Genomic DNA, 272,958 nt, shown 5'->3' on the forward strand with positions numbered 1-272,958 from the left:
TTTTTAAAATAAATTTAGAGTACCCAATTCTTTTTTTCCCCAGTGAAGGGTCAATTTAGCATAACCAATGCACCTACCCTGCACATCTTTGGGTTGTATGGGTGCAACCCATGCAGACACGGGGAGAATGTGCAAATTCCACATGGACAGTGACCCAGGGCTGGGATGGAACCCGGGTCCTCGGCGCCGTGAGGCAGCAGTGCTAAAAATACATAAATTTATAATGTAATTTAGTTGCACTCTTTCTTGGAATATAAGGTTGGTTAAAGCATGACTTACCTTGCTGACAGAGTTGGGAATGGACATGGAGTCTGGAAATAAATTGCTAGAACTGGGAGAGAGAATAAATTGAGACCAAGGCTGGGATGGGGGGGAGGGTGTTACCTTGAAGTCAGAGTCAGGAGTGGAGCCACAGGTGGGGTTAGAGCTGTAGCTGTCTGATGAATGCTAGCTGTGAAAAAAATCATATTGAGACATCACGGGAAAGCCTTAGGTTAGCTGACTGCTTAGTATTGCTGCTTAGGGACTGAATCTAAACAACCGGGAAATTAGAAAACTTAAAATATATTAACCATTAATAACAAGTAACATGTGAGTAGCTAATGAGCCTTTCCCTGTATTTGTACATCTGGTTTATTACCACTCACAAGATATATTAAGTATCAGTACGTTTTATCAGTGTTAGTGATATTTATTAATGGTAGTAAGGTTTATTGGTATTAGTCAAGCTTTGTTAGTATTAGTAATATTTATTAGTAGTAACAAGGTTATTAATTAATAAATAGAGGAATGGCAGGGCAGCCCAAACCTCTAGATGCACATCATGTGCGATGTGGGAATTCCAGGATGCTTCCTGTGTCCCGGGTAAATATTTGTGCAGCAAGTGCCATCAGTTGCAGTAGCTCAAGGACTGGGTTTCAGAACCTGAGCAGCAGCTGGCATCACTGCGGTGAATCCATGAAGTTGAGATCTTCGTGGATAGCACGTTTATAGATGCGGTCATCCCACAACCTAAGAGTATGAAGGGAGAGAGGGTTCGGGTGACAGGCAGTCAAAAGGAAACCGGTAAGTAGTGCGGGAGTCCCCTGAGTGCATCCTTCTCTCAATTCTGAATACTGATGAGAGTGATGGTTTGTCTGGGAAGTGTAATGCAGTGCATTGCACCGCGGGTGGATCAACTATACAAAGGGATGAGAAGACTGAAAGAGCGATAGTAAGAGGAATTCAGTATTGCGGGGAACAGCGGATGTTTCTGTGGCTGCAGATGTGAACTATTAGCAAACACGATCTCAAAAGTAGTAATGTCCCTATTATACCCAGTACCATTAGAATAGGAAATAGTTTGTTAATAGATGGGATTAGACCGAGTGAGAAAGTAATGAAGTCTAAATGAGGGTTGCTGGTAAATATGATTTGTGAATTACAGACGCAGATTGGCACGTGGAAGTATGACATGGCAATAACAGAGGTCTGGCTCTAGGAATGGCAGGTCTGGGTGTTAAATAATCCAGGAAAAGGGTGTCCAGGAAAGGACGTGAAAGGGGAGGGGTGGCAGTATTGATTAAGTTGCAGCAGTGCAGCGCTGGAGAGAGAGGATGTCCCAAACGAGTCAAGGACATAATCTATTTGGTTAGAGCTAAGGATGAAAAATGGAGCAATTACATTGCTCGCTCTAGTCTAAAGGACACCAAATTGTGGGGACAATGTAGAGAAACAAATTTGCAGGGAAATGACAGAGAGGTGTAAGGATTATAGAGCAGTTATAACGGGCGACTTTAATTATCTGAATATAGATTGGCAGAGTAGTAGTGTAAAGGGTAGAGAAGAGCAAGAGTTCAGAGAGCATGTTCAGGAAAATTGTCAACAGCATTCTGTTTCTAGTCCAACTAGAAAGGCGGCACTGCTGGACCTAGAGGTGGATCAAGTGACAGTAGGGGAACATTTAGGGGACAGTGATCATTGTATCATAAGGTTTAAACTGGCTATGTAAAAGGATAGAGAGAAATCCAGAGTATGAACAACTAACTGGGGGAAAGCCTATTTCAATGGATTAAGAATAGATCTGGGTCGAATGAGGGCGGCACGGTAGCGCAGTGGTTAGCACTGTTGCTTCACAGCGCCAGGGACCCGGATTCAATTCCTGCTTGTGTCACTGTCTGTGCGGAGCCTGCACGTTCTCCCCGTGTCTGCATGGGTTTCCTCCCACTAGTCCCGAAAGACGAGCTTGTTAGGTTAATTGGATACTCTGAATTCTCCCTTTGTGTACCCAAACAGGCGCCGGAGTTTGGCGACGAGGGGATTTTCACAATAACCTCATTGCAGTGTTAATGTAAGCCTACTTGTGACAATAATAAAGATTATTATAAATTAGGGTCAAAGGTTGGCAGGAAAAATGCTACCTGAACAATGGGCTAACGTCAAAGAAGAGGGGCAAAGTCAAGGTATATTCACATGAAGGATGAAGGTAAGGAAAACAAATCCAGAGTTCTCTGGATGACAAAACGGACAGAGATTAAGATGAAGAAAGTGTTGTGTTGGGTGTTCTGATGTACAAACGATCCAACACGGCTGGAGATGGTGTAACTCAATTTTATTAACTACTCAACTGTAACAGCACACTGCTAACAGGGTACGTGCATTACCAGCTAATCTGTGGACCCTGTCCTATCACTATCTGGGTGAGGCACTCAGCACATGGTGAATGTCTGAGTGGCAGGCTCTGAGCTCCGCTGCTGCTGGAATGAGCGGGAACTGTAGTGTCCCCTGTTTTTATAGTGCGTGTGCTCTCACTGGTGATTGGCTGCGATGTTGTGTGTGTGTTGGTTGGTCCTACTGCATGTCCATCAGTGTGTGAGTGATTGCACCATGATATGCTGATCTAAATATCATGACATCCTCCCTTTTCGCAAAGAATATGTGCCTACATGATAATAAATAAAGAAGTGTAGTGAGTGCATCTAATCATGTGTGTGCAATATTTACAACAATATGTACATGTGGCTATACTATATACACAGGAAGGTGCCAGGTGCTGAAATTAACTATGTTACACCAAGAGCGAAACCAATGTTATTAACAAACAATAACAAAATCTTAAACAGTATGGCAAAAAGTCTGAAACAGTATGTCAGAACAAGTCAGTGAGTCCAATATGAAAAGGGTCATAAATTAAGTCTCAGGTGGGCAACGAATTCGGGTTGCCCATCAGGGTGGCACACCACTCGTCGTCTGGATCAATGCTGTGCACTGACAGCGGCTGGTGCTTTCGACTCGGGGACAGCTTGTTCTTGTTGATGACAGCAACGCGGAAGGGCTCCCTGTCCTCAGTGTCACTGGTCTGTGTGATGTCGGGATCGGACTCGGTGAACGTGGGTTGAATTGCCCGAACGTTTCTGCGAGGCTGGTTAAACGGGTACGAGTTGGCAGGCTGAGCTGCTCGACAGCAGGCAGCATAGTGGCCCAACCTGCCACAGCGTAGGCATTGTCGCGCTTTGGCAGGACATTGCCGCTTTAAATGGGCGGAGCCACAGTTGCCGCACGTCGTGATGTCAGTGCGGTCATTGCGCTACCGCGCATGCGCGGTGTGGTCTTGCGTAGTGCGTGCCTATGCATCGCGTTCCTCTGCATCAGCGTCCCCTCTTTTGGCGTGTACAAGCGCGGGAGACCTCGGAAAGCGCGCGAAATGGTCGGCCTCCTCCAGGCCGCGGCCCGGGAGGTACTCGATCGTGTGGACCCGCTCCGCCTCGTGGGGCCCGTGCCGCACCGTTTTGGTCGCCTGGATGTGTGAGTACTGGCTGCTGGCTGGTGGCGTTCTCATGCAGGACGCAGGTCTTGATGGCAGTCGCCAGGGTGAGTTTCTTGACCTGAAGGAGCTGCTGGCGCAGGGTGTCCAACATGACTCCAAAAACTATCTGGTCGCGTATCATGGAGTCAGAGGTGGTCCCATAGCCGCAGGACTGCGCGAGGATGCGGAGGTGTGTTAAATAAGACTGGAAAGGTTCGTCCTTACCCTGCAGGCGCTGCTGAAACAGGTACCTTTCAAAGCTTTTGGTTACTTCAACGCTGAAGTGTTCGTCGAACTTCAGGAGCACCATCTTGTATTTGGTTTTGCCCTCGCCGTCCGCAAATGTAAGGGAGTTAAAGATGTGGATGGCGTGTTGTCCTGCTGTGGAGAGAAGAAGGGCAATCTTCCTGGTGTCCGATGTATTCTCCCTGTCTCTGGTGGCCTCGAGGAAGAGCTGGAAGCGCTGCTTGCACAGTTTCCAGTTGACCCCGAGATTGCTAGCGATTCGGAGCGGCGGCGGCGGGTTGATGTTCTCCATGGTGCAGGACGGCGGATTACTGATACCTTGGAGGTAGGTCTCACAGGCGGTGGTTTGCGTCCACTTCTGGTATCATGTCGTGTTGGATGTTCTGATGTACAAACGATCCAACACGGCTGGAGATGGTGTAACTCAATTTTATTAACTACTTAACTGTAACAGCACACTGTTAACTTGGATACGTGCATTACCAGCTAATCTGTGGAACCTGTCCTATCACTATCTGGGTGAGGCACTCAGCACATGGTGAATGTCTGAGTGGCAGGCTCCGAGCTTGGTGCTCTGAGCTGGCTGCTGCTGGAATGAGCGGGAACTGTAGTGTCCCCTGTTTTTATAGTGCGTGTGCTCTCACTGGTGATTGGCTGCGATGTTGTGTGTGTGTTGGTTGGTCCTACTGCATGTCCATCAGTGTGTGCGTGATTGCACCATGATATGCTGATCTAAATATCATGACAGAAAGGAAAGTGGGCGTATGTCAAATATCAAGTGGATAATACAATAGAAAACAAAACTGAATACTGAAGATTCAGAGGGGGAGTGACAAATCACATTGGAGAAGCAATGAGAGACTATGAAAAGAGACTGCCAGCTAAAATAAAAGTGTACAGGCCAAATGTGTTGCATGCAAAGTCTTATATAGGCATAGAAATAGTAACATGAGGATAAATGGAGCAGTAGGGCTGGTTAGGGACCAAAAAATGGAGGCAAGCTGAGGTGTTAAATGAATACTTTGCATTTATCTTTATGCTAAACAATGGCAACTGAATTGCTACACAGTACACCGGCAACCTTCGGCCTTAACCTGGGAAAAAGCTCCCATATCCCAATTTGCTTTACTTTGTATCTTTCTATTTGCATTATTTAAGCATCTCGATATTTTTCTTTGTGTTATATTGAAATTAAATAATCTCACACTTTATATCCTGGCAAACATGTTGGTAAAATAAAAGCATTCAAAATGAACTTTTTGTTAGTAACCTCATTTATTTGACTTTAGCAGAGCGAGCCCACATTGAGATCGTGACTTTTCCATGCTGTGTTCCTTGATGAAGGTTCCAAAATTACAATTACATCACCGGGACACAATGACATTTTTACTGTCAAGAGGACACAATCTAATCAAACAAAAACATTATAGCCTCTCCAGTGGTTTGCACACTTGTTTGTTATACTGACCAAGGATTAATATGTGACCTATCAAAGATAGCAGTGATGATATTAAACTAAGGATACCATAAGCAAAATTACACTACAGCCTGCTGAATTAATTATTTAATCCATGCGCTTTCACCTTGGGTGAATCAAAACAATTGCGCCATTGTTAAATAATTATGCATGGTTCTTAATGATTTTCTGTGATTTTACAATACACCTGCTTTAACACTACCAAAAAATAACTGCTCACAGGATAACCTGATCATAGAACATACAGTGCAGAAGGAGGCCATTCGGCCCATCGAGTCTGCACCGACCCACTTGAGCCCTCATTTCCACCCTATCTCCGCAACCCAATAACCGCTCCTCACCTTTTTTGGCCACTTAGGGCAATTTATCATGGCAAATCCACCTAACCAGCACGTCTTTGGACGTCAATTGACAATGTACTATTCTGATTCACTTACAGAACTCGTTTAAACTTATAGCCACAGTTAATTAATAGATTGCTCCTTTTTGTAAACTTTCACAGGTAAATGTCTATGATTACAGACAATTTTGAATACGTGGACTTTTTAAATAAAATGGTATGTTGGACTGAAGCAATCTGAGATCCTGGTTGATGTGTCCATGCTGACATTTTACTTACAGACAGGTCAATTTCCTCATCCTTAGCCACATAATTGGTCTGTTGTTTACTCTGCTCTTATGTTTTTCTTCCCACTTAGTGGAATGCTTGTATCTCAGTAAAATATTCATTGTGGCAGGCGGGCTAATAACACTTAGTGTGTCTGAACTGTTTCAAGCTTCTTTAGCACAAAAGCGACTGGTACTAGTCTCATAATGATTCATTCCGCTACTGTAAGTCCTTTTTCCATATGAGGCCCTGCCAATTTGTATTCGTTGCATGAGGTGGCACTGGATGTTCAGTTTAAATACTGCTATAGCCCAAATTTTCTCACTCTACAAACTGATGGGATCCACTGCTAATTCACGGGTTCAGCATCCTGTAGTTTCTGACTCCTAAACTTTAACAATTTGTTTTCAAAAACAAAGAACAATGTCTCACTAAATTTCACACTGTATTGTTATAAATGCACAAAGCCCTAATAGACAAATACTCTTTTTACCCATCTTGTAAGATTAGACTCAGGTTGGCTATGCCTGGTGCACCCAGGTGCGTCTGGCATTGTTTGTTTCCAGGCAGACTTCCTTCCTCAACCACAAATATGGTTCCTCACATTACAGGGGGTGTTGGAGGGTGGGGGTGGGCTTTTCCCTCCTTCTTGGGCATCTCAGGGCCGCTATTACAGTACTCAGGCAAGAATTTTCCTCAGCCTCCGCCTGTCAGGGGACAGGATATTTCTGTCAGGTATGCCCTGTCATGCATTGCCCTAAAAGTGCGGACTCATCTTGGAAATCCATGGACTCTGCTAATAGCTACACAAACAACCAATTTAAGATAATCAACCGAGTTCATAATATTGCTCCGTAATGTTTACTAGAAGAAATATACATTCACATCCATGGGCCGTGTTCTCTGCAAACAAAGGGAATATATTCAAACCTTGAGCCTCTCTTCAATTAACTGGGAGAATGGGGAGCTGATAGTTGCTTTCTCCATGGCATCATTTCAGCCGATCAGAGTCAACTTGCCGAACAATGAGCACCCTTTTCTCCTGATGTTTTTTTAAAATTGGCATGTGAGTGTCACCGGCAAGAGCAGCATTTGTTGCGTGTCCGTGATTGCCTTTCAACTGAGTGGCTTGTTCAGCCATTTCAGGAGCAGTTAAGAGTCAACCACATTGCTGTGGGTCCGGGACCACATGTAGGTCAGACCGGGTAAGGAAGGCAGATTTCTTGCCCTAAAGGACATTAGTGAACCAGATGGAGGTTTCCAACAATCAGCAATAATGTCATGGTCGCCTGAGAGTAGATAATTGTGTTTAATTCCAGACTTGAATGTGTCCTCAAATTGTTGAGGTTGTTTGAAATTTGGCAATCCTGTCTTTGTCCTGATGGGTGCAAGGCCAGCAGATTCAGCAACATGTATCTCTTTCAAGAAAAATTCAAATATGGAAGATTGTATATGCCTCATTTTAAGGTATGTACATTTGAATGCAATACTTAAAAATAACTCATAATTTCTGCTCGACTACAAGTCGACCTAGTGTACATGGATGGGGTTCAGCACAATCTTTACTTTAACCTCTTCCTCCCATAAATTATAAGAAAAATGATCTTACTTTGCATTTGATGCTCCATCAAAAGCCAAGTTATATTTGTGTTCGGGTCAATAGTCAAGTTGGCTGTTCCCACACTGGAAGTGTCCATAAATATGTGTTCTGATAATGACAGCATTCTGGAGGAAGCTGTGCAGATTACTATGGACTGAGTATTATAGTTGTCATTGTTACTGAAGGTTGACTGAGGAGTGTTTACTTCCCTGCGATAGTTTGATGATTTTTTTTTTCTATGCTGTGCTGGCAGGTTAACGGTCAGATTTACCTCTGTTAAATATTTCTGAACCACTACAGATTAGGATCTTGGACAGTTGCATCACATGACCTTGGGGGATGCCATCCGTTGCCTCGTTAATAAATAATTTGTAATGTGGCGATGGCAGCCGAGTATACATATTACTTACAGCCTGCGTCTCTCCAACTCTGACTACAATATCTCAAGCACTTTATTTCCACCATGTTATTTTGACCATTTTGGCAATGATAAAGGGAAAATGTGCTGACTACTTTCAAGGAAAGGCAGTTGATTATTAAATTGGAAAAAGCGTGGGCTTTAGTTCAACATTAATAAGATTGCGCCCTCTGTAAAGAATGACAAAAGGTTCAATCTAGTATCTTTGGAAAAGCACAAAATGACAGCGTACACATGAGTCACAAATCCAGATAATCTTCATTCACCTTGTGCCATATGTTAACACATTCGCTGAAGTAATAGAAGACATGACTGGCTTAAGGTAACATTGGGCTGGATTTTCCCATACGTTTCGAGACCAGGATATCAGACCCCCCCCCCCCCCCCCCCCCCCCCCCCGGGTCCCCCCCAGGTCCCCCGAGCCTGTACTTGCCAGTAAGGGGCCTGGTTTAGCTCAGTTGGCTGGGCAGCTGGTTCATGATGCAGAGTGAGGCATCTTTTTGCACCTTGGAAACCTCAATTCCCGCACCGGCTGAGGTTATTCAGAAAGACCCCGCCTTCTCAACCTTGCCCCTCGCCTGAGGTGTGGTGACCCTCAGGTGTACTCACCACCAGTCAGCACGCCCCCCTCAAAGGGGAAAGCAGCCTCTGGTCATCTGGACTATGGCGGCTTTAATTGCCGGTAGCGGGTGTACCTCATGGAACAATGGATATGAATGGGAAAGGTGTATCAACCATTATAGCTTGTTCCCAATGGTAAAAACATCACATAGCATGGCCAGCAGTCATGCTGACTGAAATCAGGGGCATCATTCTCCGCCGGCGGGAGTCTCCGTTTTGCCGGCGCCCGGGGGTTTCCCGACGGCGTGGGGCTGCCCCACAATGGGAAACCCCATTGACCGGCCGGTGTTACGGAGACTCCCGCCGGCCGGTCGGGGCAGAAATGTGGCGGGGCGGGTAGGAGAATTTCGCCCCTGGTTCATACTGAGTTACCCAGAGCAACCAACATGGTATCCAAAGTTTCTAACTTTATCATTGCATTAGCTAATCTGACCTAGCTATCTTCTCAGGTTATCTGTTCCATTCACCTTCATCCCCTCTCAGAAGCTATGTATTATGTGCTGCAACAGCTTCAGATATTGCTCACACAGGCCTCTGGCTCTCCAGAACGTGGGGCGGGATTCTCCGACCCCACACAGGGTCGGAGAATTGCCAGGGGCTGGCGTGAATCCCGCCCCCGCCGAATTCTCTGAAGGGTGAAAAGTCAGCGGGGCGTCAATCGCGCTGCCCGCCTCGGAGAATGGCAGGGGCGAGCGGGAGACAATGGACTCTGGGGGCTGCCCATATTGTCCCAGCCGGATGGGCCGAAGTCCCGCCGACGAGACCGGTGGTCACGTCGGCGTAAATCAAAACACCTTTTTAACGGCATCAACCAGTGCTGATGGTTGACACCGTCCAGTGTGGAGGTAGGTCACGGCCTGGGGGTTGGCCGCAGGAGAGGTGATGGCGTGGCCGCAGTCTGTGTGTGTGGGGGAGAGGTGTGTGTGGGTGTGTGTGCAGTGGGGGGGGGGGCTTCGAGGGAGTGCCAGGTACGGGGGATGAGTGCCTGCGAGGGGGACGGGGGGATGAGTGCCGGGGACGGGGGGATGATGTGCCGGGTACGGGGGGGGGGGGGTGTGAGTGCCGGGGTACGGGGGGATGAGTGCCGGGGACAGGGGGATGAGTGCCGGGGAGAGGGGGGGGTGAGTGCCGGGTACGGGGGGGATGAGTGCCGGGTAGGGGGGGGTGAGTGCCGGGTACGGGGAGATGAGTGCTGGCGAGGGGGACGGGGGGATGAGTGCCAGGTAGGTGGGTGAGTGCCAGGGACGGGGGGGATGAGTGCCGGGTACGGGGGGATGAGTGCCGGGTACGGGGGGGGGGGGTGAGTGCCGTTGTACGGGGGTATGAGTGCCGGGGACAGGGGAATGAGTGCCGGGGTGGGGGGGGGTGAGTGCCGGGTACGGGGAGATGAGTGCCGGCGAGGGGGACAGGGGGGATGAGTGCCAGGTAGGTGGGTGAGTGCCGGGGACGGGGGGATGAGTGCCCGGTACGGGGGGATGAGTGTCGGGTACGGGGGGGAGGGGGGTGTGAGTGCCGGGTGCGGGGGGGGATGAGTGCCGGGGACAGGGGGATGAGTGCCGGGGGAGGGGGGGTGAGTGCCGGGTACGGGGGGATGAGTGCCGGGTACGGGGGGGTGAATGCCGGGGGACGGGGGGATGAGTGCCGGGTAGGGGGGGGGTGAGTGCCGGGTACGGGGAGATGAGTGCCGGCGAGGGGGACGGGGGGATGAGTGCCAGGTAGGTGGGTGAGTGCCGGGGACGGGGGGATGAGTTCCGGGTACGGGGGGATGGGTGCCGGGTACGGGGGGGGGGGGGGTGAGTGCCGTGTACGGGGGGATGAGTGCCGGGGACAGGGGGATGAGTGCCGGGGAGGGGGGGGTGAGTGCCGGGTACGGGGGGATGATTGCCAGGTACGGGGGGTGAGTGCCGGGGACGGGCGGGGATGAGTGCCGGGTACGGGTGGACCAGGGACGGGCGCCAGCAACTCCCCCTCCCTCGGGGTGCCCAATGGCCCCCAGGCCTCGACATGGGTCGGGGGTGCGCACGGACCGACCATCCGACGCCCCTCAGACACCTGGCACTGCCAGTCCTGGAGGCCCGTGCTGGTATCGACAAGGGTCTGCAGGTTTGCAGCCATGGAGCTCAGGGAGTTGGCCATCCCTGTCTGTGACTGTGCGACGCTGGCTAGCACATGGGCAATGGCGCCGATGCCCTCAGCGATGGCCTGCTGAGACTGGGCCATGGCCTGCAGGGATTGGGCCATTGCCTGCTGAGACAGGGCCAGGGCATTGAGTGCCTCTGCCATCTGCCGCTGGCACTGGCTCATGGCCTCCCTGTGAGAGGGCAGCCATGTCTTGGGCCACAGACGCCGCCTGCACGGAAAGCCCCAGGCCTCGCATACTGCTCCCCATGTCTGACATCGTCGCACCCATTGCCTCCACCGCGGATGCCACCCGTGCGGTGTCGGCCTGGGTGGCACGCATGACCGGCACCACTCCCAGCTCCTGGACGCGGGTGGACTCCTCCACCTGCGACTGCAGCCGCTGCAAGCCGGCCGTCACCCTCTTCGCTCGTCCCAAGTTTGGTGGTTGCATTGGGCTATGGGTGGCTGTGGTAACTCCAGGAACCCGGGATCCATCTGGGCGGCAGATGTTCGCTTGCGCCAGGATGCCCTCAAACCTTCCGGCCCCTCTGCTGCTCCTACCTCCACCTGCTGTACCGGGACGGCTGTGTTGTGCGCACCAGTGAGTGTATCAGATGCCTCATCAGCCAGTGGCCGACGAATGGCAGATGGAGTTTAATTTAGATAAATGTGAGGTGATGCATTTTGGCAGATCGAATCAGGCCAGGACCTACTCAGTTAATGGTATGGCGTTGGGGAGAGTTATAGAACAAAGAGATCTAGGAGTACAGGTTCATAGCTCCTTGAAGGTGGAGTCGCAGGTTGGACAGGGTGGTGAAGAAGGCATTCGGCATGCTTGGTTTCATTGGTCAGAACATTGAATATAGGAGTTGGGACGTCTTGTTGAAGTTGTACAAGACATTGGTACGGCCACACTTGGAATACTGTGTGCAGTCTGGTCACCCCTATTATAGAAAGGATATTATTAAACTAGAAAGAGTGCAGAAAAGATTTACTAGGATGTTGCCGGGACTTGATGGTTTGAGTTATAAGGAGAGGCTGGATAGACTGGGACCTTTTTCCTGGAGCGTAGGAGGCTTAGGGTGATCTTATAGAGGTCTATAAAATAATGAGGGGCATAGATAAGGTAGATAGTCAACATCTTTTCCCAAGGTAGGGGAGTCTAAAACTAGAGGGCATAGGTTTAAGGTGAGAGGGGAGAGATTCAGAAGGGCCCAGAGGGGCAATTTCTTCACTCAGAGGGTAGTGAGTGTCTGGAATGGGCTGCCAGAGGTAGTAGTAGAAGCGGGTACAATTGTGTCTTTCAAAAAGCATTTAGATGGTTACATGGGTAAGATGGGTATAGAGGGTTATGGGCCAAGTGCAGGCAACTGGGACTAGCTTAATGGTAAAAAACTGGGCGGCATGGACTGGTTGGGCCGAAGGGCCTGTTTCCATGCTGTAAACTTCTATGATTCTATGATTCTATGATCACTAAAGTGCCCAACCATGAGTGTCTGTGCGATGGTGGAGGGTGTTGGAGACAGCAGTGGCGTTGTGTGGTCCGCATCGTCCGACTCTGAGTCCATGGTACTTTGGGGGTGGCGGTGCGCCTCCACCATCCACTCTGTGTCACTGTCCTGTATTTTGGTTTCCTGGGTAGGGGCCTCCTGGGTAGGGATGTCCTGGGTAGGGGTCTCCTGGGTAAGGGGTATCCGTGGGTAGGGGTGTCCTGGGCAGGGGTGTCCTAGGTAGTGGTGTCGTGGTAGGGGTGATATAGGTAGGGGTGTCCTGGGTAGGGGTGTCCTGGGTAGTGGGGTCTAGGGTAGTGGTTTCGTAGCTCGGCTGCGACGGGGGCCTGTGGCTGCCCTGCTCGTCGCTGGGCGGCACATGCCTGCGTCGCCGCAACCGCACGAGACGGGGCGTCGTCTCCCTATTGCTCCAGGTCTCTCCGTCTCCCGTGGTCACCCTGGGGCATCCTGAAGGCATCGCGTGCCAGAGGGTCCGGGTTTCTCCATATCCCGTGTTCGCCCTGGGCATCCTGCGGGCGTCGCGAGCCAGAGGGTCAGGGTCTCTCCGTATCCTGTGGTCGCCCTGGGCATCCTGCGGGCGTCACGTGCCAGAGGGTCCAGTTCTGTCCATATCCCGTGGTCGCCCTGGGACATCCTGCGGCGGTCAGCATCTGCGGGGATGGATGCCTCGACGTTTGCTCCTGTGATACACAATGAAGCATGCATGGTTAGACACACAGGCGGTGATATGGGGGGAGGGGGGATATGGGGGAGGAGGATTATGGGGGAAGGGGGTTATGGGGAGGGGGGATATGGGGCATATGGGGAGGGGGGATATGGGGGAAGGGGGATATGGGGAAGGGGATCTGGGGGAATATGGGGAGCGGGATATGGGGAGGGGGGATATGGGGGAGGGGGGATATGTGGGAGGGGGGATATGGGGGAAGGGGATATGGGGGCGGGGATATGGGCGAGCGGGGATATGGGGAGGGGGATATGGGGATATGGGGAGGGGGATATGGGGGAAGGGGGATGTGGGGGATATGGGGATGGGGGGATATTGGGGAGGGGGTATGTGGGGGATATGGGGGAGGGGAGATATGGGGGATATGGGGAGGGGGTATATGGGGTATATGGGGGATGGGGATATCGGAGAGGGGGGATATGGGGGAGGGGGATATGGGGGATATGGGGAAGAGGGCATATGGGGACGGGCTGTCGGTGGCTCACTTGCTGGTGGGTCCCTGCATCGGCAACCTTTCGTCATGTACGTGAGTGGCCTCTCATTAGCTGGGCCCCCTCCAGTCCTCTCATGCTCCCTATTGTTGTGTGCGCGCTTCTCCTGTAGGGGGCAGGTGGGTGGCAGGGGTAAAGGGCAACAGTGTTAGACAGGTATATGAATGCACGCCATCGGTTGCGCGTATAGTGCAGAGGTTAGGGTTAGGGTTGGTTTCACCTGGGGGTGTGCCGCACATCGGGCAGGGAGCGGGGGGGGGGGGGGGACGACTCACCCTGGCTGCCCTGATGAGGACGTTCACCTTCTTGTGGATCTGGGTGCCTGTCCGTGGTGTCAGAGCTACAGCGCTGACGGCCTCTGCCACCTCCCTCCACAGAAGCCAGCTGAGGCGTGGGGCGACCCTGCGGCCGTGTCGGGGATACAGGGACTCCCTCTTCTCCTCCACTGCGTTCAGGAGCGCCTTGATGTCGCGGTCCTGGAACCTCGGGTCTGCGCGGCGGGCGGCCATCCTGTCGGGTCTTCCGGGGGTGGGGGGGGGCGCATCTTTTGAGCTGTCACACCATGCGGCGTCAATGACGCCGCAGGGCATCACCGCCCCACGTCGGGTGACGCAATCACGAACGGCGTCACGCTGCTGCTAGCCCATTCGGGGCCGGAGACTTTCCGTTGTTTGGGGGGGCCCGACGCCGGAGTGATCCGCGCCGTTTTTGGCGACGGGTCCCGGACATCACGCCAGTTTTCGGAGAATCCCGCCCCTGGTCTCTTGAGCACTGTGCAAGACCTTCCGCCTACCTCCAGGGTAGGCAGGTGGCCAGGTGCCACAGGAGACACTGCTTACCACACCATACTCCGGCAACACGGGGCTGAATCTTCGACCCAGCTCCCAAAGCATCGATGACGAGTCTTTCCATCTTCATGCCAGGACTCCTCGAGGATATGGGCGAGTTACCAGAAGCCATGCTCTTTATTGAACCTGGTGGTAATTAATCTTCTTATTGTCCACAGGTTAGCATTTCAGAACAAAGGACAATACTCGTGAATTCATTTAGATTCTACCAGATGCCCAGTGAATAAACAGAATATTTCATTTGTGCTTCAGCTTCAACTACTCTTTTATCTATTCCAAACTGTCAGTTTATACACCTTGGAAACTGGGAATTATGGGGTTCTCATGTTAGTGGATGGCTTTGTGTGTGGTATAAATAGATGCAAGGAATAGACCCCAGATACAATGTATCAGTGAATCTTTTTTGTGCACGGATCAAAAACACAGAATTAAGATATTGTGCAGTGAATGTCATCCTTGTCTATGTGAAATGATGGGACCCACGACAGCTTGTCACTTTGTTTATGATGGGTAGAAAGTGTTGAAATCTTTTGAAAAGGCCATGGGTGGGATAGGGAAGTACTTGTAAGCTTTTGACAACAATTTGACCCCCCGCCCCCCAACTACCCACGTCAGGCCATCTGTCCTTTGTTCTTAAAAGTTGCTATCTTGTGTTGCAGTTTCTGAAGCTCGAACACGTTCTCCCGGTCAGTTCAAAGGACTCCAAAACTGAACTCAGTTTCTCTCTCCACCGATGTGGGCAGACGTGCTGATCCCCCCCCCCCCCCCCCCCGCCCCTGTTCTAGTTTGGGGATTCCGGCATCCGCAATATTTTGCTTATTAAAATAATTTTCAGTTCTTTGCGGTTATTGCATCGATTTCGGAGCTAGCTCAATTGCTGAAAAGGAGAAACCTAAATTGCGGGGGGGGGGGGGGGGGGAGGGAGGGGGCGGAGTGGACGATACCTTCTGAGGCGAGGTGTCACAGACATCCTGCTGAGGAGAGGGGTTGGGGGGTGGAGGAGGCACTGCCTCACTTGCACCCAGCACTGACTTTCACAATCAGCCTTCACATTAACAAATGGGGGGGGGGGGGGCTCTTCCGAAACAGACTCGTTGGAAAGCCTGGAGTAACGTTGGCCTCCCTGGTCAATTTATGGCTGAAATGAAGAAATTAATTTCCTCTTAATTCTGCTCTTTTCAGGAACCAGGAGATGAACGTGTCCACACTACAACTGTCAAGAGTCATTTGTGCTCAAATGGGATACAGAATCCATTCGGCGTTGCAACAATCTCTTGGGCTATAAAATATGAAATCTAAAAGATTTTTTTGGGGGGGGGGGCTGAGAAGGTGAACAGTAAAGGGGCCTTTCTTTGTATTTTTTCTGTGCTCTGAGACTTCCCAGCTCAGTAATGTTGTGTCTGGGAGCAGTGTCACTTTAAGAAGCCTCTGCGGCTGAGCTGATAAGCGTGGGTCGTGTTGTGACAGACTCTCTCTCTCTCTCTCCTTCCCTCTCTCTGTATTTCCCTGGCAGGCAAAGCTCTGAGCGCCTGCCTGACTGAGCCAAACACCATGTGGAGTGCCAGAAGCAGATTTCTCATCGTCCTGCTCCTCTCGACCGCCTTCACAGTCGACCTGCTCTTCAACATCTTACCAAAGTTACACCAGCGCTCCATCCGAAGCCAATGCCCGTGCGAGGAGTCCCCCAATCGAAGCGCCGTCCCGCGGAGCTCCTCGGCGAACGGCAGCGGGGCTCCGGCGGAGAGCGGGCGCTGGTCCCTCGACCCAACTCTCTCCAAACTCCGCAAACTCTTCTCGCATCCTTTCTACCGAGGGCAGTCGCTGCCCCGGCGACCAGGGGACCAGCTTTTGGAAAAGGAGGACGCTGTGAAATATTGCCATTACAAAGCTAAGCGGGCGAATAAGTAAGTTGCCGAATAACTTTTTATAGAGGGGAGGGGTGGTGGTGGGGAGGGAGAGATTATTATTGCTATTAATTATGTGGAAGCGCCTGAGAAAATGTAGGTGGGTGAGGTGGGGATGGAGAGGAAATGGAAGTTGGTGTCAGCTCTTGCTGCATTTTAATCCAGGGACTGAGTGTTCATATGGAACATGGAAAGCTACACCGGTACTCTGCTAAACAGTCACTCATTCTGTCAGCCAGTCAATTGCCCAGTGCCCCTGGAATCTGATGTAGCTCAAATCATGGAACGAGCTGTACACTGGAGAGAAATAGATCCATTGTCGCAATCCCATCCCTGGAGATTGAGGTTGGTCTTTCCCTGGCATCCCACGCACAAATCATAGTGCTGTCGAGTCGGTGGGGATTTTTTGTTTTGTTGATTTCTGGATCTTGACCCCCCCCCCCCCCCCCCCCCCCCACAAGCTGTCAATACATTATCCCTTCTTAAAAACATCCCTGGCTGCAATGCTCACTGCTGGTGTTTGACACCTGGTCACTTTTGCAACTTGACCAGGCTGGGACATTGACTAAAAAATACAGCATTATGCTTGGGTTAGCTGAAGGATATCTGTAAACCTGCCCATTGCCAAGCGACAGGTCAGAGGGAAGCGTGCTGAGGGCAATGGGCAACCCGCTTCTTTGCATCCCAGTGGGTGGGGTTGGAATGGGTTCAAATCAAACCCTAAATCAACGCAGTGAGTGTTCATTGGGAAAATACCTGAGGAAATGCCATTTTAATAAAACATAATTTCCCCTCATATTTGACTGAACTGAAGAAAATATATAAAATTCCACAGATAATCCCGAAGCCTCTGGAGGCGGGAATGATTAATTCCATCTGGAAATCTCCCAAATATGATTGGTTTGGATAGGCTCTCAAATCCAGTCCTCCGTGCAGTCAATCCGAGTGCTTTTTGCACAATCTACTTTTAGCGCTTGCTGAACCAGTTTGAAGCACAGGTTAATTAAACAACCCAGTGGGAGGTGAGTGCTCCGCCAGTGTACTCCACCCCACGTCCACCACACTTCAGCGCCGACCACATTTTAAGGCGGTTTTGACGTGGGAACCACCTGCCAGGTCCTGTGCAGTGACTGCAGTGAGTCAGTCAACCCCATCCTCAGTAATGGGGCTGCATTTTCCCAATTCTGTCAACAAACACACGGTTGTGTCGGAGAATTCGGTGGGGATTAATTTTAACAGCCCCACACATCACTTTGCAGGCGCTGTGATTTCTTGGGAGCCTGTAACAGGGTGGAACAGATTAATTTTTTTCATATAAATTTAGAGTACCCAATTATTTTTTTCCAATTAAGTGGCAATTTAGTGTGGCCAATCCACCTACCCTGCACATCATTTTGGGTTGTTGGGGGGGGGGGAGGTGTGAAACCCACGCAAACATGGGGAGAATGTGCAAATTCCACACGGACAGTGACCCAGGGCCGGGATCGAACCCGGGTCCTCAGCGCCGTGAGGCAGCAGTGCAAACCACTGAGCCACCGTGCCGCCCAGGCGGACAGATTCATTTGCAAGCAACAGTTTCGTGCAGATGAGGTGGTGTGGAATTTCCTGGTGCGAATGCCTCCTTTGCATGGCGTGTTCACCCTGGCCATCAAGACTAGCCATGATCACCTCCTTTTCAACAAACACTTGTTTAAAAGGATAACTTGTCTGAATTCAGATTGTGACGTGCACAAGTCTCCAAGTGGTTACCGCATTCTGTGATCATCTGCGTTTAGTTAGGTGGATAGAATTTGTGCCCTGAACAATTATGGAGAGATTCACCGATGTCAATGCCCAGTGAGTTGGTTTTGGAGATTTACAAGCGCGGGTTGGAGTTCTGCATGTGTCCGGCCGCCACTTGTACCAAATAATAAAAATTGAAACACTTTTCTCCATTCTGTATTCTCCAAGACTCATGAGGCTGTTCATGAGTCACTCATAACTGGGGCACGCGGGTCAGCCTAAGTCCTGTAGATGATTAAAATATCGTATAACAGATAAACCTGTCTAAACAGATAGACAGCATTTTAAGACACCCCCGCCCCACAGCGTGTTCCAAAGTATTAGACACCACCTCAAAAGAACAAGCTATTCAGAAACTGTTGGCAGATGGGTAAATGTGACCATCAGTTCATATCACAAATATTTTTTTGGATAGAATCCCAAAAGTGCAGAAGGAGGCCATTCAGCCCATCGAGTCTGCACCAACCACAAAAGAGCACCCGCAGATAATGTTTACTTTTGAACACTTTGAACCTAGTGTTCAACATCTTTGAACACCAAGGGCCAGTTTAGCATGGCTAATCCACCTAACCTGCACATCTCTGGACTGTGGGAGGAAACCGGAGCAATGTAGGAAACCACGCAGTCAGGGAGAGAAAGGGCACACTCCACCCTGACATTCACCAAGGCTGGAATCGAACCCGGGTCCCTGGCGCTATGAGGCAGCGGTGCTAACCACTGACCATAATAAGTGAAATGAATGAATCTGGTTGTGTGGTTGAGTGCGAAATGTTAGTCGGGACAAAGGACAACACAGCACAGGAACAGGCTCTTTGTCCCTCCAAAACCAGAAGGATTCTTCATCCCGAGTAAATCCTGAAGATTATTTTATGTTCGCTTGAAGTAGTGAACAAACAGATGGGTCTCATCTTTTTTTTTTAGTAAACATTTTATTGAGGTATTTTTAGTTTTCCAACAACAACAAAATAAACAATGTACATGAATCTATAAACATAGTGCAAAAGCCGTCTCCCTCCCTTACAGGTCCCACCTTTATTAACCCCCTACTCTAAGCTAAACTAACCCCCTTCCCTTCTGCTGACGATTAATTTTCTGTAAAGAAGTCGACGAACGGTTGCCACCTCCGGGACCCCAAACATCTCACTTTTCCCCATATTTAGCTTATACCCCGAAAACCCGCCAAATTCCCCCAGAATCCTCATGATTCCTTCCATCCCCTCTAATGGGTCTGATACATACAGAAGCAGACCGTCTGCATAAAGTGAGACTCTGTGCCCCACACCCACCCGGACCAGCCCCTTCCAGCCCTTTGAACCTCTCAGAGCAATTGCCAGCGGCTCTATAGCTAGCGCGAACAGCAGTGGGGAGAGGGGGCATCCCTGTCTCGTCCCCCGGTGCAGTCTAAAGTAGTCCGATGTTGTCCTATTTATCCGTATGCTCGCCACAGGAGCCTGATACAGCAACCTGACCCAGTCGATAAAGCCCCGCCCAAATCCGAATGGTCCCAGTACCTCCCACAGATATTCCCATTTTACTCGATCAAAAGCCTTCTCTGCGTCCATTGCGACCACTACCTCCACCTCCCTACCTTCTGGGGGCATCATGATAACGTTTAATAGCCTTTTTTTATTGGCCACCAACTGCCTACCCTTAACAAACCCCGTCTGGTCCTCCCCAATAACGTCCGGAACACAATCCTCAATCTTGGAGGACAAAATTGTGGCCAGCAGTTTGGTGTCCACATTCAACAAGGATATTGGCCTGAAGGACCCACACAGCTCCAGGTTCTTGTCCCGCTTAAGCATCAGTGAAATCGTGGCCTGTGACATCGCCGGGGGCAGCACCCCTCTTTCCCTTGAACGTCCTCATCAACAACGGTCCCAATATCCCAGAGAACGTTTTAAGAACTCCATTGGGTACCCATCTGGCCCCAGGGCTTTACCCGACTGCATGGCCTTCAGACCCTCCACTATCTCTTCCAACCCTATCAGGGCCCCCATCCCTTCTACCAGCCCCCGTCCACCTTTGGGAAATTCAGCGCCCCGAAGAAGTGCCTTATCCCTTCCGGCCCCGTTGGGGGCTCCGACCCATACAGCCTACTGTAAAAATTCCTAAATGCCTTATTCACCCCTGCTGAATCTCAAACCAGGTTCCCATCTCCGTCATTTACTTTCCTTATCTCCCTGGCTGCCTCCCTCTTTCTAAGCTGCTGTGCAAGCATTCTGCTGGCCTTCTCTCCATGCCCATAGATCACCCCAATCGCCTTCCTCAGCTGCTCCACTGCCCTCCCTGTGGTTAACAAGCCGAACTCCGCCTGTAGCCTCCGCCATTCCCTTAAAAGCCCTGCCTCTGCGTCTCCGCATACTCCTATCGATCTGTAGTATCTCCTTTACCAGTCGGTCCGTCTCTGCCCTGTCTACCTTCTCCCTGTGGGCCCATATCGAGATCAGCTCCCCTCTAACCACCGCCTTCAGTGTTTCCCAGACCACTGCTGCTGAAATTTCCCCCGTGTAGTTGACCTGCAGGTAGTTCTGAATACATTTCCTCAGCCGCTCGCACACCCCTTCGTCAGCTAAAAGTCCCACATCTAACCTCCATTGCAGTCGCTGGTTACTGTCTTTACTAACCTGCAGGTCAACCTAGTGCGGAGCATGGTCTGAGATTGTGATCGCCGAGTACCCCGTGTCCACCACCTCCATCAGTAAAGCCTTGTCAGAATAAAGAAATCGATCCGGGAGTACACTTTATGTACGTGTGAGTAGAAGGAGAACTCCTTCACCCTCGGCTTTCCAAATCTCCATGGGTCCAACCCCCCCCCCCAATCAGCTCCATGAACCCTTTTAGTTCCTTTGCCATTGCTGGCACCCTGCCCGTTTTTGAGCTTGACCGGTCCAAGCCAGGGTCCATAACTGTGTCAAAGTCCCCTCCCATGACCAGCTTGTGCGAGTCCAGGTCCGGTATCTTCCCCAGCATTCTCTTTATGAACTCCACATCATCCCAATTTGGAGCATACACATTTACTAATACCACTTACACCCCCTCCAGTTTCCCACTGACCATAATGTACCGACCTCCTACAACCAAAACTAGTCTACCCGCCTCAAACACCACCCGCATATTGATCAGGATCGCAACCCCTCTAGTCTTTGAATCTAGTCCCGAGTGAAAGACCTGACTGACCCAGCCTTTCCTCAATCTAATCTGGTCAGCTACTCTAAGGTGCACCTCCTGCAACATTACTACGTCCGCCTTCAGTCCCCTCAGATGCACGAACACACTGGCCATCTTGATCGGCCCATTTAGCCCTCGAACATTCCACGTGATCAGCCTAGTTGGGGGGCTCATTTCCCCCCCCCCTTTGCCGATCAGCCATCCCCTTTTTTGGGCCCGCCTTCACCGGCCCGCCCCCAGACAGCCTCTGCCCCCAACCTCCTCTCTGTCCCTTAGTCCCTCCCTCTTCAGCAGAACATTTTTCTCCCCTCCCCCCCAGTACCAACACAATATAACTCAACCCCTTTAATAAACCTAACATATGCACCCCTCCGCTATGCTTCCGTGAGCTAGCCCGCCTAACCGTGGCGCCAAAAAGTTTCCCACCTATTGTTCCCTCCCCACCCTCCCCTCCGCTCCTACATACTTATTCCAATGACAAACAATCCCAACACAATTGCCCGATAGAAAAAACAGGGGGAAAAAAGCTAACAAAGATCAAGTAAGAGATCCAAAATCTAAACAAGCACACCTCCATCCCCCAACAGTGCAAATGTAAACCTTAACTCACTCAGCTCTGCAACTGGCCCCAAATCAGTACAGAACCATTACAGACCGCTTCCACAAAACGAAAAATTAGAAACTTTTTTTTAAAAAAACATGAACGTTGCAGCAAAGTTCAAAAGTTCTCAGTCCACCACCAGTCCTTTCCTTTTCGCGAAGTCCAGCCTCAGGCGTCTCGAAATAAAAGTGCTGTTCCTCGTACGTGAACCAGAGACGGGCCGGATACAACAGTCCGAACTTCACCTTTTTCTTAAAAAGGTTCGACCTGATCTGGTTAGAGCCCGCTCTTCTCCTGCCCATCTCCGCACTCAGGTCTTGGTTGATCTGCAGTATACTGTTGTCCCACTTACAGCTCCCTGTCTGCTTGGCCCACTGTAGAATGCGCTCCTTATCCGAGTACCTATAGAATCTCACCACCATTGCCCTCGGGGGGTCTCCCATTCGCGGTTTCCTCGCGAGTGCTCTGTGAGCACTGTCCGCCTCCAAGGGTCAGGAGAATTCCCCATCCCCAGCACCTTCTCGAACATGGCCGCTATGTATGCCCCAGCGTCCGCTCCTTCGGACCCCTCTGAGAGCCCAACGATTCTCAAGTTCTGCCTGCGGGACCTATTCTCTAAGTCCTCCACCTTCTCCAGGAGCTTTTTCTGCTGGTCTCTCAGCATCCCCACCTCCAACTCCACCGCAGTTTGATGTTCCTCCTGGTCAGCCAGTGCCTCCTCTACTTTTTGGATCACCCGATCTTGGGCGTCCAATCTAAGCTCTATCCGCTCAATTGACTCTTTTCTCGGGTCCAAGCAGTCCTGTTTCTGCTTAGCGAAGACTTCCTGAATAACCTGCATCAGCTGCTCCATTGACCGCTGGGTCGCCGAGCCAGAGGTCCGGTCCTCCGCCATGCTGTCTCCCCCTGCAGCTTCAGCCCAAACCTCTGTTTTCTGTTTCTGCCTTTACGAGCACTTCTTGTCCTCCTCTCCATGCACCGATGTGGGAATTCAGTACACAATTGCCTCTGTCATCAGTTTTACAATTCATGTCCGGTAGAAAATCGGGGGGAAAGATCCAAAAGTCCGACCCGAGCGGGAGCCACCAAATGTGCGACTTACGCCTCCATTGCCGCCACCGGAAGTCTCAGGTGGGCCTCATCTTAACCCACCTGAAGGACAGTCGCCCAGCCAATGCAGCAGGTTCTCTCAGTAGTGCCTTAAATTCTGAATTCAATTTTGACTGGAATGATTAACTCAGCCTACTTATTTCTCCCTGGAATTCTGAAAGGACATTCCCTTTTCCCAAGAAACAAATCATGTTTCTTGCATTTGGAAAGAGTGTGAATCACACTGTTACAATATTGTTTGGCAGATCTCCCGTCAATTGCTCATGGTGACTGGAAAATCTGTTGATTTTATCAATATGTGTATTAGCAACAGCGTGGAGTGGGGCAGTGTTACAGGAAGTGACTATGGTGCCGGAAGAGTGCAGGTTTTAAAAATATATTGTATATAGGTACTGCAGCGTGAGATTGGTAGCTCTCGTGAGATCAATAAGATTTTTGTTACCAATAAAACTTGGAAATGACTGGTAGTAGTCTGAACTGGTCTTGCTTACATTAAAATAGAACCCCAGTTCAGACCAGTACAGTCATTTCCAGAACATTTGGATTAAATGCAGTCGAAATACAGATCAAGCATAATCTAATTGAATTGCATACCAGGCTCAAGGGGCTGCCAGGTCTCCTCTTGTTCTTGTTCCTATATATAAACTACAATTTTAAGCAGGTAACCTCCAGGTTACTTTGAAAGCTTCTAATCGCATACTACAAGAATGTTTGGCAGGGGCAGCACGGCGGCGCAGTGGTTAGCACTGCTGCCCTACGGTGCCGAGGTCCCAGGTTCGATCCCGGCTCTGGGTCACTGTCCGTGTGGGGTTTGCACATTCTCCCCGTGTTTGCGTGGGTTTCGCCCCCACAACCCAAAGATATGCATGGTCGGTGGATTGGCCACGCTAAATTGCCCCTTAATTGGAAAAAATGAATTGGGTACTCTAAATTTATTTAAAAAAAAGAAGGTTTGGCAGATGTATCTGCCACACACTCACTGAGCACTGCACCCAACCTGTAGATTTCTAACAGTTTGGGAACATGTGGAGGAACGTTATCCTTTAAAAAAAATTAATTTAGAGTACCCAATTACTTTTTCCCAATTAAGGGACAATTTAGCGTAGCCAATCCACCTAGCCTGCACATCTCTGGGTTGTGGGGGTGAAACCCACGCAAACACGGGGAGAATGTGCAAACTCCACATGGACAGTGACCCAGAGCTGGGATCGAACCTGGGTTTTTGGCACTGTAGGCAGCAGTGCTAACCACTGCGCCACCGTGCTGCCCTGGAGGAACATTCTGCTTGCACATTACACAAATGCTCATCTTTAATATATAAAATGCTCAGAATTCCACAGAAGTATTCCAGGCAGTGGGAAATCAAAGTGGTGAGAGATCTGTGCATTGATGCATTTGAGGGGTCAGATTGGGAGCTGGGACTGTCACTTTGGAGCAATAGTAAAGTGGTAATTTGACGGCATCCTTGGCGAAAGAGACATAAGAGATGTGTGTTATATTAAAGGAGGTGGTGTAGCAAGTTGATCTGAGGATGCCGAGTATTACATTTTTTATACCCTGGCAATAGGGTGGAAAACAGCAGCACCTTTTGCATTTTTCTTATGGATTTCTACAGGAGGAAGCTCTTGAAATCTTCAAATCATTGAATAGTCTCTGACAATTAGCCACCTGTATATAAATAAATAGGGATAGATAAGAGAGTTTTATTTATGTACTGACTTTGGCACGAGCAGCATTGGGATCAAGAGAAATCTGGGGCTGAATTCTCCACTTTGCGAAGCTGGCAGCGAGAATGATGATCGGGCGAAGAATAGCGCACAATGGAAAATTCACGATTTGCACCCAGAGCTGTACCCGTCGCCAGGCTCTGGTCCCGCGCTGACTCTGTTATCAAAATTTGCGCTACATGCTGGCGGGCCCATGAAAGACCACCATTTGCATGGGTTTGAACATCTTTAGTGGGAATATCACCGCGTGCTCCACCCCTCTGCGATGCTCTGCCCCTCTGAGGCAGATGTCTCGTGGGTGCGAAATGGTGCAAGTATTTACAAGTGGGCCCTGGGGGCCATGGCTGTTGGGGGAGGGGGAGGCTAAAAAAAACTCTCACAGATTGTCGGGCTTGCGGGGGTGGGGGGGTGGGGGGAGGGGGGTGCTGCCTAGGCCGGGATCGGCAGCAGGGAATGGCTTGCTGCCAGGTCCGTGGACTCTGGGTGTCTCCCTCAGGATCGGGGTGGCCTGGCTCGGACCACCATTGCTGCAGTATGTGGATTTAAACGCACCCCTTTGGTGCTACTTACAGGCTCCTTCCTGGCTGCTCGCTGCTCACACAGCTGACTGCTCACTGTATCCTGTGAATGTTCAGAGAGCCTCTGCTGATGTGGGAGCCCACCCAGGCCACCCCTCTTGAAACCCTCAAACCCCAGCGGTATCAGCAAGGGGATGGATGTGGCCAAGCTCAATCAGTGGCCCACCAGGTGTTGGCACTCCTCAGAAGCGCTGCCTCACTGCAGAGGAAGCAGGGGATTAGCAGAGCTCACCCCAAACAAAGGGCACGTCCACCGTGTGGCCTTTGGAACCCTCCCTGGTTCTCTGCACCTCCCAGGGCTTCACCAGTGACCCCCCTCAGGATTACAAACTGTTTCCTACTGGTGCGACTGGCAACACTGACTGACTACCTCTGGCACCTCTTATTGGCCTTATCAGGAGGGCTGGCTTGAGTATCGAGCCTACCCTGGGGAAGAGGGTGTCCCTCCTCTCATTATTGGCAATGAGCAGTGGGTCGGCTTACAATTCCTGAAATCGGAGGGGGGTGGGGGGGCAAGTCTTCTCTGAGTCAGCACCATAGCTGAAATGAGTGTATGGTGAGTGGAGCGCTTAAAAACAGCTCCGGCTGTCAGCCTCTTTGGCGCCAATTCCGGGCCCCAGTGGTTACACTGCCCGCTGGGCAGTGAATTGCTTTCAGTTTGCGCCAGCAGAGTGCTGCCCCATTTGCAAGTCCTGATTCACGGATCAAACAGAAACGCGAATCGCATGCTATTCTATCCCAGTGGTAACACTTAGGGCTGGATTCACCTTTTGGGAGATTATCCCGACGGAGCTGAATTGAAACCAGTTTACGATCCCCCTTGGAGTGCAAACTGGTAAGTAATTCCGCGCTCCACGTCATGCAAATTTATGCATGGCATAGAATATGAGAGATTCCCAGGGAATCCCATTATTTGGTCCCCGTTTTGAGCGGGCAGCCTGATAGTGAGGTCCCGCGGCCAGCCACCCTGCCCCGTCCCGCACAAATCGGGCCCGAAGCACTACCCCGCACCGCACAGCTGCCCCCACACCTGGATTGCCTGGGTGCCCTCTGTGAGGGGTCCTCCTATTACAGAGGTCCCGAGGGACGCCCCCTATTACAGGGGTCCCTGGGCAGGGTTGGCTCTCGGGTGAGCTTGGACGGCCCACCTGCAAGGCCCTGGCGTGGTGGAACTCATCGTGGGCAAAGGGCCCCCTGGCCCACCGCGAGGTCTAACATACAAGGCTACACTGGTAAAGACCACGAGTGATCCGTGCCCAGGTGATTCCCGGCCGCAGGGCCCAGATAATCACGTGAGGCCAGTCCATAGGGTGCCAGGTCTGCTAATTAGATGCAAATAAGTCATTAAGATCCATTTGCATTTACTTTTATACTCCCGCTGGCATGCGGCGTGGACCTTGTTCGGAGCGCGCCGATCCTGATTTTCCGCCGACGCCCGATTCTCCGTCCCATCGAGGAACACATTCCAGGCCACCCGAAATGAAGAATCCCGCCTTTAGCCCCCAAACGGAGAATCCCGGCCCCCATATCTTCCCCAATCCAAGTTTTGTGTGTAATTGTTAAATCCTACGCAGGAAAAGCAACCGAGCTATAATCCTCCTCAATCCTCTAAGAAAAATCAATTTGTTCTCCATAAAAATCCCTAACCTGTGCAACAATTCATGTCGAATTACTCTTCCTATATGCTTGGCACAAAATGAAAGCTAATTTAGTCTTGCTTACCCTGATCATCTCAACACCCCCATTATCTTCTGTTCAAATTCTCCCATTAAACGCAGTGTTTATGACGACTAATGTGGCTGACAGCAGTAATATTGACTTGAGGTTTACTGAGGTCACCAAGTGAATGTTTTAAGCTGAGGGTATCACTGCATATATATTTTGTAACCAATTATAGTTGGAAACAAACTGCAGCCAAAACCTGTTTTATTATACCCTTGAACTGGTTTATTTTTAAAGCAGGAAACAGTTTTACCTTTTGTGCGCAAGCCTGTACTTTGTGATGGGAACCCTTGTTTCTGTCCCAGCATTTGGGTTAATCACAGGAAGCTGTTGGCCACTAATGTCTATCATCTGACTTGCTGCAGCTCTTTTTCCATATATAGTGGTTCTTTAGCCACTTGTATTTTAGTCTTTCAGACCAATGTCATAAGGTAACCATCATGTGGGCGGCACGGTAGCGCAGTGGTTAGCACTGTTGCTTCACAGCGCCAGGGTCCCAGGTTCAATTCCCGGCCTGGGTCACTGCCTGTGCGGAGTCTGCACGTTCTCCCTGTGTCTGCGTGAATTTCCTCCGGGTGCTCCGGTTTCCTCCCACAAGTCCCGAAAGACGTGCTTGTTAGGTGAATTGGACATTCTGAATCCTCCCTCTGTGTACCCGAACAGGCACCGGGGTGTGGCGTTGAGGGGCTTTTCACAGTAACTCCAGTAATACCAAGAGGTGATATCATAAATTGTCAAATTGGAGCTTAGCTTTGTTTATATTTAAAGACTTGCACTTATACAGTTCCTTTCACAATCTCAGGACATCCCAAAGTGTTGTACAATCAATGAAGTACTTTTGAACAGTGGTCACCGTTGTAATGTAGGGAAGATAGCAGCCAATGTCAGCACAACAGGGTTCCAGAGACATGAGTGAGATAAATAACCAAACATTTGGCTGGGTATAGACCAACAACTATAATTTTAGACCAAGGTGGTCAAACCAGGATATTACTTCAGGAGTGGCAGCGTTGTGGATGACATGGTAGCACAGTGGTTAGCACTGTTTCTTCACAACGGCATGGCCCCAGGTTTGATTCCCGGCTTGGGTCACTATCTGTGCGGATTTCTCCAAGCAAATTGTGTAGACTGAAACCATTGTATTTGATTCCTAATCCTACCTATCGACTCCATCCGTCTCCCTGCAATAGTCTGAGACTCAACCAAAACTGTTTGCAACCTTGATGTCATATTTGACCTTGAGATGACCACTTAGCCCATCATCACGAAGACCGCCTACTTTTTCCTCCACAACATCGGCCGACTTTGTCCTTGCCCAGGCAGCTGGAACCCTCATTCAGGCCTTCCTTACCTCAAGACGTTGCTATTCCAAAGCTTGGTCCTCCACATTATACCCTCAGTAAACTGGAGGCCATCCAAAACTCCACTGCCTTTGTCCTTACTTTCACCAAATCTTGTTCCCTTATCACCCTTATGCTCATTGGTCTGCCTTGGCTCTCATCCTTGTTTTTAAATCCCACCATGACCTCGCTCCTCCCTATCTCCATAATCGCCTGCAGGCCTGCAACCCTCCGAGATATCCACAGTCCTCTTATACTGCCTTCTTTGTGCTTTCCTAATTATAATTGCCCAACCATTGGTGATTGTCTAGACCACAAGCTCTGCATCTCCCTCCCTGCACCTCTACCTCATATTCTTCTTTTAATACACTCTTTGACCAAGCTTTTGGGAAGCTGACCTAATATCTCCTTATGTGTCTTGGTGCCACATTTTGTTCTGTAATGCTCCTGTGGGGCAGTTTGGGTTCTTTTGTTACCTGAAGGCACCATAGAAATACAAATTGTTGTCCCTTGCATAAACTTTCTCTGAATAATACAATGCCATGAAGAAAAAACAACACTCATAAATAATGTTTGTCTATTGTGAAGACCTGTTTTGATGCTTAATGGCTCAGCTTTTTAGTTTGAGATAGCTTGCATACACATTTCCAGAGATTTGCCAGATGAAAAATTCAAGCCATTATGTAAAGACCAGAGTCTCTAAGCTGTCACCTCATGATGTGCAAAGGGAGTCTGACGGAGCAGAAGTTGGCTTTCAATGCTAAATAAATGTCAGATGGATTGACAATTCATGCAACTAATTATAAACTGGCTGCCAGGGGTTTTACTACTTGTTTTTAACAGATTGACTTACCAAGAATTTTGTTTCAAGACAGGCAGACAGATGATCTCTGCATTTTGCTTTTATTGAGTAATCAGCCACAGACTTGTCTTTTCCTCTGTTAACTGGTTGAAACCTCAGAAAAATCTGCAATGTAACAATATAAAGAGAGGTAGAGGGAACCTCAAAATGACGAGGAAAATTGCCTGAATGTGCAGATTTTCGTTCATGATATGGGGGAGAAGCAATATAATGTTATGAATTGCATTCAGAATAGAATTGAATTGAAGCATAGGATTGGCGTGTTCATCTCGTCTTATTTATATTGCAGTAATAATAAAATAATAATATTGCTCCAATTCTACAGGGTTTTGGTATGACCATATTTGGGATACTGTGCAGTTTGTATCTCCGCATTGGAGAGCAGATATACTTGCATTGGAGGCAGTAGAGTGAAAGTTCACTAGATTGGCTGCTAGGATGAGGAGGTTGTTCTATGGTGAGAGGCTGAGTAAATGGGGCTTATCTCTGGAGTTCAGAAGAATAAGAGGCACTCTTATTGAAACCTAATGAATTCTAAAGGAGCTGATAGGGTAGATGCTGAGAAATAATTTCTGCTGATTTGGGAATCTAAAACACCAGGGGCACAATCTCAGGATAAGGGAGCCAGTTATTTAGAACTCTACTGAAGAGAAATTATTTCACTCAAAGCATCATGGGATTTGGAATTCTCTGCAGAAGAGGGTTGTGGCTCTATTTAAGGTTGGGATGGATAGATTTGTCGTCTCTCAGTGAATTAAGAGATATGGGGAGTGGGTAGGGGAATGGAGCTGAAGCCCAAGATTAGTCATGACTGTACTGAATGGTGTAGCAGGCTCGACAGGAGCTCGACAGGCCACACGGTCCATCCCTGCTCCTATTTCTTTTGCTCTTGTGTTTTTGTTTCGTGGCTCCTGATTTTTCACGAGGAGGCAGTAAGGTTGAGTCGGGCAACTTCCTGACTCGACAGTCTTTGAAAGATCCCTCCTTCCCACCATATTTCCATTCTAGGGAGGTAGGGGCAGGATGGAGTTGGGCCTCCTGAGGTGGCAATGGAGGCGAGTGGATTGTGAAGCCAGCTGGTTAGAACGCCTGCTTCCATTCACTGGGACATCTGCCCAGTTGCAATGTCACATCCCAAAACTCTTACCCATCATCTCCCGCACACCCACATCCTCATAGCCCCCTATGCTGTCCCGTACCAGCCTCCCCGAACAGGCGCCGGAATGTGGCGACTAGGGGCTTTTCACAGTAACTTCATTTGAAGCCTCCTTGTGACAATAAGCGATTTTCATTTCATTTTCAATGTGTCAACGTATCAGCAGATGTATGCTGTGATAATTACATTGTTAAGTCTTAATTGCCTTATTAAAGGCAGGTAATATTTATTGGCTCCAAAAGAGTACAAATGGACACAGCTTGAACAGTTACTGAGGGGATTTTATATGCCATTTGTAACTCTGCCGAGTTGGATGCATAATAAAGTTGCTGACGGTAAAAAAAAAAGTTGCTGTATTATTCCTTCACCAAATTCTAGCATTTAATATAAACACATGCTCACCTCATGCCTCCCAAGTATCGTCCATAGTCACTTACCCAGTCCACTATGGGCACATCTAACAATGTCTTTGAAATGGACATTAAAATAAACTTCTAATATTCTGATATCATCAAACACACCAGACTGAAACAATCTTCCTTCAACAAAAGCCATTCAATAATGGTCAATTTGCTATAAAAATAAATATCAATTTCACTATCACAAAGACAGCTAATCCTTTGACAACCTCTGACAATAGTCAATCAACATGTCCGTAAAGTCTCCTGCTGAGAAAAGTGGATCTTTAGATTTTGAAACACAGCCAAGCATTCATAATCATTTCAGTATCATAATAAACCATTCTAGTTCACAGACAATGAAGCTTATTAAATAACAGATAGGTAACATTTTCCCAAACTACAACAGATGGTCTGGTAATCAATACACACCAGCAGCAGGTGTCTGACTTTTTAAAATATCTGACAGCTGCCGAAGCTTTTTCTTTCACTTTTAAAGGATGCTGAGAATTTTAGTCACTTCCAATTATTATACTAGCGTTCCCAAGGCAATGTTTTCATCAGTTTTAAATGCACAAGAGCACTTTTTCCAATGGGAAAATTTAATGCATTTCAACACCTGCATAATTTTGTTGAGTGCAATAGTCATCTTATCATTGTCGGACAGAAATCTACAATCAATTACTGCACATAAACCTGTCTACCTCACAGGACAGTATATAACCATTGATACTGAAAGAACAGGGGCTGGATTCTCCAATGGGGCTATGTACCCACGCTAGCGTAAAGATGCTGGAGATTTACTCTGGAGATTCCTTAAAAATATTAGCAGCTATTCACCTACCTGCAGGGGGCTGGCAGGGCCCCGGAGCGCTTCTTGCAGCTTCAGCTGCGGAAACGGGCCCCCGCACTTCCGGTTACGAGTTTGCACATGCGCACGGTGGCGGCCTTAAGCGGCCGTGCCGAATGCGATGGTGGACTCAGCCGGCGGACCTGGATGAAGAAAGAAGGTCCCAACGATCGGCCCCACGACGCTACATATAACACGCCCGATCGCTGCCCCAGCTGGCCAAAAGGCCCCGGTCCATGATCCACCCACCCCCCACCAGGGCGGCCTTAGACTAGGTCCGCAGCCACCACCCGAGTTTCGCGACCGGCCAGGTGTGGGGCGAGATTCTCCGACCCCCCGCCGGGTCGGAGAATCGCCGGGGGCTGGTGTGAATCCCGCCCCCGCCGGTTGCCGAATTCTCCGGCACCGGATATTCGGCGGGGGCGGGAATCGCGCCGGTTGGCGCCCCCCCCCCCCCCCCCCCCCGGCGATTCTCCGGCCTGGATGGGTCGAAGTCCCGCTGCTAGAATGCCTGTCCCGCTGGCGTGGATTAAACCACCTCTCTTACCCGCGGGACATGGTGGCGCGGGCGGGTAAGAGAGGGTCCTGAGGGGGGCGCGGGGCGATCTGGCCCCGGGGGGTGCCCCCATGGTGGCCTGGCCCACGATCGGGGCCCACCGATCCACGGGCGGGCCTGTGCCGTGGGGGCACTCTTTTATTTCCGCCTTCGCTACGGTCTCCACCATGGTGGAGGCAGAAGAGACTCCCTCCACTGCGCATGTGCGGGGATGACGTGAGCGGCCGCTGACGCTCCCGCGCATGCGCCACCCAGCAATGTCATTTCCGCGCCAGCTGGGGGGGCACCAAAGGCCTTTCCCGCCAGCTTGCGGGGTGGAAATCAGTCCGGCGCGGGCCTAGCCCCTCGAGGTTAGGGCTCGGCCACTCAAGATGTGGAGGATTCCGCACCTTTGGGGCGGCGCGATGCCGGACTGATTCGCGCTGTTTTTGGCGCCGGTCGGCGGACATTGCGCCGATTACAGAGAATTTCGCCCCGGTTAGAACCACGCTCGGAGAATCGCGGGGAGCCCTCTGTCAATAGACTCTAGCCGCACTGCGTAATCCGTGCGCGAGTGATTCTCCGGGGAACAGAGAATCGCAGGAGCGGTGCTGGCCATGATTCCCGTGTGAACATCGATTCTCCGCCCCCGTGCCAAATGCGATTTCGGAGCGGGGTTGCGGAGAATCCCGCCCCAGATTTATTTTCATATACCAACATGTGCCAATGATGGAATTCCAGGAGTAGGTTTTGGTTGGTTACCCACTTGGAACTGGGGTTTCCCCTATTGTTCATGAGTCCTCTGAGAGACCATGAAACCATGTATACTTACTGAAGGGAACCATGTCCACAACAATTGTGGGGGAGGAGTCGGGGGAGTTGGGAGGGGGGGCGTGATGGTGGAGAATACAGGTTTAGCTTGTCCACCCCAGCAATGGAACCATCAAGGGTGGGAGTGTTGTAAGCGGATGGATGCACCCTTAGGCCGCACAAGTGAAATTAGAAGGCAAAGGGAATAGGGCAGGAAGTCCTGACTGGGAAAATCGTAGCTCAGAATTGTGTGCTTACAATCTACAGCTGTAGTGAAGCTGTTGTTGCAAGAGTCATTTGCTTTGTTATACTCAACCTATCAGGTGGGAAGACGTTGTACCTGTTGAGCTTGAGATCTTTACCTGCCACCAATTGGAGGAGGAACATGATTCAGGAGATACAATTGTGACAAGGCAAAGAAAACCAAGGGGAGAAAGGTTGGAAGGAAAAAATGTTGCAAACGCAGTAACCCACTGATGCTTGATCAACAACTGCAGAAGCGAGATTGGATGACAATTGAAGGCTTTATTGGACTAGATGTTTCCCCCAGCAGCGCAGGTACAGAATGCAGCTGCTGGGGAGACACAGGCTCTTATACTCCGCCTTACTGAGCGGAACCCACAGGCAGGCTTCACCAATGATATTGCTGTCTCAGGTACCTCCCACACCAATGGTCTTACAGCATCAACCTGGGTACCGTAATACCCCAAATACCGACTACCACACCCACCAATATCTCACTTTCTGCTATTCCTTCTCCTAAGATCTCTCTATTAAAACAATTTGCGCACGGTGGCACAGTGGTTAGCATTGCTGCCTCACGGCGCTGAGGTCGCAGGTTCGATCCCGGCTCTGGGTCACTGTCAATTTGGAGTTTGCACATCCTCCCCGTGCCTGCGTGTGTTTCGTCCCCACAACCCAAAATGATGTGCAGGGTAGGTGGATTGGCCGCGCTAAATTGCCCCTTAATTGGAAAAAATGAATTGGGTACTCTAAATTTATAAAGAAATGTTTTTTTTAATTAAAACAACTTGCAGCATTTTCAGCGTTACAATTTGTCCTGACACACTTCACAAGGGACTTATGCAACTAAATTTGACACCGAGCCACGTCTTTTAGTATAGGTGCCCAAACGCTTGGTCAAAGAGATACGTTTGTACGAGCATTTTAGTAGTAGTATATAAAGCCAAGCCAGAGAAAACCTAGCAAGGGAATTCCAGAGTATAGGGCTGAAACAATCGAAGACTAGACTACGGTGGAGCGATTTAAAATTGGAAATGCAAAGAAGTCAGACTCGGAAGGAGAGATCTTGGAGGGTTATTAGGCTGGGGAAGATTACAGAGATAAGGGTGGTGATATGCATCACTGTAAATACACAAGGGGTTAATATAAATACACTAAGACTAAGTAAACACTAGAGGGAGCACCAGAGACATCATGACATGCAGACAAACAGCTAATGAACACATAGAATAGGACATGACCAATGGGCAGTCAAGACACCCAGCAGTGACACTACCAGAAGGGCGCAGCCCATATAAAAGGACAGGGCACATATGCTCTTTCTCTTTCCACAGGTGACAATCAGAGAGAAGGACAGGGGCAGATCAGAAGCATCACACCCACCGCGTGGCTTAGAGCAGACTGGTTAGTTAGATTGAGTTACTATAGCAAGATTAGCAGGAGAGTCGAACTCAAGTTGGAGAATTGTTAACTGTTCAATAAATGTGTTAAACCTATCTCCAAGTCTGAACCTTCCTTTGTCAGAGCATACATCAAGGAAGCAGCTTATGCTATGTTAAGAAGCATAACACAACAATAGGGAGAGCCAAGTTCATGTTGGTATTAGTTATTCCATAAACTTCTGATTGATAGGTTCTATACTGTTTGAATAAGCTGGGCATTTTATGCACAATACAAACAGATAGATGTACTTTATTGAAATATGTCTGTTTTGCATACCAGTACCCCAGGTTAATTTTGGTAACTTTACCCTTGTGCTTATTGCTGATGTTTATCTATGGATCGACCACTGAGGTACATTGTTTTCAAATATATTTGTTGATTTGGTACCACTTATGTGGACAGGTTGTCATGGAATCTGGGCAGAATGTATTCCCGGAGATGAGTGAAAATTAGCTTCCTGCTGATGTCTAAAGCGGTCCTGATGAAATGGATTCACGTAAATTTACCACCGATTCACGAGTCGCAGTACAAAACTACTCGATTCAAAAAAATTGGTCATTCCAAGCAGAGAGATCATAATGGAGAAAAGTGGAACATTGAAAGAGAGCTGAGGCTCACGTTCCATGGGCTGTTACTCAGGCATAGCTTTTAGCCACAATTATGTTGGAGGAATGGAAAAGGAAGAAAATTATGAAAATTAATAATGGACAGCAGCATTTCGCTGTGACAATTGTGAATTCAATACAGCTGTCATATCCATGAATTCACAAGGAGCCCATGGGTAAACACTAGGCAGATTGCAGCATTTTCACACGTTTGATTTAATAATAATCTTTATTGTCACAAGTAGGCTTACATTAACACTGCAATGAAGTTACCATAAAAATACCCCAGTCGCCACATTCCGGCGCCTGTTTGGGTACACTGAGGGAGAATTCAGAATGTACAAATGACCTAACAAGGACATCTTTCGGGACTTGTGGGAGTAAACCCACGCAGACACGGGGAGAACATGCAGACTCCGCACAGAAAGTGACCCAAGCCGGGAATCGAACCTGGGGCCTGTGGTAAACCACTGTGTTCTGATATTAAATATTGTACGGTAGAACCTGCACTACAGGTTCACCTGGGCCCCTGCATGCTAGCTCCGCCCAGGAGGAGGGGTATAAATATGCGTGTCCTCCAGCTCGCAGCCATTTCGCCAGCTGCAGTGGGAGGCCACACATCTGATACTAATAAAGCCTCAGTTTGGATTCAACTTCGTCTCCAGTCAAATTGATCGTTCTCAATTTATTAGTATCAGATTCAGAAGATGGACCTCCATATTAAACCAGATCGCCTGCAGCTGGATCCACGCTCAAGCGACGCCAGAAAGGACTTCCAGCACTGGCTAGCTTGTTTTGAAGCGTATATCAACGCGGCGCCGACCCCTGTTCCAGAGGCTCAAAAGATCCAGATATTGTACTCCAGACTTAGCTCCAAAGTCTTCCCGCTGATCCAGGATGCGCCCAATTACGCTGATGCCATGACTTGACTCAAAGAAAATTATGAATAGAAGACGAACACGCTCTTCGCCAGACACAGGCACGCAACTCGTACTCAATTACCTGGTGAGTCAATCGTGGACTTCTGGAGGGCCCTGATCCCACTAGTTCGGGACTGTGAGTGCCAGGACTTTACAGCTAAGGAGCACTCAGATCTCCTTATGCAGGATGCTTTTGTGACTGGGATTGGGTCTGATATTATCAGGCAGCGGCTCCTAGAAGGGGCCACACGCGACCTCGCAGAGACTAAAATACTAGCGCTCTCCATGACGGTCGCCCTGCGCAATGTCTAGTCCTCCGCCCCCAACCGCATGGCCCACTCCTCCTACGCTTCATGGGTCCCACACACAGCCGTCCCAGCGGGGGCGCTACCCACCCAATACACATGCGCTACACGCCAGCCAGCGATTCCCGGGTGGCCCCGATGCTACTTTTGCGGCCAGCAAAAACACCCCTGCCAACGCTGCCCAGCCCGCGCTGCCCTTTGTAAGACCTGCGGGAAGAAGAGCCACTTCGCTGCGGTGTGCCAGGCCCGCTCAGCGGCCACGGTCGCCCCCACCCCCACCCGGTCACAGACAATGGGCGCCGCCATCCTCCTCTCCTCCGCAGCCCATGTGTGACCAATGGGCGCCACCATCTTCTCCTCCGTGCAACACGTGCAATTCATGGGTGCCGCCACCTTGCTCCACCCCCGCAACGTGCGTTCCATGGGCGCCGCCATTTTGTAAGCCGCAGGATCTCCGGGCGCCGCCATCTTGTCCACCCCGCAGCACATGGACACCAACGGCGTTCCAGGAGCTCAACTCAACGGCCGCCTCACTACCCGACGATCAACCACGGCTCGCCTCCATGGTAATCGACCAGTCTCGACCACATAACCTAACCAACGCATCCACCAGCATGAAAGTCAACGGCCATGTGACCTCCTGCCTACTGGACTCCGGGAGCACCGAGAGCTTTGTATACCCAAATGCAGTAAGGCGCTGCTCCCTTAAGGTACACCCTACCAATCAAAAAATCTCCCTGGCCTCCGGATCCCATCGCGTAGCGATCTGGGGGTACTGCACGCTCACAGTCCAAGGCGTAGAGTTCCATGCCTTTCGCCTCTACATCCTCCCTAACCTCTGCACTGCACTTATCCTCTGCCTGGACTTCCAGTGCAACCTCCAGAGCCTCACCCTTAAATTCGGCGGACCCTTACCACCCCTCACTGTGTACGACCTCACAACCCTAAAGGTCGATCCTCCTTCCCTCTTTGCCAATCTAACTCCAGATTGCAAACCCGTCGCCATCAGGAGCAGACGGTACAGCACCCAGGATAAGGCCTTCATCAGGTCCGAGGTCCAGCGGTTGCTTCAGGAAGGCATCATCGAGGCCGGCAATCTGGGGCCCGATCCCGACCGCATGCGCCCCCTCATGGAGCACCCCCTCCCCCACTGCTCCAAGGCCCTCAAACGTTGCCTGGGGTTCTTCTCATATTACGCGCAGTGGGTCCCAAACTATGCGGACAAGGCCCGCCCACTCATACAGTCCACTCACTTCCCCCTGACGGTCGAGGCCCAACAGGCCTTCGCCCGGATCAGAGCTGATATTGCCAAAGCTGGAATGCACGCCGTAGACGAAACACTTCCCTTCAAAGTAGAAAGCGACGCATCAGACGTCGCTCTTGCCGCCACCCTCAACCAGGCAGGCAGGCCCGTGGCATTCTTTTCCCGCACCCTCCATGCCTCTGAAATTCGGCACTCGTCCGTCGAAAAAGAGGCCCAGGGTATCGTTGAGGCTGTGCGACATTGGAGGCATTACCTGGCCGGCAGGAGATTTACCCTCCTCACGGACCAACGGTCAGTAGCCTTCATGTTCAACAACACACAGCGGGGCGAGATCAAAAATGATAAAATCTTGCGGTGGAGGATCGAGCTCTCCACCTACAATTACGAGATTAATTATCGCCCTGGCAAACTCAACGAGCCCCCAGACGCCCTATCCCGAGGTACATGTGCCAGCGCACAGGTAGACCGACTCCGGACCCTGCACGACAGCCTTTGTCACCCAGGGGTCACTCGGTTGTACCATTTCATTAAGGCACAAAATCTGCCCTATTCCTTCAAGGAAGTAAGGATAATCACCAGGGACTGCCAGGTCTGTGCAGAGTGCAAGCCGCACTTCTACCGGCCGGACCGCGTGCGCCCGGTGAAGGCCTCCCGCCCCTTTGAACGCCTCAGCGTGGATGTCAAAGGCTCCCTCCCCTCCTCCGATCAACACACATATTTCCTCAGTGTGATCGATGAATACTCCCGGTTTCCCTTCACCATCCCATGCCCCGACATGACGTCTGCCACCGTCATTAAAGCCCTTAATTCTATCTTCACTCTGTTCGGCTTCCCCGCCTACATCCACAGTGACAGGGGATCCTCATTCATGAGCGATGAGCTACGTCAGTTCCTGATCAGCAGGGGTATCGCCTCCAGCAGAACGAAGAGCTACAACCCCCGGAGAAACGGACAGGTAGAAAGGGAGAATGGGACGGTATGGAGGGCCGTCCAGCTGGCCCTGCGGTCCAGGAATCTCCCGGCCTCCCGCTGGCAAGAGGTCCTCCCTGGTGCACTACATTCCATTCGCTCATTACTCTGCACGGCTACTAACAGTACACCCCATGAACGTCTTTTTGCCTTCCCCAGGAAGTCCACATCCGGAGTATCGCTCCCAACTTGGCTTACAGCTCCGGGAACTGTGCTTCTCCGTAAACATGTGCGACTCCACAAGGCGGATCCGTTGGTGGAGAGGGTACACTTGCTCCACGCAAACCCCCAGTACACCTACGTGGCATTCCCCGACGGCCGCCAGGATACCGTCCCCCTCAGGGACCTGGCACCAGCAGGTTCCACCCCCACGGCGCACCCCGGCGCCACCCTCCCCTCCCCCGCCGCTCCCATCACCCCCCCTAGGACCGTCCGTCCTCCCCCTGCCCACGCCCGTCGACGAAGAGGATTTCGGCACGCTCCCGGAGTCAACTTCGACCACGACAGCGCCCACATCGCCGTCACCACTTCGCCGATCTCAAAGAACCATCAAGGCACCGGACCGGCTGAACCTCTGACCTGCCTGCCGGATGGCAAGAGACATTTTGTTTGCTGCTCTGTAAATATTAAAATTTCTAATTGTATATAGTTGTCCACCACCCCCGCCGGACTCAATTTTAACAGGGGGTGAATGTGGTAAACCACTGTGTTCTGATATTAGAGGCTGTACGGTAGAACCTGCACTACAGGTTCACCTGTGGCCCCTGCATGCTAGCTCCGCCCAGGAGGTGGGGTATAAATATGCGTGGCCTCCAGCTCGCAGCCATTTCGCCTGCTGCTGTGGGAGGCCACACATCTGATACTAATAAAGCCTCAGTTTGGATTCAATTTCGTCTCCAGTCAAATTGATCGTGCCTCAGGGCCCTGCCGCTGTGAAGAAACAGTGCTAACCACTATGCTACTGTGCCGCCCTGACCTGAGCCGGAAAGTTACAAAGGTCTCTTCCAGAGAGAAAAATAGAGGGGAAGCAAAAAGAGAAGGGGTCGGCCTAGGTACGACTGGATGGCAGACGTCACAGGATGGTTGCAGACACGCTACAGTGGATGTGTGAGGATGGCTCAAGGCAGGCGAGTGTGACATTCTGTGACAGCAGATCTCCTGGCACGAGTGGTTACAAGCAGCAGCAGGCTGCAGCGGCTAACAGGTTACTTAGTTAAAAAGAAAACCTGACTACCAGGAAAAGTGAGCCTTTAATATATCTGTCAGGATTCAACTTCTTTCTTCCACTGCTCCTTTTTAACAAAGAAAATTAACGTGAAATTCAGAAACAAAACCATTGCGAGGGTAATAACGTACTTACTGTTAACCTTGCCCCAATTTTTAGCTTCAGGATCTGCATGGGGACTGGAGTTTGTTCATTTGAATACGTGCTTATACCAAAACACTGGTGTTTGGCTCTCCCTGTGTGGGGTAGTGTCATTTCATAGCTACTGTTGATTAGCATTGGCAAGAATGCAAACCCCTCGACAATAGTGCTGGCTGCGGCTAATTTCTCAAGTATCGTTCAATCAGCTGCAGCAAGAACATGCATTGATTAAAGCATCAATTTAAAAAATGAGTACGGGTGGATTGCAACGATTCGAATGAAACAGATTTAAATATTCACTCTTTTTCAGGGCCCACCGTTTAGCATCAAAAACAGATCAGAAGCAAGGTCACTGGTTCTAATAGTCTGATTGATGCTTGCTCATACACATGTTGTGGATTTTGCATATACATGAATCTGCTATGAGTCATGAAACTATCAAGTTTCATTAGTTCTCGCTGTGAAGCAACACTTTTTGAATTTTAAGTGCTTTAATCAACAGGTTAATCTTACAGTGTGAGATAATATTTAATTTAAAAGCGCACAAGAATTATTCACAATTTCACGTCCCTTGCAATCCAGTTCTTTACAAGGAACAAACCAGCTTCTCCAAATATCAGTTATGGAAATGAGGACCCAAAGGAAATAATAGGATGTGATCGTACAATATGTTCCAAAACATTCCGGAAATTGAAAGCACCAAACATGAGGAAATGTGTGAAAGGAGTGGGGGGAGGGGAGGAGAGGGAGAGAGAGGGGGGAGGGAGAGAGAGAGGGGAGGAGAGGGGGAGGAGAGTGAGGGGAGGAGGAGAGAGAGAGAGAGGGGGAGATGAGAAAGGAAGAAGGGAGGAGAGAGAGGAGGAGGAGGGAGAGCGAGAGAGGAGGGTGAGAGAAGGAGGAGGGAGAGAGCGAGGGGGAGGGAAAGCGAGGGAGAGAGCGAGGGGGAGGAGGGAGAGAGTGAGATAGCGAGGGGGAGGAGGGAGAGAGCGAGGTGGAGCATCGCGAGAGCAAAGGGGAGGAGGGAGAGAGCGTGAAGGATGGGGAAAGCAAAGGGGAGGAGGGAGAGGAAGAGGAAGAGGGAGAGTGGAAGAAGAGGGAAAAAATTTTGGGAGGAGGGAGAAAGCAAGAGGTAGGTGGGAGCAAGAGAGAGGGGAGGAGAGAGAGAGGGCAGGAGGGAGAGAGCGAGCAGGGGAAAGTGAAGAGAGCAGGGGAGAGCGAGCAAGAGAGAGGGGAGGAGGGAACGGGTGAGGGGGAGGCGGGAGGGAGCGAGGGGAGGAGTGAGAGAGTGAGGGCAAGGGGGAGGGAGCGTGAGGGAAAGGGAGAGTGAGAACACGGAGGGAAAATGAGAGCAGGGAGGAAAGAGAGTGAGTGGAGAAGAGGTGGAGAGAGAGGGGATAGAGAGAGAAAGGGGAAGGAAAGAGAGGGAAGGAAAGAAAGAGAGCAAGGAAGAGAGAGACTGAAAGAAGAAAGATTTAGTGTAAAGAACACTGAGGACAATTTTGATGTTGCGCACTAATGTAACATCGTTGTTGTGCAAGAAGCAAAGATCAAGGAACCCGTGTTTGGTAAATTATGATGATTTGTGCGTTGTTAATATGCTAAACACAAGTTTCTCATTCTCGTTGGAATTATTGATGCTGCCTACCCGAGCTTCACAGAGCTCATTTGCAGAGGAACAAGAAGGTGTGATGGCTGGGAATTTCCAGCTTTTACAACACTGTTGCATTTGGGGAAGTTACACTCAAATAAAAAGGAACAACTGTTACCCTAGTCTTCTGATGCAGCTGCAAGGTAAGGTTTGAGAGCTTTGAAGAGTCCCCAACCTTTGCTCGATGTTCACTCCCTTCACAGAAACTTGAATTGCACTTTATTTGATGGCCATCTTGAAATGTCTGTAACGTCCTTTCAGATATTTTACAAATAAAGTATATTTTTGCAAAAAGAAAGGTTGCTGCCTTCACAGGGACTTTGTCAACCCTTTGGCCAGGAATTTGCTGCACCGTTTGATGCGGGCATAAATAGCAAAGGGGGTGCAAAATCTCACACGAGCTGAAAAATGTGATTCGCGCTGGCGAGATATCACAATGCGATTGCCCCTGCCAATGACGTAATTGGGGTTCCCACCATGCAATGACAGGAAGTCCGTTTAAATACAGTTTGATATCATTGTCCGACTTCCCCGCTCTATCGTCTCCCCATGTTTGGATTTCCTCCCCCACTGCCATAATATGATGTTGGCATGATTTACAATAATGTGGAGATGCCGGCGTTGGACTGGGGTGAGCACAGTACGAAGTCTTACAACACCAGGTTAAAGTCCAACAGGTTTATTTCGATGTCACTAGCTTTCGGAGCGCTGCTCCTTCCTCAGGTGAATGAAGAGGTCTGTTCCAGAAACACATATATAGACAAATTCAAAGATGCCAAACAATGCTAGGAATGCGAGCATTAGCAGGTAATTAAATCTTTACAGATCCAGAGATGGGGTAACCCCAGGTTAAAGAGGTGTGAATTGTCTCAAGCCAGGACAGTTGGTAGGATTTCGCAGGCCAGATGGTGGGGGATGAATGTAATGTGACATGAATCCCAGGTCCCGGTTGAGGCCGCACTCATGTGTGCGGAACTTGGCTATAAGTTTCTGCTCGGCGATTCTGCGTTGTCGCGGGTCCTGAAGGCCGCCTTGGAGAACGCTTACCCGGAGATCAGAGGCTGAATGCCCTTGACTGCTGAAGTGTTCCCCGACTGGAAGGGAACATTCCTGCTTGGTGATTGTTGCGCGATGTCCGTTCATTCGTTGTCGCAGCGTCTGCATGGTCTCGCCAATGTACCACGCTTCGGGACATCCTTTCCTGCAGCGTATGAGGTAGACAACGTTGGCCGAGTCGCACGAGTATGACTCGTATATACGTATATACTCGTATACACGAGTATACTCGTGCGACTCGGCCAACGTTGTCTACCTCATACGCTGCAGGAAAGGATGTCCCGAAGCGTGGTACATTGGCGAGACCATGCAGACGCTGCGACAACGAATGAACGGACATCGCGCAACAATCACCAAGCAGGAATGTTCCCTTCCAGTCGGGGAACACTTCAGCAGTCAAGGGCATTCAGCCTCTGATCTCCGGGTAAGCGTTCTCCAAGGCGGCCTTCAGGACCCGCGACAACGCAGAATCGCCGAGCAGAAACTTATAGCCAAGTTCCGCACACATGAGTGCGGCCTCAACCGGGACCTGGGATTCATGTCACATTACATTCATCCCCCACCATCTGGCCTGTGAAATCCTACCAACTGTCCTGGCTTGAGACAATTCACACCTCTTTAACCTGGGGTTACCCCATCTCTGGATCTGTAAAGATTTAATCACCTGCTAATGCTCGCATTCCTAGCATTGTTTGGCATCTTTGAATTTGTCGATATATGTGTTTCTGGAACAGACCTCTTCATTCACCTGAGGAAGGAGCAGCGTTCCGAAAGCTAGTGACATCGAAACAAACCTGTTGGACTTTAACCTGGTGTTGTAAGACTTCGTACTGATTTACAATAGGCACTGTTAGCTCTGCCTTTGTCACTGCCCCCTGGCACTGGGGGAGGGAGGGGGCAGTGTTCAGAGGCAGTGCCAGATGTCAGTGTCGAGGGCTTCCTTTGGGGAGTTCCATGATGGGGAGGATTTCCCGTGTCCAAGAGGGAGCTTTTTCCCTGTGTCCATGGGGAGGCAGTGGTGTTCCCTGTTTCCGTGGGGGTGGCCCCATTCTCTTGAAGGCCGAAGTTGCCGGCGGGGCGAGCTCAACCCACCCCGCCAGCATGACGGCACGTGACCAACCTCCAGCATTTTTATTTTCAAAGTGTTTAAAGATTTGGCGGGAAACGCATCTGCGCAGTTTCCAGGTTCCACACCATTTTTCCCTCCTGAGGCAACACTTTGAAACCCCCCCCCCCAGAAAATTCCACCCATTATTTTTCACAGCTTTGCTCAGTGAGATCCAAACTTTACTCCCAAAAGTGCTACAGTCTCATTACATCATTCCAAATATTTTTTGCCAGTCCACACATACTCAGAATCATTTTGGGCAAGCCTTATGGAAGAATAGAAGCATATGGAGGCGAGGAGAATAAGGCAGTGTGGCAGAAGACATTGGTAATGAATGACAGAGCTGCCTCACTGACATTCCTTTATTGTTTGCTGCCTGACACATGCAGGAGTCTACTGTTGCCTCCAGGGGGTGCATTGACCTTCCACTGCCCTTTGATGAAATGTTGTCCTCTCATTGGTGCCTTGAGGACAAAGCTGGCTTGCGACCGATCATGATTCCACTCACAAAAGACATTCTGTATGAGGATAGGAGATTCACCAAGTGGGTCCAATGAAAAAAGGGTTGTGGAAGAATTCCTGTAACTTCACCTTGCTGACCACACCTACTCTAATGACAACCTCAGTCTTTGGAAGACTGCATGGAAGTTGCCAAAAGCCAAAGCTGGCCACTCTGCTTTCATTGCACAATTAAGAGGTTCAGGCAGTCCTTGGCTTTACGAAGTTCGATTTATTGTTACAGATGCCTGTAACCAATCAGTTTCAATGTGGTGTGGAAAGATCGATTTGTTCCAGGAGTGATAATATAAGAAATTGGGCTTGGTTATTTTATAAACAAACTTTATTAAAACAAAACAAAAGAAAATAATATTCAAACCTTTACTTCAGTGTTAATACTAACAGATTACATGCAGTTTCTTAACCTGAACACATTAGTTCTCATTAGACAACACACCCAATAAACATACAGCTCTCATTCCACTTACATAGGCAGGCAAAAATGATACTTGTATTTATGAAACAATTCTCTACTATAAGTCAAATTCCTTTAGAACTCTTTTCTAAAGTCTGTAGCTGGAGCAGCTTCCTTCATGACCTCTCTGATTGACTTCCACAGCCTTCTGCTGCAAATTTCCTTCAAAAAACATTTCTTCCCCTCTCTCTGTCACCAAGCTCCACCCACCCTTTCAAACAAAGGTTCTCCCCTGAGGTGGCCAGACTTTAATCCCTTATCATTATCTTGGCTGATTGCCCACTCCGTTTTTCATAAAGAACAGAGCTATGCCATTCATATGCAACTAACCTTTCATTGATGGACAGATAGATCATCAAACTCAGTAATGGGTTGATGGCTGGTCAAACAAGGCTGTCCAGAATGACAATGGATCTTGAGTGGATTATCCTGGCTGAACTGGGACATCCTGTGTATTCCCACTGATGAGGTTAAGTCTAAATGGGACAAGGTAACTCAGGCTGTGGGCATATTCCTCTAACTCTTCTGCCAGCAGTCTTTGTAACCCCTAAATTGCCTGCTACATCTTGGACCCCATTACTGGACCCAAGTTTCTAATATCTCCCTATCATTACATTATAATGTTTAAAAATTGACAACCTGTTTCAAATTTGTGACATTGGTTTTGACATTATGACACCAAGTCAGCCCACCTTTTATAATTTTATACATTTGATATGTGTTGAAGTTGAGAAATTCCCAGAAAAACCTCTGCACCTTCACTCACCTGGCTGGAAGGTCGCGGTAGAGAATGGTTGCTGTGGCCTGCTGGCAGTGCGCAGCCTGGCCAACTCGAGTCCAAAAACTGGAAGAGTGTTTTGTCAAATGGGGCTGCAGTTTCTGGTAAAAATCCTGCCTTGCCTGGCCGGCTGCTCTCCCATCGAAGCATTTAGCTCGGCCGGATGTGGAGAATGGTCGCTGTTGTCCGCTGGCAGATATTTGAATGCCCCAAATGTCGAAAACCCCTGGAAAATTAGGGGCTTGATCAAATGGACTCATCACGTCCGACTTGGTGACGTAGATGTTTTGAAAAAAAATATTTTTATTCTCCTTTTTCACATTTTCTCCCAACTTTGCACCCAACAATAAACAATAATCAGTAACGCATGCAATGTCATTCCCCATATCAATAACAACGATCCCATCCTCCGACCAAACCCCCAAACATTAGCCCGCATGTTAACATAAACAAATGTCAAAAAGGAATCAGGTATCACCCATAGTCACCATTAACATATACAGTCCCCCTCCCCCAACTCTCCCAACTCCTCCCCAATGTTCGATGTAATCCAATTCTTAAAGTGCATAATGAATAACGCCCATGAATTGTAGAATACCTCCATCCTTCCCCTCAGTTCAAATTTGACCTTTTCAAGCGTCAGGAATTCCAGCAGGTCCCCCCGGCATGACAGGGAGCATGGTGGAGAGGTTGATCTCCATCCCAACAGGATCCGCCTTCGGGCGATCAACGAGGCGAAGGCCACAGCATCTGCTTCCGCACTCGTTTCCAATTTCTTCATGTCCGACACCCCGAATATGGCCTCCCGAGGGCACGGGTTCAGTTTCACGTGCATCACTTTAGAGATTACCCTAAAAACCTCCTTCCAGTAATCCTCCAGCTTTGGACAGGACCAAAACATTTGAACGTGGTTTGCGGGGCCCTCCCCGCAACGTTGACATGCATCTTCTACTCCCTCAAAGAGCCAGCTCAGCCTCGCCCTTGTGAGGTGTGCTCTATATACCACCTTCAGCTGTACCAGCCCCAACCTCGCGCACGAGGCGGTGGCGTTCACCCTCCAGAGCACCTGACACCAGAACCTCTGCTCCATACCCTCTCCCAACTCTTCATCCCACTTTGCCTTGATTGATTGATTTGATTTATTGTCACATGTACCGAAGTACAGTGAAAAGTATTTTTCTGCGGCCGAGGGAACGTAAACAGTACGTACATAGTGGACAAAAAGAATAATCAATAGAGAACATTGACAAATGGTACATTGACAAATGGTGATTGGTTACAGTGCGGAACAAGGGGCCAAACAAAGCAAATACATGAGCACGAGCAGCATCGGGCATCGTAAATAGTGTTCTTACAGGGAACAGATCAGCACGAGGGGAAGTCGTTGAGGAGTCTTGTAGCTGTGGGGAAGAAGCTGTTCCTATGTCTGGATGTGCGAGTCTTCAGACTTCTGTACCTTCTGCCTGATGGAAGGGTCTGGAAGAAGGCAATGCCTGGGTGGGAGGGGTCTCTGATATTGCTGTCTGTCTTCCTGAGGCAGCGGGAGGTGTATACAGAATCAATGTGGGGGTGGCAAGTTTGTGTGATACGTTGGGCTGAGTTCACCACACTCTGCAGTTTCTTGCGATCTTGGACCGAGCAGTTGCCAGGCCAGGCTGTGATGCAGCTGGATAGGATGCTCTCTGTACATCTGTAGAAGTTTGTGAGAGTTGATGCAGACATGCCAAATTTCATTAGCTTCCGCAGGAAGTAGAGACGTTGTTGGGCTTTCTTGACTGTTGCATCAACGTGAGTGGACCAGGACAGACTGTTGGTGATGGTGACCCCCAGCAACTTAAAGCTATCGCCCATCTCCACTTTGGAGCCATTGATGCAGATGGGAGTGTGTGTCGTGCTACGCTTCCTGAAGTCGATGATCAGTTCCTTGGTTTTTCCGACATTTAGAGAGAGGTTGTTTTCGGTGCACCACGCAACCAAGTGATTTATCTCCCTTCTGTAGTCTGATTCGTCGTTATTTGAGATACGGCCCACGACAGCCGTATCATCCGCAAACTTATAGATTGAGTTGGGGTTAAATCTTGCCACACAGGGAGTACAGGGAGTACAGTCGAGGACTGAGCACACATCCTTGCGGGGCCCCGGTGTTGAGGACTATTGTGGAGGAGGTGCTGTTGCCTATCCTGACAGATTGCGGTCTGTTGGTGAGGAAGTCAAGGATCCAGCTGCACAGGAAGGGGTCAAGTCCAAGATTGCAGAGTTTGGTTATTAGTCTTGTCGGGATAATGGTGTTGAAGGCGGAGCTGTAGTCGATGAACAGCAGTCTAACATGGGTGTCCTTGTTGTCGAGGTATTTGAGTGTTGATTGTAGAGCCAGGGAGATAGCATCTGCTGTGGACCGGTTGCGGTGATAGGCAAACTGCAGTGGATCGAGACCGTCTGGGAGACTGGCAGTGATCCGTCTCATATCTAGCCGCTCAAAGCATTTCATGACAACAGACATCAGGGCCACTGGTCGGTAGTCGTTGAGGCAGGCTACCTTGTTCTTCTTTGGTACAGATCTTCTTGAAGGAGGTGGGGACCTCAGAGCGGAGGAGTGACGTGTTGAAGATATCTGCGAATACACTCGCCAGCTGGTCTCTTTCAGGTGTGCCGTCTCCTCTTCCAATATAGCCCCGTGAACCGCTGACACTGCCCCCTTCTCCAGTCCCCCTGTCGTCAGCACTTCCTCCAGCAAAGTGACGTGGATGTTTAATCTTGTGACAGGCCTCTCGCGATATTTGTGACGCTCGGAATGTTAGATCTCGCGAGATGTCACGACCTGGATTTCGCCCTCGCTGGGCGAGATCCAGATTGACATCTTGAAGTGAGTCATTCGGCTCATTTATATGCGTCTGCGCCCGATTCTCCAGAGGCTCACCCGGGAACTAACGGCCTCAACTAGGAGACCTCACCATGGCACTGTTTAGCACTGGCCCACACAAACGAGGACCAGGCATAATGGCACTTTGGCAAGGCTCCCAGTTCATCGGAGGCCCCCGGGTGGTAGGCTCTGGGCAGGGTGATACCTGGTTCTTCCACTGGCACCCGGGCAACTTGGCATTGTTTAGCACAGGGCTAAAGAGCTGGATTTTAAAGCAGACCAAGGCAGGCCAGCATCACGGTTCAATTCCCGTATCAGCCTCCCCGAACAGGCGCCGGAATGTGGCAACTAGGGGCTTTTCACAGTAACTTAATTTGAAGCCTACTTGTGACAATAAGCGATTTTCATTTCTTTTTTTTCATTTTCATTTCCAACATGGCACCTTGGCACTGCCACCTGGACACTTGCAGTGCCAACATGGCACTGTAAGGGTGCCTGGGTGGCACTGCCAGGCTGGTAGGGACACTGTCAGGGTGACAGGCTGAGTGCTAAGGTGCCCGGGTGCCCGTGTCAGAGGTCGGGCCATGGGGTGCCCTGCCCTTAAGGTGACGGGGGGGGGGGGCTCGAGGTCACCCCAAGAGGTACGTTGGGGAAGTGTGGGGGTCCAGAGGCCGCAGTGGGGCGTCTGAGGGGGATCAAGAGATCGCAGCAGCATTTAAAAATAGTGCCCAGATCTCTTCCTGGAAATGAGGCAAGTGTGTTCCTCGCCGAGTCCTCATTGATAGCAGGGTCGTTATCGGCGCTGCAGGTACGTGACCAAAACGGCTCTTTTTGTTTTGCAAGTTAAATTGTGCCTGAGGTTGCAATTTTCTAGTAGAAATGCTGCCTTCACCCGGAGATGGAGCCAGACTCACATTTCTAACATTGTTCCTGTGGGGAAATCGGTTCTGACTTACAACACGGTTTCCAGGAACCAGTTGTGTCGTAAGTCTGAGGACTGCTTGCAGGCCAGAACTTGCGCCACTTCATGTACAGATTAATTTACTAGGAAACCTAAATACAACTCCCTCTGCTGGTGAATGGTTTAGTGTTGCAACACAGACAGTGAAGTAAAAATGGAAATAAAAAGATGACGTTTTGTCCATAGAAGAGAACATAGAAGAAGATTCGTCACCGCCAAATTGAAGGATGAACAGAATGTAATCAATGGGAATCAGGAAACATTGGAAGGGAAGTAAAGTCAGTTGGGCGGTCTATCCGAAAGTATCTCTCAAGGTTGTTCCTCCAGTGACTGGGCACGAGGATCTTGGGGTGATCCATTCCTGAGCTGCAGGCAACAGGGAAACTGGTGCCCGACGATTGTGGTCAACAGGTCGGCTATTGAATGAACTTGCTCCACTAAGTGCCTCCAATCTTGTACCGACATGCAAATTAATAATTGAATTGTTGCAACATCTACTGAGCTGTCCCGTGATCTGTACACATGCCATCTCTGGTATGTGTGGGTCAATTATTCAATCTTCTGGCAAACCAGCTGACGTTTGAGTTCCTTTCTAACAGCTCCATTTTCAGGTCTTTGCTTTGTGAAGATACCTTCACTTGGAGAAATCTACAGTACAATGCTCTGGGCTCAGCTGTGATCTGAAATCATTGGCGACATTTTGGCCACCTTGGGACCTGCCGCCAGCCAGCGTCCCATCGTCTATCCCACCTTTCCCAGATAAAAATAACAATACATTCTTCACCACATGGTTATTTGCTCCTTGGGATGCACATGATCATCAATACAATAGTAAAAGTGACAGAGGGTCTTTTCTGATCATGATCAGGCCTTTTGTGGGAGTTTACTGCATTCAGGTTGGCTGCCACATTTCCTAAATTACAACAGCAACTACTCTTCAAAAGTACTTCATTGGTTGACTGATATACTTCAATGCTCCATGTGACTGTGACTCTTTGTGACTATGAACGACACCATATAAAAGCAAATTTTATTTCTGCCAAATGCTACCTAAATTGACATTGCTATTAATTTCACAATAACTCATATATTGTGACATTACGCACATTGTGACATTGAAATAACTAAAGTAGGTATCTGCGGATTCTATTTCCTCTTCTCTCCGAACTGGGAAATGGATGGCTACCATTGCAGAGTGGTCATTTTAAGTACAGAATGTTCTTATAAGCCTTTCTCCGGAGGCACAGTGGTTAGCACTGCAGCCTCACGATGCCGAGGTCCCAGGTTCGATCCCGGCTCTGGGTCACTGTCTGTGTGGAGTTTGCACATTCTCCCTGTGTTTGCGAGGGTCTTGCCCCCACAACCTAAAGATGTGCAGGGTAGGTGGATTGGCCGCGCTAAATTGCCCCTTAATTGGAAAAAATGAATTGGGTACTCTAAATTTTTTTTTTAAAGCCTTTCTCCTCTGTAAATGTAATACCGGTGGCCTGTTGAGGATTCTGAGCATGTGCAGGTTTTGTTAGTCTGCAAGAGGAGACCTATTTTACTACTGCCCCTGTTTTCATAGTTATTACTTACACTACTGCTCTGCTGAGTTACTGTTAAACTTTGTTATTTATTTATATAAAGAAGTTCCTTCTTTTAAACAAAACATTGGACTACCTACTTTGTGGTCTCAAGTTACCACAGCTGCCCACGTATTTGGTGACGTTGGGCTATTGGTTTTTGGGAAAGAGGCAGAATATCACCTGTTGCCAGTTTAGGTTAGTCACCCTGAGTCGCTGCACATGGTCTTGACTGAAGTCCGCTGATAGCATGAAAATATAGGCAGCTTTGTTTAGAGACCATCATAATCTGGACACTGGGAGAGGCGTCCTGTTTTCCTTTAAAATAATGACACATCCTCCGAGTGGGAAAGCAGTGGGCGGGATTCTCCGATGGCGAGTCAGAGTGTTCGCACCGACGTGAACGCCGTCGCGTTTCACGATGGCGCGGACATGCCGCCGGCAGCATCGATTCAGGCCCCCGAAAAGGGGCCAGCAGCGGGGCCGCGAGAAACGCGGTGGGCATGGTTCCAGAGCGGTGCCGTCATTGCGTGACACCCGGATGACGCGGCGCAGTGTAATTTTATGTGTGCAATCCGCGCACAGGCCCCGACACAGAGAGATGGCTGCGCCCCGCCGTGTCGCTCCCAGGTGCCGGGACAATGACCTGGAGACACTGCTGGATGCAGTGGAGAGCGGAGGGCGATCCTGTGCCCAAGACGTGGCCCCCGGCACCCGGCCAGCACAGTCAGGCGCAGCTGGCGTGATGTGGGCATCGGGGGTAACGCTGTGGGGCACGCCCCACGCTCGGGAGAGCAGCGCCGCAAGAAGCTCCATAATGTCACGAGGGCAGCCAGGGTAAGTACCCCTAGAGTCCCCCCGGGCCACACCTCACCCTTCCTTCCCCCCCCCACCACGTACCATGCGCCCCCCCTGCCCACGCAGATGGGGGGGCAGCACGTTCCACCCGACCCACATGGGCACCACACCGCCCTTGCGAGCTGCCATGGCATGGTGCCCAGTGCCCCCCCCCGCACCCCCCCCCCCAGTCATAATGTTACCAACATCTGCACGTCTTGCTGCTGACCGCCTAACTCTGATGCCCCCCCCCGCCGCAGGATAAGACAGCCACATCCATCGTGCATGTGCAAGAACCGGAGGGGGATCACCTGTTCTGCCCCCCCTCACCGTCCATGAGCAGAGGGCTCTGGACCTCACTGGGGGAGCCGCCACCCGGGAGGTAGCGCCATGCCAGATCGGAGGCGCAGCACCAAGTGAGACTCCCCTGCCTGGCTACACTCCCTCAGCCCCTCCTCCCCTAACCCCCCTCACACTCCACCCCCTCTCACTGCCCCCTCCACCCCCTAACCCCCCCTCACACTCCACCCCTTCACACTGCCCCCTCCACCCCCTAACCCCCCCTCACACTCCACCCCTTCACACTGCCCCCTCCACCCCCTAACCCCCCCTCACACTCCACCCCCTCACACTGCACCCTCCACCCCCTAACCCCCCCCACACTTCACCCCCTCACACTGCCCCCTCCACTCCCTAACCCCCCCTCACACTCCACCCCCTCACACTGCCCCCTCCTCCCCCTAACCCCCCCCCTCACACTCCCTCAGCCCCTCCTCCCCTAACCCCCCCTCACACTCCACCCCCTCTCACTGCCCCCTCCACCCCCTAACCCCCCTCACACTCCACCCCTTCACACTGCCCCCTCCACCCCCTAACCCCCCCCTCACACTCCACCCCCTCACACTGCACCCTCCACCCCCTAACCCCCCCCACACTTCACCCCCTCACACTGCCCCCTCCACTCCCTAACCCCCCTCACACTCCACCCCCTCACACTGCCCCCTCCTCCCCCTAACCCCCCCTCACACTCCACCCCCTCACACTGTTCCCCTCCACCCCCTAACCCCCCCTCACACTCCACCCCCTCACACTGCCCCCTCCACCCTGTCACACCCGACTTGTGTCTAACGATGCAAGCTTTATTGTGTATTCCAGGGCCAGCCGATGATCGTCCCGGAATGTCTCAGACTAGCCACCGCCGTCCAGGTCCAAGCCCATCTGCCCACAGGGACGCACGCCAGGGACGGGAAGGAAGATGGACAGGAGGGCCCTCGTCCGAAGCCGGGGCACAGGAGATGGATGCAGAGAGGACTGACGCAAACGACACTGACGAACAGAGGACGGACAGTCAGGACAGTGACGGCCATGAAACGGACGAAGAGAGGACGGGGAGCCAGGACAGTGATGGACACAGGACGGGGACTCAGGACAGTGACGCACAGAGGACGGCCAAACAGATGTTGGACAGACCGGACACGGCCCCTCACATGGGCCGGAGACAACATCCATCGGTCTGAGGCTCGACCTAGGTGACCCCAGACCTGGGGTCTGATGAGGACCTGGACCTTGTGTCACTGCTGTCACCCACACCCTCCACCACCGCAGATACCCTCACCTCGGTTGGGCACATTAGTGATGAGGCTTCTGGGACACTGACTGGTGCGCACCACACAGCCGAACCGGTACAGCAGGTGGAGGTGGGAGCAGCCGAGGGGCTGGACAGTCGGAGGGCAGCCCAGGCCCAGCACCCAGCTGCCGCCCAGACGGTTCCCGGGTTCCTGGACTTAACAGACCCACCCACAGACCCAATGCGTTTGGAAACCCAGGGGGTGGACAACGGGATGACGGCCGCCTTCCAGCATCTGGAAACGCAGGTGGAGGAGTCCATCCGCTTCCAGGAGCAGTTAGTGGTGCCGGTCATGGCTGCCACCAAGGCCGACACCGCACGGGTGGTGTCCGCGGTGGAGGCAATGGGGGCAACGGTTTTGGCCATGGGTCAGGTTCTGCAAGGCGTGGGGCTTCATGTGCACGCGTCATCCGTGGCACAGGACAGGGCTGCCCACTCACAGGCAGCCATGTCCCAGAGTCAGCTGGACATTGCCGCCGCGCTCCGGGGTCTGGCCGAGTCTCAGCAGGCCATGGCCCAGTCTCAGCAGGCCATGGCCCAGTCTCAGCAGCCATGGCCCAGTCTCAGCAGGCCATGGCCCAGTCTCAGCAGGCCATAGCCCAGTCCCAGCAGGCCATGGCCCAGTCTCAGCAGGCCATAGCCCAGTCTCAGCAGGCCATGGCCCAGTCTCAGCAGCCATGGCCCAGTCTCAGCAGGCCATGGCCCAGTCTCAGCAGGCCATGGCCCAGTCTCAGCAGCCATGGCCCAGTCTCAGCAGGCCATGGCCCAGTCTCAGCAGGCCATGGCCCAGTCTCAGCAGGCCATGGCCCAGTCTCAGCAGCCATGGCCCAGTCTCAGCAGCCATGGCCCAGTCTCAGCAGCCATGGCCCAGTCTCAGCAGCCATGGCCCAGTCTCAGCAGCCATGGCCCAGTCCCAGCAGGCCATGGCCCAGTCTCAGCAGGCCATAGCCCAGTCTCAGCAGGCCATGGCCCAGTCTCAGCAGCCATGGCCCAGTCTCAGCAGCCATGGCCCAGTCTCAGCAGGCCATGGTCCAGTCTCAGCAGGCCATGGCCCAGTCTCAGCAGGCCATGGCCCAGTCTCAGCAGCCATGGCCCAGTCTCAGCAGGCCATGGTCCAGTCTCAGCAGCCATGGCCCAGTCCCAGCAGGCCATGGCCCAGTCTCAGCAGGCCATAGCCCAGTCTCAGCAGGCCATGGCCCAGTCTCAGCAGGCCATCGCTGAGAGCATCGGTGGCCTTGCACACGTGCTGGATGGCGTCGCACAAGCCCAGCGGGAGGTTGCACAGTCCCTGACAGGAATGGCGCACACCCTGAGCTCCATCGCTGCGAACGTTGAGACTCTGGTCGATGCCACAGTGGGCCTCCAGGACTGGCAGCGCCAGGCGTCGGTGGTGCCATGGCACTTGTCTCCGCTCGCACCACCACCCCATAGTGAGGCCCAGGGGCCACCGGGCCCCCCGAAGGAGGAGGAGGTTCTAGGGTCCATCCCGGTGACTCATGCAAGGGAGGTCCCGGAACACTCGGACTCCCCCCGTTCTATCCCTGGTGCATCTGGTGGGCAACAGGCAGAACAGGGTGGCACCACGCCATCCAGCACACCCGCCGAGCAGCCTGGCCCATGCAAGCCGGGGCGCCCCAGGAAACACGCGCTGATGGGGAGCCAAGTCGCAGGGGTAGGAGTCTCAGCAGTCCGCCTCCACTCCTGCTGTACCGTCTGGGAAACACCAAGGCATAGTGGTAGGGCCCGTAAGGCAAAGAGGTTCGACACGTAGTAAGTTGGCACGGGTGCAGGGCACAGCTTCGTTATAGGGGCAAGGACGCTTGTATGTGAATGTCACGATTAAAGTCACTCTTACACCAAACCTAGATGCCTCTGTGCTATGTCCGGTGCCTGAGGGGTTGTGAATGGGACCGAGTGGCGCTGGGGTCGAAGTTCGGTACAACGATGAGGCCGGGTGTGTATTCTCCCCCCAACCCCCGGTGTCCCCGGAACACACCGACGCCAGCTACCCCACATGGCCATGTGATGGAGTGTCCGTGACGCATACAGGGACCACCCAGGTGGAGGGTGTAGCTGTGGCCATGAGTCAGACATTGTCCTAACGACCTCAGAGCTCACAGCTCATCGCAGAGCGGGTTGTCATCATTCAACATGGCACTGATCACACCCGCTTACACAAGCAATTGTCAGGTGCCGCAGGTGTAAGTTGCTGTGAAAGTGGTGGTGTGGGAGCTAGGGTTGTCGGATGGTGCGGGAGGTGGGCGGTGCTGGGTGGTGTGTTTGGGCGGAACGGTGGTGCAAGTGCCTTGCTCAGCGATGCCCTCCCCCTAGTTGGTGAAACGTGCGGCGATCAACGCCGCGTGTGCTCGCTCACCAAGCCGGTGGCGTCGTGCAGCCTCCCGGCCATACCCAGCCCCCATGTCGTGCCTTGCCCCCCCCCCCCCCCCTCTCCATCCTCCTCCTCCTCATTTACAGATGCGTCGCCCTCATCGGGCTCCCCCTGTGCCTCCTCCTCCAGGACATCGCCCCTCTGCTGGGCTATGTTGTGCAGGACACAGCAGGACAACAACTATGCCGCCGACCCTCTCTGAATGGTACTGGAGGGCCCCTCCAGAGCGGTCCACGCACCTGAAGCGCATCTTCAAGAGGCCAAAGCACCTCTCGACAACACCCCTGGTTGCTGCATGGGCCTCATTGTAGCGGGTCTCCGCGTTGGTCTGTGGCCTCCGTATAGGCGTCATCAGCCACGACCGCAACGGGTAACCCCTGTCGCCCCAGCAACCAGCCCCTCAGCCGGGGGGGGGGGGGGGGGGGGGGGGGGGGGGCGCATGTCTGTCCATCGAATATGGCGGGGATGAAGGATTGAGCCAGTATAAAGGCATCATGCACACTGCTGGGGTACTGGGTGCACACGTGCATGATCCTCATGCGGTGGTCACAGACCACCTGAATGTTCATGGAGTAGGTCCCCCTTTCTGTTCATGGACACGTCCCTGTTCTCCGATGGTGGACGCATGGCGACGTGCACCCCATCAATTACCCCCTGGACCATTGGTATCCTGGCCAGGTGCGCCATGAGGTGGCATATATGTGCAACGGTCTCCCTACTCATCGGAGTCTCTTCCTGCATGCCCCTGTCCGGCAGGTCCTCAAAGGACATGCGGTGATGGTACACTCGAGATCTCATGGGACGCCATGGCACCACCACCTGCTCCTCGCCAACCCCCTGTGCCCCATCAAGATCAGTATCCTCGTCCTGTGCATCCCAATGATGTGGTGGTCATCGTCCCCTCCGCCTCCTCCTGCACCTGTCGGGCAGGCGGGCCTGCAGCCTGAGCGGGTAGCACGGGGCCCTCTGCAGCCAGTCCCTCCGCTGCAGCCGTCGCTGCCGCAGCTGCTCTGAGCCGTCTGCGTTGACACTGCCAAAGGGCCACCTGCAAAGCAGCAGCTCCCGCCACGGCGGCAAACATCGCTGGCTGGTGCCCAAGCATTACGATCTGCAGGAGGGGCGGGGAGGGGGAAACAATATGTTTAACAATGGCGGCATTGACACCTCGTCAGACAGGTGCCATGGGATACGTGTGCTCCGGTTGGCTGGTGTCGCTACAGACACACAGGGACCCTGACCCCTGCCCACAGTATCCGTCCACCGCCTAGTTTTGCCCGTGCCTCCTCATTGCGCCACCCTGGGCTGGCGATGCCCTCAAGGGGGCTGGCATGTGTGTCGCCTTGACCGTTCCCAGAGATGGTCTCCGTCAGCTGGTGTTGCGGCACCTGTGTGTGGGTGGGGGTGGGGGCTGGCGCACCCCAAGGTCAAGGCGTGTGGCTGCGCGGGATGGCGGCACCAGTGGCCTTTTGCCCAGGCGTTGCTTCGCCACCGTGGCAGGCCGGCTGGCATGTCGCTGACACGGAAACCCCCCCCCGGAACATGGAGGCCCCCTTCCACCGACCCCCCCCCCCGAACATGACTGACCCTCCCCCTCCTCCTCCCCCTCCTCCTCCTTCCCCCCTCCTCCCCTCCTCCTTCCCCCCTCCTCTCCCCCCTCCTCTCCACCTCCTCCTTCCTCCCTCCTCCTTCCTCCCCCTCCTCCTTCCCTCCTCCTTCCCCCCTCCACCTCCCCCCTCCTCCCCTCCTCCTCCCTCCCTCCTCCCCCCCCTCCCCCCCTCCTTCTCCGCCGGAACCTGTATAACAGTAATATTAATACCATACATATGAAATGTAATCATTTTACACAAAAATAGAACCTTTCAAGCACATTTGTTCAGCCCTGTCTTTTACTCAATTTTTACTCTTACTTTTATTAGCTCAATTTAGCATGTCAGTAATTTGGTATTACAGAACTTTTGAGTCTTGCTGACAAGCTGTTGAAGCTCTTCATCTTGCACTCATCAGGGCAATTTGGTTAGGCTCGCAGTGTGGCTGATTTACGTGTGCTAGAAGCTACATATTGCACACACAGGGTCCTTTTCTTTGCCGACAATAGGAGCCTGTACACACATTGCACCTTTTTCACCCAAACAAAAATGTAAGGGGCAGCCATTCCCTGGCTCATTCTTCAGCTCAATGCCTTGATCAATCAGAGTCAACCTGCTAGGTTTAAGTTTAAACAAAGCTTGGCAGTTGACTGTCAGTTGTTAGTTACTGGGGCATTCTCCATGGCAACGCTTCTACTAGTAAGAGTTTATCTGCCAACCAATCATCATACTCTTCCAATGCAGTATTTCTTGTTGAATTCTCCTGATGGCTGTCTGATGAGCTGCAACCAGCCAATCTCTTTACTCAATGATAAATGTAACTTCTACCTTTTTTTACTGTTATAATTCACTTTGCCTTTGTGACGTATATGTTTTGTAAAATATGTGGCTTTGAAATACTTTATTCACCTTATCTTCTGTCCATCCAAAGTTCTATTTGGTTGGTGGTCCAAAATGTGTTCCCAATCAACTTGTGACTATTTAAGAACTGTTTTCAGCCAAATGTGTGGCATAATCAGAAACATTGTCATGGGCATAACCAGGTTAATTATTGTGCTTTCGAGCAGCTAAACTATGATCTGGTATTTCCTGTTAATGGGATTATCATGTCCGCGCTGCCATTCGATCAGATTAGGCAAATTAAATTGAAACAGAATGAGTTCACCCAAATAGGAGAAAATAAGGATATAAATGAGTAAAATTATACCAAATGTAAATCAACTAGTGGTGTTTGTTTCTGAGCCTGGCTGTTTTCCAATACTGTTAATAAAAATCTACCAAGTTAAGAATAAATCTAAACTCATCAGAAAGACTTGCTTCAAGAAGACAAAATTTAAATGTTTAGTAAATGATCGAAAGATAGGACAATATATGTTTACTAATGCCTCAACTGACACTTAAAGATAACAGGTCATTATCACATCGCTTTTTGTGGGATTTCTACATATGCAAATTGACTGTCGCATTTCCTAAATTTCAACAGTGACTACACTTCAAAGGAGTTCCGTTGACTGAAATGCTATGGAATATCCTGAGATCATTAAATGTGCCATATAAATGCAAGCTATTTCTTTGTAATAATAGTTGTGTCATCAGGATTATGCTGTGTTGGCTGAAATCTTAAACCATATAGGCTGCCCAGAGAGCCTGAGTTCGGCAGGAGTTTTCTATGGTTCTATGGAATATCTGGCAACTAACAAATTAAACTATCACTGAGATTATTAAGGATACACTCCTTACAGCTTAGTATTGAACATGTGCTGCTCACTGTTAGATCTGTAAGGAGTTAAAACTTTTCCTTTCATATGTAATAATAAATCTGATGCTGAAAGAACATTTTTAGCTGTCTAAACGTGCATATTATATGATATAGAAATATTGTTCAAACATACTACGAAGTGTTTTGTTTGTGGTGTTGATAATGAATCGTATTAGAGCTTTTCATAAATTATGTTCATTTAAGGATGTGCAATCCTTGTTCTCACATGCATTTAAGTACTGTACTTAATTGACAGTAAGGCCATTGAGTTTGTCATAACTTGACAATAATGTTCATGTATGCATTTATTAGTAATTGGGACCTATACCTTGAAATTACACTTAGCATTGAGACAATTTTTTAAACAAAGCAGCAGTAAAATCAAAAGTGCACATTTGAAAATTGCTCTAGACATCCATCCATGGCTGTACAATGTGTGAGCTCTGTGCACTTAAAATGCCCAAACAGTTATGAATACTGTCTAAATCAGCATAACTGCGAACAATAGATTAACCGTGTTTTTGACTTCTGCATCAGAACTGACTTTTGTTCCTTGACTGTAATCTGGCTGTTAAATCTCTTGTGGTGGAAACAGCTCATTTTCCAATAATGTCATTGGGTGTACGCAGCACAATGCGAGCCATTCAGTGCTCATCTGGTAGTCAAACCGGTGAGACTATGAGCAAGAACAGGGCTGCGAAGGACGTCGAAAAGTATACTATCCATACCCGCTGCTATGCCACCCAGCAATTCCTTCATACTTGGGGGTTCGAAAGTCAGACCATTCATTTCTATGTCCATCTTTTCATCCCATTAATGCACAGATGGTCAGCGATCAGTCATGCTATCCTCGGACAGTTTCCTGTCCGGCAACTAGCTGAAGGAGAAAGCTGTGATGACCTCCAGAGCTCCGTTACAATCTTCAGCCTTATGCATGTCCTCGGCAATAGTTGTCTTTGGTGTGCATTAGTAATCTTGCACTCCTTGCTCCCATTGACAATAACGTGACTGTTTTCTGAGTGTCAGTGAGAGGCGGTTGGAATGAAATGCCAGGTATTACTGTGGCTGAGTCATGAGCCAGCCCTGTGCCTGATACAACTATGAAGGTGGCTAACTGATTCGTGCCATTTTCCGGCATATCGTTTATCATTTGCAGGGCTACAGGGGCTGGATAAGTTTAATGCCCAGATGCAGCAAACTTATTGGTGTCCAATGCATCTACTCCTGCTGATGGGCATTCTCCACTGATCCAGAAGCAGAGCTCTCAGCAGTTGGGGCACTGATCTCCTGAATAGCAACACATTGAAACCAGGCAGAGATTGTTGTCCATTCGGGTCGAAGCCCTTATAACCATAGGTCAAGCATCAATGGAAGGTACTTTTGTCTTGGCTTAGGTTCTCTGTCACTGGCAACTCCGTAGTGGAGATAGCACACACCAAATCAGCACACACCAAATCAGCACGCACCAATCAGCACGCACCAAATCAGCACGCACTAAATCAGCACGCACCAAATCAGCACGCACCAAATCAGCACGCACCAAATCGTGTGGACAACCGTTCTGCACAATTACACAGGTGCTGATAGTGAACGTCTCACACTTACACTCACATCCTACACACTGCTTGGTCTCTCCGCTCTTGCCAACAAACTATGGTGCCCAGAGATCAGCCTTTTTATAAGAATCGAAGGCTGTTGAGGTTGAAACTCCCGATATTCTGAATAAAGCCTTTTAGAGCACAGCTATACATTATCCGCTTCTCTCTCCACACTGACAACAGAGTCCCGCTGAAAAGCCCAATTCGGGAACATCTTGTACGTGCGCAGTAAGGCCAACGGCGACTGATCCTGCAAGCTGGGCCTAGTGGAAAGGCTGCAAGCTCTCATTTTGTGCATTCCAGAGCAACCATTTCACTACCAAGGGCCGGAAAATTAAATCTCATATTTTGTGCCATTTGATGATTTTGGCAGACAGAAAAATTATGTAAATGTTGATTCAGGATCTTCAGTGAGCTAAAAAAAAAGAAGAGATTATTCTTCTTGTTTTATCCTTAATTTAATTCAAGGATTTGTACACCTTGAAAAATGGATGACAATGTTCGCATAAATTTCTGTTAAGCTCTTGCTACAGGTAATTACGTAGCAACTGAACAGGCGCCGGAATGTGGCGACTTGGGGCTTTTCACAGTAACTTCATTGAAGCCTACTTGTGACAATAAGCGGTTATTATTATTATTACTATCATATCCAGTATTCCAAAGGTGCAAGAGGGTGATTTTGCTCCAGACCAGACCAGTATTAGTGAGTTTAACGAGTGGGCAGATTTGAAGGTATCATCACAGCACTGAGAGAAGTGAACAGTGGAAGACTGTGCAAGTCTCAGGAGCAAACACTGTTTGTGTTGTTGCCCCCGCACCTGTGGGAAATGTAGGCCAGTGGAATTTCTTAGTGCGATATTAAATATTTTATTTACTCTTCCTTCAAAAACCTCCTGTGAGGGCTTATATTTTGTTTTTCATTTTCCTGACTGATATTTAGTCAGAATTTCACCTTAAAGAAAACACCATTCTACCGCTATTAATACTTTTCAACTCGACTGTGACACTTTGGGATTGCTGGTCCTTTTAATTACATTTTGATCCCCTTAGTTTCCAGTTCACAATTCCTGATCTTGCACGCAATTTTGTTTACTTGGCCAAGTGAAAGCAGTGCTTCAAATAAGGAAAACAAAAAATAAATAAACAAAGCAAGTCCTTGCTTTTCATTTTAATGCAACTGTTAGACCCTTGTCCTAAGAGTTGTGTCACTGAGCGATTCACTAATTTTAACTTATTTTCTTTTTTGTGTTCCACACAAAGGAAAAGAGCACGGACGGGGGAGTTAACAGGTACACGCTACAGCTCCAAGGTTTACCTAGCTTCTAACTGGTTGAAGTTTCACTTGGCCATTGATCGCTATGCACTGTACCCTCGATCGGATCCTTTTCTCGATCGGCTGCTTGAAGATTTGGCTGTTCTTGACGTCAGTGAAGCGGGTAAGGAATTAAAGTTCTCTTACAGATAGACAAAGGCATCCCGGATAACAAATGTGTCGTATCGGTACAAACTCACGCGATGGCCTCCTGGGATTTGCGCCCCAGCGCGTTGGGTGCATGCTCAGGCTGGTCAGCCTTGCTGGCACACGCCATTTATGATCCACATGAGCCTCCTCTCACTCGACACTAGGCTCCTGAATTATACTGCCAGTGAGAAAATGAGGCTATAAGTTGGGAAAAGCAGGACAAATCTTTTCGTTGTTGCAGTTTTGACTTCATCTCATGAGAGGCTTTTGAAGGTCCCCCACCGCCCCGCCCCCTAATGGAATGACTGCTCTGACATTCCATCTGGTGCTCAGCGTGGGCAGCTCTTCTAGAGCACTGATTGGTGCAAAAGACGAAATCCCACAAGATAATGAAAGCTCGGGTCTGCTCAACCACCACCCTCTCGCAAGATGCTAACAGCCGAGAACTTCATGCTAGACAGTTCTAAAATAATATACAAAAGCAAATTACTGTGGATGCTGGAATCTGAAACCAAAGAGAAAATGCTAGAAAATCTCAACAGCTCTGGCAGCATCTGTAGGGAGAGAAAAGAGCTAATGTTTCGAGTCCAGATGATCCTTTGTCAAAGCTTTGTCTACCAGCACACCATTGTAGATTCGCTCCAATTTCTGCTGGTGTCTGAATGAGCTTTCTCCAGTATTTTCTCTTTGGTCCCCTTTGAGGGGGGCGAGCTGACTGGTGGTGATTTAACCTGAGGATCATCACACCTTCATGAATAAACTCAGCTGGTACAGTAATTGAACCCACGTTGTTGGTCTTGTTCTGCATCACAAACCAACTGCCCAGCCAACTGAGCTAAACTGACCCCTCATGTTATTATTGGACAGATGATGCCTGCTAATTCCATGATATTGTACAAAATCAAAGACCTCGGGCGTGATTCTCCGACCCCTCGCTGGCAGGGGCGGGAATTACGCCGCACCAGTCGGCGGGCCCCCGCCCCCCCAGCGATTCTCCGGCCCGCGATGGGCCAGAAGTCCCGCTGCTGTAATGCCGGTCCCGCCGACATGAATTAAACCACCTCCTGTACCGGCAGGACCAGGCGGCGCGAGTGAGCTCCGGGGTCCTGGGGGGGACGCGGGGCGATCTGACCCCGGGGGGTGCCCCCATGGTGGCCTGTCCCGCGATCAGGGCCCACCGATCCGCGGGCGGGCCTGTGCCGTGGGGGCACTCATTCCCCTCCGCGTCGGCCATCGCCTCCGCGATGGCTGACGCAGAGGTGACCACCCCCCTGCGCATGTGCGGGGGATGACGTCAGCAGCTGCGGGGGATGACGTCAGCATCCGCTGACGCTCCCGCGCATGCGTGGACTTCGGCCCCAGCTGGCATGGCACCAAAGGCCTTCCACGCCAGCCGGCGGGACGGCAACCACTCCGGCATGGGCCTATCCCCTAAAGGTGAGGGCTTGGCCCCTAAAGGGGTGGAGAAATCCGCACCTTTGGGGCGTCCCGACGCCGGAGTGGTTCGCGCCACTCCATCCCGCCGGGAACCCCCGTTCCGCCTGGTAGGAGAGAATCCCGGCCCTTGTATCTGTAGTTGCCCGTGTCTGTTATCCCTCCCTCTCTGAATATCGACTTCAAATTTGCTTGTTCTAAAATACATTCAATCCTGAACACCATTTCATAAATTATTCATTCACTTGGGTGTGTGCTTAAACAGCAAAGGGATTGGTCCAATTTCGACAGGTGCTTGTGACACACAGTTTTGAGTCACAGTGGACCGAAGGAAAGTGAGTTAGAAGGAATATCACACAGCTAGCTTATCACAAGGGTTTCTTGTAAAGTAGGTGAGAATTTTACAGTATGTAAGGTGTACAGTCCTAACTATTAGCTGGGAGCAGTAAAGATTAGTAATAACAAGGTTTTGTTGAAATAATTTCCTAATCTATAACAATTGATATTCCTTGCTTACACATTTAACAAATCACAATCCAGCGGATATTAAATCATGTTAAAAATAGCAATAAAATGGCTGAAAGCATTAAAGGCCTTTTTATTTGTGGACTAATCCCAGCTCATTCAGACACCAGCAGAATTTGGGGCTAATCTAGAATGGTGTGCTAGTAGTCTCAGAGAGACAGTGTACATGAATAGTGACTCCATGATTACCTATGTAACAGATATTTGGAATGCGCATACCACAGGTCAAAAGTAATTACTGCTTTTGGAGAGTACGAGAAATGATCAGTTGTTTGACACAAGCAGATCTAAAAGAAAGGTTTGAGCTGAGTTCAGCCACAACAATGAAATACACTACTAACAAACTGAAGGGAGGTCTTGTGGTGCAGTGGGTACCACCCCTACCGCTGGGCCAGACACTCTCAGTTCACAACCCACTTCAGCACTTGATTGCCACGAAAGGTGCATTCATAATGTGGCCAAACAGGCTGTTTACTAATCTTTAAATCCTTCCAGTATGCCTGATGCAGGCTTAAATGGGGTAGTTTCCTGGTCAGCAGTTTTGCAGAAGGCAGCAGTAAACGGCAGTACTTTGCCAAACAAAATCATAGACCCAGACACTGGCAGTCCATGGTCACCAATGCCCTCTTAAGGTATGGTACCTTTCGGAGATGTACGAGGCAAGTTTTTTACACATAGGGTAATGGGTGCCTGGAACTCGCTGCCGGAGGAGGTGGTGGAAGCAGGGACGATAGTGACATTTAAGGGGCATCTTGACAAATACATGAATAGGATGGAAATAGAGCGATACGGACCCAGGAAGTGTAGAAGATTTTAGTTTAGACGGGCAGCATGGTCGGCGCAGGCTTGGGGGGGCCGAAGGGCCTGTTCCTGTGCTGTACTTTTCTTTGTTCTTTGTTCTTTAGGGGGAGGAATTAACTAAAGACCACATCAATTCCAGTGTTTCTAATGTGTGCAGCTTGATATGAAAAGTCCTGAATAACTTTCAAAGTGTGTCGATATTTTTGCATTTGCACAGTGCCTTGTTTAATAGTTGATCAGTTCATTAATTATTTTAAGCACTGATTATTCAATTTTTTAACTGATTATTCCACAATCTATTTTTTAAAAATACATTTAGAGTACCCAGTTATTTTTTTCCAATGAAGGGGCAATTTAGCGTGGCCAACCTACCTAGCCTGCACATCTTTGGGTAGCCCCATGCAAATAGGGGGCGAATGTGCAAACTCCACACGGACAGTGACCCGGGATCGAACCCGGGTCCTCAGCCCCATGAGGCAGCAGTGTTAACCACCGTGCCTTCCTGTTTATTCTGCAAGCTATAAAAGCAGCAGATGAACTAAACAGATATTTTGTGTAAAGAGAAAGTGGGTTGCACAAATGTTTGAGCACACTGTTCTGTAACTTCAAGGATTGAACCAAAGGAGAATGGTGGATTGGATCTTTCCTCTCTCGGAGTTCTACACAAAATATGATGGAGTTAAAGGGTTAATGAATTATACCAGGTTATCAAAGGTCACTGCCAGTGACACAGAGCTCAATAGTCAGATGTGAGGATTGGTATGGCAGCTGTGCAAACCCCAATGTATTTTTCCTTTTCCAGCCTATCCATTTATTGTGAACAGAAGCTGCTTTCACTGAATATTTCAGCGAGCTGCCACAGATTAGATTTGTTTTATTTAAAAGTTTTGCTGCAGTTGAAAAATAAAACTTTAAAAAAAATTATTGAGTGCACTTTCATACATTCTTTGGTTGCCATTTTGAGGAAAAACATTTGAGAGCCAAAGATTATAGTTACACTCCTGGCTGGCAGCACTTAATCGAATTGCTGTTGGCGAGTCTCACCCGTGTTACAAAGAGAGAGTTCTGCACAAGCGGACTTACATGTGGGTTGCAGATAGAAGTTCCTGCTTACTTCAAACGTTTAAATAAGCTCTGCTTACATTTAGGAAGTGCCGGGGGCAGCACGGTGGCGCAGTGGTTAGCACTGCTGCCTCACAGCACCGAGGTCCCAGGTTCGATTCTGGGTCACTGTCCGTGTGGAGTTTGCACAGTCTCCCCGTGTTTGTGTGGGTTTTGCCCCCAAATCCCAAAAGATGTGCAGGCTAGGTGGATTGGCCATAATAAATTGCCCCTTAATTTGGGGGGGGGGGGGGGGGGGGGGGGGGGGAATGAATTGGTACGACAATTTTTTTTTAAAGTTTAGGAAGTGCCGAGGAGGTCTGATCATAGAACCCCTGCAGTGCAGAAGGAAGCCATTCGGCCCATCGAGTCTGCACTAACCCACTGAAAGAGGACAGGCTCGCTGCCCCGCCCTAACCCCGTAACCACACCTAAACTGCACATCCTTGGACACAAAGGGTCAATTTTAGCATAGCCAATCCACGTAACCTGTACATTTTTGGACTGTGGGAAGAAACCGGAGCACTGGTCAAACTGAGCACTTTTGTAACTTGGTTTTTGCACAGCGCTGGAGTTACACACTGTCTGATCGATGTCAGGTGGCCTCCTCAACGATTCTGACCTTTGCTATGCCAAGGAAACAGGTCCGAGTAGTAGTCTGATCACTTTTTTAAAAAGCTGAACTACCCAATTAATTTTTCTTTTCCAATTTAGGGCAATTTAGGTTGCCCCTCACCCCCTCTGGGGGACTCCCGGAATCTGGCACATCATAATTGAAGGTTCGTTTGTTTTTGTGCCTCCGTAGATAGTTCAGGCAATGTCCTATTGTGCCCTCCCCACCACTCTCCTTTCCCCTCTCTCCCCACCACACCCCCTTCCTTTCTCTTCTGTTGGTGTAGAGGCGAGGGTATCTGGTCTCTTCAGCGCAAAGTTTAGTGCTTGTACCATTTGTATTTTGTAGAAATGTGCTGTGAACTCTTTTAATAATCAGTGTATCCAGCACCCCCCCCCCAAACCTCCCCGTACATTCGTACTGAGGGGAGGGTACCCTCCAACACAAAATTAGTGTTTGTACCGTTTGGCCTTGTTTATATTTTTTTACTGTTTTAATAAAAAGATATGCCCAACCCACCTACCCTGCACATCTTTTGGGTTGTGGGGGTGAAACCCAAGCAAACACAGGGAGAATGTGCAAACTCCAAATCTGGGAAACAGATTTTGGAAAGGTGCAGAAGTCACAGGGTAGTAGTCATGGGTGGCTTTAACTTCCCAAATATTGAGTGGAAACTCTTTAGATCAAATAGTTTGGATGGGGTGGTGTTTGTGCAGTGTGTCCAGGAAGCTTTTCTAACACAGTATGTAGATTGTCCGACCAGAGGAGGGGCAATATTGGATTTAGTACTTGGTAATGAACCAGGGCAAGTGATAGATTTGTTAGTGGGGGAGCATTTTGGAGATAGTGACCACAATTCTGTGACTTTCACTTTAGTAATGGAGAGGGATAGGTACGTGCAACAGGACTAGGTTTACAATTGGGGGAAGGGTAAATACGATGTTGTCAGACAAGAATTGAAGTGCATAAGTTGGGAACATAGGCTGGCAGGGAAGGACACAAGTGAAATGTGGAACTTGTTCAAGGAACAGGTGCTACGTGACCTTGATATTTATGTCCCTGTCAGGCAGGGAAGAGATGGTCGAGTGAGGGAACCACGGTTGACAAGAGAGGTTGAATGTCTTGTTAAGAGGAAAAAGGTGACTTATGTAAGGCTGAGGAAACAAGGTTCAGACAGGGCATTGGAGGGATACAAGATAGCCAGGAGGGAACTGAAGAAAGGGATTAGGAGAGCTAAGAGAGGGCATGAACAATCTTTGGCGGGTAGGATCAAGGAAAACCCCAAGGCCTTTTACACATATGTGAGAAATATGAGAATGACTAGAGCGAGGGTAGGTTCAATCAAGGACAGTAGCGGGAGATTGTGTATTGAGTCTGAAGAGATAGGAGAGGTCTTGAATGAGTACTTTTCTTCTGTATTTACAAATGAGAGGGGCGATATTGTTGGAGAGGACAGTGTGAAACAGATTGGTAAGCTCGAGGAAATACTTGTTAGGAAGGAAGATGTGTTGGGCATTTTGAAAAACTTGAGGATAGACAAGAGCCCCGGGCCTGACGGGATATATCCAAGGATTCTATGGGAAGCAAGAGATGAAATTGCAGAGCCGTTGGCAATTATCTTTTCATCCTCACTGTCAACAGGGGTGGTACCAGGGGATTGGAGAGTGGCGAATGTCGTGCCCCTGTTCAAAAAAGGAACTAGGGATAACCCTGGGAATTACAGGCCAGTTAGTCTTACTTCGGTGGTAGGCAAAGTAATGGAAAGGGTACTGAAGGATAGGATTTCTGAGCATCTGGAAAGACACTGCTTGATTAGGGATAGTCAGCACGGATTTGTGAGGGGTAGGTCTTGCCTAACAAATCTTATTGAATTCTTTGAGGAGGTGACCAAGCATGTGGATGAAGGTAAAGCAGTGGATGTAGTGTACATGGATTTTAGTAAGGCATTTGATAAAGTTCCCCATGGTAGGCTTATGCAGAAAGTAAGGAGGCATGGGATAGTGGGAAATTTGGCCAGTTGGATAACAAACTGGCTAACCGATAGAAGTCAGAGAGTGGTGGTGGATGGCAAATATTCAACCTGGATCCCAGTTACCAGTGGCGTACCGCAGGGATCAGTTCTGGGTCCTCTGCTGTTTGTGATTTTCATTAATGACTTGGACGAGGGAGTTGAAGGGTGGGTCAGTAAATTTGCAGACGATACAAAGATTGGTGGAGTTGTGGATAGTAAGGAGGGCTGTTGTCGGCTGCAAAGAGACATTGATAGGATGCAGAGCTGGGCTGAGAAGTGGCAGATGGAGTTTAACCCTGAAAAGTATGAGGTTGTCCATTTTGGAAGGACAAATATGAATGCGGAATACAGGGTTAACGGTAGAGTTCTTGGCAATGTGGAGGAGCAGAGAGATCTTGGGGTCTATGTTCATACATCTTTGAAAGTTGCCACTCAAGTGGATAGAGCTGTGAAGAAGGCCTATGGTGTGCTCGCGTTCATTAACAGAGGGATTGAATTTAAGAGCCGTGAGGTGATGATGCAGCTGTACAAAACTTTGGTAAGGCCACATTTGGAGTACTGTGTACAGTTCTGGTCGCCTCATTTTAGGAAGGATGTGGAAGCTCTGGAAAAGGTGCAAAGAAGATTTACCAGGATGTTGCCTGGAATGGAGAGTAGGTCTTATGAGGAAAGGTTGAGGGTGCTAGGCCTTTTCTCATTAGAGCGGAAAACGATGAGGGGCAACTTGATAGAGGTTTATAAGATGATCAGGGGAATAGATAGAGTAGACAGTCAGAGACTTTTTCCCCGGGTGGAACACACCATTACAAGGGGACATAAATTTAAGGTGAAAGGTGGAAGATATAGGAGGGATATCAGAGGTAGGTTCTTTACCCAGAGAGTAGTGGGGGCATGGAATGCACTGCCTGTGGAAGTAGTTGAGTCGGAAACATTAGGGACCTTCAAGCAGCTATTGGATAGGTACATGGATGACGGTAAAATGATATAGTGTAGATTTATTTGTTCTTAAGGGCAGCACGGTAGCATTGTGGATAGCACAATTGCTTCACAGCTCCATGGTCCCAGGTTCGATTCTGGCTTGGGTCATTGTCTGTGCGGAGTCTGCACGTCCTCCCCGTGTCTGCGTGGGTTTCCTCCGGGTGCTCCGGTTTCCTCCCACAGTCCAAAGATGTGCGGGTTAGGTGAATTGGCCAATGATAAATTGCCCTTAATGTCCAAATTGCCCTTGGTGTTGGGTGGAGGTGTTGAGTTTGGGTAGGGTGCTCTTTCCAAGAGCCGGTGCAGACTCAAAGGGCCGAATGGCCTCCTTCTGCACTGTAAATTCAATGATAATCTATGATTAATCTAGGACAAAGGTTCGGCACAACATCGTGGGCCGAAGGGCCTGTTCTGTGCTGTATTTTCTATGTTCTATGTTCCACACGGACAGTGACCCACTGTCATTTTTATGATCATTCCAAAGTGTAAACTGCTTCATAGAGACCCAAAATGGAATTTTAACTGCTTCTTAGATTATTAATCTTACAATTATATTATAAATAAAATATTTTACCTGTTGCTGTATGTGGCAGATCCAGTGGAGGGGATGGTGGAGGTCATGCAGATCCGAAGGGAGTTTGGGGACTTCTCGGGCTATAAGCTCAATGTAGGGAAAAGTGAGCTCTTTGTGATGCATCCAGGGGACCAGGGAAGGGGGATAGACGACCTATCATTGAAGAAGGCGGAAAGGAACTTTCGGTACTTGGGGATCCAGGTGGCTGGGAACTGGGGGGCCCTGCACAAGCTCAATTTGACGCGGTTGGTGGAGCAGATGGAGGAGGATTTCAAAAGATGGGATGTGCTGCCACTCTCGCTAGCGGGCAGGGTACAGTCGGTTAAAATGATGGTCCTCCCGAGGTTTCTCTTTGTGTTCCAGTGCCTTCCCATTATGATTACCAAGGCCTTTTTTAAACGGGTAGGTAGGAGCATCATGGGTTTTGTGTGGGCAAATAAGACCCCGAGGGTAAAGAGGGTGTTTCTGGAGCGTAGCAGGGATAGGGGAGGGCTGGCGCTGCCGAATCTGTGCGGCTACTATTGGGCAGCCAACGTGGCGATGATCCGTAAGTGGGTAATAGAGGGAGAGGCGGTGGCGTGGAAGAGGTTGGAGATGGCGTCCTGCAGGGGCACGAGCCTGAGGGCGCTGGTGACGGCACCGCTGCCGCTCTCGCCGACAAGGTACACCACGGGTCCGGTGGTGGCGGCAACGTTGAAGTGGAGACGGCATAGGGCGAGATGGGAGCCTCGGTTTCATCCCCGATTCGGGAGAACCATCGGTTCGTCCCGGGAAGGATGGATGGGGGGTTTCGGAGCTGGCATCGGGCAGGGATCAGAAGAATGGGGAACCTGTTTATAGATGGGACGTTTGCGAGCCTAGAGGCGCTGGAGGAGAAGTTTGGGTTACCCCCGGGAAATGCGTACAGGTATATGCAAGTGAGGGCATTTGTGAGGCAGCAGGTGAGGGAATTCCCGTTGCTCCCGGCACAGAGGATTCAGGACAGGGTGATTTCAGGTGTCTGGGTCGGAGAAGGCAAGGTTTTGGCGATCTATCAAAAGATGAAAGAAGAGGAGGAGGTTTCGGTAGAGGAGTTAAAGGGCAAGTGGGAGGAGGAGCTTGGGGAGGAGATTGATGAGGGTCTGTGGGCTGATGCCCTGAGTAGGGTTAACTCCTCTTCCTCTTGCGCCAGGCTCAGCCTAATACAATTTAAGGTTACTCACAGAGCGCATATGACAGGGGCGAGGTTGAGTAGGTTCTTTGGGATGGAGGACAGGTGTGGGGGGTGCTCGGGAAGCCCGGCAAATCACGTCGACATGTTCTGGTCGTGCCCGGCACTGGATGGGTTCTGGAGGGGTTTCACGAGGACTATGTCCAAGGTGGTGAAAGTCCAGGTCAAGCCGATTTGGGGGTTGGCATTATTTGGGGTAACGGGCGAACCGGGAGTGCAAGAGGCAAATGAGGCCGGTATTCTGGCCTTTGCGTCCCTGGTAGCCCGGCGGACGATCTTGCTATTATGGAAAGACGCGAAGCCCCCCAGTGTGGAAGCCTGGATAAATGACATGACAGGGTTCATTAAGCTGGAGAGGATAAAGTTTGCCTTGAGAGGGTCTGTGCAGGGGTTCTTCAGGCGGTGGCAACCGTTCCTAGACTTTTTGGCGGAGCGCTAGGAGGAGGTCGCGCAGCAACCCAGGGGAGGGAGGGGGGGTCTCTTTCGGGGGGGTATTTGGGTGGGTGGGGGGGGGGTTCCCCAAGGGTACTTTTGAATGTCATATGGGGGGGTTAATATATGCGGGAGAAACCCAATGTATAAGTAGTTTATTAATTTTGTATGTGGTGTTTGTGGTCTTTCTTCTTTTTGTTATGGGGGGGGGGGTTTGTTAAAAAATGTTGTTGGAAAAATTTGAATAAACATATTTTTAAAAATAAAATAAAGAAATAAAATATTTTTTTAACATATTTTATAGATTACACGTACGACGAAAAGGCTTTGAATGGGAGATGCAATTGTAAAGAAGGTATGAGAGATATTTAACCTTCTCTTATCCTGAACAGTTTTTGTTAGACTCCCAGTAAACGATCTTGGTGCAGCCTCATGCACATGTTTGTGATCAAGATTAGCAGAAGGCCCAGAAGGATCAAAATTTTAATCTTGATCAATAAATGTATTCGGCACATTGACAAACAAAATGAAGCAAGCAGTTTCAAACCTGAAAACCAGGTGATGTTAACTTTGTTTTTAAGTGTTTGGATCATTTTGGCCATTCTAAGTTGTTCCTCTTTGTGCTGTGCCTGCACTATTTGAGCTGGCTTAGAGCAGGCATTGTATCTGCTCCTGCTGCAGGAGAAGGATGCATGAGTCAACAGAAATGAGAAAAAAAGCATCTCGGCATTTTTTTCCACTTACTTATGGTCGAAGCTCGCTGTCACTATTCGCACCTCAGCAATTTTTTCACACTCCCATTATGGCTCGGAGCAACGAAATCTGCTGACAACTTGTTCAACTGCTCCTTGGTATAAAAAGGGTATTTGGTTTAAACATTTAACCCTCCCATCCTTTTTTTAAAAAATAATTTTTATTAAAGGTTTTCATAAAATATCAATAACAAAATGAGAAAGAAAAAAGAACCCAACAGGGTTAAATACAAAACACAATCTAAAAAAGCAACCCCCCAAACCCCTCCCCCCCTGTACCTAAATAATAAATTAACATTAACACCCCGACTTAAGACAACAGGTGTATACACCCCCTCAGACCCTTCAAGTGTAAATAACATAAACAAAAATAAAGTAAACCGCCCCCCCCCCCCCACCCCCCAAGCTGCTGCTGCCATTGACCAATGTCTATCGTTCTGCCAGAAAGTCTAAGAACGGTTGCCACCGCCTAAAGAACCCTTGTAACGACCCTCTCAAGGCGAATTTCACCCTCTCCAATTTAATGAACCCTGCCATATCGCTGATCCAGGATTCCACGTTTGGGGGCCTCGTATCTTTCCACTGGAGGAAAATCCTTCGCCGGGCTACCAGGGACGCGAAGGCCAGAATTCCGGCCTCTTTCGCCTCCTGCACTCCCGGCTCCTCTGCCACCCCAAATATTGCAAGCCCCCAGCCCGGTTTGACCCTGGATCCTACCACCCTCGACACCGTCCTCGATACGCCCTTCCAAAATTTCTCCAGCGCTGGGAGAAATGTGACCCAGAACATATGGGTGTGATTTGCTGGGCTCCCTGAGCACCTAACACACCTGTCCTCACCCGCAAAGAACCTGTTCATCCTTGTCCCGGTCATGTGTGCCCTGTGCAGCACCTTAAACTGTATGAGGCTGAGCCTCGCGCATGAAGAGGAAGAGTTCACCCTCCCTAGGGCATCTGCCCACGCCCCCTCTTCGATCTCCTCTCCCAACTCCTCCTCCCACTTACCTTTCAACTCCACCACCGAGGCCTCCTCCTCCTCCTGCATCACCTGGTAAGTTTCCGAGATCTTCCCCACTCCCGCCACATACAGCAGCAGGTCGTCCGCATAAAGCGACACCCTATGCTCCTCCCCACCCCGCACCAACCCCCTCCAGTTCCTCGACTCTCTCTGTGCCATAGCCAGGGGTTCAATTGCCAGTGCGAAGAGCAGGGGGGACAGGGGACACCCCTGTCTCGTCCCTCGGTGCAACCGAAAGTACTCGGACCTCCTCCTATTTGTGGCCACACTCGCCATCGGGACCTCATACAACAGCTTAACCCACCTGACAAACCCCTCCCCAAACCCGAACCTCTTCAGCACCTCCCACAGGTACCCCCACTCGACCCTATCGAAGGCTTTCTCAGCGTCCATCGCCACCACTATCTCCGCCTCCCCCTCCCTCGCCAGCATCATGATAACGTTCAAAAGCCTCCGCACATTTAACCCTCCCATCCTTGTTCACTGCTGGCTCTGCTGATTGCATTCATGTCTCTTCAACTTTAGACCATCGTGTAAATCCAGATTAGTCTAAATGTGCACTACTTTCCGCATTGAGAGGGTCTGTGGGAGGGTTCGTCCGGAGATGGAAGCTTTTTAGTGATCTCTTCAAGGATAATTAAGACATCAGCAGTAGTGGCCGGGTCGCGGGGGGGGGGGGGGGGGGGGGGGGGGGTTATAGGGAGGTAAAAAGGGGGGAGGCAGGCTGGGTGGAGAGGAACGGCAGGGAGGATGGGGTGTTATTTATTGGCTATGTGATTTCCTGTATGCTCTCTCTTTCTTGGTTTTGGATTGTGTTTTATGTATATATTTATAAATGCTTAGATAAAAATATTTTAAAAATAAATCTGCACTACTTTCTACACGTGCACAAGCATGATTTATTTCCCTGGCAGCAGGACACAAACACTGAAGCTGATAAAGTGATGTTTGTATCTAAGGTAAGTAGAGAAGTGGACCTTGTTCCCAAAAGTGTGCATATCAGATGTTTAATTCAACATTATGCAGAAGGATAAAATTAGAACCCAATCTGCATGTGTGGACCCTGTGTATTAGCAAGAATTGGTACAAACTGTACAAAGCTTATTTCTTACATGGGAAATAGTGTGAAGACAAACTAAAAACTCATCCCACCAGACATGAAATTTAGGAATATTGTTGAAGCTATTTGTTAAAAGTGCTGTTTAGAAAATGTATCCGTTTCATAGGATTTTAGAATGATCACAGCGCAGGAAGCCATTTCGCCCATTGTGTCCGTGCTGGCTCTTTGCAACAGCAATTCACTCCCCTGCCTTTTCCCCCATAGCCCTTGGAGTAACAGGAAATATCTGAAACACTCTGCTGCCAATCCTCCTGGACTTCAACGTCAGAACGTCAAAGTAGCAGAGCTGCTGTGATGTATGCTAATTTGCACCAGAAAGCAACTCAGCTGCTAATTTAGTAGGGTTAATTTTATCTTATTACTTTGCACTTGCACCAGCACACAGCAAAATCAAGGCAGTGTGTTTAATAACTTTCCACAATGCGGAAGGTGATGGAGATCAACAAGGACCTGCGAGGCAAAATGGAAGACCTAGAAAACAGGTCCAGGCAACAGAATTTGAGGATTGTGGGGCTGCCTGAAGGAGTTGAAGGACCGAGGCCGACTGAGTATTTTGCCGCGATGTTGGCGAAACTATTGGGGGAGGGGGAGGATCCCTCCCGATATGAGCTGGATCGGGCACATCGGTCGTGGAGCCCTGTACCAAAGGTGAGTGAGCCGCCAAGAGTAGTGACTCTGTGCTTCCGTAGGTACAGTGTGTGGTAGTATGCATTAGGGGTCATGTGGGACTGTGAAGCCGTGATGTCATTGGCTGACAGATCCCGGGTCCTGGTTGGCTGTTGATCCCTAGCTCCGCCCTGAAGGCGGAGTATAAGAACCAGGAGTTCTCCCCCGCAGGCCAGTCTGTTGCTGAACTGCGGGGAACAAGTCACGCTTAATAAAGCCTCATCGACTTCATCTCTATTCGTCTCTCGTGAGTCTTTGTGCGCTACAATTTATTAAGCGTGCTTAAAGGACTATGGAGCTCAGGATCATCCCGGAATGCCTGAGGATCAGCCCCCACGCAGTGAACTCAGCAGCAGTTTTTAAACACTGGCAGACTTGTTTCGAAGCCTACCTCCGAACCGGCCAGGTCACAGAAGACCAGAAACTACAGGTCCTGCACTCGAGGGTAAGCCCGGAAATTTACCCTCTCATAGAAGACGCAGAGGATTTCCAGACGGCGCTCGCAGCACTAAAGAGCATCTATGTTCGCCCAGTGAACCAGATCTACGCACGCTACCAACTCGCAATGAGACGGCAAAGTCCCGGAGAATCGCTAGACGAATTCTACGTCGCGCTGCTAATTTTGGGACGGGCCTGCAGCTGCCCGCCGGTAAACGCGATTGAACACACGGACATGTTAATTCGCGATGCTTTTGTGGCAGGTATGAACTCTCCCCAAATCCGCCAAAGACTTTTAGAAAAAGAGTCGCTAGGACTCTCAGAGGCACGGGCCCTTGCAGCCTCCCTAGATGTGGCCGCGCGAAACGCCCGCGCATACGGCCCCGACCGCGCGGCAGCCCCTTGGGCTCCGTGGACCCCTGTCGCGACAAACCCACCCCCCCCACCCCACAGGCTTGCGCGGTTCAGGCGCCAAGTCGTCCCGGGGGGGCCCGCTGCTATTTCTGCGGCCAGGCGAAACACCCCCGGCAGCGCTGCCCGGCCCGCGCAGCGATTTGCAAGAGCTGCGGGAAAAAGGGCCATTTCGCGGCTGTGTGCCGGTCCCGGGAGGTCGCCGCTGTCCCCGGAGAAGAAGGAGTCCTGCGCGTTTCTAACGCTCCCCAACCCCCCCAGCGCCCCATGTACGACCCGCAGGCGCAGCCATTTTGGGTCCCGGCCACCGCTGTCCCCGGCGAACAAGGAGTCCTGCGCGTTTCAAACGCTCCCCAACCCCCCCAGCGCCCCATGTGCGACCCGCAGGCGCCGCCATTTTGGGTCCCGGCCACCACGAGGGGAGGAGGGGCGCCGCCATCTTGGGACCCCCCAGCCCTGTGCGACGCATGGGGGCGGCCATTTTGTCCACCCCCGCCGCCATCTTGTGACCCCCCCAGCCATGTGCGATGCATGGGGCGGCCATTTTGTTCACCCCCGCCGCCATCTTGGACAGCAACAATGGACCCCAGCATCGACGGCTCAACGGGGTTCGAGGAAGACGCTGAAGCACTACGACCACGTCTGGCCTCAATGACGCTGGACCAAGCACTGCCCCGGACGCTCCAGACGACGACAACAACGGTGCTGATCAACGGGCACGAGACACCATGCCTGGTCGACTCCGGGAGCACAGAAAGCTTCATCCACCCCGACACGGTAAGACGGTGTTTTTTGACCATCCGTCCCAGTGCGCAAAAGATTTCCCTAGCTGCAGGATCCCACTCCGTACAGATCAAAGGCTTCTGCATAGTGACCCTAACGGTGCAAGGGAGGGAGTTTAAAAACTACAGGCTCTACGTCCTTCCCCAACTCTGCGCGCCCACATTACTGGGATTAGACTTCCAGTGCAACCTGCAGAGCCTAACCTTCCAATTTGGCGGCCCAATACCCCCACTCACTATCTGCGGCCTCGCAACCCTCAAGGTTGAGCCCCCATCCTTGTTTGCAAACCTCACCCCGGATTGCAAACCCGTCGCCACTAGGAGCAGACGGTACAGCGCCCAGGACCGGACATTAATTCGGTCCGAAGTCCAGCGGCTACTGAAGGAAGGCATAATCCAGGCCAGCAATAGTCCCTGGAGAGCACAGGTGGTAGTAGTAAAGACAGGGGAGAAGCAAAGGATGGTCATAGACTATAGCCAGACCATCAACAGGTACACACAGCTAGATGCGTACCCTCTCCCCCGCATATCCGACATGGTCAATCGGATTGCCCAATATAAAGTCTTCTCCACCGTGGACCTCAAGTCCGCCTACCATCAGCTCCCCATCCGCCCAAGTGACCGCAAGTACACAGCCTTCGAGGCAGACGGGCGATTATACCACTTCCTAAGGGTCCCATTTGGTGTCACAAACGGGGTCTCGGTCTTCCAACGAGAGATGGACCGAATGGTTGATCAACACGGGTTGCAGGCCACGTTCCCGTATCTCGACAACGTAACCATCTGCGGCCACGATCAGCAGGACCACGACGCCAACCTCCAAAAATTCCTCCAGACCGCTAAAGCCTTGAACCTCACATACAACGAGGACAAGTGCGTTTTCAGCACAAACCGGCTAGCCATCTTGGGATATGTAGTGCGCAATGGGATAATAGGCCCCGACCCCGAACGTATGCGCCCCCTCATGGAATATCCCCTCCCTCACTGCTCAAAAGCCCTAAAACGCTGCCTGGGGTTCTTTTCATATTACGCCCAGTGGGTCCCCCAGTACACAGACAAGGCCCGCCCCCTAATACAGACCACGACCTTCCCTCTGTCGACAGAGGCTTGCCAGGCCTTCAGCCGCATCAAAGCGGATATCGCAAAGGCCACGATGCGCGCCATCGACGAGCCCCTCCCCTTCCAGGTCGAGAGCGACGCCTCCGACGTAGCTCTAGCGGCCACCTTTAACCAAGCGGGCAGACCCGTGGCCTTTTTCTCCCGAACCCTCCACGCCTCAGAAATCCGCCACTCCTCAGTGGAAAAGGAAGCCCAAGCCATAGTGGAAGCTGTGCGACATTGGAGGCATTACCTGGCCGGCAGGAGATTCACTCTCCTCACTGACCAACGGTCAGTAGCTTTCATGTTCGATAATGCACAGCGGGGCAAAATTAAAAATGACAAGATCTTAAGGTGGAGGATCGAGCTCTCCACCTTCAACTATGAGATCTTGTACCGTCCCGGAAAGCTGAACGAGCCGTCCGATGCCCTATCCCGTGGCACATGTGCCAACGCACAAATTAACCGTCTCCAAACCCTCCACGAGGACCTCTGCCACCTGGGGGTCACTCGGTTCTACCATTTTATAAAGTCCCGCAACCTCCCCTACTCCGTGGAGGAGGTCCGTACAGTCACCAGGAACTGCCACATCTGCGCAGAGTGCAAACCGCACTTTTTCAGGCCGGATAGAGCGCACCTGATCAAGGCTTCCCGTCCCTTTGAACGCCTCAGTCTGGATTTCAAAGGGCCCCTCCCCTCCACCGACCGCAACACATACTTCCTGAACGTGGTGGACGAGTACTCTCGTTTCCCTTTCGCCATCCCCTGCCCCGACATGACAGCGGCCACAGTTATTAAAGCCCTTAACACCATATTCACACTGTTCGGTTGCCCCGCATATATCCATAGCGACAGGGGGTCCTCCTTCATGAGTGACGAGCTGCGCCAGTTCCTGCTTAGCAAGGGTATATCCTCGAGCAGGACGACCAGCTACAACCCCCGGGGGAACGGGCAAGTAGAGAGGGAGAACGGCACGGTCTGGAAGACCGTCCTACTGGCCCTACGGTCCAGGGATCTCCCAGTTTCACGGTGGCAGGAGGTCCTCCCGGACGCTCTCCACTCCATCCGGTCGCTGTTGTGTACTACCACTAATCAAACGCCTCATGAGCGCCTCCTTGTCTTCCCCAGGAAGTCCTCCTCTGGAACGTCGCAGCCAACCTGGCTGGCGGCCCCAGGACCCATCTTGCTCCGGAAACATGTGCGGGCGCACAAGTCGGACCCGTTGGTCGAGAGGGTTCACCTCCTCCACGCGAACCCGCAGTACGCCTACGTGGCGTACCCCGACGGCCGACAGGACACGGTCTCCCTGCGAGACCTGGCGCCCGTCGGCAACACGCACCCCCCCCGACACCAATCACCCCCTCCCTGCCACCGGCGCACCCCGCGACCGCCCCCTTCCCGGGAGGATCGGTCCTCCTCCCATGTCCGACCAGGAGTGAAGCAGAAGCAGACACCGTAAAGCTCCCGGAGACGACAACACTGGAACAAGCACCACCACCACCGGGGCTGAGGCGATCGACAAGGACGACCAGACCGCCCGACCGACTCGTGGCATCGGTGTAACACTAGAATGTTGTGGACTTTCACGAGAATTTTTTTTCCTTTTTTTTTCCCTCTTACGAATACTGTAAATAGTTCAAAACAAAAAAAAAACCCTGTACATAGCCCAGTGTAGGGCACTGTGATGACATGCAAAAGTTTTTTTCCTCCCAGGACCAGCCTTGTAAACCCCTACCACCATGCGAAGCACCACCCTGCCGGGTTCATTTTTTACAAGGGGTGAATGTGGTAGTATGCATTAGGGGTCATGTGGGACTGTGAAGCCGTGATGTCATTGGCTGACAGATCCCGGGTCCTGGTTGGCCGTTGATCCCTAGCTCCGCCCTGAAGGCGGAGTATAAGAACCAGGAGTTCTCCCCCTCAGGCCAGTCTGTTGCTGAACTGCGGGGAACAAGTCACGCTTAATAAAGCCTCATCGACTTCATCTCTATTCGTCTCTCGTGAGTCTTTGTGCGCTACACAGTGTAAAGGAGAAGGTCCTGAGCTGGGCCAAGCAGAAGCGGGTGGTGCAGTGGGCTGGAGCTGGTATACGTGTATACCAGGACTTTACGGTGGAGCTGGTGAGGAGACGGGCTGCCTTCAACCGTGTGAAGAGGGTACCACGACTTTACAGTGGAGCTGGCAGGGAGGCGGGCTGCCTTCAACCGAGTGAAGAGGGCACTGTACGTTAGCAGGGTGCAGTGCGGCATTGCATATCCAGCGAAGCTGAGGGTGACCTACAAGTTCACGGACTTTTATTTTGGGACGGCAGAAGCAGCGGAGGAGTTTGTGAAGGCAGAACGACTGTGGCAGAATTGAGAAATGGTCATGTACCAACGTAGCCTCATGACTGTATTTTTTTTTCTTTTTTGTTTCACTGCGTCCTGGTGTATGGGCTATAGGAGCCAACGTTGTGTATATTTGGACAAGGGAAGAAGTGGGACTTTCAGTCGAAATGAGGGCTCTTTGGGGTGTAGGTGGATATGCGGGGTTTGTGTGCTAAAAGGGGACTTCTGGGTTTTTCCTGGGGTCGGACAAGGGGGAAAGGACCTGGGCGGGGGCCTCCACGCTGGCCAGTTTCAGCCGGCCAGTGAACGGGAGTGAGGTGGGAGGAGGGGCTGCGGCCATCGGAGCCTGGCAGAACAGGGTCCGAGTGGTCTAGCCGGGGTGGAAAGTTGGGTGGAAGGAACCGAGGTTGGGGGGAGGAGTTTTCCAAGAGGAAGTGGAGGGGGAGGAGTTGGGGAGAGGGGGTTTACAACTCTTGGGTGTCATTTACGGTACTATTTTGGAGGTTGGATGGCATTGAGTGTTGTCGTGGTGGTGGTGGTGGGGGGGGGGGGGGGCGGAGGGGGTGCGATGGGGGCGACGCTATCGGTTAATGGTGGCCATGGGCGATTCCGGGCTCCTTTTTCTTTCTCGCTTTTGTTTTTTTCCCCACCGTGGGAGGGTTTATTTTATTTGACGCATATATTGACAGTTGGGTGGGGTGATGGGAGGATGGGATCTTTGTTGATGTTAATGGTATTGACTTTGTATTTGTTACCGTTTGTTGCCTGTTGGTGGGGTGTAAATTTTGAAGGAAAATGTGAAAATGGAGAATAAAAACATTAAAAAAAAAAAATAATAACTTTCCACCATGTTCAATGTTGTAAAGAACTGATAATATGATCCAGGATATACGGACCAGAATTGCAGCTCAAGAAATGCTTCACACATCTGTTCCGAAGTGAACGTTCTTACCCCATTATGCAAGACTGGCTCATTATAACATTTAGATTTGGTTCCCAATATGCTACTGGCATCTCGGGCACAATGAAGCTAGGACTTTTACACCTGATAATATGGTGTATATCCCATGACTCCGAATCTGTACAATAATGGTGGGGTGTTAATGTTAGAACTGAACTCCGCATTTTGGTATTTTTGCTACCTTAATCTGGTACTGGTGTGCAGAAGGGACAATAGTTTTAGGGCCGTAACATAGGACATAGGAACATAGGAGCAAAGGAATTCGGAGCAGAAGTAAGCAATTCAGCCCTTCGAGCCTCTCTGCCATTCAATCAGATCATTGCTGATCTCTTCCTGGTCTCAAATCCACCTCCTCACCTGTTCCCCACATCCATTTAACCTGTTTTTAAAATCAGAAATATCCCTATCTCCTTCTTGAAACCATTTAATGACTCCGATTCCACCATACTATGGGGCAGCGAGTTCCACAAATTTGGCACCATCTGCGAGAAGTAGTTCTTCCTCATCTCAGTTCTAAATCTACCACCTCTGAACTTATATGACGTGTGTATAAGGTTCTATATTTGGTGAATAAGAAGCATGAGCTTATCCTGCATGGATATGGTACCTGACAATGAAAGGCCATGGCAGAAGTTACTACATCTATCTGTAAACTGGTTTGCATGGTGCAAGTGGTAGTTTTTGTTCATTCTGAAACGCACAAGCAAAACTACACTTAGTTTAATTGTTTGGAACTTTGTGCATCATTCTGCGGAAGGCAGCACTTTTCCATAAACCATGAGAATTACGGCTTATAACTACATGATGAGAGATATGGGCAGAAGATGTGAATTTCCCACTTAAAGCTATGAGTACGTGTTCAGTCTGCCCTCATTATAAAACCAAAGTGTTTTTCTGCTCTGAAGCCACTGCATGCTTTCAAGTATTTTACACTGTGTTTGTCTTGGATCGCGAGCAGTATCTGAGGGCGGAATTCAAATGAAGATAACATGTACTGTAAGGAATACAATTTTATCTGTTGTAACTTTCAATTTCCTTGTTTCTTTTCCCTCTCACTTTCTCTGCAAGTTGTGAAGCCAAGTGGAGTCCATCTGAAATTACTTCTAAAATTTCAGAACTTTGGAAAAGCCATGTTCAAGCCCATGAAGTAAGTTAATTCACAAGCACCCACGTTTAACCTCATTGCAACTTAAACACCCTGTAGCCCTTCCACATTGGAGTGAATCATCAGGTATTGTCACTGTTTAACACAGTTGCAAACATTCAAACGAGAAAGGACAAGAGAGTTCATGAGAGTATTGAGCCTCACCCATAATATCTACATGCTTAAACCAAACTCCAAAGATGCTGCTGAGAGGTGAGTGTTACATTCATACCTTGGGATGAATCATCCAACATTACATTCTTGGGATTTGTTTTATTGAAAATAATCAGATTTTTAAAAAAAATTCATCAATTCTGTCTCCTTCCCACAGTACTTCGAGGCAGGGTTTTCGACTGTGAATGAGACTGAACGTTCTGAGCATCCTCTGGTCCATCACTCATTTGGACACCATTCCATGTCTAAGTCTTCACATTACATACGAACAAGGAGCAGGAGGGGACTGAGGCCATTTAATAAAATCATTGCCGACCTGACAGTAACCTCGGCTGGGATTCTCCACTGCTATAATCTAATCTACTGGGACCTTACCTGAATCTAGGGAGATATGGAAAATTAAAATCAATGCATCAACTATCTCACTCGCCACTTCTTTTAAGATCCCAGGGTGAAGTCCATCTGGGACCTGAGCTCTTGTTAACCTGAAGTTCCAAACATTTACTCAGTACCACTTTCCTGGTGACTGTAATTTTCCTGAGTTCCTCCTTCCCTTCTATTTCCTGATGTATAGCAGCTTCTGGGATGTTACTTCAAAAAAAAAATCTTTGTTGTCACAATTAGGCTCACACTAATGCTGCAATGAAGTTACTGTGAAAATCCAAGACTCCGGCGCCTGTTCGGGTACACAGAGGGAGAATTCAGAATTTCCAATTCACCTAACAAGCACATCTTTCGGGACTTGTGCGAGGAAACGGGAGCACCGGGAGGAAATCCACGCAGACACGGGGAGAACGTGCAGACTTCGCACAGACAGTGACCCAAGTGGGAATCAAACCTGGGACACTGGTGCTGTGAGGCAACAGTGCTAACCACTATGCAACCACGTCGCCCACATCCTCTATGGTGAAAACTGATGCAAAATGTCTTTTCAATTCATCAGCCATTTTCTTGTTTTCCATTATCAATTCCCCAGGCACACTTTCCAAAGGACCAATGCTCACTTTGTCAACTTTTCTTTTTTAAATATTTAGAAAAACTCTTAATATCTGTTTTTATATTTCTGGCTAGCTTTGACTTGTACTCTAATTTTTCCCTCCTTATTAATCTTTTAGTCATCCTTTGCTGTTCCATATATTCTGTCCAATCTTCTAATCTGCCAACTGTCTTTGCACATTTATATGTTTTTTCTTTAAGTTTGATACCATCTTTAACCTTTCTAGTTGACCATGGACAGTGGGTCTGCCTCTTGAATTTCTTCTTACTCGTTGGAATGTATCTATTCACTCAGAGAGGGGTGAACCTGTGGAATTATTTACCACAGAAGGTTGAGGTGTTGAATACACTGGGAGGACTTATCTCATTTTGCTGTTTGTTACAAAACCATAACTACGGATAGAAAGAAAATGATTATACTTTTGCTACAAGTAGCAAATGAGGAGAATCCTTTACTCATTATTTCAAAGACATTTAAATGAATTAGATACTTTATTTTCAATCATATTGGAGACAGATTGATTCAGTTGAAAGTACACTCATATGTCACTAACCTGTCAACCCTTTAATGGTGATAGTGGTTTCTGCATTACAGTCTGAACTGAACAGTTTAAAAAAACTTACAAAGAGCCTGAAAACAAGGTCTAGGTCAATCAACTAATGGAAATGTAGCTCACTGATAGCAAGGGACTTTGTCTCTCTGTGCCAGAGATCAGAGGTAAAAGGGTATCTGAAGGGATGTGACTTGTGGCGTTGTCCTGCAGCTTTCCCTGTCAAGCTTCAGTTCTCAAATGAAGAAATCCATGATTCCACTTCATACCACATGTGGGGAGCAGCTGGCTTCACCCACAAATCTAGTTGAAGTAATCAGTAGTTAGATAAATGCCTTACTTCCCCTTTAATAGAAAACTGTCACTTATTCTACAAGAAGTGGTCGAATTTCCATGCCTGAGATCCTGGTGCAGCATTGACAGAAACCCCGGGGCCTGAATTTTCAGGACGGCGAGCACCGACATAGTGTAACCCACCCCCGCCAATTCTGACAGGCCCACAGCCATTGCGCGCTTAACTGAGCCTTGATTGGCATCAGGCAGGACTTCTGTCTGCCCTTGGAAGGAAATCCCGCCATGGGATGCTTTCAACAGGCACATCGCTGCAGTGGCCAGAACGGGTACTGCATTGCTCCACCTCAGCTATTGTCCCAGGACTGCACTTGAGGGAGGTCCCGGGGGCAGGAAGGTAGGGGGTGCCTGTGGAGGAGGGGAAGGGGAGGGGGTAGCGGTGGGTGGGGGGACGGGATCTTGACATCGGGGGGAGCTTCTGGGTCTCAGAGGGAAGAGCATCCCAGATCTGAAGGAGCCTTCAGGTCCAGGTACTGTCCTCCTCGCACAGACCCCTGCTCTCCCCACTTCCCACCCAAGATGGAGAATCATTGGTTTTTCAGTTTCCCAACCTCTGACCCGAACCTGCCAGCCTAAAAGTTTAAGCTGGGTGGGAAAAGGCCCTTAACTGACCACAAAGTGGCTGCTTAAGGGCCTTAAAAGGGGAAAGGATTGATCTCCCGATCAAGGCCCAGTCCGTCCTGAAATTGCACCTGGGTCAGGGTGGGCGGAATGTCAGAGGGAATTCCACCCATGCAACCTTATGCTCCCCCCCCCCACCCCAACCCCCACCCTGTCTCAGAACCTGCACGGGGAGAACATAAAATTCTGGCCCGAAGAAATGGCAAAAATAATTGCAAACGGCGTTTCTCAGGAATTCCTGCATAAGTTAAAGTGAACATCGTCAGAATTCCCTGTGGAAATTGTACATTTTTTACCAACCAGTGTTGCTTGATGCAATAAACCTTCAATCTTTCGTCCTGACTGTAATATGCTATCAGTCTGCCTCTGTGGCTGAGGCAGTCTTTGCAATCCTACAACCACTGCAAAGATTTTTTTCAAAAAGGAAGCCACAATTCTCGATATGATGCAAACGTTAGCAATCGCGTTGGAGTGAGTTGCAGGCACTGCAACACTGGCCCAGGGTTCAAAAGATGTTTCCAAACCACAAGGTAATTCATATCAATTGAACATCTCGAGTTGTTACAACACGCTCGAGCCCAACTGCTACTCCAGCTGAGGTTCTCAGTTACTGTCCTTCAGAACTCTGAGCATTGAAAACTTTAAAAGCTTTACTGCGGTTCGACCTTTGTTTTTCAACGCACTTTTGCGCCTGAGGCGAAAGGGTGTGGATTTGAATCCCACAACAAAGATTTGAGCATACAATTCTAAGCTAACAGTCCACTGCACTACTGAAAGAGTGTTGCACTGTTGGGGTTGCCATCTTTGGATGGGATGTGAAACTGAGGCCCCTCTCTAGTAGATGTGAAAGTTCCTACAAAACTATTCTGAAGAAGGTAACCATGATGTGGGGATGCCAGCGTTGGATTGTGGTGGGTACAGTAAGAAGTCTTACAACACCAGGTTAAAATCCAACAGGTTTGTTTGGAATCACTAGCTTTTGGAGCGCAGCTCACCTGATGAAGGTGCTACGCTCCGAAAGCTCCAAATAAACCAGTTGGACTTTAACCTGGTGTTGTAAGACTTCTTACTATTCTGAAGAAGTACAGGGGGTTTATCCCAGGTACATTGAACAATATTTATCCCTCAACAAACATCTATTTATCTGGCCACCATCACATTGATGTTTGCAAGGCCTTGCTGTCTGCAAATTGGCTCCTGCGTTTCCTACATCACAACATACGTTTCATAAAGGTACCCCACTGGCTGTGATGTTTATTGAGACATTCTCAGGTCACCAAGGTGCTATCGAAAAATGTTGTTATGGGATACCAGAGACTGATCCACTGGATAAATTCAATCAATCATAGAATTTACAGTGCAGAAGGAAGCCATTCGGCCCATCGAGTCTGCACTGGCCCTTGGAAAGTGCACCCTACTTAAGCCCATACCTACTCCCTAACCCAATAACCCCACCTAACCTTTTTGGACACTAAGGGCAATTTATCGTGGCCAATCCACCTAACCTGCACATCTTTGGACTGTGGGAGGAAGCCAGAGCACCCGGAGGAAACCCACGCAGGCACAGGGAGAACGTGCAGCCTCTGCACAGACAGTGACCCAAGCCGGAAATCGAACCTGGGGCCCTGGAGCTGTGAAGCAACTGTGCTACCGTGCTTGTCTATTTGACTTGGGTGCTGATCACAGTCCTTTTCGAATCATCATTTTCAGTTCAGTTTGGGATTTCATAACAGGCCAATCAAATAAGCAGCTTTTGTCTCACCTGATGGAGCAGTGGGATCACTTTCACAGACCAATCACAGGCAAAATTAAGACTGATCCATTTCAGACTTTGCAAAGACCATGGAGCCCAGCCTAGAGAAATGTACATTGTAACGGTACTTCTCCGCACAATGTAAATCCTGTCGACACCCCCCTCACCAGAAACCCCCCCCCCCACACACACAATCAGACATCCCCATTAGACACCCCCATATCAGAGATCCCACCCATATCAGAGACCCCACCCATATCAGAGATTCCCCATATCAAAGACCCCCCATGTCAGAGACCCCATATCAAAGTCTCCCCCCTCCTCATCAGACACCCCTGCCTGGAAGCCAAAGAGGTCTAGGCAGAGACTGTGAAAAATCATTGCTTTTTCACTCAGACAGAGGTGTAGAAAGCAGCAGCTGTTACTTCATAGAAAGCCAAAACCACACCACAAGGCTTTCGACCCCCTCAGACCCTTTGATTGCAAGGCATCTATTCACTTTAAAAGAAAAAAAGCTTTTAGTGGGCTGCAATTGACAGGCAAGGTGTCTGGATTGTTTATTTTCATTTTCCTTTGTGTGTGGCTGCATCTCAAGTACCCTGCTTTGAACCTAACCTCAATGTTTATAAACATTTAGGAGTTTAATGCTTTCAATCCCTCTTTTTCTCAGCAGAAAGTACTAAACTGTGTTTGATGCGGTCAGGAGCTGTCAATCATAGCTAGTTGTATTTTCTCTTTATGGAGTTGGGGGGTGGTGCTGTTATGGAAGTACATATCTCTACATTCAAAGTGCACTGGTTCCAGATAGAACATAGAACAATACAGCGCAGTACAGGCCCTTCGGCCCACGATGTTGCACCGAAACAAAAGCCAGCTAACCTACACTATGCCATTATCATCCATATGTTTATCCAATAAACTTTTAAATGCCCTCAATGTTGGCGAGTTCACTACTGTTGCAGGGAGGGCATTCCACGGCCTCACTACTCTTTGCGTAAAGAACCTACCTCTGACCTCTGTCCTATATCTATTACCCCTCAGTTTAAAGCTATGTCCCCTCGTGCCAGCCATTTCCATCCACGGGAGAAGGCTCTCACTGTCCACCCTATCCAACCCCCTGATCATTTTGTATGCCTCTATTAAGTCTCTTCTTAACCTTCTTCTCTCCAACGAAAACAACCTCAAGTCCATCAGCCTTTCCTCATAAGATTTTCCCTCCATACCAGGCAACATCCTGGTAAATCTCCTCTGCACCTGCTCCAAAGCCTCCACGTCCTTCCCATAATGCGGTGACCAGAACTGTACGCAATACTCCAAATGCGGCCGTACCAGAGTTCTGTACAGCTGCAACATGACCTCCTGACTCCGGAACTCAATCCCTCTACCAATAAAGGCCAACACTCCATAGGCCTTCTTCACAACCCTATCAACCTGGGTGGCAACTTTCAGGGATCTATGTACGTGGACACCTAGATCCCTCTGCTCATCCACACTTTCAAGAACTTTACCATTAGCCAAATATTCCGCATTCCTGTTATTCCTTCCAAAGTGAATCACCTCACACTTCTCTACATTAAACTCCATTTACCACCTCTCAGCCCAGCTCTGCAGCTTATCTATATCCCTCTGTAACCTGCTACATCCTTCCACACTATCGACAACACCACCGACTTTTGTATCGTCTGCAAATTTACTCACCCACCCTTCTGCGCCTTCCTCTAGGTCATTGATAAAAATGACAAACAGCAACGGCCCCAGAACAGATCCTTGTGGTACTCCACTTGTGACTGAACTCCATTCTGAACATTTCCCATCAACCACCACTCTCTGTCTTCTTTCAGCTAGCCAATTTCTGATCCACATCTCTAAATCACCCTCAATCCCCAGCCTCCGTATTTTCTGCAATAGCCTACCGTGGGGAACCTTATCAAACGCTTTGCTGAAATCCATATACACCACATCAACTGCTCTACCCTCGTCTACCTGTTCAGTCACCTTCTCAAAGAACTCGATAAGGTTTGTGAGGCATGACCTACCCTTCACAAAGCCATGCTGACTATCCCTGATCATATTATTCCTATCTAGATGATTATAAATCTTGTCTCTTATAATCCCCTCCAAGACTTTACCCACTACAGACGTGAGGCTCACCGGTCTATAGTTGCCGGGGTTGTCTCTGCTCCCCTTTTTGAACAAAGGGACCACATTTGCTATCCTCCAGTCCTCTGGCACTATTCCTGTAGCCAATGATGACATAAAAATCAAAGCCAAAGGTCCAGCAATCTCTTCCCTGGCCTCCCAGAGAATCCTAGGATAAATCCCATCAGGTCCCGGGGACTTATCTATTTTCAGCCTGTCCAGAATTGCCAACACCTCTTCCCTACGTACCTCAATGCCATCTAATCTATTAGCCTGGGGCTCAGCATTCTCCTCCACAACATTATCTTTTTCCTGAGTGAATACTGACGAAAAATATTCAGTTAGTATCTCGCCTATCTCTTCAGACTCCACACACAACTTCCCATCCCTGTCCTTGACTGGTCCTACTCTTTCCCTAGTCATTCGCTTATTCCTGACATACCTATAGAAAGCTTTTGGGTTTTCCTTGATCCTTCCTGCCAAATACTTCTCATGTCCCCTCCTTGCTCGTCTTAGCTCTCTCTTTAGATCCTTCCTCGCTACCTTGTAACTATCCATCGCCCCAACTGAAACTTCACACCTCATCTTCACATAGGCCTCCTTCTTCCTCTTAATAAGAGATTCCACTTCTTTGGTAAACCACGGTTCCCTCGCTCGGCGCCTTCCTCCCTGCCTGACCGGTACATACTTATCAAGAACACGCAGTAGCTGATCCTTGAACAAGCTCCACTTATCCAGTGTGCCCAACACTTGCAGCCTACTTCTCCACCTTATCCCCCCCCAAGTCACTTCTAATGGCATCATAATTGCCCTTCCCCCAGCTATAACTCTTGCCCTGCGGTGTATACTTATCCCTTTCCATCATTAACGTAAACGTCAATTACTATAATACCATGGCAGTTATTCTCAACATCCTGAGGTAGACATTTTCTGGCAGCTGGCTACACAGCAGCCTGCAGGAAGCGAGGGGTAACTGAAGAATTGTGCAGAACAAAGAAATGTACAGCACAGGAACAGGCCCTTCGGCCCTCCAAGCCCATGCCGACCATGCTGCCCAACTAAACTACAATCTTCTACACTTCCTGGGTCCATATCCCTCTATTCCCATCCTATTCATGTATTTGTCAAGATGCCCCTTCAATGTCACTATCGTCCCTGCTTCCACCACCTCCTCCGGTAGCGGGTTCCAGGCACCCACTACCCTCTGTGTAAAAAACTTGCCTCGTACATCTACTCTAAACCTTGCCCCTCTCACCTTAAACCTATGTCCCCTAGTAATTGACCCCTCTACCCTGGGGAAAAGCCTCTGACTATCCACTCTGTCTATGCCCCATATAATTTTGTAGACCTCTTATCAGGTCGCCCCTCAACCTCCGTCGTTCCAGTGAGAACAAACCGAGTTTAGTCAGCCGCTCCTCATAGCTAATGCCCTCCATACCAGGCAACATTCTGGTAAATCTCTTCTGCACCTCTCTAAAGCCTCCACATCCTTCTGGTAGTGTGGCGACCAGAATTGAACACTATACTCCAAGTGTGGCCTAACTAAGGTTCTATACAGCTGCAACATGACTTGCCAATTCTTATACTCAATGCCCCGGCCAATGAAGGCAAGCATGCCATATACCTTCTTGACTACCTTCTCCACCTGTGTTGCCTCTTTCAGTGACCTGTGGACCTGTACACCTAGATCTCTCTGATTGTCAATACTCCTGACGGTTCTATCATTCACTGTATATTCCCTACCTGCATTAGACCTTCCAAAATGCATCTCAGATTTGTCCGGATTAAACTCCATCTGCCATCTCTCCGCCCAAATCTCCAAACAATCTAAATCCTGCTGTATCCTCTGACAGTCCTTATCGGTATCCGCAATTCCACCAACCTTTGTGTCGTCTGCAAACTTACTAATCAGACCGGTTACATTTTCCTCCAAATCGTTTATATATACTACAAACAGCAAAGGTCCCAGCACTGATCACTGCGGAACACCACTGGTCACAGCCCTCCAATTAGAAAAGCATCCTTCCATTGCTACTCTCTGCCTTCTATGACCTAGCCAGTTCTGTATCCACCTTGCCAGCTCACCCCTGATCCCTTGTGACCTCACCTTTTGTACTAGTCTACCATGAGGGACCTTGTCAAAGGCCTTACTGAAGTCCATATAGACAACATCCAGTGCCCACTGCCCTACCTGCATCAATCATCTTAGTGACCTCCTCGAAAAACTCTATCAAGTTAGTGAGACACGACCTCTCCTTCACAAAACCACGCTGCCTCTCACTAATACGTCCATTTGCTTCCAAATGGGAGTAGATCCTGTCTCGAAGAATTCTCTCCAGTAATTTCCCTACCACTGAAGTAAGGCTCACCGGCCTGTAGTTCCCTGGATTATCCTTGCTACCCTTCTTAAACAAAGGAACAACATTGGCTATTCTCCAGTCCTCCGGGACATCACCTGAAGACAGTGAGGATCCAAAGATGTCTGTCAAGGTCTCAGCAATTTCCTCTCCAGCCTCCTTCAGTATTCTGGGGTAAATCCCATCAGGCCCTGGGGACTTATCTACCTTAATATTTTTTAAGATGCCCAACACCTCGTCTTTTTGGATCTCAATGTGACCCAGGCTATCTACACACCCTTCTCCAGACTCAACATCTACCAATTCCTTCTCTTTGGTGAATACTGATGCAAAGTATTCATTTAGTACCTCGCCCATTTCCTCTGGCTCCACACATAGATTCCCTTGCCTATCCTTCAGTGGGCCAACCCTTTCCCTGCCTACCCTCTTGCTTTTTATGTACGTGTAAAAAGCTTTGGGATTTTCCTTAACCCTATTTGCCAATGACTTTTTGTGACCCCTTCTAGCCCTCCTGACTCCTTGCTTAAGTTCCTTCCTACTTTCCTTATATTCCACACAGGCTTTGTCTGTTCCCAGCCTTTTCGCCCTGACAAATGCCTCCTTTTTCTTTTTGACGAGGCCTACAATATCTCTCGTTATCCAAGGTTCCCGAAAATTGCCGTATTCATCCTTCTTCCTCACAGGCACCCCTAAGAGGGGAATTCAAGAATATTTCAAGCGGACATTGTGCCTGTATGTATGCAACTGATTGGAGATGTCCCCCTTAATTTTTTTGTGTGATGAATGGGCCCACACTACACAAAATATGTTCCATTCACTTTTTCAGGCAAACACGAGAGGAGGAGACTCCAGAAGACGTTTTTTATTTTGTTGACAGTCAACGGCACAATGCGGAAATAGCTGCTTTTCACCTAGACAGGTATGGCCCTGATTTCACCTAGTGTAAAGAATCCAATGTCACTGGCTGAATATATAAAGAATCTTTGTCGGTAATGAGACAAAGTATGTGCTGGATTTCTATGATCCTACCAACTTCAGTAGAAATAGCTCCCTGAGACTGTTTATCCAACATAATAAGATTGTATGATAATCCACTTATTTGAGTATTCAACTTTAATTAATTGGCAGTCTTTGTAAATCCTCGAAAGTGTATGCTTTTGTCGTGAAGGCTTTTTGCAAAATAAAATGTACGTTCAAACAATGTGGGTGAGACTGGCAAGGCTACATTTATTGTCTATTCATTGTTGCTCTGATTTTCTGATTGAGAGACTCACTCAGCCACTTCAAAAGAGCATTTGAGAGTCAGCCTCATAGGGGTCCTGTGTAGGGCAGGCTAAATAGGCTTTTAGAACAAGACAATTGCATTCTTGGTCATTTTGATTTCTGGTGATGGTCCACAAGTGACCAGATTCATGGAAGGGCCAGACACACAATGTTTTTCGAGCTGTATGATCTTGGAGAGTAACATTTCTCTCCTAATTTTGTGGGAAAAGCCAGTGTGAATGCAAAACAGAATTTTCTGTTTTTTGCTCCTTCATTGGCAAGATTTAAGATGGGGGATGGTGCGGGGAGGGGTGGGTGGGGGTGGGTGGGTAGTGAAGACAGATAAATTTCAGTGGCAACATGCCTTCTGCCTACCTGTCCAGCTTTCCCTCATTTTACCAGCAATGGGGCAGGGGGGTGGATGTGGGGTAGTTTGCGTCTGGGTCAACTGAAGCCTTTAAGCAGCCTTTAATTAGCCACAAGGCCCACTTATGGGCCTCACCTCACCACTGCTGGGATTTAGCCAGTGATGGTGGGAGAGTCTCACTTCAAGTGCCCAGCCAAGCAGCTTTCCCTGAAAAGGCTGGTGACAGGGAAGGGGTGTTCCCTTCTTTATGTGTCCATTGGAGCTATCTGAGCCACCCCCAGGGTCCGTCCCTCAGCCTACCTACCCCAGCCTTCCAACTCCCCTCACCATGACCTAGCGCACTGCGAGCCCAGACTTACATCCAGCCCTGGTTACCAGGGCAGTTCAACCTCTCTATCTTGCTGCACTATCAGCAGTGGCCACCACTCCCGGAGGCGCTGCCAGTGCTAAAAAGCTGCAAGCCTCAGATTGGCCAGCAGCTCACTGCTGCTGGGATTTAGCCAGTGGTGGTGGGAGAGTCTCACTTCAAGTACCCAGCCCTCCTGTTTCTGAGGAGTGAAAGTCCCGCCTCACAGCTGCCCTTCCCCCCTCCCACCTCGACATTTTAGGTGTAGGGGTGGGGAACATGGCGGCATTATATCCAAACCCTGAAATTCAACCTATTGTGAGTATCACTTAAAAAAATCACAGCCTCATGATTATTGTGGATAAGGACAAATACCCAGGCATCGTTCCTTGCTAACTGAGGATACCGGTGAGAGGAAGCTATCTGAACACAAATTGATTTGTTAACACTTAATGCTTGAGTCAGAATGTGACTTAATTACATTTTGTAATTATATTCTGCCCCATAGAACTAAAAGAAAAAGCCATTCCCTGTGAGTTATCAGCCACGTAAATGCATATCTGACTGGGAGGACAGAATGATGGTGCCCCCACTTTCCCCCAACACCAGCATATCAAAGACGTCATTTCTTTTCCAGGCTGGAGTCCATTTCTCATTCGAACAAAAGGGAATTTCTAGATTTTTATTTTTGAAAATATTTTTATTGGTATTTCAAATAACAGTTACAGAGGAAACCAGAAAAGAGGAGAGAAAGAATTAAAAACTTTCAAAAACCAGGCTTTCACACAAAGTACCGTACAATGACGTAGGTTTGAACGGCCAGCCTTGGGCCCCTCCTTGTCATCGTGGCCGGGGCTCTAACGCTGGATACCATTTACACTTGTACAACAATGTTCGATTTTCAGAACATTCTGTCGGGTTACATTAGGGTCCCTGGCATTTAGCGGTAGGAGTCGTTTCTTGTTTCATCCTTCTGTATCCTGGTGCGTTTGGGGTCTCCCCCTTTGTTTGTCGGTAGCCTTCATTCCATTGGTGTGTGGGGGGGGGGGGTAGTCCCCCTCCCACCTTGATCCTTAGGCCTTCGAGAGGGTGTGGGTCTGCTTGTTACTCTTCCCCATATAGGGAAGTCCTGTGCTCCCACCAGTAGATGGCCTTCCTCCTCCTTTCTTCCCTATTTCTGTCTAGCTCTCCTCTCTCTGGGTGGCTATCCCTATCCCCTCTTTTCCAACCCCAGCTAGTCTGACTGGCTGCTGGTTGCAAGCAGGTCTGTGAATAAGTTTGTGAACTTGCTCCACATGGTGTGGAACCTCTGTTCAGACCCTCTTTTTAAAATTTTTCCCAGCCTCATGAATTTGGCTAGGTCTGCGAGCCATTCCAACGCCTGAGGCGGTGCTGCCAACTTCCACCCCAGAGGCCTCTGCCTGACGATCAGTGAGGCAAAAGGCTAGGGCCTCCGCCTCTTTTCCTGTCCTGAGCTCTGGGTGTTCTGATATCTTGAAGACCGCCACAGACAGGCAGGGCTCCATCTCTTTTCTTTTTATAAAATTGGAGTACCCAATTCATTTTTTCCAATTAAGGGGCAATTTAGCGAGGCCAATCCACCTACCCTGCACATCTTTGGATTGTGGGGGCAAACACGGGGAGAATGTGCAAACTCCACACGGACAGTGACCCAGAGCCGGGATCGAACCTGGGACCTCGGCGCCGTGAGGCAGCAGTGCTAACCACTGCGCACCGTGCTGCCCTTCAGGGCTCCATCTCGACCCCCACCGCCTTGGGGGAAACTCACTGAGAAGCTCCAACTCCCAAAATGGAACAAGCTCAGATATCTGCAGCTACGTAACTTTCCCCAGAAAGAGTTCCCCCAAAGACCCACGCACACAATCCTGGACAGGATGGTGGGGCTGGACTGGTTAGGGGACGACAAGTGCAGTGCTATATATAGGAGGCTCTTGGAAAAGGATTGGTCTCCATTGGATGAGGAATTAGGCACGGAGATAGGGGGAGGACTCTGGATCGAGGAACTGCACAGTCAACTCCATCGCCTCCTGCGCCGGGCTAATCCTGATGCAGCTCAAGGTGGTGCACAAAGCACACGTCACTAAGACACGCATGAGTGGGTTCCTCCCGAGGTGGAGGACAAGTGCGAAATGTGCTGGGGGTGGTCCGGCCAACCACACCCACATGTCCTGGTCGTGCCCAGACTCAGGGAATTCTGGGCGGCCTTCTTTGAGGAATTTCTAAATTTTAAAATATAAATCAACTTTCCAACTCGGTCAAGGGACATTGCGATAAATCCAGGCTGTTTCTCAGCACAAAGTGGAGGCTTTGTGTGAAAGTTTCTTTGTGAAGACTGTACTCCTTGCAATTCTTTATAAATATTGTTATTGTAAAGATTACAGATGGTTCGCATTCCACCAAACGTTTAAGCCAAAATACTATAATAAGGTCAACCACAAACCACTGAGAGCCAATATAATCACACACAACCTCTCTGGAGGGCAATACATCTATCTATGGAAACAATTGGGTGGGGAAGGGATTTTATTTATAATTCACTTTTCATTCCTAAACCTGAACTGTGGAAAAGGAAATGTTTCAAACGAATGAGTTCACTAAAACTCACCTTGTTCCACCGATCAAGTTACCACTTTACAGGAGCAACTCATTACCACCTGCTCTCTATCTCCTCGTTCCCCTCTCAGTGGGCAAGATGTTGTACTTCAGGCTGTGCTGTTGTCTGGTGGAATGTGTGTTTGGAGGAGGAAAGCCAACCTTTCATTTCCTTCCCTCAAGATAGGAAACCCACTGTAGCTGCTGCTCCATCCAGTGTAGCCACCTAAAATGGCTGATTCCTTATTAATTTGGCCAAAACCCGATTTAAAATGGCTAACCGAAAAGGCTGATGGGAAAAGCAGCCAACAGGACACAAACGGACAGCTGCAGACAGAATAGCGTATTCGGCTCTGGGGAAGTCAGCCCAGATCGATACTCAAGACTATTAGCAGCACATCAACCCAGACATCTGCAGTTTAATCGGCTATCCCGGGAACAATTGCAACATATTAGCAATTGAATGCCAGGCCAGACCTGTCGGCGCCTGCAGTGGTCGAAACAAAGGCAGGTGAACGACCACCCCCCCCCCCGATCGAGGAATCACCCCATTATTGGAGCATATCGAATCCAGTGATTGGGAACAAGTCCAATCACTTGGGACTCAGGGTCAAGGGCCGCCCCGAGAGGCGGGAAGCCCCTGGGCCCTATAAAGTGAGGGGCCACGTTCCGGTCTCTCTCTCTCTCCCTTCTTCACCTGCTCGCAGCCTTCACAAGGACCTTCAGCAAAGAACCGTAAGTTTGACTCCAGCGATCGCTACCCGATAAAGACTCCTAGCCATCGACCCGTATCAGCCTTTTGAATCCCGCGGGCCAGATCCGATTCGATAAGCCATTCGTTTCCCTGACCTGGTGGGCCCTTCCTAAAGTTAAGTATTGTCCAGTAGTGGTAGGTTTCGATATAGATAGGATTATTGTGTAAGCATTAATTGTTGTATATAATAAATGACCGTTGATTTCAATCTTACTAAGCGGTGTGCTGACTTATTAATCATAACTCGAGCTTGAACCACGCGGCGGTATCAGAAAGATACCTGGCGACTCGTGAGCAAAGGTGACATAATCAGAGGTAATAAAACTAAGGCTAAAAAGAGCAACATAATTGGCGACTCTGGTGGAACCCGACATAGAAATGGAAAACCACTCCGGGAGAACCCCAGAAATTTGAATAGAATCCAATCGGAAGCATAAACAAAAAAAAACACAAGTGTTCAAGCGGTTCTGGTTAATAATTCACAATTCGGAAGTGTGTGTATGCATGTGTAACTAACAGGGTTATAAGGTAAAACTGATAGATTTTTGTTGCGTCAAAACTGTCGGAAGTCGGTATTTTCGGAAATTAGCGCAAGCCGTACCCGCATCTACGACACCATCTTATCCCCCTGTTCCAAATTTGAACGTAGCGAGCAGATAAGAGAGATGGCAGCTCATGAACCCCGAAGAATTTGCGGTCGCACCGATCAGCAGCATTAAAGTGGGACAGTGTCCCATTTGGGAAGTGGAAATTCGCAAATTTCTGCAGGGCAAAGGATGGCCCGTGTGGAGCGGTCTCTGTAATAATGACGACTCAGGTCCTGGAAGTATAGGGCATACTTGGTGGGAGAACATGAGTGAAATCCATAAGAAAAGCTTAGCGAAAGCGCGCAAGCCGATGGCAATCGTGTCCTGCATGGCACAATTGCGAGGCACAGAGGAGGTCGTCAGGACGCTCCGAAAAGAAATAGAAGGCATACATCGTATGAGTAAAATCAATGTATGCGAGATGGAAAAAGAGAACCTGGAATTGAAAAGGCAGTTAGAAGCCAAGGACGAAGAGGTGGCTGACGCCAAACGGGGTCACCAGTCTTGTCTGGCGCATTTAAGCAGTTTTCAATCCCAGTATGAGAAGGCTTATCAGGACACGCAGCGTGCCGTCCTGGTTAAGAAAGAGACAGAGAAGCAGGTGGAGACGCTACAGAAGCAATGTAGTGATCTCAAGGCAGCCTTGAGAGCGCTCCACGCTGCAACCACGGAACAAAGGCAGAGTACCTTAGACCATGCGAAGTGCCGAAAGCAAATTGCAGACCTGCAAGCAATGCTTTCTGTCCAAAAGGGATTCCAAGACACCTTTGGGGAAAGTTTAGAACAGGAAGACAGCCCTGATTGGGAAGAACTGCAAGAGACAGCGCAGAGATATGTTCAGGGAACATGTGCACAGGGAAAGCCCCAAAGGAGGAGAGCATCCCCACCCCCCACACAGCAGGTAATACAGGCTCCCATGAACCCTGTAACAACCCACCGCACAGCCACAGCAGACGAGGCGGAAGTCTTATATTCCATCCCCCTCACAGTGACCCAATTACGGGACGCGTGTGCTAAAATCACACCGTTCCTCCGCACTTCAGACCCACACCATTTCTTTGCCACCGTCAAACACCAGGCGACCTTGCACGGCCTGGATGAGAAAGAGCAGGTAAAGCTCATGGTCCTCAGCTTAGACCCATCGGTCGCAGCAGCCCTTCCCGACCCACAGAATGTAGGAAGAGGCACCCTTGCAGAAATGCATACCGCGATCCTGGATGCGATCGGGTATAACCGGGGCGACCCCATAGACAGTCTAAATAAGTGCAGACAGAAAAGGTCTGAACACCCCACAGCGTTCGCAGGACGCTTGTGGATTCACTTTGAAGCCGTTTTCGGAAGCGTAGACCGTGCCCATTTGTCCGCAGACAATATGGCCAAATGGACCCGCACCCTTATCTCCCATACCACGGAAGCAGGACAGAATGCCTGTAGTAATTATGACGCCTCGGAGGAGGCTCATAATGAGAAGTGGGTGGTCAAAAGATTGTCCCGCGTTTGGGAACAAGCGGCTCACAGTAAACCCACAGCTAGAACCCCCGAGGAAAAACAAGCCGCCGCAGACGGGCAGGCAGTAAGAACCACTCTTCACAACCCCGCCTGGGTAAACGAGGGAAAGAGAAGCCCCCCAGCAAAACCGCAAGAATGCTACAATTGCGGACAGTTGGGACATTTTGCCAAAGAATGCAAGGCCCCTAAAAAACCACAAAAAGCCCAACAGACAGGCACTCTCAATAAGAAAAAGGCAGAGCCCATACATAGCGTTAGCGCCCAGTCCGATCAGACAGACTTGACCGGAACGGACTGACGGTGTACAGGATCCCCAGGCTGGGTATGCGATACCCTGTGGGATAGGTCAGGACGTCCCGTAGTCACAGCAAAGGTTAGGGGACAGCCGATCGAGCTTCTCTGGGACACAGGAGGGTCCCGCACAACCTTAAATTCCTCCACCCTCGGTAAGGACACGTGGCCCACCACAGCCACTATCACCCTCAGCGGCTTCACAGGCCACTCACAACAGGGACATATCACAACACCTGTACCCATCCAAATCGGAACCATTAATACAAGACACCCTGTAGTGTTAGTCGACCTGCCCCCAACAGCAGAGCACATTTTGGGGATCGACTTCATGAATTCTCACCACCTCTCTTTCGATCCAGTCAACCAGTGTGTCTGGAAGATGGCGAAATCCGCTAGAGCCCCCGCAACGCTCAATATAGGGGATTATATGATCAAAATTAGCGCAGTAGGCGAGTTTTGGTTCAACCCCACCAAACTCAGCACGGACCGACAGGTTAGGGCAGTCCTGCAAAAGAACAGGGCAGCATTCGCGACCCACAAACACGACTGTGGACGGATGACCGGTTCCGTACAAATAACAGGACCGGACCCTAGACCCCAAAAGCAGTACGGATTTCCCCTAGAAGCAGAGGGAGAAATCCTAAAGGTTATAGAAAGTTTATTAGAACAGGGCGTCCTAAGGTCGGTAGCCTCAACTAATAATGCCCCTATTTGGCCAGTAAAGAAGCCCGACGGATCATGGCGCTTGACCATAGATTATCGGGAACTCAATAAAGTCACCCCCGCAGCAGCCCCCACCGTTGCAACAAGTCCCGAGACCATGCCCGATATTTCACGGTTTTGGACGTCAGTAACGGGTTCTGGTCCATTCCATTGGCAAAGGCGTGCCAGTATAAATTTGCCTTCACTTTCAGAGCGCAGCTGTACACGTGGACATGCCTGCCACAAGGCTTCCACAACTCCCCCTCCATTTTCCACCGACAGCTGGTAAATGGACTAGCAAAATCTTCTCGCCCCGAATGTCTGGTACAGTATGTAGACGATCTACTACTGCAGACAGACACGAAGGAAGAGCACATTGAGCTTCTGTCCGAACTCCTGGAATTACTACATTCCATTGGCTGTAAAGTCAACCCCAAAAAGGCCCAGATATTGGAAGAGAAAGTGGTATATTTGGGTACTATTATCACACACGGCAAACGCGAGATCGAGCACAAAAGAATTGACTCAATCGCTAAATTGCCCCTTCCCCAGCACGTTTCAGCCCTCCGGTCATTTTTCGGACTGGTTGGCTACTGCCGAAACCACATTGACGGTTTCGCCAGCAAGGCAGCACCCCTCTCAGACCTCCTAAAGAAAGGAGCCCCCTGGGAATGGCTTCCACAGCATACGGATGCTGTGGAATCATTAAAACAGGCACTCATAGCCACCCCCGCACTACAAGTTCCAGACCCGCTTTCCCCTTACGCAATAGAGGTAGCGACCAGAGACCGCACCCTTTCAGCCGTGCTCCTGCAGGAACGGCACGACCAGTTAAGACCCGTGGCTTGTGCCTCCCGAATTTTAGATGCTGTGGAGCAGGGATTCTCAGCCTGTGAGAGGCACCTGCTCGCAGTTTTCTGGGCAGTTCAGTACTTCTCATACATTACCGGACTGAACCCCATCACCATTTTGACCGAGCACACCCCCACCCAACATTTACTAGACGGACGACTTAAAGACGGTACCGTCAGCCAAATCCGCGCTGCCAGGTGGGCCCTTCTCTTACAAGGACGGGACATCACAGTCAAACAAACCAAAACACACACATACTTAGCGGACAATCTACAGTACCCCGGAACCCCCCATGAGTGTGAATTCATCTCGCCCCACAATAATACAGGCCCCTTTATAGCTAAAACACCCCCCAGAAAATTAGCCACTCCATCTCAGAACCCCCCTCACCCGGACACGTGTGACCCCATTAGGATCTATGCGGATGGATCTTCCACAATCCTGGATGGGCAACGCATAACAGGTTGTGGGATTTATGTGGAGGATGCGCAGGGACGCGCCCTCGAGGAAATCGCATTAAAATTACCCGGACACTTAGACGCGCAGGCAGCAGAGCTTGCGGCCATCGCTTACATTGTAGAGCACCCAGATTCCTTCCCCAGCCCAGCAGACATATATTCAGACAGTCTATACGTGTGCAACAGCCTCACTGAATTTCTGCCCCTCTGGGAAACAAGAGGATTTGTTTCCGCAGATGGGAAATCCCTCCCTTCAACCCCACTACTCCGCCATATTTTGGAAAAAGCCAAGAACCGGACCTTTGGCATTATAAAAGTCCGCAGCCACCATCATTCCTCCCCCCCTGGAAATGTAAAAGCCGACGCACTGGCTAAGGCAGGATCCAGGCATGGGTATTTTTGGAAGCCCCCCGAGAGCGCCCCAGTGAGTGCGCCAGTGAGTGCAGTTCAGGTCGTGCAGACTAGGATCGAAGATCTAGTAGAGGCCCAGAAGCAGGATCGCGCTCTCACTGAAATCGTGAAAGGGACGTTTCCAGCCTCATACGAGAGGTACAGAAATACAATAACCACACATGACGGTGTGGTGCTAAAGGACACCCTTTATGTAGTTCCTGAGCAGGATAGGAACCAAATAATCTGTTCATTCCATGATGGCCATGGACACCAGGGAATCGAACCCACCGCAGCCCACCTCAAACAGCTTTGTTGGTGGCCTAATCTCAAAGAGGATGTATCCCATTACATTGGGAATTGCCTCATCTGCGCTCAGAACAACCCAGATAGATATGCCAAAAACGCACATCTCAGCCACACCCGACCCGTTAACGGCCCCTGGACTAACCTCCAGATCGATTTTATAGGTCCATTGCCCCCTTGAAGGAATGGCTATAAATATGTTCTGGTGGGCATAGACACTTTTACAAAGTGGGTGGAAGCATTTCCAGCCCGCACCAACACCGCGAAAACCACCGCCAAAATCCTAACCCACCACATCTTCACAAGATGGGGACTCCCCCGCAGTATTGAATCGGACCAAGGTTCTCACTTTACGGGACGGGTCATGCAGAACGTCCTCACGATATTTGGCATAACCCAAAAATTTCACATTGCGTACCACCCTCAATCGAGTGGTATAGTGGAGCGCATGAATCGGACCCTAAAAACCACCCTTAGAAAAATGGTCCAGCTGAACAACACCACTTGGGATTAGGTCCTCCCCTTTGCGCTGATGTTTTTGCGTAACACTGTTTCCACCTCCACAGGTTTCACCCCACACACCCTCATGACCGGACGCCCAATGAAAGGGACAGAGTACTTATTGGGTTTAGACCTGACCAGCCCTGAAGTTACGGCCCTCACCTATGAGAAAGCCTTTGAACAATTACTTGTAAATGTTAAAACGGCTCAGTTAGCAGCCACTGTTAAATTGGGCATTAAAAGAAAACAGAGCAAGGCCTGTTTTGATAAGGCAGTACATGCAACGGAGTATAATATAGGACAACAAGTGATGGTGGCTGTGTATAACCCCAGCACATTTCTGTCTCCGAAACACTCGGGTCCGTACTCCATTACGGATAAAGTAAGCCCATCGGTATACAAAATCAAATACCAAAATGGTAAGACTGCGTGGTTTCACATAAACCAGCTAAAGGCTTATGGAGCACAGTCAAACCACACCCACCACGTCATGCTTGACGCAGCAGACCAAACCCCGCCCACAGCCAACGTAACCACACCAACCCCCTCCACGTCCAGCCCAGACACGGACTCGCCCCCGACTCCACCCACAAACTTTACGCTCCGCCCCGGAACGCCCACAGACTGCAGCAGCAGAGACAGCGACTGTGACTGACGACAGCCACAGCACGCCTCCCTACTATCCTGGTCCCACACCCAGCGACTCCGACTTCGACTCCAGTGACCACTTCCTCATCACTTTCTTACACAAACCACACCACCGACCACCGAACCAGACGGACGACCCCGACTTTATCCCCACACAACTTGACGAACGCCATTGGCACCGCGACAACTCCTACAGACTCGTCCGCAACGACGAGAGCAACCCCAACTCATACCACGTAGCCCTTTCAACATTAATTCACTCCAGAATTTGGCACCCGGGAGAAGGGCACGACCCCGAGTCAGACCCCCAATCCGCCAACCCCTTTGCAAACCTGTTCGCAACAGAGAACTGAGGTGTCCACATGATGATTTAAAGGAGACACTTGGTGAAAGGTGTTGTCCTTCCTGATGGAACGTGGAGGATGTTTTACGTTGTTTGTATGTTTGTTTAAGTGTTGTTCGTCCGACAGGAGAATTTTTCACACAAGCCCGTTCTGCCGAAACCTCTGAGGACTTGCCTCAGAGACCCACCGCGGACAGACGCTTCTTCAGCGGTCCCAACTTGTCCACAGATACCACAATGGTACCAACTTGTCCACAGATTCGTGGTCAGCAGACCACACGCTCGTTCAGAGGAACTAGCTTTTCAGCTGGTACTGGTCCAAGTGCCAGACGCCCGTTCTGATTCGATGGTAGAAGCACAGCACTAGCTTTTCAGCTGGTACTGGTTCAAGGCCAGATGCCCGATCTGATTTGACGGGAGAATCACAGCAGCAACCCCACCATGATAACTACATTTTTGCCCGTTCTTGTCGGTTGCTCAGGCAGTGGAGAAACGGCGTGAGACCTGCCCTGCCTGGGGGCCCCCCCATTGGTCAAAACCGCTCGGGTAGGGGAGATACGGTATTGGTAGCCGTCCTACCCGGGGACTCCATCCAAATCTTACCCGTCGCGGCCCATACGCACCTCATTCGACCTTTTCCTTTCAAAAACAGTTTTATTTATTTAGGCAACCTTTGGGTTGCTGCCAAATGCTATTTACATCCGAGAACATTTGGATGATAAATCAGCACTGGTCCACCATTGGGAAGTGTGCCGTGTCCTAACATTTGTTTTGAAAAAAAAATGAGGGAGTCACATAGAGTGACCAATTATAAGGGAATAATTGGCCCCGAAGGACAGACACACTAACATACCAGGCAGCACAGTAGCATTGTGGATAGCACAATTGCTTCACAGCTCCAGGGTCTCAGGTTCGATTCCGGCTTGGGTCACTGTCTGTGCGGAGTCTGCACGTTCTCCCCGTGTCTGAGTGGGTTTTCTCCGGGTGCTCCGGTTTCCTCCCACAGTCCAAAGATGTGCAGGTTAGGTGGATTGGCCATGATAAATTGCCCTTAGTGTGCAAAATTAGGTGGGGTTGCTGGGTTATGGGGATAGGGTGGAGGTGTTGACCTTGGATCGGGTGCTCTTTCCAAGAGCCGGTGCAGACTTGATGTGCCGAATGGCCTCCTTCTGCACTGGAAATTCTATGAAATACCGGATATTATACCAAAGTAGTTACAGATACTATGCTTGTTTTACAGAACTCCAGAAGCTCCAGGACTGGAGAAAACAGAGAACACAAAGAAAGAAAAAGAAGGATGACAGCCATGAGGACTTCTTTCATCGTGATCAAGATTTTTATACTGGACATTTGGTTGCGCGGGAACGCGGACCCCATTACTCCAAACCCCCCTGCCGTTAATGTTTCACTGCCCCGCAGAACCGAGGGCCCAGTCACCAGCCACGCTGCATTATCCTGGTGTGCCAAGTTCATAACTTGGTACTCCCTGTCGTACGTTATTGAAGCACTATTAGCGTTGGCAATACTCTGCTGTGCAGTACAGACCATGTGCTTCCGCAAGTGGAAAAGGAGAGCGTACCGCGCTCGAACCCCGGTATATCGGATCCAATCCCCTATGTTCGGGTATGACCAGACCCCAGACCCCTGCAACCTATAATACAGAAATAAAGAGCAAGCACTTGCGTTTTCCTGTAAATAAAAGATGTACAAACTACCTATAACGAGGAAAAAAATGTATGATCCTGAGCTTGACTGCCAAGCCAGGAAAGAGTATATTGAATGTTATAATTGTTGTTGTATGTTTTAGAGAGATAGGATGATGCAATGCTTGATGAGTGTATTTAGGTAAAATTAGATGTTCCAAGTTTTTATTTTTTTAGATACATGCCCCTGCCTGACATAGCGCCCTCAAGAATTGTTTAGGTAAATTTTTGTGCATAGCTAGGGTCAGAGTAGTGACCCCCCCCCCCCCCCGGTCAGGGAACGGAAAGGACAAAATTAATGTGATCCTTCACGCTTCGCGTTAGGATCACAAGGAGGGTCTGTAGCCACCTAAAATGGCTGACTCCTTATTAATTTGGCCAAAACCCGATTTAAAATGGCTAACCGAAAAGGCTGATGGGAAAAGCAGCCAACAGGACACAAACGGACAGCTGCAGACAGAATAGCGTATTCGGCTCTGGGGAAGTCGGCCCAGATCGATACTCAAGACTATGAGCAGACATCAACCCAGACATCTGCAGTTTAATCGGCTATCCCCGGGAACAATTGCAATATATTAGCAATTGAATACCGGGCCAGACCTGTCGGTGCCTGCAGTGGTCGAAACAAAGGCAGGTGAACGACCACCCCCCGATCGAGGAATCGCCCCATTATTGGAGCATATTGAACCCAGTGATTGGGAACAAGTCCAATCACTTGGGACTCAGGGCGGGAAGGCGGGAAGCCCGTGGGCCCTATAAAGTGAGGGGCCAAGTTCAGATCTCTCTCTCTCTCCCTTCTTCACCTGCTCGCAGCCTTCACAAGAACCTTCAGCAAAGAACCGTAAGTTTGACTCCAGCAATCGCTACCCGATAAAGACTCCCAGCCATCGACCCGTATCAGCCTTTTGAATCCCACGGGCCAGATCCGATTGGATAAGCCATTCATTTCCCTGACCTGGTGGGCCCTTCCTAAAGTTAAGTATTGGTCAGTAGTGGTAGGTTTCGATATAGATAGTAGGATTATTGTGTAAGCATTAATTGTTGTATATAATAAATGACCGTTGATTTCAATCTTACTAAGCGATGTGCTGACTTATTAATCATAACTCGAGCTTGAACCACATGGCGGTATCAGAAAGATACCTGGCGACTCGTGAGCAAAGGTGACATAATCAGAGGTAATAAAACTAAGGCTAAAAAGAGCAACACCAGCAACCTTGCTGAGAACTTGGCCGACAAAGTCCCTCTCCCCGCAGGACCTGGGGTTGTATTTATCCCTGTGATGTGTGAGGTGGAACTGCGGTGGAAGGAAATGTGGTGCGGTGTAAAACAAGTGGCTGAGCTGCTGCTGCCTGCTGTTTGTCCATGCTGAAGTTACATTTTATCCATTGCAGAGTATCCGTAGCATCAAAATGCCTTCAAATGATCATTGATTTAACCCACAAATTCTCCCCAAGTATAGACTCTTTTAAGAAATGGTGCAGTGAAGGGGCAGGGGCTGCAGCATTTTTTTGAAGTTTGTTTAAGGCGATAATCTGGATAATAATGAGGAGAGAGAGATGGGTGGGGGGGGGGGGGGGGGTTTCCACAGTCAATCACTGCCATGAGAGGATTTAAAAGCTTCAGCGACATTATTGAAGATGACAGGACACACATGCAGTAAGGATAGTGGGCTAATTGTCTGGATGTATCTAGTGGTTTCTATCAAGAATCTGCGTTGGGACTACAATTGATCACCATATTGATTAATGACCAAAGGATAAGGTAGAAAGCCACATATCCAAGTTTCCCAATGACACAAAGGTTTAAAATAGAATTCCTACATTGCAGAAGATGGCCATTCAGCTCATCGAGTCTGTACCCACCCTCTGAAAGAGCACCCAACCTAGACCCATTCCCCGCCCTATCCCTGTAACCCCCCATAACTTGCACACTTTTGGACACTATGGGGCAATTTCTCATGGTCAATCCACCTAACCTGCACATCTTTGGACTGTGGGAGGAAACCGGAGCACCCGGAGGAAACCCACGTAGACATGGGGAGAAAGTGCCCACTCCACGCAGACTGGAGTCACCCAAGGCTGGAATTTAACCCGGGTCCCTGGCGCTGTGAGTTAACAGTGCTAACCACCGTGCCGGATAAATTTACAAAGAGGTCCTAATACATTAAGCAAATGAGTTTTAATGCCGACAAATGTGAGATCTCCACTTTGGATCTGAAAAAGATAGAACATATTTTCTAAATAATTATAAGCTATAAACTGTGGAGGCCTAAAGAGACTTGCGTGTCCAAGTACACAGATTATTAAAAGGCCATGTGTGGGTACAGAAAATGATCAAAAATACAAATGGAATACTGGCCTTTAATTCTAGAAGAGTAGAATACAAGAGGATAGTAGTGATGCTTCATCAATACAAAGCCCTGTTTAGACTGCACCTGAAGTACTTTGAATGTTTCCGGGCACCACACCTAAGGAAACCAGATGGTCACGTTTAAAGAAAAATCTGAACAGCCCATAATTAACTGATAGAATTATGTCACAAGATTTGATGTTTTTAAACAAAAAACAACTTCATTATGTATAAGAATTAAACAAAGCAAGTACTATTAACACTATCTGGGACTGGGTCACCTGTCGAGGAGTGAAGTTAGGAAACATGCACAGAGTAGTCAAAGCTTGGATCTCTCGGAAGCGAATTGATTTTTGTTCAGCCAAGGTATTAAGGGAAAAACGGTAAATGGAGTTAGGTTTCAAATCATCTCATTGAATGGGGGAACTGGCTGAAAGGACTAAATGGCCTCCTCGTGTTCCTGCATGTAAAGGAATTCAGTAAGATACAGTCAATGGTTCCTTGCAGTTTCTCATGAAAACAACACTGGCCCTATTCGGAAATCTTTTCAGACACCAGAATAAATACAAAAGTAACAGATGGTCGGGAATTCAAACCCCTGTCTCCAGCCACATGCACAAACACACACATTTATATCTGAAAATATATTTGTCACATATATTAGTCATTGTATGTTCTGATGGATTTATACCTTCCATTCAAGAATTCTTGATTTCCGACGTGTTCCACCGGTGGCCGGCAGAAAACTTAACCTAAGTAAAGAAATCCAAGACCTGACCAGAAATGAAGATTTGAAAGCCACTTTTTTCATCTCACCAGGTATGTGCCAACGTGTATGTGCTACCTGACTGCCTGAAAGCAACTGGGTTTTATTTCAACTAGTAGAAGTTTTGGCCACCTTACCTTTGATTGTAAGAGTCCAGTTTGAAACCAGGCCTATTGAATCAATGGAAACCTGGGGTTGAGCACAACCATTATTTAACATTGTAAATTCAATGAGTAACTCCTTTGGAAAATGAATAGGAAGGTTCAGTCAGAAATGTTCGGAACGGCAGGCATAGAAATATCCGTGCACCGACCTTGACTTAATGCAATGCAAGATATTCAGTCCTCTGTTCTGGAAATGTCCAAATTCAGTAACAATTTTTGCTGTGTAAAAACAGAAGCAAATTTCCATCTGGTTTCATCATGAAAAAATATCTGTGTTTGATTAATGTTAATTTGCTGTTCACATTTCATCTTCTTTCTGTTATGCTGAGGTATTCACGGCAAGAGGATTTTCACTTGACAAACCTCAACTCTTTAGGTAATCTAAGCTAGTGTCATTTTTGATCCCGGGCCCCATTCATTGATGGTTATAAGAACATACGGAATATAATTTGACCCATCAAACTGCTTCCTTCACAAGCCAGGTGTAATCTTTCCTGCCACTGAATCTCCTGAGGGAAACTTCACCATAAATACCAAGCACAGCTCTAAACTATCTATTCTCTGCTATTCGATGCTGGCCAATGGTAACGGAACGAACCTGCCATTGCTTATCTGGTGTCAGATTACTTTGCAAGTGTTGTATTCAGATCAAAACAAGAGGTCTTGTGAAAATACACCAGTGGAACCTTTTTGGGACATGCCACATGCGTGTCCATGGAAGTGAAGGAAGATTGAGAACCCACACAGAGGGAAGTTCTTTTCTCTTCCAGTGCCACAAGCTGAGCAGTTCTCTTAGTTTCTGTAGAGGTTGTTGAAGTAACAAAATGTCCACGCTCCCTCTTGTGTTGTGTGTGCTTTGTTGGTCTGCCAACCCTCCCAGATGGTTCTGAAACCGCTGGGAGTCAGAGATTAGGGCAGCACAGTGGCACAATTGCCTCACAGCAGCAGGGACCCGAGTTCAATTCCGGCCTTGGGTGACGCAGCTTGCTCGTTCTCCCCGTGACTGCGTGGGTTTCCTCCGGGTGCTCTGGTTTCCTCCCACAGTCCAGATATGTGCAGGCTGGGTGGATTGGCCATGCTAAATTGCCCTTTAGGTTCAAAGATGTGCAGGATAGGTGGGGTTACTAGGATAGGGCGGAGGAGTGGGTTTGGTTCGGATGCTCTCTCGGGGACGGGGCTGACGCAGACTCAATGGGTCGAATGGCCTCCTTCTTCACTGTCAGGATTCTATGAGTAATTCTCTGGATACTGTTGTCAGCAAGGCAGAAAGGTCATAGTATTAAAAAAAAAACTTACCCTCTGAGTTTCTTCAAACACTTTTGTTTATTAGTTACAAAAATATGAGAGATGGACAAAGAAAAGACTGTTTGACTCAGTGAGGCAATTGGAGGAAGGTCGCGTGATGAAGTCTCCGGGATGTCAGACCGGAGTTTGGTCCCTAATTTGGGAAATTTTAAATCTCTACATGGTCAGAACACAATGAAGGTTTGTTATGTCTCCATTCTTTTACAGAGAACAATGTATGTCTCTTTGCAAGATGCCTCTACTCATGTAAGACAGAGTATGCAGTCTGTGGGCGACCTCATCTGCTGGAAGGGTCAGTGTCTGCCTTTCTGCCTGACCTTTACATTGCACAGCGAGAACTCATCAAGAATCCATGGAGCAGGTCCTACACATTTGCTAATAAAGAAGAGTAAGTGTTGAGATTTATATCTGGGTGGGTCAAAAATTGTAAATGGCGAACATGTCCCCAACTCACCTCATGTGCCTGGTACTGTCTTTACAGCAGTGAAATTTGAGGCATTTGAAGGGGGAGAGCTTTGTTAACATATTCATGGTAAGCTCCCAAACTGCAATGAGAATCCAATTTAAATTGAACAGTTGTCCAGGACTCGATAAACACAGCAGTCAAAGAGAGCTAGAACTCCCAGAACCTTTTACAGAACTCCTCATGGGACAAAAGGAGCACGAGTGCTTTTTAAGCAAACCTTCAGCTGCTCCTCTCTCTCTCTCTCTTTCCCACCTGCTATGATCCTCACCCCCATCCCGCTCTCCCCCATTCAGCCTCAATCTTGGTTTCTCACCCTCCTGTGATGGACTCTTTGTTTCCCTCACTCCACCCTGATCTCTCCTCTCTCTCTCGTCTCCTCCCCTACCCACCACCACCATCCACTTCCTCTCTTTTCCCCCGATGAGATCTTTCATTCCCTTCCAAGATGGCCCAGCTTTTTCTCCATTTCCCCCAATCGCTTTTTCTCTCCGATTCTCATTAGTTGGGAACTGTCCCTGTACTGCTCCCGGTTTTCCCATTCGAAAGCAGGCTCAGGACGGATGACAACACAGTGGAAATATTGCTGGGCTAGTAATTCAGAGGCCTTGAATGATTACCAGCGACATGCATTCAAATCTCACCATGGCACCTGGGGGGGAATTAAATTCAATTCAGAACTCTGGAATTTAATGCTGGTCTCATTAATAATGATCAGGGTATTATCGGATTGTTGTAAATACTCTTCTGGTTCTCTAATATCCTTCAGGGAAGGAAACCTGCCATCCTTCCCTGTCTGACCGACACGTGGCTCCAACTCACAGAAATGGGATTGACTCTTAACTGCCAGTGTTAAAAATACAGGTCCCTTTAAGAGTAAGCCAGGACCAGCTTCACAGTGAATTGAGAGCAGGTAATTCTCATTGAAGTTTGTATTTAAGAGCCGGGTTTATGCCCAGTGGGGAAGGCAGGGAGAGGGACTAGAAGGAAAGAGTAGAAATTAGTGTTTGTGCTGAACTATGGTATCATAACAAAACTGTTGTGAATCATTGTTGTGCAGGGGAGATAGAACTGCCAGAAGTTTACAGAACTCCTGCCTACTGCTGCCTAATTGGGTAAAAGGTATTCACCCATTAACTGACCCCGGAGATGGTCTAGCAAACCATTCAGGTGGATCAAACTGCTCCAGAAAAGTGAAATTACCCACACCACTATGTTCCCGAGGACAATTAGGAATTAACAATAAATTCTGGTCTTAGAATTATAGAATTTACCGTGCAGAAGGAGGCCATTCAGCCCATCAACTCTGCACCGGCCCTTGGAAAGATCACCCTGCCTAAACCTACACCTCCACCCTATCCCCGTAACAGTAACCCCACCTAACATTTTTGGATACTTAGGGCAATTTAGCATGGCCAATCCACCTAACCTGCACATCTTTGGACTGTGGGAGGAAACCGGAGCACCCGGAGGAAACCCACGCAGGCAGGGGAAGAACGATGCCAGTGATGCTCACACCCTTTAGGAACAAATCAAAATTCACACTTTTGATTGGACAGGTGGAAAATAGAAGAAAAAACCCCCCCAAACACCTGGCATTAAGGTTGGTGAGATCTCCACACATCCTGCCTTGCTGGGATTTCCCTATATGATTGCGCTCCCCGGTACCCTTTCAATTAGAGTCACAGTTAGCTCCGACGGAAGTTCTGACGGAAGTATGTTGGTGTGACCAGGCACTGATAGCACACAGTCACGGTTTCCATGGGGAATTACCCAGTTTCAGCTATAGTTGAGAGGTGTTTAAGGTGGAGATAACTGACATCTCCTTTCAGGGATGAGAGGCCAGTTGCTGTGCAGATAAACCCTGAGCATTCTCACACAACCAGACACCTGGCTAGTCACACTGCAAGCACCTTGGCAGGACATTCTTGGTTGTAGTCTCTGTTTCGGCAAGGTACGCACCATGGGTGGGACCTGAAAGGAAGGAAAAACAACTAATAATGAGAGAAATAGAGAAGAGTGATGGTAACAACAGTCCTGGTCTGTCCGTTTAAATAATGCTTGATGAGGAAGGAGAAAGATTATATTAGCAATTAGAAAATTCAGGAACAACTCACTTGACCATCAGATTTCATGTCGTCAAAATGATAAATATTAGACAAAGTTGAACTGCCTTCAAGCAACATTTAGTTGGGTAAACAATGTTTAAAATAGTAGCAGATAAGTTGACGGTATGATATGCTCTTAATGTTATTATGATTGGCTTTCACCACATGTTTTCACAGGCTTTTCACAGTAACTTCATTTGAAGCCTACTTGTGACAATAAGCGATTTTCATTTCATTCATTCATTTCATTTCACACGTCTGATCACCGACTGTTTTGTCTTCCTGTAGGTGGGAAATCAACCCAAACTATTGTGAAAAGGTCAAACATACCCCTCCTTACAATAAAGGTAGCAGATTACTGAACGTTATCGATATGGCCATATTTGATTTTCTAACAGGTAAAGATTTATTTTCTCATTGAAACGTCCAAGCGTTTCAACAGCAATAGCATCCTTAACATAGTGTAACGTCCTGAAGTGTTTCATAGGAATATCAAACTAAGTTTGTCACCAAGCCACACAAGATAATGCTAAGGCAGGTGGCCAAAAACCACCTGCCCTAGAGGAAGGAGAGGTAAAAGAGGTAGAACGATTTCCGTTAATACAACAATATTTGACTCTAATTCCCTCTGGAGGATTGGCTAAGTTATCGTCAGTGCCTCAACTTGATAAAGCTGATGCTGAGGACTGTCAGTATGTAGATTTGTATGATAAAATATCACCACATCCACCCACACCAAAATCTGCTACTCCATCACACCTCTGAAATTACAGCAAAAACCCAAACTAGGAAGGTCCTTTGTGTGATCTCTATACTTGTGGTGAGGTAGGTCAGGCATTGATACAATTGACCACAGCACCCTTGGATTAACAATGTGAACATTGGCTTAAAGTCGAAAGTTTATGAGTATTTGATCACATTTGTTGGTTTATGCCCAGGGCAGCACGGTAGGACAGTGGTTAGCATTGTGGCTGCACAGCACCAGGATCCCAGGTTCGATTCCCAGCTTGGGTCACTGACTGTGCGGAGTCTGCACATTCTCCCCGTGTCTGCGTGGGTTTCCTCCGGGTGCTCCGGTTTCCTCCCACAGTCCAAAGACATGTAGGTTAGGTGGACTGGCAGTGCCACCTGGGCGCCACCCGGGCACAGCCAGGTTGGCAGTGCCAAGGTGTCACACTGGCATTTTGCCCACCCTAGGGATCGGGCTCAGGGGTGCCCTGCTGGTATGTGGTGTGGTGTGGTGAGGAGGGGGGAGCTCGACGACCCCCCAATAGGTGTGTTGCGGGGGGGGTCTGGGGGTTGTGTTGGGGGTTGGGAGATTGGGGTGCCCTTTAAAAGGGAACACCAATCTCTTCCTGCACCGAGGAGCTCTGCTCATCAGAGCTCCACAGTGCAGGATACGCAGCTAACTGCGGCCTCAGCCGGGGACATAAAAATGAGAATACCATTCGATAACCAGGACTAGAACGGACCTATTTTCTTTTAGTTAAATCGCGCCCTTAGTCAATGTTTTGGGCCTTGGGGAGTTTCTCCTTGGTCAAACCCACACTTAGAAATTGCGTAGAAAATGCGTCTGAACCCTCTGGTGAGGCCGGATCCTCAGAGATTGCGCCACCATCATGAAAGGGCGCTCCAATCTCTAAGTGAGCTTGAGGGTCCCCCACCCACGGGCAATGTCACCCCACACACATGTGCATTATGCCACACCCAACCCCCCCAAGTGAGGATAACCCACTTTAGGAGCGCTGAGGGCCCCCCTTTTCAGGCCTCCCCACAACCTCTTCGCTACCCCCCACCCCTTTCAGGACCCCCCACCCTTCACCTCCAAATCTTGATATCCACCCGTCAATCCCCCACCCATCATACCCCCTCATCTCCCCTTTCATGGGCATGGCTCCCCTCAGACACCAGCCCTTGTCAGTGCCACCCTGGCACCATGACACTCCCACCCCGAGTGCCCCTGCCAGCCCGGCAGTGCCGCCTGGACATCTTGGCAGTGACAGTTCCAAGTTGCCAGCCTGGCAGTGCCAAGGCATCCAGATGTCAAGGGAGAGCCAGGGTGCCACCGTGCCCTGTCTCTGACCACCCAGGGGTCTCCAATGACCTGGAAGACCCCCAGGTGCTGTTACGCCTGATCCACATTTGTGTTAAACAGCACCAGCATGACCTCCTGTTGGGGGGCCGGTTGGATCCCGGGAGGCCATTAGATAGGGTGTCCATCTCATTAATGATTGCCCTTAATTAGTGACAATTGGTGAGTTGCCACCTCCAGGCGGGATCCGGTACCCGCTGACGGGAGTAGGCCAGTTAGATCACAAACTGGTCGGCGCCCGGCGTGGATCCCAATTTTGGCCTCTCCCGTGATCTAACCGCCACACACGGATCTGCGCCGGGTGCAACACGGCCGTTAAACCGCGCCCAATGTCTCCTAGCATAGTGCATGACAGTATCAGAGAAAGGGTAAAGGAGAAACAGATCCTATCTCCATATAACAAATATTACATTTCAATAAAAACAAAAAAAATCATACGCAGCATAACAGGCAGGCATCACATTCTAATGCAACAAATAATGATTGCATCACGAGATTTCCAAAACCAATAGTTTACTCCAGCAGAGGGAGCACAGTGCGGGGACGTCTGTTGGATTGATACTTTATTTGACAAAACTGTATGTCTGTGGTACTCCGACTAATTAGACATTAACCCTGAATCGGAATCGGCATGAACAGACGGAGAATTTCGGCCAAGCTCTTGTTTAGTTTTTGCCAGGCAGAGAGAAAGGTATTTGAGTGCAATCAGAGGCAGCCTGCTGAGTGGCTCCAGCTCCCAGAGATTATATTTTACTGAAGGAGCCAATTCAGCAGCTCCCATAAGCCAAGATAAATGTCTCGAACCAAAATTAATTCTACGCCTTGAGGTTGCTCCTTCCCACTACTATCGTCTGTATAAACTGCATGCACAGCAACAGTAACAATTCGATACCTTTTCAAATTGGAAGTGACAAAAACACTTGAAGGAATTAATATAAATATTAAAATGTACAGAATCATGGAATGTTACTTCAATTTGTAATTATGCTAGATTAAAATAGAAAAGCATAAATTTATTTTTACACTGTGGTAGAAGGACTAGTTCCTTCAACGTTCAGAGGAATGACTCATTGATTTACTTACAATTTGAACACAGAAATAAATTTAATCAGGAAATGAAATGTTTTCTGCTATCGTATGCATTACCACATCCCATTCAAACCTGCCATTATCGCCCCTACTCCACTGCCCCATTCTTAGCCCTAACCTCTTGAACTCCCCTCTATAGATTATGTTTTGATGGTTGCTTCTCTTGTGTCAAGCGTTTTGAGACAGTGGCCTGAATGCTTGCGCAGTCGGAGAGCCTCTCTGTCTTACTGAACACGGCTCCTGAGGCCCCTTCCCCCAAAGACAGCCACCATCAGTTTGGGGGGGGGGGGGAGGAGAGAATGGGGTCGGTCGCACTTTGTACGTCTGTGATTCAAGGAAGCAGCTTTCACATTTTACATGCAACTGTCTTGAGGCTGATCTGATTTTGGCTTGTGGGATTTCCAAAACACGAGTTATGCACTACAGACCTGGTAGGAGAAAGTCTAAAGTTTGCGGAGTTATTTGGAGAGATGGAGTACCCTTTTCGATATGGCCCTGGGACACTATCAAAGAGAACTGTCAGGGCATTTAAATACTTCTAAAAGAAAATCTGCATTTTAAAAAAATGTGCTTGCTAGTTCATTCTATCTGTTGAAATGAGCCTGAGGGTTAGCATTGTAGGATTAGTGCTGCATGACTGGTTTCACAACCTATCGTTATATCAGTGGGTGCCTGTCAATTCACAGTTTGATTGACAGCTCCAAGTGCTTATAAAATCTTTGGAGTGGGACTATAAATATAGATGCTTGTTTTTTTTAAAAATATTTAACGGCACTTGGGAGTCACAGGCCAGGCCAGAGTTTAATGCCCATCCATACTTACCCTTGAGAAGGTGGTGGTATTGTTAAGAATGAACATAAGAACGAGGAGCAGGAGTAAGCCATCTGGCCCCTCGAGCCTGCTCCACCATTCAATGAGATCATGGCTGATCTTTTTTGGACTCAGCTCCACTTTCCGGTCCGAACACCATAACCCTTAATCCCTTTATTCTTCAAAAAACTATCTATCTTTATCTTAAAAACATTTAATGAAGGAGCCTCTACTGCTTCACTGGGCAGGGAATTCCATAGATTCACAACCCTTTGGGTGAAGAAGTTCCTCCTAAACTCAGTCTTAAATCTACTTCCCCTTATTTTGAGGCTATGCCCCCTAGTTCTGCTTTCACCCGCCAGTGGAAACAACCTGCCCGCATCTATCCTATCTATCCCTTTCATAATTTTATATGTTTCTATAAGATCCCCCCGCATCCTTCTAAATTCCAACGAGTACAGTCCCAGTCTACTCAACCTCTCCTCGTAATCCAACCCCTTCAGCTCTGGGATTAACCTAGTGAATCTCCTCTGGAGTAACAAGGGGCGTTATTAAGAATAAAGTATTTGAAGGACGTGAAATGTAATAATGCGGTGAGGTGGACCGTTCCGCCCAGCCCAACTCCAAGCATGGCAGCCTCTGCGCTGCCTCTGCACTGTTTCCAGGGCTGCCCAGTACAACTCCCCTTTCAACCAGCCAACACCACCACACCCCCCTCTCAATTCCTGAATTAAAATCGGATGTTCCAGGGCCCTTTTTCCCAGGCTGGGGGCTGGGTTTGTGGAGTTGGGAATTGTCCCAACTCTGTGCTCCTGACCCACGAGTGAAAATTCAGGCCATTTCCGTTTTAGTGACTGAAAGTGAGGTAAAGCTACTGAACGATTTAAAGATATTTTATGATACCAGTGGACAGACATCACAAGCAAACCTATAGGACACGTTCAATGATTAATATTTACAATTAATTACATTTTACTCAGATGATGGAATGCCAAACTCATTAAGGACTATAGTAGCTAACTTTACATGGCTACCAGTGAATTTCTCAATATGAAGCCAGCCCTGGTGAAAGTTTCTGCTGCTAATTCCAATGTTTCTAAATTTTTTTACAGGAAATATGGATCGACATCACTTTGAGGTTTTCACCAAGTTTGGAAAGGATGGTTATATCATTCACTTCGACAATGCCAGAGGGTAACAACTTTGTACAGTTTATACATGCAGTGTTATTAACATTATGAAAACAGAACCCAGAGGAACAAGTATTATAATTTTTTTAAAAACGGGTCCATTTTAAGAACTTGATTTCTTAGATGGCATAAACCCCTACAGAACAGGATGAGAGTGTGAGACTACAACAAGGCTCATTGTGTCACCTCATCGTGATTCATTCTTTTTAGCTGAATGGATGTTCCTGTTTGTCAGCAGCCCACACAACTGTTGCATGTAAGGTGCAACCCATCGAATGATTTGCATCTGTGAACTTAGTGAGCTTTCTGTAACTCACGGTCACACATCATGGGCGAGATTCTCCGACCCCCCGCCGGGTCGGAGAATCGGCGAGGGCTGGCGTGCATCCCGCCCCCGCCGGTTGCCGAATCCTCCGGCACCGGGTATTCGGCGGGGGCGGGAATCGCGCCGCGCCGGTTGGCGGGCTCCCCCCCGCGATTCTCCGGCTCGGATGGGCTGAAGTCCCGCCGCTAAAATGCCTGTCCCGCCGGCGTAGATGAAACCACCCACATTACCGGCGGGACAAGGTGGCGCAGGCGGGCTCCGGGGTCCGGGGGGGGGGCGCGGGGCGACCTGGCCCCGGGGGGTGCCCCCATGGTGGCCTGGCCCGCGATCGGGGCCCATCGATCCACGGGCGGGCCTGTGCCGCGGGGGCACTCTTTCCCTTCCGCCTTCGCCACGGTCTCCACCATGGCGGAGGCGGAAGAGACTCCCTCCACTGCGCATGTGCGGGAATGCCGTCAGCGGCCGCTAACGCTCCCGCGCATGCGCTGCCCGGAGATGTAATTTCCACGCCAGCTGGCGGGGCACCAAAGGCCTTTTCCGCCAGCTGGCGGGGCGGAAATTTGTCCGGCGCGGGCCTAGCCCGTTAAGGTTGGGGCTCGGCCCCCAAAGATGCGGAGCATTCCACACCTTTGGGGCGGCGCGATGCCCGACTGATTTGCGCCGTTTTGGGTGCCAGTCGGCGGACAGCGCGCCGATACCGGAGAATCTTTGCCCCATATCCTGACAATCCAGATCCAAAACCAAAACAAACAAGGACATGCTCAAGTGTGCGGTTTGAGTCAAAATCCAAGAACTCCCTCACTAACAGCACAGTGGGTTTACCCACACCAGGTTGGTTTCGGGGGTTCAAGAAGGCAGCTCACCACCACCTTCTCAGGGACAATTAGGCATGGGCATTGGGCAATAAATGCTGGCCCAGCCAGCAATGCCCACATCCCTTGAATGAATAATAAAGAAGAAGCCAAAAGAAAAATATTTGCGCTTGCTGGAAATCAAAAATAAAATCAGACAGGTCAGGCAGCATGTGTGCGGAGGGGCAACGTTTCAGGTTAATGTCCTTTCATAAGTTGGGAATATATCATGTTTGAAGCAAATGAAGAGGCTGCAAAAGAGGTTGTTGGGATGGGGGTGAAGCAGAGGCAAGAACAAAGAGGAAATCTATGATAGGGTGAGAGGTAGGAGAGGTTATACGGGCGACATGGTAGCACAGTGGATAGCACTGTTGCTTCACAGCACCAGGATCCCAGGTTCGATTCCCGGCTTGGGTCACTGTCTGTGTGGAGTCTGTACGTTCTCCCCATGTCTGCACGGGTTTCCTCCGGGGGCTCCGGTTTCCTCCCTCCACAAGTCCTTAAAGACGTGCTTGGAAGGTAATTTGGACATTCTGAGTTCTCCCTCTGTGTACCCGAACAGACGCTGGAGTGTGGCAACTAGGGGCTTTTCACAGTAACTTCATTGCAGTGTTAATGTAAGCCTACTTGTGACAATAAAGATTATTATTATTATTATTATTAAATGACCAAAGGATGATGGTAATGGAACAAGTCAAGAAATAAAAGATGTGTCCAGCGGAGCTGTTTTGTTTCTGCCAGAGTTACAACAGAAGACCAGAAGATTTCTTTTTAGAAATAATAATAATAATCTTTATTGTCACAAGTAGGCTCTTAATTGCTCTTAACACTGCAATGAAGTTAAGGTGAAAATCCCCTAGTCGCCACACTCTGGCGCCTGTTCGGGCACACAGAGGGAGAATTCAGAATGTCCAAATTACCTAACAGCACGTCTTTCGGGACTTGTGGGAGGAAACCGGAGCACCCGGAGGAAACCCACGCAGACACGGGGAGGACGTGCAGACTCCTCACAGACAGTGCCAGGGTCCCAGGTTTGATTCCCAAGCCGGGAATCGAACCTGGGACCCTGGCGCTGTGAAGCTATAGTGCTAACCACAATGCTACCGCGCTGCCCCCAATTCTCCCCCATTCTGCTTTACATTGGCAGTCACTATTTTCTATCTATTCCCATTCTGCCGAATCCTGCCCAAATATGAACTGTTTTTCATAATTGTTAGTTGCACATTTAAAGTTCTGTGGGATCTCCATCTCAATATTCGTGCATTTAAACCAAGAGGAGCCATGCTCTGATTTGTGTGTTATGGCAACCAACCACATTCTGTCTGCTCCTTGCATTCTTGGATTCAGATTCTAAAAGGAATGGTTTCAACTGTTTGATTTCTTACCGTATGCGGCGAAGATGGAAGAGAAGGAACATCTGATCCATCTGTGAACTGCAGATTAGCAATGGGAATTTTTAAAAGATGTATCAAGACCATCTAAGTGCTGAGCAAGCACAGAGCTGGGGCCCTGCCCATTGATAAAACAGCTCCTGGCTACACAGAAGGAAACATTTAAAAAATGTCATTGGCCTGTGCACAATCAAAGGCAGCTTCCTTGTGTTGACTCTTATTGTGGCAGCCAGGTCTTTTCCCCCAGTGGAAAATGGGTTTCCCCTGCAGATTTCTGACAGCTTACCTCAGGTGTCGGGGAGGACTGGAAACTGGCAGCCTTGGCACAGAGATGGTAACCACAGTCGTTTCGACATTGCACTTTGGATATAATGTTCTCAAAAACATTAAAGGGACATTGTGAGAATATAAAGACTATTGGAGAGCGAGATTGGCAATGAATGAGGAGAAATCCCACTCCAGTCTGAGCCGAACACCCCTGGGCAGTTTTTGGGATGATAAGTCTGCGGAATATTAGGCTGAAATGAAATCAGCAGTCCATCGTCACCATTTCCAAAAGGTTCGCATTAAATGAGTAGGCAGACAGTCTGGAATTGTAATAACTAGTCTATGCTAGTTTTGTAATATACCTAGACGTGACGTCTGTGGTGAGAATCCAGCTCAAATATTTCTTTAATAATCAGCGGAGACAAAAGGTATTTCAGACTCTTTGTGGAAAAACCTGCTACTTGGAGAAACAAAGCTGGCTGAGCTTTGCAAATTTCCGTCATCTTGAGGGAACTGGTTGTTAGTGGCTTATGGCTTATGTTACGACCTCAGAACAGCCAACGTAGCAATAGCAACACACAATTTTATTTTTTTTAAAGTAGACAACGGCAGAAGTTATTTCTGATCGCAGAATACGTTAAGGTCAGTTTTTCTGACCCTGTTCAAGACACAAGGTGATTGATTCAGCTTTGCTGATTGTTGTTCCGGAATAGATACCAGTTAAATCCCCAGTTGAAACATGGCATCATCCCAGCTTTCACTTTCCGTCATTGGTTTATCATACTTGTAGTTTCCTGGCTTTTCTCATATCAGCAGATAATTTGATACGTCACATTAAACCCAAACAAGAATCACATCAGTCATTTATATGAAAATTTATAGACTTATTTTTGAGAATTCTGCCCTGTTGCGAAAAGCCGGCACTGTTGTTGCGACTTTGCTATCACAAAGCTATTTTGTCATTATTTCTACAATGACACCTTGATATTTATATAGCATTTTAGTACAGTGGAGTGCACCATTTTGACCAAACTCCTGACCATTTGTCCCAATATCTTCTGATGTGTCAGTGTCTAATTTTGATTGATAAGGGTCTTGAAGAGGTATTGCAGGCTTGTCCAGCAGTCTAATACTGACATCAAACCAAACTTGATTGTATTTCAGTTTGTACTTCATCCTGATATACACATCTAAATGATGATGCTTTATGGCCAACTTTAACAAACTAGTTTTTAACCAATTTCTTTCTTTTTCTTAGGTTTGGGAAGCACTCACATGATGAACTCTCCATCCTTGCCCCTCTGACTCAATGCTGCAGGTAATCCCGCACTGTCAGGGTGGCATCACATAGATGAAGACAAATGGGTTCAAAATTGGTCTGTGCTGTGCCTGTGTCTCAGTCATGAGTACAAAACCATGCCAATTTAGCAGTGAGGCATCTGTGCCCAGCCTCTGCAGGCAATGGACCAGCTGCTAATCCTTTATTCCAAGTATGCTGACCAAGCACGAGGATTAATTTAATTTTAAAAAAAACTCTAGCAATAATTAAAATTTTAAGGAATGGAACGCCACACTTGTAAAATTCAAATTTGCAGTGCCAGAGAGGCTGATTAGCTGTAATTAAACTTATCACCCTGTTAAAAATTCCCTTACACTTGAAGGGACTAGCCCTAAGGTTCTCTGGCATGGTTAGTAGATAATGAGTGAGTGGGTACACCAACCCCATGGCCTCTATATGTGTTTCGAATGTCAGATCTCTCAGTGAGGCATCCATGTAGTGAAGTTTGTGGAGGAGCAGGGAAACCTGGACAGTAACTTCCAGATTTCTGCATTTAATGTTCCGGTACAGACACTGGATATTGCTGTCTGATTTGATCCTTAACAGTAAGTGCAGATACCCTCACTATTATTCTTATTGCAAGATCCAGTCCGATATGTTTCCTGCTGAATACCCTAATGGCTGTACTGTCTACTTTATAGAATAAAGAAGTCAACACTCCTACGTTTGGATATATTGTCACAGCCGGATTATCGATTGAGTGACATTATGCGGGAATCCCTGCTTCACGATGCTCTCAGTCCAGTTTTGACAGAGCCTCATTTGCTTGCATTGGATCGTCGGCTGCAGGCAATCCTGAAGGCAGTCCAGAAATGTTTGCAGCAACACAAAGATGCCGATGTAATTAAGGATGATGTGGGAGATGAGTTTGACTTCATAGATTTCAACAGCAGTGTGCTGGCTCGGTAACTGGTCTCTCGCTTCCTATCATAACCACAAGGAGGGAAAACGGAAATGACAGAAACTCCAATGAGAATAGAATTCTCCTCGCATTTTGAAAAAAAAAACAAGCCCTCTGTTGAACTGTTGGATAGTTTTTGTTTCTTGGGCCACCCTCAACTATTTCTGAAAATGCACTACAGCTGACTGATTCATAGTCATGTTTAAAACAGCACACTTTTACCCATCTCAGTAGCCTGGCTCCCCCAGTCGTTCAGAATATGAGAATGGGAGCTTTCGTGAAATTACTTGATTTTGCTGCTCAGTTTTGACAGGTTCATTTTGTGTCTGAGCCAATAGATGGAGCACTAGCTCATCGGTTGAATACTGTACTAGGAGGGCGAGGAAATCACCCTATTCATCTCATCCGGCCTATGAGAGCTTCTCCTGTTTCGGGGCGGGGCACTGGCACTTCAACAGTGAAGCCCATACCTGGATTTCAGTGCCTGCCTGGGGCAATATTCTACAGAGGGCTGTCACACTTCAATTACAAACATCTAAATGGGCAAGGTGGGTTCATGGCTCGAGTTCTGTTACTTGCTTTGCAGTAATGGAAATTTATCAGAATCTCAGTAGTCCTTAAACCGTAACGGGGTCAGCTTTAGCTGTTGGACAGTCGGCCAGCGTGGTGTGTGTGCCAGGTGCCAGAAATTCCTGGCAGGAGGCCCAATCCATTGTGACGGCAGGTCCTCAGTAACATGCTGCCAGTGAGCTACCTGCTCTATCCCAGAGGTCAGCACAACAGTAAGCACTATTGACCACCAGGTTAACAAATGAAGCATAAGGGCAGCGTATGGTGCACTGGTTAGCACTGGGACTACGGAGCTGAGGACCCGGGTTTGAATCCCGGCCCTGGGTCACTGTCCGTGTGGAGTTTGCACATTCTCCCCATGTTTGCGTGGGTTTCACCCCCACAACCCAAAGATGTGCAGGCTAGGTGGATTGGCCACGCTAAATTGCTCCTTAAATGGCAAAACAATAATTGGGTACTCTCAAAAACCTTTTCTTTAAAAAAAAATGAAGCGTACACTCCACCAAACAAACCCTCAAGATTGCACTGGGGCCTGATGTACATGATAGGACCCTAATTTGCATCAATGAATAATGTTCCCATGTTTGGGCCACCCTAGGAAGGTCCAAGTTGAAATGGCAGTAGATCAGGAAGGGCCAGTTAGTTGACCCTCTTCCATCTTAACACTGAAAGCGCCCCTTTGACATTAGGTGGAGGGAGTTAAACTCACCCCTGATGCATCCACGTCCGAACAGACAAGAGTGGGAGAACATAATGGTTGCTTTATAAATAAGAGTTTCAAAATCCAGTTTGCTTTCCAGAAATTTATGAATGCTCCATGCAGAATAAAAATGGCCTGACCCATCCATAACCAGCTGGTTGCCAACACAGTTTATTTATTTTTATCTATATACAAGTTTTTTGTCATGTCTCAGGCTGCCACTTCTTAGGCAGCAAACAAATGTCAAAAAGTAGTAAGGTCCACTTAACTAAGATTGACAACACAAATTTTCTGCCTGTAAATTCTCACCTTGCTGTATCATTTCTGAGGTTTCATTCAAATTATCGAACGATTCAAATTTTGTTTAGTGCATAAATTATTTCTGATTGTACAGAAGTAGACAATGGCCAGGAACTTCCCCCAGGAATCGGGAGGAAAACTCTCCGCTGGTTGGAATCATGCCTGGCACAAAGGAATATGGTTGTGGTTGTTGGAGGTCAGTCATCTCAGTTTTCGGACATCATTGCAGGAGTTCCTCAGGGTAGTCTCCTAGGTATAAGCTGCTTCATTAATGACCTCCGTTCCACCATAAGGTCAGACGTGGGGATGTTCGCTGATGACTACACAATGTTCAGCACCATTTGCGCCTCCTCAGCTACTGAAGCAGTCCATGTCCAAATACAGAAAGAACTGGACAAAATCCAGGCTTGGGCTGACAAGTGGCAAGCAACATTCATGCCACACAAGTGCCAGGCAATGACATCTGCAACAAGAGTGAATCTAACCATCATCCCTTGACATTCAATGGCATCACCATTGCTAAATCTCCTACTGTCAACATGCTTGGGGGGGGTGTTACAATTGACCTGAAACTGAACTGGACTGGCCATACAAATACTGTGACTAGAAGAGCAGGTAAGAGCCGAGGAATCCTGCAGCGAGTAACTCACCTCTTGACTCCCAAGCCTGTCCACTGTCTAGAAGGCACAATGGCACTGCCAAGCCAGCAGGAGCACTGCCTGGGTGCCAGTGCAAGAGTGCCCAGGTGCCAGGGAGGCACTGCCAAGGCTTAGGGGCGAGGGGGGCCGTGCCTGTGAAATGAGGATGGTGGGGTTGAAGGGTGGGAGAGTGCAGGGCAAGTAAGTACGGCCCTCTGGGATGTTGGGGGAGGGGGTGATGGGTGGCAGTCCTAGAATGGGGGGGGCCTGAAGAGGGGGGACCCCAGGGACCCCATAGCGGGGTGTCCTCATAGGGGATTGGGGTAGTGTCCATGTGTGTAGGGGGTAACACTGCCAATGGGTGGGGGGGACGCACAAGCTCACTTAGAGATCGGGGCACCCTTTCAAAATGGCGGCCCCATCTCTGAGTTCAGCTCCCCATTGCTAAATAAAATCCTAAGGCTGGGCTAAACCGGCCAGAAACTCCCCAGGCCCCAAAAAGTGACTAAGTGTCATTGAATAGTGGTGGGGAACTCGGCTAAACTCCCTGAAACTCCCGCCACAAATTAACTTGTAAGTTTGGGGGGAGATTCGCACCCTTCGTCTTAGTTGATTCATATTCAGGGTGGATTGAACTTGACCACCTGCCAAACATCATGAATAAATCAATAATCATCAAGCTTAAGAGACGCTTTGCCACACATGGCATCCCACAGAGACGCATTACAGACAACACTCGCCAATTTGTCTCTGCTGAATTTTGCAAGTTGCACGCACATGAGACTTGAGCATATCGTGAGCAGCTCCCCATATCCATGGTCAAAACGGTTTGGCAGAATGGGCGGTTCACTCAGTCAAGCACCGAGAAATGTGCACAGAATCGCACAGGCCAGTACTCTGCACTCCTCAACCTGCGAAATCTACCACGACAGGGCCTGCCCTCATCAACACAAAGATGTTTCTGCAGGCGCCCCAGGACCACAATTCCTACTGCCAAGGCTCTGCTGCAGCCTAAACGTGAAACCAACTTGAACAAGGCCCCCCTGCAATGCAGATTGAGAATCAAAATGCACTACGATATAGATGTCCATAAACCTGGCCCTCTAGCACCAGGTCAAACAGTCAGTAATCAGGCAGCATTTAACCATGACCAGTTGGTTGTGCTCCACTGTAATGCCTCACAACTGATCAGTTATGTGGTAGTTGTAGTGTTGGGTATTCTGATGTACAGATGAACCAACACGGTTGTATTTGGTACAACGCTGTTTTATTTCAACTTGTTATTTACAGTTCTGTCTTGATACTCTGCACGTGGTGACTCACTGTGTGTGATGTTAATCAGGTCCTGTCCTTGTCCTGGTCTCCAGATCTACTGGCCACCAGGTGTCGTGTTTCTTCTCTTATACTGGGCAAAATTCTCCCCCAACGGCGCGATGTCCGCCGACTGGCGCCAAAAACGGCGCCAATCAGACGGGCATCGCGCCGGCCCAAAGGTGCGGAATGCTCCGCAACTTTGGGGGCCGAGCCCCAACATTGAGGGGCTAGGCCGACGCCGGAGGGATTTCCGCCCCGCCAGCTGGCGGAAATGGCGTTTGGTGCCCCGCCAGCTGGCGCGGAAATGCGGCGCATGCGCGGGAGCGTCAGCGGCCGCTGACAGTTTCCCGGCGCATAAGCGGGAGCGTCAGCGGGCGCCGACAGTTTCCCGCGCATGCGCAGTGGGGAGAGTCACTTCCTCCTCCGCCATGGTGGAGGCCGTGGCGGAGGCGGAAGGGAAAGAGTGCCCCCACGGCACAGGCCCGCCCGCGGATCGGTGGGCCCCGATCGCGGGCCAGGCCACCGTGGGGGCACCCCCCGGGGTCAGATCGCCCCGCGCCCCCCCCCTGGAGCCCGCCCACGCCGCCTGGTCCCGCCGGTAAATATCAGGTTTAATTTACGCCGGCGGGACAGGCAATTTCTGGGCGGGACTTCGGCCCATCCGGGTCGGAGAATTGAGCGGGGGGTCCCGCCAACCGGCGCGGCCCGTTTCCCACCCCCGCCCAATCTCCGGTACCGGAGACTTCGGCGGGGGCGGGATTCACGGCGGCCAACGGCCATTCTCCGACCCGGCGGGGGGTCGGAGAATGACGCCCACTTTCTCTGTCCTTGTCTATGATTGGTTGTCGTGTTGTGTGTGCTGATTTGTCTGTTGGTGTGTCTACCATGATATGTGTGTTTGAATATCATGACAGTAGTGACATTTGGTGCCCACTATGTACGCCATCGCCGTTACCTTCTGCAAATAGCAGAACCAGCACCAGCAGATAACACGGCATTTCAGTCATCCGGCCTATGGCATGGACCCCTGCACCAGCGGACATGTAGAGTCCTACATGGGCCAACTTAGAGAATCCTGCACTTGTTAAACACACATATGAAACGTCCCATGTTGTTACCAGTGAGGACACTGGTCAGAGAAAGACAAGAACACCACCTATCTGTGTAATCACATGCTCTGGATGCCTGAACAGGTTGAACACAAGATTCCAGGGCTTTATTACCATTTAACCTTTTTAAATAAATTTCAAGTACCCAATTCTTTTTTTTTCCAATTAAGGGGTAATTTAGCATGGCTAACCCACCTACTCTGCATATCTTCGGGTTGTGGGGGTGAGACCCACGCAGACACAGGGATAATGTGCAAACTCCACACAGATAGTGACTCCTGGTCAGGATCGAACCCTGGTCCTCAGCGCCGTGAGGTAACTGTGCTAACCACTGCGCCACCGTGCCACCCAACATTTAGCCGTTAACTGAATTTTGAAGTCCAACTCTTTGTCCCAAGGAGGGATGGGTGGGTGTGGGGGAGAGAAGGTGACATGATGGCCTATGCACTAGCTATTACAGCCTAATCTGGGCATCAACATATATATGTAAATAGTTGTGCATTGGCAGTTTGATTAATTGCATGTCACATAATGGTCTGTACATAGTTTCCTATGGCAGCACTGTTACATCTAATGCCACTGGGTATACCAACTAAACTGAGGAAGATATAAACTGAGTGGTTACGTGATAACATGTGCAAAGATGTGCAGGTTAGGTGGATTGGCCATGCTAAATTGCCCTCAGTCTCCAAAAAGGTTAGGTGGAGTATCTGGATTAAGGGGATAGGGTGGAGGTGTGAGCTTAAGTTGGGTGCTCCTTTCAAGAGACCATGCAGACTCGATGGACTGAATGGCCTCCTTCTGCCCTGTAAATTGTATGATTCTATAACGACGCGGCTACATAAGCAGTCACGTGGTGGGAGCACGAGAGTCAGTTACCCCTGGGATCTTGGGCAGAGCATAAGAACTTTTTATAGCTGTGAGTTTAGAAACAAACTACCTTTGTTGAAAGTCCTTAATGTCAGTGATTTAAGGAGCCCACAAAATTATACAAGAACCAGTGATCAATTGGGTCGTTGCAGCTCTTTTGAAGGGCAACTCGATACGTTCTGCTCCTTGACTTTCCATGTGACCTTATTAAGCTCGTCACTATGCAGGGACCAGGAGGGAAAATCCTAATCAAATCCGAGGATGCTGTTAAGGGCCTATAAGACACATGTGAAAATATTAGAAGTGGTGAAAGAGTTAGGTTTTAAGGAGTGCTTTAAAGACAGAAAGAGGGACAGAGGGGTTTAGGGAGATTTCAGAACTTAAGGCCTGTCAGTTGAGGGCGCTGCCATAGTTATAATCGGGGAAGCTGACAGGGACAGAATTGGAGCAGCAGGGATAACCGAGATCTGTGGGGCTGGAGGAGATTAGGGGGGGGGAATTTGAAAACAAGGATGAGAATTTTTAAGTTGAGACATTGCTTAAGCACAGAGGTCATGGGTGAACGGGATTTTGTGAGAGTTGGAACGCAGGCAGCAGAGTCTTAGATAGAGGCTGGCTGGGAGCCTGTTGCTATCGTCAAATCTGGAGGTAACAAAGGCAGGGATGAGAGTTTAAGCAGCAGAGAGACTGAGACGGCGGAATCAGACAATATTACAGAACTGGAACTCGGCAGTCTTAGCAGTGCTGAGGACGTGTGATCAGAAGCCCATCTGGGGGTCAATTATCACATCAAGGTTTCGAACAGTCTGTTGCAGCCTCAGACAGTTCCCAGGGAACGGAATGGGATTGGAAGCTAAGGAAACGAGTTTGGAAAGGGGACCAAAGACAATGGCTTTGGCCTTCCTAATCTTAATTGGATAACATTTCTGCTCATCCAGTACTGGGTGCTGGACAAGCAGCCTGGCAATTTGGAGACATTGTTAAAACAGGCGATGGTGAAGGAAAGCTGGGTGTTGAAATGAAAATGAAAATCGCTTATTGTCACAAGTAGGCTTCAAATGAAGTTACTGTGAAAAGCCCCTAGTCGCCACATTCCGGCGCCTGTTTGGGGAGGCTGTTACGGGAATTGAACCGTGCTGCTGGCCTGCCTTGGTCTGCTTTCAAAGCCAGCGATTTAGCCCTGTGCTAAACAGCCCCTGATGTCAGCATACGTGTGCGCTGTGTTTTCAATGACACCAAGGGGCGAGCAGGTAGATGAGAAGTAGGAGGGGCCCAGGAAAGGTGGTTCGAGTATGCAGAGAGGTGACAGTGTGGGTGTAGGAAGAGAAGCCATTATGGATGATTCTCTGGCTGTGAAGAGATAGTAAAGAATGGAATGAGGTGAATGCAGTTTCTCTCGGCTGGAGGATCATGAAGAGGCGTCGGAGGAGGATGGTGTGGTCACCCACATCAGAGGCCCCAGGTAGACCAAGAACAACAGCGCAGAGAGTTTATTTTTGTCAGTCACATCTGATGCCTGTTCGGACTTTGATAGGAGCTGCTATGGTACTGTGGCCAGATTAGAGGGCTTCAAATGTAGGAGTTCCAGAAAAGGCAGACAGCGACGTGGGCGAAGACATTTGTCCTTGATTTGGGGGAGGAAAAGGATGGGGGCCACCTGAAAAGTGTCACTGAGAGAAGAGAAATCAGGTGATAATAAAAGGATTTACACACACACAAAACAAATGCACACAATCACTTCCCAACGGCAACTTCTGTTTCCCTGCACCTCACCTCACTGTTGGTCCTAAGGTGCTTGAGAAATAATAGATTTTACGACAAGAGTGGAAGCAATTTTCAACTGATTCTCAGAACTTTTCCTGGAGAAATAATAATTTCAAATCATCCTATCCTTCAGGATTTGACAAGTTGCCCCTGAGTTACTTGAATAATTCCGAGTTTTGAGTCACTGTGAGATGAAATACCTTTGGGATTTACCCGATTAGTTTGTCAGTGAACCTTGTGAAGTTCCTTTCATCGCTCACCTCCGGGCACTTATTTCAGAATAATGGAGCAAGACTGTGTTTAACACTTGGTTTGTCAAAATGAAGACCAGACTAAAAGTGCTTTTTTCTTTTGTTGGTTTTATTATTTTACTGTTACAAAGTGTAGTTATAAATCTTCGGTTTGTACCATAAGCCCCTTTCCAGCAAAAATGAAAGTTTAGAAATTAAACAAAATATGTCCTTGAGTCAGAGTTCCCAGATCGAGGATCGATCATCTTAATCCTGGGAACTGCTGCACGTGGCTTGTTGTGTACCATGGAGAAGTGTAATAAAGGTGAGGAAGCGCTTCTCAATTATTGCACATCGCAAGTGGATCGGGCAGAGTCCTCAGTGATGGAGAACCCACAACACAAAACACCCCTTATAGCCTCAGCTCCTGGTTGTCTTCCGTGGGCCATTTGAACTGTCCAGAGAGAGAGAGAGAGAAGACTGCCTCCTTGATGCATGCAATATGTTCATTTTTTTTTCCATTTCTGTCCTTTTGGTGTCGTATGCTGGCTGTGAGATTACACTTCAGTTGTCAGTTGATTGTCGATAATATTTTGGGGGAAATCTGGAAAAGAAACAATAGCGTGAGATATTTTATAACATAACTGAGTGCAAATCACTGATGGTTTGACTCTGTTTTTACTAGTTAGTCAGGGGACGGAGTGGTAGAATGGATTCCCAAAAGGAAAAAACATAGTTCAGACTAGTATTCTAATTTCCCTGTTTTACTGGGGGGGGTTTTCTGGGTTTGAATGATGGCCTTTCACTTCAGGAAAACATCCTCTAAGGTTGATAATGTCCAAGTTATTTTCTCCTTGTTGACCATGACAACCATATCTTAACCCAGTGTGTCCGTTCAGCCCCAAACAGTCCTGGTGCTCACATGTTTTAAGCACAAAACTTTGCTTGTCAGCATTCTCATTTCAAATGTCTATATAGATTTGGTCGGTGTGAGAGATGACACAACTCACACAGGTATAGCAGCTGCTCACAAGGCTTCTGACCGGAATCTTTCCTCTTCAATGATTCAAAAAATGTTTTGTATCAGGTAGCGACAGATGCTGTGGCAAAATTGAAAAAAGTGTTCCCTCAGCTCGATGAACACAGAAGTACACAGTGTAAATATTTTATTAGATCTTTGCCAGTGATACAAAACGTGGAATTGATTAGAAAGTAATGGAAAAAAACAAATATAGATATGTTCTATCTTAACAGGGTTTCAAAATAATGTTTTCCTGCACCTCAGCAATTCTTACTTATAACAAAAGTTCAAACAATGTAACTTGGAATAAAAGGCCTGCTTTCCCAATAAGGATCTGTTCCCAATTCACCTTGAGCAATGTTTCCAATGTGCTGCTATAGAGCAACTAACCTTGTGTGGAATGAGCTCTTTAAATGATCAAATACACGTCCTTGATAATATTCACAAAGCAGAAATGAAACTGATCATTTCTCATCCAGACCCTCAGTGCCTACAGTCTGAACTATAATCTCTGGCTGTCTGCTTCCTACTTTAAACTGTTGATCAATGGAGCGGACAGCCATTTTGGATAGGCTTCTTCCGCAGTCCTGATTGGAGAGTTGATTTCCAACACCCTCAAATCCTCAGTCAGGCTTCCAATTCCCCATTTGCACACACATGTCTGGCCTTCTTACATTCTTTAAAATTAGGTTTGAAATAAAGCTCAATCTAAATATTTAAGGAGTACAGATGCAAAGTATGCAAAGGGCATGTTGATCATGGGGTACAGTTTGAGTCACTGTTTCTACTGTTGCCAGTAGGCGGAATGCTGTTACCTTTCAAGATATGAGTGCTGAGATAGGCATTTGCTCAGATACCATGCATTCTTTTGACTTTAACCACATTAAACGTGGTTCTTCCTAATAATCTGGGATTATAAAACACATTAAACTCCCAAAGCACTTTCATAGACAACTAAGCTAATTTCATTATTAAGAATGGGTGACTTTTAAAAAAAATAAAGACTTCCATTTTCTATCTCGCCTTTCATGATCAAAGGAGCTCCCGAAATATTTCAGAGCCAATGAATATGTATTCATGTTTTTAATTTAATGCGGAACTCCCACAAGCAGCAACGTGACAATGACCAGTTTTAAGCTGTTTTCGTGATACCTGTATTTATTGGGTGATTAAAATATTGGCCAAGACATTGAGGATAACTTCTTCTTCAAAGTACTGCCATGTGGCAGGACATTGATTTAATGTCTCGGCCTATAGACAGCACCTCTGACAGTGCAGCACTCCCTCAACTTCAATGGGAGTGCCAGCTTTAAATTTTATCCTCAAGTCCTGGAATGGGCCTTGAAGGCTCATTCTTCTGATCCAGAGGTGAGATTACTATCACATGAGCCACAGCTAACACCAAAAAGATAACAAAATGAAGTACAAAATTACAAATGAACCTGGAAATAATTAGCACAATTCTCTCGAGGAATTTCGAAGTGTGGTCTGCGGCTGTAAATGAGGTGCCGTTCCCACTGTGTGGTTCGGCGCGATCCAGGTCACAATCCACCCACACTTCATAACTAATTTGGAGGTTGGGGTGAACTGCGCCAGGAATTAATTGTGCGGGACCTGAAAACTCTAGCAGGTCCTGCTCCAAATGGTGCCCTAATCTCAGACTAATGCTGCGGCCCCCAGCCCCGCCCCCCGCCCTGCCGACAAAGACCCCCCTCTCTACCACCAATTTCCGGCATTACCGCTCCTCAGTCGCCAGTAGCAGCATTTCCCCCCATGTGAGTGACACCTCGCTATGGGTTTTGTCAAATGCCCCCTCTTCAAGCTCTGCCAGTTCAGGCCCCATCGCCTTACGGCCTCGCCCCCCCCTATGAACCCCTACCCCATAAGGCCTCTCTCCCTTCAACCCTCCTTCAGGCCCTGCTCCATCAGTCCCTGTCCCCCCCCCCCCAGGTTCCTTCAAAATTCCCTTCAGGCCCTGCCCCTTGGCATTGCCAACCTGTCAGTCAACCTGCTATGGTGTGATGGGGGCGGGGGGGGGGGGGGAGGATGGTGAATGGGTGGAAATGGAGGGGATTGGGAGAGTAGAGGAATGGGGAGAGGGTTCGAGGGAGGGAGGGATGGGAATGGGTGAGGGGATTTGGCGGGAGGGAGGGAAATGGGGGGAGTTGAGCTGACGGACACAGCCCTGTCCTAATAATAATAATTTTATTAGTGTCACAAGTAGGCTTACATTAACACTGCAATGCACTGCTCAATGACAGCCCAGGTGGCAGCGCGGGCATCATTGTATTGGGTCTCTGCCTCAGTCTCAGGCCTCTGCATCAGCATCATCAGCCATGACCTCACCGGGTATCCCTTGTTCCCCATGAGCCATCCTGTCATCCTAGGGTGGTCCTTGAAGATAACAGGGATCTCTGAGTGCCCCAGGATGTAGCTGTCATGCACACTCCCAGGGCAGCAAGCATGAGTTGGAGGTGGTGGTCGCGCACGATCTGACCAGTCCTCAGGAGCCAAGCAAAACACTGGGAATTATTTAAAATGCAGTTGTAAAATTTAAACCTGTGACAATCTAATAAAACTTTCATTCAGACACTGCCATTGTTGCTGCAAAAAAAGTCCTCCATTTAAAATAAGTGAATCCTTTACGAGTCCATTAAGTTGTGCGAACAAATAGCCATGAACACTAAAATCACATCAAAGACAGAGTATGCTATTACAACTTCACAAAACTGTCAGGTAATTCTCCTGAGCAGCTGCGGCAACAGACCGCGAGCTTATAGAACTCAGTCAAGCACTCATAATGGTTACAGCTGTCAAAACATTAGCTTTCAACTGCAAAGCATGCAATTGAAAGGAGAGATGGTATCTTCTCCATTTCAAAGCAGATTGTCTGTCCATCAATGGAAGGGAGCATGTCCTTGGATCTTTTTTCTACCTTAAGCTGGAGGTTGTTTTTTTACCACCACAGAGCTGCCTGTACATTTACATTCCAGTGCCCAACATGACAAGGAGGGTTTACCAACATATTTTTCTACACTTTTGAATGCATGACACTTGCTTGTCAACATTGACACAATGGTGGTCAATGTAATGGCCAACTCATCTTTGCCAGGCAGAACCCTGTGATGAACCATTGCATTAAAAACACATCTACAATATCAAACATCACCTAATAGTGACATTTGAAGGTGTGAAACCCCTTTATACTCACCTTTCAGATTGTTGCTGATTCATCAGCAACTTCCCCCAGTATTCATGAACTTTCCAAGGATGTGCTTTTTTTTTAAGTGCTTGTAAAATCCACACCAACACATGAAAATAGCATGCGGGAAAAATACAACTTTCCTGGGGTCCTCACAACCGACCCCAGGAGGGGAGCATGTGCGATTTGCACCGAAAGCCGACCCGACCAGTGAAAAGGCCACATAAAAGTAGTGAGAGGTAGGGCAGGCAGAGGAAAATAGTTATTTTTTTTTGTTGGGATAGCTATGTCCAATGTTTCATGACCCCATTCGTAACTCCACTGGCAGCTGAGCATCCAATCCCTAAACCCAAACAGTGATCCATAAACTAGACAAGACCAGAAGGGATCCAATTACACCTTTGAATGTTTTGATTCAAGCATCAGAAACAGATGATTCAAACCACAGATGATTTTGTGCAGCCTCTTTTTTGATCCCCGCTTCTGCAACTTTCTCTGCGAGCTGCCAAACATAATCCATTCCCACTACTGGTAAACAAGGCTGAATTAGCCACATCTGCCAGGAAAGCAGCAAATGAATTCCGGACAGAACAACATTTTTTTATTCCTGATTGGACACGTTGCAAGTCCCTAAACGCTGGCAGGGGAATGTAGGGAGAATCTGACATCATAAAAAGCCTGTTGACAGTAAAAGGAAGGGAAACAAGGTGGTGAGTTAATCGAGCACCCACCCACCACCTAGGGTTAGGGAGCAGGAAAAGCCAATGGAAATTGTTGGGGTCTAAACAAATGGAGAAATAGCTACTAAGTAGATAGGAGATAGGCATCTATTTATATCCATAATTGCATTTTAAAATATGATTCCACACACTTTTATGGGTGAAGTGCAATGAAGTACACTTTTACTTTTGAACCGTGAGTTGATGTACGGTGGGAGCTGATACTTTTATCTACTCCCTTGTTACCTCTAAATTTGACTATTCCAATGCACTCCTCTGGCCGTGCTAGCTCTGTCTTCAGCACACTTGTGGTCATTCAAAACTCTGCTACCAGTGTGCTAACTGGTACCAAACCCCATCTCCTCTATATTCGTTGAAAAACATTGGCTCCTGGTTAAGGAATGCCTCAATTTTAAAATTCTCATCCTTGTTTTCAAATCCCACCATGTCTTCGCCCTTCCCTATTTATTTGCTCTCTCCCGTGGCCCTTCAACCTGCAAGGTAATTGCTCTCCGTCCCATTCTGGCTTCCCACATGTCTGCGTGGGTTTTCTCCGGGTGCTCCAGTTTCTTCCCACAGTCCAAAGATGTGCAGGTTAGGTGAATTGGCCACGCTGAATTGCCCTTGGTGTCCAAAAAGGTGGGGTGGGGTTACTGGGTTACGGGGATAGGGTGGAGGTGTGGGCTTAGGTAGGGTGCTCTTTCCAAGGGCTGGTGCAGGCTCGATGGGCCGAATGGCCTCCTTCTGCACTGTAAATACTATGATTCTTGACCATCCAATCATTCCACCATTGACAGCCATGACTTCAGCTGCCAATACCGTAAACTCTGAGATCCCCTCCCTAAATATCGCTGCCTCTTTATTCTCCTTTAAGATACTTCTTAAAACCTACCTCTTTGACCAATAATTTGGTCATCTGTTCTAATACCTCCTTCTTTGGCTTGGCAATGCACTTTGGCCTTTTTGCTGTCACATTAGGCAACAAGGTTGGCTAAGGGTTTAAATGTTGCTTCAATAAAATATTTTCATTGGATGTATCCCAGCTGTTCTAATTTATATCAACAACTATCTCATAAATGCTTCACAAAAACATTCTTCACAACTTACATACGTGGAAAAACACATAAACATCTTTTCACAAATAAATTTCACCAAAAATGTCCTACGGTGCTTTCTGACGAAGAACAGGTGAGTTCTCTGTGTCCTGGCCAATATTTATCCCCCAACCAACGTCCTTAAAAATAAATGATCTTGTAATTTCATTTGTTGCTGTTTGTGGAAGTTTTTGTGAGCAGATTGGTCATCATGTTTCCTCTACTATAACAGTGATACATACAGTGCTTTGTGATTCCATAGGGTGCATTGCCTTGTCTCTTGAAGACACTTTGAAGTGACCTCTTACCTTGGATGATGTCTTGCTAGCTCTGTACAGTTACAGCTTAGATGCTCTCTGATTGATACAGTGTGTAAGGTGAGCTCTTTTCTACCATATCGGAAAGTCAGCTTCGCTATCTGTGCAAAGCAAAAGCAAGTAACAATAACACTCTGTCCAATGGCTTCTCTCAATATTCCATTAAAAAGTTGCATAAAGAAACACATAACATCACATCATGCTGATGTGATAAATATTCTTACATTGGAACAAACCTTTGAAGGAATGTATATATTCAAATCTGTGCACTTTACTGTGAATCTGCTCTGACCACCCTTTCAGGCAGTGCAATCTGGATCATCTCAACTCACTGCACAAAACAAATCTTCCTGTTCCTTCTTATTCATCCGTCAATTATCGTACAATTGGTCAAGGAAGAAAATGTGATGAACAGGAAGCGCACTGTGTGTGAGCTGGTTTGAATAGATGCAAACTTTGACTCCTTTGCTTAGATATAGCATCGAGCTGGGTGAATTGAAAGATAGGGATTACGTGAGAGGGTGCAGGGTGGGATATGGGGGTGTGAGGGAAGAACTGGGTGCAGGAGCGAAGAACTGGGTCCAGGGGCGTAGAACTGGGTGCAGGGGGAAACTGGGTGCAGGGCGGGAACTGGGTGCAACAGGGGGAACTGGGTGCGACAGGGGGAACTGGATGCGACAGGGAGAACTGGGTGCAGGGGGGAACTGGGTGCAGGGGGGAACTGGGTGCAGGGGGAAATGGGTGCAGATGGAATAACTGGGTGCAGAGGTAAGAACTGGGTGGAGGGTGGAGTTGGGTGCAGGTGGGGAACTGGGTGCAGGGGGAAAACAGAGTGCAGGGGCAACAGGTTGCAGGGGGGAACGGGATGCAGGGGGGAATGGGATGCAAGGTGGGAACAGAATGCAGGGGGGGAACAGGATGCAGGGTGGGAACAGGATGCAGGGGGGAATGGGATGCAGGGGGGGAACGGGAAGCAGGGGGAGAATATGATGCAGGGTGGGAACGGGATTCAGGGGGGAATGAGATGCAGGGGGGAGCGGGATTCAGGGGGGAATGGGATGCAGGGGGAGAATATGATGCAGAGTGGGAACGGGATGCAGGGGGAAATGGGATGCAGGGGGAATGGGATGCAGCGGGGAATGGGATGCAGGGGGGAAAGGGATGCAGGGGGAAATGGGATGCAGGGTGGAACGGGGTGGAACAGGATGCAGGGTGGGAATGGGATGCAGGGGGAACGGGATGCAGGGTGGGAATGGGATGCAGGGGGAACGGGATGCAGGGTGGGAATGGGATGCTGGGGGAACGGGATGTAGGGGGGAATGGGATGCAGGGTGGGAACGGGATGCAGGGGGAACGGGATGTAGGGGGGAACGGGATGCAGAGGGGGAACGGGATGCAGGGGGAACGGGATGCAGGATGGAACGGGATGCAGGGGGGAACGGGATGCAGGAGGGGAACGGGATGCAGGGGGGAACGGGATGCAGGGAGGAACAGGTGCAAAGGGAAGATCGGGGTGCAGGAGGGAGCTGGGTGCAGAGTGGGAACTGGGTCCAGGGGGAGGGAATTGGGCGAAGGTTGAGAACCGGGTGCCGGGAGCAGGGTGGAAAATGGGTGCAAGGGGGAACTGGGTCGGGGGGGGTAATTGGGTGCAGAGTGCGAGCCAGGTGCTGGGTAGGAACTGGGTGCCGGGGGGGGAACTGTGCAGAGTGGGAATTGGTGCTAAGTAACATGAAATGTGTGGTGCTTGCACATCAATTTCCAATAGGTGACGATGACAGTTCCTTGAGGATCTCTCGAGTCCTTCCACAGCACCATGCAGTAAGAAACTACACTGTGGGGCACAATAAAGTGTACAAATACAGTTGTCATAGTTGATTCAATACTCAGGATAATACTTCTGCAATCACCAACGTATCGCGTGGTGTGTTGCCCCTTGACGGCCGAGTAAAGGACATCACTGAACAGGTGGAGGAAATTTTGTTGTGGTAAGGGGAGCAGCCAGAAGTTGCGGTCAGTATTGTAACCAATGGAACATGGGTGGCACGGTGGCACAGTGGTTAGCACTGTTGCTCACAGCTCCAGGGTCCCAGGTTCGATTCCCGGCTTGGATCACTGTCTGTGCGGAGTCTGCACATTCTCCCCGTGTGTGCGTGGGAATCCTCCGGGTGCTCCAGTTTCCTCCCACAAATCCCGAAAAGCATGCTGTTAGGTAATTTGGACATTCTGAATTCTTCCTCAGTGTACCTAAACAGGTGCCGGAATGTGGCGACTAGGGGCTTTTCACAGTAACTTCAGTGCAATGTTAATGTAAGTCTACTTGTGACAATAAAGATTATTATTATGTAGGGAAAGTTTTGTGATCCTAGAGACAGAATTTCTCGAGCAAGGAAGGCGATTAAACTGTAGGACCTCGCTGCAAATAAAGCCACAAGTCACTCCCCACGACGCCATTTAAGAAAAAAAAATTGAGAGCAAACATTATCCTGGTAGAGTATCTCAAATCCGGCTACTTAAACACTGGCCATGTCTGAAAACTGGACATTTTTATAACATTCTATGAATCAATTTTAGTTCAGTAGAATTTTAAAAATATAACTTACCTAGACGATTTGGCTAGGCACTGCATTGACTTGATGTGGCTCCAGACTAGTTACTCGCTTTGCCATTTTGCATGCCACTACAGCCTGTGGTCCAAGCAATCCTTGACCCCACCTGATGCGGCTTGACCCAAACTGCCCACTGCCCGAAAAGCCCAACCCAAAAACCAGCAATATCTGAAATCTGGCATGACCTCTGTCCCAAAAGTTCTGAATGTGAGGTACTGCATTGCATTCATTTATTTTTGAGCACCAGGAGTGGAAAGGTAGGGATAGGCATTCAATGCAAAATGGGTCTTGATATTAGTGCGTCCCTGTGTAATAGGGTAGGTGAACGGCAATTAGTAGATGTGGTATATTTGGATTTCCAAAAGGCATTCTTTAAGATTCCACCTAACATGTTGATATGCAAGATGAGGACTCATGTGGTCGGGAATAATTTATTAGCATGAAAGAAGGAATAGTTAACAGACAGAAAGCACAAATAGGGCACTTTCATATTGGTATGTTGTAACTAGTGGAGTACCTCAAGGATCAGTTGTGGGGCCTCAATTATTTACAAACTCTACTAATGCCTTAGATGAAGAGACTGAGAGGAAAGTCACCACCTTTGCTGACCATACAAAGTTAGATGGAAATGTGAGTAGGGCACAAAGAGGCTGCAGACAGATGTAGAGGAGTTAAGGGAGTGGGAAGCAAGATGACAGATGGAGTATAATGTCAAAAGGTGTGAGGTTATCCTCTTTGGTGATAAGAAAAGAGGTGTTTTTTTTAAAAAGGTGCGAAACGTTTAAACGTTGATGTTCAGAGAGATTTGGGTGCACTCATACAAGAAACACAGCAAGTTTAGCTTGCAGGTATAGCAAACAAATAGGAAGGCATTTGAGAGTTTGGTGACCGAGGGAGTGCTGAATTTGGTGCTTTTTGAGTGCTATAGTGAGAGTTTGGTGACCGAGGGAGTTAGGTGAGGAGGGAGTAAGGTGCTCCTTTCATTTTGTTTCCGACGTTTCCGCAAAGAGTGCGAAGAGAGCCAGGAGTTTACAAGAAGTGTAGCAGAGTCGGAGGGCGGCGATCTAGTTAGTCCACACAGCAGCTATATTCTGTAAGGTAAGAGGGGATGGAGGCTAGGCCAGTTACATGCTCCTCCTGTAGGATGTGGGTGGTGAGGGATACCACCGGTGTCCCCACTGACTATACCTGCGGGAAGTGCACCCAACTTCAGCTCCTCAAAGACCGTGTTAGGGAACTGGAGCTGAAGCTGGATGAACTTCGGATCATCCGGGAGGCAGAGGGGGTGATTGAGAAGAGTTACAGGGAGGTAACCACACCCAAGGTACAGGACAAGAATAGCTGGGTTACAGTCAGGGGGAAAAAAACAAACAGGCAGACAGTGCAGGGATCCCTCGTGGCCGTTCCCCTTCAAAACAAGTATACCGTTTTGGATGCTGTTGGGGGGGATGACCTACCGGGGGAAGGCCCTAGCGGCCAGGTCTCTGGCACTGAGTCTGGCTCTGGGGCTCAGAAGGGAAGGGGGGAGAATAGAAAAGCAATAGTTGTAGGAGATTCAATGGTTAGGGGAATAGATAGGAGATTCTGTGGTCGCGAGCGAGACTCCCGGAAGGTATGTTGCCTCCCGGGTGCCAGGGCCAGGGATGTCTCGGATCGTGTCTTCAGGATCCTTAAGGGGGAGGGGGAGCAGCCAGAAGTCGTGGTGCACATTGGTACCAACGACATAGGTAGGAAAAGGGGTGTGGAGGTAATAAACAAGTTTAGGGAGTTAGGCTGGAAGTTGAAAGCCAGGACAGACAGAGTTGTCATCTCTGGTTTGTTGCCGGTGCCACGTGATAGCGAGGCTAGGAATAGGGAGAGAGTGCAGTTGAACACGTGGCTGCAGGAATGGTGTAGGAGGGAGGGCTTCAGGTATTTGGATAATTGGAGCGCATTCTGGGGAAGGTGGGACCTGTACAAGCAGGACGGGTTGCATCTGAACCAGAGGGGCACCAATATCCTGGGAGGGAGGTTTGCTAGTACTCTTCGGGAGGGTTTAAACTAATTTGGCAGGGTAATGGGAACCGGATTTGTAGTCCAGCAACTAAGGTAGCCGATATTCAGGACGCCAAAGCATGTAATGAGGCAGTGGGGAAGGGAACACTGACAAAGGAGAGTATTTGCAGGCACGGAGATGGGTTGAAGTGTGTATACTTCAACGCAAGAAGCATCAGGAATAAGGTCGGTGAACTTAAGGCATGGATCGGTACTTGGGACTACGATGTGGTGGCCATCACGGAAACTTGGATAGAAGAGGGGCAGAAATGGTTGTTGGAGGTCCCTGGTTATAGATGTTTCAATAAGATTAGGGAGGGTGGTAAAAGAGGTGGGGGGGGTAGCATTATTAATTAGAGATAGTATAACAGCTGCAGAAAGGCAGTTCGAGGAGTATCACCCTATTGAGGTAGTATGGGTTGAAGTCAGAAATAGGAAAGGAGCAGTCACCTTGTTAGGAGTTTTCTATAGGCCCCCCAATAGTAGCAGAGATGTGGAGGAACAGATTGGGAAACAGATTTTGGAAAGGTGCAGAAGTCATAGGGTAGTAGTCATGGGCGACTTTAACTTCCCAAATATTGAGTGGAAACTCTTTAGATCAAATAGTTTGGATGGGGTGGTGTTTGTGCAGTGTGTCCAGGAAGCTTTTCTAACACAGTATGTAGATTGTCCAACCAGAGGAGGGGCAATATTAGATTTAGTACTGGGTAATGAACCAGGGCAAGTGATAGATTTGTTAGTGGGGGAGCATTTTGGAGATAGTGACCACAATTCTGTGACTTTCACTTTAGTAATGGAGAGGGATAGGTACGTGCAACAGGGCAAGGTTTACAATTGGGGGAAGGGTAAATACGATGTTGTCAGACAAGAATTGAAGTGCATAAGTTGGGAACATAGGCTGGCAGGGAAGGACACAAGTGAAATGTGGAACTTGTTCAAGGAACAGGTGCTACGTGTCCTTGATATGTATGTCCCTGTCAGGCAGGGAAGAGATGGTCGAGTGAGGGAACCATGGTTGACAAGAGAGGTTGAATGTCTTGTTAAGAGGAAAAAGGAGACTTATGTAAGGCTGAGGAAACAAGGTTCAGACAGGGCATTGGAGGGATACAAGATAGCCAGGAGGGAACTGAAGAAAGGGATTAGGAGAGCTAAGAGAGGGCACGAACAATCTTTGGCGGGTAGGATCAAGGAAAACCCCAAGGCCTTTTACACATATGTGAGAAATATGAGAATGACTAGAGCGAGGGTAGGTCCGATCAAGGACAGTAGCGGGAGATTGTGTATTGAGTCTGAAGAGATAGGAGAGGTCTTGAATGAGTACTTTTCTTCTGTATTTACAAATGAGAGGGGCGATATTGTTGGAGAGGACAGTGTGAAACAGATTGGTAAGCTCGAGGAAATACTTGTTAGGAAGGAAGATGTGTTGGGCATTTTGAAAAACTTGAGGATAGACAAGAGCCCCGGGCCTGACGGGATATATCCAAGGATTCTATGGGAAGCAAGAGATGAAATTGCAGAGCCGTTGGCAATTATCTTTTCGTCCTCACTGTCAACAGGGGTGGTACCAGGGGATTGGAGAGTGGCGAATGTCGTGCCCCTGTTCAAAAAAGGAACTAGGGATAACCCTGGGAATTACAGGCCAGTTAGTCTTACTTCGGTGGCATCTTTCTGAGCATCTGGAAAGACACTGCTTGATTAGGGATAGTCAGCACGGATTTGTGAGGGGTAGGTCTTGCCTTACAAATCTTATTGAATTCTTTGAGGAGGTGACCAAGCATGTGGATGAAGGTAAAGCAGTGGATGTAGTGTACATGGATTTTAGTAAGGCATTTGATAAAGTTCCCCATGGTAGGCTTCTGCACAAAGTAAGGAGGCATGGGATAGTGGGAAATTTGGCCAGTTGGATAACGAACTGGCTAACCGATAGAAGTCAGAGAGTGGTGGTGGATGGCAAATATTCAGCCTGGATCCCAGTTACCAGTGGTGTACCGCAGGGATCAGTTCTGGGTCCTCTGCTGTTTGTGATTTTCATTAATGACTTGGATGAGGGAGTTGAAGGGTGGGTCAGTAAATTTGCAGACGATACGAAGATTGGTGGAGTTGTGGATAGTAAGGAGGGCTGTTGTCGGCTGCAAAGAGACATAGATAGGATGCAGAGCTGGGCTGAGAAGTGGCAGATGGAGTTTAACCCTGAAAAGTGTGAGGTTGTCCATTTTGGAAGGACAAATATGAATGCGGAATACAGGGTTAACGGTAGAGTTCTTGGCATTGTGGAGGAGCAGAGAGACCTTGGGGTCTATGTTCATACATCTTTGAAAGTTGCCACTCAAGTGGATAGAGCTGTGAAGAAGGCCTATGGTGTGCTTGCGTTCATTAACAGAGGGATTGAATTTAAGAGCCGTGAGGTGATGATGCAGCTGTACAAAACTTTGGTAAGGCCACATTTGGAGTACTGTGTACAGTTCTGGTCGCCTCATTTTAGGAAGGATGTGGAAGCTCTGGAAAAGGTGCAAAGAAGATTTACCAGGATGTTGCCTGGAATGGAGAGTAGGTCTTACGAGGAAAGGTTGAGGGTGCTAGGCCTTTTCTCATTAGAGCGGAGAAGGATGAGGGGCGACTTGATAAAGGTTTATAAGATGATCAGGGGAATAGATAGAGTAGACAGTCAGAGACTTTTTCCCCAGGTGGAACACACCATTACAAGGGGACATAAATTTAAGGTGAAAGGTGGAAGATATAGGAGGGATATCAGAGGTAGGTTCTTTACCCAGAGAGTAGTGGGGGCATGGAATGCACTGCCTGTGGAAGTAGTTGAGTCGGAAACATTAGGGACCTTCAAGCAGCTGTTGGATAGGTACATGGATTACGGGAAAATGATATAGTGTAGATTTATTTGTTCTTAAGGGCAGCACGGTAGCATTGTGGATAGCACAATTGCTTCACAGATCCATGGTCCCAGGTTCGATTCCGGCTTGGGTCATTGTCTGTGCGGAGTCTGCACGTCCTCCCCGTGTCTGCGTGGGTTTCCTCCGGGTGCTCCGGTTTCCTCCCACAGTCCAAAGATGTGCGGGTTAGGTGAATTGGCCAATGATAAATTGCCCTTAATGTCCAAATTGCCCTTGGTGTTGGGTGGAGGTGTTGAGTTTGGGTAGGGTGCTCTTTCCAAGAGCTGGTGCAGACTCGGGGGGCCGAATGGCCTCCTTCTGCACTGTAAATTCAATGATAATCTATGATTAATCTAGGACAAAGGTTCGGCACAACATCGTGGGCCGAAGGGCCTGTTCTGTGCTGTATTTTCTATGTTCTATGTTCTATGTTCTATGTTTAAGGCAAATGTAATGTTGGCCTTTATTACAAGTTGATCGAAGTACAAGAATAAGGAAGTCTTGCTACAAAGGGCTTTGGCAAGACCATATCTCGAGTACCATGTGCAGTTTTGGCCTCCATGTCGAAGGAAGGATATACTTGCCTTGGAGGAGATGCAGTGAAAGTTCACTAGATTGATCCTGGGATGAGTGGAGTATGATGAGAGGCTACAAAAATGGGCCTATATTCTCTGTACTTTAGAAGATACTAAAGTACTTTTGAAATATACGAGATTCAGAGGCGACTTGACAGGATAGACACTGAGAGGTTGTTTCCATTGGTCGGGGGATCTAGAAATTGTGGGCACAGTCTCAGGATAAAGAGTCAATCATTGAGGAATGAAGTGAGGAGAAATTTTCTCACTGCAGGCTTGTCAATCTTTGCGATTGTCCATCTCAGAGAGGTGGGGTGCTCCATTGCTGAGTGTATTTTTCACCTCAGGGAGTCAAAGGGTATGGGGAGAAGGTAGAGAAGTGGAATTTGGTAGAGAAGTGGCATTTTGAATTGTGGAGAAGTCTGATGGGGATGAATGGTTTGCTCCAGCTCCTATTTCTTATGTTCTTAGGAGAAGGGCTAATAACCAGAAGGTCTTTGCGATTTTAAATGAATGGAAGCAGATTCAATAATAACTTTGAAAGGGTAATTGGGTAAATACTTGAAGTGTTTAAATTGGTAGGGCTATGAGAAAGAGCAGAGGTATGGGGCTAATTGGAGAGCTCGTTCCCAAAACTGGCACATGATAGGTCCAATGGCCTATTTTGTGCTGGATCATTCTCTGATTGGACGATTTGCTGCAGTGAAGTCTGAGATTCAGAATGAGGCTGTGTTTATTACCAAGTTGCTCGGACAGATCAGATTTGAGCAACAGGACAATAGCTAACAAATGGAATTAATTGAGAGTGGAAGTGGTTTTTAAAGAAGTGTGGATTATCATTAGGGGACAGACACTGTACACATTGAACAGAGTAGAAATTGAAGAATATTGAAAGAAACAGCATCTGCGCTACAGCAGACACAACAGAGCTCATATACGTTTAAACATTTAAAAATAAAACCCTGTGCTTTGCATAAATGTTAAGCTGAGACAGACCAACATATTTAATTTCCTGTGGGCAACCTACTGAAGAAAGGTTACCATGAAGCCCAGTCTACAGCCTCTTTAAATAACAGTGCTCTTTATTATTTATCCATTGTAGGTGCGAAAGAAAATGTGATTCCAGCAAAAGTATTAAAATCTTTTTATAAAGTTGGTCAGTTAATACCTTTATGCACATCCAATATGAGCACGTTCATTATATCAGGAAGTTTTCACTAAGCACTAGATTGCTTCAGCTTGGTCGGTACTGAGTAGGTGTTGTGGGCAGCACGGTGGCGCAGGGGTTGGCATTGCTGCCTCACGGCGCCGAGGTCCCAGGTTCGATCCCGGCTCTGGGTCACTGGCCGTGTGGAGTTTGCACATTCTCCCCGTGTTTGCGTGGGTTTCGCCCCCCCCCCCCCCCCCCCCCCAACCAAAGATGTACAGGGTAGGTGGATTGGCCACACTAAATTGCTCCTTAATTGGAAAAAAATGAATTGGGTACTCTAAATTTATTTTTTTAAAACATGTTGTGTACAAGTATGGTTATGATAAGTTCCTTTTATATTTTCTACACAAATCCTGACTCAACTATCCAAATACATATTTATGTTTTTTAATCAAAGAAACAAATGTAATCAGTTACTCTGTTGACTTCTCCACATCCTATAATTCAAGTTGTGATTTAGTTCTTTCTGACTCACTCTTTTCTCTTAGACACCACTGATGTCCCAGCCACTAAGATGTTGAATTAGTCCATACTATGGCAGTTGGCCACAACTTGCAAAGAAACCCCTCTTTCATAAGGCTGAGACTTCAATTTACTACACCCTTGAGCCTTCTCTGAGAGCCACTGCCAGTTTTTTGTAGTTTTCTTTTAACCTCAATGCATTAAATTCTGACTTGCGACTGTCCAAACTTGTTTTGCATAGAACTTGGACATTCATCAAAACTACTTTCAAAAGACCTGGAGGTGTTACATTCAATCCCAGCTCCACAGGACTTACAGCTTACAGGCCATAATTTACTGCATTATGAATCATCGCCCACAATCTATTTAATCAACGCGGTGGCATCAGTCAGTGCTGCTCTCACATTCAAATCAGTAGACTATGGCTTCAAGTCGTGCTCCCTGGTTTACCACACTGACACTTCAGTGGAGTGCCACATTGTCACAGGTACCATCAAAGAACAAAGAACAAAGAAAAGTACAGCACAGTAACAGGCCCTTCGGCCCTCCAAGCCGGTACCGACCATGCTCCCGTCTAAACTAAAATCTTCTTCACTTCCTGGGTCCGTATCCCTCTATTCCCATCCGATTCATGTATTTGTCAAGATGCCCCTTCAATGTCACCATCGTCCCTGCTTCCATCACCTCTCCGGCAGCGAGTTCCAGGCACCCACTACCCTCTGTGTAAAAAACTTGCCTCATACATCTCCTCTAAACTTGCCCCTCGCACCTTAAACCTATGCCCCCTAGTAATTGACCCCTCTACTCTGGGGAAAAGCCTCTGACTATCCACTCTGTCTATTATCCACATAATTTTGTAGACCTCTATCAGGTCACCCCTCAACCCCCGTCGTTCCAGTGAGAACAAATCAGGTTTATTCAACCGCTCCTCATAGCTAATGCCCTCCATACCAGGCAACATCCTGGTAAATCTCTTCTGCACCCTCTCTAAAGCCTCAGCATCCTTCTGGTAGTGTGGCGACCAGAATTGAGCACTATACTCCAAGTGTGGCCTAACTAAGGTTCTATACAGCTGCAACATGACTTGTCAATTCTTATACTCAATGCCCCGGCCAATGAAGGCAAGCATGCCGTATGCCTTCTTGACTACCTTCTCCACCTGTGTTGCCCCTTTCAGTGACCTGTGGACCTGTACACCTAGATCTCTCTGATTGTCAATACTCTTGACGGTTCTATCATTCACTGTATATTCCCTACCTGCATTAGACCTTCCAAAATGCATAACTCAGATTTGTCCGGATTAAACTCCATCTGCCATCTCTCCGCCCAAGTCTCTGAACGATCTAAATCCTGCTGTATCCTCCGACAGTCCTTATCGCTATCCGCAATTCCACCAACCTTTGTGTCGTCTGCAAACTTACTAATCAGACCAGTTACATTTTCCTCCAAATCATTTATATTTACTAGAACAGCAAAGGTCCCAGCACTGATCCCTGCGGAACACCACTAGTCATAGCCCTCCAATCGGAAAAGCACCCTTCCATTGCTACTCTCTGCCTTCTATGACCTAGCCAGGTCTGTATCCATCTTGCCAGCTCACCCGTGATCCCGTGTGACTTCACATTTTGTACCAGTCTGCCATGAGGGACCTTGTCAAAGACCTTACTGAAGTCTACATCCACTGCCCTACCTGCATCAATCATCTTTGTGACATCTTCGAAAAACTCTATCAAGTTAGTGAGACACGACCTCCCCTTCACAAAACCGTGCTGCCTCTCGCTAATACGTCCATTTGCTTCCAAATGGGAGCAGGTCCTGTCTCGAAGAATTCTCTCCAGTAATTTCCCTACCACTGACATAAGGCTCACTGGCCTGCAGTTCCCTGGATTATCCTTGCTACCCTTCTTAAACAAAGGAACAACATTGGCTATTCTCCAGTCCTCCGGGACATCACCTGAAGACAGTGAGGATCCAAAGATTGCTGTCAAGGCCTCAGCAATTTCCTCTCTAGCCTCCTTCAGTATTCTGGGGTAGATCCCATCAGGCCCTGGGGATTTATCTAACTTAATATTTTTCAAGGTGCCCAACACCTCGTCTTTTTGGATCTCAATGTGACCCAGGCTATCTACACACCCTTCTCCAGACTCAACATCCACCAATTCCTTCTCTTTGGTGAAGACTGATGTTGATTTACCCTCAAACATCCGCCCCCAATCTAGGTTCTTCAGTTCCCGCCTAATATTGTTAGAATTAGCCTTCCCCCAATTTAGCACATTCACCCTAGGACCACTCTTATTCTTGTCCACCAGCACTTTAAAACTTACTGAATTGTGGTCACTGTTCCCGAAATGCTCCCCTCCTGAAACTTCTACCACCTGGCCGGGCTCATTCCCCAATAACAGGTCCAGTACAGCACCTTCCCTAGTTGGACTATCTACATATTGTTTTAAGAAGCCCTCCTGAATGCTCCTTACAAACTCTGCCCCGTCCAAGCCCCTAGCACTAAGTGAGTCCCAGTTAATATTGGGGAAGTTGAAGTCTCCCATCACAACACCTGTGTTGCTTTTACTCCTTTCCAAAATCTGTCTACCTATCTGCTCCTCTGTCTCCCGCTGGCTGTTGGGAGGCCTGTAGTAAACCCCCAACATTGTGACTGCACCTTTCTTATTCCTGATCTCTACCCATATAGCCTCGCTGCTCTCTGAGGTGCCCTCCTGTTGTACAGCTGTGATATTCTCCCTAACCAGTAGCGCAACTCCGCCACCCCTTTTACATCCCCCTCTATCCCACCTGAAACATCTAAATCCTGGAACGTTTGGCTGCCAATCCTCTCCGTCCCTCAAACAGGTCTATGTAATGGCAACAACATCATAGTTCCAAGTACTAATCCAAACTCTAAGTTCATCTGCCTTACCCGTTACACTTCTTGCATTAAAACATATGCACTTCAAGCCACCAGACCCACTGGTTTCAGCAACATCTCCCTGTCTGCTCTTCCTCAGAGCCATACTGGCCCTATTTGCTTGTTCTCCCTCAATGTTTTCACCTTCAGACCTATTGCTCCGGTACCCACCACCCTGCCATACTAGTTTAAACCCTCCCGTGTGACACTAACAAACCTCGTGGCCAGGATATTTATGCCTCTCCAGTTTAGATGCAACCCGTCCTTCTTATACAGGTCACACCTGCCCCGGAAGAGCTCCCAGTGGTCCAGATAACGGAAACCCTCCCTCCTACACCAGCTGTTTAGCCACGTGTTTAGCTGCTCTATCTTCCTATTTCTAGCCTCACTGGCACATGGCACAGGGAGTAATCCTAGAGGTCCTGTCTTTTAACTTTCTGCCTAGCTCCCTGAACTCCTGCTGCAGGACCTCATGCCCCTTCCTGCCTATGTCGTTAGTACCAATATGTACAACGACCTCTGACTGTTTGCCCTCCCCCTTCAGGATGCCTGCTACCCATTCTGAGACATCCTGGACTCTGGTAACAGGGAGGCAACATACCATCCTGGAGTCTCTTTCACGTCCACAGAAGCGCCTATCTATGCCCCGACTATAGAATCCCCTATGACTATTGCTCTTCTGCGTTTTGACACTCCCTGCTGAACATCAGAGCCAGCCGTGGTGCCACTGCTCTGGCTGCTGCTGTTTTCCCCTGATAGGCTATTCTCCCCAAAAGTATCCAAAGTGGTATACCTGTTCGAGAGGGGGACTTCCACAGGGGATTCCCGCACTGACTGCCTGCCCCTTCTGGTGGTCACCCATCTCTCTGCCTGCACCTTGGGTGTGACCACGTCTCTATAACTCCTATCTATGATGCTTTCCGCCACCTGCATGCTCCCAAGTGCATCCAATTGCTGCTCCAAATGAACCACGTTGTCTGTGAGGAGCTGCCATTGGTTACACTTGCTGCAGATGTTGAACGCTGGAAGCATCACAGATCTGCCACATCTTAGAATTGGAGCACTGCACACCGCTGAGTGACATTTATGCACTAATTAATTAATTTAAAATAAACACTTGAATTATTGTTAGATTGAGTTACAATTAACTATATGGCCCTGATGCTAGATGATTTTTACTGTAAAATTAAATGCTAAATACCGATCACTGCCCTCCAGTTTAGTTACCCCACTATCTAGTTAATCAATTAGATTTGTTTTGCAACATTATTATTTTTTTCAAATTTAACAGATTCCCAACCAGCCAATCAGGTCACAGCTTTACTGTGATGTCACTTCAGCCCCCCCCCCCTCCCCACACCACACACAACTTCAAAAAGGCAATTTAAAAAATCACTTACCTTCCCAGGATGCTCTCTAGTTCTCTCCCTGCAGATTAACAGTTACAAGCCAGAAGAAAGAAAACAAAACGGTAGGGGAAAAGCACCTTCTCCCACTCTGCACCGAATTACCTCACTGCACCAAATTACCAAGTTCCAATTCCCACTCAGGAGGTGTCCCCTTCACATGCTCAAAACTTACTGAGAGCACTTTCTGTCTGTCTTTGATACAGACCTCAGCTAACCAGGGTGATTCACACTACTTAAGCTTCAAACAGAAGAATACAATGTACACCCTTGTGCCACTAAACACGCCTCAGTTGACTGACAGATAACTGCCTCTCAGCAATTAGGGTGGAGGCAGCTTCAGCCAGTCAGACACTAAGCTACACATTGCACTTTTAACTGAAAAACAGCAAAATTTGACTTACCACTTACCTTTCCTGATTACCTCACTGCACCAAATTACCAAGTTCCAATTCCCACTCTGGATGTGTCTCACTCACTCAGGATGTGTCTCCTTCACCTGCGCAAAGCTAAATTTGAGTAAAAATAGATGCAACTTACCTCATGGCACGATTTGAAGAATTGTTGAGGACTGAACTCTCAGCAAACACCATCAAAACAGATTAACTGGTCATTGGCTGAATTTATTGTTTGTGACATCTTGCTGTGTACAAAATGTCTGGCAACTTTGTCTACAGAAAAACAGTGACTGCGCATTTAAAAACTGGTTGTGAATCACCTTGCGATATTATGAGGACCAGGCAATCTACTATATAAATTCAAGTTCTCTCTCTGTCTAATCGCATTTAATTTATAATAGAAGGCAGTTTTAACAAACAAAAATTATTCACAGGATGTGAGCATTGCTGATAAGGTCAATACTTAGTACCCATCCTTAATTGCCCCTGAAGAGGTGCTGGTGAACTGCCTTCTTGAATACCAACTGAGTGGTTTGTTGGGTCATTGCAGAGGACACTTAAGAGTCAACGACTTTGCTATGTGTCTGTTAGAGACAGAACGGACTGGGTTAGAACATCTGATTCAAAAACAGAAAATGCTGGATAATCTCACCATGTCTGGCAGCATCGGTGGAGAGAGAACGGAGCTAACGTTTCGAGTCTGGATGACTAACATTAGTGCCATTCCCTCTCCACAGATACGGTCAGCCTTGCTGAGATTATCCAGCATTTTCTCCTTCTGTTTCAGATTCCAGAATCCGCAGTGATTTGCTTTTAGCTTAAGAACATGATTTCCTTTTAAAAGAAGATCAGTGAAGTCGGTGAGTTTTTTGTCGGTGAGTTTTTTTGAGATTATCCATCATTTCGTGGTCAGCAGTACTCAGACTCTTTTCGAATTTCAGGTTTTATTGAATGAATCAAATTAATATTCCCCAGATGCCGCGATGTAATTTGAACTCAAGTTTCCAAATCATTAGCTCAATATTTACATATCATATAAATAAAGGGCTAACATATTTAATGTGTGAACTTGGGATTTTAAGATTTTGGAATCTTTTCTTTGCTAATATGTAATTGAGAAAAAGGCAGCAGTTGTTAGGTAGTATTTATTTTAGTGAATCATGGCCTATTTAAAAGCAAGGGCAGGATTGTCCTCGAACCACGTGTTTGTCGGTGGCGGGATTCTCTCTTCCTGCCGCTTGTCAATGAGATTTTCCATTGAAGCCACCGCACGCCACCGGAAAACCTGCGAGCGGGGAGCGCTGCAAGTGGGAAAAGAGAATCCTAATTCTGATTTTAATAACGGAAAGCTACATTCAAAGTGGAGCTGAAAGCAGAATGGCCACGTGTGTATAGGGCAAGGACAACAGGAGATAGCCACTAACTTCCCATAGGGCTGTAGAGGTGAAGCTGTCTGGGGAATGAATGAAACACAGTGCACTAGCCAGCCTGCAAAGTTTCAAGAAAACACACTTAAAATGTGTCACAGAATATGTGAAACAACATTTTACTGCATACCTGAAAGGGCTTGTATTTTGCATGAGAAGGAATGCATTTATAGGTCCTGGTGTTACAACAGCCAGAGCAGCGATGTATTTCAACACATGAAGGCCATAGAAAGAAACCCACTGAAGTGGGGTCCACCTTGTACCGAGGAACCTCCACCGAAACTATTCTTGTTTTGCAGCCAGCTGCTTTTGCATTTCCTTTGGTTAATGAGAAAGGAAAGTGGTAAAATTATTATTTACACTTACAATCTCAGTAAGTCAGCATTAAAATCCTAATTCCCACTCCCGGGTGCATCAGTCTATACAAATCAAATGTGTCAATAGTAAAGGCAACAGTGGCTGTTATTTTCTCCGAAGGATGGCCCTGCTACCTCCAAAAAAAAAGCATTATATTCCAAGAAGACCTGCTTTTCCAGCCAGCTCCAGAGCTGGTGCTGAAACATCTCTCAGCTCCTTATAACAACCATCATCACACGGACAATTAACATTCCTATCCTCTTAAAAGAACAAGTCCTTCAATTAAATCACAGGTGGTCTGCAATAAAACAACTCAGGTCCTATTATAAAATAAAACAAAAGGCGTTGAAAATAATCAAATCATTGAAATTTATTTCTTTTACATCAAGACGGATTTTGTGCATTGCCTTTGGGGGGTAATTTTCTAATGCTGAATTCCCAGCAGGAAGACTAGATCCCCAGCAGCACATATCAGAGTGCTCTGAATAAAATGTTCCAATCACTGATGTTCACAAAATATAGTTTAAGTATAATCTTTCCCATCCATACGAGTGGAAGAACGTCTGAAAAGGATGGGATGAGAATGATATTTTGATAATTGAACTCATCCCTCATGAAGACCATGTGGCTCACCAATGACAACAATATGTGTTTATTTACAAAAGATAAACTTTGCCTCACAATTGGAAACTGTTTTTGAAGCTGTTTCCATCGATTATGTAAAGCACTTTAACATTCCAGATAAAATAATTCCTCAGATAGTCAACAAGACTTCTTATTATATGATGCACACTGTACCATAAATCCTGTCGTATCCACCTACTCCTACCATCTTTCCTACTCTGGATTATGAACAGTGCACTCAGTTGTTTTTAGCGATGCCCTATGCGGCCTTTACTTTCACATGAAACTGAAGTTACTCCAAATTTAAATATTCAGGAACGTGTCAGCTTCAACCAAATTTGAATTTCTTTCTGGTTTTAATTTGAAGTGTTCCTCATTCCAATGGAAATCAAGCCACTTCTACTTTTAACCACCGCTGGTATGCTTCTTCAAACAACCTCCACAGTAGCACTGTCATAACACTGGACGCCACTAATTGTGTCTAAAGATGTGGTGATCATAGCAGATGTTGAAGAGGGAGTTAAAAGCTCTTGATCTTGCAAACATTTCTAACCATTTGAGTTACATTCATGTGGCTTAGCATTCAAATGAATTACAGCTTTTTGAATCCATGTCCTTATTCCTTATTTTATACATATAATTAGTACACCATTTTAACTCAGTAGGTCATTTTGATAATGTCCCATTTTCAACTAGGGCTGTATTGCGGCTTCATATTTTCAGACATGAGTTTTAAACCATATCTCTTTGCAAGTTAAGCCTCAGTCATGTTAACTGCAATTGCATCTGCTGATAGCCTGAGTAGTTCTTTTACAGGCAGAGTCTTATGAATCTAACTTTGATCATGTTTGTGTGAACAGGCTGACCTTGAGCAGAGATGTGTCGGAAATTGTTTGTGCCGCATTTTTGGACACATAACCAACCACACAATAGCAGGGACACTCCTCAACCAAGAGGAGTTTGCAGCAAATCAGACCAAGTTTGTACTGTCATGCTTCCACATACTTTTCACATATTGCCTACCTGAATGTCAGAGTGCCTGAAGGTAGTTACCTGGACAGGAACAGGGGAGCACGAAACAGAGAGGGATGGATGACAAACACAAATACTGTGGAGGAAAGGAAATACTCCAAATCTGAACAAAACCTCATCTTTATTGGCAGATACCATGACCATAGTGTCAGCTGAAGAATCTTGAGTGTCACAGGTCTGATGCCAGAACTGCTCATCACAGATCATTCCCTGTTAGTGGCCCAATCCACTTCATTTACATATGTAGAGGGGCCACTGCCTGTTTTAGGCAGCTGATAGGAATGCCTGAAAAATAGCCGAGTCCAAAATGAGCATAATGATGTCCAATGTCTACTCAAGGATATTGTAATCCTAACTAAGAAATTCCCAGCAAATTCAATCAGTTATTGGAACGTGTTCCACTCAAACAAGTTCTTTATGCAGTTTTGTTCACATTGAGTTTATGCTTAATATTTGGAGTTTCAAATAGTGAATTATGCATGTTACTGGAGGAATTCAGTTTGTGACAGTCACACACAGGGTCTGTGATTCAATTCCTATACTGTATTTTTGTTGTTGAATGTATGTCAACTTCTGATCACATTAGTGGTGGACCAGAGTTCCGAAAAGGTTTTGTTAAAAATTAATTCATGGGATGTAGGCCATCCCTAATTGCTCTTGTTGAGAGGGCATTTAAGAGTCAACCCCATTGCTGTGGGTCTGGAGTCACATGTAAGCCAGACCAGGGAACGATGGGAGGTTTCCTTCCCTAAAGGACACCCGTGAACCAGATGGGTTTTTCCAACAATCAACAATGATGTCATGGTCACCTTTAGACTTCTTAAACCCAGATTTCTATTGAATTCAAGTTTCACCATCTGCCATGGTGGGATTCGAACCCGGGTCCCCAGAGCATTATCCTAGATCTCTAGAATACTGGTCCAATGACAACACCGCCATCGTCCCTAAAATATATTCTTCTCAATTTCAGTTACAAAATATGGCGCTTCCAGCATAACTTAGACATAGTCAAATGCATGCAAAATAGCAGTATTGAACCTGAATATTTAGACAAGGAACAGTCATGTCACACATAGTTCTTTTACAAATGGTGCAACATCGATTTGCTACTTAAATCGCACCTTATTCTCCTAAAGGTTGACAGACACTGACTTCCATACTGCTGCACCTACAACCCCCTCTATATGTTCTGATCAGGGTAACTGAAAACATTACATCTGAAACAATGTCCATTGGTGAGAATTCAAGTGATGGTCTCTCCAATATAGCAATTCTGAGACAAGCATTTCAACCGGCATCACTCCTATCAATAATGAGAGGAAAGTTGACTATTAGATCATAGCCAAAGCAACTGATTTGCCATTTCCATAGAAAAAATGGACAGAATGCAACTGCAGTAGCTGTTAAAATCCCCAAATTATATGTAGTAAAAATGGAATTTGCTTTATCCGGTCAGTGGTTCTGATTATTGCCCGTACTGCTTTTCAGAGATGTTTGTGTCTCGCCTCTCCGAAGTCTGCTCCTCATTCATCTCCAGAACCATGTTCTCTACCTTTACACTCAAATATACATTTGCGTGAATTCGGGAATGAGATAGGTTCTTGAAAGTCTGCGACAAACAGATGAGAATGACATTAATTTCCACTCCTGGAATCAGAAACTTAAAAAGGTGCTTCCAGAAATCAAACCACCATTATGTAGTAGCATTTAGAATAGAGCTCTAAGCCAGTGCATTTGGAATTTCCACATGTAAAACGTTGAAAGGAAAACAGAATGAGGCCCAAACAAGTTGAAGTAACACCTAGCTTACTCTCACCCAACAATACTTGAGGAGAGAGGTGCTCCAGTTGATGAGTAGGATCTTGCTGTCAAACAGGAAATGGAAGCTGAGCATGAACTGGTAGTAATACTAGCAGACCTGCTATAAATGATCGCGGTTGAATCTGTGATGGCGGTTCTCGCGTTACTGCTAGCGGAGAGGGCGAGCGTCCTTCACTGCTTGCCATTTGTCCAGAGTGTTCATTAGGACCTTTGTTTCTCCCCAGCCTAAGTGGCACACCTTAAAAAACACAAAGCACAAAAACCCTGCTCAGTTCAACAAGCACGCAATGCCAAGTCCAAATCTGCCACCAGACATCACGTAGCAGTGAAAATTACTCAGCTGGCGACTTGATAGGCCTAAGCTTGCAAGTGATGAAGTCAGGAGATTCCAGAGATTGTTGAATGTGATGCAACTTGAATAAGCAACAGCACCAAGGAACCACTTTTCATGAGGCAATATTCCACAAAACTACAAAAGCATCAAAATAAGGAGTTCTGAGCGGAAAGTGGTCTCTATTTTGTATACAAGACAGCTGGCACAGCATCTTGTAATAGGCAGGAATTAGACAAGGAACAGTCATGTCATACATAGTAATAGGCACTTCACCCATTGCATGCCGGATCATTCTCCACACTTTGATGCTTTGGTGATTATTGAAGAAAATACACCTGAGCACAGATAGATTGAGTAAATAATTGTATGTTTATTAATAGCAGGGATGATAGTGATTAACAGAGTAAGAGCAACACATGAAGCTTAATACACATTATACCACACATGCTTTAACCCTTATTCATTTGAACAACAAAACAATGGCATAGTATCAAAGTGGCAATATTTCTGGCCATTTTCATCATTACATGAAAGTCTAAGGGAATTAGCAATGTACACTGATATCAGAACTGCTAGTCAGATTAAACCAACCACATGGAATATTTAGTGAAGAAAACAAGACCTTAAAATGATGCGGTATAAGTATTAGTGCATAGAGTCCCAAAGGACCATAGGCATCTCTCTCCATCAGAGAGAGAGAGAATATTTGGGCAACTCCTAACTTGAGGGGTGCTACTCTGCATGCTCCGTGCTAGGTAAGAAAGCAGGATCATCGTGAAATGCCACAGCCAGTGTGGGTACTGAAGCTGCACTGCTGGCATCACACTCTAGCCATTTAGGTAACTGAGCTAACCGACTCCATAGGCTTGGGCTTTCCAGCCCCGGTGGGCATCGTTGTGCGTTAGATGGGAAACTGTGGAGAGCTGTTGACTTTTAACTGCTCTCCATATTTCCCCATCCCACCCATGATGATGCCCTTGGTGTTGGGCTGGAAAATCCCACCCATAGTGCACTCCTATTGAATTATTCCATGGGCTAATTTAACTGAAGTATTGAACCACTTATTTTAATTGGATTAATGCCTCTGTTAAAATAAAATAATTTTATATGATCCAATTATTAGGGATGGGCAAGAAATGCTGGCCTAGTCAGTGAACCCACACCTCTTGAATGAATAAAAAGAAATTAAGGGCTGATCAACGAATATTCACATTGCATAATCTCAAGGGTCCAACGTCTACCAAATAGACTATCATGTGCAAATCATGGTGGAAACAGGAAACCTCATTAAAACTTATTTTTAAAATCAGTTCCCAAGTCTTAAGGAGATAAATGATTGAATTATGTGAATTCACCGAATGCAAATTCCTTCTTGATGGAGCACGTTAAATGGGAAGCGACTATATTTAATCTAATATTCAGCCGCAAACGGAGGTGGTGCCAAATTTAGAGAAATTTCACCAGTGACTAAAATGTAATTAGATTGAATATGTGACAAGTTTTTGATTAAGGGAAAGTAAAATTAATAAGATAGATTTCAACAGCTGTTTTGACCCTGGAAATGCATAGACATTAGCAGGGTAATGACACCAAATAAAATTGGAATGTTTTATTCAGAATATAATCGAGGTAGATCACAATGCTATATAGTGTGTACTCAAAATAAAAAAAACAAAATGGGATTTCCTTGGCGTTGAGTTGTCTTCAAGGTGGCACACTTGACTTTATTCCTAGGAGGGATCTGATACCAGAGGCAAGAATATTCAGACTACATCAATGCACTAGTGATGCTGCCAACAGATTACTCAATGGGACTCAGATTCTTCATACTTGGCACCATATAATAAACCCTGCACGTTAACCTGGCAGGATGGTCCAGTTAATCAAGTAGATTAACCACTGCACGCTGTTAGTTGAGTTTCACCCAAACAGAATCACAGTCACCAGCTTGTTGCAGTGCAGAAGGCGGCCATTTGGCCCATCATGTCATCACCAGCTTTCCAAATGAGCATTATGATTCAGTGTCATTCTCCTGCCCTTTCCCCGCAACAGTGCACACTTTTCTATTCAAAGAATCACTTCTGGAGGGCAACAGGGGCCATTACCCGCCCCTTTGGCATGGGTTCACCCACCTCTTAGGCTTCAGGACTTTTATATTAATATTCAATCATGAGGTGTGGGTATTACTGGTAAGGCCAGCATATATTACCCATCCTGAGTTCTCATTGAGAGGGTGATGGTGAACTGCCATCTTGAACAACTTCAGTCCATGTGGTGAAGGTATTCCCACAATGCTGTTAGTTATGAGGCTACCGGATTTTGATGCAGTGGTGGTGAAGGAACGGTGATACATTTTCAATTCAGGCTGGTTTGGGTACCTGGGAGGGGCTTGCAGGCCGCAGGGTTCACGTGTGCCTGCTGCCGTTGCTCTTCTACGTGGTAGAAATCGCAGCTGACCATAAAGAAAATCAGGGATGCTTAAATATTCGGTAGGCATCAAGACAAGCTTAGACTTCACTGAACAGAAGTGAGGGTAGAAGTATAGGATTCTCTTCCTGACCTTTCTTGGCTGTTCCCTGTCTATGTAGTGCCGTTAGACAAATAGTTAAGATTATTCCAAAAGCTAGAACGTCGAAGAAGAAATTACTAAATTTGTTTGCTTGGCATCAACAGTTGGAAACCAATGGAGTCTATGAAGAAAGAAGTTTGCTTGTCTGAAATCATGGTATTTGATTTCCTTCCCAGTTACACTTCTCTGAATCAATTTTTTTTTTTAAACTCTGTTTGGTTTTATTTTCTGCCATTTTTTTGTTCCTTTGCCACGCTCTTTTGCCCTTCTTGTCTCCTTAAATCTCGCCCGTTCCATTCCTCCCACCATCACCTTTTCTGTCAGTGTTTCTTTCCCTCTTTATCGAGTTTTCAATTTGCTTCGCGCTGTTTCATCAGAGGTGCTGCTTGTGGCAATATTGAGCAAGATCAAGCAAGGAGACCAGTCTCCGTGAAAAACGCTAAGCAAGTTTGAGCAGGAGCCAGAGACCTAGCTCAAGAAAGGATTGAACAAGACTGGGCAGAAAGGGGAATAAGCACAACAGACACTCAGCTACTAAAAAAATCAGAACCTTAGAGCATTTTAATAATGCGGAGGTGGATGGGATTCATGGCAAATCTTACGCTCAAACTAATTTTACTTTGAATTGGATTTTTTACACGATTCTGAGGAGTGTAAACACAAACATAAGAAACTGGTGCACTGAAGCTGTTCAATGACTGAAGGAAGAGCAGTTTCAGAAGACGGTGAAGCTGTTTCTTTGGATTATCGTATCTGAGGACAAGAGTAAATTTGTATATTTTTAAAATGAGGTTCCTGGGTGCAACAGCTTGTGAAATTCTTGAATTGCCACATGAGCGTTCAAGATCAATTTGGCCATTATCAGTCGACTGAACCAAATTACAAAGCCACCAGCAGATAATGATACATTAAAACATTTGCAGAGAAAATAGCTTTGCCTAAAGCCATAGAGAATTGAAGAGGCATATCAATGTCGTTTTCAAGAAAAGATAAGTATGTTTTCGCACCATAACTGGACACTTGGTGCATGGCCACTCTCCTAGAACTGATAGCTTTTGTATTGTTCACTGATGACTTTGTTAAGAATTGCTAGACTGTTCAAGATGCCCTGGACACAACAGGAAAGCTGGTGAGGAAGAAGGAATGATAATAAGGTAAAAGGAATAAGAATGAGGCTGCAATCTGCACATTTGGACACAAAGAAGTCCACACAAGAAGATGCATAGAGTTTTAAAGATCATAGCAACTCAAGCAGTTTTGAACACTTATGATTTTTAGATAGTTGGACAGCTTTTGCACAGAATTTGTAAGAAGCACTGTGTATAATGCTCACTAAAATGACAAGTCGAGTAATTGGGTTGTATTTGTACTTGTGTATCGGCCAATAGTTTTAGGTTTCTTCCTCGCATCCAAAGAGCAAGTACTTCATATTCTAAAGGACAACTTGCCCTACTCGGATCTGTCCATGAGGTAAACATGGCTGTTGAATGATAATCAACTGAGCAAGTCTTCATCACCCATGACAAGGAAACACACACAAACATATGAAAATAAAAGGCAGGGAAAGACAAAGCTGCCCCATTCTCATGATGACCGGAGCATGATGACTAGACAGTGCCTGCACACAATTGTGCAGTCTCCTGGAATAGGCAAATAAGCAGGAAAAAACATGGGGCCAACAAGAGCAATAAATGGAAGGCCTGTTGAAACATTTTAACACAAAGATCAGACTTGCGGCATTTGTCAACAACCAAGATAGCAACAGACAGAAATTCTTTAAAAGTATCTTGTTTTGACAATCCACACAACTCTTCTGGTGCTTCTGAACACCCTCAAAACAGCACTCAGACTACAGGGGCTGAAGTAAGTCCTCCTCAGCATCATATTTACAAACCACTTCAGGTCATCTGATGATTCTATCTGTACAATCTCAGATCAATGACTACCCAGTGGACCCTGTAATTTTTACATTGCAGTGTGTTATTAAAAAAGTTGTAATTGTTTATTTTCAATGGCACATTTCCAAATCAACGCACAGCTCAGGTGTACAGCGGAAAACCATTTCCTTTGCATTCACATGATTTATTCATGGTTGAACAAAACATTATGTTAATAGTAGACAAAGGTGACATACATTCATGCATGTTCAAAAACGTCATATTGCCAGTAATATAATTTATTTTCTTTATTTTTTTTGTGGGAAGTTGGAGTCACTGGAAAAGCCAGCATTTGTTGCCCATCCCAAATTGCCCTTTAATTGCATTGCTTGCTATGCCATTTAAGGCAGCAGTTACGAGTCAACCCCATTGATGTGGATCAGGAGTCGCATGTAGGCCAGACCAGGTGAGGATGGCAGATTTCCTTCCCTGATGGGCATTAGTGAAGCAGATGGGTTTTTACACCAATCAATGATAGTTATGGTCACTAGATTTGTTAATTGAACATAGAACAGTACAGCACAGTACAGGCCCTTCGGCCCACGATGTTGTGCCGACCATTTATCCTAATCTCAGGTCAACCTAACCTACACCCCTTCAATTTACTGCTGTACATGTGCCTGTCCAACTGTCGCTTAAATGTCCCTAATGACTCAGACTCCACCACCTCTCCTGGCAGTGCATTCCATGCACCACTCTCTGTGTAAAGAACCTACCTCTGACATCTCCCCTATACCTTCCTCCAATCACCTTAAAACTATGTCCCCTCGTGACAGCCATTGCCGCCCTGGGGAATTGTCTCTGGCTATCCACTCGATGCCTCTCATCACTTTGTATCAAGACCTCTATCAAGTCAACTCTCTTCCTTCTTCGCTCCAGTGAAAAAAGCCCTAGCTCCCTCAACCTTTCTTCATAAGACATGCCCTCCATTCCAGGCAACATCCTGGTAAATTTCCTCTGTACCCTCTCCAAAGCATCCACATCCTTCCTATAATGACGCAACCAGAACTGGACACAATATTCCAAGTGTGGTCTAACTACGGTTTTATAAAACTGCAGCAAAACCTTGCGGCTCTTAAACTCAATCCCCCTGTTAATGAAAGGCAACACACCATACACCTTCTTAACAACCCTATAAACCTGGGTGGCAACTTTGAGGGATCTATGTACGTGGACCCCAAGATCCTTCTGTTCCTCCACACTTCCAAGAATCCTGCCTTTAACCCTGTATTCAGCATTCAAATTCGACCTTCCAAAATGAATTACTTCACATTTATTTAGGTTGAACTCCATCTGCCACTTCTCAGCCCAGCTCTGCATCCCGTCAATGACCTGTTGTAATCTGCAACAGCCGTCAACACTATCTACAACTCCACCAACCTTCGTGTCATCGGCAAACTTACTAATCCACACTTCTACTTCCTCATCCAAGTCATTTATAAAAACCAAAGAGCAGAGGTCCCAGAACAGATCCCTGCGGGACACCACTGGTCACCGACCCCCAGGCGGAATACTTTCCATCCACTACCACTCGCTGTCTTCTTTCGGATAGCCAATTCTGTATCCAGACAGCCAAATTGCCCTGTATCCCATGCCCCCTAAATGAATGAGCCTACCATGGGGAACCTTATCAAATGCCTTACTGAAATCCATATACACCACATCCACTGCCCGACCTTCATCAATGCGTCTCGTCACATCCTCACATAATTCAATGAGGCTTGTGAGACATGACCTGCCCCTCACAAAGCCATGCTGACTATCTTTAATCAAACTATGTTTTTCTAAATAATCATAAATCCTATCTCTCAGAATCCTTTCCAATATTTTGCTCACCACAGACGTAAGACTGATGGGTCTGTAATTCCCAGGGATTTCCCTATTCCCTTTCTTGAACAGGGGAACAACATTTGCCTCCCTCCAATCATCCGGTACTACTCTAGTGGAGAGTGAGGATGCAAAGATCATCGTCAATGGCGCAGCAATCTCCACCCTCGCTTCCCGTAGTAACCTCGGGTATATCCCATCAGACCCATGGGACTTATCTATCCTGATGCTTTTCAAAATTTCCAGCACATCCTCCTTCTTAATATGAACCTGTTTGAGTCTATTAATCTGGTTCACACTGTTCTGATGAGCAACAAGGTCCCTCTCTCTAGTGAATACTGAAGCAAAATATTAATTTAGGGCCTCCCCCATCTCCTCAGACTCTAGGCGCAAGTTCCCTCCACTATCCCTGATCGGCCCTACTCTCACTCTGATCATCCTCTTATTTCTCACATAAGTGTAGAATGCCTTGGGGTTTCCCCTAATCCTTCCCGCCAGGGCTTTTTCATGCCCTCTTCTAGCTCTCCTAAGTCCATTTTTGAGTTCCTCCCTGGCTACCTTGTAACCCTCTAGAGCCGTGCCATTTCCTTGCTTCCTCAACCTTATGTAAGCTTCCTTCTTCCTCTTGACTAGAAGCTCCACTTATCTTGTCATCCATGGCTCCTTCACCTTACCATTCCTTCCTCGATTTAGTGGGACAAAACTATCCAGTACTCGCAGCAAGTGCTCCTTAAACAACCCCCATATCACTGTTGAGCATTTCCCCGAGAACAATTGTTCCCACTTTATGCTCCTCAGCTCCTGTCTGCTAGCAGTATAATTTCCCCTCCCCCAATTAAATACCTTCCCATACTGTCTGTTCCTATCCCTCTCCATGACTATGGTAAAGGTCAAGGAGTTGTGGTCACTGTTACCAAAATTCTCTCCCACCGAGACATCTGACACCTGGCCTGGTTCGTTGCCGAGCACCAAGTCCAATATGGCCTCCCCCTAGTCGGCCTATCGACATATTGAGTCAGGAAATCTTCCTGTACACACCTGACAAAATCTGCACCATCCAAACCATTTGCAGTAAGGAGGTTCCAGTCAATATTAGGGAAGTTGAAGTCACCCATGACAACAACTCTGTTACTTCTGCACCTTTCCAAGATCTGCCGCCCAATCTGTTCCTCTATCTCTCTGCTGCTATTGGGGGGTCTATAGAAAACTCCCAATAAAGTGACTGCTCCTTTCTTTTTTCTGACTTACACCCATACTGACTCAGTAGACAAACCCTCCTCAACTACCTCCTTTTTGCAGCTGTGGTGCATTCCCTAATTAACGGTGCCACACTCCCTCCTCTTTTACCTCCCTCTCTATTCTTCTGAAAACATGTAAACCCCGGAACATCTAACAACCATTCCTGCCCCTGTGAAATCCATGTCTCCGTAATGGCCACAACATCGTAGTTCCAAGTACTGATCCATGCTCTAAGTTCATCTCCCTCCTGACACTCCTTGCATTGAAACAGACACACTTTAACCCATTCCACTGAGTGCAATTTTGCCCTATCAACTGTCTATCCTTCCTCACAGACTCGCTGCATACTATTTCTACCTGTTCAACAGCTGCTCTATCCTCTGATCCACAGCTCTGGTTCCCATCCCCCAGCCAAACTAGTTTAAACCCTCCCGAAGAGCTCTAGCAAACCCCCCACGCAGGATATTGGTTCCCCTCCAGTTTAGGTGCAATCCGTCCTTCATGTACAGGACCCACCTTCCCCAGAAGATATCCCAATGATCCACATATCTGAAGCCTTCCATCCTGCACCAGCCCTGTAGCCACGTGTTCAGCTGCACTCGCTCTCTGTTCCTTGCCTCACTTGCACGTGGCACCAGTAGCAATCCTGAGATCAGTACTCTGCTTGTTCTGCTCTTTAGCTTCTAACCTAACTCCCTAAAATCACGTTTTAGATCCTCATTCCTTTCCTTAGCTATGTCGTTGGTGCCTATGTGCACCATGACATCTGGTTGCTCCCCCTCCCCCTTAAGAATCCGGTGAACTCGAATTCCACCAGCTGCCATGGTGGGATTTGAACCCAAATCCCCAACCCCTGCCCTGGGTCTCTGGGTTATTAGTTCACTGGCATTTCCACTACATCAGCATCTCCCAAAGTCGTGGACTACTTGCAATTCTGCAGCATCGCAATCTGAAAATGGAGGCACTGATCTAGTGATTGTCCTTGGTCATCTGTTTTATAGAATACCTTACAGTGCTGGTCGTTCACCATGCTTCTCATGATCTAATACCAGCTCAATTACCTCTCTCTACTCGGGATAAGCCGCGTGGTTATTTGCAGAGACTTATTGCTGCATAAGTGCTTTAAAAGACCTTTCAGCCAAATGTATGATGGTTATGGCACTGAATCAACAACTTCAAGAGGTCATGGCTTCATGATCCCACCATGGCAAGTTCTGAAATTGGCTTCAATAAATCTGGGAACCATCAGGTTAACCACAGGAAGTGATTATACAATAACTGCCAGATTGTGACTAAAGCCCATCAACTGCTTCAGTAAGGTCCTTTCGGGAAGGGAATCTGCCAACACTACCTGGTCTGGCCCAAGTGTAATTCCAGTGCCACATCATGAGGGATAAAAAGGATGGGTAATAAATCCTGCTGGTGGAGTTGCCAACGTCCCAAAAGCAAATGGGGCACAAAGTAGATAAGCCAGTCGTTAGTTGTGATCGGTTAGCTTGTTTGGCGGTGAACAGAAAAAGGACAAAAATACTCCTCATCCGTTGTTGTCCATATCATTTCTGAGCAAATTAGCTGGATAGGTTGACCAGCTGATGAGCACTGACAGCTAATCCAAGTCCGTTTCATTGAAGCCAAGTCCGTTTCATTGAAGCCAAGTGTGACATCACAAGTTCCTCAGAAATGTTGCACAAACCCTTTGGCATCACTGTGTAATGCCTGAGGATTTTTGTTAAGTTGGAAGTCACTGGAGGTGGGTCAGAGGTTAAGCTATTGAATGGATGGATGGGTAGATGGGTGCATTTTTGCCCTGTTTTCTTCCATGTGAGATGATCCCACATGCTCATGACTCAAATCACAAAAGCACAGAAAAGAGGAGAGAAATTGACTCTGTTTGGCTGTGTTTTGCTTTTCCCTCCTCTGATTGTTTATACGTCTTCTGCCTAGAGATTAGGCTTTCCACATATCAGCATATCCCATTGCCAAGTCATTCATTCCCAAGAGATTATTTGGACGGATTCCCCTTTGGTTACCTTATAACACTGCCTTCCCAGAGTCTAAGGACAAGAAATTAGAGTCATTTGCATTCATTTTTAGGGCACTCTGAGTGCCCATAGGGCGCCAAAATGATGTCCGTGGAACATCACAGAACCTTGGGGCGAATCATACCAGACGCCATATTGGTGATGGCATTCTCAGAATGCAGTGAATGGCCACCATAAGAGAACAGGGAGATTGTGCTGTCAATCAGCATGTAACGCTGATTTGATAATAGTGATGCCATTTTGGAGCTCCATGTCCAGCTAACACCTTGTCTTAACCTCGCACAGCTGCACATGCATTCAGCAACAAGGACTGCCCGGCAATGCTATTTAAAGCGATCGTCAACTATTTATGGGTTCATTGTTGGTTGACTTCTTTCAGCTAGCTGCTGCATCGATTCTGCAAGTGTTTTGTACTTTTCACAGTTGTTTGAAATTGCAGAAATTCTACAGGGACTGATGTGGCAGGTCCTAAATGAGCTTTTGGTAACATCAAGGCTTCTGCACAAACTACTTGCTTCCAGGCATGAGTGTACTAGTCACCATTCCCCTTGGAATATACATGACTTGGAGAATGAGCAGAGATTGCACAAAGCAGGACAAGCTGCTAAAAGAGGGAGGGAGAGGAAAAGGGAAAGGAAGGGTTCTCAGCAAGAGACCATATCCAGCGAGGGTGTTCAGGGGGTAATTGGCCTCCCTGAAACGACAAGTGAAATGTCTGGGCTTCAGTAATGACATCTCACTGAAACGTCTCACATGCTGGAGCCACAACTGCACCCACAGAACAGGGCAAGAATTGTTTTGTCAGCAGCTGTGAAGGCAATTGAGGCGGTGAACCTTTATGCGTCTGTCTAGGCTGGAGATATTTGTAACATCTCGTAGTTTGCCATCTATTATTATATAAGGGAGGTCACGGAAGCTGTCCATTTCAATGACAGCTGACTAAACTTCATTATCCTTGGTCAGAGAGAAGTAGGCGAGCGAGCACAAGGCTTCGCTAAGACTGCAGACTTCCCCATGGTGCAGGAGCCATTGACTGCACACACATTATTAAATAGGTTGAGCATAATAACTCTGTCCTGTACTGCAATTGAAAACAAATCCACCCCTTTAACGTCCAGCTGGTGTGTGATATATGCAGCAGATTTTCCAGATCATCACATGATATCCTGGCAGCAGCCACAATGACTTCATTCTGTGCCAGTCTCCTATGCCAGCCGCATTTGTGCCAGCATGGCAAACCAGAGGGTGGGGGCATGGTTACAAGGGCTGTCTACTGACAGCACGACTGATGATTCAGGTGTGCAACCTATGCATATGTGGGCAGCATGTATTTAATGAAAGCCATTTTGCCACACAGGTATGTGACAGAGGAAACCACTGGCATACGGAAACAGTGCAGTGGCTGCCTGAACTGCTCTGGAGAAACCCTGCAGTAGTCGGCAGATCGGATGTCAATTTTGTGGTGGCCTGCTACACACTGCACACCTCGCCATAATGAGGAGATGGCCCATACTACCAGCAAAATGGAAAGTAGCTGAGAAGCAGGAGCATGAAGAGCAGGAGGAAGTGGAAGGGGGAGGAATCCTAGACATCCCCTTTCTGTCCAGGTTGTCCATGGAGAACTCATCAGAGTGCAGCTACAACGCCAATTCCCAATTCACCAACAGTCCCGCACCTTACTTCCCCTCTATCACTGACCATCACTGTGCTCCCTTGGCCATAATACAAAAATAAAAGTAACCTCAAACTAAACATTCCAAATAAAATTCATAAATGAACTGATGCTGTATTACCCGCAAACGTCAACTTGTACATCCTCTTAGTGCCTGTCCTCTATGTGTCTTCGCCTGGCCTAGTGATCCTATACTGTGCTACCCCAGTGACAGCAACTTGGTTGATGGAAGATTGATGATTTAGCAGGGAGACTGCAAATGGTCTCGGCAGGCTCTTGAGCTAGTCGAGACCGAGAAGACCCAACTGTGGACTGCACCATGGGTAACAGCCACCGAGGATGGCTAGCTGACAAGGACACAGGGAGAGTTTCGGTGGTCGGAGGGTGAATGCTGGCTTCCTGAGAAAGGAAAGGAGATTCTTACTCCATGGAGCTACTGCCTCTTTCCTCGGGCGCCACCTCAGGAAACGTACTGGTCAGCTGGAGGGCAGCTAGCTGGGCTGTTTTAACACCCGGTGTGTTTTAACACCCTGTGAGCCTCTTTGTACACTCTAATCAATAACCCTACTGATAGAAGTCTCAGATTAACGGACTGATTGCAGGAGGTGACCAGCCGGCCCATCGTGTCTGCACCAGCTCACCAAACGAGCATCTTGACATAGCGCCACTCTCCTGCCTTTTCCCATAACCCCTGCACATTGTTTCGATTCAAATGATCATCTAATGCCCTCTTGAAGACCCCCTCTTGAACCTGCCTCCGCCACACATCCAGCAGTGCATTCCAGAACCGAACCATTCATTGTGTGAAAAACTTTTTCTTCGCACCACATTTGATTCCTTTGCAAATCACTTGAATCTGTGCCCTCTGATTCTTGATCCTTTTATGAGCGGGAACAGTTTCTCCCTATCTATTCTGTCCAGCCCCCTCATGATTTCAAACACCTGCATCAAGTTTTCTCTTGGCCTTCTTCTCTCCCAGGAGAACAGTCCCAACCTTTCCATTCTATCCTCGTAACTGAAATTTCTCATCCCTAGAACCGTCCTTGAAAAACCTCTTCTTCACTCTCTCCAATGTGTTCACATCCTTCCCACAGGTTAGTGCCCAGAACTGTACACAATACTCCAGCTGAGATCTAACTAACGTTTTGTGTAAGTTGAGCATAACCTCCTCGCTCTGGTAGTCTATACTCCCATTAATAAAGCCCAGAATACTGTGGGGCGATTCTCCCAAATGGAGCCCAAGTGTTCGCGCCGTCACGACGGCATGAAACGGGCACAGGGACGACCGATTCTGGCCCCCACAGGGGGCCAGCACGGCGCTGGAGCTATTCACGCCTCTCCAGCCTCCCTTCCCGCCGCCAAATGGGCACCGCGCCAACCCGCGCATGCGCAGTTGGGCTGCGCCAACCTGCGCATGCGCGGGGGACTTCTTACATGCGCCGGCCCCGACTCAACATGGCGTCGGTGGTCAGGGATCTGCCGCGCAGGAATGTAGGCCGACCCCTGACCCTTCGTGCAGAGTTCCCGCCAGCAGCGACCAGGGGTGAACGGCGCCGGTGTGACTCTGTCGTATCTGCGCGGCCGCTCGGCCCATCCGGGCCGGAGAATCGGCGGCCCCGCCGATTCCAGCGGCCCGCGGCCGGCGCAGCGTCAAACACGCCGGTGCAAATGGCACCGATTCTCCGCACCTCGGAAAATCGCGCGCCAGCGTCGGGGCGTCGTGGCGTGGTTGCGGCGATTCTCCGGCCCAGCGCGGGGCTTGGAGAATCGCCCCCTGTATGCTTTATTAACTATTTTGTCCACCTGTTTTGTCACCTTGAATGATCTACAAACATATAAACCCAGGCATCTCTGCTCCTGCGCCCCCTTAAGAATTGTACCTCTTGGACTTCCGGGTGCGGCGATGACCAGCTGAGTCGCACGTTTCGGCAGCTCCCTGTGAAACGGACTTTTGGGCTCTTGATAGGAGCCCCAACGGCAATTTTAACGGCTGAAAACACCGTGCGGTAAACCAGAAGGGTGTTCCCCCTGGACACGGATGGAAAAAGGAGAGGAAAGTGGCCGGATTGCAGCGGATCCTTTGGAACAACGGCAAGGAAGGCAAGCAGAAACCAAGATGGCGTCGGAAGGTGGCAGTTTCATATGGGGCCCTGAACAACAAGAGTTTTTGAAACGCTGCGTGGAGGAGATAAAAAAGGAAATGAAGAAAGAGTTGTTGGCCCCGATATTACAGGCGATTGAAGGGCTGAAAGAGGAACAAAAGACCCAGGAGCAGGAGCTTCGGGTCGTGAAGGCGAAAGCAGCAGAGAATGAAAACGACATACAGGGCCTGGTGGTGAAGTCGGAGATACAGGAGGCACACCAGAAACGATCTGTGGAGAGGTTGGAGGCACTGGAAAATAACGCAAGGAGGAACAACTTGAGGATTCTTGGCCTTCCTGAAGGTGTGGAGGGGGCGGACGTCGGGGCATATGTGAGCACGATGCTGCACTCGTTAATGGGAGTGGAGGCCCCGACGGGTCCGTTGGAGGTGGAGGGAGCATACCGAGTTATGGTGCGAGGACCGAGAGCAGGAGAAGCTCCCAGAGCCATAGTGGTGAGATTTCTCCGTTTTAAGGATAGAGAAATGGTCCTTAGATGGGCGAAGAAAACTCGGTGTAGTAAATGGGAGAACGCGGTGATCCGCGTCTATCAAGATTGGAGTGCGGAGGTGGCGAGAAGGAGGGCGAGCTTTAATCGGGCCAAAGCGGTACTTCACAAAAAAAAGATAAAGTTTGGAATGCTGCAACCGGCAAGACTGTGGGTCACATATCAAGGGAGGCACCACTACTTTGAGACGGCGGATGAAGCGTGGACTTTTATTGTAGAAGAAAAATTGGAATGATTGGACTACGAAAATGAACGTTTGGACAAAGTGGTGGGACGAGTGGGGGGGGGGGGGGGGCGAAGAGGGATTGTATGATTAATCCTGCGGTATGGTAACTTTTCTTTCTCCCACAGGTGGTGATGGGGGGAGGTGGGGAGGGAGAGGAGATGGGGCGTTGGCCATGGGAGGCGGGGCCGAGGGAGAGGCGCGGGCTTGGTTCCCGCGCTATGATAATTATGGCGGGAATAGAGAAGCAGGAAGGAGGGGGCACCGCACGGGGCGAGCCGTGATCACGGGGGGAAGCCGAGGTCAGCCAGAGTTTGCTGACTTCTGGGAGCAACATGGGGGGAGTAATTACGCTAGCGGGGGGTCTAGCGGGGGGGGGGGGAGGGGGGAATTACTGGGTTGCTGCTGCTGGGGAAAGGGGGGAGTGGGTGCGGGAAAGGATGGGCGGGGGGGCACCGTCTGGGAGAAATACAGCCGCGTGGGAACTGGGCGAGAAGCTGGAAAAAGATGATGGCTAACCGGCAAGGGGGGGGGGGGGGGAAGCCCCCCAACTCGGCTGATCACGTGGAACGTGAGGGGGCTTAACGGGCCGATAAAGAGGGCACGAGTACTCGCACACCTTAAGAAACTTAAAGCAGATGTGGTCATGTTACAGGAAACGCACCTGAAACTGATAGATCAGGTTAGGTTGCGCAAAGGATGGGTAGGGCAGGTGTTCCATTCGGGGCTGGATGCGAAAAACAGGGGGGTGGCTATATTAGTGGGGAAGCGGGTAATGTTCGAGGCAAAGACTATAGTGGCGGATAACGGGGGCAGATACGTGATGGTGAGTGGCAAATTACAGGGAGAGATGGTGGTGTTGGTAAACGTGTATGCCCCGAATTGGGACGATGCCAATTTTATGAGGCGAATGCTAGGACGCATCCCAGACCTAGAGACCGGAAAGCTGATAATGGGGGGAGACTTTAACACGGTGTTGGAACCAAGGCTGGATAGGTCGAAGTCCAGGACTGGTAGGAGGCCGGCAGCAGCCAAGGTGCTTAAGGATTTTATGGAGCAGATGGGAGGGGTGGACCCGTGGAGATTCAGTAGACCTAGGAGTAAGGAGTTCTCGTTTTTCTCCTATGTCCATAAAGTCTATTCACGCATAGACTTTTTTGTGTTGGGTAGGGCATTGATCCCGAGGGTGAGGGGAACGGAATATACGGCTATAGCCATTTCGGATCATGCCCCACACTGGGTAGACTTGGAGATAGGGGAGGAAACAAGAGGGCGTCCACCCTGGAGAATGGATATGGGACTAATGGCGGATGAGGGGGTGTGCTTAAGGGTGAGGGGATGCATTGAAAAGTACTTGGAACTCAATGACAATGGGGAGGTTCAGGTGGGAGTGGTCTGGGAGGCGTTGAAGGCGGTGGTTAGGGGGGAGCTGATATCAATAAGGACACATAAAGGGAAGCAGGAGAGTAAGGAACGGGAGCGGTTGTTGCAAGAACTTTTGAGGGTGGACAGACAGTATGCGGAAGCACCGGAGGAGGGACTGTATAGGGAAAGGCAAAGGCTGCATGTGGAATTTGACTTGCTGACCACAGGCACTGCAGAGGCACAATGGAGGAAGGCGCAGGGTGTACAGTATGAATATGGAGAGAAGGCGAGCAGATTGCTGGCACACCAATTGAGGAAAAGGGGAGCAGCGAGGGAAATAGGGGGGGTGAGAGACAAAGATGGAGAGACGGAGCGGGGAGCGGAGAGAGTGAATGAAGTGTTCAAGACATTTTATAAAAAATTGTATGAAGCTCAACCCCCGGATGGGAGGGAGAGAATGATGGAGTTTTTGGATCGGCTGGAAATTCCCAAGGTGGAAGAGCAGGAAAGGATGGGATTGGGAGCACAGATCACGGTAGAAGAAGTGGTGAAAGGAATTAGGAACATGCAGACGGGAAAGGCCCCGGGACCGGACGGATTCCCAGTTGAATTTTACAGAAAATATTTGGACTTGCTCGCCCCGCTACTGACGAGGACCTTCAACGAGGCAAAGGAAAGGGGACAACTGCCCCCGACTATGTCAGAAGCAACGATATCGCTTCTTTTAAAGAAGGAAAAGGATCCGCTACAATGCGGGTCCTACAGACCAATCTCCCTCCTCAATGTAGATGCCAAGGTCTTGGCCAAGGTAATGGCAATGAGAATAGAGGAATGTGTCCCGGGGGTGGTTCATGAGGACCAAACTGGGTTTGTGAAGGGGAGACAGCTGAACACGAACACACGGAGGTTGTTAGGCGTAATGATGATGGCCCCACCAGAGGGTGAAACGGAGATAGTAGTGGCGATGGATGCCGAGAAAGCATTTGATAGAGTGGAGTGGGATTATCTGTGGGAGGTGTTGAGGAGATTTGGGTTCGGAGAGGGGTATGTTAGATGGGTGCAGCTGTTGTATAGGGCCCCAGTGGCGAGTGTGGTCACGAATGGACGGGGATCGGCATATTTTCGGCTCCACAGAGGGACAAGGCAGGGATGTCCTCTGTCCCCATTACTGTTTGCACTGGCGATTGAGCCCCTGGCGATAGCGCTGAGAGGTTCCAAAGGATGGAGGGGAATACTTAGGGGAGGAGAAGAACACCGGGTATCTTTATATGCGGATGATCTGCTACTATATGTGGCGGATCCAGCGGAGGGGATGCCAGAAATAATGCGGATACTTGGGGAGTTTGGGGATTTTTCAGGGTATAAATTGAACATGGGAAAGAGTGAGCTGTTTGTGGTGCATCCAGGGGAGCAGAGTAGAGAAATAGAAGACCTACCGTTGAGGAAGGTAACAAGAGACTTTCGTTACCTGGGGATCCAGATAGCTAAGAATTGGGGCACATTGCACAGGCTAAATTTGACGCGGTTGGTGGAACAGATGGAGGAAGATTTCAAGAGATGGGACATGGTAGCATTGTCAATGGCAGGGAGGGTGCAGGCAGTTAAGATGGTGGTCCTCCCGAGATTCCTTTTTGTGTTTCAGTGTCTCCCGGTGGTGATCACGAAGGCTTTTTTCAAAAGGATAGAAAAGAGTATTATGGGTTTTGTTTGGGCCGGGAAGACTCCGAGAGTGAGGAAGGGATTCTTACAGCGTAGTAGGGATAGGGGGGGGCTGGCACTACCGAGCCTAAGTGAGTATTATTGGGCCGCTAATATTTCAATGGTGAGTAAGTGGATGGGAGAGGAGGAAGGAGCGGCGTGGAAGAGATTAGAGAGGGCGTCCTGTAGGGGGACCAGCCTGCAGGCTATGGTGACAGCCCCATTGCCGTTCTCACCAAGGAACTATACCACGAGTCCGGTGGTGGTAGCTACACTGAAGATTTGGGGACAGTGGAGACGACATAGGGGAAAGACCGGAGCACTGGGGGGGTCCCCGATAAGAAACAACCATAGGTTTGCCCCGGGGGGAATGGATGGGGGATATGGAATGTGGCAAAGAGCAGGTATAACGCAATTGAAAGATCTATTTGTGGATGGGAAGTTTGCGAGTCTGGGAGCGCTGACCGAGAAATATGGGTTGCCCCAAGGGAATGCATTCAGGTACATGCAATTGAGGGCTTTTGCGAGGCAGCAGGTGAGGGAATTCCCGCAGCTCCCGACACAAGAGGTGCAGGACAGAGTCATCTCAAAGAAATGGGTGGGGGACGGTAAGGTGTCGGATATATATAGGGAAATGAGAGACGAAGGGGAGACTATGATGGACGAACTAAAAGGGAAATGGGAAGAAGAGCTAGGGGAGGAGATTGAGGAGGGGATGTGGGCAGATGCCCTAAACAGGGTAAACTCGTCGTCCTCGTGCGCCAGGCTAAGCCTGATTCAGTTTAAGGTATTACACAGGGCACATATGACTGGAACACGGCTCAGTAAATTTTTTGGGGTGGAGGATAGGTGTGCGAGGTGCTCGAGAAGCCCAGCGAATCATACCCATATGTTTTGGTCATGCCCGGCACTACAGGGGTTTTGGATGGGGGTGACAAAGGTGCTTTCGAAAGTAGTAGGAGTCCGGGTCGAACCAAGCTGGGGGTTGGCTATATTTGGGGTTGCACAAGAGCCGGGAGTGCAGGAGGCGAAAGAGGCCGATGTTTTGGCCTTTGCGTCCCTAGTAGCCCGGCGCAGAATATTGCTAATGTGGAAAGAAGCCAAGCCCCCGGGGGTGGAGACCTGGATAAATGATATGGCGGGGTTCATAAAGTTAGAGCGGATTAAGTTCGTCCTAAGGGGGTCGGCTCAAGGGTTTACAAGGCGGTGGCAACCGTTCGTCGAATATCTTGCGGAAAGATAGATAGGGGAGAACAAAGAAGGCAGCAGCAGCAGCCCAGAACTTGGGGTGTGGGGGGTGGGGGGGGGGGGGGGGGGGGGGTGGCCTGAGACAAGGCAGTTGCCAATTAGGGCTAGTTTTTATTTTTGTTATTTAATATTTATTTATTTGTTGTTGTTTTCTTTTGTTCTTGTTTAAATAAAAAAGGTCATTATTATCTGCATTGTTATAATGTTGTGTAAAGGATGCACAATGTACTGTGTTGGTTGACCAAAAATTTTCAATAAAATATTATTTAAAAAAAAAAAAAGAATTGTACCTCTTCATTTACATTGTTTTTCCATGTTGTTCTTATCAAAATTCATCATCTCACACTTCACCGCATTGAACCTCATCTGCCGCCTGTCTGCCCACTCTACCAACCTCTTCATGTCCTTTTAGGTTCTACAGTCCTCCTCACAGTTTACAATGCTTCCAAGTTTCATGTCATCGACAAACTTTGAAATTGTCCCCTATTCACAAAGATCTAGATTATAGATCATAAATATATATCAGAAGGCAGAAAGCGCTATCTTGAATGGCACAATCTAAGCTTCCACACTAGCTCGCAGTCATTGGGTGATTGCTGCTTGTGCTGCAATAGAAGCTGTAATGTCAGCCAGCAGACACTGTACCATGGTCGCTTCACAAGTGTGTGACTGACCATCCCTTCCATACTGGAAAGCACTGTGCCAAGTTGGTGTGAGACTCCTCCATGCTCCTTCACACTGACCACAGTTTTCCTCACAGGCTTCCCAAATCACTAAGCATCTCTGTGCGTACCCATCAGCATTCCTCTGTACACTACACTATCAAAATGCTCATCCGTGTCCTTCGCAGTGGAACTGCTGTGTGATCTCAACTGCCAGCGAGCTGGCACCTGTGAATTTCCTGGCCCCTGCTCTGGCTGCAGGCCACATACCTTGTGGTTCGCCAGGGGCAGATCCTGCTTTTAACCTATTCTCTAAATGGTGCCTAGCATCAGTATGTGAGCTGGTGACTGTGGGTATGAAATCGAATGACGGTGCGTCTTAGTAAGCATTGTCTTTTTCATGTTCCCCCCACTGCCTGGCCAGATTGAACTTCTGGGGTGTCTGAAAGAAGAAAGGTGCGAGGGTAAGATTGTAATCTGGTGGCATGTGGTAGTCACCATTGTTTGTATATAGTACACATATGAGATGTAATACGGTAAGGCTCCTGTACTACAGGTACGGGGGTAGATCCCTGCCTGCTGGCTCTGCCCAGTAGGCTGAGTATAAATGTGTGTGCTCACCGAGCTGCAGCCATTTCGACAGCAGCTGTAGGAGGCAACACATCTCTGCGTAATAAAGCCTTGATTACTCTCTACTCTCGTCTCGTCATAATTGATAGTGCATCATGGAAGAGGGAGTAAGACATATAAGCTTACACCATCTGCAGTTTGAAAAACCAGAGAGACTGTGGGTTGAAGTGGAGGTGAGATGTGAAAAATAAGGAAGGTAATAAAAATACCTTGTCATCAACGGTTTCAGCTCCACCACTGGCTACGGTGTAAGCAATAGCCATCTCGATATTGATTATCAGTGGTCTCTCCCTGGGCTTAGGATATAGTGCCTTGGGGCTATGCTCCTCCATTGGCCTCTGCAGCTCCCAGCTTCCACTGCTTTCTGTATGTTGGTCTGGAGGGTCTCCTCTGGTTGCAGGGCACTTCTCCTTCCTTCATCCTCCTCCAGCAAGGCCCCAACGCACAGTCTGAAGAATTTGGAGCCCGAGCTCTCCCAAGTTGGGCCATTCTTCATTGTTTCCCAGGTGAGATTCACTTCCTGCATGTCTGCTAGCACCTGCTCCAATCACAATGCATCTCCCCTTTAAGAGGTGCAGACTAGCTATAAATGGTGCGAGCCATATTGTCCCCTGCTGATGTGGCCAATCAATTAACAGTATGGTTAGTGTTGGCTGAATGCTGAAGTAATTGAAATGCGAAGGCAGCATGACGTTGGTCTGGTGTCGGTGTTGCGATCAACGGATGCAGGTCAATCACTATCATGAGCCCAGCACTAACTTTTGGCACTATTGTATGCAGCCCCCTTAGAATGTTTTCTGTTGCTACTTTGTCTCTGAATAAATATGAGTTTCCCTCCCCTATTTTACTCTGTCCTCCTTTTTAAAACTTGAGTAATCAGCATTAGAGGCGGCACGGTGGCTAGCACAGCTGCCTCACAGCGCCAGGGACCCAGGTTCGATTCCAGCCTTGGGTGACTGTCTGTATGGAGCTTACACGTTAGCAAACTCCGGGTGCTCCGGTTTCCTCCCACAGTCCAATGATGTGCAGGTTAGGTGGATTGGCCATGCTAAATTGCTCCTTAGTGTCCAAAGATGTGCAGGTTAGGTAGGGTTACGCGGGGGGGGGGCTAGGTAGGGTGATCTTTCAGAGGGTCGGTGCAGATTCGATGGGCTGAATGGCTTCCTTCTTCACTGTGGGATTCTATGGATTTTAATATGGCTTTCAGAGCGATTCTCCTGTTCGCAGACTAAGTACTCGTGCCAGTGGAAAAAACAGTGATTCCCACTGGCGCTAGAAGCACTGAAGAGGCGAGATTCAGTTCCTGCAAATGGGCAATCACTCTTCCCACTTGAATCTCGCCAGATTCCCAATTCCCCAGGCGAGCGATTCGCTGGAGTCGGGAGTCACCTGTTCTCCTTGATGAGCTGGAGCAGCTTTTAAACTTTCCCCTCAGCACAGACTCTCCTTCCAGGACTTCCTGGATGTGGACATCAATAGGATGGTGGACGCCGTGGCGGAAAGGTCAGGCATCCTGGGCGGAATTCTCTGATCCCCCGCCGGGTCGGAGAATCGGCGCGATGCCGCCCCGATGCCGGGACGCGATTCTCCGCAATGCCGACGTGGTAGGCGTGCCGCCGGTCGAGGTATGCACCGATTCACCGGCCCGGTCAACAAAAAGCCGAGTCCCGCCGGCGCCGTTCTAACCTGCTCTGGGCCGCTGGGACCTCGGCGTTGAAGGGTCCGGGTGCGGCCTGTGGGGAGGGAAGGGGGCTGGGGGGGGTCCGACCCCGGGGGGGGCCTCCGTATTGGCCTGGCCCACGATCGGTGCCCACTGATCGGCGGGCCGGCCTCTCTGCCCCCGCGGCCTCCTTTCCTCCGCGCTGGTTCGTGTAGCCCTGCGCCATTTGGCGTCGGGGGCGCCGCGGGGAAGAAGGCCTCTGCGCATGCGCTAGTTGGCGCCGGCGCAACTGCGCATGTGCGGACCCCGCGGCGCTGGGTTCAGGCCGGGATCGGCAGCTGTCGTAGCCCCCTGTGGGCCGCAGAATGGGGTCCCGGAACGGATGCCGACGCCGGAGTAAAACTCCCGTTTTTACTCCAGCGTCGGCACTTCGCTGCCCGTTGGGAGAATCCCGCTCCCTATTCCCCAGAAGACACCAAGTCCATGTCAAGTCCCAAACCTGGGATGAGGTGGCAAAGGCCGTGGGTGCTGGCAGCATGACTAGGAGGACTGGCCTGCAATGCTGTAAGAAGATGAATGACCTCCTTTGAGCTGCCAGGGTGAGTACCCATCTGTACACCCGTGGCATTACCCCCGTCCCTAACCTCTGGCATCTGACCCTAAACCCTTGCAACCCTATAACATATCCCCCTCAGAACCCACCCCCCAGTAATCCCAGCACAATCCCCTTCTGAGCAGCCCAATGCAATGCTCAATGGTGCCCCTGGTTGCAGAGTGGGCTTCATTGTAATAGTCCCACGATTTGGTCTGGGGACTGCACACAGGTGTTATTAACCATGACCTCAGTGGTTAAGCCTCATCACCCTCTAGTCAATGCCTCCCTCCGAGGGAGCACCTCGAATGTGCCGGGGACCTTAGCGTGTGCCAGGCTGAATGCGTCGTGCCAGCTGCCTGAGCAGCGTGCACATACATGCATGTTGTGCAGTTGATGATCATACACCAATTGCACATTCAAGGAGTGGAACCCCTTCCTGCTAATGAAGGGCACCTCTGTCGAGCCGGTGCTCAGAGGGTGACATGTGTGCCATCGATTGATCCCTGGACCTGAGGTATGCCAGCAAAGGCAGTGAATCCTGCAGCCCGGGCATCCTGCTGGGCCTGGTCCCGGTGAAAGGTGATGTAGTCTGATACCTGAGCGCATGGGGCCTCCATGACATCGCGGATACACCTCTGTGCAAATGTTTGGGAAATTTTGCACAGAACCCTCGCAAACTGTAAAGAGCCAGAGGCAAATCATTTCAGGCAGCATTTACCTTGACGGCCAACAGGAGCGGGTGTCCTCCTCCCCCTCTTTGTGCAAGGCCTGAGAGAACCTGGCAGAGGTGCCACACAATCTCCTTGTGAAGCCAGAGTCTTTGATGGCACATGGTGTCCAACAGCTGATTGAAAGACCAGCAACTCCTAAAGACACGTGGCTTATTGTACTGCTGCCTTGGTTCCCCTCCTCGGCCTGATAGACAGCCAGCACTTGAGCCTCACCGCAGGTCCCTGCTGTTCAGGGACAGGCTCCAGTCATGCAAGGTCTTGTCTGGGCTGGCCCAGACGCTCTCACCACCATGCATCAGTAACGACAGCATTGGCCAGATAGACAGCTAGCAAAGGGGGCTGCATTCCAAAATGCACCTTTCATCTGTGAGCAGGGGAGGTGAGGAAACAAGACAGTCAGAAAGCTCTTTCATCCTTTGACCCTTCATTTCCCCCCAATTCTCACGGTCATCCTGTGGCTAGGCAACCCTCACCATTCCCACCTCCCAGCGCAGCATTGGTGAACTGCTCGCCGCATCAATCAGTTTATACAGTCACTTACACAGCCGCACGTCCCCTAATGTTCATCCACAGCATCAGTCGGGGTGACCCCTCTCTTCCCTCCCTCAGTAATGGTGAGCCTCGTGTTCTGGTGAATTCCAACCTCCTTCCAGGAGATTGATTTGACACAGGAGCCCTATCCCAGTCAGTGACTTGTACCCACCCCTTACTCTGAACATTTCCATTCCTCAGAATCCCTCTTGCACAAATGGAGAGCCTCTGGGCACGACAAAGGGTGTTTGCAATGGGCTATGTGGCCCTTCTCCTGGGTATCCTGAGTCTAATGGGGGGGGGGGGGGGGGTCCTATTGAGTGACTCTTGTGCCTTCTTGCCAGAACTGTGGCAGCTGCTTGTGTGGTGGAGATGTTCATACTGTGCTGCCATGTGGCTCTATCTTAAGCAGCTGAATTGAGATCGCTTCTCGGCCTTCTGGCTAAGATCAAGTGTAGTATCTGCTCTGCCTTTTGGCTCAGATCTGGTATGTCTCTCTTGTGGGGCCATGAATTGGGTTCAATTCTAATTGGTTTTTGGAGCAGGCGAGGAGCTGGATTAGGGGTTTGCCCCTGTCCACACTCTGAGCCCTGGCTTGGTAACTCGGAAAAGGTAATCATTTAAAAAAAGCAGAATTGAGGGCACTGCCTAATGATGATAGTTGTTGAGAGATGTGCGCCTTTGCTGGGAGCTTTGCAGCAATGATATATGCAGCCAATGTTTAACACAGAGGTTGTGTCGGAAAGCAGTTTAGGTCTCCTGGGCAGGTCGGGAATTCACAAACTGATACTGTGTGATACAAATGGGGCTAGATTAATCTGCAAGACCTAGAGACGTCACCTACGCCTTAAGAGAGCATTGGTTGATTATCTCAACAATGAAGTCTTTACTCTGTCAGGGGCTGTATGCCAAAGAGGAATTCAGCAGCTACTGGTGCATCTAACCTCTGCTAATCCCTGCTTCATCTGCTGTAGAGCTGTGCATCTAAGGAGTCCAACGAGGTGTTCCAACACCTACCTGGTGGTCCTGAGATTAACCGTGCCCATGCCAACCTCTTTGAATGCCGTGCTAATACAACTATGAGGGTCTCCAGATGGGAGGGGTGCGTGGAAATTTACATGAGCAACAGAGCTCACAGCTCTTCAATGAAACTGACGTCATTCATCAGCATTACCAGTCAGGTGCCTGAAAGTTACATCTAAGGAGTGAGTTGCTGGTCTTTCACAGCAACAGTAGAGTTTCAGTGATGGTACCCCCATTGCGAGGGAGATCCCTCCAGAGTACAAAGGTCTGTCAGCAATGAGAACCCCCCTCTGCAAGCCAGATTACATTTGAAAAGTCATTTACTTCCCTACCCCCCCTCAGAGTCCGTGAGCCAGGAACCCATTTTTTTAATTCTTGCACCAAATTGCACCCACACGATTCATGGCTGGGTGGGGCAGGGGCGGGTGGGGAGGGGGGCATCACAGGCACCAGTTATATCAGTCTTCCAGCCCATTAATTGCTTTCAAATAAATGCCGATGAGCACTTTGCATGTTCCCACCGGCAGGGTTGGGAATCCCATCATGGCCGGCGGGGCAGGTCAGGAGGCTTGAAATGGGTTTAATGCTCGGTGCGAATCCCGTTTTTAATCCTAGGCCCCATTCAGCGGGCCATCGGGATTTACTTGGCTGCCGGGAGGCCCCAGAGAATCCCAGCCTTTATTGCATTCCAACCATACCCAGTGCATTAAAGATTAAAGATTGGATATCTTTAATCGACACTGTTGGCAGCTTCTAATGTGACACTTCTAGCATCATTTTGCCAATGATAGGGGTACAGTTTGAAACCAGCTGGATGTGTGCTGGAACTGTAAAACAGCTCATATTGTTCGAAAACCAAACTTCAGAGAGAGAAAGTAGAGCATTATTTTTAAAAAAAAAGTAAAACAGATCACCCCTCTGAATTTTAGTGCCAAGTAATTTACTCTCTTCTGCTTGTCTGGACTGAGCTTGAATGTGGATAATACAATTGAAATCTTCCCACCCACTAGATTTAAACAGACAGCTCGAGAGTACATATGTGAGGCCTACCTATTTTGTACGTGGGTCTGAAGCCAGGAGAATCTGTGGAGAGAAAATAAATTTTAAAAAGACGGATGCAAATATGTGGGACATGTTTTTGAGGCTATTACTAAAATAAACGCAATCTAGTGACACATCAATTTGAATAACGAGTGTTAATTTGTTGCAATGTAGCTTTGGCGTACAATGAAGCTCATTATTCATTGGCAGAAGATTTTTCACCAGCTGCACAAGCATAAGCAAGGGTATGACACATTTATAAAAGTGTACACAAATGCATTTAGCAAAGCGCACACAAGATTAATACCAAGCAAATGTCTGAATTTCAAAATCACACATAGTTAATCCTCTGGGCAAATAGGTACGATGTGCTCAGCCTAACAAGCAGTTCACCTTGTAATTTGGCGGATAAAATATCAGTGAGCTTGTTAAAAAGCAAAAAGGAAACTAAAATGAAAATAAATTGTATCAAAGACATTTTCAAGTGACATATTTACACGAGGTTCACCAAGTAAGTTTGAAAGGATTGATTTTCTATCCCGATGGAATGCCCGTTCCCGTGTCGTAAGGCTGATGCAATTTTGGAATTTTAATGATTGAACGAGTTACATGTTTAACCCCCTCAGCAATGTCACAACTTGGTAGCTGTATTATTTAGATTTATTTCCCAATCTGTTATTCCGTCATCAAAGCAGGTGACAGTATACATTAATTATTAATCACTAGCATAGTTTCAATGCCAATGTCTACAACATTTAAACCCCAGGTATGATTGGTGGGATTCTCCAATCCCACGGCAGAGTGCCGACGCTGTCGTAAACACCGTCGCGTTTTACGACGGCGTGAACGGGCCGCTCCCACGACTAATTCTGCCCCCTCCAGGGGGCCAGCATGGCGCTGGAGCGGTTCATGCCACTCCTGCTGCAGATCCCGGCGTGAACTGTGCGCCGCGGGATCCGCGCATGCGCCATTGCGCCGGCGCCAACGAGGACATGCGCAGTGGCACCGGCGCCAACGTGCGCATGCGCAGTGGCCTCCTTCAACGCACCGGCCCCGACGCAACATGGCGCAGGACTACAGGGGCCAGCGCGTAGGAAAGGAGGCCCCCAGCCACAGAGGCCGGCCCGCCGACCCCCCCTGCGCCCCCCCCCCCCCAATTAGGCGTCACCCGACCCTTAGACGCCGAGGTCCCGCTGGCCCAGAGCAGGTTAGAACGGCGCCGGCGGGACACGGCTCTTTTCTTGCAGCCACTTGGCCCATCCGGGCCGGAGAATCGGTGGGCCGGCCGCATAGAGAGGCCGGCGACCGCCGCCGCGCCAACTACGCAGGCGCCAATGGCGCCGATTCTCCACTCTGCGCAGAATCCCGTGCCGCCGTCGGGGCGGTGTGGCGCGATTCGTGCGGCCCGCCGTCGATTCTCCGACCCAGCGCGGGGTCGGACAATCCCGCCCGATATTTCAGGCAATATCTAAAATCAATCACCTCACTCATATAAAACTTACATGAAGTTAAAAAGAAATAGGACAAGGTGCAATCAAGGCTCTGTCTCTTCAAATATGGACTGTTTGATGGAACTGAGCCAAAATTTAAATTTAATGGTTCAGGCCTAGGTGATTATTTCATCTTTTATTTGCAAATGGGGGTTGGAATTCAGCCAAGCTGTTCCTTTCACTGAGTTGAAGGAGACAGCAGAGATCTTGTGGTTTTGATTTGGCACCAAGTTGCCCTCTTACCCCAATGGAAAAATGCCATTTAACCTGAAAAGTGTCTGCAGACTGACTTTCAGCAGAGCTGGGGAGACACAGCCTGCAAATCCTCGGTAATTCTTCCTTTAGGCAAGCGTGGCACTCTCTCTTTTCAATATGTGTGGAATGGTCCAAAATTGGCAAGAACGAAGCTGCACAAATTCCTGCTCTTCTTTCCTGAGTCAATGTTTGCCACCCTAATTCAGTTCAGGATTTAATTTTTAGCCAATCGCAGATTTATGCATTATGCATTAAAGTAAGCAGCTCACCCCTTGGACTGGGAGCAGACGTCTTCTGGTAACTCTGTGACAGAACAGTGGGACGCATTCAAGAAGGAAATGGGGAGAGTACAGGGCCAACATGTTTCAACAAAGAAAAAGGGTGGGACCAACAAGTCCAGTGAACCCAGGGAGATGGACCGTGATAAAATAAAATAGATTTACAGAGACTGAGAGGAGATTCTGAGTGGTCTGGCAGTAGATAAATATAATGTCTCCCAGGCAGTTGAGTGAGCCAAGAGAGAAAGTGGCAGAGGCGTGGCAATAATTTTCAATTCCTCTCTGGCCACAGGAGAGGTGTCGGAGGATTGAAGGATAACCAACGTGGCACCATTATTCAAGAAGAGAGGAAGGGATAAAGCACGACACTACAGGCCAGTCAGTCTGAACTCAGTGGTGGGGAAACTATTGGAAGCAATTCTGAGATTCATAATAAATCTGCATTTGGAGAGGCAGGGATTAATCAAGGACGGTCAATATGACTAACTTGATTTAATTTTTCGAAGAGGTGACCAGGTGTGTAGATGAGGCTATGCTTTAAACATAATCTATTTGGACTTCAGCCAGGCTTTTTATAAGGTCCCACATGGGAGACTGACAGCAATGGTAAGAGCCCATGAAATCCAAGGAAATTTGGATCCAGAATTGGCTGAGTGGCAGGCAGCACTGGGTGATTTACATAGAATTTACAGTGCAGAAGGAGGCCATTCGGCCCATCGAGTCTGCACCGGCTCTTGGAAAGAGCACCCTACCCGAGGTCAACACCTCCACCCTATCCCCATAACCCAGTAACCCCACCCAACACTAAGGGCAATTTTGGACACTAAGGGCAATTTATCATAGCCAATCCACCTAACCTGCACATCTTTGGATTGTGGGAGGAAACCGGAGCACCCGGAGGAAACCCACGCATACATGGGGAGGATGTGCAGACTCCGCACAGGCAGTGACCCAAGTCGGAATCGAACCCGGGACCCTGGAGCTGTGAAGCAATTGTGCTATCCACAATGCTACCGTGATGGTCAAGGGGTGTTTTTCTGACTGGATACCTGTGCCCAGTGGGGTCCCGCAGGGATCAGTGTTGGGGCCCTTGCTGTTTGTGGCTTATATAAATGATTTAGATGAGGGTTGGATCAGTAAATTCGCAGATGTTATGAAAATTGGTGAGGTGGTAAATAGTGAGGTGGATTGCCTTAGATTACAGGAAGCTTTAGACGGGCTGGTCAGATGAGCTGATCAGTGGCATATAGACTTCAATCTGGATAAATGTGAGGTGATGTACTTGGTCAGGATAAACAAGGCAAGAGGATACATTTCTAAAAATATTTTATTGGAGGTATTTTCAAATATATGAGGAACAGAAAATAGCAAACAACAACAGCAACAGTTAAACATGCACAATTGTCTCCATTCCCCCATACAACCCCCTCCATTCCCTTCTTTTACACCCAGCCCCCCAAAATCCAAACAACCTCGCCCCACCCATCCCCACAGATCAGCTACTGTCCCGTAAAGAAGTAAATGAACAGCCTCCACCTTGTGGAGAACGCCTCCTCTGCCCCTCTTATGGCAAACCTCATTTGTATTCCAGGCGGAGGAACTCTGCCAAGTCGCTCACCCATGCCCCTATTTTCGGCAGCTCCAAGTCCCGCTCACAAGATCCACCTCCGGGCTATCAGGGAGGCAAAGGCTACCACATCAGCCCCTCGCCCCACCTGCATTTGATGGGCTTCCCGTGCACCTCGCACACCGATCCTCTATCCCCAAAAACTTGCTCATCCTAGCCACCGTCATGTGCGCCCGGTGGACTACCTTAAATTGTATCAGGCTAAGCCTGGCACATGATGAGGACGTGTTAACCCTGCTTAGGGCATCCTCACATAGACCCGCCTCTATCTTTCCTCCTAGCACGTCCTCCCACTTGCCCTTAAGCTCCTCCACCGGAATTTCCTCCGCCTCCAAAAGCTCCTGGTAAATATCCGATACCTTCCCCTTTCCCACCCAGGTACTGGAGACTACTCTATCCTGTATCCCCCGTGGCGGCAGCAGCGGAAAGGCCGGAACCTGCTTTCTCAGGAAGTCGCGCACCTGCAAATAGCTAAACCCATTCCTTGCTGGCAATTCAAATTTATCCTCCAAGGCTTTCAAGCTGGGGAAGCTCCCGTCTATAAATAGATCCCCCATCCTTCTAATTCCTGCCCTTTGCCATCTCTGGAATCCACCATCCAGCCTACCCGGTACAAACTGATGATTATTATAAATCGGGGTCCAAACCGATGCTCCCTCCACTCTCTTATATCTCCTCGGTGTGATTCATTATATCCCGACCTCAGCCGGTTCGTATGCACACTCACTACTGGTGCCTTATAGAGCACCCAGCCAATGAAGCCCTCACCAAACCCAAACCTTCCCAGGGCCTCCCGCAGGTAATTCCACTCCACCCGATCAAACGCCTTCCCCGCATCCACCTCTACCACCACCTCCACCTCCTCTCCTTTTGAGGGCATCATAATAACATTCAAAAGCCTTCGAACATTGGCCTTTAGTTGCCTGCCCTTTACAAATCCCGTCTGGTCTTCCCCTATCACCACCGGGACACAGTCCTCTATCCTTATGGCCAGTACCTTAGCCAGCAGTTTGGTGTCCACATTCAGTAGAGAAATTGACCTGTATGACCCGCACTGCTCCAGATCCTTCTCCCGTTTCAGCATCAACAAAATCGAGGCCTGCGACATTGTTGGGGGGAGAACTCCCTTCTCTCTTGCTTCATTAAATTTCCTCACCAGCAGAGGGCTCAATATCTCTGAAAACTTCTCATAGAATTCCACCGGGTAGCCGTCCGGCCCCGGGGCCTTGCCCGACTGCATGCCCTCCAGCCCCTCGATTATTTCTTCAATCTCAATTGGGGCTCCCAGCCCTTCCACCAGATCCTCATCCACCCTCGGAAACCTCAACTGATCCAAAAACTGCCTCATCCCCTCAACCCCAGCCGGGGGTTCCGACTCATATAATTTACTATAAAAGTACTTAAACACCTCATTCACCCCCACTGGGTTCAGGACAGTATTCCCACCTTTACTCTTTACTTTACCTATCCCCCTGGCCGCTTCCCTTTTCCTGAGTTGGTGCGCTAACATTCTGCTTGCCTTTTCCCCGTACTCATAAACCGCTTTCCCTGTGGTCAACAGCCCAAACTCCGCCTGTAACCTCCGCCACTCCCTCAGCAGCCCCGCGTCTGGGACCTCCGAATATCTCCTATCCACCTGGAGTATCTCCTCCACTAACCTATCCCTCTCAGTCTGTTCCGCCTTTTCTCTGTGGGCCCGTATCGAGATTAATTCCCCTCTGACCACTGCCTTCAAAGCTTCCCAGACCGTCGCTGCAGAGACCTCCCCCGTATCATTTGTTTCCAGGTAGTTCTGGATGGACTTTTTAACCCGCCCACAGATCGCTTCGTCCGCTAGCAACCCCACATCCAGTCTCCACAGCGGGCGTTGCCCTCTCTCCACATTAACCCGTAGATCCACCCAATGTGGGGCATGATCCAACACTGCGATTGCCGAGTACTCAGTATCCAACACCCCCGGTATTAGTGCCCTGCTCAGAACAAAAAAGTCGATACAAGAGTATACCTTGTGGACATGTGAGAAAAAAAAACTCCTTCGCCCTTGGCCATGCAAACCTCCATGGGTCTATTTCCGCCCCCCCCCCCCCCCCTCTCCCCATCTGTTCCATAAACCCCTTCAATTCCTTTGCCACAGCTGGCCTGCTCCCTGTCCTGGATTTTGACCGGTCCAATTCCGGATCAATGACTGTGTTAAAATCTCCTCTCATGATCAGATTATGTGACTCTGGGATCTTACCTAACACCCGTCTCATAAATTCCACATCATCCCAATTCGGAGCATATATGTTCACGAGTAACATCCGCACCCCCTCCTGCTTCCCACTCACCATTATGTACCTACCCCCCCATGTCTGACACGATTCTCCCTGCCTCGAATGCCACTCGTTTGTTGATCAAGATCGCTACACCCCTAGTCTTTGAGTCCAGCCCTGAGTGGAATAGTTGGCCAACCCACCCCTTTCTCAATCTCGTCTGGTCTGTAACCTTTAAGTGCGTCTCTTGTAGCATTGCCACGTCCGCCTTCAGCCCCCTCAAATGCGCAAACACGTGAGCCTTCTTGACCGGCCCATTCAGCCCTCTGACATTCCATGTAATCAGCCTGCCGACTAGCCATCACCCTTTTTAGGCCAGCCTCTAGCTCGCGCCCTCGGCCTCCTCGAGCCCCCCACTCGGGCATTCGCCGTTCCCGACCTCCCATTTGTCCCCTAGTAACAGTTCATCCCCTGCCAGCAAAGCAGCTCCAGCCCCCTCTCTCGCCCCCCCTAGCAACAACACTAGAAACCCAACCCCCCCAACTCAAGCTCCAGCTTAACACCTGCTCGCCCCCCACTGTGCTTCCGTGAGTCAGCTGACCCATGCTGACTTGATAGCACCCGCCCCTGGCACCAAGCAGTCTGTCTCCCCATTGTTCTCTCCCCTCTCCCCCCCACTTGGACAAACATATTAAAAGCAACACATTCCCCAGTAAACAAACATCAGAAAAAAGAGTGAAGAAACAGCCACTTTGGAAAAATAAACATCCAAAAACAGAACCAGCCCCAAAGACCCCCCCCCCCCCCCCTCTAACCAGCTCCCTGCAAGACAAAGTTACCTTTAGCCATCAAAACAGCCCCTTATTACACATAACACTACTTATACTTATACAGCCCAGAACAACAAATCGCCGCCTCTCTCCAAGGCTTCAGTGTCTTTTAGTTCGCCTCCAGCCTCTTTTCTTGAATAAAAGTCCATACTTCGTCTGGTGTTTCGAAGTAGGAGTCCCGTTCCTCATGTGTGACCCACAGACGGGCTGGGTACAACATCCCGAACTTCACCCCCATCTTAAAGAGGCCCGTTTTTGCCCGATTAAACCAAGCTTGCCTCTTGACCAAATCCGCGCCCAGGTCCTGATAAATGCGCAGCTCACAATTCTCCCACTTGCTGCTCCGTTCCTTCTTGGCCCACCGCAGAACGTGTTCCTTGTCCAGGAATCAGTGAAAGCGTACCAACATGCTCTCGGCGGCTCGTTCGCTCGAGACTTCTTCGTGAGGGCTCTGTGCGCTCTATCCACTTCCAGGGACCGAGGGAACGCCTCAGCCCCCATCAACTTCGCCAACACGTCCGTCACATAAGCCCTCGCATCCGATCCCTCACTGCCTTCAGGGAGGCCGACAATTCTTTTTTAAAATAAATATATTTATTCAAATTTTTACATATTTTCAACAAACCCCTCCTTAAAAAAAAGAAAAACAAAGAACACATAAATAAACATCTTACAACTACATCTCGAATTCCCCCAGTATACAAACCCCCCATAAGCAATAATAAACACAATAGTAAACACAAAGTACACCCCCCCCCCCTCCCCCACCCCAGGCTGCTGCTGCTGACCACCTCCTAACGCTCCGCCAGAAAGTCTAGGAACGGTTCCCACTGCCTGAAGAACCCTTGCACAGACCCTCTCAAGACAAATTATTCCCTCTCCAATTTAATGAATCCTGCCATGTCGCTGACCCAGGCTTCCACGCTTGGGGGCCTCGCATCTTTCCACTGTAGCAGAATCCTCCGCCGGGCTACCAGGGACGCAAAGGCCAGAATACCGGTCTCTTTCGCCTCCTGCACTCCCAGCTCGTCCGATACCCCAAATAGTGCTAACCCCCAGCTCGGCTTAACCAGGGTGTTCACCACCTTAGACACCGTCCTCGCAACGCCCCTCCAGAAGCCATCCAGCGTTGGGCATGCCCAGATCATATGGGCGTGATTTGCTGGGCTCCCCGAGCACTGAGGCAAACAATTCTAAGATTTTGTCTCCTGGACCTGTTCTCCAGGTCCTCCAGCTTCTCCTGCATTCTTTTCTGGCGGTCGTTCATCATCGCCACTTGGTCTCCAGCACGGTTATGTATTCCTCGTGCTCAGACACCTTTTTCTCCACCTCCTGGATCGCTCTTCCGTGGGTCTCTTGATTCTGTACAACTTGATCAATCGAAGCCTTAATCGGATCCAGCGTGTCCTTCTTCAGCTTGGCCAAGCAATCTTCGAAAAACTTCACCAGCTGCTCCGTCGACCACTGTGCTGTCTCCCCGCGGCCCTTGCTCTCCGCCATGCCCCCCAACCCCCCCACCATCCGCAACAAAAAACAGAAAACAAAAACGAAAAGCAGGTTTAAAGTAAGGAGGCAGGAGGTTTAGAGGGGATGTGAGGGAAAACCTTTTTCACCCAGAGGGTAGTGGGAGTCTGGAAGTCACTATCTGAAAGGGTGGCGCAGGCAGAGAACCTCATACCATTTAAGAAGTAGTTAGATGTGCACTTGCGATGTCATGGCTTAAGAACATAAGAACTAGGAGCAGGAGTAGGCCATCTGGCCTCTCGAGACTGCTCCGCCATTCAATAAGATCATGGCTGACCTTTTTGTGAACTCAGCTCCACTTACCCGCCCGCTCACCATAACCCTTAATTCCTTTACTGTTCATAAATCCATCTATCTTTGCCTTAAAAACATTCAAAGAGGTAGCCTCAACTGCTTCACTGGGCAGAGAATTCCACAGGTTCACAAGAAGGCGATGGACCAGGTGCTGGAAAATGGGATTAGAATACTTAGATGGTTGTTTTTGACCAGCACAGGCGCGATGGACCGAAGGGCCTTTTCTGTGCTGTAGATCTCTATGGCACATTGGCAAGTAACCTGTCCATAATCTCTTTTAACAAAGACATTAACCTGCTGCAAAAGAATGACATCAGAATTGTAGACAGTTTTGCCCCATTGGAGAAAGGAGGGTGACTTAGTAACAATGGTGCGTCAGCAGTAAATGACTGACCTGCAAAATAAAGATTAGTTCCACAACAACAGCGAATTGTATCATGTGGCATGGATTCCAACGGCTGTCGTCACTTTCTATGCCCCAGGGACTTTTAAAACAGCAACAGACCAACATTTTCCCTTGAACTTGGAGTTTTGCTTGTTTACATCTAGTGCTGCAGTATTTTATGCACAACATTCCCTGTACTGCTCGTTTGTTTCCTTGCTCCAACATTATTTTAATGGATTTTATTACAAACATGTGTAAAAAAAACAGTAACACACACAACGACAAACTTAATAACCTACAGTTTGTACAATTTTCCCCATTTTATCCCCTACCCTTCCCCCCTCCCCCTCATCGAACAATTCCTCAAACATTGTCATGAACAACTCCCACTGCACCTTAAAGCCCTCCTCCAACCACCTCAACTCAAATTTGATCTTTTCCAACCGTCAATGTAAAAAGTCATACAGGTCTCCCCAGCCAGGCCGCCCAGTGGCGTATCCGCCCTCCAATTCAACAAGATCTGCCGCCGGGCAATTAGCGAGGGAAAGGCCGCAACATCGGTCCCCTTCTCTTCCATCGGCTCCGGCACTTCCCAACCTGGGAAACGACTTCCACTCCTTTCTTGCGAAGTCCTGCACTTGCATATACTTAAGTTCACGCCCCCTTTCAACTCAAATCTCCCCGCAGCTCGTCCAATCCCGCAAACCGCCCTTCCAGATACAAGTCCCTCACCCTCTCCAGACCCGCCTCCCTCCACCTCCCGTACATCCCGTCCATCTCCCCCGGCTTAAACCTATGGTTCCCATAGAGTGGCGTCAGCATCGACATCCCTTCCAACTTAAAGTGCCTCCTCAGTTGAATCCACGCCCTGACCATGGACTCTATCACTGGGCTCCCTGTATATATTCCCGGAGCCAATCGAAGTGGAACTGTCACCATGGCCCTCAAGCTGGATCCCCTACAGGACCCCTCCTCCATCCTAACCACTCTGTCCCCTCCCCTCACCTTCTCCACGTCAGTTGTAGTGTGTCCCATCTTAAAATTCCCCCTAACCTCCTCCACCAACGTTGTCAAATTCCACTTGTGCACCGTAGCCCATTCCTCATCACCTATATCTATTGGAGATGTGCAAACCACCCCATAAATCAAACGTCTAAACCGGCCTACATGTCGACAAGAACGGTTGATAATTTATAAAGCTGCCAACCCCGATGGAATAGTTACCGTTTATTTTCAACTACTGCCAGCTTTCCGAAAAATAACCAAGTTCGCTGTAAGATTGTGCTATATTTTACGTTGCTCGGGCGGGCGGATTTGAAAGGGAGTAAAATTGCACGCGCAAGGAGACGTTGTGCGCATGTCTCTCCTTTGGCAGTGTGCGTTTGACATTAACATCCTGTTAACGACGCAAACCCAAGCAGGAGGCGTGCCCCGAATGTAAAGGTCAGGTTTATGAAAACTCACATCATAAGACTGTGGCAACATAATTCTACTGGAACACTTATGCAGGATAATGGTATTGATGCTCGATCAATAACTCCAGAAGCGAGATTGGAGACAATAGAAGGCTTTATTACACTAGATGTTTCCCCAGCAGCGCAGGTACAGAAGGCAGCTGCTGGGAGACACAGGCTCTTATACTCCGCCTTACTGGGTGGAACCAGCAGGCAGGCTTAACCAATGAAAACAGTACCTCATACACCAATGGTCTTACAGCATCACAGGGTACTGTAATACCTCTAATACCGACTACCACATTCACCCCCTGTTAGAAAAAGAGTCCAGCGGGGGTGGTGGCCTTGCATTATACAGTGGTAGAGGTTAAGGTTATGGAGGTACCCGGTATACATCAGTACAGTGGTTTTGCCTCATTACATCGCAACTATTTACAACATTTATTTTCAGTTCAGAATGAAGCAATTAGTCGATCGGGGTCCCTGGTCATCCTCTGCGATCATCGTAGCTTCGGTGGTGATGCAAGCGCCGGCTCGGGCATCTGCGGCTCCGGGAGCGTGGCTTTGGCTTCTTCGGCAGCTTCATCACCCCGAGACGGGACCGGTGGGAGGACCAATCCACCCTGGGGTGCGCCGGTGGGAGGGAGGGTGGGATTTGTGGTGGGGGTGTGTGTGGGGATCTAGCAGGCGCCAGGTCCCGAAGGGAGGCCGTATCCTGTCGGCCGTCGGGGTACGCCACGTAGGCGTACTGAGGGTTAGCGTGGAGGAGATGGACCCACTCGACCAATGAGTCCGACATGTGCGCCCCCACGTGTTTGCGCAGCAGGATAGGTCCAGGAGCTGCCAGCCAGGTTGGGAGCGAGGTCCCGGAGGAGGACTTCCTAGGGAAGACAAGGAGATGTTCGGGAGGTGTTTGGTTGGTCGTGGTACAAAGCAGTGACCCGATGGAGTGGAGGGAATCCGGGAGGACCTCCTGCCAGCGGGAGACTGGGAGATTCCTGGACCGTAGAGCCAGTAGGATGGTCTTCCAGACCGTTCCGTTCTCCCTCTCTACCTGTCCGTTTCCCCAGGGGTTGTAACTGGTCGTCCTGCTCGAGGCAATGCCCTTGCTGAGCAGGAATTGATGCAGTTCGTTGCTCATAAAGGAGGACCCCCTATCACTGTGTATGTAGGCGGGGAAACCGAACAGCGTAAAGATAATGTGGAGGGCTTTTATGACGGTGGCTGTGGTCATGTCGGGGCAGGGGATGGTGAATGGGAACAGGGAGTACTCGTCAATCACGTTCAGGAAGTACATGTTGTGGTCAGTGGAGGGCAGGGGCCCTTTAAAGTACATTTTGAGGCGTTCAAAGGGACGGGAAGCCTTTATCAGGTACGCTTTCCCTGGCCTGTAGAAGTGCAGCTTGCACTCCGCGCAGATTTGGCAGTTCCTGGTGGCTGTCCTGACCTCCTCGATGGAGTAGGGCAGGTTGCGGGTTTTAATGAAATGGAAGAATCGAGTGACCCCCTGGTTGGCAGAGGTCCTCGTGGAGGGCTCGGAGGTGGTCCACTTGTGCGTTGGCACATGTGCCGCGGGATAGGACATCAGGTGGCTCATTTAGCTTCCCGGGACGATATAAGATCTCATAGTTGTAGGTGGAGAGTTCGATCCTCCACCGTAAGATCTTGTCGTTCTTTATCTTGCCCGCTGTGCATTATCGAACATGAAGGCCACCGACCGTTGGTCAGTGAGGAGAGTGAATTTACTGCTGGCCAGGTAATGCCTCCAATGCCGCACAGCTTCTACTATGGCCTGGGCCTCCTTTTCAACTGAGGAATGGCGGATTTCTGAAGTGTGGAGGGTGCGTGAGAAGAAGGCCACGGGTCTGCCCACTTGGTTGAGGGTGGCAGCCAGAGCTACGTCGGACCCGTCGCTCTCGACTTGGAAGGGGAGGGACTCGTTGATGGCGTGCATCGTGGCCTTTGCGATGTCCGCTTTGATGCGGCTGAAGGCCTGGCGGGCCCCTGTCGACAGGGGAAAAACCGTGATTGGATTAGCGGGCGGGCCTTGTCCGCATAGTTGGGGAGCACTGGGCATAATAGAAAAAAATCCCAGGCAGCATTTCAGGGCCTTGGAGCAGTGAGGGAGGGAGAACTCCATGAGGGGGCGCATGCGTTCAGGGTCTGGGCCTATAACTCCATCATGCACTATGTAGCCGAGGATGGCTAGACGGTTAGTGCTGAACACGCATTTATCCTTGTTATATGTGAGATTAAGGATTTTTGCGGTATGGAGGAATTTTCGGAGGTTGGTGTCATGGTCCTGCTGGTTGTGGCCGCAGACGGTGACATTATCGAGGTGCGGAAACGTGGCCCGCAAACCGTACCGGTCAACCATTCGGTCCATCTCTCGTTGGAAGACCGAGACTCCATTAGTGACACCGAAGGGAACCCTTAGGAAGTGGTGGAGCCGCCCATCTGCTTCAAAAGCAATGTATTTGCGGTCGCTAGGGCGGATGAGGAGCTGGTGGTAGGCGGACTTTAGATCCACCGTGGAAAAGACCTTGTATTGTGTGATTCTGTTGACCAGATCGGATATGCGGGGGAGAGGGTACGCATCAAGCTGCGTATACCTGTTGATGGTCTGGCTATAATCGATGACCATCCTATGCTTCTCCCCGGTCTTTACAACCACTACGTGAGCTCTCCAGGGACTCTTGCAAGCCTCAATGACACCTTCCCTCAGTAATCGCTGGACCTCCGACCTAATAAAGGTTCGGTCCTGGGAACTGTACCGTCTGCTCCTGGTGGCGACGGGTTTGCAATCCAGGGTGAGGTTCGCAAACAGGGAAGGTGGATCGACCTTGAGGGTCGCGAGGCTGCAGACAGTGAGGGGGGGGGGGTATAGGGTCGCCGAATTTAAAGGTTAAGCTTTGGAGGTTGCATTGAAAGTCTAACCATAGGAGTGTGGCAGCGCAGAGGTGGGGAAGGACGTAGAGCCGGTAATTTTAAAACTCCCTACCCTGGACCATGAGGTTCGCTATGCAGAACCCCTTGATCTCCACTGAATGAGACCCGGAGGCCAGGGAGATTTTTTGGTTAACTGGGTGAACGGGGAGAGAACAGCGCCTTATCGTGTCGGGGTGTATGAAGCTCTCTGTGCTCCCAGAGTCGATCAGACAGGATGTTTCATGCCCATTGATGAGCACGGTCGTCGTTGCAGTTGAGAGTGTTCGGGGCCGAGACTGGTCCAGGGTCACTGAGGCTAGTCGTGGCAGAAGTTGGATGTTCTCCTCGGGCGGTGTGTGGTCATCTGAGTCAGGGTCCTGAGAGTCCAGCCAAGATGGTAGCGCCCACTGGTCGCACAGGGCTGGGGGTGCACAAGATGGCGGTGCCCATCCATCACACGTGGTGTCCAAGAGACAAGATGGCGGCGCCCAGAGGCCACACGTGGCCCTGAAGGAGGAAGATGGCGGCACCCGTTGGCCGCACGTGGCCCATGGAGAGGCTTGTGGTGGCGGTCCCGATTGGCCTCTGGAGACCGCAGCGACTGCCCGGGCCTGGCATACCACCACAAAGTGGCCCTCTTTGCTGCATCTTTTGCAGAGGGATGAGCGGGCCGGACAGCGCTGTCGGGGGTGCTTGCCTTGCCCGCAAAAATAGCAGCGGGGCCCCCTGGGGCTGCCTGGCAGTCTCGCAGCACAAGCTTATGGGGGGATGGGGGATGCATCGGAGTCAGTCGCGGGGGGGGGGTTCCACGCTGCCCAAAGGGCTGCCGCGCGGTCGGGGACGTAAGCGCGGGCGTTTCGGGAGGCCACATCCAGGGAGCTAGCAAGGGCCCGTGCCTCCTTGAGGCCTAGTGTCGCTTTCTCCAGCAATCGCTGGCGGATTTGGGAGGACAGCATACCTGCAACAAATGCGTCCCGGATCAAAGGTTCTGTGTGGTCGCTGGCCGAAACTTGCGTGCAGTTACAGTTCCTCCCCAATACCAGGAGCGCACGGTAGAACTCCTCCAGCGATTCCCCAGGGATTTGTCGCCTCGTCGCTAGTAGATGTCGGGCATAGACCTGGTTTTCAGGGTGAATATAGTGTCCTTTAAGCAGATTATTTGCGGCCTCAAAATCATCCGTGTCCTCGATGAGAGTGTAGATCTCTAGGCTCACCCTAGAGTGCAGAACTTGCATTTTCTGGTCCTCCGTGGGTATAATTGTGGCCGTCCTGAGATATCCATTGAAACACGCCAGCCAGTGCTTGAAGGTTGCCGCTGAGTTTGCCGCGTGGGGGCTGAGTTGCAGACACTCCGGCTTGATTCGGAGCTCCATTCTTTAAAATCTAGTGTAATAAATTGATGCTCGATCAATAACTCCAGAAGCGAGATTGGAGACAATTAAAGGCTTTATTACACTAGATGTTTCCTCCAGCAGCGCAGGTACAGAAGGCAGCTGCTGGGGAGACATGGGCTCTTATACTCCAACTTACTGGGCGGAACCAGCAGGCAGGCTTAACCAATGAAAACAGTATCTCCTACACCAATGGTCTTACAGCAATACAGGGTACCGTAATACCTCTAATACCGACTACCACAGGTATGCAAGTGAAGAAATAATTCAATGGTGCAAGCTTAACCACGACAAACTCAAAAGTGATTGAGAACCCCCGGCAGAGGATGTTAAATGTTCACAAACTCCTAAATTTCCTTTTAGTTAAGGCTGCATTTAAATCTCCCCTGGGCCTTTTGGGATTATTCATGTGAATTTATTAATTAAGAGGGTGGATGTTTCCAGCAATAATTATTATTTATCATTATTTATTTGGCTTTACCACTTTCATTTTCCTGTTTCTGAGAAATTAAACAAATTGTTAGGTCTTTTCAAACTAAAATCTACTTTGAGATATCCTATTTTTTGGCCCCATCTTGGCACAGAAAACATTATTTAATAGATATTTTGCCATCTGATCGCATCCAAAGCAGGATCTGCTATTTATTTTCTGTCATTTCATTTTAATTCCATGTCATTTTCCAAGCCTGCAATGAGCAACTCCTCATTGAGCGATTTTAACCTGCATCTCAAACCCTCCAACGTTCGCTCCACCGACTTGGCCACATTCCTGTACTTCCCAACTCACCTTCTGAACTTGTGAATCACAGTAAGAAGTCTTACAACACCAGGTTAAAGTCCAACAGGTTTGTTTCGAATCACTAGCTTTCGGAGCGCTGCTCCTTCCTCAGGTGAATGAAGAGGTGGGTTCCAGAAACATATATATATAGACAAAGTCAGTGATGCAAGACAATACTTTGAATGTGAGTCTTTGCAGGTAATTAAGTCTTTACAGGTCCAGACGGTGTGACTGGAGAGAGGGATAATCACAGGTTAAAGAGGTGTGAATTGTCTCAAGCCAGGACAGTTGGGAGGATTTCACAAGCCCAGGCCAGATGATAGGGGGGTGAATGTAATGTGCTGGTCAGGCCTTGGGAGAATTCTTCCCTATATATTCGGATCCTCCAGTTATAAAGCCTACATTTCATTGGACTTTTCTGCTGATCTTTTGCACCTCACCACTTCATTTTAGTGGTCTCTGTACATTAACCCCAAAACCTCTCTGGACATTCGCTTGCCCTAACCTTTCACCATTGAAATGATCTTCAATTTTTATTCTTTTTTGGTGCGGTGCAAAATAGATAGCCTTGCACCTTTGGGGCAGCACGGTAGCATTGTGGATAGCACAATTGCTTCACAGCTCCAGGGTCCCAGGTTCGATTCCGGCTTGGGTCACTGTCTGTGCGGAGTCTGCACATCCTCCCCGTGTGTGCATGGGTTTCCTCCGGGTGCTCCGGTTTCCTCCCACAGTCTAAAGATGTACAGGTTAGGTGGATTGGCCATGATAAATTGCCCTTAGTGTCCAAAATTACACTTAGTGTTGGGTGGGGTTACTGAGTTATGGGGATAGGGTGGAGGTGTTGACCTTGGGTAGGGTGCTCTTTCCAAGAGCCGGTGCAGACTTGATGGGCCGAATGGCCTCCTTCTGCACTGTACATTCTATGATAATCTAACTTCAATGGTGCAAGCTTAACCACGACAAACTCAAAAGTGATTGAGAACCCCCGGCAGAGGATGTGAAATGTTCACAAACTCCTAAATTTCCAATTAGTTAAGGCTGCATTTAAATCTCCCCAGGGCCTTTCACATAATCTACAAATACCTTTTTGTAAATTTACGCTCTCACCTACACTACTTCCTATGCCATCAATCTTTGTGTCAAAACTAAATAATTCAATAGAGAGCCATACATCTAAGTCATTAAAAAATATATTGAAGCGCAGAGACCCCAGTACAGGTCCTTCTAAGATGCCTTTATTCACTTCCTTCCAATTCGCGTGCATTTCCATTATGCAGATAACCAGCTCCACCTCTTCTCTTGAACCTTCACCTGCCTTCGTGTTTGACCAACACCAAAGTCTAAAATTAGTCATAATTTCTCTCTGCTAAACATCAGGAAGAATAAAGTGATGTCTTTCTCCGCCCCCACCTCTTTCCCACAACACAAAGTACATTCTCTTGCTACTATCTGCATCTCGTTCCCCATCTACATTCTCGGGAGCCGCTGCATACCATTCTCAACAATGGCATCTTATTTCACTCGCGTTGTCCTATGAAGAGAGGTTGGGGAAATTAGGCCTGCGTTCTCCAGAGTTTCTAAGAATGAGAAGTGCTCTCATTGAAACCTACAAAAATACTTAAATGAATAGACAGGTAGACAGGGTAGGACTAAAATTGGGAGAAAATCATTTATCATAGAATCATAGAATTTACAGGGCAGAAAGAGACCATTCGGCCCATCGAGTCTGTACTGGCCCTTGGAAAGAACACCCTACTTAAGCCCACGCCACCACCCAGTAACCGCATCTAACCTTTTGGTCACTAAGGGGCAATGGATCATGGCCAATCCACCTAACCTGCACATCTTTGTATTCATTGGTTGTGAATATTTGGAACTCTCTACCCCAGAGGGATGTGGTAATTCAGTATTCGAACATAAGAAAAAGGAGCAGAAGTAGGCCATTCAGCCCCTCAAGCCTACTGCCATTTAATAAGATCATGGCTGATCTGCCTCCTGCCTACCCCCTGGTAATCGATCACCCCCTTGCTTACCAAGAATCCATCCATCTCCGCCATGCTTCCACTGCCTTATCAGAAAGAGAGTTCCAAAGACTCACGACCTTGAGAGGAAAAACAATTTTGCCTCATCTCTGTTTTTTTTTTAAATGTAGAGTACTCAATTATTTTTTTTCCAATTAAGGGGCAATGTAGCGTGGCCAATCCACCTAACCTGCACATCTCCGGGTTGTGGGGGTCAGACCCACGCAGACACTCGGAGAATGTGCAAACTCCACACCTGGGCCGGGATCAAACCCGGGTCCTCAGCGCCGTAGGCAGCAGTGCTAATCACTGCGCCACCGTGCCGCCCTCCTCACCTCTGTTTTAAGTGGGCGATCCCTTATTTTTAAATAGTGACCCCCCCAGTTCTAGATTCGCCCACAAGAGGAAACATCCGCTCCACAATAAATCCAGTCAAGACCCCTCAGGATCTTATATATTGAGTATGTTTAAAGCAGAGATTGACAGATTTTTAATTGCCAATGACATAAAGAATTGTGGGGACAGAGTGGGAAAAGGGCATTGAAGTGGACGATCAGCCATGATCATTTTGAAGGTGGAGCGGGTTCAATGGGCTGAATGGCATACTCCTGTTCCTATGTTCCTGTGACTGAGTTTGAACTGGATATGACCTGAATCCTCCATTTATCTATGCACGAGAAATGTTACTTCACCGTTTATCTTCATTAGTTGCTTTGTCTTTCGGGAAATAAAATTAAATTTTTACAGTAGCCCAAAAGTGAACATTCAAATTAAAGCAGTTAGCCATTACAGTAAAGTTTGGAATATCTTTTTTCATTCCCTAAGCAGCAGAGGGAAGTGATATATACACATATATAAAATATATATATATACATATTTGTGATATATTTATCTAATACAAGTGCATCAAACCTAATGGTTATTAAGATTCAGTTCACTGATATGCTGACCTGCCCCCTCTTCATTCTCCAAGCTAACAAATGTTTTAAACTAAAAAAAGCTAATTTTTGGGACGCACCATAGAATGTCGACCTTCATATATGATGTGATCAACACTTTGGCTGGACTCCTGTGTAGAATTGTGCGGGTGAAAATCCTGGAATCATTTACAAAACAATATGGTATATATAACCTTTGTCTCAAACCGGAGACGTCAGAGACGCCATTTCTTGAGCCTCTCTCTCAGTATTTTTAGTGTGAACTGCTGGCTCTTGGTGTGTGTTTCACAAATATAAGGCCTGGGAAGAGGTTTGGAGCTGGAATGGGTATGGTGCGATCATGGTGCCTATGGATTAGGGGAATGAGCCTACTTCGGTAGCAGCAGCCATTAAAGAATTTTGACAGGTGCAGGCTCAATGTCTGTGCTGTGCTTCGCTGTCCAAATACTGTGAAGGGACGTAAAGCAGATGGCAGGCTGCTCATTTCATATTTAAGGGACCTCATGGTTGATAGGCATCAAGACAAAACTTCAGATCAGATGCTTTTCAGGCATCTTTGTTCACTAAAATTGGGCCTGGCTATGTTGGTCTTAAGGCTATAAAAATGGACACAAGGATGTTCCATTTTATCCCAATTAAATTCAGTTCAAAATTGTTCTGGATCTAGATCACGGAATTGGCCTTCCTCATCGGTGAGTGTCTTGTGATCTTGTAAACATGCAGGAGCCTTTTCTAATGAACCCGATCAAACAGAGTGCTACTTTCTCGTGCCTGGAGCTGAAAATCTGGTTTCGATTTCAGTTTCTTATGTAAGTCTAGTCTGATGGTTGAACTACAACAGCCTTGAAGAACTGTGAGAATAAAGGGCATTGAATTTCAAGAAGTTCTGCGGGTCACTGTTTCCACATTATGCTCGTTGAGCACATGCCAGGTTAGCCAAAATGTGAGTCTCAGATACAAGGAAAAAGAATGATAGCCAGTGCTGGGGTGATTTGGGCAGAATGATTACGTTCATTGAATACATTCAAACCTCATTTGCATATCAATAACTTTGCAGCCTTAAATACACAATATCGCTCTGTGGGTTCCGTGGGCTTTATTGTAAACTGAAAGCAGAGAGAAAAAAAGATATTTACAGTTTCAACTCACAGCCAAATAGCCACTGCTATAAAACTCTTTCACCGGCTAACAAGTAAAAAAAAAGAAGCCGAATTTTGTCTTAAAAAATGATCATCCTGGGAAGCCTCAATTTATGCTCTTTTAATTATTCCCAGCTTGAGCAAGGAAAACAGTTTGATAATAAAAATAGCGAGAGCACAGAAGTAATCTGCCACAAGTTATGCTTACATTATAAAATCTAGACATTGGCACTTGCTTTTTGAAGTAAACATTAAGAACTTCTTCAGACAACTGAATCATTTTAATGAGACAAATTGAGAATGTTTGACTCTTGATTTTTTTTCAATTATAGCCTGAGCTAGAGCAATCAATCTATTAGCACTGGTTATTCCCTCAGCAGACCCAATCTGTTACTTTCTAGGTGAGTTTTGTCGGTTCATTTTCTGCCACCATTTCCAATGATGCCCAATTGAAAAGGCAAGATTTAACACAGGAAGGAAAATATCATTTCTATATCTCCAGGTCTTTTTATATTAATAATCTTTCTTAGTGTCACAAGTAGGCTTACATTAACACTGCAGTGAAGTTACTGTGAAAATCCCCGAGTCGCCACACTCCAGCACCTGTTCGTGTACACTGAAGGAGAATTCAGAATGTCCAATTCACCTAACAGCATGTCTTTCAGCACTTGTGGGAGGAAACCGGAGCACCCGGAAGAAACCCACGCAGACACGAGGAGAACATGCAGACTCCGCACAGACAGTGACCCAACTGGGAATCGAACCCAGGTCCCTGGAGCTGTGAAGTAACAATGCTAATCACAGTGCTAACATGCCATGGGAGATGACAGCATGGCCATGCATGGTGGCAGTGATGGAAGCGTGCAGCCCTCTCAACCAAAGGAAGCAGGAGGTCTAAGTATGAACTTTGAATGTATCAACTCAAGGGCCAGCAGAACGATATAGTGACCAGACATGATTCTTAAAATCTGTAAGACTCAGACACCGATTTTCGCTTATGATTTGAGTGTGCAGAGTCTGGACATTTCCCAGCACCCCAAACCCAACCCGGGAAAAAGAGGCCCAGAAGTTGAGATTTTCAGCCTGGAGGGGTGTGGACAAACCGCAGAGATGAGCGAGGCAGAAGTCCTGTCTCTGTGCACCGGCACTGTGAAAGATTGAAAAAGGAAAATCCCTCCGGCCCTCACCCCTCACAGTCCCCATACAATTCCCCATGCCACTTTATTCTCCCACCCATCTACCATGGACCCTTATACCTTCTGTGCCAACCTATTCCCCTATACCCACCCCAAGGACCTCCATGCCAATCTATGCCCCCTTTCATCCCCATGGCCAACTTAGTGCCAACTCATGCCAACCCATTACTCCATCCAGCACCTCTTTGCCCTCACCCCCTCCATGATAACTCATCTAGTATCGACAATGGACAAACATCTGGGGTCATTTTGTCCTAAAGTAAAGTTGGGTGTCTATTGATAACACCACTATTTTTTAAGATTGATTTGGAAGAAAACATTCAGTACATTGAAATTCCTTCGACTAATCCCTTTTGAAAACAAACGTCTCTTTCCTATAACCTCTTGGCGCTGTCAATCAAATTGCTCATTTACCAGGTGACCAGCTGTGAGAACATCAAGTTAGAAAAGCAATCATACAGCACAAATCCTGGAATGACAATCCTCAAGTTTATTAAAACTGAAAAGTTAAATAGCCAGCACTTATTTTTTTATTAAAACTCCACATATATTATTAATTTAAAGACCATCAGCGTTATAGCCCATGACAGTTCCAATGAGCTTTGACAGTTCCAATGTTTTTGACAGTTCTTTTGACAGCTTGACAGTTCTTTAACAACTTTGACAGTTACAATGAGTTTAGGCACTTTTTATGCACTATCTTGTCTACTAACAATACCAGAGGGCACCTGGCCTTTCCCAAAAGGACCCTTACCTGTCCCAAAGGGTACCTTACCTCCACCAAAGAGCAGCTGGCCACCCCTAAAAGTGTCCTTGGGCTTACATTGAAAGGGGTAGCTTACCGCTCCAAAGGGTACCCTGATTATGCAAACAATTTCACAAGTTCAAACCTGCGCCCACAATCTAATGTCTAACTGTTTACGCTGCATGCTTCAGGTTTCAGTCACCTAACTCACCAAGGTCACACAAGTGGAGGCAGCTGCTTATTCATATGGGCAGCTGTCTCCAGGGACCACGGATGTGCAATTTAAAGCCTGCCCCCATTTTACCCTTGAGAAAATGGCAGAGGCCCGGTTCAGGACTGGGACTTCTGGATTCAGGCCACTGCTGCATTTTTGCACAGACAGAGAACCTCTCCAATTGCATGAAAATTCAGACCACCAACTCAAAACCAAACCAGCAGGACGACAGTCTTTTCTTATTCTGACATGAGCAATAGGCCATTGTGAAGCAATTTTGACACCATCTTGAAAATAAATCACTCAACAGCATTTGCAATAAAACTAACAGTTTTGAAAGGCACATATTTAGTCCCATTAAAAAGTTTTGTTGAAGTTTCACAAGCAGATTATTATTGCTAAAAATAAATTTCAGAAGAAAAACATTGAGTGCATGAGTTGCTGTATACAAAGCAGTCATCATTAAAGGACAGTTATATAAATTTGACTTGTCTAAGTAGAAAATATTATCAGAAAATGTATTCCATATGTACGCCAAACTGAATAATATCATAGGAATGAGTGGTCTGCGTAAGTAAAAACTACAGATTCAGCAGCTTATTATTGAGCCTTTTAATTATAGAGCAAGCTTTAAGGAGGATTAAGCGGGGATGAAATGAGAATGAATCTAAAGTATTTTTTGTATTGAATGTCAGGGTGTTTTTGTGCTACTGTCTGAAGAGATCAAAAGGATCGATAACGGCCAGAAAGATGCTAAGTGTGAAGAATCCTCCTGTGTCTGCTGTCTCTATCTGTGTGGATAGTAAAATAACAGTCAGCTAACTGTGGTATCTGCGGTTTCCTGTAGGAATGTGGATTGTGGAATGAGAAAGGGGCCTGTGGATGGCTGAAAAGGTGGGGAGGGGTGACAAGGGTTAGAAATTTGTGGCATCTTCCATGGCAATGGTGACAATATGCAGCAGAACTACTAGTTAACATGAATAAAAACAGTGAGCTGAAAAAAGTAACCAAAAGCAATCAATGCTGGTTCCATCTAAAACTATCGAAGCACACTTTATCTATCATGAAAATGCTGTAACGACAGATCTAAAGCCTGTTTAACTTAAGGGCTAAGGGAAAAAGTTGCCGTATGTAGAAAGTAGAAATTCAAAATTATTCTTAGGCCCACCAAATTTGCAGCAGCCTTCACAGGGCTGATTGTGAAAACATTTTCATGTTTGGATTTTACAGTAATTGTTCATGATTTATACTGTATTGCTGGTTGATGGCAGCAAGTTTATTCAATACTTAAGTTGCCTTGAATGAAGAACATCTTTAAAATGGAATACCAAGTGGGTTTAATTTGATGATTAATGCTTAGGGTAAGACTAGTTGCTGGTAATAGATGGTTAATGAGTTCTTGCGCCTTCTGTAGGAATTTATGGTTTGCAAGTTTTTGATATCTAATAATAATAAATAATAATCTTTATTGTCATAAGTAATATTAAAACTGCAATGAAGTTACTGTGAAAAGTCCTAGCTACATAAGTGTTTTGGCTTATAGATGCTTCTACAACTTTCAGATTGGTACGAGAAAAATTAACATTCAAAAACAATGCCGAATCTTCACTCCCTCTGGAAATTCTCCAGCCTGCTCCAGATAGAAAAAAAGAGCACCAGTATTACCCTCTCCTAAACAATGCAAAAACATACTGTGCTCTATATAATGCATTCAACAGAATTTGCAATGACTATATTCAGGTCTTGCACATAAGCAGAGATACATCAAGAGTTGTCACCCTGATGATCCCAGATTATTCATTCCACTCTACCACCTCAGCCAATGATGATTGGAAAAATTACCTCATGGAGTTAGTAATAGGTTTAAATGCCTCAGTGATCGAGAAAATAAATATGGTTCAGGATCCATATCTACTTTTAGTTGTGAGGTTAAGGTGCGTGCAGATCTTTGCAGAGAGTACACATTCAAAGATAATGGTGTCAAAATCTTTTTTTAAAATTTAGAGTAACCAATTCATTTTTCCAATTAAGGGGCAATTTAGCGTGGCCAATCTATCTACCCTGCACATCTTTTGGGTTGTCGGGGTACAACCCACGCAGACACAGGGAGAATGTGCAAATTCCACACAAACAGTGACCCTGAGCCGGGATCGAACCTGGGACCTCGGCACCGTGAGGCAACAGTGCTAACCACTGCGCCATTGTGCTGCCCTAATGGTGTCAAAATCAAAGGTGACTGCATATTTTCGCACTATATTAGTAGTATCTCTGGTGCATTGTGGAGTTTTTTTGCTAGTATTAATAATAAAGCTGAAAATCTCTTCCATGAATACAGAATCCTCCTTCAGTGATATTATGTATTTCCATTCCAACAACATGTCACTGGAACAAAGGTTAATCATCTATTTTTGTGTAACATCTGCTCCCAGGAAACCTTTAACAATGGGTTTTAAATAACTAAATGAGGGTCAAGAGAGAGCCACCATCAACTGAAATTACACCAGTCTTTCTTTCTTTGTACAATATCATCACAACAGCACAATAGGAGACTATTCAACCCATTCATGTCCGCTCTCTGCAGAATAATCCAGTTAATCCCCTTCCTCACTCTTTCCGCAGTCTTGAAAGTTTACTTCCCTCAAGTGCCCATGCAATTTCTTCTTGTCTCTGCTTCCAACACCCTCATAGACAGTGGGTTCCAGGTTATTCGCACTTATTGCATGAAAAAGTTCTCAACTACCCACACCTCTTGCCTTATACCTGTGTCCCCAACACCTTGTATGGCCAACTAATAGGGACTACTCTTCTTTGTCTACTATATCCAAAGCTGTGGCCATCTGGTACCTATATAAATCTCCCCTCAATATTTTCTTTTCTCCATGGAGAATAATCCCAGCTTCTCCAACCTAACCTTAAAATCCCTCATTCCAGGAACCATTGTGGAAAATCTCCTTGGTACCCTCTTGAAGACAGTCAACTGGGTACAATAATTTAATTGTGGACGTGCCAAAACTTTATAGAAGTTCAGGATGACTTCTGGGCTTTTATACTCAATAGCTCTGTTTATGAAGCCCAAGAAACCAGATGCATTGTTAGCTACCTCAATACGCCCTTCAAAAATCTATGCACATAAACCTTGAGGTTCCTCTGCCCCTACACACTCTCTACAATTGTGCTATTAAGCCGATATTGCCTCTCTTCTACCAAAATGCATCACCTCACAGTTCTCTATATTAAATTCCATCTGCCATTCATCTGTAATTTCTGCTAGCCTACCTATGTTCTGTTGTAGTTCTATGAGCACCAATGTTTGCCACACCATTTGAGGACTATGTAACAATTCAATACGTGCATTTGCACATTAACAATAGCAAAGTTTAAAGTGTGGCAGATCTGGAACTGGTTGGGATGTCTCTAGCCAATATTGTTTTGAACAATCCCAATACCAGGATTTAAGGATAAATGATTCATGTCTTTTTACAAATAGTTTGCATTAACGAATATCTTTATGTCTATAGTGTCACAACTCTAAAAGGTTCCACAAGTCTCAAAGCTATCACGCATCCTATCCACAATCAATTATGACTGGCATAAATAACCTCCATTCATTATATTAACCATGCTGATTGACCCGACATTCCATGGTCCAAGTTTAAACCGATCACAAACACTTCTATACCATGAATATGCAGCATAGCTAAAGACCTATAACCAGCTAAATAATTAAATTGTTCATTTTATTTCCCAAAGTTTTAATTAACACACCAGCTAGTAAACAAAGAATGAATGGATCTTGCACTCATTTAGTGACTTTTGTAATCTCTGGATGCCCAAAAAGTATTTTACAACCAACAAAGTACTTTGGAAGTGCAGTCACTATTGTACTGAAGCACAAAACTGACCACTCAATATTTATTGTCTAAAATTTATTTTCATACATCGGATGTCCTTACTTATTTCACAGTAAATCCTTCCAACAATACTTTTCTTTCAAATCCTGAGTGGCTACCTGTAAAGCTAATGCATGATTTTTCTTTATTTATTTGTAGAATGTGGGCTCTGCTGCAAAGCCAGCAACTGTTGCCCATCCCTAACTGCCCTCGAGGAGGCGAATACAGCTTGCTAAACCATTTCAGAGAATCACATTGTCCTGGACCTGATTTGCATATAGGGTGAGGATAGTAGATCTTCTTCTCCAAATAAATGAGTTGGGTGTGTTGTTATGCCAATCAGGGAGTTTCAATCTCCCCATTAATGATACTAGCTTCTGAAATAGAAAATATTGGAAATATTCAGTAGATGAGGCAGCATCTGTGGAGAGTAACAGAGTTAACGTTTTAGGTTGATGACCCTTCATCGTGACTCACACAAATAGGCAATAGTTATTGTTGACAATTCCATCCATGTATGAAAGAAATACATTACATCAATGAAATTGTAGTTTAGCTTCTGAAGAACTACACTACCCAGAATACACTGTAATAACTCACAGGACAACTGAACAAAAACTTACAAGTAATTGCCATATGGAAATGGCAAAAAATCTGTTGAGAAACGGATTTGTTTTTAGTGCTTTATTGGAAGCTCCCACTCTCGTTAACAAATCCCATAATTCTGTTTGTGTGACAGTGACGCTTCTATTTTGTTGTAATGTGACAAATGTAGGATTTTAGGAATATTGGATTATAAATATTGGGCAATTAAAGGGTTAGAGTGTGTATGACTGCAGTAGTCATGTTTTAAAAAAGGACATTTTTTGCAAGGCCTGGGAGCTCTTCGGAGCCAGAAGGTGAAATTGACCAGAGGAATTTGTTTCCAGTCTGGGCTAATGCGCTATAGTTTGAGTAGGGAAAGTCCCTGGGGAGTTAATGTGTGTTCCACTTGGAGAGTTCATTTGTTTTTCACCTTGGGGTGATGATGTCATTGCTGGGTGGAACTAAGGGATTCAGAAAGACATTTTGAGAAAGCTTTAGAGAGAAGTTGATATGGCAACCCTTGTTTTGACCACAAGTAAAGGCAGTTTTCTCTCCCAGGAGGATACTTATAAAAATAGTAATAACATTTAAAGCAGAGCAGTCTTGTCTGAGGACAAGGAAGAAGTTCTGTAAAGTAAGTATTACTCTATGCCATGCTGATTGAGAGCTGTATGTTTCTTTTCTTGTTGTTTAATAGGGAATTGAGTAGTAGTATTTAAGGTGTAATTATAACCTGGTCCTTTCGGATGTGAAGTTAAAGAGTTTAATATCGTATTCATAATAAAGTTTTGTTTTAAAATACCTGATCCCAATTTTCTCATGCAATTACTCCTGGAGCAAACCATTCTTTCCACATAGTCTCACAAAATAAACAAAAATATTGGGGTTTCGGCCCAATATCTGAGCCACTGTTGGTATCTGTTCTGGGATTGTAATAGTAAGATCAACATTCATGGTATGCATATCAAAGATTTGAAAGCAATGTGATGTGGATGCAACTCACGCACACTATTAAAAAGCTGCTCTTCCCTTCATTGACCTGGCAAAATCAATAGGCTGGATTTTGTGGTCAGCGGGACAGCAACTGTGCTTGCCACTGGCCATAGAACTATAGAAATCCTAGAGTGCGGAAGGAGGCCATTCGACCCATCGAGCCTTCACTGACCCTCTGAAATAGCACCCTACCTAGTCTCACTCCCCTGCCCAGATAACCTGCACACCTTTGGACACCAAGGGACAATTTAGCATGTACCAATCCACCTAAGCTGTACATCTTCGGATTCTTGTGGGAAGAAACTGGAGCACCCGGAGGAAACCCACGCAAACACAGGGAGAAAGTGCAAACTCCAACATAAACAGTCACCCAAGGCTGGTCCCTGGCGCTGTGAGGGAGCAGTGTAGTGCTAACCACTGTGCAACCGTGGACTTTGAAGAAGACCTGCTGACCTCTGTGGCCTAGATTTCCTATTTCTAATAACAGTTTGTTTCAGCACCAAGACAATGGGGATCTCCAAACACCCAACAGTATTGATGGCATTAAACAAGGTAGCTAATCACATTGAAGTATTCTCACACAATCAATCCAGGAAGTTAAAAACCATTGAATCCATTAACTCTTAGTCTTAAAGCTTTTACAGATAATAAAATAAATTATAGGAACATGCGCAGGGGATTAAGATGGAAAACAAAATATTAGAAATAAACTTTTAAAAATGATTTTGAAAAATGTGGGATTTCTTACAATGGAGAAATTTGACCTTAGTAATTAAAAACCCAATTACATCACATTCAACAAGGTGTACCTTTTTCAACAATTTTTGCATTGAGCCTAAAAGCGTAAGAGTGGAATTTCTCATTAATTCATATATTTCCAATTGATTATAATCTGGTGTAACCTTTAACAGTGCGTTCCCTGGAGAGGTGTAGAATTAATGACAGCAACATCAGGATTTCCAGGCTTAACAGCACACGTGCGGACTCTAGAAGTTGCTGTTAGCCTCAGAGAAGGCTCATAGCAGATGCTGACAGTTTTACCATCACCACCACGACAGAATCTGGGCCATTAGACTTTTTCCAGTATTGTTCCCAAGTGCACCATACGATAATCATGGCATTCATGCCAGTTGTCACCGAATGCCATTGTTTACGAGAAATTCTCTTGGGGGTGCGGAAGTGCACTCTTCTGAAGATGGCCAAACCATCTGGCTGATTTTCTGCAGATTAATTAGATTAGGCTCATCTGAGACCCATGATCTAGTCAGTCAGCTACAATCTTTCCAGACATTGCAAAACAAAGAACCCGGCTGTATTCAGAACAGTGTCTACCTCCTCGCTGTTAGGAAACTTTTAAAATCCTGCAGCAGCACCAGGTTCTTCAACTATCAACAGACAAGCTCCCAACCACAGGCATTTAAAAGCCAGGAGCTCCCCTATGTTATGTTAATTAGTTCCACATCAAAATACACGTGGGATCAATGCACTAAATATCCTGCTGTCTTCTTACAACAACAGCCAATCTCTGGTCAAGTGTTTCCTGAATCTGAAAATATAGTTGTCATAAAATGGCAGTGACGCATCAGGGGCGAAATTCTCCCCCAACGGCGCGATGTCCGCCGACTGGCGCCAAAAACGGCGCCAATCAGACGGGCATCGCGCCGGCCCAAAGGTGCGGAATGCTCCGCATCTTTGGGGGCCGAGCCCCAACATTTGAAGGGCTAGGCCGAATCCGGAGGGATTTCTGCCCCGCCAGCTGGCGGAAATGGCGTTTGTTGCCCCGCCAGCTGGCGCGGAAATGCGGCGCATGCGCGGGAGCGTCAGCGGCCGCCGACAGTTTCCCGCGCATGCGCAGTGGGGAGAGTCTCTTCCGCCTCTGCCATGGTGGAGGCCGTGGCGGCGGCGGGAAGGGAAAGAGTGCCCCCACGGCACAGGCCCGCCCGCGGATCGGTGGGCCCCGATCGCAGGCCAGGCCACTGTGGGGGCACCCCCCGGGGTCAGATCGCCCCGCGCCCCCCCCCAGGACCCCGGAGCCCGCCCATGCCGCCTGGTCCCGCCGGTAAATACCAGCTTTGATTTACGCCGGCGGGACAGGCAATTTCTGGGCGGGACTTCGGCCCATCCGGGCCGGAGAATTGAGCGGGGGGGGTCCCGCCAACCGGCGCGGCCCGATTCCCGCCCCCGCCCAATCTCCGGTACCGGAGACTTCGGCGGGGGCGGGGGCGGGATTCACGGCGGCCAACGGCCATTCTCCAACCCGGCGGGGGGTCGGAGAATGACGCCCCTGGTTTGCTTCAACTTTGCAGTGGATGAGTTGCTGAGAATCATGCACGGATGCGTCACTGCCACTTTATGAAGTCTAGACTTTCAGATTCGGTAAACACTTGACCATGGTTTGCGTTTGTCTGGCTGGATTGAAACTTCACCTCCACAAATAAAAGATGGCCGTCTCTTCTACTCTACCTCCGAAACACCTCACTTGGAAATTTACTGTCAAAATCATGCTCTCAGGTGGATTAAATTACAATTCGCTTAGAATCTTACAACAAAAAACAAACCATTTGGTGTTTATCTCTACACAAAATTCTTCCCACCTTAATCTCACCGTGTCAACATATTCTTCTGTTTCATTCTCCACTGCCCCCCCCCCTCCCATACTTCTATTGCTTTCCCTTAAATGTCTCGATGCTATTCACCTCAACTTGGTAGCAAGTTCTACATTCTTCTTCCCCTCACAGTAAAGAACTTACTCCTGCATTTCCTATTGGATATATTAGTAATTATTACCTCTAGTTTAGGATTCTTCCACAAGTGGAAACATCTTCTGTTAGTCCACTCTTCCATAATTTTACAAACCTCTATCAGATCACCTCACAGTCTTCAGTTTTCTACAGAAGTGAATCCCGGCCTATTCAGATTTTCCTGACTGTTGTACCCTCTTGGCTCTGTTGTCATCCTCGCAATTTCTTAGTAATACTGTTGTAGAACACTGACCTTTGGCCTCAACACCCAAGAGGTCTTCCAGGTCATTGATACTTCTGATATCTGCTTGAGCGATCATCCTCAGCACATCCTCTGGGAGACCTTCTTCTTTATTCATGTTTTTTGGCATTTGCTGTTAGAGAGACACAAACAGTTATGAATGCCCAGGGAAATAAATCAATATGGAGCCAGTAATACATCTTTTCTCTGAGTTTTAATTATATCCCAATGTTATATTAAGGGAGAGAAAGAGAGTATTTCATGTCATTTTTAAACAAATGATGACAGAAGCACAGAAAATACAGTGTGAAAGAGGCCCTTTGGCCGATCGAGTCCGCACCAACGCATGGAAGATGCCTGACCTGCCTACCTAATCCCATTTGCCAGCACTTGGCCCATAGTCTTGAACGTTATGATGTGCCAAGTGCTCATGCAGGTATTTTTAAAGGATGTGAGGCAACCCGCCTCTACCACCCTCCAAGGCAGTGCATTCCAGACCATCACCACTCTCTGGGTAAAAAAACCTTTTCCTCAAATCTCCTCCTGCCCATGACCTTGAACTTGTGTCCCCCTCGTAACTGACCCTTCAACTAAGGGGACCAGTTGCCCCCTCTCCATCCTATCCATGCCTCTCATAATCTTGCACACCTCGATCAGGTCGCCCCTTAGAAACAAAGTCAAGTAATGAACGGACAGTTTGATTTTGTAAAATTGAATGTCAGTGAAACAGATTTACATTATGAGCATATGATAATGATAGACAGGAAAAAACTATCTGGTCCAATTTGCCTGCTATAATAAGCCATGTTGCCATAAAACATCACAAACCCGAATGTTCCCTAGCCACCAGCAACCATATATTAAAAGCAAAATACTGCGGATGCTGGAAATATGAAATAAAAAGGGAAGTTTTCACAGAACTTCTTCAGCAATGCTGCAGAAGTGTCATATGGATTTGAAATGTTAACTCTGTTTCTCTCTCCAAAGATGTTGCCATAGTTGCTGGGTTTATCGAGCATTTTCTGTTTTTATTTCAGCAACCAGGTAATACCTGGGAGAGAAAAAAGCTTGGAGAATGGTGGGTGAATAAAAGAGCTGGGAAATCCCTCTCTAACCTTCTGCTGATCAAGATGAGTTCCAGGAGGGTCACCTCGACATCACTCCTGCCTTACAACTAATTTTCATATGCTGTGCTATCAGTCATGACCAGAACTTGGCCAGCTCTCTTTCAAATTCTTGGAGCAAATATGCATTCAGAACACAAGCTAGCAACTTGTTCCAAAGATCATCAACCCTTTGTGAAAAAACAAACATCCTGCCATCTAACCTCGTTCTATGCCATGTGACTTATGTACATTTCCTGTTTATTTCTAAACCTATCTAATTCAAACAGTCTTTCCACAGGAACACAGTCTAATAAGTCTAATACCAATTCTTCAATTAAATTTCTCCAAAAATACATTTCTTCAGAATAAAAAGATCCAGCTCTCCAAGCTTATTGTGCTGGTTAAGGTATTTGAACTAGCAGCCAATTCTGCGAAATCTTTTCCAGCGTCCCCTCAGTACCCATCCTGTGATTGCACAGTGGCACAGTGTTTAGCACTGCTGCCTCACAGCACCAGGGACCCGGGTTCAAATCCAGCCTTAGGTGACTGTATGGGTTTCTCCTGGGTGCTCCAATTTCCTCCCACAGTCCAAAGATATGCAGGTTAGGTAGATTGGCCATGCTAAATTGCCCCCTTAGTATCCAGGGATGTGCAGATTAGGTGGGGTTAGGGCAGCACGGTGGTGCAGTGGCTAGCACTGCTGCCTCATGGCGCTGAGGACCAGGGGCCGATTCCGACACCAGGTCACTGTCCGTGAGGAGTTTGCACATTCTCCCCGTGTCTGCATAGGTCTCACCGCCACAACCCAAAGATGTGCAGACTAGGTGGATTGGCCACGCTAAATTGCCCCTTAATTTAATTTTTTTTAAAAAGGTTATGTGGGGTTATGTGGATAGGGTACATGAGGGGGCCTAGGGAAGGTGCTCTTACAGACTGATAGGCCGAGTGGCCTCTTTCTACTGTGTATGAATTCTATGGTTCTAAATTTGGACACTGTATTCTAGATCAGGCCTAACCAAGGTCCTTTTTGAAAAATCATAACAACATTTTTTACTTTTTTACATATTATTCTCGATTATTCTACCCAATACTCTACTTCTATTTGCTCCGGCGCACTGCTTGTGAACCTTCAGAGATTTGTACGTTATAACACCTAAATCTCTCTCTCGGTGAACATTTAGCTGGAATCCTTCATGGCGTACACAAGCTTGGCGTTAGGCTGACCTGTGTGCATAACATTATATTTATTTTCATTGAATGTAATGTGCCAGACATGGGTCCATTCCTTCATCACATCCAGATCAAACTATAATTGGGTTATTAAGGTTTTAAAATGTTTGTGTCATCTATGAACCTATGAATAGTTCCTCCCCCCTCCACTGCTCCCCCCCCCCCCCCCCCCCCCCCCCCGCTCCCCCCACTCGCCCAAACCAGGACCTTCAACCAGACTGTTGGTATTGATGGTGAAAATCAATAATCTTCACACCAGTCTGTGCACTGGTTAAAGGTTCCATGCAGAACCATTACTGGGTGACATTCTAGCATAGCAGCTGGGACGGTGCCATTGATTTTTTTCAGAAACATCGTGATGTTCATGTGGAAAAACCACTGACTGTTTTTAAGAAAGTCTACTCAGCTTGTACGCATCGATCAATTCTACAAATGCATCTACCATCAGTGAATGAAAGGTTGTGCTGTACAGCGGCCTAAGGCTTCAAGGTATCATTTTACTTGTAATTCAATCCAGTAAAGTCATTTGGCCTGTAAAAAACGGTCTGACAATGTAGTATTTCCTGCCACCCCAGGTAATGAGAGACACTGTGATCACCTTACATAATCTCCAGCAATCAGTTTACAATAATCAGATTTAAGTGTTACACCTGCGCTGTGCTAACCCAAAATATTGCAGAGAATAAAAGCCCAAATTTCAAACCATTTTTGACAACAGTTGTTTAACAATTTACACAGGTCGAGGTAAAATGTCCAAAGAGGAATAGCTCCCTTTCAAATAAATGCTTCTGTTCAGAGAATCTGTCACCTTCCACCATCAGTTCTTTCTGATAGTCGTCTCTCTCTCTCTCTCCCAATACACCCACTCTCCATCCACCATCCTATGAATAAGTAGAGGCTATATGACTAATGATGAGCTGGTTGTGTTCAAACTTGTTTATGATGGAAAGTTTCGCTCCCCATAGACAGGTCAGCGTCCCAGTTACAATGCGTCTCTGTAAAACTAATAAGCTGAAAGGATTGCGGTTATCCCTTTAACTGGCACAACCCTATATTTAGGATTGGGCCTATTGCCGATTGAATGTTTCAAACATCCACTTTGGTTGTACAGCTGTCTTTTCACTTTTAAACTCTCAAAAGAGCATTTCTGTTGCACTGATGAACAGATTCTGCACAGTGAGAGACGAGATATACAGTAAGAGTTTCAGCACAAGAATACACTACTTTAAAAAAATGTTGACCTTATTGAGATGCTCCAACTATAGCTTGCATTTGGAACTATTTTCCTCGGCATCAGCCTTTCAAAAGAAGTAGAGGTCTGTTCTCTGAAAGCTATTAAGTCATATCTAGTGGGACAAAGCAAGGCTCTCCAGCAACAAAGTAGGAACTTCACACCACTTCCCCGAAGCTAGTCGTACAATTGGATCATTGCTGCACAAGGTTGGACTCACAGATATTGACCAATAATATTTAATTGCTTCGAAAGATCTAATCAAGTCTCTAAAACAAGTGAATTCAATTTTCTCCATCTGGAGAAATTCCAACAGGTCGGACAGCCAGTCTGCAGCTTTGGGTGGTGCTGCTGACCGCCAGCCGAGCAGGATTCTCCGGCGGCCGATTAGGGAGGCAAAGGCGTTAGCTGTCTTCCCCATGAAGAGATCTGGCTGTTCTGATACCCTGAAGACTGCCACTCTTGGACAAGGCTCTACCCTCATCCCTGCCACCTTGGACATTCGCCATCAAAGGGTCGGTGGAGGGCATTCACAAAACATGGGAGCCATTCACTCGGTTGCTCCAAGACCTGTTTGTAGTCAACAACTATGAAACCAAAGAACAGGAGGGGGTAGCCATGACACGGCAAGGAAGGGGGGCAGGGGGAAAGGAAGTGGGGAGAGGGGGGGGCAGGGAAACATGGAACCCAACCATTGCCCAACAAAAGAAGCATGAGAAGAAAGGGGGATGCAGGAACGACAACCTGAACCAAGAAAAACTCAGTCGGGAACAAAATACAGGAAACCACAACCACCACTGTAAATAATACAAGAGAAAGAACTACAATGTATGTATGTAAACAGTTGAAACCGACCGATGTGTAAATGTTTTTCTTTGTCCTCTGCCCCCTACTGTTTGTCCATATTTATCCTTGTTTTGTATACCACAAAAAAATCAATAAAAACTTTTTTTTAAATGTCTAAAACAGAAAACATCACAGAAAGGTTCAGAAAGTATACTTTGTGCACATTTAGCATTCGGTGTCCTGATGGACAAGCTTGACATAAATATCTGGTTAAAAAGCTTAACACCAAGTGAACGATGATAATGACTGAAAAGTTGTGATGACATTCGAATTTTGGCTGCATAAAATAAATATTGCTGATGATAAAGTACAAAGCCACATGATCATAATCAAAAGAAGTCATAGAGCAGGACTTTAAGAGTCTGATCAGGTGATATATTGATGACATCATCAGCCGTTGCACAGGAAAACTGGCAGTCTATCCGAGCAGCCTGTCGAGTAAACACCTTTCCAGTAAAGCCCTTGTTTATCTATACCTTTGTGGTCTGAAAAACTATCCTTTGAAAATGCCAGGGGCGGCATGAGGCGCAGTGGTTAGCACTGGGACTGCGGCGCTGAGGACCTGGGTTCAAATCCCGGCCCTGGGTCACTGTCCGTGTGCAGTTTGCACATTCTCCCCATGTCTGCGCGGGTTTCACCCCCACAACCCAAAGATGTGGAAGTTAGGTGGATTGGCCACGCTAAATGCCCCTTAATTGGAGAAAAAATAATTAGGTATTCTGAATTTTTTTTTTAAATACCACAAAGAAAAACTGGTGACGAGGAGGTTGGAACCATGCCAGCAGACTCCTGGAGAAATCTTTTAAAACAGCTAAATCGTCGATCCGTGCGCAAAGGGTTAAGAAGTTTAAAAACTCCACTACACCAAAGCTGGTGACGGAGGAGTGCCAAATATCGATAGCAGCCATCAAAGGAACCAAAATTTAAATGTAGATTTTGGAGGAAACAACATCAAAAAGAAGCTCGCTACATGCTCAGCCTGGGAAGATCTTCAAAGTACAGGGAGCACTGTGGGTAGCAAGTTCCCTGCAACAAAGCTTAGAGCTGGACGTGTTCCAAAACTCAGAAGGAAACAGGTTGAGTTCAGGTGCTGGAAAAAAGTGAGGTAGCGCTAAAAACACCATAGGACTTCAAGCTTACACAAGCCCTTTCCATGGCAAAAATGGAGGGAATCTTTGGTGCCGTGGACCATATGATGAGAACACCGAGGGGTGGAACTCATATACTGGAAGATTCAATTATTTTGGCCAAGTGAATAAAATTGCAACAGATATTGTCGGCCCAACTTCTGGAATATAATGTGGGAGAAAAATTCAACCTCTTGCGAAGGCTGGTGCAGTCAGAAAAACCAGACACAAAAACCGATGATGAAATTGTGGAAATATTGCAGGCACAAGAGGTTCAGGTTCCATAAACAGTCCATAACTACTTTGAAGGAATTAGCTGAATACTATGAATTTGAAGGTGTCTTGAACGACACCATGAGAGACAGACTAGTGTGTGGGTTAAGAAGCAAAGTTATCCAAAAAAGGCTGTTAACAGAAAGCAACTTAAGCCTAAAGAAAGATTTAGAAGTCACAATATTTATGGAATTAGCAGCTAAGGAAGTCCAACCATTACGTTTGAGCACAAGAATCCATTAAATGTCAGCTGAGACCCAAACACAGACAGAGGATCGAAATTGCCACTGATGTGCACAAACTGGGAACGCAGGAGCAGACTGCTGGTGCAAAGATACAAAATACGTCAATTGCGGTTAAAAAGGAGCATATCTAATGTGTGTATTTGGGAAAGAAACAAGTTACAAACAAGAACCATAAAAAGCAAGAACCAAGAGTATCTAATGGAAAACTGAATAGAGGAAAAAGGATCAAGAAATCCAAAAGGGTGCGAGAAAGTCAGATAACGAACTGTCATTAAACGTACTCACCATTGCGGGCACAAAAAAACGTTACTGGGTCACTCCTTTAATGGACAAACAACTAGTCAAAATGGAGGTGGACACTGGAGCACCAGAAACTATTTACCATGAGAAACCACAATGTATTGTCTTAAAACCCTCAAAGATAATAAGAACCTATACTGGGGAGGTGGTTCCGTTGAGTGGCTGTATCAATGTAAATGTGCAATTAAATGGACAGATTGTAGAATTGTCCCTGCACATTGTTAAAGGTAACTGTTCAACCCTAATGGGGAGAACCTGGCTGTAGAAAATCAAGCTAAACTGGGCCATGGCGAATCCCATGTCAGAGTCCGAAGTAGATCTACCGAAGGTTTCAACGAAACATGCCATTTCCTTTAATGGAGAGCTGGGAGGCATGAAAGAGATCTCAGTCAAGCTAAGGATTAAGGACGAAGCCAAGCAAGGTGCTTACAGGTCCAGTCAGTGCCGTATGCCATTAGGCCCAAGGTCAAGGCAGAATTAGAGAGGCTGGTCAAGACGGGGGTCTTCGAACCCGTTAATCTAAGTGATTGGACCATGCCAGCAGTACCCATGATGAAGAAAGATGGTTCGGTATGCTTATGTGGCAATTTCAAAGTCACTATCAATCTGATTCTGTGATTCCTTTGCCGTTAATTAATTATTTATTAATGGTGGTTTGGAGGCCAGCATTTCAGTAAAGCTGACCTTAGTCAGGCTTATCTCTAGATAAATGTGGATCCAGATTTACAACAATATTTGACAATCGTGGCACTAATATAATATCAGATGTAAAATACTTCCATTTGGCATTGCGTTCGCACCTACGTTGTTCCAACATGCCATGGATCAAATTTGAAGTGCACTAGAAGGAGTCCAGTGCTACTTGGACGATATCTGAGTGTCTGGAATAAATGAAGAGCAGCATCTTCAAAATTTAGAAGCTACACTCTAGAAACCAGAAGATTACACACTACGAGTACGGAAGGATAATTGTGAATTCTTCAAATCTTCTTTTGAATACCTGGACAAGTCATAGCTACAAAGGGACTGCACAAATCACTTTCAAAAGTAAAAGCCTAAACTGAGGCAACTGCACCTCAGTCTTAAATCAAACTTCGATCGTTTTGGGTTGATTAAACTATTATGGAAGGTCTGTCCTTAATCTAGCAACTATTCTCAAGCTTTTACACAACCTTCTGTGTCAAAACAGGAAATGGAAATGGGCGGATCAGTGCAAGAAGGCTTTCGTACAAGCCAAAAAAGAACTACTAAAGTCAGAAGTCCAGACACACTTTGATCCGTAGGTACCATTGCAACAGGTTTGCAAAGCATCACCTTATGTGTTGGGAGTAGTGGTTTCTCACATAATGACCAATGGTGAAGAGAAGCCAAAAGTGTTTACATCAAGATCCTTGAACAAAGCAGACGTCAATCATTTCTCCATGGGACTCTCTAGTTCAGTCATTTCAAACTCAGGGTCTCGACCCGCGGGTGTGCCGTGGATTTACCGATCACGGGAAAAAGTGCCCAACCGGCGCGACCAACTTTTAAAAACGCCCGCTGTAACCAGCTTTCAGAATGCTGCCCCCTCAGCAGTGCACAGGCCCGGTGCCAGCAAGACAGACCGCCTTCTCCTGATGTCAGTGCGCTGACCTAGGAGCAGACTCTTTTTAAAGATCAATGGAATCATCTCTCCAGAAGCGGCAGCAGAGAGCAGGTCACGCGCCCTGTATACTGACATCACGTGCTCTGGGCGCGAGAGAGAGATTCCTCTAACTTGTAGCTGCCTGCAGTGCTGGTGTGAGCTCCAAGGCCTCTGGTGAACAACCCATGAAGAAGAAGCTGAATTCAGGAACAAATCAGGATAAATAAGTTTTCTTGAGGTATGGGTTTATTAATTGTGCCAATGCAACTCAGAGCTCATGTGTGTTAAATGCAGGGAAGTTCTGGCAAATGAATGATTAAAACCCTCAAAACCTCAAAGGCATTTGAAGCATGATAAGTTTGATTTTTTTTTCAATGGATGCAGTGAGAACTTAAATCATCAGCTTAGCAGAAATCTAACATTGAATGACAAAGCAAGTGAGATTGTGAGGACCAAGCAGGCTCACCTGTCACATTAAAGGTAAGCGAAAATGGTGGATTGTAAAGTTTGGTCGTGAAGGCCGGCTGGCGTGGGTCGCGAAGGTCGGCCGGCATGGGTTGCAAAGGTCAGCCGACGTGGGTCGCAAAGGTCGGCTGGCATTGGTCCTGAAGGATGGCCAGTTGGTAAAAATGGGTCCCAGGCAAAAGGGTTTGAAAAACACTGCTATTGGATTGGATTGGATTGGATTTGTTTATTGTCAAGTGTACCGAGGTACAGTGAAAAGTATTTTTCTGCGAGCAGCTCAACAGATCATTAAGTACATGAGAAGAGAAGGGAATAAAAGAAAATACATAACAGGGCAACACAACATATACAATGTAACTACATAAGCACTGGCATCGGATGAAGCATACAGGGTGTAGTGTTAATGAAATCAGTCCATAAGAGGGTCATTTAGGAGTCTGGTGACTATCTTTACTTAACAAGTCATCAATAGATTGAGTGATAATATTTTCTATTTCAAAGAAGTCGATAACACTCTGTAACCACAGGACATGCTAAGAAGGATACCAGAAATAATCCACTTCTGACAGATGTTATGGACATGGTACTTCATGGTAAGACTGAGGGAGCAAACCCAGAGTTGAAGCGGAGTTGTTACCAGAAGATTCAAACTATGCGTACAGACTGGCTGTCTCCGCTGCGGAATGAGGGTCATCATTCTGCCATTGATCAGGAAACAGTTCCTAAACTAACCTCATGAAGGTAATTTTGGGACAGTAAGGATGAAGGAGATAGCCAGAAGCTATTTTGGTGGCCAGAGCTCGATAGCGAAATCGAGGAGAAGGCAGGCACGTGTCCGGCTTGTGCAAAGGTTCAAAATCTGCCACCACTAGTACCATTACACCCATAGGAATGGCCAGAAGGGTCATGGTAAAGGGTTCACATAAATAATGCTGGATCATCAAAGGATGCATGTTTTTTATTGTGGTAAACGCACACTCGAAATGGCCTGAAGTCACCATTATGAAGACTACATCCTCAGGGAGAACAATAGAAAGGCTGGGTGAGATTTTTGCAATATTCAGTCACCCTGAACAATTTGTTTGTGACAATGGGCCACAGTTAATTTTGTGAGAATTCACATGCTATCTAAAGGAGAACAGAATCCCCTCCTTATCATCCTGCCACAAATGGACTGGCTGAAAGGTTTGTTCAGACAGTGAAGCATTCATTGAAGGTAACCTAAGCGCAAAGCTCATTGTCTAAACGACTAAGCCAATTCCTGATGACATACAGGAATATAACACATTCGACAACCCTAGGTTTTCCACCATTACTCATGGTAAAATGACAGGTAAGCACAGCGGTTGATTTATTGAAGTCACATAAGACAAGAGAAACTGTTGAGAGGAAACAGCAAAGTTAGGTTTTGCGATGTGAGAACAGGTCTAAACGCTGTGTTTTTCAGAAAGATCAGGAAATATTGGCAAGGAACTATACCACCAGTGAGAAGTGGATACCTGCCATCGTCTTGGCACAGACAGAACCAGTGTCGTACACTGTTCAAACTCGAGGTTGCAGTCAACATGAAAAAGCAGGCGCCTGAGGTTCACCGACAACCACACAGAAATCACATCCTCTGAAATATCTAGCTTATTGACTGTGGTGTTTATTTATTGTTTATATTATAAATTTTGATTGTTAATGTTATATTGTGGTTCATTGCAAGGACCTCTAATGTAAAAGGGGAGTGAAGTGTTGTGTATTCATGTTTGTTCCTAGTTGGAACAAGGTCACTTTAAGAGTCCGACCACGGGACGTATTGATGATGTCATCGGCCGTTTGCGCTGGCAAACAGGCAGTCTGTCCTAACAGCATGTAGAGTAAACGCCTTTCCAATAAAGTTCTTGTTTATTTATACCTTTGTGGTCTGCAAGCCTATCCTTTAAAAATACCAGAGTTACACTTTGCTTCCAAGTCTCATAACTGCAGACATGCCCTTTCGGTACTTCATGCACCAAGGTCATAATGGTACTCTATACTGAGGGTGGGCCTGGAATACAGCAGAAATCTCCTCATCCTACCTCCCCGTAACCCCCATTTCACTTAATTTCTCCCCATCTAATTCTCTCTTCCTGTGGTAACTTGACCACAAGAAAGGCAGTTGAACACATTGCAGAAGTTAAATCTTCTTTACTTCAGAAAACATTGAGGTAATAAAATACAGATTGGCTTCAGACACCAGCAGCAGCTAAACACAACTGTACATAAACTCCTCATGGCTAAACTGAAAATCCGTGCAAACATGTGCTCCCAATGACGTCATAGTTGCATGCACACTTTTGTTAAAGAAATCCATACACATAGTTAAATACGAAGATGTTTATTAAAACACTACTAAAACAAGCTATAACACTTCCCAATTCACAAATACAATCTCCCTGCCATTTCCCAGTTTAAATAGGCATCCATTCTCCACTTCTATAAAATCATAAGACATAGGAGCAGAAGTAGGCCATTAGGTTGATCAAGTCTTCTCCACCATTCAATGAGATCATGGTTGATCTGATTTAATCCCCAACTCCACTTTCCTGCCGTATTCCCATAACCCTTGATTCCCTTACTGGTTAAAAATCTGTCTCATCCTTGAACTTCAACTTTCCTCTCTTGGGCCTACTGACAAAGATATACTATCCCTCAGCCTGAGTCCATTAATTATTATAGCATTCTCTTCATCTTTCCTCTTGGCACCACACCCAACGTTCCATCTCTCCTTCCAGTACAACTTCCAGCTCCTGCCTTTAGTTGCGGCTGCTCCAAGGGATTAGGAGCCATCACACTCTCAGTGTACAGTCTGAAGAAACAGCAGTAAGAGAGAGGTGATGAGCGTTGTCCTGAGTAAAGGTGGCAGTTATTGATTTTCATCCAAGAGCAAAGGTAAACATTTCCCGAAAACGTTTCTTTCAGGAAATGAGAATTCCTGGCCTTCTGAATGTACGTAATTTACGACAGTCAGGCATTCAACCCTTCCTGTCTACTCCGCCATTCATCATGATCATGGCTGATCATCCAACTCAGTAATGTGCTTCCGTTTTCCCTCCATATCCTTTGACTCCTTTAGCCCTAAGAGCTATATCTCACTCCTTCTTGAAAACACATAATGTTTTGGCTTCAGTCCCTTTCTGTGGTAGCAGATTCCACAGGCTCACCACTGTCTGGGTGAAGAAATCTCTCCTTGTCTCAATACTAACTGGTTTACCCCATTTCCTTAGACTCTGACTACTGGTTCTGGACTTCCCCACCATCGGGAATATCCATCCCGCATTTACCCTGCTTCGTTCGATTAGAATTGTATAGGCTTCTTTGAGATCCCCTCTTATTCTTCTAAACTCCAGCAAATATAGTCAAGACCGATACAATCTCTCCAAATACGTCAGTCCCGCCATCCCAGGAATCAGTCTGGTAAATCTTCACTGCACTCCCTCTAGAGCAAGAACACCCTTCCTCAGATAAGGAGACCAAAACTGCATGTAATATTCCAGGTGTGGTCTCATCAAGCCCCTGTATAATTGCAGCAAGACATGCCTGTTCCTGTAATTGAATCCTCTCCCTATGAAGGCCAACATACCATTTGCTATCTTTACCGCGTGCTGCACCTCCACGCTTACCTCCAGCGACTGGTGCACAAGGACACGCAGGTCTTATTGCACATTCCCCTCTCTCAATCTATAGCCATTCGGATAATAATCTGCCTTCCTGTTTTTGCTACCAAAGTGGATAACCTGACATTTATCCACATTATACTGCATCTACCTTGCATTTACCCACTCACTCAACTTGTCCAAATCATACCGAAGCATCTCTGCGTCCTCCTCACACTCACCCTCCCACCCAGATTTGTGTCATCTGCAAATTTGGAGATATTACATTCAGTTCCCCCATCTAAATCATTAATGTATATTGTGAATAGCTGGAGTAGTAGCATTGATCCCTGCATTACCCCACCAGTCACTGCCTGCCATTTAGAAAAAGGTCAGTTTAATCCGACCCTTTGTTTCCTGTCGACCAACAAGTTTTCGATCCGTCTCAATACACTACCCTCAATCCCATACGCTTTAATTTTACATGCTAATCTCTTATGTGGGACTTTGTTAACAGCTTTCTGAAAGTCCAAATAAACCACATCTACTGCCGCCCCCACTCTTCAACTCTATCAGTTACATTCTGAAAAATTCCAGTAGATTTTCAAGCACGATTTCCCTTTCATAAATCCATGCCGACTCTGTTCGATCCTGCCACTGTTTTCCAAGTGCTCTACTATTAAATCTTTTATAATGGACTCTAGCATTTTTCCCACTACCAACATCAGGCTGATTGGTGTATAATTCCCTGCTTTCTCTCCACCTCCCTTTTTAAATAGTGGGGTTACATTAGCTACACTCCAATCTACAGGAACTGTTCCAGAGTCTACAGAATCTTGGAAGATGATCACCGATGCAAGCACTATTTCTTGGGCCATTGGCTTAATTACTCTGGGATACAGATTATCAGGCCCTGGGGGTTTATCGGCCTTCAATCCCATCAATCTCCCCAACACCATTTCCCTACTAATATTGATTTCATTCAGTTCCTCTCTCTCACTCTCTCCCTGCGTTCCCCAACATTTCTGGTATGTTATTTTGTGTCCTCCTTTGCGAAGACAGAAACAAGTTATGTATTTAGTTGGTCAGCCACTTCTTTGTTCCCCATTATAAATTCTCATACATTTGTCTTCACCTATCTTTTTCTCTTCACATAACTAGAGAAGCTTTTAAAGTCAGTTTTTATGTTCCCAGCATGTTACCCTCGTACTCTATTTTTCCCTTCTTAATCAATCCCTCTATCCACAGTGTGCTGCATCTTTAAATTATGCTTTCATTATATAAGAACTCAGGAGGCTCGAGAGGGTACATCCAAAAAAAGTTTAATTTGACAACAAAGGTAAAGGCCGTAACTTGGCTGACAGTTCCAAAATCCCATTCGGGATTACTGTTCATGCCAGTCCTAGTTCGGTCCGGCATTTATGGGCGATTTCTACGAGCCACAGCTAAAGAACCTCTGCCCACCAGCGGGGAAGCTAGTATTCTACGAGATGCATGGGGAGATCAATTAGGATGCCCCAATGGGTCTCAAGAGAGTTATTACACATTCACCCCAAAGTAAACTTCCACTCTTTTTATAACTCCTCTTCAACACAGTGGGAATTGTTCTTACAAAGATAGCAGGCAAACAGTAGAACCAGCTGCTCCCAAGTCTCTGCCACATTTGCCCCAGAGGCAATCTGTTAAGTGTAAGAATTGATTCTGATCTTTGTTGTTCTGCCTGAAGAAAGGACGCACCTTGGCTTGTTACCAGTCCCATCCCCCAACTTAACATCGTACATGGAATGGATTGCTTTGGCCCGGCAAAATTCAGGAATGTAGGATGCCGGTTAGGATATTCAACAATAACCAAATTATTGCGCCAAGTTTTAATCTGCGTGACCTATCGGATGCCTGAATAATGGAAATATTCTTGATGTTTAAGTTGTTCTGATGGACCCAAAATAATTAATCTTAACTAATCCTACAAAACATTACAGCTGCTTTAAAAGTAGGGTTAGTAAAATGCAGGGGAACCACACGCCATCAGAAGTCCATTGTAGGGGAGAGATCATTACAAGACTCGTTCCTGGATTACTCTTACTTGCCTGCCATCTGCTAGTTTGGGCTAGGATAGATGGACGTGCCGACAAGAGGGATTTGTACAATTATTAAAACAAAAAGTAGCTTGCATACTTTTCTGATGATGCTGTTCACCCATGTTTTTCGGATGAGTCATTTCTTGCACCAAGCCATTTGTTATTGCTTAAGCTTTCACTGTACTTGGGATTTTTAAAAGGAAAATTGTAGTTCTTGGGCAGCAAACCAAACTAGACATTGTTGTAAATACAGAGATCAACAGTAGCTTCACTGAACAGGTGAAAGAGAAGCGAGCAGCTTAGCTGGAATCTCTTCTCCTACTGTTCCCTGAGTACTCAAAACGCAATGACATAAAATCCCATTAGACAACAGATCTAAAAACAAAGGGGATAAATTACAGAGAGATAGAGGTTACGCATACAGGCGCACTTAAAATATAAAAATATATTTAAAAGTAACATTGTGTTAAAAAAATGGCGCTCCTCTAATTATCACTTGTTATGTTGTTGCTCATATTGAATACTCCCAAAGGAGGTTATCAATCTGCTGCTGCTGACTTTCAACAACTTGGACACATTTACAAAGATGACAAAACAAAGCCATTTAAACCTTGCTGGTTTCCCCCCCCCCCATTTCATTATTATGGTGCATTTCTGTTTCAAAACTATTGCTGTACAGAAATGTGTGTGTGTGCTTGTGTGTGCATCTGTGTGTGCATCCTTTGGGAGACGGAGCAAGAGGGAGAGAAAGAGAATTGGAAGACGGTTATTTCTGAAATGGAGATCAGGAAATGTTGTATTTTTGCAATACTGCAGAGCGTGCCTACATTACTGTACACCCTGTTCCTTTTATACTTCTATAACTCTCAGGGGCTCTTTGCTCTGCAAAAGAGAAGGCCTCGGAAAGGCAGAAAGAGTTGCATTTATGTAGCTCTTTTCATGACTACCGGGCATTTCAAAATGCTTTACAGCCAATAAGATAGTCATTAATAAGTCCAGAGAAGGGCAGCACGGTAGCATAGCGGTTAGCACTGCTGCTTCACAGCTCCAGGGTCCCAGGTTCGATTCCCGGTTTGGGTCACTGTCTGTGCGGAGATTGCACATTCTCCCCTTGTGTGCGTGGTTTTTCTCCGGGTGCTCTGGTTTTCTCCCACAGTCCAGAGATGTGCAGGTTAGGTGGGTTGGCCATGCTAAATTGCCCTTAATGTCCAAAAAGGTTAGGTGGGGTTACTGGGTTATGGGGATAGGGTGGAGGCGTGGGCTTAAGTAGGGTGCTCTTTCCAAGGGCCAGTGGTGCCATGCGGACTCGATGGGCCGAATGGCCTCCTTCTGCACTGTAAATTCTAAATTCTAAAGAATTCAGGAGAAACATCTTGACCCAGATAGTGACTAGTATATGGAACTTACATCATACAAAGTAGTTGAGGTAATTGGCATGAATCCATTTAGATGGAAGCTCAAGGGGTACATGAGGGAGAGAGGTGTATGTTAAAGGGCCAGATGAAGTAGGAAAGGAAGAGGCCAGGGTGGAGCCAAAACACCAACATAGACCATTTGGACTGAAGGACCTGCATCTATGCTCTAAATTCTATGTAATTCTCACAAAGCACAGCTGTGGTGCCAGCAATTGACCATCGTACAAAGAAAATCATTTTTTAAAGAAGAAAATATGTATCTTGGTAACTGAGCAAAATTAGTAGGCAAGGTAATGGAATACTGAGGGACAGATGGCAAGTACGAGAGATGAGGAAGTAACAAAAGTTGGGGAGAATCAGTGGCAAAGTTCCACAGAAAGGAACAGTTTGAAGCAACACAGTAGGACACAAGAACATAAGAAGTTGCAAGAATAGAAAGTGTTGCAGAGAAATAGAAAAGCTACAGTCAGTATTTCTGAACATCTTTCTTCCCCTGCCCAAGAAACTGAGCCAAACCACGTCCCACAAAACTGAAATTAACTTTGGTCAAAAACTATTTTTAAAAGTCGCATTTTCAGCAAATGTGATTTTCCTAAACACGTTATAATGAAATCAGAATCATAAATTCTTCAACAAATGTTAAATACGTCCAAATTGGGCTGATTTCTCAAGGAATGATGCATCTTATACTTCGATGACAGTTCAGCTGGCACGATCGACATAAGCTAATCAATTCACTTTCTAGTATCGGACAAAATGCGTAAATATTCTAGAATGTGACTTTAACCCTCCTGACTCCACGGCAGCACGATGGCGCAGTGGGTAGCACTGCTGCCTCGCGGCACCGAGGTCCCAGGTTCGATCCCGGCTCTGGGTCACTGTCCGTGTGGAGTTTGCACATTCTCCCCGTGCCTGCGTGGGTTTCGCCCCCACAACCCAAAGATGTGCAGGGTAGGTGGATTGGCCACGCTAAATTGCCCCTTAATTGGAAAAAAAAATTGGATACTCTAAATTTATAAAAACAAAAAATAATAAATAGAGGAAAGCTTAAAGGTAATGGTAACTTATGGTAATCCATACGGAATCCGATATTCTGCAGCAAATGCAGTTTGTTACCTGCAAAGCAGCCAGAGGGATCTGATGTGAACTCTGTCACTTGTTGGCACACTTTCACATGACCTGTGTGGGAGTATGTTTAAGTGCATGCAGTATGTGTTGTGATGCTCCTAAGCAACAAGATGATTAGCTGCAAGTTTTCAAACATGAATGTGGTGGTTTCTGAAATACAGAAGCAAAATACCAGAAACCCTCATCGAGGGGTGCACTGGAATTCCTATTGTCCACCAGAAATACATTACAAACAATTTATAAACCATCTTTATCTCAAATTTATATCAATATCACACCTAAGCTGGCACCAAAAGGATCAACCGGCAATAAGTTAATAATTCCTTCATGGATTCATCTTTCCAATGGAAAATTGAGAAGAAATAGATTTTGTTTTGCAAGACCCGGAGAACTGAAAAGAAAAGAAGTTTGGGGTTGAAATTATGGCAGCCAGCCATAATATTGCAATAGAAAATGGAATACACATTTATTTCCCCAAAAAATCACAGATCCAGGGACAGGAAAATGAAGGCAGTACATGGGTACATTGCACAGTAAGATTGAATCTGGATGTAGTTTTCCAATTTCACAATTAAACTGCGATTTGGCAACTCAGGCATTGAAACATATGCAACAAAGTTCTGAAATAATATTTTCCATATTTATTTGGGTCTGTGGTAAATTGAAAATTTCAACATCTGCTTGGTGGGTTAGAGGAGAAGCTCTGAAATGGTAATTACTGTAACTGTGAGCAATTTAGTTATTAAATATGGAACAATTCTATCTGTTTAACAATGTTTCCCGGTATTATTTTACACAACAGTGTCGCGTATGCCTAAAAATCATTTCCCATAGAGATGTGGAGGCTGCTAAGACTGCAGGAACAACTTAAATAGACAAAGCCTATGCAATAACTTCATATAAAACATCACTCAAAGAAACTTATATGGCCCACTTTGACATTGTTATAACAAAGATTTTCAATAGTTTAAAATGCACAAAACGTCATTATGTTAATAAAAGCACAGGACAGGAATGGATCATTGTCACAGTCTTTGATACTTCAAACCTTATCGTTATAAATATCCCAGAATTGCTACAGCGCAGAAAGAGACCATTCGGCCCATCATGTCTGTCAGAAATTCTATCAAGAGTGTGGTTTTCGGGATATTGAATGAAACAAGAGTGGGTTCATATTTTCCTCTTAATATTTTCTACTCTGTCTAGAGGCAGCACGGTGGCGCAGTTGTTTGCTGCCTCACTGCGCCGAGGTCCCAGGTTCGATCCTGGCCCTGGGTCACTGTCCACGTGGAGTTTGCACATTCTCCCCGTGTCTGTGTGGATCTTGTCCCCACAACCCAAAGATGTGCAGGGTATGTGGACTGGCCACGCTAAATTGCCCCTTAATTGGAAAAGCTGAATTGGGTACTCTAAATTCAGAAGAAAAAAAAAATATTTTCTACTCTGTCAGATAGATTTTCTAAAGCTGTGTAATCTTGTGGTTTAGAATTGACTAATAGTAATGTGAGGGAAATAACATAGTGGGCAGATAATGGACTATTGGTTTATGCAAACTATTTGTTATGATTTTAGGCTGAACTCTCCCCTCCTTTCAATCAGTACAACAGTTCTCCCAAACATTGTGCAGGGGGAAGGAATCTCAAAACTCTACCCTGAAAGAGAAAAGACAAAATTTAAAAATAAGTAGTTTTAAAAAACTACGGCTGCATTACCTGTGGTTCTCCTTGCCATCCTTTTTTTCAAAATAAATGTAGAGTACCCAATTCTTTCTTTCCAATTAATGGGCAATTTAGCATGGCTAATTCACGTACCCTGCACATCTTCTTGGATTTTGGGGGTGAGACCCACGCAAATAGGGGGAGAATGTGCAAACTCCACACGGACAGTGTTCCGGAATTGAACTCGGTGCTCAGGCTGTGAGGCAGCAGTGTTAACCACTACGCCACCCTGCCGTCCTCTCCATGCCATTTGGTGAGGATAAAGTCTACTACTGAAAATTGAATTTTGCACTAAAAAATGAGTTCTTCAATTATTAGAATCGAACAAATAAACTACAAATTGTGAATTTAGTGTCAAAAAGGTTAAACGATCAGATAATTGGAATTAAGTGGTAAATTAGGAGTAGGCGGTACAAGATGAAATGAACTTTGAAATGTGTGAGGTCATATTAACTGACTTGCTTATTTCTGCTTTCCATGGCACGTTAGAACAATTTATCCCTTTGGATAAGCTCCTGTTGAGATTTCTCCTTTGGGATTTAAGTGATTAAATTTATTGGACCAAATTTTAGGGTGGGAAGAATGATGAGGCTAATAGCACTCTGTGTTATTTATGTAGAATCAGACAGCAACTTCCAGCAACCACATAAGTGCAGGTAGATGCATAAATTAGGAAGCTCCTGTCCAAGGTGCCTTGTTCCTCCAAATGTTGTGCGATAACAGCAGCTCAATGAAAGACTCACCATTGGAATCAATGGAATGGCGTGAAATTGCTACATTTCTCTAATTAATATTTCTTAAACATGCCATAACAAGTTGGGGCTTGTACATTCCAGTTAAAGTACCCTTTTAATAACATGGTAAATTTTAACTGTTGATGACCAACCTCGCTGGCATTGAAAATTAACTTTTATAATGGAGTCTCATTTCTTTGGATTTTAATCATCATTGGAAATTTTTTTTAATTAACTATTTTACTTTTTCTTTGCCCCTTTCTATCAATCCAATCTTTTTTTCCTTCTCTATTTTGCTTTCTATACTTCATTTGACAGTGTAAAAAAGAAAGATTTGCATTTTTATAGCACTTTTCAGGATCATCCAAAATGGATGGGGAGAGGGGGGCGGGGGGGAGAGAACACAGCAGGTAGGCAAAAGTAAAGATCGATCCCGGGGAGGTCTACCACACTAGTGAGCAAGCTAGCAGAGGGAAGTATGGGAGAAGGGGCCGGGGGCCAAGTCACAGCTCCCAAAGGGGAGAGAGTGCCTGGCAGAAGGGGGGGGGGAGAAAACTTTAAGTAGGGGGGGAGGAAATGGGGGAGGCCCACAGGGGCATGGGTAGGGGGTTGAAAGGGAGTTAGCAAGTACAGGAGGGGAACCAGGGGGTAGGAGGGGGGAGTGGGTGTGGGTAGAACGCTAGCTACGACAGCGGCACATGGCAACAACAGAAACAAGTACACCAAGATCAGCCATCCTGGATGACTCCCGGACAAAGGACAACTCCGGAATGCAGGGGCGCCCCCACAAGATATGGTTGACCCCGCAGAAGGAGGGGACATAAACCCCCATCAGGATAGTCACCTGGAATGTTAGGGGACTTAACGGCCCAGTGAAAAAAATCCAGTTTTCGCCCATTGAAAAGTCCGAGGGCCAGTGCTGTCTTCCTCCAAGAGACACAGCGGGTAAGAAAGAGCTGGAGGGACAGACTTACCAAGCATGCTATGGTTGCCATACTGCTCAACAAGAGGAATTAAATGACATTCTCCCACACACCGTAACACTATGTTATTTCTTCAGTGAGCTATAAGATGCTAATTATCACCCTAGTCCAGCATTGTTTGCATCTACATTATAAAATAATTTATTTATCACAGTACTGCAATTACTCCATCAGACATTGTTCCTTGCACAGCACCACAACCCATTTCCCTTTTCTGTACATCTGTATTAACAGCTTTTTCTGACATTGGTTATATCTCCTTCATTTGGATTATTACACACAGCATTATGCCAGCATATAAGCAAGTGAACTACATTCTCCACATCTTCACCAGTAAAGGTCCAAAGCACAATGGGCTGAATTCTCCGGTCGCCAATGCCAAAATCTCATTCGGCGATCGGCCGGAGAATCAAAGTTACCGACCAAATCGGGGGAGGCGTCGCTTTCGCGATGCTCTGCCCCCTCCGAGGCCAGCCCTGGTGCTCCGCCCCGGACTGGCCGAGTTCCCGACGACGACGTCGGTTGCGTGTGGTCTCATCCGTCGGGAACTCGGCATGGCGGCTGCGGACTCAGTCCAGTGCCGCCACAGTCGGGGGAGGGATGATCCGAGGGTAGGGAGGAATTATCAGGGGCTGGCGGCACTGTGGGGGGGTGGTCCGGGGTGCGTGAGCCGGCCGAAGGGGGGGCCTATTTCGCAGGCCGGGTCCGCGAGTGGTGGGCGCCATGTTGCACAGCGCAGCCGCCTGCAGGCCGCCGCCATGCATATGCGCGGCCACGAACCCGCCAATTCTCAGGGCTGTATCAGCAGCTAGAGCTGGATGCTCTATGCTGCCGGCGTGCTAGCCCCCAGCAAAACGGAGGATCGGTGGCCGTTTTACACCATTTCTTCTGTCAGAAAACACCACCATTCCCATGCCGGCTTGGGGACATAGCCTCAGAATTGGAGAATCCAGTCCAATATACTTCACCTTTGTATTTTTTTAGAGGTATATTCTCATACATTTCAAATGTTTTCTGTTAGAACATGAATACTAACTTCTATAATCATGACTGCACTTCAAAAATACTTCATTGGCTGTAACCCACTTTGGGAAGTCCTGAGGTGGTGGAAGATGCTATGTCTAACCGCAAGCCTTTCTGTCTTTTGCTTTGTGTTGTACCAATGCCACCACTTGCTTGCAGTTGTTCTCTACTGATGTAGTGAAATATGCCTTAATGCTGGATATCCTTTCCATAAAAGTAAATGGAGATAAGTAGATATCCATCATCGCCCATTGATTTTGGAATCGTAGACAGACTCTCAGCTTCATGATTTGTCCATATGCTGACCCTAAACAAACCCAGCATCATCTACACATCTGCAATTCAACCCTAACCATCTATTATTTGATAAAAGTAAGTTATATGTTGAGCAGTGTGCATCAAAACCAACAAAGCACACACACTGTTCTATGCAATACACGCAGATGGACTAGTAAATTGCACATAACAGCATTTGCACACAGCAGGACTGACTATAATTTACATAGATCAAGACATCGCAAGCTATTTTCTTCCGTCGCAATTGAATCTACCGTGGATGTAACTATACTTAAGAGTTGCATAACAATTAACAGTACAGTGCATAAACCCAAATCAGCATAGATGCTGAGACATGCAATGATTTCTAGACATTACACGCTGTTCGGTCTCACAGCAATGTTTATTACCTCAGAGATGACTGTCCAAAAACAGAAGAGAGATAAGAAAACAAGGAGCTGAGATTTCATGTTGCTTTCAGTTGTTTTCTGCAAAAGATCCATTTACTGCGAGCATGTGGTAAAGAACTGAATCATAGTCTAGATAATTACAGGTATTTAGTCCCTTTTTCCTGGGCAGCCCGGCAATGTTTGTAAATCAGATCCTTACATTCTGCTCCCACACTAAACCCACGCCCACAAAAACCCAGTGGAATTTGTTCGTGAAGACTTCCCCTTTTAACTCTTAGACTGCCAACTTGCATTGCTCAACAAATCACAGAAATTACCACGGTGGCATTTTTAAAAATAACTTTATTTTTACTAGATTGTATATAACGTAGTGAAAAAAATCAGAATTCTCCTAATCAAGGCTGATATGGCTAAACTGATTCGAAGATCAAATTTAAACAAAAAGCCCTTTTTAAAGCTACAGTTCTGGAATTATTAAGAGGAGCATTTCTGCGGCTCTCTTGATTGCCCAATGGATATGGGCACCACCCAATGTATCACTGTGAAATACAGGCCAGTGCAGCATGGGATGCTACAATTGATCTTGGCGTCTCTTGGCTAGAGAGGGAGGAGTTACCATTCCTAATGCTTCTCATTATATTTAATGGACCACCCCTTTTCCCTACACAGTGGGGTGAAGTTGGGTACTTGTGTCACACATTACACACTCTTTCTCCCTCCCCGCCAGGGATATTTTGCTTCATTTGAAAATGAGCAGCAACGCATCAGTCCCATATGCCTAACTGCACTCCAGTCAAGGCCTTTGGAAAGGGCATTAAAAGAGAAAAATCGCTCAAAAAGCAGGGGGTATGACAGCAAAACTATTCTTAGTGAAGCCTAACTGGACTCAATACTGCTGTCTTATGTAATATTTTCCAGCAAAATTCATGGCAAATAAAATAATTGGTTTAATTATAAACATTACTGCAGCAAAGTCTACTGTTTACTTTTAATCGTTTTGTCCACTTTTAGCATTCAGTAGAGTCCAGGGAGCGGTGTATAATCTGTGTCAACAACAGGTCCTTAAGTTATGCCACAACGGCAAAAGCAATTCAGCAAATGTGTGTGTTCAGCTAGTTACACGCAAGATATATGAAAACAGAATTATTGTGGGGAGGCATGAGTAAAGTCAGAGGAAGCGCACACAAAACTGTTTCCATTAGCGGGAGAGTTGGTCACCAAAGGACATGAATTTAATATAATTGACAAAAAAAGCTGATGGGAGATGAGGAGAAATTTATTTTACCCAGTGGCTTATGACGATTGCACTCAGTTTATGCCAAGTATACCTTTCCTTAGGCAAGGAGACCAAAACTGTCGAAGACTCCACACAACTTCTTTACTCCTGTACTCGAATCGTAACGCAATAAAGACCAATATGCCATTGATATAAATAAAAGCAAAATACGGCAGGAAAATCTGGAAATCTGAAATAAAAACAGAAAGTGCTGGATAAACTCAGCAGGGGTGGCAGAATCTGTGGAGAGAGAAACAGAGATCTGGGGCGAAATTCTCGATCCCGCCCCGCCACATTTCTGCCCCGACCCGCCGGCGGGGTGCTCCGTTTCACCGGCCGGTCAATGGGGTTTCCCATTGTGGGGCAGCCCCACGCCGTCGGGAAACCCCCGGGCGCTGGCAAAACGGAGACTCCCGCCGGCGGAGAATGACGCCCCATGTTTCAAGTCCATATGCCCCTTCATATTGTTATCGTATGAAATTTTAAGCATGGACGCGATTTAACATGCATAAAATAGTCCCGTTTTGGACACCTATGGTGGGGTGTTTCTCGGCGCGTGCAGCGCCGAGGATGACCCTGCTGTCATAATATACACCAGTATATCATGGTGCAGACACACACTGATGGACACACAGTGGGACCAATCAACACACACAACACCGCAGCCAATCATCAGTTAGGGCACACGCACTATAAAGACAGGGGGCATCAGAGTTGCAGCTGATTTGAGCTGCAGCTCGCTAGGAGGACAGAGCTCACAGCCTGTAACACAGACATTCACCATGTGCTGAGTGCATCGACTGGTTAGGACAAGGCAAAGTTCTTTAGTTAAAGCTAGTATCGTGTAAACCCACAGTCAGAGTATGTTAAATAGTTAATGATTCAATAAAATAGTGTTGCACTATTTCAAGTGTTAGTGACCTTTATGTGTTCCATGGATCCAGAACACCCAACGCATCATCTGCTATCTAACGGAACGCTGCCACTTTTTTAGGCCTCGGTCGGGAACACCTCACCAAGGCTGCACTTACCACATTTCCTGCACTGACGAGCTCAACTCAGCAGTGCAGCAAGATGACTCAAAGATCAGTGCACCATGTTTAAATGCCATCCTGATCTTTCGAGACCCCTCTGCTCATCTACCATGACCTCTACCCCCCTCTCCCACCCCACTGCCCCAACTTACCCATTAGGGGGTCCTCAAGCCCATCCTCATCCCACCTCAAGTTCAGAGCATCCACTGGCCTGATCCCTGGCATGGGCAACCTGGCAGTGCAATACGGACACCGTGGCAGTGACAGGGAGGCACTGCCAGGGTGCCTGGGTGACAGTGCCAAGGTGCCAGGCTGGCAGTGCCAAGATGGCCAGTTGGCAGCTGGAGTGCCAGGGTGCCACCCTGCCCAAAGCCCGACCACCCAGGGGTCTCCAATGGCTTGCAGACACCCCAGGTGCCTTTATGCCTGGTCCACATTTGTGTGGACCACTGCTATACGACGTCCCAGGCGAGACCGTTAGTGCCTGGGCCCAAGGAGAATCCGGTGTAGACATATTTAAATGAGCCAAATGGCTAGCAAATGTTAATGAGGATCTCGCCATCACAACGTCTCGGAAGATCTCATTAGATCTTGCAAGGTATTCCGAGCACCACATATGTCACAAGTGGCTTCTCGCGAGATTCGCATCACCGAATCGGGCAGAACGGGGTCATGAGGACATTCCTTCTGTTTCTCGCCCCACAGATGCTGCCAGGCCTACTGAATTTATCCAGCATTTTCTGTTTTCTCCCTAATTGCTTAGCGCGCCTTCAACCTTTCTGCACTGTAAATTCTATGAATGTCTTATGAACAAAGACACCGAGTTCCCTTCGGACTTCAACATTTCTCAATCTTTGACCATTTAAGAAATTCATAGAATCATAGAATTTACAGTGCGGAAGGAGGCCATTTGTCCCATCGAATCTGCACCGGCCCTTGGAAAGAGCACCCTACTCAAGCCCACCCTTCCACCCTATCCCCTTAACCCAGAAACCCCACCTTACCATTTTGGACACTAAGGGCAATTTAGAATGGCCAATCCACCTAACCTGCACATCTTTGGAATATGGGAGGAAACCGGAGCACCCGGAGGAAACCCACGCAGACACGAAGGGAACGTGCAGACGTGCAGAGAGTGACCCAGGGCCAGGATCGAACCCGGGTCCTCAGCGCCGTAGGCAACAGTGCTAACCACTGCGCTACCGTGCCGCCCTGAGGCAGCAGTGCTAACTGCTGCGCCGCCGTGCTGCCCTAAAAATATTAAAATTTATAGCAAATTCAGACTGAGAAAGAAACTGAGATTACACGCCAGAACAAGTTTGCTGAAATGGTCACGCGAATGGAAAAGCACAAGAACCGATCTGATAAAATGGTCGATGGAAAAGATGCTGAATTGAAAATCTGGAAGGAGAAGACATGAAGAAGACATAGAGGGATTGGTGCAGCTGGTGGGCAGCTCCAGGGCAGCTGGAGCCTGCCGTTCTCTGTACAGTCTTTCCTTATGAATAAAATACCATCTGCCGTGGTAGAATTTGAACCCGGATCCCAGAACATTTCCATGGATCCCTGGATTACTAGTCCAGCGTCAATACCACCACGCCACTACCTCCCCATCTGCCTTGGCCTCTCTAACTGTATTGAATGTTGGTGGTATCTTTTCACATCATAATCAGCTACATTTCTGACAAAATGTCTCTTAATGTTCACTTTCTCCTTATTTCACTGAGTGAAAGTAAATCTACCATAGTCCCAGATGACAATAGGCTGCTTTCCCCTTTGAGGGGGGAGAGCTGACTGGTAGTGATTTAACCTGAGGATCACCACGCCTCTGGTGAGCGGCAAATAAAACGCAGTAGAGTGATAGCAGGCAGGGCCCTCATGAATGACCTCAACCAGTACATAAGAACATAAGAACTAGGAGCAGGAGTAGGCCATCTGGCCCCTCGAGCCTGCTCCACCATTCAATGAGATCATGGCTGATCTTTTGTAGACTCAGCTCCACTTTCCGGCCCAAACACCATAACCCTTAATCCCTTTATTCTTCAAAAAACTATCTATCTTTATCTTTAAAACATTTAATGAAGGAGCCTCTACTGCTTCACTGGGCAAGGAATTCCATAGATTCACAACCCTTTGGGTGAAGAAGTTCCTCCTAAACTCAGTCCTAAATCTACTTCCCCTTATTTTGAGGCTATGCCCCCTAGTTCTGCTTTCACCCGCCAGTGGAAACAACCTGCCCGCATCTATCCTATCTATTCCCTTCATAATCTTATATGTTTCTATAAGATCCCCCCTCATCCTTCTAAATTCCAACGAGTACAGTCCCAGTCTACTCAACCTCTCCTCGTAATCCAACCCCTTCAGCTCTGGGATTAACCTAGTGAATCTCCTCTGCACACCCTCCAGTGCCAGTACGTCCTTTCTCAAGTAAGGAGACCAAAACTGAACACAATACTCCAGGTGTGGCCTCACTAACACCTTATATAATTGCAGCAGAACCTCCCTAGTCTTAAACTCCATCCCTCTAGCAATGAAGGACAAAATTCCATTTGCCTTCTTAATCACCTGTTGCACCTGAAAACCAACTTTCTGCGACTCATGCACTAGCACACCCAGGTCTCTCTGCACAGCAGCATGTTTTAATATTTTATCATTTAAATAATAATCCCTTTTGCTGTTATTCCTACCAAAATGGATAACCTCACATTTGTCAACATTATATTCCATCTGCCAGACCCTAGCCCATTCACTTAGCCTATCCAAATCCCTCTGCAGACTTCCAGTATCCTCTGCACTTTTTGCTTTACCACTTATCTTCGTGTCATCTGCAAACTTGGACACATTGCCCTTGGTCCCCAACTCCAAATCATCTATGTAAATTGTGAACAGTTGTGGGTCCAACACTGATCCCTGAGGGACACCACTAGCTACTGATTGCCAACCAGAGAAACACCCATTAATCCCCACTCTTTGCTTTCTATTAATTAACCAATCCTCTATCCATGCTACCACTTTCCCCTTAATGCCATGCATCTTTATCTTATGCAACAACCTTTTGTGTGGCACCTTGTCAAAGGCTTTCTGGAAATCCAGATATACCACATCCATTGGCTCCCCGTTATCTACCACACTGTTAATGTCCTCAAAAAATTCCATTAAATTAGTTAGGCACGACCTGCCCTTTATGAACCCATGCTGCATCTGTCCAATGGGACAATTTCCATCCAGATGCCTCGCTATTTCTTCCTTGATGATAGATTCCAACATCTTCCCTACTACCGAAGTTAAGCTCACTGGCCTATAATTACCCACTTTCTGCCTACCTCCTTTTTTAAACAGTGGTGTCACATTTGCTAATTTCCAATCCGCCGGGACCACCCCAGAGTCTAGTGAATTTTGGTAAATTATCACTAGTGCATTTGCAATTTCCCTAGCCATCTCTTTTAGCACTCTGGGATGCATTCCATCAGGGCCAGGAGACTTGTCTACCTTTAGCCCCATTAGCTTGCCCATCACTAGCTCCTTGGTGATATCAATCCTCTCAAGGTCCTCACCTGTCATAGCCTCATTTCCATCAGTCACTGGCATGTTATTTGTGTCTTCCACTGTGAAGACCGACCCAAAAAACCTGTTCAGTTCCTCAGCCATTTCCTCATCTCCCATTATTAAATCTCCCTTCTCATCCTCTAAAGGACCAATATTTACCATAGCCACTCTTTTTTGTTTTATGTATTTGTAGAAACTTTTACTATCTGTTTTTATATTCTGAGCAAGTTTACTCTCATAATCTATCTTACTCTTCTTTATAGCTTTTTTAGTAGCTTTCTGTTGCCCCCTAAAGATTTCCCAGTCCTCTAGTCTCCCACTGATCTTTGCTACTTTGTATGTTTTTTCCTTCAATTTGATACTCTCCCTTATTTCCTTAGATATCCACGGTCGATTTTCCCTCTTTTTACCGTCCTTCCTTTTTGTTGGTATAAACCTTTGCTGGGCACTGTGAAAAATCACTTGGAAGGTTCTCCACTGTTCCTCAACTGTTTCACCATAAAGTCTTTGCTCCCAGTCTACCTTAGCTAGTTCTTCTCTCATCCCATTGTAATCTTCTTTGTTTAAGCACAAAACACTAGTGCTTGATTTTACCTTCTCACCCTCCATCTGTATTTTAAATTCCACCATATTGTGATCACTCCTTCCGAGAGGATCCCTAACTATGAGATCCTGAATCAATCCTGTCTCATTACACAGGACCAGATCTAGGACCGCTTGTTCCCTCGTAGGTTCCATTACATACTGTTCGAGGAAACTATCGCGGATACATTCTATAAACTCCTCCTCAAGGCTGCCTTGACCGACCTGGTTAAACCAATCAACATGTAGATTAAAATCCCCCATGATAACTGCTGTACCATTTCTACATGCATCTGTTATTTCTTTGTTTATTGCCTGCCCCACCATAATGTTACTATTTGGTGGCCTATAGATTACTCCTATCAGTGACTTTTTCGCCTTACTATTCCTGATTTCCACCCAAATGGATTCAACCTTATCCTCCATAGCACCGATGTCATCCCTTACTGTTGTCCGGATGACATCCTTAAATAACAGAGCTACACCACCGCCCTTACCATCCACTCTGTCCTTCCGAAAAGTTTGATACCCTCGGATATTTAACTCCCAGTCGTGACCATCCTTTAACCATGTTTCAGTAATGGCCACTAAATCATAGTCATTCACAATGATTTGCGCCATCAACTCATTTACCTTATTCCGAATACTACGAGCATTCAGGTAAAGTACACTTATGTTGGCTTTTTTACCTCTGTTCTTAATCTTAACACCTCGATCAGTAATCTCCCCTAAGTTATATTTCCTCTTAACCTTTCTCCTAATTTTCCTTGTCGTCGAACCCATATCTTCCTGTAACAACCTGCCGCGTCGCTTACCATTAATGTTTTCACTTCCCGTTTTATTTCTTTTAGTATTCCTGGTCCTATTCACTGAGCTCCCCTCAGTCACTGTACCTTGTACTGTCACCCTTTTTGACCTGTATGTAGTATGTAGGCCTTGCTCTCCATGACAAAACAGCTGCTCAGCCAGCTGTGCTAAACCTGCCACTTATTTCAAAATGTTCTCCCTAAATTCTCTGATTTGCCTGCCTTTACTCAATTTAACTGTCAGGAAACATTAACAAAATTATCTGTTTCGCATTTGAGTGTGTTCCAGTATTTTAGAAAAGAAACAATGGGCGCGATTAGAGTCCCGACTTGCAGTGCCGAGAACGACCCTGCTATCACTCTGCCACGTTTTATTTGGCCTCTCCCCCTCTGCTCTTCCACCGCGGCCTCCTCCCCCTCCCCCACTGCCCCAGCTGACCTCTTAGGGGGCCCTCAAGCCCACTCTCACCCCACCTCTTAAAGGCCTGATCGGGCACCCCTGGCAAGGGCAACCTGGCACCTGGGCACCTTAACATGGTCAGCCTGGTATTGCCAGCCTGGTATTGCCACCTAGTACGGATCCCTGTGGTACACCCCTGGTCACTGGCTTCCAGACACCCTGGCTTCCAGACACCCTGGCAGTGCCAAGGTGCCCGGGTGCCAGTGGGAGTTCCAGGGTACCACCCTGCTCAGAGCCCGACCACCCAGGAAACCAATAGCCTGGGAGACCACCCCCAGGTGCTCTTGTGCCTGGTCCATGTTTGTGTGGACCAATGCCAACCGGCACCATGGCGAAGTCTCCCAAACGAGGCCATTAGGTCCCAGAGAATCTGACGCAGGCATATTTAAATGAGCCCAATGGCTCATTTAAATATGTTCATCTGGATCACACCCAGCAAAGGGAAGGTCCAGATTGCGATGTCTCACGACAGCACAGAATCACAGAATACCACAGTGCAGAAGAGGCCCTTCGGCACATCGAGCCTGCATCGATGCATGAAAGGCCCTGACCTGCCCCTCTGATCCCACTTGCCAGCATTCAGCCCATAGCCTTGTTCATTATGACGGGCCAAGTACTCATGCAGGTGCTTTTTAAAGGATGTGAGGCAAGCCACCTCTACCACCCTCGTAAGCAGTGCGTTCCAGACCGTCACCACCTCCTGGGTAAAAAGCTTTTTCCTCAAATCCCGCCTAAACCTCCCACCCCTCACTTTGAACTTGTGTCCCCTCGTAACTGACCCTTCAACTAAGGGGAACAGCTGCTTCCTATCCACCCTGTCCATGCTCCCATAATCCTGTCCACCTCAATCAGGTCGCCCCTCAGTCTTCTCTGCTCCAGAGAAAACAACCCAAGCCGATCCAACCTCTCTTCATAACTGAAATGTTCTATCCCAGTCAACATTCTGGTGAATCTTCTCCGCACCCCCTGCAGTGCAATTACATTCCTCCTACAATGTGGCGAGCAGAATTGCACACAGTACTCCAGCGCTGGCCACACCAATGTTCTATACTGCTCCATCATGATCGACCTGCTTTTGCAATCTGTGCCCTGATTGATAAAAGAGAATGCCTTTTTCAGCACCCGATTAACCTGCTCTCCTGTCTTCAGAGATCTATGGTCAAACATGCCAAGGTCCCTTTGTTGTTTGGAATTTGCCAGTGTCAGACCTTTCATAGTATACCTCCTTGTTAAATTACTCCTTCAAAATTAACTCCTTCAGGGTTAAATTACATCTGCCACTTATCCACCCATTTGCCCATCCCGTCTATAGCTTCCTGGAACCCAAGACATTCAACCTCACTGTTAACCAACCAGCCAATCTTTGCGTCATCTGCAAACTTACTGATCCTACCTCCCACATAGTAATCCATGTCATTTATATAGATGACAAAAAATAGGGGGCCCAGTACGGATCCCTGGTACACCCCTGGTCACTGGCTTCCAGACACTAAAGCAGCCATCTATCATCACCCTCTGTCTCCTACCGCTAATTATGAATCCACCTTATCAAATCACACTGCATCCCATGTGCATTTGTTATCTTAATAAATCTCCCATGTGGGACGTTGTCAAAGGCTTTGCTGAAATCCATGTAAACTACATCAACTGCACTACCCTCATCTATACACTTGGTTACATGCTCAAAAAATTCAATCAAATTTGTTAGGCATGACCTCCCTCTGACAAAGCCATGCTGACTATCCCTGATCAAACCTGATGTGTTGGGTGTTCTGGATCACATACAGGTCACCAACACTTGAAGTAGTGCAACACTATTTTATTCAAAGGTTAACTATTTAAACATACTTGAACTGTGGATAAATACGATACCATCTTTAACTAAAAACCTTTGCCTTGTCCTAACCAGTTGATGCACTCAGCACATGGTGAATGTCTGTGTTGCAGGCTGTGAGCTCTGTGCTCCTAGCTAGCTGCTACTCGAATGAACGCGAACTCTGATGTCCCCTGTCTTTATAGTGCATGTGCTCTCACTGGTGATTGGCTGCGGTGTTGTGTATGTTGATTGGTCCCACTGTGTGCCCATCAGTGTGTGTCTGCACCATGATATGCTGGTGTATATTATGACAAAACCTTGCCTCCCCAAGTGGAACATAGAACATAGAACATTACAGCGCAGTACAGGCCCTTCGGCCCTCGATGTTGCGCCGACCTGTGAAACCACTCTAAAGCCCATCTACACTATTCCCTTATTGTCCATATGTCTATCCAATGACCATTTGAATGTCCTTAGTGTTGGCGAGTCCACTACTGTTGCAGGCAGGGCATTCCACGCCCTTACTATTCTCTGAGTAAAGAACCTACCTCTGACATCTGTCTTATATCTATCTCCCCTCAATTTAAAGGTATGTCCCCTCATGCTAGACATCACCATCCGAGGAAAAAGGCTTTCACTGTCCACCCTATCCAATCCTCTGATCATCTTGTATGCCTCAATTAAGTCACCTCTTAACCTTCTTCTCTCTAACGAAAACAGCCTCAAGTCCCTCAGCCTATCCTCATAAGATCTTCCCTCCATACCAGGCAACATTCTGGTAAATCTCCTCTGCACCCTTTCCAATGCTTCCACATACTTCCTATAATGCGGCGACCAGAATTGCATGCAATACTCCAAATGCGGCCGCACCAGAGTGTTGTATAGCTGCAACATGACCTCATGGCTCCTAAACTCAATCCCTCTACCAATAAAAGCTAACACACCGTACGCCTTCTTAACAACCCTCTCAACCTGGGTGGCAACTTTCAGGGATCTATGTACATGGACACCGAGATCTCTCTGCTCATCCACACTGCCAAGAATCTTACCATTAGCCCTGTACTCAGTCTTCCTGTTATTCCTTCCAAAATGAATCACCTCACACTTTTCTGCATTAAACTCCATTTGCCACCTCTCAGCCCAGCGCTGCAGCTTATCTATGTCCCTTTGTAACTTGTAACATCCTTCCACGTTGTCCACAACTCCACCGACTTTAGTGTCATCTCCAGATTTACTCACCCATCCTTCTACTCCCTCCTCCAGGTCATTTATTAGAATGACAAACAGCAATGGCCCCAAAACAGATCCTTTTGGTACACCACTAGTAACTGGACTCCAGTCTGAACATTTCCCATCGATCACCACCCTTTGTCTTCTTCCAGCTAGCCAATTTCTGATCCAAACTGCTAAATCACCCTGAATCCCATGCCTCCGTATTTTCTGCAGTAGCCTACCATGGGGAACCTTATCAAACGCTTTACTGAAATCCATATACACCACAGCAACTGCTTTACCCTCATCCACCTGTTTGGTCACCTTCTCAAAGAACTCTATAAGGTTTGTGAGGCACGACCTACCCTTCACAAAACCGTGTTGACTATCTCTAATCAAATTATTCCTTTCCAGATGATTATACATCCTATCTCTTATAAACCTTTGCAAGATTTTTCCCACAACAGAAGTAAGGCTCACTAGTCTATAGTTACCGGGGTTATCTCTACTCCCCTTCTTGAACAAGGGGACAACATTTGCTATCTTCCAGTCTTTTGGCACTATTCCTGTCGACAAAGATGACTTAAAGATCAAGGCCAAAGGCTCAGCAATCTCCTCCCTAGCTTCCCAGAGAATCCTAGGATAAATCCCATCCGACCCAGGTGACTTATCTATTTTCACACTTTCCAGAATTGCTAACACCTCCTCCTTATCAACCTCAAGCCCTTCTAGTCTAGTAGCCTGAATCTCAGTATTCTCCTCGACAACATTGTCTTTTTCCTGTGTGAATACTGACGAAAAATATTCATTTAGCACCTCTCCTACCTCCTTGGACTCCAAGCAGAACTTCCCACTACTGTCCTTGACTGGCCCTACTCTTACCCTAGTCATTCTTTTATTCCTGACATATCTATAGAAAGCTTTAGGGTTATCCTTGATCCTACCTGCCAAAGACTTCTCATGTCCCCTCCTGGCTCATCTTAGCTCTCTCTTTAGGTCCTTCCTAGCTAACTTGTAACTCTCGAGATAGATTCTCTCCTTCAGAATCTTCTCCAGTGGTTTTCCAACCACTAATGTGTGACTCACTGGTCTGTAGTTCCCTGACTTGTCTCTACAACCTTTCTTAAATAGTGGGACCACATTAGCTGTTCTCCAGTCCTCTGGCACCTCCCCTTGGTCAGAGAGGAATTAGAAATTTAGGTCAGAGCCCCGGCAATCTCCTCCCTCACCTCCCACAGGACCCTGGGACACAATTCATCTGGACCTGGAGGTTTGTCCACTTTTAAGCCTACCAATACCTCCAATATCTTGTCACTCCCTATGACAATTTGCTCAAGAACTTCACAATCTCTCTCCCCAAGTTCCATAACTATCTGCTCATTCTCTTGAGTGAAGACAGATGTGAAATATTTGTTAACCACCCTGCCAATGTCCTCTGGCTCCCCCCAAAGGTATCCCCATTGGTCCTTCATGGGTCCTACCCTTTCCCTGGTTATCCTCTTCCCATTGATATACTTGTTGAATATCATGGGATTTTCCCTACTTTTACCAGCCAGAACTTTCTCATATCCCCTAATTGCTCTCCTAATTGATTTCTTAAGCTCCATCCTGCACTTTCAGTACTCCACTAATGCCTCTGCCGACTTTCTCCCCTGATACTTGTTAAAAGCCTCTCTTTTCCTTCTCATCGTATCCTGAATGTCTCTGGTCATCCATAGTTCTCTGGGTTTGTTCCGCCTTCCTATTACCCTAGAGGGAATATGTTGGGCCTGTACCCTCCCCATTTCATCTCTGAACGCCTCCCACTGTTCTTCTGTGGGTTTCCAGGCTACCTTGGCCAGGTCCTGCCTTATTTTGCTAAAATCTACTCTCCCCTAATCCAAAACCTTTTTTTGCAACTTGTCCATTTCTTTGTCCATAACAAATTTAAATTGAACCATGCTGTAGTCACTGTCACTAAAATGCTCCCCCACCAATACATCATGTCTGGCTTCATTCACCAGAATTAGGTCCAACACTGCACCATCCCTTGTTGGATCCTCAACATATTGAGCTAAAAAGTTCTCCTGTATACATTTTAAGAACTCCACTCCACCTTCGCCCTTAACATGATGGCTATCCCAATTAATTTCAGGAAAGTTGAAATCACCTAATATAATTACCCTCTTATTATTGTTGCACCCCTCCGTGAATTGCGCACATATTTGTTCCTCAATTTCCTGCTGACTATCTGGAGGTCTATAATAAACACCTAGCAACGCAGCTGTCTCTTTTTTATTCCTAAACTCTGCCCACAAAGATTAATTTGATGATCCCTCCAAGATATCATCTCTCCTTACTGCAGTAACTGCCTCCTTAACTAATAATGCAATGCCTCCTCCTCTTTTACCCCTCCCCTGTCTTGCCTGAAGATTCTATATCCCGGGATGTTGAGCTATCAATCCTGCTCCTCACTCAACCATGTCTCTGTGATAGCTATTAGATCATAATTACACAAATCAATCATCACCCTTAACTCATCTGTTTTACCTTCAATACTCCTGGCATTAATGTAGAGGCCATCCAGCTTTGTCTTACTCTCTGGAAACTTACTACTGTTGTAACCCCTCTGACTTGATTGCTTTTCTGTGTTATACTGTGCCCCAATTCTGCTATCAGTTTGAGTCCCTCCCCCGCCAAACTAGTTTAAACTCTTCCCAACAGTACTAGCAAACCCACCAGCAAGGATGTTAGTCCCGCTCTGGTTTAGATGTAGACTGTCCTGTTTGTACAGGTCCCACCTTCCCCAAAAATGGTCCTAATGGTCCAGGAATCTAAAACCCTCCCTCCTGCACCAACACTTAAGACACGCATTCATTTACAATATTCTCCTATTCCTGGACTCACTAGCACGTGGCACTGGGAGTAATCCAGAGATCAGCTGAGACCAGGAGAGCCCACCCTGCACTCTAACAACTAGCGATGAGCAGTAAAAAAGCGGCCTTGTTGGCGAGACCGGCATCCCTACTCCTCCTCTCAGCTAAATATATTTTCATTGTGAAGAGTCATTGAAGGCAGGGGCTACCAAATCAAACTCCTTGACCAAGGAAAGGTGTATGGCTTGGAGGAATTATAATGGAGGTGGAAAAGCCAAGGATTGTTATTGTTCCTAACGGTATTGTTCCAAAAGAATGTTCAGAGACTGTTTCCTCGGGTGGATGTAGCTGTTACAAGGGGACATAATTATAAGGTTCAGGGTGGGAGATATAGGAGAGATGTCCGAGGTAGGTTCTTTACTCAGAGAGTGGTTAGGGTGTGGAATGGACTGCCTGTTGTGGAGTCGGACACTTTAGGAACTTTCAAGCGGTTATTGAATAGGCACATGGACCACACCAGAATGACAGGGAGTGGGATAGCTTGATCTTGGTCTCAGACAAAACTCGGCACAACATCGAGGGCCGAAGGGCCTGTTCTGTGCTGTACTGTTCTATTACAACCCGAGAAGTCCTGCTCTTTAGCCTATTGCCTAACTCCCTGAATTCTTGATGCAAGACCTCATCCCTCTTTCTACCTATGTCATTGATACCACCATGTACCATGACCTCTGTCTTATCATCCTCCCCCTTCAGGATGCCCTGCAACCATTCAGTGACATCCAAGACCCTGGCGGCTATCTGTGCCCCTGACTATGGAGTCCTCAATGACTATTGCTCTTCTGCGCTTTGACCCTCCCTGCTGAACAACAGAACCAGATCTCATTAGATCTCTCGAGACATTCCGAGCGTTGCAAATCTCGCAAGAGGCCTCTCATGAGATTTAATGGCCTCATTGCATCACCGAGTTAGGCACAATGAGGCTATTAGATCGCGCCCAATACTTGGTGATGTTTGTTAATTTCTCTAAGCTGGTTCCTTTTGTTTTTATTACTCAAATCCATCAATTCCATAAATATTACCCTGGAACATAAAAAGTTGAGTTATAATACATCTTAGTGAATGTTTATTAAGTTTTTCAAACTGCAATAGTCATCACCTGCTTGCTAGTATTTAGATATTAGTTAGTTTAGGCTGGTCAGGCTGGTTTAGCTCAGTTGGCTGGTCAGTTGGTTCGTGATGCAGAGCAAGGCCAGCAATGCAGGTTCAATTACCGTACTGGCTGAGGTTACTCATGAAGGACCCGCCTTCTCACCCTAGCCCCTCGCCTGAGGTGTAGTGATCCTCAGGTTAAAGAACCACCAGTCAAGGGGCAGCACGGTAGCGCAGTGGTTAGCACTGCTGTCTCACGGCGCCGAGGACCCGGGTTCGATCCCAGCCCGGGGTCACTGTCCGTGAGGAGTTTGCACACTCATCCCCCGTATCTGCTTGTGTCTCACCCCCACAGCCCAAAGATGTGCAGGGTAGGCAAATTGGCCATGCTAAATTGCCCCTCAATTGGAAAAAAATAACTGGGTACTTTAATTTCCAAAAAGAAAATCACCACCAGTCAGCTCTTCTCCTCAAAGGGGAAAGCAGCTTATGGACTTTGGCGACTTTACCTTATCTAATATTTACAGCAGTCATTTGTGCAAATTAGTGTTTGGGATATCGCTGTAGGTTGTCATCAAATATTCAGAAGAAACAAAAAAAGAGTGGTGAGAATATGGAACTGGCTACCACAGGGGGTGGTTGAAGTGAATTGTATAGATACATTTAAAGAGCTGCTACGAACGCATATGAGGGAGAAGCAAAATAGTAGTTTTAGATGAGGAGAGGAAGAGTGTAGCGTAAACAACTGGCATGGACTGACTGGGGCCGCTGACCTGTTTCTGTACCATGTACCTTACACAACTCTGTGTCGGGACTTACCCCCAAGATCCCAGATGGGAAGGCGTCTATGATGCATTGTCTTAGTGAAGCAAGCATCATAAACAGCTGAACATGAGTCGTCAGAATAAGTGCTCTAACCACCACTTTGAAAGTGAAGCAGGCAATTTAATAATCTGAAAGTTAAAAGAAAACATCCTAACAAAGTCAAGAACATCTCATTTGTTGCGCTGCTGGTTATGAGCTAATCATTCCATTGAGTTTTAATAAAGCTTTAATCACAGCTGGGGGCACTGGAAGCTGCACTGCAATGAATTAGAGTCTTTGATTTCACTAAACGCATAGTTACTTCACAACTTAATCAGCAGTATTCACATTTATTCCATGGTCTAAATCTTCCAAAACAAAAAAGTGTTGTTCCACACAGCTTCAAACTGGAAAGCTTTCTAGACGTAAGTTTAATATGGAAGTCCATCAAGGTAATGTCTTTGAAAAATACAACACTAAAACAGAAAAATATCTTCATATATGTTACTGAACACCACATGTGATCTAGCTTGCATGTGGCTTTTACTAAAATATGTTGTGGATTTAAAACACAATTAATATGGGATAAAAACAAATTGAATTCAGATTTACCAAAACATTTCAATTGAAGTGCAAAAGCTTTTTAATTCCCATGTGGCTGCTTTGCCACAAAATCTCCTCAAGTACTTTCAGGGAAATATCCACAGAACATGCTCTGGAAGGTTTTTTTTCATAAAAGGAAGCAGAAATACTAAGTGAAACATCACTGCAAATGGGTTATGTGGGGGCATCCAAATTCAGCAAAAGAAAAGTCTCAAGAAATGGAATATCTCAGACATGATTGTAAGAGAGCCCACGCTCTGCTTTATTTTTAAATTAATTTTATCTAATTGTGCGGGGGCGGCACGGTGGTGCAGTGGTTAGCACTGCTGCCTACGGCAATGAGGATGCGGGTTCAATCCCGGCCCCGGGTCACTGTTCATGTGGAGTTTGCACATTCTCCCCGTGTTTGTATAGTTTTTGCCCCCACAACCCAAAGATGTGCAGGGTAGGTGAATTGGCCACACTAAATTGCCCTCAATTGGCAAAAAATAATTGGGTACTCTAAATTTATTTGTTTAAAATAAAAAAATAAAAATCTAATTGTGCTGTAATTTATTGTGAGTAATTTGAGTCTTCAACTCACACGTTATAAGACAAGCCCTAAAAATTACAAAAATGAAGCACATTTGAAGACTGAATTACAGTAACAATTACCCCATGCAAATGAGTGTCCAGCAATTTAAACAAAATTAGACTTTTTATTTTGTTCACCTCATCAAGACCCTTACTTCTTACTCATCATCTTTCACTTCTATTATTTTACTTTTATACTTCCAACAAATGTGCCCTATGTTCTACAACTTCCTACTTACATATTCAAACTTCTACATTGCCATTTTCCAGTGCCCCCTGGAACTCATAATCCATTTTGGAGGGCATGCAAACATTAGGGAAACTGAAAGAAAACTTATGGGATGATTTTCTCAAGAGATCATGATCCTTAAGTCAACAGATCACATAATAATCATCTTTATTAGTGTCATAAATAGGCTTACATTAACACTGAAAATCCCCTAGTCGCCACACTCCTGCGTCTGTTCGGGTACATTTGATGGAGAATTCAGAATGTCCAATTCACCTAAAAGGCACATCTTTCAGAATTATGGGAGGAAACTGGAGAGCCTGGAGGAAAGTCATGCAGACACGGGAAGAATGTGCAGACTCCGCACAGACAGTGACCCAAGCCAGGAATCAAACCTGGTGAAGACATATACCAATAGCTTGGCTTTTGATATGTTTCAGAGCATCCAACCAAGAAGCAATAAAACACGATGAGTTGATGAGTTACCTCACCCTTGAGGCCAATAGCATGATTGTACCCTGACAAGATCTCATCCACAGATGTCGTGATGACTAAAACAAAATTTCAATGATTAATAAGGGAATCAGGGTTTGTAGGGAGAAGGCAGGAAAATGGGGATGAGAAAATATCAGCCATGATTAAATGGCGGAGCAGACTCGATGGGCCGAGTGGCCTAATTCTTCTCCTATGTCTTATGCTCAATAATGTCATTTTCTTTTCTTTTATTCATTTACGGGATGTGGGCATTGCTGGCTAGTACAGCATTTATTGCCATCTCTAGTTGCCCTTCAGAAGGTGGTGATGAGCTGCCTTCTTGAACTGTTGGAGTCCGGGAGGTGTAAGTGCACCCACTATGCTGTTAGCGAGGGAATTCCAGGATTGTGACCCTGCAACAGTGAAAGGAGGATGATATATTTCCAAGTCAGGATCGGTAGTGATTTGGAGGGAACCTCCAGGTGGTGGGGTTCCAGGTAACTGCTGCTCTTGTCCTTCTAGATGGTAGTGATCATGGGTCCTTCTAGATGGTAGTGATCATGGGTGTGGAAGGTGCTGCCTAAGGAGCCTTGGTGAGTTCCTGCAGTGCATCTTGTAGGTGGTACTGTCATGTGAGAGTACCTTTAAGAAATGGGTGCTTAAGAAATGTACCTTTAAGAAATGGGTGTTTATCAGTGATGTCAGGGTGTGGGTGGAGCTGGGCTGTCTGTCAGCTTTTTACTTTCGTTTTAGGCTGTTTGCTGCAGGGTGTGTTTTAGTTTCGTTTTCAGTGTTGGAGCTGAAGCCAGACCAAGCAGGTGTACTGCTGTTCTCTCTTGATCATTTCATGAATTCAGAATTATAAATGTTCTCAGTAGTGAATGTAAACCTAATGTGCTTCTGTTAAAAGGTGTTTCTTTTGTCTTCTGGATGTTGTTTGGGAAGTTATTAAGCATTACTTAGTGTTGTATTCTTTGGGGGTTGTATTTGAATTAATGGTTGCTAAGATGTTCACTGTATGTTTTAAAAAGGTTAACTTGAGTTCATAGAATAAATATTGTTTTGCTTTAAAAAATACTTTTCCATTTCTGCTGTACCACTGTAGAGCGGGACGTGTGCTCCCCATACCACAATCTTTCAGAGGCGGGGGGGGGGGGGTATTTGGGCGGGTGGGGAGGTTTTTTTTCCATGGGGTATTTGTAAAAAGCATACGGGAGGGTTAATATGTGCAGGAGAAACCCATTGTATAAGTTCTGTATTATGTTTGATTGATATGTTTATGTTTTGCTCTGTTCTTTTCTCTTTTTCTTTTCTGTTACGGGGGGGGGGGGTTTAATTGGTTGAAAATTTTTGTTGGAAAAACTTTGAATAAACATTTTTTTTAAAAAAAGAAATTCAACGCCATGACAATTTCCTGCGGTACTTAGGGAGGTACTACATTTTACGGTCAAGGCAGATGGATAAGCACATCCACATTCACAATTTGTGTTCCAGGCCAATGCTTGAATGCATATTCATAAGCGGACAGATGAATTCTTGCCAAAGCAATTGACAGAATAGCCATATCTTCTTTAAAAAGACCCAAGAGTGCTTTGTGGTCCGTAACAACGGTAAAGTACCTCCCATATACATACTGGTGGAACTTCTTTACCCGATATATTATTTACAAGGCTTCTTTTTCAATCTGAGAGTAAGCTCTTTCGGCCTCTGAGAGGTTCTCAAGACAGACCCTATAGGTCTTTCAGATCCATCGTCCACATTATGGGACAATACTGCACCAACACCATATGGAGTGGCATCACAGGTTAACACCAATTCCTTCATAGATTATCATAGATTATCATAGAATTTACAGTGCAGAAGGAGGCCATTCGGCCCATCGAGTCTGCACCGGCTCTTGGAAAGAGCACCCCACCCCATTCCTTAGACAGGTCGAAATGCACCAATAAACTCAATGAATGTGACAATTGCTTTACTCTTTTAAAAGCTTCTCTCTGGGTGGCTTCCAAACCAGTGCTTCTTTCGTAGCATATGCAAAGGGACCAATAATGCTGTGATGTCTGGTAGAAAACAGCCACAGTAATTCACCATTCCCATGAATGACTTGAGCTCAGATGTGCTTTTGGGAGCTGGTGCCTCCTTTATTACTCTAGCCTTGTCCTCCAAGTGGTGTAATTTTTGTGCATCAACACAATACCCCAGAAAGTATATGTTTCCTTCTTGAGGCCTAATCCAGCCTCTTGAAATTTCTTTAGCACCTCCTCTAAGTTAGCTGGGTGATCAACTTCTGACAATATAGTTATCAAAATATCATCCAGGTACACTATGACTCATGGTAAACCTTGCAATAGACTTTCCATTAATTTCTGGAAAATAGCCAATGACACACCAAAGGGTAGGCATATATACTGAAACAAAGCTGCCTGCGAGTTTATCATAACATAACTCAAGAAGCCTCATCTGACTGAAAGCTACTAATATGTGCGACTCATATCTAGCTTTGTATAAGGCTGACCTCCAGTCAGCTTTGCATACATTCTGCCCCCCTCACCCATTTCAACCTCTCTCCTTCCGAACTTTCTGCTCTTCACTCCGTCAGGTCTAACCCCAACTTTGTCATCAAACCTGCTGACAAAGGGGTTGCTATTGTCGTCTGGCGCACTGACCTCTACCTCGCAAAGGCTGAGCGCCAACTCTCAGATACTTCCTCTTAACTCCCCCTGGACCATGACCAGACCACTGAACATCAAGCCATTATCTCCAACATCGTTAGCGACCTCATTTCCTCTGGATGCCTTCCCCCTACGGCTTCCAACCTCATAGTCTCCCAACCCCGGACAGCCCACTTTTACCTACTTCACAAAATCCACAAAAAGGACTGTCCCGGCAGGCCCATTGTGTCAGCATGCTCCTGCCCCACCAAACGTATTTCCTCTTATCTTGACTCCATCCTCACTCCTCTCGTCCATTCCCTCCCCACCCTCACCCGGGATTCCTCTGATGCCCTGCGTCATATTGTCAGCTTCCAGTCCGCGGGCCCTAACCACATTCTATTCACCATGGATGTGCAATCCCTCTACACCTCCATCCCACACCAGGATGGCCTGAGAGCTCTTCGCTTCTTTCTCGAAAAGAGGCCCGGACAATTCCCACCCACCACCACTCTCCTCCGCCTGGCTGAACTCATTCAATCTCTCAACAACTTCTCCTTTAACTCATCTCACTTTTTCCAAATCAAAGGTGTAGCAATGGGTACCCGCCTGGGTCCTAGCTACGCTTGCCTTTTTATGGGGTATGTGGAACATTCCTTGATCCAGGCCTATCCGGGCCCCCTCTCACAACTCCTTTACCGATACATTGATGACTATTTTGGTGCCGCGTCATGCTCTCGCCCGGACCTGGAAAAATTCATCAACTTCGCTCCCAGTTTCCATCCCTCCATCACTTTCACCTGGTCCATCTCAGACACTTCCCTTCCCTTCCCTGATCTTTCTGTCTCCATTTCCGGCAATAGACTATCCACTAATATCCACTACCAGCCCACTGACTCCCACAGCTATCTGGACTACAGCTCTTCGCACTCTACACCCTGTAAGGACTCCATCCATTTCTCTCAACTCCTTTGCCTCCGTCGCATTTGTTCCGATGATGCCACTTCCAAAATGATGCTTCGAAAATGTGTTCCTTCTTCCTCAACCGTGATTTCCCACCTACAGTTGTGGACAGGGCCCTCAATAGTGTGCGGTCCATCTCCCGCGCCACTACCCTCGCCCCCTCCACTCCCTCCCAGAACAAGAATAGAGTCCCCCTCGTTCTCACATTTCATCCCACCAGCCTCGTATGCAAAGCATAATCCGCCGCCATTTTCGCCAACTCCAGCGTGATGCCACCACCAAACACACCTTCGCTTCACTCCCTCTGTCAGCATTCCGCAGAGACCGTTCCCTCCGAGACAATCTAGTCCCTCCTCCACCATACGCAGCACCTCTCCCATCACCCATGGCACCTTCCCATGCAATCGCAGAAGGTGTAACACCTGCCCCTTTACCTCTTCCATGCTTAACATCCCAGGCCCAAAACACTCATTCCAGGTTAAGCAGCGTTTCACTCGCATCTCTTCCAATTTGGTCTACTGCATTCGCTGCTTCCAATGTGGTCTCCTTTATATCGGAGAGACCAAACGCAGACTGGGTGATCGCTTTGCTGAGCACCTTCGGTCTGTGCGCATTCAGGACCCTGACCTTCCTGTTGCTTGCCATTTTAACAAAAGACCCTGCTCCCATGCCCACATATCTGTTCTTGGCCTGCTGCAATGTTCCAGTGAAGCACAACGCAACCTGGAGGAACAATCTCATCTTCCGGTTAGGCACGCTACAGCCTTCCGGCCTGAACATCGAATTCAACAACGTCAGATGATCAGCTCTACCCCACCACGACCCATTTGTTTTCATTTCATTTTAACTGTCTTTTACCATTTCTTTCTTTCTTAATATATATTTAATTCACCTCCCCCCCCCCCCCCCCCAATCTCACCAACTTTCCTTCACCTTTCTCCTATTTGCTTCCCATTTCCCTCCCCCCACATCTACAGTTCATCCTCTGATGTTAGTTTCCATGCTGTTTGACCTTTCACATCTTTTGTTCTCTCTGGGGACTGCCATTAGCACTCTTTCCCCTTGGTTTCTGTGGCCATTAGCACCGGTTTCCCTGGGTTTCTGTGGCTATGACTCATCTTTCATTCCCACTCCACAATTTCCCACTTTCTCTGTCTGTTAGCTTTGACAAAGAGTCATCGGACTCGAAATGTTGGGGGCGATTCTCCAAAATGGAGACAATGTGTTTGCGCCGTCGTGAACGCCGTCGCATTTCACGACGCCGTGAAATGGGCACGGGGCCGACCAACTCTGTCCCCCACAGGGGGCCAGCACGGCGCTGGAGCGGTTCACGCCGCTCCAGCCTCCCTTGCCAGTGCCAAATGGGCGCCGCGCCAACCCGCGCATGCGCAGTTGGGCTGCGCCAACCTGCGCATGCGCGGGGGACATCTTCAGCGCGCCGGCCCCGACGCAACATGGCATTGGGGTTCAGGGGCCCGCCGCCCGCCAAAGTAGGCCCTCCACGTAGAGTTCCCGCCGGCAGCGACCAGGATTGAACGGCGCCAGCGGGACTCTGCTTTTTCCGTGCGGCCGCTCAGCCCATCCGGGCCGGAGAATTGGCAGCCGTGCCGATTCCAGTGGCCCGCATCCAGCGCCAAACGCGGCGGCGGGAATGGCACCGATTCTCCGCACCTCAGAGAATCGCATGCCGGCGTCGGGGCACGATTGTGGCGGTTCTCCGGGCCGACGCGGGGCTCGGAGAATCGCGCCCGTTAGCTCTTTTCTCTCCCTACAGATGCTGCCAGACTTGCTGAAATTTTCCAGCATTTTTTCTTTCGTTTGCATACATTAGATATTCATCTAATCTTTGGATCCTCAATGTCTTCAGGAGATGTCCCGGAGGACTGGAAAATAGTCAATGTTGTTCCTTTGTTTCAGAAGGGTAGCAAGGATAATCCAGGGAACTACAGGCCGTGAGCCTTACGTCAGTAGTAGGGAAATTACTGGAGAGAATTCTTCGAGACAGGATCTACTCCCATGTGGAAGTAAGTGCACGTATTGGCAAGAGGCAGCACGGTTTTGTGAAGGGGAGGTCGTGTCTCACTAACTTGATAGAGTTTTTCGAGGAAGTCACGAAGATGATTGATGCAGATAAGGCAGTGGATGTTGTCTATATGGACTTCAGTAAGGCCTTTGACAAGGTCCCTCATGGCAGACTGGTACAAAAGGTGAAGTCACACGAGATCAGAAGTGAGCTGACAAGATGGATACAGAACTGGCTAGGTCGTAGAAGGCAGAGAGTAGCAATGGAAGGGTGCTTTTCTGATTGAAGGGCTGTGACTAGTGGTTTTCCGCAGGGTTAAGTGCTAGGATCTTTGCTGTTCATAGTATATATAAATGATTTGGAGGAAATGTAACTGGTCTGATTAGTAAGTTTGCAGACAACACATAGGTTGGTGCAATTGCGGATAGCGATGAGGACTGTCAGATGATACAGCAGGATTTAGATTGTTTGGAGACTTGGGCAGAGAGATGGCAGATGGAGTTTAATCCGGACAAATATGAGGTAATGCATTTTGGAAGGTCTAATACAGGTAGGGAATATACAGTGAATGGTAGAACCTTCAAGAGTATTCACAGTCAGAGAGATCTAGGTGTACAAGTCCACAGTCACTGAAAGGGGCAACACAGGTGGAGAAGGTAGTCAAGAAGGCATACGGTATGCTTGCCTTCATTGGCCGGGGCATTGAGTATAAAAATTGGTAAGTCATGTTGCATCTGTATAGAACCTTAGTTAGGACACACTTGGAGTGTAGTGTTCAATTCTGGTCACCACACTACCAGAAGGATGTGAAGGCTTTAGAGAGGATGCAGAAGAGATTTACCAGGATGTTGCCTGGTATGGAGGGCATTGGCTATGAGGAGAGGTTGAATAAACTTGGTTTGTTCTCACTGGAACGGAGGAGGTGGAGGGGCAACTAGGGGCCATAGGTTTAAGGTGCAAGGGGCAAGGTTTAGAGGAGATGTACGAGGCAAGTTTTTTTTACAGAGGGTAGTGGGTGCCTGGAACTCGCTGCCGGAGGAGGTGGTGGAAGTAGGGACGATAGTGACGTTTAAGAGGCATCTTGACAAATATATGAATAGGATGGGAATAGAGGGATACGGACCCTGGAAGTGTAGAAGATTTTAGTTTAAACGGGCAGCATGGCCTGTTCCTGTGCTGTACTTTTCTTTGTTCGAACTTGGCAGCTTGATTAACTGTTATTTGTAGTCTCCACAGATGCGGATGGTCTTGTCAGGCTTTATCATGGGGACTATGGGTGCTGCCCTTTCCGCAAATTGAAGTGGCTGGATAATACCCAATTTCTTCAATTGCATGTCCAACCTTTCTCACAAGGCATATGGTACAAGTCAGCTCTAAAGAAATGAGGGGTTGCCTCTGGATCTACATAGATAAAATAAAGGGCCTCCAGGCAAAGATCTAATTCATCACAAGAAGTGTTCTCATACTTCTTCATTAATTAAGGCCTTGTGACATACTTGGAATATCTCCATCCAGCTTAACTTGATTATCTTTAGCCAGTAACAGCCCAAAAGACTTTGCCCTAGGCCTGACAATATTATTATTGGGAGCTGAGCGAACTGCTGCTCATAGCTCGCAGGTATTGTGGTTGTGCCCTTTATCTTGCTGGCTTCTCCGGTGTAAGTTGTTATTTTTCTGCAATACCCCTCAAACTCAATGGCTGGACTCCTTGTAAATTCTGAAGTTTGTGTTCTCCTCTCACCATGGCAGAGGCCCCAGTGTCAACCTCCAGCTTTAAGGGCCTACCCTTTACAAAAAGCATCACAGTGATGAGGGCCACTTTGCCCACTTTCACATTGAACAATGAGTGAACATTCAAATCTGTCGCACTGGACTCCTCCATATGACGCGCGCTTGCGATGTATTTCTAACTCTGTTATTGGGTAGACTTGACCTACTTTTACATCGGTGCCTTCAGTGACTTTCCTTGTGGCGGAATAAACATTCAGCCTCTTTATACCGGCAGGTTTCAGTGAAGTGCTTACCCCCACACTGGTAACACTCCACTTCAATCCTCGGCGATAGCTTGCTTCTTTTAAATCTTCTCACTCTACCCGTGGCTGAATTTGCTTCCCGCTTTAAAATTACATCTTAACTTTTGGCACCACAGCTGACTGTAGCTTCCCACATGACTGGTGGACAACACCAGTTTGCACACTGAAGTTCTGTGAACCATTTCAACACTCTCCATTGTCAAGACTATCTCCAGCACCTTCATAAAATTTACTTTTGGCTCAGCTAATAGCTCCTTTTGGATGGCCTCATTATTTATCCCATAGACTAATATTTTACCCTGAATCCTCAGACTGTGACCCCTGGTTCTGGACACCACATCATTGGTAACATCTTCCCTGCATCTACCCGGTCTAGTCCCGTTAAAATTTTATAAGTCTCTATGAGATCCCTCCTCATTCTCCTGAACTCCAGCGAGAACAATCCCAATCTAGTCAATCTCTCCTCTCTGGCAGTCCCATCATCCCTGGAATCAGTCTGGTAAACCTTCATTGCACTCCCTCGAGAGCAAGAACATCATTCCTCAAAGAAGGAGACCAAAACTGCACACAATGCTCCAGGTGTGGCCTCACCAAAGCCCTGTACAACTGCAGCAACACATCGCGGCTCCTATGCTTGAAACCTCTTGCAATGAAGCCCAACATACCAATAGCCTTCTTTACCGCCTGCTGCCCCAGCATGCTTACCATCAGCGACTGGTGCAGAAGGATATCCAGGTCCCGGTGCACACTCTCCTCTCCCGATTTACAACCATTCAGGTAGCAACCACTCTTCTTGTTTTTGCTTCCAAAGTGAATAACCTCACCCTTATCCAAATTATACTGTCATTTGACAGTACCTTTAAGAAATGGGTGTGTACAGAAATATCTGTAGTGAGAGTACCTTTAAGAAATGGGTTTTTACTACTGCAGTGATGTCAGCGAGTGGGTGGAGTTGGGCTGTCTTTCGGCTTTTTACTTTCGTTTTAGGCTGTTTGCTGCAGGGTGTGTTTTAGTTTCATTTTCAGTGTTAGAGCTGAAGCCAGACCAAGCAGGTGTACTGCTGTTCTCTCTGCCATCAAAAGACTATCTCTTGATCATTTGGTGAATTCAGAATTATAAATGTTTTCAGTCGTGACTTTAACCTGATGTGCTTCTGTTAAAGGTTTTGTTTTTAGGTCATATGGATATTAAAAGAAAAGCTTAAAGGATTACTTAGTGTTGTTGTCTTTGGGGGTTGTATTGAATTAATGGTTCCTAAGATGTTCGCTGTATGTTTTAAAAAGGTTAAACGGTAACTTGAGTTCATAGAATAAACATTGTTTTGCTTTAAAAAATACTTTTCCATTTCTGCTGCACCACATCTATAGAGTGGGCCGTGTGCTCCCCATACCACAATCTATTAAAAGTTGTGGATAAGGTGAACTCCATGATACACTTTGGGATTCTCTAAACCCTGGCCCATAACAAATTGGGTGGCTCGAGGGGGATAAAAGTCTATCTATTAGATTGGCTTTGTGAACTTAAAGACGATGAGGTGTGAGCATAATGTAGTTGCTTTTCAGGTATTTTAGATTAAGTAGGGAGTGTGCTGTGAACAATGTTTCTTTCAGAGGCTGTGAAGATTTTGGGGGTGGAGACGGTCACACGCAGTACCTTACAGACAGAAACTAAAAGCAGACTGTTAGATTTGGCAAAAACATTGCAGTTAACATTACTTGACAAAATGCGAAAAGGTGAGGTAATTATGGCGGTGGCTAAGCATTTAAAGTTGCCTAAGATACAGTTTGACTCATTGGAAATGGCAAAGGTTCAGTTCCAAATTAAACAAATGGTACATGAGAAAGAATTAAAGTAGCTTGAATACGAAAGAGAGGAAAAAGAAAAGGAGAGAGAGGAGAAAAGAAAGAATAGCCCTAGCAGAACAAAAAGGGAGATACAGATCAGGGAAAAAGATAAAGAGAGAGAGTTTGAACTTCAGAAAATGGCCATGAAACATGACAGTCAGTTAAAATTGGCAGACGTAAAGGGAAACGTACAGTTGGATGATAGTGATGAGGATAGTGAGAAAGAACGTCATAGTCGAAGGTTTGGTGGGGATCTATTTAAATATGTTCAAGCATTGCCAAGGTGTGATGAGAAGGAGGTGGAAGCCTTTTTCATTTTATTTGAGAAGGTGGCTAAACAAATTAAATGGCCACAGGATGTGTGGGTATTACTGATTCAAACAAAGCTCATAGGTAGGGCGAGTGAAGTGTTTGCATCACTACCGGAGGAGGTATCTAGGTGAAAAAAATCCATCTCTGGTGCATATGAACTGGTGCCTGAAGCCCACAGACAAAGGTTTAGAAATTTAAGGAAATAATTTGGTCAAATATACATGGAGTTTGAAAGGCTCAAACAGAGTAATTTTGATAGATGGATAAGGGCTTTGAAAATAGACCAAACGTATGAAGCTCTCAGAGAAATTATGCTTTTGGAGGAGTTTAAAAATTCAATTCCTGATGTAGTGAGAATTCATGTGGAAGAGCAGAGGGTTAAAACTGTGAGGTTAGCAGCAGAAATGGCAGATGATTATGAATTAGTTCAGAAGTCAAAGCTTGGTTTCCGACATCAGTTTCAGCCTGTGAGGGATAGAAACTGGGGATATGAGAAATACTCAAGTGGTAACGGTAAAGGTGATCTGATGGGAGATAATAAGGAGAATGTACCTCAGATTAAAAAAGTCGAGGAGGGTGGAAGAGACATGAAAAGTTTCAAATGTTTTCACTATAATAAAGTAGGCCATGTAAAGTCACAGTGTTGGTGGTTGAAGAAAAGCACTGGGAAGGCTGATGTGGTAAAACAGGATAAGACAGTTGGGTTTGTGAAAATAGTAAAGGAAAGCCCAAGTGAAGCGAAGGAGGTGCAAAAGATTGTACAGCCTGATCAAGAGTTGATTGATAAGAAGGTGCCAGATCTCTTTAAAGAATTTACTTGTGTGGGTAAAGCTTACTCATGTGTATCAGGAGGAGCAGGTAAAGAAGTCACAATTTTAAGAGATATGGGAGCTAGTCAATCTTTAATGGTAAGAGATGAGGAGTTATGTAGTTTGGGAAGAATGTTGCCAGAAAAGGTGGTAATATGTGGAATTCAGGGTGAGAGTAGTGTTCAATTATATAAGGTGTGGTTGGAAAGTCCAGTGAAGAGTGGTAAAGTGGTAGTAGGAGTAATAGAGAAACTATCTTGTCCAGGAATACAGTTTAGCTTGGGTAATGATAGAGCTGGATCGCAGGTGGGAATGATGCCTACGGTGGTTGATAAGCCAGTGGAAAATCAGACAACTGAAGTGATGAAGGACAAATATCCGGGGATTTCTCCGGATTGTGTAGTAACAAGGTCGCAAAGTCACAAAGAGTGTAGATGAAGTTGAAGTGCAATTATCAGAAACGATTATTGATCAGATGGTTGAAAAAGAACAAGAACAGGTGGAGGATGAGGCGGATATTTTTAGTTCAGGAAAATTGGCAGAGTTACAACAGAAAGATATAGAAATAAAACGGATGCATCAGAAAGCATACACGGAAGAGGAACCTGAGTGGATACCAGAGTGTTATTACCGTAAAAGTGATGTCTTGATGAGAAAATGGAGACCTTCACATATGCAGGCAGATGACAAGTGGGCAGAAGTTTATCAAGTAGCATTGTCAGTAGGGTATAGAAAGGATGTGTTGAGAGTTGCACATGAGGTACCAGTGGGAGGTCATTTGGAAATAAGGAAAACTCAAGCTAAAATCCAGAAACATAAAGATGTAGTTAAATTTTGTCAATCATGTCACACATGAGGGGAACTTGGGGATCGAAATAGGGTGGGGACTCTGGAGCGAAGCACTGCATAGAGTCAACTCCACCTCCACGTGCGCAAGGCTCAGCCTGACGCAACTAAAAGTGGTACATAGAGCCCAATTAAGAAGAACCCGTGTGAGTAGGTTCTTCCTCGAGGTGGAAGACAGATGTGAGCAGTGCCAAGGAGGCCCAGCCAACCACGTCCTCATGTTCTGGTCCTGCCCCAGATTTGTGGAGTACTGGGCAATGTCCAAGGTGGTGGGGGTGAGGGTGGAGCCATGCCCGAAAGTGGCGGTCTTCGGGGTTTCAGACCAGCCAGATCTATTCCTGGGCAGGAGGGCGGACGCCCTTGCCTTTGCCCCCCTGATCACCCGCCGTAGAATCCTGTTCGGCTGGTGGTCAGCAGCACCACCCAAAGCTGCAGACTGGCTGTCCGACCTCTCGGAATCTCTCCAAATGGAGAAAATCAAATTCGCCATCCGAGGGTCAGACGACGGCTTCCACAGAACGTGGGAGCCATTCACCCAATTGTTCCGAGACCTGTTTGTGGCCAACGAACAAGCAGAAGAATAGCCAGGTAGCCAAGAAACAGGGGAAAGTAGCCAAAACATGAGAGGGAGAGATAGACCAGGAGAGGGGGACGACGATAGGACAGCAAATCTAAGAGGAAGGAAAGGCGAACCACAGGGGGGGGGGGGGGGGGAGGAGAAACGGGGAAGACGGGAGGGCCGCAGGAGCGGCAGTGCGCACGAGACGACAATGGCACAAACTCCGTCTGGAAGAAGCAAGGGACGACAACACCACAAACAGATGCCTACTTATGTGTGTAAATCATTTTGCCAAATGTACAGAGCTGCTGCTGTTGAGCGGGGGCATAATACCATCTGATGACTTCTCAGGGAAAATTAAAACCTCAGCAGCAGCAACCCATAGGGGAGTGGGGTGAGTGCTCCATTGGGAGGGTGTGGGAGACTGAGGTGTGTGGGGTCACGTCTAGTCAATTGCTTTTGTATATTCTCTTTTTGCACTATGTTAATGTTCACTCTATTTTGCGGTGTTAGGATTATTACTATTTATTATGAAAAACTTTGCAAAACTTTAATTTTAAAAATATATTGTTTTTAAAAATCATGTCACACATGTCAAGTGAGAGGGAAACCTCAAGCAGTGATAAAACCAGCGCCCTTAATAGCCATTCCAGCATTTGAGTAACGTTTTACACGGGTCCTAATTGATTGCGTAGAACCGCTTCCTAAAACGAAAAGTGGGAATCAATATTTTTTGACTAAAATGGATGTGTCTACTCAGTTTCCAGAGGCCATTCCAGTACGTAATATTACAGCTAAAAAGATTGTGGAGGAGTCACTTAAATTCTTTACTAGAGACTTACGGGTGCGGCTATGCAGATCTAGGTTGCATATTCGGTAGCTCCCGCTTGGAATGGACTTTTGGGCTCTTTTACAGGGCCCCCACGGCATTTGTTTGACATTTCCCGGTGTGGTAAGAAGACTGCAACATTCCCCTGACAGTGTCCCCCAGGAATGTTCTGTCTTTTGGCTACCAGACCCGGCAGAAACAGTAAAAGATTTGGCTGCAACAGGATAAACAGGGCCTCTTCCAGCATGCAGGTGGGGGAAGGGCAAGCTTAAAGCTGCAAACTGACCTGAGGGCTTTTATCAAAAGTGAATTCTAACAGCAGAGGGAACAACTGTGAAAAGATCTCACCAAGGCCACCGAAGAAGCGGGGACGAGGCTTCCAGTGGCGGCCATGGAGGAGTAGGTCGCGCATTCGGCAGCTCCCGTCTGGAACGGACTCTTAGACCTTTTTCAGGAGTTTCCACAGACATTTTGGGGCAGATTGATGAAGCGAACACTGCCAAAAGGATTCCCTCTCAAGACTTTTGGGCTCTTTTCAGCGCCCCCAAGGGCACTTTTTCGACATATCCCAGTGTGGGAAGGAGTTAATAATAGCTCCCCATCAGTATATGGCTTTAACTAGGAGCAGGGTGACAAAAAAGGTGGTGGTGGACCAGAAGAAGGGAGGGAAGAAGGACAAAATGGCGGCGGGCGGAGACCAGGCAGCGTGGAGGCAGTGGGCGGAGGAGCAACAGGAGGGTATCCAGCGCTGCCTCAGAGAGATTAAAACGGACCTGCTAGAGCCGATGAAGGCTTCTATTGATAAGCTGCTGGAGACACAGACGGCCCAGGGGGTGGCGATCCGAGAGGCTCAACAAAAGATCTCTGACAATGAGGACGAGATCTTAGTCCTGGCGGGTAAAGGTGGAGGCACATGAGGCGCTCCACAAGAAATGGCAGGAGCGGTTCGAGGAGATGGAGAATCGGTCGAGGCGGATGAATCTGCGGATTCTGGGCCTCCCGGAGGGGCTGGAGGGGCCGGACGTGGGGGCCTATGTGGTCACCATGTTAAACTCGCTGATGGGAGCGGGGTCCTTCCAGGGGCCCCTGGAGCTGGAAGGGGCCCATAGAGTGTTGGCGAGGAGGCCCAAGGGTAACAAGCCTCCACGGGCAGTGCTGGTGCGGTTCCATCGGTTCGTCGATCGGGAGTGTGTGCTCAGGTGGGCCAAGAAGGAGAGGAGCAGAAGGTGGGAGAATGCGGAGGTTCGGATATATCAGGACTGGAGTGCGGAGGTGGCGAAGAGGGGGGCCGGGTACAATTGAGCAAAGGCGGTGCTGCACAGGAAGGGGGTGAAGTTTGGCATGTTGCAGCCGGCGCGACTGTGGGGTTACCTACAAGGACCGGCACCATTATTTTGAGTCTCCGGAGGAGGCGTGGGCCTTTGTTCAGGCGAGAAGCTGGACACAGACTGAGGGTCAGGATGGGCGATTGGGGACTGCGGTGGATATGCTATGCCTATTTTTGGTTCGGGGGCGGGGGGGCCTTTGCATTGTTTTGGGTTTCTTTTTCTCTGTGTTTTTCTCTTTCGGGTTGGGGAGGGCGGATGGGGCAGGTTGGGCACTGTTTTGGTTGGTGGCGGGGCCTGGTAGGTGGAGACAGCGGGATGTTGTCCCGCGCCGAAGACTGGGGGGGCGGGACCGGGGCGGGGAAGCAAGGATTGTTTCCCGCGCTTAGAACGGAGGGGGAAGAGCCTGTGAATGGGGAGCGGGAGAGGAGGGTGTGCCACACAATGGGAGGAGTCGAAGGGGAGGCGGGAGTGGCCAGGGTCAGCAGGGGTCAGCTGACTTGCGGAAGTGCAATGGGGGGAGTAAACCAGCTAGGATGGGTCCTAGCCCGGGGGGGGGGGGGGGGGGGGGGGGGGGGGGGGGGGGAGAGAATCGAGTTGCTGATGCTAAGATCAAGGAGGAGCTGGAGCGAGTGGGGTGGGTCGAGACGGGGGTATGCCGCTGTGGGGAACGGGCCGGGTGTGGGGTGCGGGCGCGTGGCCGAGGAGGGGTCATGGCTAGTCGGCGGGGGAGGGGGGCGGGTAGCCCCCTGATCCGCTGATAACCTGGAATGTAAGGGGACTGAATGGGCCGGTTAAGCGGGCCCGCGTGTTCGTGCACCTGAAGGGGCTCAAGGCGGATGTTGTTCTGCTCCAGGAGACACACCTGAAGGTGGCAGACCAGGTAAGACTGAGGAAAGGGTGGGTAGGTCAGGTGTTTCACTCGGGGCTAGATGCCAAAAATCGAGGGGGTGGCGATCTTGGTGGGAAAGAAGGTGTTATTCGAGGCGTCGAGCATTGTGGCAGATAATGGCGGTAGGTACATAATGGTAAGTTGCACGGCGAGAGGGTGGTACTGGTCAATGTGTATGCTCCGAACTGGGACGATGCGGGTTTTATGCGGCATATGTTGGGTCAGATCCCAGACTGGAAGTGGGGGGGCCTGATAATGGGGGGAGACTTTAACACGGTGTTGGATCCTGCACTGGATCGCTCCAGGTCTAGGACGGGTAGGAAGCCAGCGACGGCTAGAGTGTTGAGGGGATTTATGGACCAAATGGGAGGGGTGGACCCTTGGAGATTTGCAAGGCCGGGGGCTAGGGAATTTTCATTCTTCTCACATGTCCATAAGGCTTATTCTCGAATCGACTTTTTCATTTTGAGTAGGGCGCTGATAGCGAGAGTAGAGGATACCGAGTATTCAGCAATAGCCATTTCAGACCACGGCCCCACATTGGGTGGACTTGGAGATGAGGGAGGAGAGGGACCAGTGCCCGCTGTGGCGCTTGGAGGTGGGGCTGTTGGCGGACGAGGAGGTGAGTGAGCAGGTCCAAGGAAGTATAGAGAGGTACTTGGAGGCCAACGACAACAGGGAGGTCCGAGTGGGGATGGTATGGGAGGCACTGAAGGCGGTGGTGAGGGGAGAGCCGATCTCCATCGGGGCCCACAAGGAGCGGAGGGAGCGGAGGGAGCGGGAGAGGCTGGTGGGGGAGATGGTGAGGGTAGACAGGGGGTATGCGGAAGAACTTGAGGAAGGATTGTTGAGGAAGAGGTTGCAGCCTCCAGGCCGAATTCGACCTGGTGACCACCAGGAAGGTGGAGGTGCAGTGGAGGAAGACCCAGGGGGCGGTCTACGAGTATGGGGAAAAGGCAAGCCGGATGCTGGTGCATCAGCTTCGGAAGCGGGACGCAGCTAGGGAGATCGGGGGAGTTAAGGACAGGGGAGGGAGCGTGGTGCGGAGTGGGGTTGGCATCAATGGGGTCTTCAGGGACTTCTACGAGGAATTGTACCGATCCGAGCCCCCACGGGAGGGAGGGAGGGATGGGCCGTTTCCTGGACCAATTGAGGTTTCCAAAGGTGGAAGAGGGACTGGTGGCGGGACTGGGGGGCCCCGATTGGGCTGGAGGAGCTGATCAAAGGGATAGGAAGCATGCAGGCGGGGAAGGCACCGGGGCCGGACGGTTTCCCGGTCAAGTTCTATAAAAATATATGGACCTGTTGGGCCCGCTGTTAGTTAGGACCTTCAATGAGGCAGGGGGGGGGGGGGGGCTTTACCCCCGACAATGTCCCGGGCACTGACCTCCTTGATCCTGAAGCGGGACAAGGATCCCCTGCAATGTTGGTCTTACAGACCGATTTCCTTGCTAAAGTAGATGCCAAGGTGCTGGCGAAGGTCTTAGCCACGAGGATTGAGGATTGTGTGCCGCAGATCATCCATGAAGACCAGACGGGGTTTGTGAAGGGGAGACAGTTGAACGCGAATGTGCGGAGGCTTTTGAACGTTATCATGATGCCGGCGAGGGAGGGGGCGCTGAGAAAGCCTTCGATAGGGTAGAGTGGGAGTACCTGTGAGAGGTGCTGAAGAGGTTCGGGTTTGGGTAGGGGTTTGTCAGGTGGGTTAGGCTGTTGTATGAGGTCCCGATGGCGAGTGTGCCCACATATAGGAGGAGGTCCGAGTACTTTTGGTTGCACCGAGGGACGAGACAGGGGTGTCCCCTGTCCCCCCCCTGCTCTTCGCACTGGCGATTGAACCCCTGGCTATGGCACTGAGAGAGTAGAGGAACTGGAGGGGGTTGGTGCGGGGTGGGGAGTAGCATAGGGTGTCGCTTTATGCAGACGACCTGCTGCTGTTTGTGGCGGACCCGGTGGGAGGAATGCCAGAGGTAATGAGGATGCTTAGGGAATTCGGGGACTTTTCGGGGTACAAGCTCAATATGGGGAAGAGCGAGCTGTTCGTAGTTCAGCTAGGGGACCAGGAGAGGGGGGTTGGCGAGCTCCCACTAAAAAGGGCGGAGAGGAGTTTCAGATATTTGGGGGTCCAGGTGGCCTGGAGCTGGGGGGCCCTGCATAGGCTTAACTTTACAAGGCTGGTGGAGCAAACGGAGGAGGAGTTCAAGAGGTGGGACGCGTTGCCGCTGTCCCTGGCGGGTAGGGTGCAGTCAATCAAAGTGACGGTGCTCCCAAGATTTTTGTTCCTGTTCCAGTGCCTCCCCGTGTTTATCGCGAAGGCTTTTTTCAGGCGGGTTAACAGGAGTATAATGGGGTTTGTGTGGGCGCGAGGGACTCCGAGGGTGAGAAGGGTGTTCCTGGAGCGGAGTAGAGATAGGGGGGGCTGGCGCTGCCCAACCTCTGTGGGTACTACTGGGCCGCCAATGCGACAATGGTGCGCAAGTGGGTGATGGAGGGGGAGGGGGCTGCATGGAAGAGGCTGGAGACGGCATCCTGTGTGGGTACGAGTCTGGGGGCGCAGGCAATGTCCCGGTCATGTGTGCCCTGTGCAGCACCTTAAACTGTATGAGCCTGAGCCTCGCGCATGAAGAGGAAGAGTTCACCCTCCCTAGGGCATCTGCCCACGTCTCCTCTTCGATCTCTCCCAACTCCTCCTCCCACTTACCTTTCAACTCCACCACCGAGGCCTCCTCCTCCTGCATCACCTGGTAAGTTTCCGAGATCTTCCCCACTCCCACTCTCTCCTTCCCCCCCCCCCCCCGAGAGCACCCTGTCCTGTACTGTGTGTGGCAGTAGCCGTGGGAATTCCATCACCTGCCGTCTGGCAAACGCCCTTACCTGTAAGTACCTGAAGGTGTTCCTCGGGGGGGAGCCCGTACTTCTCCTCCAGCTCACCCAAGCTCGCGAACTTCCCGTCCACAAACAGGTCCCCCAACTTTCGTATGCCTGCCCTGTGCCACCCCGAAAACCCTCCAGCTGTTCTTCCTGGGGCAAACCGGTGGTTCCCCCGTAATGGGGTCCACGTCGAGGCCCTAACTTCCCCCCCTATGCCGCCTCCACTGCCCCCAAATTTTGAGGGCCGCTACCACCACCAGGCTCGTGGTATACCTCCTTGGAGGGAGCGGCAGCGGCGCCGTTGCCAGCGCCCCGACTCGTACCCACACAGGATGCCGTCGCCAGCCTCTTCCATGCAACCCCCTGTGGCGATAAAGTTTTAGTGTTGTTACCAGTGGTAGATGAACCTTTAAAAGCTAGGTTTTGTGGACCTTAGCAGATTGAAAGGAAATTAAGTGAGGTGAATTAAGTGGTAAAAACACCAGATAGAAGACTCACCGAATGTGTCATGTGAATATGCTTAAAAGGTAAGGGAAGGAGAGAAAAAGGAGGTTTTAATGATTCTAACTCAAAGTGATGAATCAAATCCAGATGACTGTGAATTTGACATACCTGAAATCAAATTGGAAAATGAGGATGTTCTTAAAAATTGGGATAAATTGTTGAGTTACCTTCCAGAGGAAAAACGGACTGACCTGAAAGAGTTATTGATATCACGTGGGCAAGTTTGTAGAGATAAATTGGGAAGTACTAAAATGGCTATACATGATGTAGATGTGGGAAATGCTGTTCCAATCAAACAACACCCATATAGACTTAACCCTTTAAAATTGGCACAGGTTAACAAAGAGATGGAGAGTATGCTTAAAAATTGCATAATTGAAGTGGGTTCAGCCAATGGAGCTCACCCATAGTGATGATACCTAAACCAGACGGTATCCAACGGTTGTGTGTGGACTATAGAAAGGTTGATGCTGTTACAAGAACAGACTCTTATCCTATCCCACATTTGGAGGATTGCATTGAGAAAGTGGGACAATCAGCTTTTATTTCCAAACTGTATTTACTTAAAAGGTTACTGGCAGGTACCTTTATCCGAAAGGGCGAAAGGAGATTTCAGCTTTTGTGACTCCAGATGGTATATACCAATTCAAAGTCATGCCATTTGCCATGAAAAACACCCCAGCCATATTTCAATGGTTAACTAACAGTTGTTTCGGAATTACCCAATTGTGCGGTATACATCGACGATCTGGTAATTTTCAGCCAGACATGGACAGAACATTTAAAACATCTGTTGGAGTTATTTGATCGACTTCAGGAGGCGGGTTTGGTGATAAACCTAACCAAAAGTGAACTTGGAAAAGCCCAAGTCACTTTCCTTGCCCATACAATCGGACAGGGTCGAATGGTCACACGGGATGTTAAACCAACAGTTATTGAGGAGTTTTCAATACCCTCGAGACAAAGGGAAAAAATGTGATTTCTTGGCTGAGTGGATTTGATCGAACATTTGTGAAAAAGTTTTGTAACGTGATTGCTCCACTGATGGACTTGCTGAAGAAGCGTAAAAGATTTCAGTGGACAGCGGACTTTCAATAGGCATTTGACTGCCTGAAAGCTGTGATAACCAATGCTCATGTGCTGGAGAATTACAAGGGACTCTGTGATCAGATTGAACTAAAGTATCTGACTTTAAAGAGAAATGTCATGACGTAGAGAAATGGATGGATCATGCAAAGACCTTCTTGTTCAAAGAGACTGTCAATCAAGAAAGGTTTCAGTTGTAGGAAGAACAAAAATTGACGATATTATTATATCTGTTCGCGTGTTGTTTTTTTTAAACGAAAAAGTATATTTACTGTGTGCATTTCTTAAAGGATGGTGAAAAGGTGAAAAATGAAACCATCTTAAAGTTGTTTTTTTTCGTGGGGGGAGGTGTCATGTGAGAGTACCTTTAAGAAATGGTAGTTTATAAATGGGTGTGTATATAAATATCTGTAGTTAGAGTACCTTTAAGAAATGGGTGTTTACTACTGCAGTGATGTCAGAGAGTGGGTGGAGCTGGGCTGACTGTCAGATTTTTACTTTCATTTTAGGCTGTTTGCTGCAGGGTGTGTTTTAGTTTCATTTTCAGTGTTGGAGCTGAAGCCAGACCAAGCAGGTGTACTGCTGTTCTCTCTGCCATCAAAAGTCTATCTCTTGATCATTTGGTGAATTCAGAATTATAAATGTTTTCAGTAGTGACTTTAACCTGATGTGCTTCTATTAAAGGTTTTGTTTTTAAGTCATATGGATGTCAAAAGAAAAGCTTAAAGGATTTTCAAGGATTACTTAGTGTTGTAGTCTTTGGGGGTTGTATTTGAATTAATGGTTGCTAAGATGTTCACTGTATGTTTTAAAAGGGTTAACTTGAGTTCATAGAATAAACATTGTTTTGCTTTAAAAAATACTTTTCCATTTCTGCTGTACACCTGTAGTGGGCCTTGTGCTCCCCATACCACAATCTATTAACAGTTGTGGGTCAGGTGAACTCCATGATACACTTTGGGGTTCTCTAAACCCTGACCCATAACATTTCTAAGTGTCATTTTGGGCATGACTGACGGGGTATTTCTCGACGGCTGTGTTGGCAAGATCACAGCTCGCACTTAACAGCGCTTAGTAACAGAAATGAGCCCCCATGAACTTCTCGCTATCACTGGTTGCCTCGCTGTCTGATTCGCCAGACTCGCGACTCATCGTCTTGCTGCTAGCAAGTGGTGTTGCTTTTAAACGCTCCCTTACCACTCCCTCCCAGTCAACACACAAGCACGGCAGTGCGCAGACCTGCTTCACTCTTTGGGAATGCCGACCTGTCCAGGCTTCTCAAACACTTGGATGCAAGCCGGGTCATCCTGTTCCCCGGAGGGGGCCAGTGGACCAGCAGCAGGGTTACCAATATTGCCTGGGAGGCAGTGACAGCAGCTGACAGTGTGGGCACGATGACCAGGAAGACCGCTGTCCAATGTAAGAAGACGGCCAACGACCTCCACCAAGCTGCAAGGGTATGGTACCCCCTCACCCCTGGCATCAGTTTCGCCTGCCACCCCTCAAATTCATAACGTTTCCCCCCCCCCCAAAAAAAAACGACTGGCTGACACCTCGCACCCTCGCCCATTCCGAACTTTGTGCTTGCTCCTCACAATCCACTAGCACCCACCAGCACAATACCTTCATGTCTAGGTGCGGTGCCCATATATGCCACCTGCTACAGACCCCCGCCCCGACCCATCAAGAGTGCAGCTCACAATGCCCTCTTTGTCTCCACAGACGATAGCTTATAATAAATGGGGAAGAACCAAGATGGGAGAGGCGAAGTACCAGAGGTTCGAATCCTCACCCCCTATGAGGAATGGGCCCTGGAAATCGCGGGGTTGACCGAGGAGAGAGCAGTCACCGGCGGCAATGTTAGCCTGTGCCATAGAGGTGAAGATCCACTGCCTCTTCATCCAGATGAAAACCAAACACTCTGTATCCCCCCATGCAGGTCGTCAACAGAATGAAGGAGCCTTGCTGTGCGGTGGTTTTACACATCAGTCTCTGTCCATGAGCCC

General features: G+C 47.6%; 2 protein-coding genes and 1 non-coding gene across 5 annotated transcripts; 2 read left to right on the forward strand and 1 right to left on the reverse strand.

Annotated features, from left to right (window-relative positions):
- Positions 1-15,780: 15,780 nt before the first annotated feature.
- Positions 15,781-124,125, forward strand: fam20a (FAM20A golgi associated secretory pathway pseudokinase). The gene is made up of 11 exons (XM_072483477.1): positions 15,781-16,352; positions 62,115-62,290; positions 72,300-72,350; positions 82,636-82,714; positions 92,480-92,572; positions 108,345-108,460; positions 110,084-110,264; positions 112,736-112,845; positions 117,551-117,632; positions 121,721-121,780; positions 122,443-124,125. Exons 1-11 carry the CDS (start codon positions 16,000-16,002, stop codon positions 122,708-122,710), a joined length of 1,569 nt encoding a protein of 522 aa, XP_072339578.1. The 5' UTR covers positions 15,781-15,999; the 3' UTR covers positions 122,711-124,125.
- Positions 124,126-130,312: 6,187 nt separating this feature from the next.
- On the reverse strand, positions 130,313-234,205 carry LOC140395553 (platelet-derived growth factor subunit A-like). 3 transcript variants are annotated; one of them, XM_072483478.1, is made up of 7 exons: positions 233,987-234,205; positions 212,167-212,287; positions 181,975-182,007; positions 156,387-156,527; positions 152,586-152,773; positions 136,542-136,651; positions 130,313-130,801 (listed from the first exon to the last, which is right to left on the reverse strand). In XM_072483478.1, the coding sequence occupies exons 1-7, from the start codon at positions 234,077-234,079 to the stop codon at positions 130,762-130,764; spliced, it is 726 nt and encodes a 241-aa protein (XP_072339579.1). In that variant the 5' UTR covers positions 234,080-234,205; the 3' UTR covers positions 130,313-130,761. The 3 variants fall into 3 exon arrangements, with proteins under 3 accessions (XP_072339579.1, XP_072339581.1, XP_072339580.1); XM_072483480.1 differs by lacking the exon at positions 156,387-156,527; XM_072483479.1 differs by lacking the exons at positions 212,167-212,287; positions 233,987-234,205 and adding an exon at positions 182,359-182,496.
- Positions 180,324-180,516, forward strand: LOC140395778 (U2 spliceosomal RNA). The gene has a single exon (XR_011936292.1). It is a non-coding gene; the product is annotated as a U2 spliceosomal RNA (small nuclear RNA).
- Positions 234,206-272,958: the final 38,753 nt, after the last annotated feature.

The sequence above is a fragment of the Scyliorhinus torazame genome, chromosome 18 (genome assembly GCF_047496885.1).
Source record: "Scyliorhinus torazame isolate Kashiwa2021f chromosome 18, sScyTor2.1, whole genome shotgun sequence".
Classification (NCBI taxonomy): Eukaryota; Metazoa; Chordata; class Chondrichthyes; order Carcharhiniformes; family Scyliorhinidae; genus Scyliorhinus; species Scyliorhinus torazame.

What these genes read in the sequence shown, in the direction of transcription:
- fam20a (XM_072483477.1), top strand. Translation starts at nt 16,000, where the DNA reads ATGTGGAGTGCCAGAAGCAGATTTCTCATCGTCCTGCTCCTCTCGACC. An exon ending in GCCATGTTCAAGCCCATGAA is followed by an intron (nt 82,715 to 92,479) that starts GTAAGTTAATTC and finishes TCACTTTTTCAG; the next exon opens with GCAAACACGAGAGGAGGAGA. An exon ending in CCTCTGACTCAATGCTGCAG is followed by an intron (nt 121,781 to 122,442) that starts GTAATCCCGCAC and finishes TCTACTTTATAG; the next exon opens with AATAAAGAAGTCAACACTCC.
- LOC140395553 (XM_072483478.1), bottom strand. Translation starts at nt 234,079, where the DNA reads ATGGATCTTTTGCAGAAAACAACTGAAAGCAACATGAAATCTCAGCTC. An exon ending in TTTGGACAGTCATCTCTGAG is followed by an intron (nt 212,288 to 233,986) that starts GTAATAAACATT and finishes TCTCTCTAACAG; the next exon opens with CAAATGCCAAAAAACATGAA. An exon ending in CAAAATACAAGCCCTTTCAG is followed by an intron (nt 136,652 to 152,585) that starts GTATGCAGTAAA and finishes TGCTTTGCACAG; the next exon opens with ATAGCGAAGCTGACTTTCCG.